Raw genomic sequence first — 282,848 nt, 5'->3', positions numbered from 1 at the left:
AAAATTAGACCTTTATCCATCCAAAAAGAAACACAAAAACATGTGATCTCAACCGTTGGTTCAATCGATGATCCTCGTTGTTGTTGATGAACCAATGAAAAACTTTACATATGGTGTTTTTGTTACTACAAACAAAGATATTGAAGAAGACATGAGTTAGCTACGGTCATGAGAGATTATTGTGTTGAAAAAAAATCATGTCTCTTTGGTGTGGCAGTCAAAGAAGTTTAAAAGAAAATAAACAAACACGACCGGGACTTGTCATATTACTACTCCTTTGGAGGGATATACATATATACGCATGTGAACTTGGAAAGAAAATGATACCACTTCACTCATTAGTATATCTCATACTTTTTTTTGTTAATAGTTTTTCACAAAAATCATGATAAGTAACTTTTTGACCTTATAGTTGAAAATATTGATTTAAGATGTGAAATTAAAATTATAAAATATAAGATGTTTTTGAAAAAATTTAAGATGTGGATAAAGTGAAGCTATTATATTTTAGGTGGTTACAAGCTAGAGTTAGTAACTTTTTTTTTTTTTTTTTGAAAAGTAGAGTTAGTAACTTATATTTCGATTTTCATCACTCATGGATTAATCTTATTTAGTGTTTTACTTATATGCCTAGCTAGCTTTTGTTAGTGTTGACTTTGGATTCATGCATGTGATTGTATCTTTCTTTGAGTCGTTGCCCGACATTCTTTGTGCTGGTATGGTGCTCCGTTGATTAATATATTTCATTTTCTTTTCTTAAAAAAAAGAAAAATAATTTGTGAAGTGATTCTTAGCAAGATTTTATTTATATTTTAGATGAACCGTAAATTATGATATATTTTTTCTTGAGAACCGGATGGTTAACATAAAAATAATAATAATATTTGTATATTTAATAATATTACAGTCGACTGCTTTGCTTATTTTGAGTATTAATGCCTTCTTATTAATAATTTGGTATATGATTAAGAAAGAAAAAAAAGGTTAGACATTAACATCAAGCAAATAGTGATCGTAGGACAAAGTGGTTTTGTTTTTTTTTTTTTAGGGAAAAGACAGTGGAATTATAGAAGGTGACTTCTTAACCGTAATAAGGTTAGAGATTCATGCTTGAAAATAGTAGTACTATTTTTTTTATACACACAGATGTCTCTCTATTAGACTCCTTATCCATTGTGGTCCCCCAAGGCCAAAGCATAATGTTTAAAGGTCTTACTCCCCAGTCGCCACCAACAACCATTTGCCAATAACTGTATGGCCAATGTTGAGAGGTGGAAAAGCCAGATAAGCCTCACTGTCATGCATCATATATCATATGGTCATTGATTTGCTCTTTGCCATAATGATCATGTGCTAATTTCACTTTCAAATTCAAATTAAAGTATGTGCTATGTTACATGGTCATCGTGAATTTGTGATCTCTCATGACATTATGTTCATGATAGTATACCATGTCCACACTACAAGAAAAAGTTATTTAGGTAATGTATAGAGTAACCTACTACGTATTTTGTAGTGTACGATGATTTGAGTCTCTAAATATACATCATATGAAATTGCTCCCATAAATTGTTTAAAGTTAGTCAAATTGCTCCATTTGTCAAGTAATTCTTTTATAGATGATGATGGTGTGTTATGTTAAACGATATCATGGGTTATCTACGTTGATGTCTCGATGTAACTTAATGTAACACGAGCACTTAAGTGACATTGTGGGTTTAGGATTCTCTATGACGTAACATCAACTTGAATAAGTCACACTGTCATTTAACGCCACATCAACATGTCTAATAGAACTAGTTGTCGAGAGATTATCTAGACTAGACTGATGTTAGACAGTTTAAGGAGCAATTTGATATTTCGTAAATTTTTAGTCTCAAGTTAAAAGATAATTCTAATTTTAGGTAAAAAAAGTTGGTTTACTCTAATGTAAATATTATCTAAACATATGTGCATATTAATGAAATGCTAAATAGTGAAGCATCAATGAGAAAATTTGAATTGATAGATGCAATTTCTTGCGTATGGAACCGTATCGTAATGATAAAAAGAGAGCATAATCAAATGGAACCACACTTTTTTTTTTCTAAGGGAACCACACTTTTCCATTTCTCTCTATCTAGCAAAGAAACGAAGTGGAGAAACATGATTTAATTTGTGCCCTTGGGGTCGATGGTGCTTTCTACCGAAGTAAAAAATAAACGTTGATTCAATTCATAAATAATTGACTCATACCGTATAAGGGTGTGATCGATGTACAAAACTCTTTGGTTGATGATATATCTTTCAATGTTTTTTAAACTTTAAGATCTAAATTTTGTAAAAAAAAAAAAACATTGGGCATAAAACCCATGCCCCTTCAAGAAAAAAGATTGAACATAAAAGAATGTTACTACTGTCCCACGATATTTATCATATTTGCAAAAAATATTTAGCCTAAAAAGATTGTTACGTTTAGAATCAAATCATTGAACTTTATAGTTAATGAGCTCCACCAAAATGACGAATTATTTAGTAAAATTTAAGTTCGATGATCAAACGTTACATACCTCTGGACTGAACTCCAAATTACAAGATCTCATTTCCATGACTAGGGAGTTAACACACAACAAAATTGTCACATTTAATTTCCAATACAATTTTAATTATTTTGTTTATTTTTCAATTGCACAATCTAAGTAATGTTATGTGTATCATTTCTAAATTAATGGTACGATGTTATGTGTATCGATTGCTAATATTCTTTCACAATTTTTTTGAAAGTGATATTCATTCTTTCAGAACTTTATATCATCACACACTATCTCCTCTGTTCATACAGCTTTTGGATGTATATCATGTGAAGGAAAGGGTATATGTCTCTCTTATTAATTTTTCTCTTAAGTTTTATTTTTCAACTTTCATCTCCTCCACCCTCACACTTTCTGATGCAAAGAATGCAAATTGAAAGATAGTCGTTTGATGGACTTAAGCTCTTGGATATTGATGTTATGATGTAGTATTAAAGAGTCTCACATCAGACAAAATACAACATGAACATGTATTTATAAGTTGGGGGCGATCCTTACCTCATAAGTCGGTTTTGTGAGGTTGTGTTAGATCCATCTACGATTTCTAAAATGGTATTAGAGCCTCTCCAAAATCCCAAGATCCATTGTATCACATACTATTAAGTTTCTGCTATCGGGTCTCACCTTACAAATCGACTTTGTGGTGTTGCGTTAAGCTCAACCACGATTTCTAAGATAGTACACATGCTATTAAACACGTGTGATTTTTCTAATCTAATGGCTTTGTGTACATCATTTGGTTTCTCAATGAAATCACTCTTCAGTAGTGCCCCGTTATCTTGAAATGCATATTAAAAAAAAAAACTGAAGGACTAATAATTGTAATAAAAAAGGTGTATTAACAAAACACTTAGGTACTCTTCAAAAACATTACACTTTAGGTACTGTTTTGGAGGAAGAAAATGAATGAAATGGCTTTGGGAGGGTAATTTTATAAGGAATGAGAGGAAAAATTTATGACTATTTTTTGTGAGAGTACGTAAAAAGGGTAAAAAAAAACTCTAAAGCCCTCCAAAACCTTTCATAGTTTTTTCCCAATTATTTTTGGAATTAATTTTAAATTGGTAATTTTAGTCCTTGGAAACAAAATGAACTCCATGTAAGGTGAGAGACTATCATCTATTTCCATCCACCCATCCACCTTTGCCTCCCAACTTGCAAAACCTATGATGTATTAAGATATAGCAAAGTTAATTAACTGTATAGTTTTTTATATTTACTTGTTTAACTATTATTCTCCTTTTGACGGAACTATATTATTCATTTTTAAGAGAATTATTTAACTATTATGATAAATTATAATTTTTACATTGACTTTTTCTCAATTTGTAGATGGAGTGATACACATTATTTAAAAAAGTCACACTCACAGAAGAAAAATATAAAATTTGAACCGAATAACTATGATAAATATCAACCTAACAATCTTGACATTATCAGTTGAGTTAAACTTACATTCTATAGTCACATTGACTTTAACTACGAATAATTATTTAACCATTTAAAATATCTCTTACGGATCAACCACGGTGACTTTAACCACTAATATAATTTTACAATATTTCTAGAAGGGATTTATATTTAAAGGTGATTACAAAGTTACACGTTTAACACTTGAGACCTTGGAATGAAATGTTAAATGTCAAGAGTAAGATAATTCTTGCCAAACTAAAGGATTTTTGTATTCTCTAAAATGTTAGTGTTGCAAGAGTCAAATAACTCAAGGTGTAAACTATATGCTTTATCATTTTATTATGGCAGTAAAAAATGATTTAAAAGATGATACTATGATGTGTTAAGACATAAAGTATAATTAAATTGATGTATAGTTGCCCACAATGCTAACTTAACTGAGATGTATTGTTAGGCCAAACATTTTCATTAGATTTGAATACGGGATCTCATAGTTGTGTGTGAATTTTAAATGGTATTTATTATTTCGTCTACAAATTTAGAGAAGAAAAACATATATAGTTTGTTTTTATATTGTTAGTATATAATTATTTTTAACTTTTATGCTATTTTTTTCTCAATTTTTGGTATTCAATAAATCTAGTTGCTTATTAAAAAACAGTTGGCTGTAATGGGACAATACAATACAATACATAGAAAAATTAGAAGGATTAAGGAATACATAATTAGAAATATGAAAGTCCATTAAAATATTTTGTCTTCAAAGCTCAAATTGTCATGAGCTAAGCAACCTAAGATCTAAACAAGCTATGAAATAGTGTAATAAGTTACAATGATTAAGATCATTATTATCATAGAATCTAAGCTAATATAGTAGTAAATTAATTTCCCATCTCATCAACAAGTTATGTTTAATAAAAGGTACATTACATACATATATTATATTGTATAAAAGAAGAAAGAAAAACAAAAGAACCTTATCTAAAATATTATAAGTCTAAGCTTCTCTTGGTGCTCTTTAAGGGACCAAAAACAAACTTCATCCACTCATAGCACACCCCTATCGTTATTAGAATAGCCACCAACCTTTATTTTACATAACTCTCTCACTCTATATGGTTCACTGACACAAGGCTCATTCTCATTCACTTGAACCCATTTCCTAAGTTTGCAGCTTTTTGCCATTTTTCAACTCTGTATTGGTGAGTTTCTTTAGTATCTCTGAATCCCATTTTCATTCTTATGGTAAAGAGTTTATTTATTGCTTTGTAACTTTGTGCATCTTTCTTGTGTAACTAATAAATGAGAAGCTTTTTGATGATATTATCAGTTTTCAGTAAATCTCAACATTTATTTATTTTTGTCAAATAATGATTCTTATGTTTTTTTTTTTTTTTTAAATTAAAAATAAAGTGTAGTGGTTATTTTTGGTCAAAATATATGATTCTTTATTAATGTGTCTTCATTTATCTGCATATTCCAAAGTAGAACTAACTTTTTCATCATTTTAGTTTTTGTAGTGATCACACAAAAAGAAAAAATATAGGAAAGTAAATTGATTTTTAGTAGCAATGAAAATTTGGGTTACTATATTTCATGGATCTGATTAATGACTCTGTTTATGCATATACATATTCCAAAAAGAAATATTCTTTGTTAGACAAGTATATTTTATTTGACTATCAAAGTATCCTTGCACATTTTCTTGAGTGATGATTTATTTTTTTGTTGATTTTTTGTGTCTGATCTGATATAATTATAGAATGTGCATCTTATTGAGTGTGGTGAAGAATCTGATTATTAGAGTGATTCTGAAGAAAATGATTCATTTTTGTATTGACTGAGATACACAGAAAAAGAGAGAGTTGGTTGACATATAACTAATTCAACTAACTCTAACTGATTGTAACTAACATAACTAACTCCTTACACCGATTAAAATGTCATGTAAGGTTTTTTTTTTTTTGTTGGCCGGGGTTTAAACCTCGGACCTTGCATATATTATGCATTGTCTCTACCAACTGAGCTAAGCTCACGAGGACAAATGTCATGTAAGGTTTAAATAAGAAGTTTAATTTTCAGCATGATATTAAGTAGTCATCTTTGAGTATTTTCTAGATCATAATACTATTTTGTGCTTTATCTTGATGATATCTAGTAAAATAATAGCTCAGGTTTTGATAATTTTTTGCACACTAATTATGTTTAAGAAGGATTAGATAATTGCTTTAAAATGCTTTTATTTATGTTAGACAAATTTTATTATGAGTTAGTCAAATTTATGTTAGTCAAATTTGAGAATGGTTGCTGGACAGCTAATAGAATGCTATATAATTTGTTTGCTTAGTATCAAACATAAACTTCTATTATGAGTTATAGTTTAATTCACTTTTTGTTAAGCAGAACATGGCACAGATTTTGGCTCCTTCTACACAATGTCAGGCAAGAATCACAAAAATCTCTCCCGTTGCAACTCCAATCTCATCAAAGATGTGGAGTTCTTTGGTTATGAAACAAAACAAGAAAGTCGCACGTTCTGCTAAATTCAGAGTAATGGCAGTCAACTCTGGCACCATCAACAGGGTTGAGGATTTACTTAATTTGGACATTACTCCATTCACCGACAGCATAATTGCCGAGTACATCTGGTATTTCACTCTACTCTGTCTCTATTGTATCTTTCATAGTTTGCCTAATCAAATTATAAATACCTATTTCCATTTCCATTCTTATGCTAATGTACTACACGGGACTGACAATTCATGTTGAAGGTGTGTCTGAGTATACAACATGTGTCACTGTTTTTTTGTCCGACACTCATATGATATTGACAAGTGTATTTACATTCAATCACTTATATTTTCTAATATTATTATCAGTTTTTACGTGTCAGTGTCGTGTCTAGTATTTGTGTATGTGCTAGTGCTTTATAGCTTTTGTATCAGAGTACAAAGTGTTCAAAACTGTGATACTTTTTTTTTCTGAAACAGGATTGGTGGAACAGGAATCGATGTGCGCAGCAAATCAAGAGTATGTTATTTATAATGTTTCAAACATGCTAATATAAAATATTTACGCCATGTTATTGTTTGATCTATTTATCTCATGCTATCATTATAATCCTATATGAATTTATTTTATTCTCAGACCATATCAAAGCCTGTTGAGCATCCCTCTGAGCTTCCTAAGTGGAACTACGATGGTTCTAGCACTGGACAAGCCCCTGGTGAAGATAGTGAAGTGATCCTATAGTAAGAATTTGTGTACTGATACTTCTATTCATGCTACCAGTTTCACTACATGCCATTGAAGATTTAACTTTGTTCTTTTTTCCTCCTCAGTCCTCAAGCAATTTTCAAGGATCCTTTCCGTGGTGGTAACAACATTTTGGTAAGCGGTGTAATACTTGAAAGATGTTTCATGCATGTTGATTGAAATGCAAATATTAAGAAATTGATCGAATTATTTTGTTTCACGAAGGTCATTTGCGATGCTTATACACCACAAGGTGAGCCTATTCCTACAAATAAGAGACATAAAGCTGCTGAAATCTTCAGTAACCCAAAGGTTGAGGCTGAAATTCCGTGGTATGTATTGTACTCCTTACCTTATTAATTTTACCAACTACTGTTGTTCGATACTAGAAAATGAAACTAGGTATCTAAAATAGAAGATAACTTAACTTTTGGTGTTGAATTATAATCTTAACAGAAAACTTGCTGATGTTGTATGTTGATTGTTCAAAGGTATGGAATCGAACAAGAGTACACCTTACTTCAAACAGATGTGAAATGGCCATTAGGTTGGCCTGTAGGTGGCTATCCTGGTCCTCAGGTAATACCATTTCTTGTGTTTTATTTCAAATTTCATAGGAATTAGTGAACTTCAAAATGTCGATTTAATCAAATATTTCTTCAGGGTCCTTATTACTGTGCTGCCGGGGCAGATAAGTCATTTGGACGTGATATATCTGATGCTCATTACAAGGCTTGTTTATATGCTGGAATTAACATCAGTGGTACCAATGGAGAGGTTATGCCTGGGCAGGTAAACTTCTCGCTGTACCTTTTGTTTCATGTGTTATGATTTATCAAGTATTGATGTAGGCGCAGACATCGGACACGACATTGATAATGATCTAAGAAAATGAAATACATAACGTAAGCACAAGTGTCGGTTTCATGTCCGTGTCAAGCATTGACACATGTTGGACATCAGTCACGCCTTCATTTTGAAGACTTGGGTGCTATATAGGTCATAATTATCTGAACTGTTTTTTCTCACTATTCTTTTATGAATATTTCAGTGGGAGTATCAAGTTGGTCCTAGCGTAGGTATTGAAGCTGGTGATCATATCTGGGCTTCAAGGTACATCCTTGAGGTAATTTCATTTAACCTACTTTTGGTTTTTCGTATATATAACATTCAACGATTTAATACAGAGGTGTTAAGCTTCTGAAACAATCAGTTATCAACAAATGTCACAGTATCTTAATTCTGTGGAGGCTTTTGGTTCAATAATGATGTCTTTTTTAAGGCTTTTGTATCTTCTAATTGAACATATTGCACTTCGTTTGTCCTGACAGAGAATTACTGAACAAGCTGGTGTTGTGCTCACCCTTGATCCAAAACCAATTGAGGTACTATAATGCTTTAGTTGAAATTATTTCTTACCTTATGCTAATTAATTTTACTAATTGTTTTGGTTTTAACCTTGACAGGGTGATTGGAATGGTGCAGGATGTCACACCAATTACAGGTTTTTTGACATACCTTTGTTATGAATCATATTTGTATTTGTCTTATATTTGACTTGCTAAATTACCAAGTTGATAAATATTATAAATTTATTTTCAGTACAAAGAGCATGAGGGAAGATGGAGGATTTGAGGTAATAAAGAAGGCTATTTTGAACCTTTCCCTTCGCCACAAGATCCACATTGAAGCATATGGAGAAGGAAATGAGAGAAGGTTGACAGGAAAGCATGAGACTGCCAGCATCAACACATTTTCTTGGGTATTGCTTCCAAATTTTGAATACCTACTCTTGTTAAACAGAGAGTAATAAAACATGAACAAGTATATCATCTTGTGTAAAGTATTCTTATAAAATTGAATATGCAGGGAGTGGCTAACCGTGGATGCTCAATCCGTGTGGGAAGAGACACCGAAAAGAATGGCAAAGGTGAGTCACAATCACAATCTATGCCAGAAAACTAATACCAAGGCCGCTTTTAGTGCTCAAATTTTCAAGTATTACTATATATGCCTTTTTGGCTTTTTCTATATGCAAAAAGTCTGCAAGTGGTCACGCTCACTTTCCAGAGTTCGAATTCTGAACCCTTGATTAAAAGTCTACAAGTATTATCATCATAGACACATTGTTTACCTTTGCTTCTGTTTTGATTGTAGGTTACTTGGAAGACAGGCGTCCGGCTTCGAACATGGATCCATATGTGGTAACAGCCTTATTGGCAGAGAGTACATTATTGTGGGAACCAACTCTAGAGGCTGAAGCTCTTGCAGCTCAGAAGATTGCATTGAAAGTCTAAATCTATTGATTAATGGAGTCAGCACTGCTGCAGTCTGTGAGGAGCTTGAAATCTCTTTCACTTTCCATTTAGATTTATTATATTATGAAGATCTTGTTTGGACAAATGAGGCTGCCATGCCTAGTTATTGGTTATGAGATGAATGCACATTGTATATCAGATATTACGTTGGCTGTGTTTGCATATGGTATGGACAGAGTTGCATTGATGCTTGTTTTGTTATATTCTTCAAGATTTGCTTTTATTTATTTTTTCTACAAATAAATCAGTCAGCTCATCTGCTCATGTGCCTCAGAAAGAGAAGCTATTCAAATTTTCACCGAGGACATTTATAATGGAATAGAGCCAATATCATTTTTAATTTTCAATACTTAATAGTAAGATTAATTTAGTTAAATTATTGTTCACTTTCTTTCATTTGTAGTTTTTCTTAATTTATGTGAAATAATTTAAAATGATATTCAAAATTGGACAAAGGGAGTTTATGCAACATAACACAGTAGAAAAACTTCAAAACAGTGATCTAAATTAGCATAATCCAACTTTGCAGAATTAAAAGGTTAGAATTTGATAAGTTGATGCGGGAGTTTGAATCTGCAATATCCCTTTTCTTCATGTCAGTGTATTTGAATTTTACCTTTATACTCTTTGATACACAAAAAAGTTCACTCGAATATATGCATTTTAGTGGATTAAGTGGAAAATGTCACCAAGTGTGGATAGATAGTGTTGTGTTGTGAGAGTTAAACTCACCCATTCTATAGAAGAGTGCATATGGAACATAATATAAGTGAGAGGTCCACTCGCTAATGTCTTGGTTTTGAGTAAAGACGTGGTGCCTAAACTCTCTTTTGCGGTTACTCTTAGCCTAATATGGCGATGCAACTAACCCTAACCATAAGAGTCATTCATAGGACAATAGAAAAGTATGAAAAATGACCCTATCTTTTCGGCCCGACAAAAGCTTAGAGAGTTGTTTTGCTACTTGCGGTCAAAGTTTGTCCGAATTTGGAGCCCAAAACTTTTTTTTGGTGGTGGTCGGGTTCGAACTCCAGACTTTGCATATATTATGCATTGTTCAAACCAACTGAGCTAAGCTCACGAGGACGGAACCCAGAACTTTGAACGGGTCGATCAGCTGTCCGATTTTAAAACACTTTATTAATTTCTCATATTTTGTTTGAGCGAATGTTAATTTTTCATAATTGTATATCTGTTTTAAATGAGTACTTCATCCGTCTCTTTCTATACAACATTTTACAGCAAAAATAAAATTGTCCATAAATAAGATCATTACCCAATTTTTAGATACATTTATTACTCTTTTTTCAAATATATTTCTTCCTAATACTAACAATTTGTCTTAGAATGGAGTACACAACTAAAAATTAAAACGGGTCGGTTACCATTTTGTATTAACCGGTTATTATACATTACCCATTAACCTTCTCAATTCCACACACACACCGTGGATTCCTTCCTATCATTTCATCCGTCATCTTCCAATCCCACCACTCCATCGGCCCCCAAACCACCGTCATTTTCCACCACCGCTCAACGACGAAAAACGCAACAACAACGGCATCAGGATTGTAGATTTGCGCTCGGGAGAATGGGGGACGGAGGCACTACTTTCACAATGGCGCCGCCGAGTAATGAAACCGATGAACCAAAAGACGCCGCTTTGTCCGATCCAAACTCCTCCGCCGGAACCCTAACTTCACCATCTTCCTCCTCTATCACTCCCGGAGATTCCCTTCCACTTCCACTTCCAACTCTTCCATTCGAAATCCAGGTAGAAATTCTCTCCAGGCTTCCCGTCAAGTACCTCATGCAATTCCAGTGTGTGTGCAAATTATGGAAATCCCAAATTTCGAAACCCGATTTCGTGAAGAAACACCTTCGCGTGTCAAACACACGCCATCTCTTCCTCTTAACCTTCTCCAAACTCTCACCGGAGCTCGTCATCAAATCTTACCCTCTCTCCTCTGTCTTCACCGAAATGACTCCCACCTTCACACAGCTAGAATATCCTCTGAACAATAGAGACGAGTCTGATAGCATGGTTGGCTCTTGCCACGGCATTCTCTGTATCCAATGCAATCTCAGTTTCCCTGTTCTTTGGAACCCATCTATTAGAAAATTTACAAAACTACCCTCTTTTGAATTTCCACAGAACAAGTTTATCAACCCAACATATGCCTTTGGCTATGATCACTCCTCTGATACTTACAAGGTGGTTGCCGTTTTTTGTACATCAAATATAGATAATGGGGTTTACCAATTGAAAACCCTAGTTAATGTTCATACTATGGGTACTAATTGTTGGAGAAGGATTCAGACGGAATTCCCTTTTAAAATTCCCTTTACGGGAACAGGAATATTTTGTTAGTGGATCTTGTAATTGGATTGGCTTTACTGATTCAGTTTCTCCAGCGGTCATTGTTTCTCTTGATTTGGAGAATGAGTCTTATCGAGCGCTGTTGTTTCCTGATTTTGGAGAGATGAATGTGGAAGCTTTAACCTTAGAGGTGTTGATGGATTGCATGTGCCTGCTTTGTCATAGTGGTACATTTTCTGATGTTTGGGTTATGAAGGAGTTTGGAAATGAAAATTCTTGGGCTAGATTGTTCCGTGTTCCTTACATGGAAGGTGTTGGTTCTGGTCCTTATACCAAGGCATTTTATGTTTATGAGGATGATCAAGTGCTGCTAGAGTGTCAGTCAAAGTTGGTTCTTTACAATTCTAGGGATGGTACTTTTAAGAGTCTTGAAATCCAAAGCACAGATGGTTGGATGGTTCCACAAGTCTACCAACAGAGTTTGATATCACTTTGTTCTTAATAGCAAAATGTGTTTGTCACATGAGCATGGATTTATGAAGGATACATAGTTGCAGCTTTTTTATTAAATTTTCATTTTTGTTATGTACCTTATGTTTGTAATAGCAGTAATGCTATGAAGTTTATGAAGAACTCATCCACTGAATTATTTGCAACTTATATGTGAATTTCTATTTCAATTTTCTGTTACGTACTGTATGTTTACTTGTTACCTCATGGATTGTTGTTAAATATTGTTCGAGGACATTTGTGACGTGAGAAATTGGCGTGTTAGGTTTGATTTATTCGATGAATCGGGTTTTGTTGTTTGTTCTTTCATCGTGCATTTCAATATATATGTAGTGGTTTGGTTTTCCAAATTGGAATTCAATGTTATGCCCAATCACTTGTATGTTTGTTAAAATGGATGCCAATCGCTATAAAAATTGCATTGTTGTGCTGCAAAACCGCATTGTGTTGGGATGTCTGAAGCAATGTGAAGTTTCTTTGATCTATAGTTACAGTGATATGTATCTGCCAAAAGCAAAGAATTGCTATTCTAGACAATTCTAGTATCATTTCTCCACCATCCTAATGGTAATGCGTTCCCTCTCTCTCTCTCTCTCTCACTAAATGTTTTCTATTATTATCAATTATTTCATATTGGCTCTCTATGTTCAGGTTGCATTTCATTGTTTAATGGCACTTTCATCCCAAATTTGAATTCTATCTGAAGAGCAAGTTTCAATAGCTTACCTATTTGTAGAAAATAGGTACTAGGTCTATGGCTTTTGCAAATTCTGTTAAAGATGGTGATCATATCTGGGCTTCAAAGTTCAAGGTACATCCTTGAGGTAATTTCATTTAACCTAGTTTTGATTTTTTTTTTTATACGCGCCCGCACACAGAGAGGGGCTAAGCTTCTGAAACAATCAGTTCTTAGATAATGTCACAATCTCTTAATTTTGTAGAGCCTTTTGGTTCAATAATGTGTTATTGAAGACTACTGTATCTTTCTGTCCAAAAAGAAAATACCATTGTATCTTTTAATTGAATATATTGCAATTGCACTTTGTTCTGACAGAGAATTGCTAAACAAGCTGGTGTTGTGCTGCTCACACTTAATCCACAACCAATTGAGGTACTGTAATCCTTTAGTTGTCATTTCTTCTTACCTTATGCTAATTATTTACGCTAAATTGCTTTGGTTTGAAGCTTGACAGGGTGACTAGAATGGTGCTGGGATGTCAGGTTTTTTGACATGTCTTTGTCATGAATCATAATTATTTTTAAGTACAAAGAGTATGAGGGAAGATGTAGGATTTGAGGTAATAACGAAGGAAATGAGAGAAAGTTGACAGTAAAGCATGAGACTGTGAGCATCAACACATTTTCTTGGGTATTGCTTCAAAGTTTTAATACATGTTCTTGTTTAACGAGTAATCAAATATGAACATCAAGGGCAGGGAGTTGCTAACCTCTGATGCTCAATCTGTGTTGGGAAGAGACTGAGAAGAACGGAAAAGGTGAGTCACAAACAATACTTTTATGCCATTGTTAACATTTAGATTTATTTTTCATTGTTTTCTATACCAGAAAACTTTGGACAATTACCTTGATGAGGAACCAAACATTTACATGTTTCTTCATATTACCGAATACAAATATGGGAGTTTCAGTCTAAATTAACAGTCATTCTTGGAATTCCCACTCTCGTTTGAGATAATAATACAGTTTAAATCGTATACCAATCTAAGTGTGTAAGAATTGACTGCGAGTTGATTATTTTAATGCATGCTTGGTTTATTTACAACAAGTTATAAATACTCTCAACAGAGAGGATGTATTACCATATATTTTTTTATCCGTAAATATCAATAAGTTAGCGGTTCTGCTAGTTTTCACAGTTTGAATTCTGAACATATTGTCTTGATTGTAGGTTACTTGGAAGACAGGCCCCTGGTTTCGAACATGGATCCATATGTGGTAACAACATTATTGGCAGAGAGTACATTATTGTGGGAACAAACTCTAGAGGCCGAAGTTCTTGCAGCTCAGTAGCTTGCATTGAAGGTCTAAATCTATTGAGCAATGACCTTGCTAGACAGACAGAGTCAGCACTGCTGCATTCTGTGAGGAGAGCTGGGAAGCTCTTTCATTTTCCATTTAGATTATTTATATTATGAAGATCTTGTTGTCTGGACTACGAGGAGCTGGTTTGATGCATAAGGAAGCTTGTTGTAATAATATCCACGGTATCCAAGTGGCTACAAATGCCCCAAAAGTCACACATCTTCTCTTTGCAGATGATAGCTTGTTCTTTGGTAGAGCTAACCAAAAGGAAGCCGACTCCATCAACTTTGTCCTTACCAAGTATCAGCTAGCCTTCGGGCAACTGGTTAGTCTTGATAAGTCTGAAGTGTCTTTTAGCCGAAATGTGCCAGAAAATGAGAAAGATATTATCTGTAATAAGATAGGTGTAATGGCTGTGACATCTCACAGAGAATTTAGGACTTCCGGTGATTTTTGGTAGATCCAAGAAAGAGGTTTTCTTTTGTACAAGAGCGCATCTGGAAGAGACTTTGATCAAAGCAGTGGCCCAAGCCATTCCAAACTATATCATGAGCTGCTACAAGATTCCGGAAGGGTGCTGCAGCAATATTGAGTCCATGTTGTCAAAATTCTGGTGGGGCTCCTCTGAGAATCAAAGGAATATATATTGGATGAGCTGGGACAGATTGGGAAGAGGTAAAAACAAAGGCGGCTTAGGATTTAGAGGCTTTAGTGAGTTCAATAAAGCATTGCTTACCTAGCAATGTTGGAGGCTAGTGTCAAATGAGAACTCTCTCTTAGCTAGAGTCCTAAAGAGTAGATACTTTCCAAGATCATACTTCTTAGTGGCCCAAACTGGATACCAATCAAGTTATGCATGGAGAAGTCTGATAAATGCCAGAAGCGTTCTTGAGCGTGGCATGAGATGGTGTATTGGTGATGGCAAGAAAGTTAGAATCTAGCAAGACCCATGGCTTCCTGAACTGTCCAATTTTAAGGTATGGAGTTCAAATATGAAACTTGCAACGGATACTGCGGTAGCTGAACTGACAGATATAGATACTAAACAGTGTAAGAGGGAGGAAGTCTTCAATAATTTTAACGAGTTCAATATGTTCTGCATGAAGGGACCAATTATTTAAAAGATCAAATATTGTAAGAGCATATATTTTTGTTTGCTTTGCCTAAGAGCAAGGAAATATCAGAACCCAAGTAATTTGCCAAAAGTTTCTCTAAAAAGAAAGTATCATAATTTTATCAGAACCTACTTACATGTGTTATACATTCTGCTTAGTCCCTGTATCCACATGTCAGACATGTAAAACAATAAACAGGAGAAAAAAGTAGACAAAATATATTTAACAATTTGGCCTGAAATAATTTTTAAAGGTAATAGAAATAATGGAACACACGACAAAACAACATGGATTCCTGACTAAGGAGTGCAGACACTTAGAATAATTTTATAAATGGCTACTATCTAATATGGTTTCGATAAGCTTAAAGATAAAAACTATCTGGAAGAGTCGATAAAGCTCATGAATGATAATTTAAAGACAGCAAAGGTTTAGCCATTCCCACCAAATTTAAATAATCTTGCTTGGTATTTAACATAGGTGTGGATCTAATTTGTGCTAATTATCACATATTCATTACTCATTAGTGCAACAATAGATAAAGGCATAAAGCTACACGCAACACTCAAAATAATGTAGCAAACTCCTGCAATTTTTTATTGGTTTTAGAGTCCCTACTCACTCACAGGTAACCCTTTCAATATGCTTCATAAGATTAAATTAAGTCAAGCCTTTAGATGTAGCAACATTGTCCTTCAACTGAGACATGTATAATTGTAACAACACTTTCCTTAGAGCTTGACAATTCATCAAAGAGGTCTAAAAGAGAATACTAAGTCATCATAAATCAATTGAAATCTAATTTGTCTTGAAACTCAAATCTTTCAGCACTATGTTGGAATTTTCAATCAATAGTTACTATAGTTTCAACTTGATATTTTTATTATTACAACCTACTAGATTCTATAGTTAGAGCAAGTAGAAAGGCAGCTTTCAAAAGGCAAAACAAATGAAATCAGTCCCACCCTAATTCAGTTTTTTTTTTTTTTTAAATGACAAAAACTTGTACTAGGAAGTAGAATATTTTAATTCCTTACTATTTCACCACTCATACTCATGCAAGTTTGAGGCTTTGCAAAGAAAATGGGAACTTCACCAGTCATATTCAATGCTCATAAAAACTTGAAATGTATCTAATACAGATGGTCATGGTTTTACTTTTTATTGTATGAGTGAGAGACACAAAAAGAGAAGAACTATACAAAATGAAGCCATGACATGCTGTTAAAACTACAGAAAAAATAATTTACCACTAACCAATCGCTTTAGATGTCACCAAGTCCATATTTGCAACAAACCTTTTATAGGACCCTGTAGTGCAATTTTAAACATTTGAATATTTTCTTCACAAACCAAAACAAAGTATGAAAGTAAATCAATTAATTTTAGCTTTACCTTGTATGGTCTTATTACTGAGTATAGCAACTATACATTTAAGGAAGAAAACCTGGTTTTTTGCAATGCAAAGTGCTGTAAACCAGCTGTTGCTTCTGGCATGTTTTGTCTCTTTGTGTGTTGTACAGTGGTGATTTAATGAGTTTGTTTGTTTGTTTCTGAAAAAACGCCTGAAATATGGCATATTTGGTTTCAAATTTCATGTGTAAAAGTGAATGAAAGTGATTGAAAAACTTGTGAAAATGATGTTTCTTGATGAAGGAATGTAAAAGTGGTTAAAATTTTAACTTTTTAAAATGATGATTTGGCAATGATGGCTTAAGAATTTGACACCTAAGCAAAGTGGCCTAAAAATGTGTCATAGTTGTATGTAGTACTGAGATGAGATGAGAGAAACTATGACAAGTATTCAACATGCAAGCACTAATCATATTGTTTGTTCCTAGCCTTTTTTCAAGGAAAGTATTCAACATGCAAGCACATAATCACTTTCATAGCCTCTAAAGGATGATCTATGTAGTACTAGCCCTTCAGACCGAGACTTGATAGCCTATCTGGTGTCTGACACAGGTGGTTACGTTTATTTAATACCATTGTCTTGATTATTACTAGTGTCTACACTGAACACTCTACACATGTGTTAGTGACGTGTCTGGTGTCTGAGTCCGTGTTATTTTAAATAGTAATCTAAATTTATAATTTAATTCACTTTTTGTTAAGCAAAACATGGCACAGATTTTGGCTCCTTCTACACAATGCCAGACAAGAATCACAAAAACCTCTCCTTTTGCAACTCCAATCTCATCAAAGATGTGGAGTTCTTTAGTAATGAAACAAAACAAGAAAGTTGCACGTTCTGCTACATTCAGAGCAATGGCAATCAACTCTGGCACCATCAACAGGGTTGAGGATCTACTTAATTTGGACATCACTCCTTTCACTGACAGCATAATTGCTGAGTACATCTGGTATTTCATTTTACTCTTTCTCTGTTAGTATCTCATAGATAGTTTGCCTATTCAAATTATGAATACATATTTCATTTTTCATTCTTCTGTATGAAGGTACAAGATATTTAAAACTGTGATACTTTTTTTCTGAAACAGGATTGGTGGAACAGGAATTGATGTGCGCAGCAAATCAAGAGTATGTTATTTAGACCATGTTTGGATAAACAACTTAATTAAGTGTCTATAGCTTAGATTATTATCATATAAGTACCCATGTATAAGCTATTTCTATAACAAAATATAAAGAAATTAAAATGGTTTTCTATCATATAGACTATAAGTTATTTTCATAAGCTGCCGTGGAGAACTTATGGCAATAAGCTGAAAATAGTTAAAAGTTGTTTCCATATGTTCTTCTTAACAATCATACATGTAATTATGTCAGTAGATGAATTCAGATAAGTCAATCCAAACAGACCTTACAATGTTGTAAATAGGCTAAGATAAAGTATCCCTGCTATGTTATTGTATGATTTTACTCATGCTATTAATCACAATCCTGTATATATGTTTTGTATTCTCAGACCATATCAAAGCCTGTTGAGCATCCGTCTGAGCTTCCTAAGTGGAACTATGATGGATCTAGCACTGGACAAGCCCCTGGTGAAGATACTGAAGTGATCCTATAGTAAGAATTTGTTTACCGATACTTCTATTCATGTTACTAGTTTTTACGACATGCCATTCCTGATTTAACTTGATCTTTTTTCCTCCTCAGTCCTCAAGCAATTTTCAAAGATCCTTTCCGCGGTGGTAACAACATTTTGGTAAGCGGTGTGATACTTTAAAGATGTTTTTTCATGACATGTTGATTAAAAGGCAAATATTATGAAATTAATCGAATTATTTTGTTTCGCGAAGGTCATTTGTGATGCTTATACAACACAAGGTGAGCCTATCCCTACAAATAAGAGATATAAAGCTGCTCAAATCTTCAGAAACCCAAAGGTTGAGGCTGAAATTCCATGGTATGTATGTTACTCCTTATTTTTTAATATTACCAACTATTGTTAGATGCAATGCAACTGAGCATCTGAAATAGAAGATAACTGAACTTTTGGTGTTGAATTATAATATTAACAGAAAACATGCTGATGTTGTATGTTGATTGTTCAAAGGTTCGGAATAGAACAAGAGTACACCTTACTTCAAACAAATGTCAAATGGCCATTAGGTTGGCCTGTTGGTGGCTATCCTGGTCCTCAGGTAATACCAGTTCTTTTGTGTTTTATTTCAAATTTCATAGGAATTTGGAAACTTGAAAATATGGATTTAATTAAAAGATTTCTTGATATATCAGGGTCCTTATTACTGTGGTGCCGGGGCAGATAAGTCATTTGGACGTGATATATCTGATGCTCATTACAAGGCTTGTTTATATGCTGGAATTAACATCAGTGGTACTAATGCAGAGGTTATGCCTGGCCAGGTAAACTCCTTCTGTTCCTTTTGTATCATGTGTTATGATCTATGAAACATTGACACAGACACATACATCGGCCACGACATTAAGTATTTCAATATAACCAAACGTGTTGGACACCGGACATACGTTATTATGAAGTGTCAGTGCTACATACCTTGTAATTATTTGAATTGCTTTTCTTCTTATTCTTTTATGAATATTGCAGTGGGAGTATCAAGTTGGTCCTAGTGTAGGTACTGAAGCTGCTGATCATATCTGGGCTTCAAGGTACATCCTTGAGGTAATTTCATTTAACCTACTTTTTGGTCTTATACACACACACACACACACACACATATATAACATAGAACTATATTATATGATACAGAAAGGTTAAGCTTCGGAAACAATCAGTTATCAACAAATGTCAGTGTCTTAATTCTGTAGATGCTTTTGGTTCAATAATAATGGCTTATTTAAGACTTTTGTATGTTCTAATTGAATATACTACACTTTGTTTGTTTTGACAGAGAATTACTGAACAAGCTGGTGTTGTACTCAGCCTTGATCCAAAACCAATTGAGGTATTGTTATGCTTTAGTTGAAACTATTTCTTAACTATGCTAATTAAATTTTACTAATTGTTTTGGTTTTAACCTTGACAGGGTGACTGGAATGGTGCAGGATGTCATACCAATTACAGGTTTTTTGACATGACTTTGTTATGAATAATCATAATTGCACATGTCTTGTATTTGACTTGCTAAATTATCAAGTTGATAAATAATATCATTTGTATTTTAGTACAAAGAGCATGAGGGAAGATGGAGGATTTGAGGTAATAAAGAAGGCAATTTTGAATCTATCCCTTCGCCACAAGGTCCACATGGAAGCATATGGAGAAGGAAACGAGAGAAGGTTGACAGGAAAGCATGAGACTGCCAGCATCGACACATTTTCTTGGGTACTGCTTCCAAATTTTGAATGTCAATTTTTGTTAAACACATATAGCAATCAATCATGAACTTGAAGTTTACCATCTTGTGTGAAATATTCTTATATAATTGAATATATGCAGGGAATTGGTAAACGTGGCTGCTCAATCCGTGTGGGAAGAGAGACCGAGAAGAATGGAAAAGGTGAGTCACAATCACCAACAATAATTCCATGTCATTGTTAACATTCAGAGTTCGAATGCTGGACCTCCTCATTAATAATCTGTAAGTGTTACCATATACATGTTGTTTACCTTCGCTACTGTTTTGATTATAGGTTACTTAGAAGACAGACGTCCGGCTTCAAACATGGATCCATATGTGGTAACAGCATTATTGGCAGAGAGTACATTATTGTGGGAACCAACTCTAGAGGCTGAAGCTCTTGCAGCTCAGAAGCTTGCATTGAAGGTCTAAATCTATTGATTAATGGCGTTCTAGATGGAGTCGGCACTGCTGCAGTCTGTGAGGAGCTGGAAAGCTCTTTCACTTTCCTTTTAGATTATTTATAAATTATATTTATATTTATATTATGAATATCTTGTTGTCTGGACAACGAGGCTGACATGCCTAGTTATTGGTTATAAGATGAATGCACATTGTATATCAGATATATTTCGTTGCCTGTGATAGCATATGGTATGGACAGAGTTACATTGATGCTTGTTTGGTTATATTCTTCAAGATTTGTTTTTCTTTTTTTCTGCAAATAAATCGCTAAATCAGTCAGCTCATGTGCCTCAGAAAGAGAAGCCATAATTCAAATTCAAACTCTAACTTTATTTCACTACCTTCACATGAATGTTATTCAAACCCTAACTTTATTTTACTCCCAAATTCTTTTAATTGTTGTGAAAGGGTTAACTCAAATTCAAACTCTCTCTTCCCTTTCTTCTCATTTTTTTTGCTCCAATCTGATATCCATATTCCTCTATTTCACTCTCTACCAAACACAAAATTATCATCATCTTCGTTTCAAACACAATCCCAGAAAACAACATAAACAATTTTCTTCTTGCGGCAATTTTTACTGTATCTGAATTTTTGTTTCAGATGTTTGTTCATAAGGGACAATACTTCAACATGTTCATCTCACTCTTCCCAATTCTGGATCTGCTGAATCAAATCAGCTTAAAGAATAACAACAACGAGAAAATCACACCCATAGTTATGGATCTGCTGAACTGTCTCTCCTTTGAAATTTTCGAAGAAATTTTTTTGGAGAAATTGATGAATGGGTCTAAGATTTGTGTTTTTTAGCTACCATTTATTGATTTTATTCTTGGTTTTGAATAATATGAAAGAAAGTTTGAAAATTTGGGATTATTGTGAAATGGGTTTGAAATTGCCGTTGTTGCAAAAAGTGTTTGTTGTTGTTGCAAAAACTTTGGATTTTCTTTTATGGGTTTTATGGGTTATTATTTCACGAGGATGAAGATGTTTTATGAGTTTTTTTTTTTTTGTATGAGAGGATGATGATGATTTAGAAATTGTTGTTGTTTGATGTTGTTGCTACTATTTGATTTTGTTGTTGTTGTATGAGAGGATTTATGGGTTACTTCATGATGATGATGATGATGATGATGCCAAAATCGTTGTTGTTGCTGCTTAATTTAGTTGATGCTATTGTTGTTGTTCTTCAGATGAAGAAAATAAACGCTAACGTTTTTTTGAATAAAATTAACGGAAAGGACCAAAACAAGTAGAGAATTGATGTTCCCACATTACATAAGGTTGTGCCACACGAGTAAATTACGTTTTTGCCCCTCGGCAGTTAACTGCCGAAGTTTTAGAAATCCGGCTGCAGTTAACTGCCGAGGAAAACTTCGGTAGTTAACTGCCGAGGAAATCTGATTGCAGGCAGTGAGCTCTGCATCATTCTAAAACATTTCCAAGCCTTTTTTCGGCCAATTTTTACCTGTAATTAAACCAGAGCATTTCGAAAGGCAGAACAATTCATACAACATTGAAACTCGGAAGATCTCCTGAAAGAGGTGGCAAGATCTGAGGGTGAGACACCCTAGTGTACCATAGCATATAGCCATCCGTCATCAGCCATGTCTGCTCTCCTGCCTGCTCACCCCAATCGGCCGCCTTAAGCGTGTGAGTACGGAAGTCGACGAACGCCTGCACAATGTAAGGCAGTGGGAGGTCTACAACATCAGTCGGATGTCTGGGGATGGTCTGGACGTATCCGTACTGCCTCAAAACCCTCTCGGGCAAGTGACGGTACACCCTACGGACACCGCACATAATCCAGTCAGAATACCAGAAAACCTCTTCAAAGTCCTGGATCTCCATGTGCTCCTCGTAAGGCCTTCAGCATACGTCATCAAACTGTATACGATCAAGCAGTGACCGATACGTGACCCCCTCCCCGTGACCCTTCTGGAGCTTCCACCTTGCTGCAACCGGATAGTTTTCCATGTAGTCAGTGTTGGGATCAACACTGTAAAACCCAGGAAAATGCGCCAAAAACCATGCATGCACAAACCAAACAAATAACATTTATAAATTATTACGCACGAAAAATATAACAAAAAAAATAAAAGTTAACAAAAAAATAAAATATAAGTTTTCTTACAGTGAGCAGTGTCACGCTCCCCCCAAGAGCTCTGTCTCTAGGCCTACACGCATCAGCTAACTCGCCGTATAGGTAAGCGAGTGTCGTCCCTCCCATGAATAATTACGCATCCCTGCGTAGCCGTCCTCCATGGTCGTCAGATAGACCAACTCGATGCGCTTGTTGCTTCTATCGCCAAACAACAAGCATCCGACCAAGTAGAGAAGGTAACACCAGACGCAGTCAGTCCTAACCCTCGCCAGCTCCTCAAGCTCCTCTGGATCCTCCGTACCAACCAATAAGTTGGCCCTACCAAGGTATGTGGTATAAAAGTCGCTCAGCCTCGGGTAGCTAATGTACCCACCGTACTCCTGCCCACAAATCTTTTCCGCCTCCTGCTGCGACACACCAGGTGCCTCATAAGTAGTGCCGCTCCATCATGTTTCGGCATCTTCTTCCCATGACTCAACATCCGCCCCTCAATCGGAAGATGCGTGAGACATGCGACATCATCCAATGTCACAGTCATCTCCCCCATGGGCATGTGAAAGGTGATGGTCTCAGGATGCCACCTCTCGCATAAAGCCATCAGCAGGGCATGAGGCACGGTGGAGTACCCCAAGTAAACCAAGTCATGTAACCCGCTCTCCCTAAGCGGATCCCAAAATCAATTCTCATTCCCATTTGGGCGTCCGAGACTGAGGATCTTAGCCCCATGATTAATCGGTTTAACCACACGGAGCTTACGAACCTGAAATAATAGAAAAATAAATATAGTTTAAACAAACACAAATATAAAGAAAACAATTAAACATAAAAAATAGAATTAAAAAAAAACACATATAAAAGTGGATATAATAATAATTAAACAAACATACATTTAAAGAAAATAATTAAACATAAAGAAAAAGAATTAAAAAAAACACATATAAAAGTGGATATAATAATTAAACAAACACACATTTAAAGAAAATAATTAAACATAAAGAAAAAGAATTAAAAAAAAAACACATAAAAGTGGATATAATAATTAAACAAACACACATTTAAAGAAAATAATTAAACATAAAGAAAAAGCATTTAAAAAAATTACACTTACATTACATGAATTATACCAAAGTGGCAACGCCACATGACTGTCCTAAGAGTGGAGCAAAAATAAGTCTGTCGGTCCACCAGGAAAGGGAGGGTCCACAGGTAACACCTCCAGTGTAGCAGCTGCTGCAATGTCATCATCGTCTCCTACATGCTGCTGTTGTGGTATATGATCCTGGTCATATCCACCATCAGTCACATCGTGGTGTACCTGATCCTGATAATTCAGGTACTCTACCCCAGACTGGTCAAGAAGCTGTGACGGGTCAATAACCTGTTGTAACGCCCTCTTTAATTATTTGATTATTTTAATTATTGTTAGAATTATATATAATTTGTTATAAAAATATATATGATCTATTATAGAAATATTTGTTATTTGTTATAGAAATATTATATAATACTAGAATAGAATATTAAGATTTGGATTTAAGAGAAAAATAAGTAGGTTAAGGATTTTTATAAATAGGAGAGACCTAGTTTAGAAAAAATAGAACGTACGATCAATTTTGGAGAAAAAGGGAGAAAAAGCCAAGAGAAGAGAGAAGACTAGAGGGGCTGCGATTCCATTCTATTAAGGTAAGGGTGAGACTAACATTCAATCTTCTTAAGCCTATGATTCTGATAATTAGATTTAACATGTTGGAGGTTTAGTTTGAAAATTGGGAATTAGGTTTTCCATTGTTGAGTTTGATTAGAAAAGTGTAGAAACCATGATAATTGTGTTAAGAATTGATGTTCTGGTTGTAGAATAATCATAGATTAAGTTTCCTAACAAATTTGGGAGTTTGTCTTTGAGTCTAGTGAAATAAGAGCGATTCTTAAGTGAAAAACGCATTGTTAAACTGATTTTTGAACTGCTGTGAAGCTCAAAATCGGCCCCCGATTTCTGAGCTGATTTTCTAGCTTTGGTTCGACGAAAATCGGTCCCCGATTTGTCAGAATCGGCCTCCGATTTTCTGGTAGGCAAATCTGGAAAATATTCGTAATTTTCACCATTTTCTGTTTTGAATTTGCTTTCGGTGTAAACATGAAAGTTGTAGATAATTGAGTTAGCTTTCCAATGGCTTTGGTTTCACTTGAAAATGATTTTTAGTTTTTGAGATATGATGAAAATATTCCAAGGAGGTCTTAGTGAAACCTTATGAAAATTCAGCATAACCGTTTCTAAGTTAATCCAAAACTTATGGGATAATACCAACCCTCAAAACTAGAAGTACTATGAGTTCAATTAAGGTGTTTAAGAGTATTTAACCCATGTTGTGAGTTGATCCTTGGGGTACGAATGAGGGTTGAATATAATATTATTGATGATCTGTGAAGCTATTATAATATGATTTAATGTTGATAGTAATGTAATATATTTGTATATGCATGCATTATGTGAATTATATAAGATGTTTAAGTTGATGTTGATTATGATTTGATGTTGTTATATCGTGATATAATTATATATGCATTACTTGAATTATATGTGAATAATTGAGACGTTGTTGATTTGCATTTGATATTATTATGTCATGCTGTTTTTGTATACTACTGTGTTGCTGTTGTTATTTAACTAAGCTGCATGAGTCGGTCTAAGTTGATTAAGATGATGAAGTTCCAAATTATTGGATTATACAAGAGTTGTCGATTTAAGATGTTTCAGAAGTCGAGTCCATACATTAGCATTCTTTGTTGGGGGCTTGATGCTCTGGAGTATAATAATACTTAAATAGCGATAGGGGCTTGATGCTATGGAGTATATTAATACTTAAATAGCGATAGGGGCTTGATGCTCTTGAGTATATTAATACTCAAATAGCGAGAGGGGCTTGATGCTCCGTATTGGTACCACATGCATATAAGATGTCTAAATTGCATAGTCGAGTTGGAGTCGCATTTGTCGAGTCAAGGATGTTTATGTTGATAAGTTGTGAAGTTGTAATTGTTTATACAAACTATGATTGAAGTGCTAAATGATATATTACTATCTATAATGAATATTAAGATGATTTGATGTTGATTAAATATAATTGTTGAATTATATGCTTAATATTATTGTTTTGTGAAATCTCACCCCTTCTGCTTGAAAATGTTGCTCTTCCTATGAGTAACTTGCAGGTGATCGTTAATAGGTTGTTGCCGTTGCTGTCGTGAGTGACTTATTCCTCACTGAGTCTTAGGATGCTCTGATAAGTAAGTACGGAATGTGATCTTTTGTGGCTATTTTCTATTCTTTTACGTATTGTGTATATTTTAATAAGGCCTGCGTGCCAAAGACTTATTTATGTTAATGAATTTAATCCGCTGCAAAGTTTGAATTAATATGTTGATGATTTTTGGAAAGATAATTAGTTAATTACCTCATTTATGATTTTTAAGAAGTGTGATATTTCGTTTATGTGATATTTTACTCTGATCATTCAATATAATCATCATTACAATAAAATTTATGTCCATCATTTCCATAATAACCTAAACATCATTCAATAATTAACATACACTTAATCATTTCTATACAACTAAATCATTTCTGTCCATCATAATTCTCGTAACCTAAACTAACTAAAAAATCAATATACACTTAACCAAACTATAATTAACATCATTTATATCATTTACATAACCTAAACTAACTAAATATTCAATAAAATTGTCATTGAGACATTTTATCAAACACTTTGTGTGCAAAGTATAAAACATATTCAAATTGTGTTCATTTGCCACCATTCAAAGCCACATTATGATTTAAACAACATAGGCAACAACTACATTCATTTATCAATTCCTAAACAACACATGCAATCATCAAATTGTCAATTTTAAAATCAACCCTAACCACATACAAACTACTCTATTTTTTTTTTAAAAAATCAACCTAAACAAATCAACATTAACATTAAAATTATTGACACAACTTACTTGTGATAATGCGCACTTGATTTGCTTGCAATTCGTGAAAATGGATTTGGTGAAGATTGGAGAGAAATTGAGAATTTTGAAATTGTTTTGGAAATGGGAAGTTCTGGTTCTGCGAATGATTAAGTCCAGATTTCCTCGGCAGTTTACTGTCGCCGGTTTACTAAAAATTCGGCAGTTAACTGCCGAAGGGCATTTTCATAAAGTACTCGTTTGGCACAGCCTTATGTAATGTGTAAACAGCAATTCTCAAACAAGTAACGGAGTAAAAGTTAAAATACCAAAACGGACCTTTTTTTTAGTTATGGGATCAAACCGATACCAAAAAATTAGTTAAGAGACTAAAATAGCAATTAAGCCTAAAAATTTAAACTTAAAATCTTAAACACATTTTTCCTTAGCTCAAATGGAAGACATAAACATCTTCTAACGAAATGGGAAGGAAAAAAATGTAAGAGTGTAAACATTTATAACTAAAAATTAATTTGTTACCCTTAAATAAAAAATCTCTGTTTTATATAGAAAAAATTTATGAATTTTTTTTGTTTTGGAAGGGAAGAAATTTATGAAGTAAATTAGTAGTATATTTGTAAAATAACTTGATACTTGCAAACCATGTTCTCTCAAATTAAGTTCATTTGGCTGATGCCGGTTGTCACCACGCTAATGGCCCCAAGTACCGAAATCGATGACGGAGACGGCGCCTTTTTACGCTAAAATAATCCCATTTTGATTTGTTCAAAAAAAACATCTTCTTCCGGAAATTCACTTCACGCGCCTCTACTTCCCACTCTTCTTCCATTTGAGCTCGTGGTCGATATTCTCACCAGGCTTCCAGTTAAGTTCCTCATGCAACTCTGATCCGTCTGTAAGTTTTTTAGAGAAAGGAGGGGAGGACTTTAGAGGTTGGAAATATATAGAAAAATGGACAAAAAATTCACATTTTTTGAAAGAACAGTTTTTTAGAGAATGATAAACTAATACTTATGATTAATATACTTTTAATTTTAAAAACATTATAGCAACATAGAGTGAATTTGAAAAATTCATATAAACCCTCCATAACCCCTAAAACCCTCCCCTAATATAATTTTTGAGTTCCCCAAGCGAGAAGGATTTTTGAGTTCCCCAGTCTGTGAGGAGCTGGGAAGCTCTTTCATTTTCCATTTAGATTATTTATAATTTTATATTATGCAGATCTTGTTGTCTGGACAAATGAGGCTGTCATGCCTAGTTATTGGTTATGAGATGAATGCACATTTCACACTGTATATCAGATATATTTTGTTAGTTGTGCTTGAATATGATATGGACAGCAATTGCATTGATGCTTGCTTGGTTATATATATTCTTCGGATTTGCTTTTATTTTTTCTACAAATAAATCATTCAGCACATGTACCTTAGATAAAGAATACTTTCAAAGTTTCACCTAGACTTTTTGTTTAGGCTGGGACTGAAGCTGAATTTTAAAACTTGAATGCCTTCAAACCATATAAAAAACATGACATGTCACATTATATACTAAAGGAACCACTTCTACGATGTACAAGTGAATTAGGTGTTGTAACTTGCACATGTTTGTTTTTACCTTGGATCATTAAGTCTCATAACTCCTCCCTATGTCCTATTAATGTCATTTGCCAAAATAATTTGTTCCATAATAAGTACAGTATTATTTTTAATTTGCAATAAACTTATACAATTAATTTAGTAAAATTGTTGTTTCCTTTCTTTTGTTCATAGCTTCTTAATTCATGTGAAATAATATAATATGATTACTCATAATGGGATGGAAGAAGTATATGCAACGTAACACTAGTAAAAAACATCAACATAGCATCTAAATTCAACATAGGCTGTGTTTGGTAACACAAAAAAGCTAGCTTATAGTTTGTTGGACTAGTTTATAAGCTTGTTTTGATAAAATAAAATGTGTTTGGTAAAAAGCTTTTCTCACTGACTTATAACGTTTTTTAAGAAGCTAATCCAAGTAGCTTTTTAGCTTATAACTTATAGCTTTTTATACTTTCTTCCCATTTTAACCTTTTTTTATTTTATTTTATTTTATTATAATAAAAAAAACTACCCACTATCTTCTTAAACTAACCACGTTTACCATGTATGGTTTTTTAAATTTTCTTGTTCACTTTTTTATTTATTTTTTACTTTGCTCATGATTCATATAATATATAATTTTATATAAAATTTATAATAAATAGTGAAGCAAGTTTAGTTAAATAAAATTCATAAAAATAAAATAAAAAAAATTCGATTGAATTCATAAATACATTTATTATTTTGGAGATGAAAATAATTTGAAATATATTTAAATATTTAAAAATAAATGCGTTAAGTAATAAAAAATATGTATATGATATTAAAAAAAATTAAACAAGCATGTCCTTTTATGTCATTTTATATTTATAGTCACTTCAACAACTAATTTTACCGAACACTTTTAATTTTAAGGCTTAATTACTCGTTTGGTCCCTTAACTTATTTTTTGGTTTCGTTTTGGTCCCTTAACTATTAAAAGTTTCGTTTTGGTCCCTTAACTTACTTTTTGGTTTCGTTTTGGTCCCTTAACTATTAAAAGTTTTGTTTTGGTCTCTTAACTTATTTTTTGGTTTCGTTTTGGTCCCTTAACTCTAATACAGTCATCTAACATAAAGGACCAAAGTGGTTGACGGAGGAAGAGTTAAGGGACCAAAATGAAACCAAAAAATAAGTTAAGGGACCAAAACGAAACTTTTAATAGTTAAGGGACCAAAATGAAACCAAAAAGTAAGTTAAAGGACCAAAACGAAACTTTTAATAATTAAGGGACCAAAACGAAACCAAAAAATAAGTTAATGGACCAAATGAGTAATTAAGCCTAATTTTAATCAGCTAACTTTTCAGCTATAAGCTATAAGCTAGCTTTTCAGCTATCAGCTAGCTTATAACTTTTTTTTTTTTACCAAACACTAATCGAAAATGAGACTTGGCACTCTTAAATTTGTCTATGATTTTATGAATATTTTCAAAAAGTCGTAATATCAAAATGAATATTTCAAAAAGTTGTGATATAAAAAAGAAAGAAAAAAGAAAGTGTTATGAACTGAATTTTATGAACATTTCAAAAAGTCATGATATAAAAAAAAAACGTTATGAACTAAATTGATTGGAAGTGGATAAACTCATAAATCAAATTGATATTAACTTATTAAAAATATAGAGATTTAAATAGTAAGTAAGTGATTAAATATTAAAATTAACTTGACATATTAGTAGAGCCAACAAATTTCAGTGCGTGTCTTACAAAATCAGAGACTAAAATAGTTCTCGTATAAATTCAAGTCAAATCATAAAGACAACATTAACATTTGAAATGATATGGTTTGAGTTCAACATGCAATACCTTTCTTTTTGACACCAAAAAATAAATAAAATAAAATATTCCACTTCTCCATTGTAGGAATCTGTAATTGAAGCAGGTAGGATACTGAAGTTCATGCTGCTGCAACATCCTAGTAAATGTTGCTGGTGTTGTGGCCCCAGCCGTGTGAGGATGTAAGCTAGAACCGAAATTGAAGGAAAAAAAAAAAATTGGGGCATTCGGAGAATCGAACTCCGGACCTCTCGCACCCAAAGCGAGAATCATACCACTAGACCAAATGCCCTTTTGTGATATCTTTATATCTTACCTTTATTAATTCATTCATTCATTCCAACGAAACAACCGCATTTTCTTCCTTAATCCTTTTGTTTTTCATTGTTTCAAAAAACACCAAACACTCTCATGAGAGAATAAATCACACACTCTGGTTCCCACCATCAAATTCAACACCCATGAACTGTAACCATGCCACTTTCCTTTTGGTTTCATTGCCACCACCACCACCACTGCTTTTCCCAAAATTCCATTATCCAGTGCCAAAGAAAACTCTTTTAACACTAAACCTGAAGAGAAATCCAATTCTAAGAATCAAAGCTTCAAAAGATGATAATGGTCAATCACCAAATTGGTCTAAGTGGATTCCCACCGGCTCTTTTGCTGCTGACAAAGTTTTCAGATTGATTTCAAGTGCTACTGCTAGTCCCATTGGACAGTTTGTTTCTTCCCCCACCACTTTTCTTCACTCTATTGATCCACGAGTTAAATTGGTAAGCAAATTTGTTTCATGGGTTTTGTAGTTTACTCTGAATTTGATGTAAAAGAATGTGCTTTTTATTCATGCTTGTGCATTTTTAGATGTTTTTGTACGATTTTATGGAGGAGTGTTTTAGTTTGGGAGTTTTGGGTTTGCCGATGAACCTGTGTCCTATACTTTGATATATGTTGCACTGACACTTCAGATTGAAGCATGTCTGAAGTTTATTCTTGCTTGGGCATTGTTAGGTTTTTGGTAAGAATGTATGGAGGACTGTTTTAGTTCTGGGGGTATTGGGTTTGCCATTATTTGTAATCAAAGAGAGTGAAAAAAATGAATGTATGTCCTACAATATGACTTATGTCGTACTGGCACTTCAGGCCGGGACTTGAGAGTGTATCTGGTGTTTGACACATGTGGTTACATTTAGTTACTACTATTGTCTACACTGATTACTGAACACTCTACACGTGTGTGTCAGTGTCAGTGTCGTGTTTGGTGTTTGGGTCCGTGCTTCTTGGAATATGAACTACGCTAATATTAAGCAATCAAAGTAAGTTTTTTCATGAATTATAAAGCTTTGGTGAGCTGCTGCTGATTGTAGTTTTTGGTGGTTCTTGTAAAATGTGATCCAACAACTAACTAGTCATTGAAACATAGGATAGGATCATCATGTGAGCTGGTTATTATCTTTGTACAATTTGAAAATCGCCACTTATTTCATGTTCACCTAAGGGATAATAGAATTTCCCATGACTGTTTGAGTGATGGCTAAGTTTTTTTTTGAAGGTGAGTGATAGCTAAGTTGTTGTGGATACATGTTAAACTGCTTTAGGTGAAGGGATTAAGGCTATCAATGTCAGAGTTCTTATAACAATTTGTTGCTTACATGTGTTTCTGTTCTTTGGTAATCAATTAGTGTGATTTTACAGGTATGGCTTTTAGTTCTGGTTGTTCTACCGGCAAGGTCGCATATAATTATGCGATTTGGATTAGTAGCATACTTGACTTTACTTTCAATTTGGATTCTACCAAGAAATGCTTGGAAGGTAAGTAATTGTTTATCCATTGCTTATATCCTCTGATTCACTATTTTTTTTAATCGTCATGTTTTGGTTGTTTTTTCTTATTCTCTAGTTTCATAATTTGGGACAGAATTTTTCCATGCTTTATACTAATTTATGATTTGAGCTAGCTTGTGCCTTCTCATAAATAAGTCTATAGTATCAAGTCAAAACTGCTTGGCAGCTGGCTATTAGCTTACAATTGTTTTCATCTTGAATTATCGTGTAAATCTGAGAAATTTCTTGCCTAATTCAATTTCTGTTTATAGGATCAATTGGGTCGTGTTTATTTTCTGTCGGCATTGTTATTCATAACAATAGGACTGGGTTCAGATGGTGTGCCTGCACTTGTTCAGTCAAGAACTCCACCACCTGCAGTGTCTGGGCTTCCAAATCTTCCTATATCTTTAACAGGTTATTCATATGTAATCTCAAAGTTAGGTCCATTAACCTTTACGAGGAAAGGATTATCTGTAGGAAGCACTGTTGCATGTTTGACTTTTACAGTAAGATGCTTGCTGCATTCCTGCTTTTACCTTTTATTTACAGTTACTTTAGGACTTTTGGCAAAAACAATGCTTTGAAAGAATTCTGAAACAATATAATTTATTTATGAAGGTATTTCAAAGTGCAAGTCTCTGCCTCACAACCACAACACCTGAACAACTAGCATCTGCATTGCGATGGTTCATGCTTCCTCTGAGATACATAGGCGTATCTGTATCAGAAATCGTGCTTACCCTTTTACTGTCATTGAGATTCATCAGTCTAGTTTTTGATGAGGTAAGAACTAAGAAGAATTTCAATTACTATGCTGAGTGGATTAGCTTAAGTAGAATGCATAACCAGATTATAGTAGTAAACATTGTAACTATAACTTTAGAGGAATGCTAGGGTCACACCTTCTAACACACTCCAATCTAATAATGACACATCACCCATTTTACCTGTGAACCAGATGTGCAGCTTACAAAGAGTTTTTTTATTTTTTGGTATTGTTAATTGGATTGAACTTTTCATCTGTTCACCCTTTTCTCCAATTCTCCAAAACTGCATCAATGTCTCTGCTTTCTTCTCAGAAATTATGACTCTGCTACTCCCACTGTCAAACATCTATTTTGTTTCCCAAAGATATAACAAATTGGAAGTTTGCAATGTGAAAACCCGCAAATCTGCCGTGTGAACAACCTGTCTTCAAATTGAACATCCTTGGTAAGAAACTTAGCACTAATTATAATCTTCTACCAATGACCACTTCCGATTAACATAGTGATTCATCAGGATGTTTCACCAACCCCACTAATTATATGTTCTTTCACCAATTCCGTCACACGCTCTTCGACTAATCAGAAGTAGTAATTGTTATTTATGACTTTTAACAATCAGCGCGACAAGCCATCGATGTAGCGATGGAGACAACAGGGGAAAACTTGATTTACCCAAAATCAAAATCAATTCAAGTCACATGTGATTGAGACAGCAGCGGTCACCACAGCTCACGAGAATGATGCTAGAGACAGCGGCCAAGAGAGGTTGCGATTGAGATGGTCGGCGGTACCATCAAAGGGAGGTTGAGATGAAAAATTCAAACCGACTAATAATACAAAATAAAATAAATAAATAAAAAATCTCTTTGTAACTTGCACATCCGGTTTGCAGGTAAAATGGGTCATGTGTCATTGGATTGGAGTGTGTCTAAAGGAGTGTTAGAGGGTGTGATCATAGCATTCTTCATAACTTTTTAATCTATACAATTTGTCACACATTAGCATAGGAAGTATAATTGAGCATTCATGCTGAAACTTCTATCATTAGTTAGGCTTAAATTTTTTCTTTTCTTTTACTTAACACAATTAATATCCTGATTATTTTGTTGCAGGTCCGGAACATTGCATTGGGAATTGTATCCCGTAGAGTAAATTGGAAACAACTGACTGTTATGGAGACAATTGATAGTAAGTAAATATTGTTAGCTTTTCCACTTGTATTTAGGCATCATAAAAAAATACTGTTCTGTTTCCTGAACTCCTTATCTGTGTTCCAACTAACTAGGTAAGTGATGGGTATCATCTCGATAAGGACTGTGCATAAATCTCATTTAGGTTCTTTAAGCTTCGTATTTGATTTGTCCACATTGTGTAAGCATTCAAAATTGGTAATTAACTCACACAAATATATTTGTTGTATAAGATTATACCGAATTAGTGATCTGTTTCATTTAATCCAATATTTGGAATTTGGACTGGTACATGATACTGTTATCTTATATCATGTTAGCATAATAATCAATGCCAGTCTGATCCTAAATAAAATCATTGAAAGCATGAAAGTTATCTGTTTATTTTCAATAGTGATGATAAGTGATAACTCATATGTTGCTATCTTGCTGAACTTTCTAGTCATCACCTGTACTACTTAAAGATACATGTAATTTTTAAGGGACCTAGAATTCCAAATTAAGTTTTAGAATGCAGGTTTTTCATGATGTTATGTGGTAGGTAGTTTGGATTGTAAACTCCGTTCTGAAACTGATAAGTTATTTTGACTTTACTTAAAAACTATTTGCTGATTGACTTAACTATTATACTTGAGATATTTCCTCATTCTAATGATATTTTCCCCTTTATATGACTCCACAGTTTTCTTTAACTACTTCCGTCGCATCTTCAAAAATATTTTCAGCCATGCAGAGCAAATTTCCCAGGTTTGTCTTGGATGTATAATGTTTTTTCCCCTTTATGTTTTGTTATTGTTGTTTGAAGTGCATCAACTTTTTTATCATATTCCCAACTCAGTTTAAATTTTGTGAATATTATAAAAAGTAAAAACCATCAGAAATTTGTGTTGATTGCATAGCTGGAACTCTATGTTGATTTCATCAATAATGCTGTGTTCTAGAAAGAAAAAAATGATGTCATTAAATTAGTCATGCACTTAATTTTCTGCGACATAGGCCTTTGAACACAAACTGACATTTTGGAGCTAATTTGCTGTTGGCATTCATAATCATCACAAACAGCTCATAGTTTATCTTCTGACAATTTAACACAAAATACTGCAGGCTATGATAGCCAGAGGTTTTAAAGGGGACGTCGACAATCACAAAATTTATTTCTTGTCAGAATCATCTTTTGGGATGGCAGATATTGTATGTTTGTTGAACTTAACAGTTGTCATAGGAGCTTCTCTCCTGTCTGAGTACTACCTTGTCTAATGAGAGAGATAAGCCACTTTTAGCACTGGTAAGAGCATTGTGTTGACTTGATTATGTTTGTATTTAATTATTTCATTGCTTATAAGACAAAAAAAAATCTTTGGGGACAAGGTGCTCCTTCTTCTCTAAGGGCTATTTGTCGTTTGGTACATGCATGAGTAACAATGTAGATATATTATGCAGGTTTTGGATGAAAAACCTAATTAGAAACTTTCTTAATGGGTTCTGTAAATGAGTTGCTTCAAAGTTGAAAACAGATGTTTGGATTATTTGCTTTCATAAGTCAGATGAGTCATTGTAGCTATATACACAATTTGTGGGAAAAGGTTGTTTTCATAACAAGTATCCACGTCCTTTTTTGATCTGGCGCAAGTGGCTGATGCGCAATATGTGAGTGTTGTAAATTCGGGATACTGAGTTAATGATAAAAGAAAAAGCAGTGATAAAGGATATTACTGCCGGTGAAGGTTGTTACTGTCACAAGTGTGGTCTATTTGAACTCTTGTAACATTGCAAATAGTAGACCCGAGAGCTGTATTGAATTAATAAAATTAATAAATACCTGAATTATTGTTCAAGTTGATGACTTGTATAAATCAATACTTTGTTATATTTGTATATTTTATGTAAACAATGTGTGTTTGGCCCCCTCTTTGTACACATTTATTTGCATAAAATTTTTCTGTCAAAAAAAAAAAAAATCAAAACTAAATTTTGTTCGGTCAAAAAAAAAAAAAAAAACTCAATTTTGTCTATTCATACAATCATTGGACCAAATAAATCTTCTACCAGGTAAAGGTAAGTCAATCAACTTTGTTTCTATGAAAAATTCGTCAAAGGAATTCTATCTCATCCATTATGGTAATTTCTCTGACCCGTTCCTTCTATCCTCAATTCCCCGTTCTGTGCCGATATCTGAACTGATAATTCAACTCACAAGTCTTTCTTTCTTCTAGCATCACATGAAGCATATACATTGACTATGCATGCATGTTTATTTTCTTCGTCCCATTCACCTTTCAAACAAAGAACATATTAATAGTAAATGAGGCCTAAAACAACGTCGAATAAATAAGCCTTTTTTGTTAGAGTAGGAGGCATTTTTTATTGTAAAATTTAATTAAAAAATGAAATTTTATTGGTGGACCTAAAACCCCTTGATCAAACTTGACCGTATATTACTAGAAACCCATCAAATTTTTGATTGTTTGAACAAAAAATCACATTCATTCAAACCCCCACATCATGACACAATGATTCCTCTTTGCTACTTCGATTTTTATTTTGAAAATTGCTCCTCTCACCATAATTTTTCTCCAAAACAAATATGAGGAGTGGAGTTGAGTCGATAAGAAATAAAGTGAGAGGGAGAAGGTAAAGTAGTTTTTTGATTTCATTCGTCTCTATTTATCGAGGTCAATCACAGCACACTTATTTTTCAAATCAATAGAAGATGCAAGCGGCGGTGATGAAGTAGAATTAAACAAAGGCGAACTCTCTGTGATTCATAAACTTCGATTTCATTCGTTGATTCATCCATGTGCCAGGCCTGCGCCGCCACGCTCACAAATGGTATCGAGAACAACCGTCACAAAGAGTCGGCGCTCGAATCCCACTCTTCCATTCGATCTTGTTGAAGACATTCTCTACAGGCTTCCAGTCAAATCCCTCGCACAGTTTAAATCTGTCTCCAAATCCTGGAAATCTCTCATCTCAGATTCAAATTTCACCAAGAAGAACCTTCGCGTGTCAACCACGTCCCACCGTCTCCTCTTCCCAAAATTAACCAAAGGCCAATACATTTTCAATGCTTGCACTCTCTCTTCCCTCATCACAACAAAAGGGACGGCCACCGCCATGCAGCATCCTCTCAACATTCGAAAGTTCGATAAAATCCGTGGCTCTTGCCACGGCATCCTCTGTCTCGAACTCCACCAAAGGTTCGCTATTTTATGGAACCCTTTCATTAATAAATATGCAAGTTTGCCACCTTTGGAAATCCCATGGAGTAACACAATATATAGCTGCTTTGGCTATGATCATTCCACTGATTCTTACAAGGTGGCTGCCTTTATAAAGTGGATGCCTAATTCGGAAATTTACAAAACTTATGTGCATACTATGGGTACCACTTCTTGGAGAATGATTCAGGATTTTCCCTGTACTCCTTATTTGAAATCTGGAAAATTCGTTAGTTGGACTTTTAATTGGTTGGCATATAAAGATAAATATTCAGTTTCTTCGTTGCTCGTTGTTTCTCTTCATTTGGAGAATGAGTCTTATGGAGAGATATTGCAGCCTGATTATGGATCGGTGGATGTGTTAAGTATATCCCTATGGGTTTTGAGGGATTGCTTGTCCATACTTTCTAACAGTAATACTTTTTCAGATGTCTGGCTTATGAAGGAATATGGAAATCAAGATTCTTGGACTAGATTGTTCCGTGTTCCTTACATGGGAGGTGTTGGTTCTGATCCTTATACAAAGGCACTTTATGTTTATGAGGATGATCAAGTGCTGCTAGAGTATATGATGAAGTTGGTTGTTTACAATTCTAGAGATGGTACTTTTAAGACTCTTAAAATTCAAAGACGCCGTGATTGGATGATTCCGGAAGTCTGCCAAGAGAGTTTGATATCACCTTGTGCTGAGTAGTTAATAATAGAATCTATGTAGTAATATAGATGTTATCTTATGCCACATGTGCATGACATGAGGTTTATGAACAACACATCATAATTGCAACTTTAAGTTAATTTCCATTTATGTTATGTACCTTATGGTTGATATGACTTTGTTGTCATGACTTTTTTGTTAATTGCAACTGGTATGTTAATTTTTAATTTGTGTTAGGTGCCTTATGTTTGCTGGTTACTTCATGGATTATCTTTCATTATTATAAATGGAATATGTTTGAGAAATTGGTTGTTAGGTTCTTCAATTGTGCACTTCATTATATGGTTAGTTGTTTGGTTTTCCATGATTGGAATTAGTTAATATGGCCTTTGGCTGTCACTTGTATGTATCTTAAAATGTTTGATGGCTGCTACACAAATTTGATGATGTATGCTGCAAAACCGTGTGATGTTGGGATGTCTGAAGCAACATGAAGACAAAGTTTCTTGAACTACAGTTAGAGTGGCTATTTCTGTCAAATGCAAAGAATTGTAATTCTACACTATTCTACATTGTTCCCCACCATCATAACAGTAATATGTTTTCTCTCTTTCTCACTGATTTTTCTTTTGCTGTTATTTGACTATTTTATCGTTGTTTTCTATGCTTAAGCTGGATTTAGTTGTTTAATGCCGCTTTCATTCCGCATTTGAACTTTATCCGAGGAAGTGCTAGTTTCAATAGCCTACACTGATTTTATTCAAATGAATATTTATTCACATTTATCTTATGAGTAGCAGTTGATTTGCTTGAAAAGATTAATTCTTTTTCATTTCTGTTAGCTCATTTCCTAAATCGCTGTTCAACTTGAGTTAGTTAAGGTTAAACATATATAGAGTTTGTTTATGCTGGTTGCACTTGTTATAGCTTTTGTCTCAACATATAAGTGCACTTGTAGGTTTTCTCTTGATTGGAAAGTGCTCCTGTCCCCATAAATGTTTTTAGGATGATTTTACTGAAATGATGAAGTGTAAACAATTCGTAGATTGTTGGAAAACAAACATGTTGCTTTGGTCCTTTCTCTCTAATTTTTCATTGTATTTTCAGCTGTCATTGTTCTCTTTATTTGTCCCCCTCTCCTCCATACATCTTTCTTCTCAAACAGTTTGATGTCTAAATTAATTTCGCCTGTTAAATACAATAGTTATATATGTTTCTTAGTTGCAAAGACTAAAATTTTATTTAGTTTTTGATATTAATAGGACTTCAAAAGTTGTATGTGCTGAGTTGGGATCACTGCTTGAAAACACATTTTATTATAAACTTATTTGCTTGAGACATGAGCCTTGCTGTGAGATCACATTTGGATGCTATTTCCTTAAGATTTGATATAATATATATTGAATTGAAAGATCATTTTGGCAGCATTAAGATTGAAACTAATGGTATTAAAACATTAAGATCGATAATGTTTCGGATGGGAATTCCTATGTTTTCACCTATCAATTCAAGGGTCTCTAAACCAACATGAACCATGATCCATCCATTTTAGACCAAGAAATTTCCTATCAAGATTCACTGCTAATTAACTACCAAATTCCATCTTCGGCTTTGTTCCAAACTAACAAAAAAAAAAAAAAAACTTCCATAATTAGTACGTACTAGTTAACACAGATTAGTCATAAAATTTCATGATCATCACCACATTTTATCTAACCTCAAAATTTCACACATAAACAAAATTAACACAAGCTTAACAACTAGTATCAAATGTCAATACAACTCACAATTCACGAATGAGTTTGATTCAACCAACTAGTATGATCATAACAGAATATAGTAAACAAAAAAAAAAAAAGAACTCATTACTCACAGTCACAGAATCATAACAACGTTCTAACTACTAAGTCTTAAGTAACTATCTCTCAATTAACAACATCATCTTCAAAAAACAAGTCATCAGCATAAAATCGAAGAGGTGAATCAGAATCACCCTTGATTCTCTGAAGTCTCATAGCAAGCAGAATACTCCCTTCAAGCCTCTTTCCATTTCCATCACTCCTAAGCAGAGGAAACGACCCAACTTTTCGTCGATAAAACTCCTAAGGAACCGGAATCTTCACCCTCCCTACCACAACTTTACCACTAGAAGTACCAGGATCAAGCAAAGAATTAAACCTCTGTACCTCAACATTCAGAAAAACTTCATCATCAAGATTCTCTAACACGATCATATCATCTTGATTCCTTTCAGGGTTAACACCTACCGCAATCTTGGTGGAAGCTTCTTCATCAGGCTTTAACCAGTACACCACATTGTAAGCTCTGTTGTTAACACTTGGATAATTTGTGGGGTTGTCGATTCCTTCAGCCTTGAAAATCATCACATGCAAAGCAACTTTGAATTCTTCTGTGATGATGCTTTTGCTCTTTTGGTCTGCATTGTTTAAGGGTTTTGGTGATGGTGATGGTGCAGACACACGTGTGATGCTGCATTTTTGGGTTTGTATCTCTGGCTTTCTTTTCTTGATTGGAAGAACAATCTTGGTCATGGTGGAAACAAACAAGAAAAATTCACGTGCAAAACTGATCAAAGAAATAGAAGAAATATTGAAGGTGGTAGAAGAATTGTGAATAATGTGGGGGATTATAACAACTTGCAAGAAATGAAAATGGAATGGAAGAAAGAAGAAAAAAAGAGTGAAATTTGGATTCAAGATTTGGAAGATATGTACCTGAGAAATGTGGCGGTTCAGCTGCTTGGTTTTCTAGCTTGACCTTGACTAGGTAGATTCTTCTAACTGATTGGATAACTCAGAAATGATTCAAAATATATAACTAATTGCGAAACTATCAAGTAGTAGAAAAAATAGGAAGAGACTAAAAATAACTAACTAACTAACTCATTAGATTTTTTTGGACTAAGTGTAATTAAGGTGTTTATTTTGACCCATGTTTATTGCATATAACAGTAAACTGGTTGATCCCTTAAGTGCATTGGATTGGATGGGCTTGTTTTTACTCGACAAAGTATGTTTTGGCTTGTGCTGTAGTGTTTTTTTGTCTTTTTCAGTATCACCTTCTAATATCACTTTCTAGGTGTGTAAGTAAGTAATGCATGCTACCTGTTAGTTATTAAGCAAACTCTGTGGCAAGCAGTAAATAGGACAAATAGCTTCTCATCCAGTGAAATTTTCACCACTGAAATCTGATAATATTGTCTTAGAAGTCGAGGAATGGTTTTTTTCTTCAGGAGGATTGGGGGATGCAGTAATTTGTTTCTTCATAAAGTCTTAATACTTAATGTTTGGCCAGCTTTAGAAAATCTTGTTTTTTTGCAAAGAACAATGGAGACAAAAGTAGGTAGCCACTAAAGCAAATGATAAAATAATACAATGTATAATAATCGTGTAGGAATCAGGAATTTTTTATATATGTTTATTCAACCATTTCTAAGTCTAACACAAATAATTTATTTTTGGCGGTCTTTAATTTAGTGTGATTCCAACTTTTTATGTTATAGTACTTCTTTTAATCTTGAATAAAAGAAGAAGAAAAAAGTCAAGCAAAGTAGTGGTTTAAGTCTTCAACCAGATACATACTTTTTTGTTTTTATTTAAGACGGGAGTAGTGCATTATAAAACTCATTATTGATTTTTTTTAATACATTGCATAAATTCAAATATCAATCAAGTTTCTATTTTGTAGATTTCCATTTGTGTTATGTACTCTCTGTCTCTCTCTCTCTTTCTCTCCACTAAATGTTTTCTATTATTTTCAATTATTTCATAATGGTTTTCAATGTTTAGGCTGCATTTCATTGTTAGTGCCACTTTCTTCTCAAATTTGAATCCCTGTCCAAGGAAGTGCCAGGTTCAATAGCTCAAACTGTAATTTTAATAAAATTAATATGGTTTCACTTATATCTTATGTAATCATAGAAAATAGGAGTTAGGTCTGTGGCTTTTGAGGATTGTGTCGACTATCTGAAAATAGGAGTTAATTTTCTTGAAAAGATTATTTTTTATTAGTTCGGTTATCTTAATCTCTTTAATCTCCAAGCAACTTGAGTTTGTTGAGGTTTAAACTGATATAGAGTTTGTGAAAGTTTTTATAGTAAATACATGTACAAATTGTTTATTTATAGTAAATTTTTAATAGAATTATAGATGAAGAACTAAATGACTTCATTGATACTAAATTTTAAAGTGTCTTTAAATATGTACTTTAAAGAATAAAAAAGAGTAACATAAACTTTAAAATGGTACTTTTATCAATTTTTGTTTTATTTTGATGGTAAAACTCATCAGTTGTTGTCCTTGTATAATAATAGCAATCTTCTGGGACTTTCTTTTTCTTTCATAAAGCAAGGAACAATTATTGAGACACACACGTAAGATTACAAATGTCACAACGCAATCCACTGATATTATTTTCCACATTGACAAGTCGTACTTAGAAAAAAGGGGCATAAGAAATTTCTTCGTAATTGCCATATGGAAAAATTTCAGATAAACTAAACTTCTTCTCCTATTAAATTCGATTCATTTAGCTATAGCCAGTTATACTAATAGCCACACACATTCAGTAATGGCGCCAACTAGCGAAACCGATGATGAAAACTCCTCCACCGGAGATTTCCTTCCCACTCTTCCATTCGAGATTGTGGCGGAAATTCTCTCCAGGCTTCCAGTCAAGTTTCTCATGCAACTCCAATCCGTCTGTAAGTCCTGGAAATCTCTTATCTCCGATTCAAAATTCGCTAAGAATCACCTTCGCTTGTCAACCACGCTCCACCGTCTTATCTTAACCTTCATCAATACCTCACGCAAGCTCTCCATCACAGATTACCCTCTCTCCACCGTCTTTACCGATGTAACTGCCACTGCCACACAGCTGAATTACCCTCTCAACGATCGAAACCGTTTTGATGTTATCGTTGGTTCTTGCCATGGCATCCTCTGTTTCGCACTCGATGAATGTTTCGCTCTTTTGCGGAACCCTTCAATTAGGAAATTTACTCAATTGCCCTCTTTGGATATTCCTAAACGAGAGGGGAGTTACACAATATATGGTTTTGGTTATGATCATTTCAATGATACTTACAAGGTTGTTGCTGTTAATTGCTTTGAATCTGACACTGACAGCAATGGTAGTAAGGTTTACAAAACTGAAGTTAAGGTCTATACTTTGGGCACCGATTATTGGAGAAGGATTCAGGATTTTCCTTCCGGTGTTCCTTTTGATAATTCGGGAACATTTGTTAGTGGAACTATTAATTGGTTGGCTGCTAAAGATCCATATACTTCATGGATCATTGTTTCTCTTGATTTGGAGGAGGAAACTTATCAATACCTGTTGCAGCCAGATTATGGAGCGGTAACTGTGAATAGTGTAACCTTAGGGGTGTTGAGGGATTGCTTGTGTATTCTTGCTCATAGTGATACGTTTTCAGACGTTTGGCTTATGAAGGAATATGGAAATAACGATTCTTGGACTAAATTGTTCCGAGTTCCTTACATGGGAGATGTTGGGTCATGTCCTTATACCAAGGCACTTTATCTTACTGAGGATGACCAAGTGTTGCTCAAGTATCAAGCTGAGTTGGTTGTTTACAATTCTAGAGATGGTACGTTTAAAACTCCTGAAATTCAACACATCAATCGGTGGTTGGTCCCTCAAGTTTATCAGGAGAGTTTGATATCACCTTGTTCTTAACGGTAGAATGCATGTAATAATGTAGATACTATGTTACGTCACTTGTGCATGAGGTTTATGAAGGTTTATGGATTATTTTTTGTTATTAGTCGATGGAATATGTTTAATGAGAAATTGTTGTGCTAGGTTTAATACTTTAATTTAGTCAATAGTTAGAGTTTTTTGCTTGTTCTTTAATTGTGCACTTCATATGGTTAGTGCTTTGGGTGTCTAAATTTGGAATTAGGTTCTATGCAATTTGGTGTTTGGCCGTCACTTGTGTTTATGTTAAAATGTTTGACGACTGCTACACAATTTTATGATGTATGCTGCAAAACCGCGTGTTGTTGGGATGTCTGAAGCAACATGCAGTTTCTTCGTCTATAGTTAGAACGGTAATATGTTTCCTCTCTTCCTCTTTCACTGAATTTTCTGTTGTTTTTCGATTATTTTATCACTGTTTTCTATACTTAAGTTGGATTTCATTATTTAATGGCGCTTTCGTTCTGACTTTGAATCCTTTACGAGGAAGTGCCAGGTTCAATAGCCAACAATGTAATTTTATTCAAATGAATATTTATTCAAAATCATTTTATGATATTATAGAAAATAGGAATTAGGTTTATGACTTCTGCAAATAGTGTTGACTGCTTGAATGAGTGGCAGTTGATTCGCTTGAAAAGATTATTCTTTTTCAGTTCTGTTGGCTCAATTCCTTAAATCTCTGTGCAATCTGAATTTGTTGAGGTTAAACATATATAGAGTTTGTTTAGGCTGGTTGCACTTGAGGGAATGTAATGTTTTGAAGGAATTCAAATACTTTGAGGTGAATTTCATTGTTTGGGTAATAGTTTGAAGAATTTTCAAAATGATGGAAATTTATGAAGTATTTTGTTCAAGTTAAATGTAGAGAATTTCAAATGACACCTAAAAGTTAAGAATTTCAAAATTCTTCATTGTCATATTTTTTCAAATTTTACATTTTGGTCCTCAAACTTTCCAAAATTTTCAATTTGACCCCAATAAATTTATAAAAAATTTCAAATTGACCCCTCAAGTTTTCCAAAAATTATAATTTGGCCCCTCAAAAAATTTGAAATTTACTAATTGACCCCTAATTTCATTTTTCAAATTTGGCCCAAAAAAATTGAAATTTATAAAAGTTGCCCAAAAATGATGACAATAAAATTTTTTTATTACTCCATCCAAACAATAATATTTAAGAATGAAAGCAATTTAATTGAATCATTTGAATTACCTAGAATTCTAAATTCTTCAAAATTTCTCAAATACTCCATCCAAACACACTTTTAGGGTTTTTCCCTGGTTCTTTAATTGTGCACTTCATTATATGGTTAGTGGTTTGGTTTTCTAAAATTGAAATTAGGTATGTCCTTTGGCTGTCACTTGTGTGTATGTTAAAATGTTTGATGACTGCTACAAATTTTTTATGATGTATGCTGCAAAACTATGTGATGCTGGGATGACTGAAGCTACATGAAACTATTTCTGTCAAATGAAAAGAATTGTGATTCTAGACTGCTCTACATTGTTCCTGCACCATCCTAATAGCAATATGTTTTCTGGCCCCTGTAAATGTTTTAAGAATGATTTTTCTGAAATGTCTTAGTGTAAACAATTTATAGATTTTTCAAAGACAAACATGTTTCTTTGGTCCTTGCTCTCTCTTTTTTCATTGTATTTTCAGCTGTCATTGGTCTCTTTATTTGTCCCCTTAATGTTTAAATTAATTTGATTTTTGTTGTCCCTCTTAAATTTTATTTTATTTTCGCATGTTAAATAGAATAGTTATACACCTTTGTTAGCTGCGAAGAATAAACTTTTATTTAGTTTTTGATACCAATAGGAATTAAAAAATGTTATGTGCTGAGTTGGGATCGCTGCTTGAAAACATATTTTACTATAAGCTTACTTGCTTGAGATATGAGCCTTTTTGTGAGATCGCATTGGGATGCTATTTCCTTAAGATTGGATACATGTTTAGCTTTATGCTTACTTAATTCCATCCAAGGTTGTTTATACATTGGTAATAAAAGTTAAGCTCATTCAATCTTTTTGAGACCTTTCTTTAGTGGAAGCATTCTTTCATTTGAACAATTTCAGACTTTTTGAGTGATTTTTCTGTTCAATTTCATCTCAGATTTTTAGTCCCTGCTCTTTCTTTAGTTGATTTTGTATTGTCCTTTGCATGTGAGTTTGTTAGTTGTATGTGTATTAGAATCAGAGGGTTTCAGTCTTTTAACTCAATTATTCAGTTTGTATGTGTGCACTCTATCCTGCATATGTTAACTAGGCTATACTTTCAATGTTTCTTAGGCCAACATATATATAGCCTAATAACCTGATCAAAGATTGACTTCAGTTGAGTCTCATTTTTGACAGAAGAGTATATAGCCTATCCCTGTTGTTTGTGAAGTCTGAAACATTTCTTAATATTATACCCATATTCTTGCTGGAATATATCGTATGTTTGCCCCCTTAACCATTTTGTTTTCTTTGAAATGTCTGTTCTGTTTATATTTGTATGTTTTTCCCCACTATCAGGGGGGGATCCATTCACATTCCATGTGTGGCTAAAGCGCCCCCACATCCAACTTCCATATTTTTTTATACTATAAATAGGGATAACAGTTATTTTGATCCCTAAATGTGTAACGAGTAGTCACAATAGTCTTTCAATGTATTAAAATTTTAAAATAGTCTCTGATTTTGCACTTTATTAGTTAAAATAGTCTTTGAAGTGACAATAAGTAAGTATATTGAAAGACTAATATGAAAATATTAACAAATTATTTTAATGTTAAGGACTATTTTGACTAATAAAGTGCACAATCAAGAACTATTTTTAAAAATTTAATACATTAAGAGACTATTATGGTTACTCCCTACACATTCAGGGACCAAAATATTTATTACCCCTTATAAATCAAACACAATATGTTAAGAACAAGATCAACAAGTAAACAACCTTGTGCAAAACTTGTGGAAACAAACAAGTGCGACCCATTTGTTATGATTCATAAGCTTTTGAAATTGGCGTTGCTTTTGTCGGTAGCAACCGCAAGTGTTTGTCAGATTTTAGTCCCACATGTACCAAATGTCTGGATCCGCCCTGCCCACTACTAAGATCTTGTTCTATCTCTGCCCATGACCATTATTAAGAATCAAAGTGTGTTGTGTTGTGGTATTTTCTTTATGAGCATTAATTTCTAATGTCACTCTCTAGGTGAGTGATGCATGCTACCTCATTAGTTAGAATGCAAGCTCTGTGACCCACAGTAGATGTGAAAAGTAGCTTCTCATCAGGTGAAATTTTCAATGATGAAATCTGATAATTTGTATACTACTAAATTTGAATGAAAATGATAATTCTGAGTCAATGTTGTAAATATTGCTTCAGAGTCCACACTTCTAAATTGATTTCAGCTCCTTGCCCTCCTTCATCTTCAAACAAATAGAATTTAAGCTGCTCTCATAGTTGTGATATTCTACTGATTCCAGCAATGGCTGTCAGACCCAGAACTCTGACTTAGTTATTCATTTTTCATTGCTTTCGATAACATATTATTGTCCTTCTGAAACAGGGGAAACTAAGCCGAGTATGAGAGCAAACTAAGCCGAGTTAGACAGTTAGTTAATATAATAGATGGCCTAAGATCTTTAAGTGTTAAGTTTTTCTCAGCCTGCAAAATTTTCATAAATTAAAACTGATGATCTGTGGCACTTCGTAAAACATATAAGCAAATTTAAATGAAAGTGGTAAGTCATGTCCATATAATAACTATCTTATATATCAAGTGGGGGAGAAATGAATTGTTGGAACTTGGAAGTGGGCGGGACTCGAAGTACACAGTTAAGGTAGCTTATTATTGTTTCAGTGAGGACGATGCTGAAGAAGTGGTTTGGGCTAAAGATGTTTGGAGCCCGTTGATTCCGTTGAGAATGTCGGCATTGGTTTAAAGGCTTTTCCAAAATAGATTACCAACCAAGGAAAACCTTAGCCATAGAGGGGTGCAATTAAATTCCTCTTTACTTTGTGTTGGTGGATATGGATATGCTGAAACCGCGAATCATGTATTTTTTAATTGTTTCATTCTTGCCGCGATTTGGTGTGAAACATTAAAGTGGTTCGGGGTCTCGGCTGTACAGCTTCTCATGTTTATCATTGTTCGACTTGTCTTCTGGTTGTGTGCTTTCCTACTAGATGTTTTGATTTTCTCTTGGTTCTGCTAATGATTTTTTAGTTGCTAGAGAGGTGTTTTGGTTGTGCTTTTAAGTTGAGGAATTGTGGTTTTTGGGCATTTGTTCATTTCAGGTGCTCTTGTTAGCGTGTTTGTTCATTCATGCTTGCTGACATAGGTGTCTCATGTTTCACTTGTTTTGATGTATTGTCTTGTTTTGCTACATTTGTATTTTATACTTGCACGCCTTGTGCTTGTATCTTTCTATCATTATATTTTACCGTTCCAAGAAAAAAAAATCTTATACATCAAGTAGCAGAGTTTCTTCTGCCTTTCTTGTTCATGTTTTGAACCACAAAAAATTAGTCCACCGTGTAAAAATGTGTATTATTTATAAATGCATATTACTAAAAAAATTATTCTCGTTTTACCTTTTCCAGTTTTGTGTCTAAATATTATATCCAAAGCTTTGGGACTACATAAGAATTTTTCGTGTAAAAATCCTTCTTTTACTTTATATAATTGTCGTAAACGTACCGATTTTTTCTTAATTAACAATAATTTGGTTCATGTTGGACATTTGAGCTCTTAACCATTTGGTCCATCATCCCTCAGAAAAAGAAAAAAAAACCATTTGGTCCATCAATCTTTCAAGAAAAAAACCCTAAAATAATCAAAGATTTTTTAAGAAACATTCAGAGTTACCTAATCAAGAGGTTTTTTTATCAAGGGAAAATAAAGAAATATGGAAAAAAAAAAAAAAAAAAAAAACTAAGAACTCCTGTGTCTGCACACCCCAAAGGCATCTGCAAGTAGAGCAATATCCATTTGAGGAGAGGAAAAATCTCCAACTTTAAAGAGTCAACATTAGTAGCACCAAATTGAACCAACCGATCAATACATTCATAGTATGAATAAAGGAGACTTCCAAAGAAAGAAAAGAAAGTCATAATGAGAGAAAGCAAAGTTGCATGAGGATAAAAGTCATTATGCTTAGTATTAGTAATTAGATCCAAAGTTGTCTGAGAGTTAGATGCCAATTCAAGACCTCTCAAAATAGTTGAAAGTTTAGCCAATAAAATTTGAAGCTCTCCCACAAGATCCGAAAAGACCTTGAATCCAAATTCACATATCGTTTCTCAAAAAGACTGCCAAAACCTGTATTATCTAGATTGCCAAAAGAAGAGTCATCCGTGTTAATTTAAATAACGCCTTCAAGAGAGGGATGCCGGTGAACATGACAGATCACGTGTTGCTTACTGCTGGGGCTAAAAGCTTTGATCATGGATGAATGATACGAGAATATAGTATTCACCGAAGCTCAAGCGTCAGGGCCGTCCCTGAGATTTCGAAGGCTCAGCTCGGGGAATGAAAAGAGGCCAGTGATAAAATTAAAATGTCTTTTTTTTAAAAGAGCGATGTTCTATTTATATTTTTTAAAAGATAAATACAAGGTGCCGTATATATGCGGTATACTCAGAGGTGAAAATGACTACCGTATATATGAGGAACCCCTACCTAACACCAAAATCAATCATGAGGAACCCCCACTCTTGAGGCCCATCCTTGTGGGAGGCCCAGCTCGTTTGAGCTGTTTGCACCCCCTCAGGGACGCCCCTGTCAAGCGTCTTTCTTCAATGCTTAAAAATCTCATAATTTCTATTCCGCCAAATCTCAAAATAGGTTACATAGTACTCGCCTAATAGTAGCACGGTGTTTAAACCACATTAGACAATCTTGCATGTAAAATTCGTTAAGATAAACTTGACAAAAATACTTTCAGATATACATTGCATTAGGACAATCACGAAGTGGCATATCATTCTGAACAACCACACCACACTTTATCAAGAGATTTTTTTTAGCAACCTTACCAAAAGATTAGTCGGTATATTTACATAATTTTTTTAAAAGAAGTATATTTACATCACTTTTTGTTTTTGCTATGAGTACTTGAGTGTGTAACATATGTTTAATTAGCGTTTCTCTTATGTTGCAGTTTAGTCTGATCGGTAAAATAAAAATTGTAAATCGAACTATGTGGTTGAGTCAAAAATGATCCGAATACATTCAAACCAAATGCGTTTTTTTTTGTGATTTTCGGTCTGAGTTGGTTCGGTTTGCGGTTTTCTATTAGTTTTTTTTTTTTTTTTTGTGATTTTCGGTCTGAGTTGGTTCGGGTTGCAGTTTTCTATTGGGTTTGTTCGGTTTTGAACACCTATACCAATTGGACAACTCTACGATAAATTCTTGTGATTGTATCTGATGCATTTTTGTTCCTTGATTCCACTTCTTTTGGTCAAAAGGATCAGAAAAATTGCTCTTTAGACACCTAGTACTTGTTCACACACCTCGAATTACCAAAAATGCCACCAACGACAGTTTATTATTGTTCGCTTCCGAACGACAACTAACTGTCGTTCTATTCTCAAGTGATAAGTGATAATTGGAGTGTTAACTAGGATTAGAAATAAGTTAGATTAGATATTTGCAGCTCATATCTATCTGTACATAGTACATACATCCGTCGTATATTAAAACTCGTTTCTTTACAATTTCAAAGACAAAAGTGGTGAATTACTACTCTAACCAGCACTACTCCGGATGAAACAACCCTAACCTTAACCCTTGCATCATCATCTTCCTCCTCCATCACTCCTGGAGATTCACTTCACCAACAGCCTCTTCCCAGTCTTACGTTTGACATCGTGGCTGAAATTCTTTCCAGGCTTCCAGTCAAATCCCTCATGCAACTCAAATCGGTCTGCAAATCCTGGAAATATCTTATTTCAGATTCAAATTTCGCCAAGAACCACTTTCGCGTTTCAACCACGCGCCACCATCTTGTCTCAGATAAAACCAAACCCTCACTCAATTATTACCCTCTCTCCTCCGTTTTCACAGAAATCACCCCTACCACCACTCCCTTGCAGCTACAGTTCCCTCTAAACGATCAAAGTTGGGATCGCTTCATTGGTTCATGCCGCGGCATCCTCTGTTTCAGTCTCGGTAAAGCTCCCCCTCTTGTGTGGAATCCTTCCATTCAGAAATTTACTAAATTGCCCTCTTTGGGCTATACAGAACGAGAGGGGCTTTGCAGACTGTATGGCTTTGGCTATGATCATGTAAGTGACACTTACAAGGTTGTTGTTGTTGATTGGTATAGTGATGACGGTTCTCATTATGGGCTTGACAAAAATCAAACTATGCTTCATACTTTGGGTACTAACTCTTGGAGAAGGATTCAGAATTTTCCTTATACCCCTTTTGGTGCGGATGGTTCAGGAACAGTTGTCTGTGGCACTATTAATTGGTTGACATCTAAAACTTGGTCGGCCACTTCATTGTTTATTGTTTCTCTTGATTTGGAGAAGGAGTCTTATCGAGAGCTATTGCCACCGCCTGATCATAGAGTGATAACCGTGGTTAATTTTATGCTAGGAGTGTTAAGGGATTGCTTGTGCCTATTTTCTAATGATCCTACTTTTACAGATGTTTGGCTTATGAAGGAGTATGGAAATAATGATTCTTGGACTAAATTGTTCCGTCTTCCTCACATGAAAGATCATCCTCGTTCTTGGTCTCATGCTTGTCCACTTTATGTTTCTGAGGATGATCAAGTGCTACTTGATATGACGTCCAAGTTGGTTGTTTACAATTATAGAGATGGTACTTTTAAGGATTTCGGTATTCAAAATACATTTAGTTGTTGGAATTCAAAAGTATACCAGGAAAGTTTAATATCACCTTGTCCGTGAATAGTATTAGTATGTATGTTAAATGATATGTTATGCCATTTGTGTATCAAGAATCCATCCATTGGATGCTTCCACTTCCTAATTGCAACTTTTATATTTACTACTCACTTCATGGGTTGTTGTTTAATCATTGGTCGGTGGAATTTGCAGCAAGAGAAATTGCTTTGTTAGGTGTAATTGATTTGGTTTTCTTAAATTGGAATCAAGTGTTATGACAAGTCTCTTGTATTGTATGTTTATTAAAATTTCTGATGATGGCTACACGAATTTCATATTGTGTGCGGCTAATGACGATGTTAGTGATGTTTTTATGCAAACAACATAGAATCATGGTTTTAGAGTCTTCTGCATTATTCCTCCACCATCCCAATGGTAATATGTTTCCTCTCTTTCTCGCTCACTAAATTTTTATGCTTTGTTATTATTTTACAGTAGCTTTCTATGCATGGTATGGATTTAATTATTTATCAGGGCTTTTGTCCCAAATTTGAACCTTATTGTGGGAATTACTAGGTTCAATAGCTGAAACTGTATTTTTATTTACTTTGATCTTGTGAAATCATAGAAAATAGGAGTCCGGTCCATGATGTGCAAAATGTGTCAACTTCTACTTGAATTAGTGGTGGTTGAGTTGCTTGTACTGATTATCATTTTTCAGTTCTGTTGAACTTATATAGGGTTTATTCAAGTTGGTTTCACTTTCACTTGTTGTAGCTTTCCTCTCAAAATACATAGTTGCACTTGTAAGCAGTCTCTTGATTTGGAAAGTGCTCCTGGTCGCTAAAATTTAAGTTATATTTTGTTTGAAGTGGGAGTTTTCGAAGGGATAACAGTCATGGATCTTTTAATAGCAAGTATTACCTCATTTTATCTGCAAATGGTTGCTCAAAGAAAGACATGTTTGTTTGGTCTTTGCTCTCTCTTTTTTCGTTGTATCATCAGCTATCCTTGGTCCTTGCTCAAGCAATTTGATGTTTAAATTTATTTGATTAATATTAGCTTATTTCTGTGTTACATACAATGCTTGTACCTGTTTCGTAGCTGCAGAAACTAAGAGATGAAGAAACAACAACTCTGCTGACCAGAGCTGTTTACTTGACTAACATCAGTAGCAATGATTGTTCGGTTTATCTTCTGATTCACTCACTATATTATTTTGATCATCAGGTTTTGGTTGTTTGTCTTTTCGTCTGATTTCAAGATTTGGCGTATTTTTTCTTTCATGCTTAATGCTAATTTATGCTTCGAGCTAGCTTGTGCTTCTCATATACAAGTCTTGAAAGTCAAAACTACCCATAGCTCGCTATTCGCTTACGATTGTTTTCATCTTGAAATGTTGTGTTAATTTGGGAAACTTCTCACGTAATTGCTATTTTAGGATCAATTGGGGCAAGTTTATTTTCTATTGGCATTGTTATTCATAACATTAGGACTGGGTTCAGATGGTGTGCCTGTGCTTGTTCAGTCGAGAACTCCACCACCTGCGGTGAGAGATTACAAGAATATATTTACAAATACACTAATGGGCTTATGGGTTCAATACTTAGAACTCCAACAGTCCCCTCAAGCTGGAACAATAAAGATTATATGCATTGAGGTTGTTACAAATAATCTCAATCTCACTGGTGTTGTTTCTCAAAAAAAAAGCATGTATCCGACATTCTCAAGGGAACTGGCATGTTAGACTGTAAAATTGCTGACTCTTCCATGAACTCCTCCCTGGACAGGAGGCCCATTTACTGATCCAAGAGGGTGCCAAAGCCTTGTTAGTAAGCTAAATTATATCACTAATTCACTATCATCTGTTCAGAGATTTCATTTGTTGTTTCAATGTTGAGTCATTCCCTTCATTCTCCTTGTGATTGTCTAATAGGGACTTGGTTACTATCGGATGCCTAAGGCCTGCATCGAGTAGTATAAAATGTTTGGTGGAGTATTTAAGTGGCTCGATGTAGTATTTAAGATATTGAAGCTTTTGCTGAGAAAGTTGTATTTTATGCGGCCACTAGAGATACAGATTGTAAAAAAAAAAAATGCAATATGGATTTGGCATCCAAAGTGAGGGTCTCTGAGAAGCCTGGTTGTGTCAACATCAGCACATTCTGATTTGGTTTCAATACCTTCCCCTGCTTCATCTTCGATTCAAGGGAGTTAAAACAATTCTTTATTGTTGGGAGAACAAAGCCACCTGCTGCCCCACCTTGTTGATGTCCATGTGGAGGCACTGTGTCAACGGGAGGTGGCGCAAATAGAGAGGAGGATGAGGAGGTGGAGACCAAAGATATAAAAGAAAAGAGTATTGGTACAGGAAGAGGAAAAGAGGAAAATAACGGGAGTTACCTGATCCGTGGAGAAGAAGATGTAAGGACATCTAAGCAATTTTTTCTAGGGATGTATTGGTGAGTCTGGTGACCAGTACTTATCTTCCACGGCCATTTAGGCTAATGGTTCAATTAAGAAGTTCACATAATAACACAGGAAACTTTTTCTTCACAGTCCTCCTGTGAGATGTTAAGATTATAAATACACACAAGAATTCTCTGTTAAACTATTATGTGTATATATTTTTTTTAATTTTGTTCAGAACTATACTTCCGGTTTATCTTATCGAGAGAGGGAAAGATAAACAATAGAATGAAAAAGAAAGAATGATGTGGTTGCACGACTTTGTGATAAGAATCTGTGTCTGAGATCAAGGGAATTGTAACCTCCAAGGATGTGGAGTAAGGTCACATTTGGGGGAATAGATTACACTAGATTTTGGTTTACGTGTAGTGAAGTGAGGGAGGTTGGTTTATGTGTAGTGTAGTTTTCTATGCGCATAACTTACATGTTCATCCCAAAATCAAGACACTATGACTTTAATTTGCTAAAAAATAACAGATAGTTGATAAGTTAGATTATAGCGGATGAATTTATAACGAATGCTGCTGCATGCCCAAATAGGCGGCAGGCTCTCCCTAAGAGTTTTAACGTTGCTGCATGCCCAAGGCTAGATTCGAACCTAGGATCTTGGTTAAGTTAGAAGAGACTCGTTCTATCCCATCTAAGCGCTATTGGATTGCAATAAATAATGTTTGGTTTGCTATAACTTGAAAGCTACAAACATTTACATTTTTTGTTTTAATCCAAATCAAAATTTCATAAAAAGAACACCGATAATAATTTTCAAACGTTAGCGCAATAAAAAAAACGGAAAGGCGGGCACAGTTTTTATAGAAGTGTTGTGTTATTTTTTAGATTTCCTTTATATTAAGAAGACTATTTAAACTCTTAACCCTTGAAAGAGACAATAAGCGGTTTGCTACTAGCGACAATGAGGAGGGCATGACGCCAAGTAGCAATGCTGATGAGCAAAACCAGGTTGCTTCGTCTGATACACCGTTGGAGAAAACATCCGCCATCATGAAATTGAGCTTCTCCACTGAAACCCTAACCCTAACCCTAGCTTCACCATCTTCCTCCTCTGCTATTCCTGGAGATTCCCTTCCGACTCTTCCATTCGATCTCGTTGTAGAGATTCTCTCCCGGCTTCCCGTGAAGTCTCTCATGCAACTCCAATGCGTCTGTAAGTAATGGAAATCTCTCATCTTCGATCACAAATTCGCCAAAAAGCACCTTCATGTGTCAACCACGCGCCCACGTCTCCTCGTCTCAAGTTTCACCCATTTCTCACTCGAGGTCGACCACATGTCTTACCCTCTCTCCTCTCTCTTCACAAAAGTAACCTCCATCCCCACTGCCTTGCACCTAGATTACCCTCTCAATGATAAAACTATCCTAGTTGCTTCTTGCCATGGCATTCTCTGTTTCGCACTCGATCAAATTTGTGGAACCCTTCCATTAGCAAATTTACAAAGTCGCCCTATCTAGAAGTTCCTCCAACTCGAACGCCTAGTTATTTCACAATGTATGGCTTTGGATATGATCATTCCAGTGATACTTACAAGGTGGTCGCAGTTTCTTGGTATGAATCTCTTATTAATGGTAATAGGGCTATGAAAACTCAAGTAAATGTTCACACCATGGGTACCGATTATTGGAGAAGGATTCAAACCCATTTCCCTTATCGTTTTCCTAATACCGGAACAGGAAATTTCGTTAGTGGAACTTTTAATTGGTTTGAAGCAGAACATCGTTTTCCTTATACACGAAGCATTGTTTCTTTTGATTTGGAGACGGAGTCTTTTCGAGAGATATTGCAGCCTGATTATGGAGGGATGTCTGTGTTTTCTCCAATCTTAAATGTGATGATGGATTGTTTGTGCATACTTTGTCATGGTGATACTTTGGCAGATGTTTGGCTTATGAAGGAGTATGGAAATGAAGATTCTTGGGCTAAATTGTTCCGTGTTCCTTACATGGGAGATGCTGACATACCAGCTCGTAATTTTTGTCCATATTACAAAGCCCTTTATGTTTCCAACGATGACCAACTGTTGCTGGGGAACGTGCACGAGTTGGTTGTTTACAATTCAACAGATGGTACTTTTAAGGCTTTGGGAATTCAAACGATCAACGGCCGGTGGTGTCCAGAAGTCTATCATGATAGTTTGATATCGCCTTGTTCTTAATATTATGCCACTTCCTGAGGTTTATCAAGAACCCTTCCATTGGATCTTCAACTCGCTTATTGCAGTTTTTATGTTAGTTTCTGTTTATGGGTTACTTTATGAATTATTTGTTAAAGTTGGAATAGCAGCTTGTTACTTTTATGTTAATTTTATGTTTATGGGTTACTTCATGAATTATTGTTAACCTTGGGATAGCAGCATTTGAAATTGTTATGTTAAAGGTAGGCATCATTCATTTGTTAATTAGAGTTTTTCGTTGGTTTTTTATGTTGTATCTCATTATATGCTTTGTGATTTTGTTATCTAAGATTGGAATTAAGTGTTAAGTCCACTCAAGTCTAATTAAAATTTTTGCTGACGGCTACACAAGTCTCAGTGTGTGTGTCGCAAAAGTTGCTACGGGGATGTCTAAAGCAAAATGAATTTTCTTTGCCTGTGGTTGTTGAGTGCTATTCTTATGCAAAAAGCACAGAGCTGTGGTTCTGACATAAAATTGAGTGGTATTCTTATGCAAAAAGTCACTTTAATCTTGTGAAATTATAGAAAATAGGAATCAGGTCCATTGCTTCTGCAAATTTTATCAACTACTACTTGAATTAGTAGTGATTGATTATTATTTTTTAGTCCTGTCCTGTCCTGTTTGCTCAATTCCTTAAATCTCTGGACTACTTGAGTTTGTTGAGGATTAACTGATATAAAATTTATCCAGGTTGGTTGCACTTGATGTAGCTTTACTCAAAGTATAGCTGCACTTGTAAGCAGTGTCTTGATTCAGAAAGTGCTCCTTATTTGATCATAGTAGTCAAGCGGCGCTATAGCGGACGCGCGTAGCGGCGATGAACCGCTACGCTAATCGTTGTAGCGGTGCGGAATGAGATAGCGGTCGCTTTAGCGGCTATAACAGCATAGTGGAGCGGAGCAGATAGCGGCCGCTTCGGCCGCTATTTGATTTTAGTTGAAAATTTTCATATTGACACTATTTTTAAAACATTTTGTATGGTTTTCAAATTTCTAAATTGATTTTAGGGCATTTTGGGGATTTTTAAAACCAAATTGAGTTGTTGTATGGTTTCTCTTCTTTTTTTCGTCCTCTGTTTTATTTTGTTTTATGGTTTCTCTTGTTTTATGATTTTTATTTGAGTGTTATATTTAATTTTATATTAAATATAAGTTTTTGTTTAAAAATATATAAGTTTGTTTATACTTTATACCCTTATTCATGTCATTTGGTTCAAAAAATAATCAAATATCGGTAACACTATTTGTCATACCACTATACGCTAACCCGCTATCCCACTTTTAAGGTCGGCCATTATGCACTGCAATCCGAGATTGACTACTATGTTGAATTTTGATCAAGTCTTTTGATATTATGTTAGAGACTTGAAAGCTTTCATAAGATTTGGGTGTTTTGTATGATTTATGAATGTTTTATGAGATTTGAATGTTATATCTAATTTTATATTAGATATATGTTTGTTTATAATTTTTAGTATTATTTACGTAACTGTCATGGCTCTTTTTAATAATAAAAGCATAGTTTTGAAAACCGGACTAGATCGGCCGGTCGAACCGGTCCGACCGTGAACCGGAGGGGTAACCGGTTCGGTTGACATATTGGATCGGTCATGCATTTAAACCGGTGAGAACCGGCATGAATCGGAAAAACTTGGTTAAAACCGGCGGTTTAATGAGCTGACCGGTTTTTTTAATGAACAATTGTTTTATATATCAAAAAATTGAAAATTGGTGCAACTGGGGATCAAACAGGCATGCATGCATTCACTAAGACACTAAGAACCACTGAACCACTTTTGTTTGTTGTGATAAAATATTGATTCATATTCATTACATATTAATTCAAAATAACATATTAATTTTCCATTCACATTTGAACTTGTATTGTCTTTTTTTTTTTTTTTGCATAATTTGTATTTTCGTCATTTTTTTTTAATAACTTGTATTTTGTGTTTCTTAAAAATAAAAAAAAAACATGTATTCTCTTTTTATTTTTTATTCTATCTTCATAATATATTATACAAGTAAACGTTTCTATTTTTTTAAAGGGAACCAAACACTCTTTTTTATTTTAAGGAACCAAGCTCACTCTTATCATTTAAATATTATTGTCCGACATCTCAAATATTTTAATAAATATTTTTTTTACAATATTTTTTTTGAAAGAATAGTTTTATTTTACTATATTTATTTGAATATGTATTACTCTCTTCGTCCATATATTTAAACATCTATTTGATTTTATTTTTGTTCTTAAATGTAAACCTTTTTTAAATTACAACACTCATTAATTATTTTAGTTTCTAAAGTGACCGAGTCACCGATTCAATCCGAGTTAATCCGATTAAATAACTATATAAATTTAATCTAAGGACCGAGTTATCTAACCGAGTCATCCGAGTGGTTCCGATTCAGTCATGCGGTTCGACCAATGACTCAGTGGTTCGACCATTAATCATTGACCCAGTACCCCCGTCGAGTCGATGACCGAGCCGAGTTTTAAAACTATGAATAAAAGTGTTATTTTAACCAACAGTTTTAAGAGGATTTAATTTTACTGAAATTTCCAAGTCTAAACCATCTATAGTTTGTTGCCTTATTCTATCTGCAAATGGTTGCTCAAAGATGGACGTGTTTCTTTGGTCCTTGCTCTCTCTTTTTTCATTGATCTCTTTTTTAGTTCCCCTCCCCCCTATACATCGTTCTTCTCAAAAATTTGGATGTTTAAATTTATTTGATTTTAATTGAACATCTTAAAATCAAATTCATTTCCTAGTGTTAGATACAATACGAAGACTACACTTTTCGTTTTGAATACCAATAGTTAAATGTTATGTGCTGAATTTGGATCGCTGATATAAAACACGTTCTATCAGAAGCTTATTTTCTTGAATAAAATTTGGATGATATTTCCTTAATATTCTGTTTCCTATCAGTTCTTTATTCCCTACTTTTTCTGTGCATCTGTTGGATGTATTTGCATTAGAATATGAGGGTATGCCATTTCTAAACCAATTATTCAGTTTGTATATGTAATTTATCATGCTGCATATGTAAACTTGACTATACCTTCAATGTTTTAAAGGCCATCTATATAGAGCATAATAACCTGATCAAAAATTGACTTAAGTTGAGGCTCATTTCTTGAATGAAATAGATGCAGGGAGGGTTCAGGAAGAACGCTTCTTAAGTAAAAGAAAACGATAATTTGTTTCTCATAGAAGTCAAGGAATGGAGTTTTCTCTACCTTATTTCGTTCCAAATTGATACAATTACATTATGTCGTTCCAAGTTCTTCCATTTCTGTAAGATAACATATGCTAGCTTGCCTTCAGTGACATGGAAACACAAAAAGCATTATATCTCCCTATAGCTAATACATGAGTACTGATGAGACCAAACTAAGCTTTAGTTAGTTAATATGATAGATGGTCTAAGACTAAGATCTGAAGATGTAATTTTTTTTCAGCATCTCACCTTGAAAAAATTTTAAATTCAAACTGATAATTTGTAGTTCTTTTTACAACATTTAAGTAAATTTAAATGAAAATGGTAATTCACTGTTATTATATAATTAATTATCTTAGAAATCAAAGAGTGCAGTTTTTTTCCATGTTCTGGACCACCAGCAAAATGGTCCACCGTGTAAAGGACATTCTTTTACTTTTAGTATAAGAACTTATTCTTTATAATAGTTTGAATATTGTTGTTTCCTTTTCAAAATTACTCATTTTCTTAATTCAATTTTGATATTTTTTAGTGTGAGTTAACATACGTTGATATTTTTTAAATCGGTTGAACCGGTTTAAAAAGTAATTGAACCGATATTAAAAGTGTTAACGTGAGTTAACTCACGCTGAAAAATACGAGCGTGAATTAATTCCCGTTGACTCAACGCTAACTCACATTGAATTAAGGAAATTAAAAAATTTAAAAGGGTAAAGAGCAATTTTTTAATAGTTTACGCTCACGGATACATTAAGATAGGCTCAAATAACAACAATATATGAAAGAAGAAAGAAAAAAAAAAAATTAAGAGTCTTTCTTTGACAATTGTTACGATTAAGAAAGTATATAACAATTTCTTATTAAATTATGTTGTGTTTTTTTTTTTTGGTACATGTTATGTTGTATTTTTTTAATGTGTTCAGAACAGTTATCTATCTAGAGTGGAATATTCCCATTAGCATTGTTCACAGAACACTTGTTATGTTTTCGTAAGCCATTATGATAAACAAAGTGTATCGTATCTCAAATTGGATTTCACTTGTGTTATTAGCCTTGTTTGTTTTTAAGTGTATTTTAGATGGGAAAGAAGATAAGTGAGGTATAGTGATTAAAATAAATTATTTAGATGAAAAAAATAATTATTATTTAATAAAAAAGATAAAAACAAAGACATTAAAGACAGCACATACCAACAACATTCGAATGAAATCCATCTCAAATCATGATCATTTTTTTTGTATCATTCACCACCATGACAAAATTTATCAATCCCTCCAACTGAAAAAGTTTCATAATTATTTTCTCAAATCAATCAACTTTTTTATTTTCTTTTCCTTTTATCTTGACAAAAGTTATTCAATTAAATATTAACAAACACTTGACAATTCTAAAAAAGACATAACACATAAAAAAACAAAAAAAAAAGAGTTACAAAAAGTGTTTCAAAAATAAAGTATAGATTACAACTCAAATTTATTCTTCAACTCACTTTTACATAAATAAATTTTAATATAAATTATTTTATCTTCAATTCATTTTTATCATTAGAAAACTAAATATACAAAGAAGGATGTGATTGCAAGACTTTGTGATAAGAATGTTAAAGCTAATCTTATCACATTTATAAGATACATCTTGTGGATGAAGATGAACCTAACCTCAGCATAGTGAGTGAGTGGCAGAGGTACACTCATTCACTGCCAATCAAAGATTAAAGCTACAAATTTATTGGGAAACAAAATATGAGCAATTGAGGTAGTGATCATATAATAATATGAGGTCATTGTGGATATCCCCTTCCAAGAAAATGATGTTGTTGATGAGGTGCGTATGCAGTTGCTACAACTTGTAGCCTTGTTTCTATGTCATGGCAATCCTTTAATTGATTGCTTCATCAAGAAGAATCCTTGTGTGTCTGACATCAGGTTAAATGTAACATGCGAGGCTGAAAGCGACAATTATTATGGTGTCACATATTTTGTATCTTTCATACGTTCGGTCAGATAAATAAACAATACTAGTATAAAAGACAATTTTATGTTAGTTACTCTTATTTAAAATTTATCCTTCCCATGTTCATTAACATATCAATTTCAGTTATTATGTGTGGGAATAGGGATCTTGTTCCCTAGATTCATGCATTCACCTAATCGATGATTATTGGATTGAGATCAGCGTTCGATATCCATCAAACAATCAATAAAATGGTGAATACGTAGAATGAATCCTTATCTATGCAAAAGTTCTAGAATCATTCCTATAATAGTTTAACAAAAATAGTGGGATGAGATAGAGTACAATAGTTTCTAGAACCGTCGCATAGGAACACCGTGACACACAACATTTTTTTTTCAAGGACCGCGACACACAAGATTGTGACCATTGCATGCTGCTGCAAAAACTAAATAGAGGTGGTTCAAACCGCCGTGGCTTTAACTTATAACCTCCGCAAATAGTGTTCTTTATGGTGCAGAGAATCATAGTCGTAATGGAAGAGCATTTTTTTTACCAATTAATGGAATCGCATAATGCTCCATTATTTTGATACTTTGTAAACTAATAGAATAAAATGGAAAATGATAGCATCTTTACTAGTACAATGAAAAACATCTCGAATAGAATGCGGCCTTTGTTTGATTTTTCTTCATTATGTTTCATTTTATTCTACTTTATTTTATTCATTATCAACTAGTAGACATACTAAGATTACTCTCACCAAAATTACATTCATGGATTATTTATGCATACATCTTTATTACAAGTTGATAGTAAAATAAGATGATTGACACATATAATTGAACTTTCCACTTACATCATTAACATTATATGAGACATTCTCCTCTAATCTAAATTACGTTTAGTAACTAAATGATTTGAGTTTGTTTTAGTAAAAAAAAATCATATATGTGTCAATTGTATTGTATGACTATTAAATATTATATTCTCTTTAAGTTAAATTCTAAAGTTGAATCATTATATTGTGAGAGTTTAATTTCTTTTGTTAGATTCAACTTCTTTGGTTATGAGAAGTTTCAATTATAGTACATAAAAAAAGAAAATTAAAAAAAACGAAAAAAGCATTTACACAAGTTGAATATTTTTTTGAATCAAAAAGAAAAGTTGAATATTTTTGGTTTCAAAAAACAAAAGATTAAAAAAAATCTCAAGTAAAAACAAGCTTTATTGGTTGATTGGATGATGATTGTTTTGTTTTGACAATAGTGTTGTATCATATGATGTTAGATTCTTTATTTCGTTTTCTTCCTCTTCTTTAATCTTACTCACACGCTAGTGTCTTACCATAACTGCAACGTGTCATTTTACCATGTCTCAAACATTCACAATTTTCATTTCATTTTTATCTTAGACTATTTCAATTCAATCATAGACCATATGAAATGAAACCATATCAATATATTTTTCATCATCTTCATTACTATATATATCATTCATCAACCACCACATGAAATGAACCTCTCAACACTCACACTCTCACTCTCTTCATGTCATCATCACATGAACAAAAAAACCATCACCGCCATCACATATCATGAATCAAAATAGCACCATGATTCTTCCATTACCCTTTCTTCCTGAAGAACTCATTCTTGAAATCCTCATAAAACTTCCAATAAAATCTCTATTACGTTTCAGGTGTGTATGCAAATCATGGTTACACATAATTTCCAATCCTTACTTCATAAAAAAACAACTTCACTTTTCAACACAAAACACTCACTTCACAACCAATCATAGAATCATATTGAGTGCTACTACAGCTGAATTTCACCTCAAATCTTGTTCTATAACTTCTCTTTTCAATAACCCATCAACAGTTTCTGATGACCTTAACTACCCTGTTAAGAACAAGTTTCGCCATGATGGTATTGTTGGTTCTTGTAATGGATTACTTTGTTTTGCTATAAAAGGTGATTGTGTTCTTCTTTGGAACCCTTCAATAAGGGTCTCTAAAAAGTCACCACCTTTAGGGAATAATTGGAGACCAGGTTGTTTTACTTGTTTTGGTCTTGGTTATGATCATGTGAATGATGATTACAAAGTTGTTGCTGTTTTTTGTGATCCTAATGAGTTTTTCAGTGAATCTAAAGTTAAGGTTTATAGTATGGCTACTAATACTTGGAGGAAGATTCATGATTTTCCTCATGGTGTTTCACCTTACCAAAATTCATCTGGGAAATTTGTTAGTGGTACACTCAATTGGGCTTCTAATTACTCAATTGGTTCAAGTTCTTTTTGGACTATTGTTTCTTTGGATTTGGAGAAGGAAACTTATAGGGAAGTGCTTCCACCTGATTATGAAAAGGAAGAGTGTTCAACTCCTAGTTTGAGTGTGCTAAAGGGTTGTCTTTGCATGAATTATGATTACAAAAAGACTGATTTTGTTGTATGGTTGATGAAGGATTATGGTGTGAGAGAGTCTTGGATTAAATTGTTGACAATCCCTTATTTGCCAAATCCTGAAGATTTCTCATACTCGGGGCCTTATTGTATTTCAGAGAATGGTGAAGTCTTGTTGATGTTTGAGTTTGACTTGATTTTGTATGATCCAAGAGATCATTCATTTAGGTATCCTAGGATTGAAGGTGGGAAGGGTTGGTTTGATGCAGAGGTTTATGTTGAAAGTTTGGTTTCACCAATGAAGGATTGAGGTTGATGAGCTTGATATGCAACTGAAGTGTAAGGAAGAATAAAATGAAGTGAAATCCTTATGGTTTTTATTTCTGTTCATGTATTATGCCATTATTAGATGTATAATATGTATGTGGAGAACTGAGAGGCAAAGCAGTGTATATAGGTGTTGTTAGTATTTGATATTTGATGAAGCTCAGTTGTCTGTTCTTGTGTTGGGTTATGATATAAGATAAAACATACAGTTTCATCTATTTCTTGATATGTGGGATGATTATGTTGTTGTGATTATTTTGTGGAAATCGAGTATGTTGCGCATAAATACGGAGACTAATTTCTCGAGCTGAAAAGACCACAATAGATGCCAAAGTCTTCCGCAAGTTTAACGTTGGTGCTTTCTCAACAAGATTCAAACCAAGGTGTGCGAAAATACTAAAGTAGTTTCCAGAGCAGAATAAAATCACAATGAATGTCAAAAAATTTCCTCAAGAGTTTTTAATGTTGGTGCTTTCTATAGACATGATTCAAGTTTGGACCCCTGGACGCAAATACTAGACAAATTTCTCGAATCAAGTAAGATCGATATGGATGTCAAAGTTTAAGAGTTTTAACTTTGGTCAAGAGCTTTAATGTTGGTGCTTTCTCACAACACAAATCTGAAATATCTGTTGTTGTAAAACCTAATAAAGATTTTGTGCAAGATCAAGATTTAAATAGTCATGATAAAAAAAAAAAATGAAAATAGATATGCAAAATTCTGCCACGTGATTTAAAGGTGGTAGAATTTTCTTAGAATATATTGGTAGAAGTGTATGATTTCTTGTATTATTGTAACTAAGCATATTTTAAACTACTAGTCTTCGATTCCAATGCATTTCTGAAAGAAGAATATGGACCTTTCTCAAGTTGAACTCAAGTGGAAAAGATAAGTAACTAACTGCTTTTGAGAAACAGGGCATATTCTGTTAGTAAAGGATAAAAGTAGGAAACTTTCACATTCCTATGCAACTATATACCTGCATTGTCTATATAACAAAGAACAATTCTGAAGCCAAGAACGGAATAAAGTAAAAAGCTCGAGAATCTGGTTCTCTAGCACAAAACTGAAAGCAGATCAGTGGCATGTTCAGTAGATATGAAAAACAGGAATGAGCAGAATATATCTACAAAATTCATAAAATATAGAATAAGGTAAAAAAAAGTACTACAGTTTTTATTTTATCACATGTATATTTGGATACAAATAATTGTGATTTGGGTAAAAAAAAAAAAGGGTAAATATTTAGATGCTTGATAACTTTAAATTAAAATTGATTTTGCCTCTGTTTGAGCCCACATTAAACTATAAGGCTCTCATTTGTACTTTCCAAAGTGAGAAGAGAAGATAGTGGGAAGTGGTTTCTCCATGCAAACAAACAAACACACGCTTGTCTCCAAAGCTCACAAGTGGCATAAAGTACTTCTCTGCGTTATATTAAAAAAATTATACTCCAAATTAGGAGAAAAAGAATATCTGTAAACTAATCAGAAGACAACTCCCAGAAAGCTAAATAGAGAAAGTTAGTACAAAATTTGCTCTCAAACGCAGCACTGGAGTGTGGAGGCCGGTGCTAATTACACGTACATTCCCATTCCCAATGAGACCTTTCTTGTGGCTAAATATTGAGACATTTGTTCCTTAAAAGAGTAAAACGCCAAAGTCACTCATGATGTCAATCTTAAATAAACAAACAATCATGAGGCAAAGTACAAACAGAGGTTATACATTCATACCAACTCTGCATGGTACATGGAATTCAGGTAAAATTTACTACTGGATTAGCTGCAGTAAATACTAATCATGTTCTAATCAATTCAACCGGAAAAGGACAGTTTTTTTCACAAGAACTAGGATAATCATGGTTTTGAAATTCATGTATGTGGTTTATTAATCAGTGGCTATCATCTTATTCCATTTGCTGCCTGCCAAATGAAACAGAGGGCGGTAAAGAGACTATCTGGTGATGGGTAGTGGGGATTTTTCTTTGATTTTTCCATTATCCAAACTGCTTTATGTCTACATCAATCTAACTCTCAGACTGAAAAATACTTGTCCTCTCCACTTCCTTAAATCCAATTGGTACAATAAGGATATAACAGCTACTCTGGTTTCTTTTTCTTTCATAAAAAGATAATTACTTTGACTGTTTTGCTAGTTGCCAAACATAATAAACAGCAGATGTTGCTTGCTCATTGGGAGGAAAACCATTCTGCTTTTCTAAAATGATGATAAACACAAGCAACAGAATTGACATGTGCAACATAATCAAAGTGAAACCAATGTCACACCTAAGATGTTAACTATGATGGCAATGATGGAGTGGTCAATACAAGCAATCTGAACAAAATTGGATATCCTACAGCTTCTGTATGGTGCAGCAGCTGTAGAGGATAATCTGAAACTTAAAACGAAAGTGTGGAACTACAAAGGTGGATAAAAGATGGTATCAGATTACAAGAGCAAAAATGCCACCATAAATTAACAACTGAAGCTAAAAATTAAACTTGCAATAATGTACAACTTCGTAGAACTTGAAGACATTCACCTGTGCCGACAAAGTTTTCTCCCGCCCTCTCGTAAAATCTCATACGCAAGTTTATACTTTTCAATTGATGATGCACCAGCATCTATGTATTTAGATGCTGTTTCTCTTAGACTCCATAGCATCAAACTTTTTAGCTCCTGAGAGCTACTCCATGATCCTATGTCGGGAAAAACACCATCCTCGGCATTTCTCGTCCATCGGTGTAAGATGTAGCGAGAAGGAACTTCTCTTACTTCCAATATTTGAAAAACCCTCAACACGTGTCTACAAAGAACGCCTTCATATTCAAACATCTGACAGCTACAACTAATGTCAAGATTGGATGCATTGAATGTAACTACATGCTTCACCATATCATCATTTCCACACTTACGCACCAAATATCTGCTGAGGGACCCTCGTTCGTAGATTGCAAACCCAAGATAACTAAAGCACTGCAAAAGCTCTTTCTGAAATACTTTGAATACTGCAAGAGTGTAAAGCCTTCTACACTGTTCTTCTACTGGCTCTTTCGTTTGCAAAAAAGTTTGAAAATTGGAAGTATTAAAATCCTCTTTCCTTTCTTCTTCACGACGTCGCTCGAGACCTCTTTCATAACGCGGAATGAACTCTATGAGAGGTGTTTGGCCATTTAAACTTCCACCAAAGAATGATTCCATGCTTTCTTTCATAGGAATTCCAGCAGAAAATGTGCCCTTTAAATAGAACGGAACCCAGGATGCACGCTTCTCATACATTTCTTTTAGCCAAGCATTGTCCTTCAATCCATATTTGACGAGTAAAGCATTCCACGAGGCGTCAAATTCATCGACTGTCTGGCTCTGGTAAACGCACTTTTCATAATCTTTAGTGAACCCATTACCCATCAGACCGGCGAGCTCTTGTTCCTTTGCATTAATTTGCCACAACGAAAAGCGATGATTGGTTACTGGAAAGACTTTTGCTATGGCCCTCTGGATTGAAACATCTTGATCAGCTATTACTGACAGAGGCTGCCGGCCAGACATTGCTCTTACCCATGTCTGAAACAACCAAGTGAAAGACTCTTCAGATTCATCAGCAATTAGAGCACATCCAAGAAGCACGGGCTGCTTGTGGTGGTTAACTCCAACAAAAGTAGCAAATGGTACCATATAAACACTCTTTCTATATGATGTATCTACAACGAGGACATCGCCAAACTGACTACATGAGTATCTAGATCTTCCGTCAGCCCAAAATATGCTCATGCAATTACCATTATCAACTTCCATGGCATAAAAGAATCCTGTATCTTCTGCTTGCCTTGACTGAAAATACTCTAAAAGCATGTTGTACCAATCACTTCTAATGTGATTTTGTCTAGCCCCTCTTAGGACAGGGTAGTTATCTATCCTAAATATGTCGCCATTCACCAATTCAGTGTTTACCTCCTCGGTCAAAATGTTGGAAGCAGGAAGACTTTTTGTCTTACGTTCCTTTTCAAGGCCCAGATCATGATTATGATCGTTTTCAAGACGGTCGACTACCCACTTTCCTGATGGTTGATTCTTAATCCTCAAATAAGCCTTACAGCCAACTCTGGAAGGGTGCTGGAACCCTTCTTTTGAGCACACAAAGCGTCGTGATGTAATTGATCCGTCATTTTTAGAACGAAACAATTGACCGACTCGAATTCCAAAACCCATATATGCTGCATGAGCATGATAAAATTGGTAGGCTTCATTAGGGGTACTGAACTCTTGACCAACATATGGTTCGATCCTGGCTTGTACTTCAAGTTCTTCTTTTCTCATACGCTTGAAATTAATAACGCCAAAGGGAGAAATAGGTTCACCATTCCCTACTTCAAGCATTTTCTTCCTCGGCTTGCGAGTGACTTCAGTAGAAGACTCAATAGCTGCAGAAGCCTTCGGCTGCAATGTTGGAGCGAAACTTTCACTTTCATTTTCAAGATTGTGGTTATGATCCTTATGAAAATGATCAACAACCCACTTTCCAGAATCATTTAACTGCACCCTTATGAACGCCGGACAACCAGTTCTTGAGCTGAGCTGATGTCCTTCCTTCGAACACACAAATCTTCTAGAAGAAACCGACCCATTAGTTCTCGATCGATAAAGTTGACCAATCCGAACTTTAAATCCCATTCGATTACCATACGATATATAGAACTTAAGTGCATCATCAGCATTAAAAAACTCTAACCCTATGTATGGATCACAAGAAAAATCTATTTCATCCTCCCCAATTGTATTACTCATTACCAGTTCAGTACCAACCGGATGCTCCTTTACAATCATTATCTCAAATCCTACTACCTTCCCTTTTTCAAAGCAAACAAAAGCACATTCCACACATTAAGATAAAAACACTTATTCCTGCATGGAAAGTTATGATGCAAAATTCAATACAGTTATACAATTGATCATAAAATTAATCATCACTACATTTTTAATTTGATCATAAAATTATCATCATCTGAAGGAGGTAAATTAATTACTACGGAATGATTAAGTTTTGAACTAGAAAAAAACGAAATGAAGCAATTAAGAAATCGAAATAAATGGGTTTTAGCAATAAAAAGTCAAAGCAGTAGGAATGGATCGAAATAATTAGGGTTTAAGAAATGAAAAATTTACCTGGAATTGAAGCATTGATGAATGGGATTGAAATGGAATTGAGAGAGCAATAGTGGAATTGGGGACAAATTGGAGAGGTGTAAAACACGGAGGTTGTAAGAAAGCTTGTTGTTCAGATTGAGCTATGGCGGTAATTGGGATATAGATGGAACCCGGATTAGGATCCGGAAACCCGTAAATCCATGTAATAAAAAAATGGAAAAATACTCATTTTGGTCGTGTAATGAGCACTTATAATCTAGACCAACAAAAAAATATGAGCACTAATAATAATCCATCTTTTTTATTTTTTTAGGTAGTCGCTAGAATTTACCTTATAATAGTTCATCTTTTAATATATCAAAATAGTCTTTAATTGTTGCACATTTTATTTATACAAATAATCTCTAATGTTAAAATAGTTTTTCAATGTTGGCATTAACTATTTTCATATAAAAATTGATACAACAAAAAAGTATCTACGTATACAAAATTATATGATAATATGTAGGTATCTTAAAAGACTAATATAACAATATTAACAAAATATTTTAATTTAACGAACTATTTTAACTAGAATAGTGTAAAATCAGAGATTATTTTGATACATTAAGAAACTATTATGACTACTATTTATAAATTCAAAGACCAAAGTCGACATTACCCCAATAAAAAATAATAAATTACTCATCATTTCTTCCATAGCTAATGATGTTACAACATCATCCCCTTATGTTTAAAATAATACACAACTATCCCCACAAAGATGTTGAATTATATCTTCTGATTCGAAATTTATATTATTTCGTTAACTTTCGTTTAACCATGCTAAACAATATTTTATTTTACCGAAATGAGTGTCTTTTTAACACAACTTATGAAATATTACAAAATATATATTAATTTCAAAAGTGACGATGGTTAGCATGATGAACTTTCGACAATGAAAAGTTCAAGGGGTTCTATTCACAAAACCATATTCGAGAATGGAGACACAAAGTATGGTAAGATTTCATACGATTCAGCGTATATCGATGCATAATTATCATGACTAGATCCATCATGATCTATTTGGATCTCTGCATCTCTGTTCGAATATAGCCTTTGGAGATTATTAGCATGTTTGGATCAACGTTGGCATGCCAAATTTCGCATCCCAGTGTATGTTAGACGTGATATTTATGAAACTACAATATGTAGCTTTTGCTCTGCCATGATAATTCACCGCACTTTTTGTAAAAACAAATGTGTGTCCAAACACTATCTATGTCCGAGTGTGGTTGGAATGTACCGTGGTGGCAATTCATATGAGTATATATATTATAGCATTTGCCCTCTAGGGTGAGGGACTTGTCATGGAACCATTCTCAATTTGACTAATAACATGATTTGAAGCTAATTCCCTTTGAGAAATTGGATCGACAATAAGAGACAAAGTCGACTCATGTTCATCCTCACTTGAATTGTTATTGTCATTAACACATCTCTTATTCTTGAAGGAGCCATATTATATATTTTTATGTTAGGTGTTTTTGAAACTAAAAACTTGACTCAACTATATAAAAAAAAAAACAACAATTTCTTTATTGGGTTCAATTGTTCAAATTTCTTGTATATATAATATGGGTCTTGTTAATCGGTGCCCCAGCGCATTGGTTAAGGATTCAATGAATAGAAATTTTGTCTTGAAAACATAAGGTGTTACTTTTGACCAAATAATGATTACATTATTTTTTTTTTGATGAAAACTTTCTTGTGTTTGGGTGCTCAATCAATGCCCCCAAGAGCACTATTAGCATATACATAACCAACCAATAAAATTATTTTGTATTGGTTTAGATCTATTTTCTATTATAAATTGAATTAAACCGATTGATCACACTAATATGCGTATGTTCTATTTTATTATTTTTGTAAAGATTTTTTCTTTCAGAGGAATTTTAACTTTAGATAAACGAAATAACAAAACTTTATTTATTTTGGTAAAACTTTATTTTAAAAATGACTTTTCACTTAACAATGTAGATATTTTTACAAGTTGAGTTGTAATTCGTGGATTCAGAAGAATTATTTTAATAAAGCCTTAAGTTATCACAATCACAATTATGATAAATATTGTTACTTTAGTAATGTTTTTCATGGGACTTTAGTAAAGTTTTTTTTTTAAAATGTGCCTTCAGATGGATTATAAAAAGAAATATTATTGTGCATTTTCCTATTTGAAAGTTTAAAAATTGTTATTTTTAATGCAAAATTTGTCTTTATTTTAAATTTTTGGTACTTTAACATAGTTTAGTAATTTTTGTTTTTCGGTAGAATTAATTAATGAATTACATGATTGAAGCAACGACTTGAAAGATACCTGTCACCGCTAAAAAGTAAACAACGCGCATTCATTCATTTTTGTCATCATCATATACACACACTTAAGATATTTTCTCCTAAAAAAAACCAGAAGAAGCAAGAAGACGAATCTGTTAATCAGATCTCCGAAGAAGAAGATGATGATGTTCGATCAGCAACCACCACATCAACAAGATAAACGAGGCTACACAAGCGTGAAAAGAGATGAAGCTGAATTGGACATCGAATCTGGAGAAACCCTCTACCCAGGTCTCTCCCTCGGTGAAAATCAACTCCGTTGGGGTTTCATCCGTAAAGTCTACGGAATCCTCTCCGCTCAGATCCTCTTAACCACCATCGTCTCTGTCATAACTGTTTTCTATACTCCTCTTAATCTTCTTCTTAGGGGCAATTCCCCTCTTCTCTTGTTCCTCGTCTTTCTTCCATTCATCTGTACTATTCCAATCCTTAATTGTTCTTTTTATGAATTAATTAGGGTTTTATTGCATGGATCTTATTTTTTATTTTTTTTATTTTTTTTGCAGTTTTGATTCCGTTGTTGAGGTATCAGCAAAAGCATCCTCATAATTATATCTTGCTTGGACTTTTTACTTTGTCGATTAGTTTCACCGTTGGAGTTACCTGTGCTAACACCGATGGTAGGGTTTCGTTCTCGTTCATATGTTATTATTTGTCTATTTGATTTTGCCGCCACAAAAATTGATTCTGGTTTAAAATTGAATGTAAGTAAATTTATTTAGGTTTATCTATGTTCATGTATTAGCAAGTTGGACAATAAATTTGATTGTAAAAATCAATTCTAGAATCAAAGCTATAATTTCTAGAATCAATTCTGCTCGAGAGCAAATAAACAAATCAATTATATACCTTTAGAATCAATTGCTCCAAAATTGAAACTGAAAGTACACTATTTTTATTCTCATGGGTTGTAATATATGTATTGTTGTAATGCAGGAAAAATTGTGCTTGAGGCGTTGGTTTTGACATCTGCGGTGGTTTCTTCTCTAACTGCTTATGCTTTCTGGGCTTCCAAGAAGGGCAAGGATTTTAGCTACCTTGGTCCTCTTTTGTTTACCTGTCTCTTTACTCTTGTACTCACCGGCATGATGCAGGTTGGTTGCATTTCTTGTCATTTATTTTGTATCATTGATTGATAACTGGTTGTTGGCTGTTTTTTTTACTTTAGTTTTATACGTTTCAATATGAATGAATGTGAGGTTTTCTGTGTGTGTTGTTTATATATGAATGTTAATGTTAGGATGGATAAGTAGTCACGCAGGATAACATAGGATATGATTAAGAATGGAATTACTAGAGAAAAAATGAGTAGCTACCATTGTAGAAAATATGGTAGAAATCACTAGCACAATTCGGAATTGCGTTGAAATCACATTGACATTTGAAGCTATGTATTGGAAGTAAGTTTGAACCTATACGACGCTAAACCAAACATGACCTAGTCCAAGTCTAGGTGGTCTATGAATGTATGGAGAAGATTCATAGAAGCACTTATAAGGAGGATAGATGAGATAAAATTCAATTCAATGTTTAGAATTAAAGGGAGACTGGTGTATCTAAACCTCAGTGAATGGTGAACTGTTGTTGATTCCGAGACTCCTAGAGACAGTTTTTCGTATTATATGTTTTGATACCACGGTTTCAAACACACTGATATTTGAATTTTAAATTGGTTTTTGTTTTCCATTAGGTGGTGTGTGATTCATAATAAGACATTTTGAAATTGTTGTATTCATGTGGTTGCATCACCTAATGAAAAAAGTCTTAGCTATAGATACACACATGAAATTATTGTACATAGATTATGCTTGCAGCTTTTCTGTTGCTCAAGACTAGATTTTCTTTGGTACAGATGTTCTTCCCTCTTGGGCCAGTGTCACATGCTATCTATGGTGGAGTTGGTGCTATGATTTTCTCTGCTTATATTGTCTACGACACTGACAATCTGATCAAGCGCCATACTTATGATGAATACATTGGGGCCTCTGTCACTCTTTATCTCGACATTCTGAACCTGTTCCTTTCCATCTTGAGGATTCTGAGGGAGGCAAACAATTAATCATCCTTAGTGAATTGAGGTTGACCAAAAATAAGTGAAACTACTTTAATGCATTGCATCTTTGTGATGCTGTAATAAGCATAATGCAGATATACAATGCTTTTCTAGTATTCCTTTACAGCTGACAGATGGCACTTTTGGTGAAATGGGAAATTTGTAGCTTTACAATTGTACTTAGTGTGATAAAAGAATTTCATCTGGGAATTGTTCTTTTAACTATGAATTTAATGCTCTCTCGCTATATTTAATACATAGGTTATCATTCTATAACCCTGGTATTGTATGTAGAGAATTATGATATCATTGCTGGTGTTATTGTAAAATGCAACTTGGTGCTATGTCGAATTGTTGATGATAAATGTATAGTTTTGATATCTTATTTTGCTCTGGGGCATACAAGTCCCTAAATATTTGATGCTATGCAAGTTTGAGTATGCTGCTTAATGTGAAGTATATCATATCATTTGTCGCGGTCATCAACTGGTCAATTTTTATGTTGCAATTTGCACCTCCAGTTTTGCTATTACATCTCCTTACTAGTTGATTGATTCATTTTATCTATTTCAAAACACCCGTTTATATGTTTCTAAAGAACTTGATAAAATGAATCAATTCCTTAAACATAGGTTTTACGTTATACAGAAGCACCAAACACAAAGCTGCCCGTAAACACCAAATAACTTGCTGGTTCAACTTATAGTCTTGTATAACTAGCTACACAATGCCTTTTCTTTTATTACAGAATTACACCGTTCCATAAACACTAAGAAAACAATGATTTTGTCAACAACAAAAAAAATTATAAAACTCGGCCAAGATCTAAATCTGTACAAAGTTTTCCACACACGGTCAAAGACAAATACGTTAATAACCAGAGATTGAGACTCCACGGTATTTATATCTACCTTGTTTCATATCATTTCTTCAGCTTCTTCAAGCTCAATTTGACTAAACGTGGCTTTAGATTTGCCCAAATTGACTTTTAGGGTGTGTTTGGAACAACAAATAGATTAAGGAAAGAAAGCACGTAGGAAAGAAAGTATCTTGAGAATTGTCTTTCCATAGTTTGGTTCCATTGTCAGATAGGAAAGAAAGTCTGATTTTGGTGGGGGCCCATGCTCTGAAACCTTTCCTCCCTACCATGTGAAGAAACACAAAGGAATGCATGCATTGTGATCAAATTACAAAATGACCATTGACTTTTAAACAATTATCAATGTTAATTTTTTTTTTTGTCTTTAATTAATATGTTCCTCACCTGTCACTTCGGTCTCCAATTTTCATTCTAATTTACAATATAGTATACTTATAAAAACTTGTTACTTATTTATATCTATAAATTATATATATATATATATATATATATATATATATATATATATATTTTAAATATTATGTATATTATGTAGAGATATTTATGTCAATTTACTAATTATATAATTATCTTTCCTTTCACTTTCTTCTCACCATCATTCAAACTAAACAACTAAAAAATCATCTCACTTTTTACTCACTTTCTATCCACTTTCATTCCTTTTACATTCTTTCCTTTAACTTTATTTCCTTTCACTTTCTCTTCTGATCCAAACACACCCTTAAGTTTGACAGTCATTTCATGGATGAAGAAAATGCCAATAATGGTGGCAGTCACATTTGGCTCTGAAGACAATATGTTGTTCCAAAATATTCTAACTCTGCTAAAGTTTTTGATTAAATACCATGACTATTACCTAAACTTAAAAATAGATTGCCGCAAGAGGAACAACGCGCCATTGTCATTAGAGCTCATATCTACATTTGGTAGTTTTGTTGGAGGACGAACTGCAGACGAATCTGTTGGAGGTGGTGGCTCCGGTGGTTGGGTGTGGACCTCAGGTTAGCTATGACTGTGGATGGTGGTTCATTGTGGTGGCGGATGCCGGAGTTACAATCGGGGGTGATGACATAGAAAGCAACAAGTTTGTTTGCCATAGAGACCAAGAGAAGCAAACAAATAGCAGAAAAATTAGGAAAAGCATAGAGGAAGAGCTCAAGATTTTTATGGATTATACCAATCTTTAGGCATCAATTAAAGAAAATTTAATATAGGCTTGTTATGGGACCGGAAAGAAAAACAAAAGACTTGGACAAAGTGTAATGTATTAAACATGAAAAAGGTAAAGTTTTGGTTCAACAAAAAGATATAAAGGGTAGATGGAAGAAATATTTGCACAACTTATTTAATGAAGGATATGGGATCTTATCGGATTCTAATAGGTTGGAAATAAGACAAGATGATCAAAATTATAACTATTATCATCATATTCAAGAACATAAGATAAAATAAGCGTTGAAAAGGATGATCAATGAATATGCAGTTGGATCAGACAATATACCTATTGAAGTGCAGAAAAGTCTTGGAGATAGAGGCATTGAGTAGCCCACCAAACTTTTTAATAAATTATGAGGTCAAAGCAAATAACGAATGAGTGGAAAAGATACACTTTAATTACAATCTACAAGAACAAGGGAGATATACAAAATTGCGCAAATTATAAGTGAATTAAACTTAGTCATAGCATAATGTTATGGATAAAAAATGATTGAACGGAGACTGAGAAAAAATAATCGGGTTACCAATAACCAAATTAGTTTTATGTTTGGAAAGCTCTAGAGAAGAAAGAAGTTAGAATTGATTTGATTTCAAGAAAGTCCTAGATAAGAAAACCATAGAGAAGTTAGAACCACTTTGTTTCATTGATTTGAAGAAGACGTGTGATAGAGTTCCTAAAGAAATTTTGTGGAAAACCCTAGAAAAGAAAGAAGTTAGAATTGATTATATTCGATTTGTGTATGAGTGGACTTCGACTAGTGAGAGATGTATCAAGGATTGCATCAAGGACCAATTTTAAGCCCTTATAGTTTTACTTTAATTTTGGATGTACTTACCAAACACAACCAAGAGCTACCATTGAGATGTATGCATTTTGCAAATGATGTAGTCCTGCTTGTAGAGTCAATGGATGAACTGAACAGTAGGTTGGAGACAAGTCTTAGAAGTGTATAACTTTTTCTTTTGCCTGAGAGAGTACATGGAATGTAATTTTAGCAAAAGAAAAAACATTTATAGCTTTGAGGTGAAATTTAGATATCATATCATACCACAAGTTACACAGTTAAAAAGTCTTGGGTCCACAGTACAAAACAATAAAGAAATAGAAGTAGAAGTAAATTATTAAATTCGAGTTGGATGGTTGAAGTGATGAAGAGCCTCGAGTACTTTATGTGTTATAGAAAAGTACGGCGTAAGTTGAAATGAAAATTTTATCGAACAACTATAAGAACGAAAATTTTGGGTGGTGAGGAACCAATATAAGAATAAAATAAGCATAGAGGAGATGATGATGTTGAGTTGGATGTGTGGTAAAATTAGACGAGAGCAAAGATGTAGATTTCATAGTAAAGAATACCAGATGGAGGACATTCAGATGACTAGAGGAAGAGGAATACCTAAAAAACTATAAGAGAAAGTACTAAGAAAGATCTAAAAATTAATGGGTTGGATCGAAGTATAATTTATGATAGACCATTATAACGTAATTTGCTCTATGTAGCCGATCATATTTAGTGGGATAGAATAAGACTTAATTGTTGATGTGTCAGTATGTCACTCATTAATATAACTAGCATTGTTTTTTTTTTTTGAGGGAAATATAACTAGGATTGTTCTATGCGATTAAATCATTATGCCACATTACTAAAAAAAAAAATGACAATCGTCAAATTTTAGTCCAAATATTCAAGGAAGGAATCAAAATATGGTGATGACAATTAAGATATTTTTTTTTTATAGACGAAATGGCAAAACTGTTATAAACTCACACACATAAGTTGAGGTGACGGGGTTTAAACTCCAATCACGCCGTCCGACCTAACAATTGATTTGATATCTTTCTAAGATGCATAGTTTGTAAAAAAGTTGAAAGGAGAATATGTATTTTAACAATAACAAATATTCATTTCATTGTTATTGTTAATAACATCATCAACATTGCCCAATCCTTTTCTTATAACCAATTTACAAATTCACACTACACATTGATACATAAAGACTTAAACACTCATAAAACTATTCTATGTGAGACTTGTAACTTTCAATGTTTAACAAAACACAGGCTGATTTTTGGGATACTAGATTCTTTCTTCATTCTTCAGTTTTATTATGTTTGAGTTCCTTATTCATAATGAAATATCAATCTTATTTCTATCACTCTTGAGTGCTTTGAAAAGGAGCATCAAGCAAACAACACGAGGCTTATTTCTTAAGTGCTTATGGGGTGTTTGTTTCATTGTAGATTTTCATCAATGTTCCTTTTCTTAACTCAAAGAACAAAGAGCAAATTTGTGGCTGCTCGTCCTGCTAAGGTCACTGAAACATTGATCAAATGTGTCCTCAAAATCCATTAATCATGTCTTTTCACTCTTAAGCTTCAATGGCTATTTCAGCAGTAACACATAAATGGCCTTGTTTGCTTTGTATCACAAATAGGTACATTCAAATTGAGAAGATCTAAGTTAACTATGGTGGTTTCAAGAGGGAATTAAAATGATTCTGACCATATCAGTTCAAAACAGCTACCATACACCCCCATACAAAGCATTTAACTATGACCTCGTTCTCCCCATATCTGTTCAAAACAGGAAACAAAATGCAGCATGTCCTATCCACAAATTATTCTTCAAAGCACTATAGTACACAAATACAATACATAATAAACTGTGTACAATACCAGGGTCATCAATAGAAATCACATTTAGAAATACAAGTTCATCCTACACTTATCCTTGATCAAACACAACATACAATTCACCCATTCTTGCTCAAGCACAACAAGAATGCATCTCAATTCTCAACCCACCTTGATCATGTGAAAACATCTTCTGTCAAAGGCAGCAGTAAATACAATCAATAGCACAACACTATAGTACTGGAAATAGGGAACTAACTCACTTAACATATTAAGTCACCGTATAGCTGGAACTCAAAATGAAATTTTCCCGCTATATAATAGGTAACATCTGGCTTACATTTAGTTTTTATTTGGGAGTTTTGAGGGGAGGGGAGGGAAGGACTTTTGAGGGAAAAATGGGAGGAAAATAGAGAGAAATCTTTCATCTTATTTGTCTATTGGTGATGGTTTAAATGCTAACGCTTGGAGTAGTTTTTGGAGTAGTGAAATTTATGTATTGCAGAAGTGGTTGACAATATTCTGATTGAGTGGCAGGACGCGAATGCGGCTATTTATATTCATGGTTGTTAGCTAGAGGATCATTTGAATTGGCTTCTGGAGGAAGTTAAGCTCGGCATCAGGTCCATTCTACTGCCGTATTCAGAGTTTGTTAGTGATCAATATAAGTGGCCGGAAAAAACAAATATGTTAATAGCCTTAGACTGAGGCTCCACAGTGTTTATATCTACCTTGTTACTTACATACCATTTCTTCAGCTTCTTCAAGCTCAATTCGACTAAATGTGGCTTTAGATTTGCCCAAATTAACTAAAAGTCCAATAGTCATTCATGAGCGAAGAAAATGCTAATAATGGTGGCAGTCACATTTGGCTCTGAAGACAATATATTGTTCCAAAATATTCAACACCTATCCTTAAGCTTTTAATTAAATACCATGAGTACACTACTCCAAACTAAACTTAAAAATAGATTGCCACAAGAGGAACAACCGGCCGTTGTCATTAGAGCTCATACCTATCTATATTTTGTGGCTTTGAACAACTGTGGCCAAATCTGTTGGAGGTGGTGGCTCTGGTGGTCAGGGTGTGGGCGTTGGGTTAGCCATGACCATGGATGGTGGTTCATCGTGGTGGTGGATGCCAGAGTTACAATAAGGGGGAGATGAAATAGCAAGCAAAAAGTTTGTTGGCCATAAAGATCAAGAGAAACAAACAAATAGCAGAAAAAATTAGGAAAAGTGTAGAGGAAGAGCTCCAAAATTAGTAACAAAGGAAGGAAACACAAATGTTACTTGTTGGCTGTTCCAAAACGTTATTATAAGAAAAATAAGTTCTTGATACAAAATGTTTTTTTTTTTTCGTAACTTAAAAGTATATAGCTTTCATATATCAATTTTACAACTTCAAAACCAATTTAAATACGACAATGCTAACAAATACCCTAAGAACACATGTTAATGAATCAAAAATAGAAACTTTATCTTAGAATTTGGGTTTAAAAGTACATTTTATAAACTCCAAAGTATTAAATACACAATTTTCAAGATAAATTTATATATTCGATTCCTTAACATGTATCCTTGAGAGTTGAGACACTTGTTAGAAGACTCATCAAACTTGATATGGGTAACAGATTCAAACAATAAGCCAAACAAATATTCAAATTTCATCTTTGGAGACAAACCAAAGATGAAATGGTATTTAGGATTTGATTGTTTATTGTTATCATCCCTAGACTAGAAAAGAGGGTTGATACTTGATAGCCTCATCATTGTCTTCAATATCCCAACTGAGATCCTCATCTTAATCAGCCGTAGCTGCACTCAACCTTTTCCGCAAGTCAATCTTACTTTCAGACCCACCAGCATCCCCTCTACTTACATCATTGCTTTCAACATCTTTAATTTCATCCCAACTAATGTCTTCTTCCTCAGGCATGGAAGGCTAGCTCCAAACAATCGATATATGACTATCTTTGCATGATTCGACACTGTTATCATTATCTGTCTACATTCCTGATGCCACATTTTTTACATCCAACTTATCATCTTGATCACTACAGCAGTTAATTACATGAACACTAGACACTATACATTGTCATTATAATTCATCTTCTCTCAGCCAAAAAGTTTTATTTTTTTTGTTCTCTTTGAAAAATACGTACCTAAAATGAAAAACAATGAATAGTCATCATGTCTATAGATAAGAGAGCATTTGTTCTTGATAGGGTTGAATTCGAGTTGGGGAGGGAAGCTTTTTGAAAGAAAAATAATATACAAGTGGAATTTAATGGTGATGACAATTGACAAATGAAAAAGAAAAAAATTCTCAATGGTTATATATAGTCGTGTTTTCTCTATATCGATGATTTATCTTTGTTGTATTGCTTTTCCAATGTAAAACTCTGAAATTAACATTTTGATTTTAATAAGTTCTTGTACACCGAGGATAAATTCATCTGTGGATGCTACTCTCTAGGAATAGGGTCGAGTTTACAATCACAAACCATTTTCGGATCCATATGTTATTACATATGTTAACAGAGCGAGGAATCATAAGTTAATTATGCATTAATGAAATCAATTATGAAACCTAATCCCAACATGTCTATTTATCTCTGAAATTTCCAAACTTTCTTTGTTTATATTTTATGCAAACAAACTTTTTCCAAGTGCTTGCATTTGAAGAGTGAAAACCAAAATATTTTCAACCCAAGATCTTAGAGGGGGCTTTTGGATAGCCACAAGAAAACACTAATGTTATATGGGACAAGATGACACATGGGATTACAAAAGTAGTAAAAGGGATGTTGGGAGAATCAAGAGGTTTTGGACCTAGCGGTACAACATGTTGGTGGTGTGAAATGAAAGTGTTCAGAGTAAATTTAGAATCAAAAGGGAGCGTTTTAAAGATTGTCTAGGTGTAAACATGTCAAAACTTGAGAAAATTATAAAGGTGTTGAGAAAGAGTCCAAAAAGGCAGTGATCGAAGCAAGAACTGAAGCTTTTGATGGCTTACACCAATCATTATGCACCAAAGAAGGCGAAAATCTATCCATATAGGCTTGTTAGCGGACAAGAAAGAAAGACAAGAGACTTGGATCATGTGAACTCTATTAAAGATGAATAGGGTAATGTTTTGGTTCAAGGAAAATATATATATAGGATAAATGGTGTTGGATGTTGTATGTAGATCAAAATAGTTTATGATATAAGGTGTTAGTGGCAAGATACATGATAAAGGGATGGCAATTGTGTGGTGTGCGCGGTGGGGATCGGGTGGCTGAGGGTAGGTTTGGTTCGATTATAACTTGGTGAGGGTAGTGGAAGATGGGACTAGGACGTTCTTTTGGAAATATTTGTTGTTTTTGTTGTGGGGGGGTCATTGTTTGATAGGTTCAGGCAGTTGTTTGATTTGGCGAAGAATCAAACTATTACAGTAGTGGAGATGAGTGGTTTAGACTAGTGTTTAGGGGACGAGGCTTGGAAATGGCGGTGTCGCTTATTTGCATGAGAGGAGGAGATGTTGGGGGAGTGTAGAGAGGTTTTATATACACTTGCTTATAGGTTGGTGAGGAAGACAGGTGGTCGTGGCAACTTATGCCTAAAAAGGGGTACACAATTAGCATGGTTTATCTGATATTAAACGAGGCAAAACCAAATACTCGACGTGAATTACATGAAATTATTTTGAACAAATCATTTCCCTTGAAGGTGTCTTTTTTGTGTGGCGACTTCTTTAGAACTAAATTTCTACAAAGGATAATCTCGTTAAGTGTAGAATTCTTCAACAAAATTTGAATGTTTGTGTTGTAGGGCGGTGTTGCAGAAAATGTGAATCATTTATTTTTGAGATGTGACTTCTTTGGAACTCTTTGGCTATTACTTCGGCAATGGATTGGTATTTTTTCAGTGAACCCTCTAAGTTTGATTGATCATGGTCTTCACTTCGGTGCTTTGGGCGGCTTCTCAAAATCTGTTTGGAATGTGTTGCATGTTTTGTGGATTACGTATGTTTGAGTAATATTCTGAGGAAGGAATAACTGTTGTTTTAAGAAAAAGGAGAAATCTATTTCTTCTTTGTTTGACTAAAGGGAAATTCGAAGTTGGAGTATGCTTTTGTGATAGAGCTTTTGTCAAGAGGTAAACAAATAGAGTCGCTCACAACTTTGCCAAAACATCTTTATTACAATCTATCCCTAGTGGTCTTTATGATCTTCCTCTTTGTATTGCTCCTATTTTTCTATTGAAATGAAATGAGTCTGCTTTGCTTCAAAAAGAAAATCATTTCATTAGAATTTGAGTTAAGTTTTGTAAAAAAAAAAAAACAAAATTTGACTTCAGTTTATAATAGAAATATTTCTAACATGCATATTTGATGATAAAAAAAAAATGACTTCATTGGAATTTGAGTTAAGTTTTGTAAAAAAGTAAAAAGTTTTGTAAACAAAAAATGTATTACAGTTAACAATGTATTACAAAAAATGTATTAAAGTTTTGCAATTGAAATATTTATAACATGCAAAAAAAAAAAAAAAAAAAAAAAAAACTTGAAAAAAAGGGGATCGGTATTTCAATTAACACTATTAAATTTCTTATTTTAACACTATTAAATTTAATTCAAATGAATTAAAGATTAAATTTAACAATTTTAACTGAAATCCTAAATGCTCTCTTTTTCAAGACATTTAAAAATTTGTATCACAGTTTCATATATAAATACTAAAAAATTCAGAAAACAATGAATATGGTACTTGTAACTTTTAAATTTTCATAAAACACTCAAAAAGTACATAACTGAGATGCTAGATTCTTTCTTCATTCTTCAGATTCAGCACGTGTTTTTAGTATGTTTGAGTTCCCTAATCAAAAATCAAAATGCAATATGAATCTTACTTTTATTTTTATTATCATCACTCAAATTATTTTGTAAGTAGAATCGACTTTTCTTGAGTGCTTTGAAAAGGAGCATCAAGCAAACAACACAAGGATTCTTTCTTTGATGCTTATGTTGTGTTTGTTTCATTTTAGATTGTATTATGCACTCAGTGAATGCACTTTTATCACCTTTCTTATACTCAAAGAACAAAGAGCGAATTTGCGGTTGCTAGTCCTGCTAAGGTCTCTGAAACATTGATCAAGCATGTCTTTTCACTCTTAAGATTCAATGGCTATTTTAGCAGTAACACATAAACGACCTTGTTTGCTTTGTGTCACAAATAGGAACATTCCAATTGAGAAGATCCTAGTTAACTATGGTGGTCTCGAGAGGGAAATAAAATGATTCTGAGATATACATCTACCACACACCCCCATACCATACCAGGCAGGATCATCAATGTGATCAAAAGAAAACTATTTAGAAATTCAAGCATGATATAATAGACATATCTAGCACTTAAATTCAACCAACACCCATCCTTGATCAATCACAACATCAAAATTCACCCAACATCCATTCTTGCTCAAGCACAACACCAATAATGCATCTCAACCCACCTTGATGAAGTGAAAACATCTTCTTTCAAAGGCAGCAATAAATACAACCAGTAGCACAACACTATAGTATTGGAAATAGGGAACTAGCTCACTTAACATATTAATTCACCTTATAGCTTACGTCTAGGTTTTATTTGGAAGTTAGGCGGGGAGGGAAGGAAGGGCTTTGAAGGGGAAAATAGAGAGGAATCTTACATCTTATTGGTCTATTGGTGATGGTTTAACTGCTAACTCTTGAAGTGGTTGTTGGATAGTGAAACTTTATGTATTGCAGAATTGGTTGACAATATTCCGATTGAGTGGCTGTATACGAAAGTGGCTATTAGATATTGATTGTTGTTGGCTAGAGGATCGTTTGAATTGCCTCCCGGAAGAAGTTAAGCTCCGTATCAAGTCCATTTTAGAGCATCGGCACCATGGTTTTGGATTCGCGAACTAGCAAAGGATTCTAAGCAGGCTGTGACTTTTCTGATTTGTTGCAGAATCGAAATAAACACACAGATGTTGCTGCAATGGACTCTGCCCAGCACTATTGTAGGACAATAACGATTTGTTCAAATTCTGCTATGCAACATGCTATAGGCGCTATTTAACAATATGAGGGGAGGTGCAGGATTATTTTTCTTTTCTAAATTAAGCAAGCTACGAAGTGTTTTCAAAAAATGATTTAAGTTTGATTGAAATATTATTGGATCGTCTATCATATATATATATCATTCTTTAAATTCTTCAAAAATATCGAATATTACACCAAACCATAGACTTAGCCCTCCAAAGCTCATCCTCCATCTTAGTGTGGGAAATGAAGAGTATGATCTTGGGATGAAAGTCATTTCACGCTTGATTCAAACAAAAATATGAGTTTGGTAAAGTCTAACTCGGATATGGAACTTTGGTTGGAAATCAATTTCAGTTGGGGTTGTTTGGAATGGCTGAGCTGTGCTTATTTGTGTAGTGGTTCGTTTGGAAGTACTTCTAAAAATAAAATATATGCAAAGATTTTGGTAGAATTGTTATTTTTTTTTTAAGGTGATTAAGTAATTGCATTTGAGTCAATGGTGGAACTAACGTACGAGAGACAGAGCTCTAAAGTGTGCAATTCACTTTAGAGAATAAAATTAGTATGAGCCGTTGATAAACAAATCAATGGCTGAAATTATATCCCCTTGTCAAACTTGAATTGGTCAATGTTATGCGACATTATATCACACAGGTGTAATCTATAAAGGACGGACTTCACTTGTGTATCATTAAGGGTGGAATATCACTAACATTGATCAATTCAATTGTGACACATAAGTCAATTCAATCATTTTCTCTTTCACATCTTTTTATGTTTAAAAAAATTGTATTGTGACATATCAAACTTAAATTGGCCAATGTTATATGACATAAACATTTGTGGTGATTATTTTCATTTACCAACATATTATTTTTTATATAATTATCATAATATTACATGACTCTTACAAATGCAGAAGTCTTTCACTAGTTTGATTGGAATTTGACTCTTTTGTGAAAAAAAAATGTATTTAAGTTTGCAATTGAAATATTTCAACATGCATATTTTTAAAGGCAGTAAAGAACTAAACCATTGTGTATAAAAAAAAAAAAAAAAAAAAGCCACCAATGATCATTGAAGAAGCAATGAAATTATATTGTTAAAAAAAGAAGTGATAAAAGTCTAAAAGAAATGAACTTTTTAAGAAAATTGAACTAGCGACAAGTTGTGTTAAAAAGTTCTCATCTTTCAAATTTTGTCGCTTCTTTTTGATCCAAAATAGTTGAATAAATATTGTGTAAAAAAAATATGTTAAGAAAAATTAATATTTTTTTTTTTGGTGAAGGTCATAAAAAAACAAAAAAACAAAAGCTAACTAGAAATCAAAAGCATCAAAGTTGAGCAACAAGAGCAGCTCTTCAGGGTGTGTCACCCAAGTTGTTACACCAAGAGTAGAGTTCCTCTCCAACCTAGCCAAAAAGTCTGCACATACATTGCCTTCACAGAGCACATGTTTGAACACAGAGATGATCCAACAAACTTGTGATTTTAGCTAGTAAAGAAGCATAAGCATGGAATGAGTGAGATTGTCTGTCCATAAGTAGGTTTATGATCTCAGTGGAGTTGTCTCACACTCAACATGCAACACCGAATTGTTTATCAACAAGACCAAACCGTTATAAATTCCAAACAACTCAGCAATAAACGCATCACCGCAACCATCATTAGATGAGAATCCTGCCACCCAATTTCATGCAGCGTCTGGAATCAATCCTCCTGAACCGATGACACCACTTTGATCACAACTTCCATCCACATTAAGTTTAAATTTACCCGATGGGTGAGCTTTCCATTTGACCTTGCTTCTATTATTAGGTGCACATGAATCAGTTGTAGATAACTAAACCATATCCTCAACCATGAGGTTAATTTGTCGGATCACATCACTGGCTTTCCAAATTTTATCACCTAAAACAATGTTGTTCCTCCAGCGCCATATCCACCGTATAGCAGCAACAAAACTGACTAGCGACTGAATTAAATTAGGAAAAAAAATATGTTAGAAAAATTAATGGCCATTGTGAAAAATCTTTCTTTGTAACATATTCGTAGATGTATATCCCACGTTAATATATAAATACTAACAAGCCTCGTAAGCTATTCTATGCGGGACTTGTAGGATACTAGATTCTTTTTTCATTCTTCCGATTCACCGTGTGTGTTTTATTATGTTTGAGTTTTCTATTCACAATGCAATATTAATCTGACTTTTATTTTTATAATTATCACTCTAATTATATTGTAAGTTGAATCGACTCTAGAGCGTTTTGAAAAGAAGCATCAAGCAAACAACACGAGAAGAGCTCATTTGTGTTTGTTTCATTTTAGACTTTCATCAATGTTCCTTTCTGATATTATGCACTCAATGAATGCACTTTTATTTATGCCTCAAAGCACTCAAAGAACAAAGAGCAAAGTTGCGGTTGCTCGTCCTGCTGAGGACACTCAAACATTGATCAAGTATGTCCTCAAAACCCATTAATCACGTCTTTTCACTCTTAAGCTTCAATGACTATTTCAGCAGTAACACATAAATGACATTGTTTGCTTTGTATCACAAATAGGTACATTCCAATTGAGAAGATCCGAGTTAACTATGGTGATTTCGAGAGGGTAATAAAATGATTTTGATCATATACAGCTAGCATACATTACACACCACCCATAGAAAAACTTGCAGGAATCACAGCCAAAGAGACAACAAAAAGTAAAGCCATTAATTATGAACTTGTTCTCCCTATATCAGTTCAAAACAGAAAACAAATGCAGTATGTATATCCACAAATTATGCCTAAAAGCACTATAGTACACAAAACACAATACACAATAAACTGTGTTCACTGCCAGGCATGGTCATCAATGGGATCACAAGAAAACCAACAGTAGACATCAAATTTTGAAATACAAGCATACACATCGAGCCCTTAACCAACACCCATCTAGTACGCCAAAGTGGCTATAGATATTGATGGTTGTTGGCTAAAGGATCGTTTGAATTGGCTCCGGAGGAAGTGAAGCTCCATATCAGGTCCATTGTACTGCCGCATACAGAGTTGGGCGGTGATCAATGTAAAGTGGTCGGGAAAAGGAAGTGGTGAGTTTACTGTGTTTCTAGTGGATACAAGCTGCCAAGTGCCGATGAAAACAATGAGATGATGAATGATCCGATATGGAGGAAAATTTGGTGGCTTTTAAGTGCATGAAAGAATTAGGTGCTTTATTTGGTTGGTGTACCATGGTAGATTATTAACCAACTAATTGAAGCATAGCATGTGGATGGATGGGATATCCGTTTTGTAATATTTCCAGTAGAGACAATTCTCCATGTGTTAAGGGATTGACCATTAGCAATAGATTGATATTAAGCTAATGTTCATCAATAGATTGATTTAATACCAGCTGCAGTGTGGAAGATGACAGTAGGATTCAATGGAATTCTTTTTGGAATTTGGCTTGTCATTTTCTTTGGATGTGGCGGAACAAGGAAGTTCATGATTCGAGTGTCAATAGACCATCGGCGCCTTGGTTTTGGGTTCGCAAACTAGCAAAGGATTCTAAGCAGGCTGTGACTTTTTCTGATTTGCTGCAGTATCAGAATAAGACGTAGATCTTGGTGCGCAGCTAAGATCCTTATTAGTGGAAACATTGGGCAAAATTGATAAGAACTGATAAGAACAGACAGTTGAGTCAATGATGGAACTGATTTATAAGGGACAAAACTCCTCTAAAGCGAACAATTCACTTTGAGAGTAAAGTTAGTATAAACCTTTGATATACAAATCAATGGTTGATATTTATATCCACATGCATAATGAATAACAACATTTCACTGGTGTTTACAGTATCAACCTTTAATTTTCTCGACTACTCAATTTAGGTGAACCAGATTCGATATCTCAGTTATAATAAGGTGAATAAATATGACATGATTCAACTGGTGCTTACCTTATGCATTGAGCTTGTATGATACATAAAAAAAAATAGAGGTTATTTACATCATTCATAAACAAGAAAAAAGTATACACTTAATGAGCAATTTGTGTTTATAAATTGAATCACTAATGACCCTGACCCTATTATCTGGTCATGACTTGACAGCTTCATCATCTTCTTCAATATCCCAACTAAGATCCTCATCTTCATCAGCAGTTGCCGCACTCAATCTCTTCTGCAAATCAATCTTACTTTCAGACGCACCAGCATCCCCTCTCTTTTCATCATTGGTTTCAACATCTTCAATTTCATCCCAACTAATGTCTTCTTCCTCGGGCATGGAAGGCTGGCTTGAAACAATTGAAATATCACTATCTTTGCATGATTCACCACTGTTATCATTATCTGCCTTCACTTCGGATGCCACATTTTTTATATCCAACTTATCATCTTGATCACTCACAGTTGCAGAAACACTAGACACCACATTGTCAACATAGTTCTCCTTCTCCAACTTATCATCACCTCGATCAGTTATAGATTCAGCGGCAGCAACACCCTTCTCATCATTTTCAATTTTCAAATTCTTAACAATCTCCACATTAGCATCAACCGTGGTCGCAGCAACCTCAGCAGAATTATCCTCCTGTTTAGAAACCCCACTGATACTACCTTTGGGCTCATACCCGTCATCATTATTATCATCATCATCAAAATCCCAGCTCAGATCCTCCTCTTCATCACCTGAAATAGCCCGCTTAACAAACTTCGCCCTCGCATCTTCAGCTTGCTTAAGCTTATGCAGCTTATAGAAATACCTACTCCAGAATATCTCATCATCAATCTTACTTGGAACAATTTTCACATAAATCTCATCAACAACATCATTCTCTTTGATCAAATTCTCAATCTCATCGACCTTATCATCCAGCACAAACCCTAATTTCCACTCATTGAAATTCACCAAATCTTCAGGCTCATCCAAATACGTATTAACATCACTCTGAAGAGCACGAACTAATACATCAAATCTACTATAACGTTTCAAATCACCAACACTACTACTACTACTCAAATCTCTCTTAATATTATTTGAATCATTAGAATCAGAATCAGAATCAGGTGCTAAAAGAGATTCCCTACCGTGAGAGATAATCTGCGCCGTCGATTTCCAAACGGTGCTACCGATATCATCGATGGCTTGACCAACGGTTTCAAGCGATTCCTGAGCGACGGAGGCGCCGACATCGAGGGAAGCAGGGAGGTCTTTAACGGCGCGTGAGGCGGCTTCCCGGATGACGGATGTTTCAATCTTTAAGCCGGAGCTGAATTCTTCGAGATCGCGGCGGTAATTTTCGAGGACGGATTCGGATTTGGATGCTAGGGTTTGGATCAGGCCGCCGAAGCTCCAAGCGGTGGTTTCGGTGGGTGTGTCGTGGTGGTCTGGATCGGGTTGGTCGGAATCGGAATTGTGAGACGGTGGTGATTCGGGTTCGTCGGAGAAGACGGTTTTGAAAAAGTTCATGGCGGTGGAAAATGGTTTGGTTGGAGAAATTGGCGGATGGGATTGATTTGGGTGGCAAAAGCAATGGCGAATGATTTTTATAACATAGTAACTGCATATGATAAACCAAATATTTCGATTCAAATCTTAAAATGATTTTTTTTAATTAAAAAATTAATAAATAAATAAATAATTTCATAAAAAATAGTTTTTTTTTTAAAAAAAGTAAATTTAAATAGAATTTAATTTAATATAAAATGGGTGTAAATATTTTTTATACTATTAATAATTATAATTGTAAAAAAAATGATAAAAGTAGTTTTTTCATTCTATTATAATTGGTGCAAACAAAAGGCAAATTATAGGTTTTTTTAAAGGTGTGATGTTCTCGTGAGTTTAACTCAATTGATATAAACAATGCATAAAATATACAAAGTTCGAGGTTCAAACTTCAGCTGAACTAAAAAAAAAAAAAAAACTACAGTGTAAACCACCTTATTAAATACCCCTCTCAAAACTATACCATAAATTATTTTATTAATTTGTCTCTTTACAAAATGCACTGAAAAAAACATAAAGTTGTTTGATGTCAATGTCAAATCATTATTTTAAAGAAAAAAACATTTGACTTCTATGTAACTACTAATAGCCCCTATCAAAAAGAAAAGAGTGGTGATATTTAAATAACCATTTTAAATAACTTTTGTGACAACTTCTTTTTTCTTACTTTTCATTGATCAAAAATAATAGAGAGAATAAAAAACATAATGTGAGTATGAGAGAGAAAGTTGTTACAAAATGGTTATACAAATATCATTTCTCAAAAGAAAATGTATTTGTTGTTAAAATTGCACATGTAATTGATTGTAATTTGTTGGCAATGTTAAGTTGTTATTAGAAATTGGCTAAAATATGGTTTTAGTCCTGTAAATATGTTTCATTTTAGTTTTAGTCCTTGTAAAAAAAATTGTTGTTTTTGGTCCCTGCAAAATATTTTGTTTTTGGTCCCTAGTGGGACTATTTTCAAAAGTAAAATATTTTGCAATGACCTTTTTAAAAATCAAAAGATTTTGCAGGAATTATTTTTCTAATAAATGGGTTTAATCATCATGTGTCACGTGTGCAAATCATCACAAAAGTGAGACCATGGACCAAAACCAAAATGAGACATATTTGCAATGACCAAAAACAACAAAAAAAAAATTACAAGGACTAAAATCAAAACGAGGTATATTTGCACAAAAACCATATTTTAGCCTTAGAAATTTTACAACAACAAAAGATTGTTAATAAATGAAGTGTATCAAAATTAAACTCAATTACTGCGAATGATATCTTACTCTTAAATCGAAATATAAAATTTTCTTATTACCCAGACCTATACGTATTGACTTTAATTATTTCTTTCCACACACGATTCCAATCACCTGGTATTTCTCAAAAGTGCAAAGTTTTTCTTTGGAGAGTACTTAAAGGGGTTCTTTCCACCCCTATAAGGCTACAAGATAGAGGTGTTTCATGTTCAGACATTTGCCCTTATTGTGAGACTAATTGTGAGAATGATTGACACATATTTATTGGGTTTGAAGCGGCAAAACAAGTGTGGCAAGAGGTGGGGTTGTGGGATAGAATAAGTGACGGAGCTATTAATGTTACTGGTTTGGCAACATGTTTACTTTCTTGTTTATGCAGGTTTCATGAGCAGGTGTGTAACGACATAACAATGATGTTATGGTGCATTTGGCGACGTCAGAACAACAAAGTATGGGAGACCAAACAACAACTAGCCTATCCAACAAGCTGTGGAAATGGCTCGGAATCTGTTATTGCAATGGCGTGCATCACATAAACAGTCCCAAATAACTGAACAACAACGCAATGATCAGCTGGATGTGCAATGGTAGCCCCCGACAGAAGGGTATGTGAAGTGCAACATAGACACGACATTATTTGGTGATCCAACAATGCTTTGAAATTGGGATGTGTATCTGAAACACTCAAGGTCAGTTTGTGAAAGCTCTAACTAAATGGCTTGAGTGTTATCCAAGTCCATTGGAGGCAGAGGCATTTGGATTAAGGGAAGCTATATCTTGGCTTGGGGAACTAGGATTATCAATGGTGCAAATTGAGCTAGAAGGAAAGCTAGTGGTGGAAGGTATGATGGATAAATCTAACAACTAATCAGATTTTGGCAATATTATGTCTACTTGTAGATCGCTATTACAACAATTTCCAAACTTTAAGATAAGTTTTATTTGTCGCCAATACATTAGCAAGGGAGTCAAAATTGTATGATAGTCACCATATTTTTGATTTGATTCCATCTTGTATTAGTTCTATCATGTTGAATGAAAGAATATAAGTTACCTTTTGTCCAAAAAAAAAGCTTTAATTATCTCTTAAACAAAATTAATCATAATTATCTCTATAACAATGATGAATTGATTCGTGGAGATGCAGGTAAGTATCGCAGGAGTGATAGGGAGATTAGGAGCGAGAGAGAGATTAGGAGTTTAATGATACTCTCATTGAGCTTGGTGATTGAGTGTGTTTCACCTGAATTATTTTTTTACTAGTTCTTAAAGCTTTTTAAACCCCTAATTTTCCACAGTTTTCCTATTTCCTCTATTCTTTTTTTTTTTTTTTTTGAAAGGTGATTCCTCTATTCTTTAGTTACTTCTTTTATCCATTTTACATTTCTTCAAAGATATGTTATAATTTTTGGGATTTCATTGAAATCAAAGACTAATCAAAAAGCAAAATTAATTTCCTTTCTTTTGTTTTATGTGTCTTTTTCTATTAACCATAAGCCCGTAACCATATTCATTAATAGAAAGCAACTGAATCTTATTATTAGTACCATCATTTCCAACGTTCCGTTCCGTGAGAAGCATCAACTTGCTGAGCCTCTAATACACGTCTATTAGATGCTGAAAGTAAACATAAATTTGATGTAAACTGTTACTAAGAAGTTTAACTATTTGGAGGAGCTTACAGTAACAAAATGATAATTTATTGTTTTGTTTTGTTTTGATGTAAATATATTGTTTCACGTAATTAATATATTTTCTTGATGCTATACACCTAATTACTTGTTTTTATAATAAGAACTCTTCTAATTTATATTAGTATCAAAGCAACGTTGTTTGTTGATACTTACAATTTAGTTTGTATTACAATACAAACCAAATGATTTCTTGTCCACATAAAATTAAAAACTGATGGACCATCCAACACATTAGTTGTTCACAATCACAAACACCAATATGAAATCCTTGCATCAAACTAGATGGAAATATACACACAAAAAATTGTTATAGAATCAAACACAACTGTGTGATATTCCTGTTTTTATAGAATCATGTACATTTAAAAGAAGATAAGAAATTTAAAAATAAAATAAAATAAAATAAATTGTTGCCAAACAGACCTTTACAGACTGCCTCCTTGTGACATTAGGAGACGTCCACAGCTTTTCGTATTGATCAAAGAACTGGGAACAACAAGTGCTGTTAGAAAAGTGTGAGAATAACGGAGTGAAATGAAACCAATCTAAATCCCCCAATCATTGAGTTCGTAGTATGCTCCATACACATGTTCAAAGATGAGAGTAGGCTATGGCCTATGCCACATTTAACTATCTCATAAAATACGGCTCCTTAGTTGGATTATAAACAAAAAGTGATTTTGTTTATTGCAAAGATAATTAATTCTATATTTGTAAGGAACGGTAGCTTAAATAAGGTACTCTGCAATTGTTTTGAAGTTGTTTGTGGCAGATTCCAGGTCTCATTGAAAATATATTCTATGAAGAATTGGTATGGAATTCCTCAACTTAGTTTCTTTCTAAATACTATTATTTGTTCAAAAGTACAAGTTTACAACTTATGCATTGGTATACCTGCAGATACTATAATAAGGATCAGAATCGCACAACAACTAGCTATCTCCGCTTCCCAAAAATAAACTTACTCACTTTAGAATAATTACAAAATAAATGAAATTAGATAAAGAATGCGGATACAATACATGTAATTGTTATAAGCTAAATAGGCACAGAAAGTAGCGTTTGCACCATGGCATTGACACTACGCTTTTTGTTTGTTAATAACAAAAGGAACTACCAGCAAGTTACGATACGATTAAAATAATCCCTAAACTTAAATTTCATAATCACCACCAAACAATCATTATATTTGTTAGCTCAGATAATTCAACAGCTTCAATAGAACTAAAATATAGAATGATCCAAAATTCATGTTTATACTCAAGGATGTAATAAACATTCTCAACAGTACTAGAAAAGTAAAAGACTAATGCAGAAGATCCTTTAGGGTGTGTTTGGTTGTAAGAAGAAAGTGTGAAGAGAGAAAGAAGTGAAAAAGAGTATGTGAAGAAAGAAAGAGGTGAGAAATAGAGTAGATTTAAGGTATTGTTTGTTTTAAGAGAAAGAGAAGAGAAATAAGTGTGACTAATTTGTTAAAAGACAAAAATATCCTTGTCTTAAAAGTTGAATTATTATTTATTTGTTTGTAATTTAGATAATATTATTTTAGATATTATTAACTAAATTAATTTAATTACTTTTTTTAGTAATGAAGTAATAATATTATACCAATTTGAGTTTTTTTCCTCTCAAAATAGACTAGTTAGAGTAAAATATTCATACGTTAATTTTTTTTATAGAGTATGTTATTATTTTTATTATCTTATAATTTATATCATAGATATCCACTTTAGCTTATTTTTTATTAGTACATTTTTCTCTTACTTTTCAAAACGTTATTTGAAACAATGAAATAAAGTATTTATCTAATACAGGACAAGGAAAGGATAAAATTGGAAAAGTCCTAATATCTAACATCTCTCTCACGTTTCTTCGTTCTTTTGGGGAGATGAAAAAACACGTGGACCCCACCATATTTTAATCTCTCCTCTCACTTTCTTCGGTCCTCCAAACTGAAGAAATAATAACTTTCTATCCTATCTCTCTCCCTCCTATCTCTCTCATTTCAAACACAGTGTTAGAGAGGCCAGAGGGAGAGAGGATTCATCATCAAATTCTTCACATCCTAATGTGAGATTTTTACAAGGTGGGATAAATGTGATCTCGGACAATTCAAAATGAGAGATAAAAATGGGCACAGCTCCATTCATTATTAATTCAACCATTCCAACAAACCAAGATGACTAATTCCATCACAAGAAGTCCTTCCTTCCATCCCTTACAATCTCAATTTAAATCCTTTGGACAAGAAGTCCTCCCTGTAGAAAAAAATGAATAAAATGAATCTCATCGAAGTAAGTTCAACAATGTCACAAAAGAATAGCTGTCAATTCCTCAATGGAAGGACAATTTCTAACAATGTCACAAATGTATAACAATGTGAACAATTGAGAGTAATTTCATGGTAGGCCAATTTCTCAACAACAGCTTTCTTCACTTTACATACCACGGCAGGGTGAAATAGTCTCAACATTCAGAAATGAGCTTGCCAAAATAATTATTTAGGAGTGAAGATCTCAAATAATGAAGGAAAAACAACAATTCATACCAAAATACGTTATTTAATCAAATTATATAGCTAGACACAAGGTCAACTCTTAAGCTAACACATAGCATACATTGTGGTCAATTGTTGTTTCTTTTGAAATATATACATAAACAAAGGAAAAGACTTAGGTACAATTTCTTAGATGTTTTTCGTATGGTTCTTAAATAAATTTACCATAATTTCATCAAATCCATAATTTTCTCAAAGATTGTTCTATCCAACAAAGGTGTATTTTTAGTTGAGAACCATACGAAAAGTATCTAAAGAATTGTACCTAAGTTTTGTCCATTAACTAATACATAGCAAAATCTCATATAATCTACTACCTCCGTCCCTAATTATAAGACCCTTTTGAGAAAAAAAATTGTCCCTTTTTATAAGATCCTTTTGCTATTTCCAACTACATTAATTATTTCTTTACATACATGTCCCTATTTATTATACATCTTTTTCTTGAATCAGCAATAAATAGCATATGGAAAACATAAACTAACTCTCTCTCTTAAGGATAAAACTGTAAAAACAATAGTACTTACAAACAACTTTAATATAAATATCACTTTCTTATTTCCCGTGATTTTAGCAAAAGGATCTTATATATAGGGACCGAGCTAGTATAAGAAGTACCTTCTCTTGCTCTTGCTTGTATGATTCTCCTTCTTCCTACAATTATCAACAGGGAAGGAAGGTGGTACAAGGCTTTCAAAACAAATCAAAGCTCCATTCAAATTACGAATTCCATCTCCATTTAAATTAGGAATTCCTTCAACACAACTAACTTGTTCGCTCTTCAAATCATACCAAACCAGCTTCCTACAATCTATTTCCAATAGAACCTTGCTTCCATCACTAGAATAACCTAAAGGCCTGAACCATGTAATCAAAGATAAATCGAAACACGAATTAACCAATGTAAAAAGTTTACACCAGCTGTCTCTAGATCCATATTGTTTCATCACCCAAACATCTGTTTTAGTAGTTCTATAATTCACAATCATACAAAGACACCCTCCCAAAACAGCAATAGAAAGTTCAATACCATTACCATCACTGTTAACTTTTTCACCTCCTAATTCATCAGGAAGAGGAACCTCAATGAAACGCTCAAGTGTTAGGTTAAACGCGACAATTAAACAAGGGTGTGACTCATCAAGTTTCCGAGACATTATCCAGTGAACAGAAGTAAATACAAAAACCCCATTGGTTTCAAAATAGTGAGGAACATACGGCATTACAGGAATCATTTTCCACGAGTTTGTTTTCAAACTGAAGAGTCTGATCTGTGAATCATAAAAAGAGTTTGGTGGATTGCATAACCAAGAGATTCTGAGAAGTTTGTAATCATCTGTTAAAGGATCAAAACCGAAGCCGTGAAAGCATAGACCTAAGCCATTGATGATGTCAGATTGAATAATGTTAGGGATAGGAATGATGTCCGATGTTTACGGGTGTTAGTGTTCCAGATTGTGATTTCAGTTGCGTGATTAGGATACGTAAAAGCGATTTGGCCATTGGAGATGGCGAGGAGGCCGTTACATGAACCGATAAGATCCATGGAGCTGGTAGGATCGATGTTACGCGGGAAAGGAAGGTTGAGTGGAACGGCGTCGGTTAGGTTAGGGAAATGGAGTTGGTAGAGATCGTTGTTCTTGTGACGGAGGATGAAGTTGAAATTGAAGGAATTTTTAAGATGAAGGTTGATGAATTTGTGGGAATCGATTAAGGATTTAAGTGATTTTGAAGTTGATCGGAATCGAAGAAGTGATCGTACTGGTAGGCGAGAGAAGATTTCGGATAGTATTTCCGGCGGAAGATCAGCCGCCATTGGAAGGAGGCAAGGTTCGTTCTAGGGTTTAGGGTTTTTTGTTTCTTCCTTTGTGGGTGTTGTAGGATTTAGGCACCCAACTCCAAAATTATGATTTTATCCTTAGGGGTAGTGCTCTCTACGGTAGTTACAATAAATGGATGAACGTGTATAAAAGAAAAGTGATTTGAATCTTTAAGATGATGGTTAAGGTATGAAATGTATGATGTTTATGAATTCAATTAAGGCTATGGTGTGGTTTATTTTCTTGTTATCCAGAAAAATATGTTATACATTATTGTTTGGATGTGAATGTGATGAAAAAATTGTTTCCGAAAAGATTTGAAATACATAAATTAAGGTATCCCTTAAAGTTGTTTGAATTATATTGATCTATGATACATGCAATGAAGTTGGTGGATAATTTATGACTATCATGATCCAATCATTTTAGTTCAATTAAAGATGACCACGATTTGATAATTTTACTGCACAATGCACAATTTATAGTTTAATGTTGAATTTTCAAGTCATCACATGAACCAAGTGAGAGATTGTTAGATTATATTAGACTATTTAAATAATAATATGAGTGTGGTTCATATAACTACTCCCACCATGTTTACTGAACTTTGTAACAAAAATCACATGAAATAAAAATAAAAATGGATGGAGTAGTAACAGTATTAATAAGATATATATTTTCCCTAAAAAAGTTATATATTAAAAAAAGTAATAAATACATTTAAAAATTTATAAATGATTTTTTTTATCAAGTAGTCTATTGGTTAGAGGTCACACAATTATATTGTGGAAAAGTGAAGTCTCCAGCATTCGAACCTCAACCCCTGCATATTATATGTAATACTAATATCCCTACCAACGGAGCTAAACTCACGAAAATTAAAATCATGGGATTATCAACACAGTATGCAACCACTAGAGATATAAAAGATCCTTACAAAAGAGACGAATGGGGTAATGTATTGACTTTAAATAAAATATGGCATGACATAAAAGTTGTTTGGTGTGATGGTAATTAAAGTCAATTAAAATCTTATTTCAAAATTCAAAATAGCATATTTCACCTCTTCCTTTTTATCTCTCCCTTTTGTAAGGTGGTTATAAAAACCGAAATAACTATAAAATTATAGATAGAAAGTAGAAAGAAACGTATCTCCATTAACCAAAGATGTCAGAAGGTTAAAGATATCATCAAAGAAAATAAGAAGGAAAAAGACTTAGAGATAAACAATTAGCCGAAAAGAATCAAGAACATTAAAGAAAATTCATATCATGGATTCGAGTATGTTTTTCTTACTTTTACAAAAAATTATCATACAGTGAGAATCATTTCTTTTTTAAGGAGTTAAACTAATCCATCAAAATTAATAACAAATAAAATCAAACATAAGATCCTAAGAGAAACATGCTCTAAGAGCTCAAGTCAACACGATCAAGAAAAAACTAAATTTATGATACAGTGACGATCATAATATCAAGATCAAGATCTTAACGAATTGTTCCAACATTTTCACCTTATTACTATATATATTTTCTTGGTGAAATTTACCCACTTACTTTTTGTTTATAATTAAGAATTCACCTACTTACTTTTAGTATCAAAGCAACGTTGTTAGTTGACGCTTTTAATTTAGTTTGTATTACAATACAAATAAAAATGGTGTCTTGTCCACATAAAACTCATGGACCTTCCAACACATTACTTGCTCACAAACACCAACATGAAATCCTTGCATCAAATTAGATTTGAATATACACAAAAAATATATATATAAAATCAAACACAACTGTTATAGAATAAATTATTAGACTGATATTCTTTCAATTTCCTTGATGATAAACTCTTTTTCCTCTTCAAATTGCTCATCTTCTGAACCTAAAAACCGCAAAATAGATAAAATTAATAGCTCAAAAAATAAACTTTATTTCAATAATTGAGAATCACAGAATAGAAATTCAGATTAATACAATTTAATTGTATGTTTTAAATCAACTGAAAGCACAATAACCTTTTCCCGGAGATAGATTATGAAGTAATTCTAGCAGCTTCCCCTTGTTCTTCCCTAGAATTATTTTTACATCTCGCGGCTTATTAGGATTAGCAACGAAAATCTGGATAAACATATAAGAAAATATAAAACTAAAATTAAAATGCGCATAATGATCGGAAAAAAATATTAAAATATGCATTGCATATGATATCTTATACAAGAAGAAATGAACTTCCGTGCATAAATTTAAGTCTCTTTTGCCAACTAGAATAAACACATTAAAGCATTTCATCCAGTAACCTGTCATTAACAAAATGGGGTTGAGTAATCGCAGTTACATTTGATTAATCGCAGTTACATTTGATTAACGGGCATAAATATGGTTTATATTCTTTTCTAAATCGACAAAAGGATGAGCTCATTGTATAAACTTGAAGGGGAAAAATCACCTTGAAAATGTGGAAAGCTGATAACTGAATGTTTTTACTTGAATCCTGCTCAATCCATAAAATAACAACAAATAAATAGTGTTGACACAGATAGAAAAAGAAAGTTAAAAAAATGCTTAGATTACAGATAACTATGAAACCAAGTTATACAACACTAGCAGAAACAAGGAACATGTTCAGGAATGTCACACAATGACACAGGATTAAGAAAAGTTGTACCGTCAACAAAGTCATCATGACTTTCAAAAAACGAACTTCTAAGATGTAACGCTTCATTATCTGAGCATTGGGTGATTCCAAGAGAAAATCCGAGAGAAGCTAAAATTCATATAATTCAATTCAATTGTTAAAAATCATGTGCATAAAAAAAACAATCAGAAATTAAAAAAAATAAAAAAGTGTTGCCTGAACAGACCTTTATAGACTGCCTCCTTGTGACATAATTAGGAGATGTCAAGAGCTTCTCGTATTGATCAAAGAACTGAGAACAAGAAGTCTTATTAGAAAAGCGCGGGTATAACGGAGTGAAGTGAAACCACTCCAATCATTGAGTACGTAGTATGCTCCGTGCACATGTTCAAAGATGAGATTAGGGTGCGGCACACTTACTATCTCAGAAAGAATGACGACTACTCAGTTGGTTGGATTATTTTCCAGGAGATTTTCTATTTGTTATGATTATTATAAACAAAAAGTGATTTTAAATCCAATAATTAAGAGAATTTTAAAAGAGGTTGAACCATTTCGCGTTTTTTTATCATAATGAAAACCATTTTCAAAAAAGAAAAACAATTATCAAAAATAATTTCTGAGAGAAGCTACCGAAAACGGCCTCTCATTTGACCCACTTTTTAAACTTTTTTTGTCTTCAGATTCTCATTTTTTAACATAGATGTAACAAACGGATAGAAACTCCCCAAAGTGGTTATTATTGTTATTTTTTTAAATAAGTTATTTTTTCGCAACAGAAGTTGTAATAAACAGGCCCTTGATCTCCTTGGGGAAAATATTAAACTGAGGAGCATAATTTTTTCTCAAGAGCATTTTCGTGCTGCCTTCATATGTTCAAATCAGATAAGTATGCTAAGGAGGGATGCAAACCTCATCGTAGTGAGCTGTCAAAAATTCGGCGACAACAGTTGCATGTTTAGAAAGAAGGTCCTGAAAAGCAAGCATATCCAAAAGATATGTATGAAATGGTTGTAGACTAACATCAAGATAAGTAGTTATGGGAATTTGAGAGACAAAAGAAAGAATTCAAATCTGACCTTAAACGTAGAAAATGCATCAGATGCTACATCAAAGTTAGGCAACTCTACATATTTAAAGAACAACACAAAGCTTGCTGATTCCAATATGTATCTGAGAACACCCAAAAAAATCAGAAAGTTAAAACAGTGCAACTGACTCGCCTTTTTCTAGTAGATTGCATGACAAGCACATGCCTCAATAATCATTGATAATCAAATGTTAACTTTTATTTGTCAAAAAAGTTAACTTTTTAAGAAATGACTTTCATCATCCTCAAGCTCAACCACAATAGATATTACAATCTACTTTTTTTAGAAATGAAGATGAAGATATCAGAATGATAAAAAATAAAAATAAATAAATAAAAAATTCGATGACAACCCAAAATATCTTACTTTGCAAGATTGGGAAATTTGATGCACTCCCGCAACATTATGCCAGAGCTCAGGGCAATTTCTTTGTTATCATAGCTGGTTGGAAACAGATACAGAGATATCAGCAACTGCTTAAACTAATCATATTTAAGAACGTTGATCATGTAGCTAAACAATTGCTTACTTACGTAGACAGTGAAACTGAATGTGTTTCAGAATGCTGTCAGATACCTGATTTTAGAAAAATCACTTTTGCAATCAATGATGTTGTAAGAAACCATTTTGCATGAATCAATTTTATATACCCTAGACTATAATCTTCAAAGTATTGTAAGTAAAAGTGTTTTTCAATTTTTCATTTGATGAAAGGGAAATAAACTTTTAAGGAAAAGGCAATAGAATGCCACATGCTATATCTCTATAATATTTTCGGGGTAGTTTTAATTTGGTCAAAGTTGAATCGTGGGCGGAAAAAAAAAATGCAAAATCAGAAGTAGCTTCTATCAGAACCCCTTTTGTTTCAAAATGGATGACAAAATACTTATGAGCATATAAAAGTGAGTGTAAGATTCTGATATATTTTCCAAACCAATCCTTAATAAAACAAGAAAATTTGGTTCCATCCATGATTTCATGCACGGACAATGAGGTTCACTTTCTACTCTAAGTTTAGCAGAAAGGTCTTTTGTTAATTGCTTTAAAGGAAGAAATACTTTTGTTGTACCAAATTTGAAATTTTAACATAAAATTAGCTGCAACATTTTTTTTCTTGCTAAGTAATACATCACATAACAATAAAAACAAGACAATAGTAGATAGTAACATTGACAAAAAGCACATCGAATTCTTAACAAAATCTTTAAACAAAGAAACAACTCAGTATTATCTTGTATCAATTCAACATTCTATGTTAGAACCACCATAAAAAGTTGGAACTGACATAATTTTCCAATGATCTATGATAGAACATAATGTCATTCTTTGGCATTTATATTCAGTTCTTCGAAAATTGGAGAACCACTTTAATGGCATAAACATAATGGTTATGATAGTATACGATCATGTGTGATATCAGTTTCACAAACTAAAAACAACTACGAATGCAATCCTTCACCAAATTTTTCAGACTTCTTATCAGGAACAAGGATCCAAAAGAAACTGAAAAAAAAAAAAAAACAATATCTAATGTTTCCAATTTGGCATAGAGCATCGGTTTTAGCCAACCGACTTGAATACAATTACGAAAAATAGTGACAACACATTGAAAGAGGAGCAACAGAAAAGGTGATGGCGTAAAAAACTTACCATGCAACAAGAAAGTCTAGTAATTCAATGTGTTGATGAATGTATTCTACGCAGCAATCATTGGAATCAACCTTTTGTTTTAACAATATAGTCCAACAGTGGACTAAATCCTTTCTAGCCTGTATCAAAATTCATGCACCCACGATGAGCAACCAGTCAAGTCAACTGCATGCATATGATAGTGTAGTGTATCTGAATCTTACTTCCCATCCAAGTATAGGCAACTTGTGAATTAGAAGAGTAAGAACATCCTCCTTGCAGATTTCCTCCACAAGCTGTGAAACCTGATCTAAATTCGGTTCTGATTCTCCATCTCCAGAAATCATGGTTCTCATTGTTACAAAATTCTTTTCAACTTCCTCTAAAGCCTACAATAAAGTAAAACAAGCATCAATAACCAGTAACCACTGTAGAGTAACTGCAAGTAAAAGAAAGGCATAATATCACTGGAACATATCTATGGACAACAAAATGATAACAATCAGAAGCATATATGGCACGACTTATATACCCACGACAAACTGATAACGCATATAACAAATGTTGAAATACAATACATGATAGAGAGAATAAAAGTGCCGTGTTTCATCTAAGGGCCGACTAAAACGTATTCGTAGCTAGTCGAGCTTTTTTTTAGTCTTCATGCCAACAAGCATTTTCCATATATTTATGAGTAAGTTTAGTGCTTGTTTGGTCCACGCTGTATTAACTTGAAAGAGTGTTAAATCTACAAGTTAATATCCAACAACCATCAGATGTGCCATTACCGTAGACGGCCCTAACAAACAAAATGCTGTAATTGAAGTTGCAAGCTTATGTATCTTCTTTTACTCTCTAGACAGTTACCAACTATTTTATTTTCACAAAATTAGATTTTTTTAACAGATATCATAACCCAATTGGAAGCAAAAAGGACCTTCTTACACAGAGACAAATATAGAAGTATATAACCACAAAGCCAATTTCCATCAGAAAGCATTGATGAGTTAAAATCAGAGTAACCTCCTTCATTTATGAAACAAGTAACACACTTCAAAAAGCTTAATACTAGCAAATTAGAATAATTTATGATTTACGTAAAGTCTAATTCAGTGATTATTGTTTTCTCCAACAAACTACTCAACAATTAAAAACTCATATCTTTTTGCAGCACAAAACACACTAAACTAATAAACAAATTTAAGACATACCCATGATTAAAAACAGAAACTTTAACTGAAAAAACGAAGACCCAGATAGAGTAATTGAAAATTTAGAACAAAGGAGTGGTAATTAGCGTGTAAATCACAAATGGGTTACCTTCTCAAGAGCTTTAACTTCAACAACGGTTTTGGTATCGAGTGCCATGAGACTCTCTTTGATAGACTTGACAACTTCCTGCGGCGTTTTAGGCCTCGAAACCTTAAAGAACGAGAACGACATGATGATACGATGATGATGATGTTTGTTCTCTGTGTTTCAAGATGTTGTTGGGATGAAAAGAGAAATCAAAATGGTGGTTGTTCTTGTTTTGATTTCAATTATTCATCACTGTAAAGTAATTATGATCTGTGAGTTCGTCATCATCAACAATAATCAACCACATAGCAATGCCATCGAAGTGGAAGAAAGAAGGATTATTTTATTTTATTTTATTTTCTTCTTTCTTTACTTTTTCTTTTTCCTCATTTGTTTTTCATAGCTGCCACTTTAATTATTAGTTTTTTTTTTTGTTTTGCAGGGACCACTTTAATTATTAGTATTATTATCAACCTTAGTTAAAATTAATCAACCATATTTTTTTTTAAAAATTAATCAACCATAGTTATAACAAATTGAGAGGAGTAGACCCAATCTGATTCTCACAACTCTTACAACAAATTCTTGCCTAACTTTTTCACACTAATTCGACTAATTTGTTCCCTTAGAAATTAAAAAAATTATTTTCTGTTTAAACTAACAGAAAATATAATTTGGGACATGCTTGTCTAAAAAGTATATATGCATCAAGTAAGGTGTGTGATACGGGAAGGACTAAAAAATACACATAATTTTTTAAATTCATGCCACGATAAAGTTAAAATACGTTAACACATTTTTTTATAATAAACCTTATATACATGTGAAATACTTCAAAAAAAATATGCTTTAACCATCTTCATTGATATGTAATCATAAAGATATCAATTAACAAAGTGTAAAGTTTTTTTTAAAACCATAATACTCTATCTTCACCTCTATATTAGGATATAAAAAAGTATTGGCATCATGAAAAGAACTCAAAATAATTTTGATTTAATGTTGAGTGATTTTTTGTAAACCATAATATTCTATTCTCACCTCTATAATAGGATATCAAAGAGTATTAGAATCATGAAAAGAACTCAAAATAATTTTGATTTAATGTTGAGTGATTTTTTTGTAAACCATGATATTCTATTTTCACCTCTATATTAGGATATCCAAAAATATTAGCATCGTGAAAAGAACTCAAAATAATTTTAATTTAATGTTGAGTGATTGAGTTTTGTCTATCCATGTACCATCATTCATAGAATATGGAGTATAACTTTTAAGTTTTTTTTAAGTGATATTATTGATTCCCACCTTGAACTTAATTATATACATCTCTGCTAAATTTTCACAATAGTCTCATCATTGTATACCTTTATATTTTTTAACGTACATATATGTGAAGTATCTTACAAGTATACATGTGTAGAATTCTCTAATTATATGATGAAATAATTTTTAGAAATTAAAAAAAAAAAATTGATTTTAACACTTATTAGATAAGTATTCCTGAGTATTCGCGAGATATCAGATTATCGATGTCCGGTACAAATATATTTTTACTTTTACACTATCTAAACTTTATAGCTTCCCCTTACAAAAAGTTTTTTTTTTAAGATTCCCCATGCAATAAGTTAAATAACATATACTCCCTTCGTTCTCCAATAAGATGATCTCTTTGACAAAAAACAATATTGAGTTAACATACTCTAATCATATTTTTCTACTAATTCACAAAGATAAATAATATCATGTAAAATGTTGTTGGATTCGTCACGATGAATATTTTTAGAATATTAAATTTTCATAATATTTTTTAGTAGATAATTGAAGATAGCAAAGATAAAACATATGCATTAGCGGACCTGGATTCCCTGCTGTAACTACTTCACGTAGTGGACAATCGCAGTCATAAAACATTGATCCAACAGTTCAGATTTGTTCTACTAGTTTTCACACATCTTTGATCTCAACCACACATCTTTGATCGGACGGCTCACACGCCTTACAGCATGCTGCTGTTACAACAGGAAATCTACTTCCTGCATTAGCATGCATGTCAGAGTCAACTAATGTGTTGTTCCTCGTTAATTTGTTATAATCGGTTTATATAAATTAAACTGACTGATTCCTCAAAAAAAAAATTAAACTGATTATACCTACACTTTGAACTCAAGCATGGCGTTGGCTACGGTAGGTGACCTTAATGGGTCTCTTACCGTAGGAGACTCAATTTTTTTTTTTGTTGCTGAAAATTGATTGTTAGCCTTTGGATATAGTAAGTAGCTATTGAATGGCATGGATCTCTTGGCAAGTTGACCCATTAAAATTGTACTCCCTCCGGTCCTTTATACAAGAAACAAAAGACATAAAACATCAAGACCAAATAAATACATTGAAAATAGTCATCTTCATTTAATACATTTCTACATTTAAATTTTTTTCATGAATACCCCTAAATTAATTACTCTTTATTCCACCAACTTACTTACTTTTAATATTTTCTCTCATAATAAATAAGGGCACAAATGAAATTTACCTTCAAGCATACTTGAAACTTGGTCAATCTTCTTATAAATAGTTTTTTTTAGATATTATTTGATTTTTTTTAGTTTGATTTTATTTAGAATTTTGACATTATGTGGTATTTTACCCTCATATTTAAAATTGAAACAATAAATCACCGTTTATAATCACTTTATTTAATCACAATACTATCGGCAGAGAATATTTCCAAATTTATATCACTTTAATCTTAAAATTTTGTTGTTTAGAAATATTCTAATTTAATTCATTGCATGTTAAAAAAATATTTTTTTTTATAAAAGAGTTCCTTAATGCTCCTAACATCTCTGTAAAAAGGTGTTCAAAAATTAAAATGTTGAAACATAATTAAACAAATTCTAAGAAAAGTTTTAGAATTAAAGTCTTCCCTCTGTTTTTAAATATAAGCAAAATTGAGTTGTTAGGTTCATTTATTTATTGATGTATGTGGTTTATAATATGAACCACATATATCATTAAATGAATGAACCTAAAGTAAATTTTGCTTATATTTAAAAGCGGATGGAGTAGAGAATAAAATTGGGGGTTGAATTTTTTCACTGAGACATCATTAACATGTCAAATTATTTTTCATTTGAGTCTAAAAACTTATTTAACTCTTGTTGTATATTGACCATTCAACTAATAATATTCAATTATTTAAAAAAAAAAACTCATAATATTCAATATCTATAGTAAAATCGTAAATATATTTTCAACTATAGTCATTATATTTCTCTAAAAAGAAATTGCAGCCATTATATTAATGGTGTTCAAGGAATAGCAACGATGCTGCAATTACAATGTTACCGGGAAAAAAAAATTAATTCGAAGGAAATTCTAAGATTGTCCAACAGTTAAATAAATAACTTATATAAAATTTACCTCCAATAGTAGGTTACCAATGTACCATAACCTACAAACACATGTCATTTTGATAACAAAAAAAAAAAAAACCTGTGTTTTATATGACCTCCCACCGTAGGAGACCTTAAATGGCACCCTCAAGCATATGATTATCCATACATAAACATACAAAAAAAGTGATAACCATAGTTAAGTTTGATTCGGCGACACATATAAAAACAACAATAACGATAACCACAGCACACACCGTACGTTACGCAACTGTATTCAATAGATCTGACATAATATGTACTCTCTCACCTTTCATTTCAATTCAACAACCTTCAGTCTTGTCATAGCAGAATAACCAGCGACGATTCAATGAAAGGCCACGATTGGATCAACACGTGTCTCCCCGACGAACTCATCGTCGAGATCTTCCGTCGCCTCGATTCCAAACCAACCCGCGACGCCGCCTCTCTCGTCTGCAACCGCTGGCTCCGCCTCGAACGTCTCACCCGTTCCTCCATCCGCATCGGCGCAACCGGCTCACCCGACCTCTTCGTTCAGCTTCTCGCCTCTCGTTTCTTCAACATCACCGCTGTTCACATCGACGAACGTCTCTCGATTTCTCTTCCCGTTCAATTGGGGCGACGACGTGAGAATTCATCGCCATCTTCGTCGTTGAAATTGCATTATGTTAACAAGAGAATTGGATCTTCTTCTTCTTCGGAAGAGAATGAGTTTGATTCGTTGTGTTTGTCTGATAATGGATTGATTGCGTTGGCTGATGGGTTTCCTAAGCTTGAGAAATTGAAGTTGATTTGGTGTTCTAATGTTACCAGTTTTGGATTGTCTTCTCTTGCTTCCAAATGTGCTTCTTTGAAATCCTTGGATTTGCAGGTTTTTATTTTCTTTTTTGCTTTTTAGTAATATTTCATTTCCTTGGAACACAGTTTGTTTAGGTTTAAGACATGTTTTTCAATTAAATTAAGGAAGTTGGGTCTTGGTAAAATAGGAAAATTAACTTTATGGGAAAACAATGTTTTATGGTGATTAGTGATTGCTGATTGGCTAATGTATGTAGATGATTTGAATTGAAAATTAAGCTTTTGTAGTGTCTTAAGGCCTTGTTTAGGTAAACAACTTAATTAAGTGATTATACAAGGTTATCATATATGTGCTTATGTAGAAACTATATTTATAACAAGATAAAATAAAGTCAAACTGTTTTAATATAAGCTATAAGCTGTTTTTCATAAGCTATCTTAGAGAGTTTGTGAAAATAAGCTAAAAACAACTTATGGATATGTCATACTCATAAGTTGTTTACATACATAGCTCTCCCAAACAATCTCACATGTGCTCATGTCAATAGATAAACTCAAATAAGTCAATCCAAACAGTTCATGTTTTTTGAAGCATTAGAATATGAGACACCGAGACATTGAGTCCATAAGGCCTAGCTCAACTTGTAATCCCGATATTGATAGGATGGACACCTTTACCGGAGACCTTCAGTTGTCTGTTTGGTTTCAAGTGATGCGTGCCACTTTATCTACATACCAAAATAAAATAAAAAAAGAGATACTGAGGCCCAATCGGTTTTCCCTATTCACTGCTTCATTTGAATTGCTACTCTATCAATGTATAGGTTTCTAGAAGATAAGTGGTATGAATGATGCATGTTTATTGGTATAACTAGTGATATTCTCCTTTTAGGGTTGTTACGTTGGAGATCAAGGCTTAGCTGCTGTTGGACAGCGTTGCAAGCAACTTGAAGATTTGAATCTGCGGTTCTGTGAAGGCTTGACTGATACCGGTTTGGTTGAATTAGCTTTAGGCGTGGGAAAATCATTAAAATCTCTCGGTGTAGCGGCTTGTGCCAAAATAACTGACATATCAATGGAAGCTGTAGCATCACACTGTGGATCCCTTGAGACTTTGTCTTTGGATTCCGAGTTTGTACACAATCAAGGGGTGCTTGCAGTGGCTAAAGGATGTCCACATTTGAAATCTCTAAAGCTGCAGTGTATTAATCTTACAGACGATGCTTTGAAAGCTGTAGGCGTTAGTTGTTTATCTCTGGAGTTATTGGCTCTATATAGTTTTCAGCGATTTACTGATAAGTGAGCTGCTCTCTCATGATTGCTTTTTGAGGATTTTACTTCATTTAACTATGTAACTATCTCGTAATATTCTTCGTTTTTATTAATGTTCCTGTCAGGGGTTTGCGTGCTATTGGAAATGGATGTAAGAAGTTAAAGAATTTGACTTTAAGTGATTGCTATTTCCTAAGTGACAAGGGCTTGGAAGCAATTGCTACTGGGTGCAAGGAACTTACTCATCTTGAAGTCAATGGATGCCACAACATTGGAACTTTGGGCCTTGATTCTGTTGGGAAATCATGCCTGTATGTTTTTCTCTAAGTGAAACTGTATATGTTATAGATGCATGGACTGGAAACTCACGTATGCTGTATAAAGTACAAACAATACATTTAAGAAAGAGTCATCGAATGGAATTAGATTCATGAAAGAATTTACGAAAGAAGATTTATATTTAGACTCTCAGTCTTTCTGTATCTTATAACTGCAATCATCTATCTTTCTCTGATCAATTTTGTGCACATCACATACTGGTTTTCACTTCTAAAGAAACACACAAAATTTGTTTTGACCTGGTGAATTTTATGTATTTTAGTTATTTGAACTTCACTTAATTCATCTTACCATTTATCATCTTCTGATCTGTTTTGTGAACATCACTTGCTCGTTTTAACTTGTACAGAAATGAATAAAACTGCAAGTGGTCATATTTGAATGTTAGCTTTTGTATGCTGACATAATTTTTTATGACTCAAGTTCTAAAATATTTTTCCATGATGCTAATCTTATCTCTCTGTTGGGCAGACATCTCTCTGAGTTAGCATTGCTTTACTGCCAAAGAATTGGCGATCTTGGGCTTCTTCAGGTTGGAAAGGGATGTCAATTCTTGCAAGCTCTTCACTTGGTAGATTGCTCAAGCATTGGAGATGAAGCCATGTGTGGTATAGCTACTGGATGCAGGAATTTAAAGAAGCTTCATATCCGTCGCTGTTATGAGGTACTCCATCCATGTTCATGTTTGATTTTCTATGTGAAATGTTATTCTGTATGTGTATCTTCATTTTAGGCTTCCAACATGTTTTTTGGATGGCTCCACTTTCAAAGTACATCCTGTGATCCTGCACATTATAGACTAGGATAATGGTGTTGTTCATTTTGGCCAGAATACTGACACACATTACGCATGATTCTACTAACTTGTCTTTATAGTATTAAAATATTTCATTCAGTGACTTCACATTCAGATATCATTATATCTTAACACAGTCCAAACAAAACAACTCATGCTTACAAATTTATTTTTAGGTAAAATTTTCAAATGTGGAGCTCTGTTTTTCCATTATTAGTGTATTCTAATTCTGTCATAACTATTTCATTTAAAATGCATTTTTGTGAAGTTGTTGTACTAAAGATATCCCAAATAGCCATCTCTTTGACCACGAGGTTGGACACAGACGGTAAATGCACTCCATCTAAAGGGATGGGCTTGACTGGTACCTCAGTTCGATCCCTGGTGATGGAACAATTTGTGGCAAGAGTTTATTTACCTCCCGGCAAAACAGAAGTGAAGGAACAATTTGTGAAAAGAGTTAACTTACCTCCCGGCCAAACAGAATACAGATTAATCTTGGGGCCTCTTTTCTCTGATATACTGTGAGTGAAAAAAATAGCCATCTCTTTCTCTCCCCACCAAGATAGTCAAATTTGTCATTTAGATTGTATAGTCGCATAATATTGATTTTTGACAGGTTGAACAGTCTCAAACTCATGCTAGAATGCAATTGGATAGGATAGGGTTGGCACTCTTACCCGCAAACCCTGTAAGATCAAGCAATCAAACCAATTTTGGAAGAAATCTCATGCTGGAATACAATTTGATGGGAACAGGATATTGTAGGATTGGCAATCTTGCCCATAAATCCTTTAAAATCAAGCAATCAAACCGATTTTGAGTGAAGACTTGTTTTTTCCCAAAAATCCTATAACCAACCTTATTTCGGAAGCCGTATTTTCCTATTCTTTGTTTGGAACAACCACGAAGTTGTATTCCCTTCCATCTGTCATTGTTATTCTTGTTTGCTCTTTCAAAGTTTAAACTCTGCTGTTGCTGGTCCTTGCTTCTTCCTCTTTTTCAAGCTTTACCGATTTGAAACTCTGTTGTGCTCCCTTGTTGCTGTTTTGTTCTTCGAAATTTTTCATCCAATTGAGACCTGTTTTGGTGCTTGTTGGATTGGGTGCTTTTTTTTTAGTACAACTTACTCGGCAGCCTTTGTTTTGGACCCCCACATGAAATATACAACCCCTCCAAGTCCAACCCTGTGCTTCTCTGGTAATTCTGAACTGACCTATTCCCTATAGGATGTTTTTTCTTTTCCTGATCACTATTAAATATCAATTAGTATTAAAATATTAACAAAGTAACTAAAAAAATAAAATCTATATTATTAAACTATTACTAATATTATTATGATAATCTATATTATCATGATCAGTGTTCATAAAATTAAAGTATGTTTTGACATTTTCCTAGGATTTTATTATGATTCGTGTTACTATTCCATGGTTTGTAATCTCTTACCCTCCTTCCGATTGTTGGTAAGATCTTGATTTTGACCACCCATATCCTCACTCATTTCCATTAAAAGGAAGAAAATAGATCTGCTTTTGATGTTTTCATCACTTCCATTTGCTGTGCTTTGACCAAGGTTCCTTATTTGATAAATAACTACTTTTAGTCTTTTGTTCTTGATTTAAGCCAACAGATAGCAGGCCCTCTCTGAAGAAGGGATAGGGTACATACATTGCATTAAAGAATAAAGACGATTCAATGAATAATCTGTAAATAACAGTTATTTTTACAAAGATTATACTACCCAATTGCAAGTAACTGTTGGACTTGTCCTGTGATGTCTCCTCCCTTTTAAGGCTACATGCTATGCGTGTTATTTTGGCTTTTAGAATAAGATGCTTGGCTTTGTTTGAGCCATATGTACTTATCATGCACTCAGCTCTCTTCTTTGCACTATGACATGATTGAATTATTCACATTTCAAAGAGTATAATGCTGTTTTTTCATCCGAAGTGTAACTGAGGAATATGGGTATAAGTATTTATTTGAGGATAGTGAGTAATCCACAGTCCACACTATAGCTCCCGTGTAAAATACTTGATTCCCTTGTGCACTTTTGTTTTTCTTCTTTCTCAATTAAAGTAAATATCCATTATATATCCAATTTAAGCAGTAAACTAATTTTTTATTATTCGACCAAGTGTGTTTTATATAAGATTAAGATGATTATACATTTTTGGCTCTTGGTCCTGATGTTTCATGCTTTCTTTCTCCTATATTAGATTGGCAATAAGGGGATTATTGCTGTTGGTGAAAACTGCAAGTCTCTAACTGATCTTAGCATTCGATTCTGTGATAGGTAAGACCTCATTCGCAGTTTTGTTATTCTTCCTCTCCATTTATATTCTATTATCCTATGGTTTTTATTAGAGAAGCTTTTGCAACATGCTGTTGAAATATTTTTATGGCTGGTTCATTTTTTTCTAAAACACAATTTAATTCCATCATAATTTTTTTAGAAATTGTGTTGACTTTACAGGAAATGAACTAATCATAATAAGTTTGTTCAAGTTTGTGTAAAATTTTCTGTTTTTTTTATCGTGAATGATGCCAATCTTTTTTGAAGAAAGAATGATGTCAATCTTAATTCCTAACTGCTTTGTTAAATTGCCAGGGTGGGTGATGGGGCCCTTATTGCTATAGCTGAGGGCTGTTCCCTTCATTATCTGAATGTAAGTGGTTGCCACCAAATTGGAGATGTTGGACTGATAGCCATTGCAAGGGGTTCCCCTCAACTCTGTTATCTGGATGTGAGTGTACTGCAGGTGTGTATTCAAGTCTCTCCTTTTTTATACCCAAAGTGATATGGTTTCTTTAGTTACCGGATGTGGTTTTCTTTGAGGAATTTCTTGTGCTATTTTGATTCAGTTTTAGTTCTTATGATTCAGACATTTAGCTATGCACATGGTCAGGACTGCATATATGCTAGCATGCATTTGCTATGTTGTAGCCCCTTACGGGATATATAATGTAGCTAGTGAGAAGGCCTATTCTATATAAAAGTGAGCAGTAAATCTTAATCATTAGATCCACTCATGAACAGTGGTGGATCTCCATGGGAGCCCATGGTATCCATGGCTCCCCCCAGATATCTAATAAATGCTATATTAGGCATCATATTTTATTAGTTTCGCATGTGTTGTAGTGGAAGTTGAAGGTCTTCTGAAGCGCGAGGCCATGAGCTCGGGCTCCTTTTTCTATTTTTATAATGCATTTTTATTTTTATTCAAAAAAAGTGTAGGTAGGGATTCGAACCATTGACCCTAAAGCAATAAATAAGCACAGCAATCATCTTCACCAGATAACAATTTGTATTTGCTCATGAAAACGTTTATATATATAGAAGTTATGAATATTTGGCACCCCCTAAAAAATTAGTCAAGATCCGCCACTGCTCATGAATGGTTAAGTTTTATACATGAAGTCAATGTGACTTTTTTGGGTGAAAAGAATAATTTCTAATCTGGACAATTTGTCTAATTGTTGCATGGCTAAGATTTATTCTTCTCTCCCATAAAAAAATCCACTTACATTATGATGCCAAACTTTTCTTAGGCTTACTAGTATATATTAGGATGGTTGTTGTCTGAAGTGAGGAAGATTAGAAATGTTGTAGAAATAGTTTTCTCAATTGTCTTCTGTATGCCCATGCTCTATCTGTAATCGGTATGAATGAGCCTAAGTTTGTACACAAGAATATATGAACTGGTCGCCTTATACGCTATGCCCTAATGAAGTCTTGCAATTTTATTGTTATGCTTTTTCTTTTTCTTTTCATTACATTGCTCAATACAACTGCAGAATTTGGGCGATATGGCTATGGCTGAGTTGGGAGAAAACTGTTCATTGCTTAAAGAAATAGTACTTTCCCACTGCCGTCAAATATCAGATGTTGGTTTAGCCCATCTTGTAAAAAGTTGCACCATGTTAGAATCATGCCATATGGTTTATTGCTCTAGCATAACTTCAGCTGGAGTGGCCACTGTGGTTTCTAGTTGTCCCAACATAAAAAAGGTTCTTGTTGAGAAGTGGAAGGTTAGCAACCGGACCAAGCGCCGGGCAGGCTCTGTCATTTCCTACTTGTGTGTGGATCTTTAGACTTCCGTGTGACCTAATAATTATGCATATCTTCATGCGTTTTGCACTATGGTGTGTGAATATAAATAAACAGAGGTTTTGTTCCCTTCATCAATAAAGTATTTCTGATACTATTTTTCATATTTTAGCCTCATGAGCACTCCTGATACCTTGTCGTAGGAGTTGCAGGAGGATAGGAACCAATAGGCTTATTTAAAAATGTGTTGTATTTATTTATTTTGCTATGAAAAAATGTGTTGTATTGATTTGGGGATAGATATAGTGAAGTTATATTGATGTAATTCAGAAAACTTTGTTCAGAACAATAAATATTTGCTTTGATTTGGCCAGTCTCTTGTTAGCAAGTGTTTTTATATCTTCAATAAATTATTTTGCCTATATAAAAAAGAAGGGATTTTTGACAGGTTTTGGTTTGTTAGGGGAGTTGCATGGTTTTTCTTCATCTCCATCTTCCTTTCTATCATTGTTGCTAATGTTATGCTCCTCACTGGTTTTTCCTTAGGACATAGCAGAAGCAAGCAACGTATAATTTAGGTAATTTGAGGTCCTCGTACAAATTAACATGGTTTTCTGGAGATTGTTTATCTCAACTCTGGATTCTTTTTATTTTAATATAAAAATTGTCGTTAACATTTTAGAACCTTCGATTTAGGTTTATTCATAAATTACTTATCTTAATCTTTTTATTTCTCTCTCTCTAAAACACACACCTGAATATTTAAGGTCAATCAAGGAATAGTAGTTATGAAGATTAACCTGTTAAGCTATTACGTTAAGAACAAGCTTAACATGTAACTGTGGTTTGTTTCACACCTCTTATTCACGTAGGTTGAAGCTGTGTATGCTCCCAGGTTAATGAGAATATTGTTGAGCGAGGTTTGTGAAAGCAAAATGGTAAAGATTGGGATGTTGATCTTGTTTAATGTTGGTTTACAACATGGTGTCCGAACTCCGAACCCAGAAGATAATTTTATAGTTAAGCTGCTTATACGTTGGCTCTAAATAATCTCATTGATGCATCTTACATGCAAACGGATGGCATCTGAACCCACAAGAGTGCTTTCATATCTACTATTATCTATAAACACTCAAAGTTTGTATTTCACAACATGTGTGCCTATTTAACTAATGCTAAGAACATTTTTTTTCTTTCTCTTTTTGACTCTTAAATCTAAGTGCTTATGTTTTGATATGCCCCTCCAAAGAGGTTACACATTGGTGGTACAAAAACAAGTCAAACTAGGAAACAACATGCCAAGCCATTCAAAAAAAAAAAAAGAACCTGCAAACATATCAATGTTGGATATTGAAGGATTTTTTACCCAACTTTTGAAGCTGTAAAAAGTCACTACTCGGTTTATATATCTAGACGAGGATCATTTTTTTAGAGGATCATATTCATAGATATCCTAAACACAATAGTTTTAATACTAGCAATGAAGGTCCCCTTAGCAAGATGTAATTTGAAGCAACTAGGTTTGCAGAATAATTTTATTCGTTGACCCGTTGTCAGAAACTGAGTCAGTGACTCCTGTTGGACACAAGTATTGTTCACTTCACGTTATGCATATGTAATATACTCATAACCTATCAATATTATAATGATTATATGAAATTTATAGTAGGATTTTAGTCATAATCTCAGTATCAATCCTTACAGACAGCTCTCTAAACAATTATTAATGACATAATAGAAGATTCTTGTCCCCTTAAGGATTTACCATTTATTTCCCCAACATTCATTATTATTTACCATGGAAATTTAACCTTTTATCCCCTTAAATATACGCTTGGATACAGAGAGAATCTTAGCAGGTAAAAAGTTCACTAAGAGGTCACGTGCCTCTGAATGTGATGCATCATGCATGCCATATATTTTGAGACAACCGTCATCCACTATGGTTAATAAAATAGAAAAAAAGAAAAAAAAATCTAGTAGTTAGATCAAACAAATATAACAGAGAAATTAAATCAGGATTCATATCAGAATTTCTAATTGATAAGATGCGCATGCTTTGTTAATACTTTATTATTTTTTCTCTACATATAAGAAATCTAACTCAAGATCTCTGCAGGTAATACTTCATTGTTAGCCATAAAATAGTAAACGCTTACATTTCATAATGCTATTAAAATGGGATTAGGTGCCATGAGAAAACCTAATCATACTTATTTTGTTGTATTCCCTATTGGGAAAAGAAAAAATATTTATATGCTATGGTCTTTTCATTATTAACAATGATATTAAAGCTTTTTCAATGTCCAAGAGATTTGCCTTTCTGAAAATAAGGGAATGTAGACTATAAAGTTAAAATAAAATAGAAAATAATACTAGTGTTTTTTTTGTTGAGGTGAGTACTAGTGTTAATTAATCATCATCATCATATAATAAACTTTGTGAAGAGGACATAAGTTTGGAGCAGAGGGAACATGATGTCATCCATGTTGACATTGTATCCACACCAACAATGCCCAATCTAGTACTCACACTGTCAATTGCTTCAAAGGCATATATTGGCTCACTACAAGAATAATGACCTTTTGCCAGAAATTTTGTCAAGGGTTTGAAACCCCTGGCAAATTTGCCAGGGAAAATGCCAAGGACAACCGCTGGCATAAAAGACAGGGACTTTGCCCCTCGCTTTTTGTAAAATGTCGTGGTTTTAGTTTAGGCGCCAGTTTGAAAATTCAAAAGCTGAAGGAATCTCTGCTGTGTTAGAGAAAACCGACAGCTTATGCCAGGGATGCGCCCCTCGGATGCGCAAAATTCAAAGATTGTCAGCCATTTTCCTGTTGACTTGACAAGGGCCTGGGAAAGCTGGTCCGTTGCAGGCCTGCCAGGGGCTAAACCCCTCGCTTATTGCAGTATGCCCTCGCTTTTTGCAACCCGTTATGTGCCAATTCTACGCCTACCCTATATTAGGATTTGACCAGCTGTGTCAGGGAAGTGCCCCTCGCATAAGCCCTGGCTTTTGTTCCCTCCCTATATAAGAGATGCACCGGTCTTTTGAGGCAGCCAGCAACACTTAACAAATTAGACTTATTAGTGTACACTTTCTATTTCATGCCTATTAATTAGACTTATTAGTGTTTGTGTGACTAAAATTTATTTATATGCATTTAATTGTGTTTTAAAAAATATTTTTAATTTTTTTTAAATATATATTTTTTAATTAAATTGATTTTTTAACCATTTAATTGTATTTCAAAAACAATTTTTTTTAAAAAATTTTGATTTTTAAATTAATTTAAATATATTTTATTAATTAATAAAATATTCGTTTTGATAAATATAATATTTAAAAAAAATACGGACGTTTGCCAGGGGTTAAACCCCTCGCATGTCCCTGGTTTTTTGCTGTTCTGACTTGCTTTCCGTCAGTCACTTCAGTCAGAGTTGCATGTCGGTCGTAGTCAGAGGTCAGTCGTAGTCAGAGGTGTAGGAAAGTTGCAGACGAAAGTGAGGGAACATGCCAGGGGTTCTGCCAGGGAGAAAGTCTGGCGATATACCAGGGGTTCAGCCCCTCGTTTTTCTCCCAGGGGTGTAGCCCCTGGCAAAATGTTTGCGATGAGTGCTTTTGCGATTGCTTCTGCCCCTGGCATTTTCCCTCACAAATGTCGCGTTTCCCAGGGATTTTGACCTTTTGACAGGGATTTTGCCCCTGGCAAAAGGTAATGTTTCTTGTAGTGGTGTTTAAGACTAAACCATGAAATCTTATTACAGTACACTTATTTGTGTCACTATCAAGCACGAATACCACTACTAGTAAAAGCAAAATTAGCGAGGGAAATTAGTGACGGAAAAAATGAAATTCCTCACAAATTTTTTGGTCGCAAAATTTAGTGACAAAATTAGAGAGGGATTTTACGTTTTCCCTCACTAATTTTTGTTTTTTTAGTTGTGTACATAGTACTAATGCAATACAAATAAGTGAAATTTTTTAAATTTATGATATGTTAACAAATTTTTTTAAAAAAAATTATATACATATAGAATGATTATACGAAAATATACGCAAAATCACATTTTTGTGAGTCAAAATTCTACTGAAAAGTAATACTCAACCATTTCCTTTGGTGAAGAGAAACAATCTCTTGAAAGTTGAAAGAGTTTGTTTATGAATAAACACAATGATTACATTGTTTCGATGAACCATTTTTCTTTTTTATAGTGCACAAGAGTAATCGAAGAAATTTTATTCTATAAGCTATTATTGATCGATAAGATTGATATGAGTGTGCAAGCCACGTCCAAAATTTTAAACTATCATAAAGGAGTTTCACCAATATATCATTTTGCATCCGATTGAGATAAACTAATGGAGATGAATCAATGTGTTCACATACGTTTTAAAATTTATGCACAATCAATCATTATTATCTTCTTCTATTTGTTCAAGTTTTGTAGTAATCCCTAACACAAGTTCTAACCGATCATACGCAGGGCCGGTTCAAAGGTAAAGCCACTAAAACCCTCGTTTAAGGCCTACAAACAAAAAAGACCTTATATGCCGATAAAAAGGCCTCATATATCAAAATTTACTTTAAATCTCCCTTACTCTTGAAAATCATATGTAACACTTTTACACCGTAGCAATTGTAGGCTCTAATACTAGCTGGCTAATTTCTCTAATGATTTTATTGCAGAAAAGTAGGATAAACTCAAAATAGCATGCATGCGCATGAATTTTAGTGAGGATCATATGCTTGTGCGTGGAGTTAAAACAGAGCATGATTGGGGAGGATTTGCCTCTGCTCTGAACCCATATTTGGAGTATTGTAAACGAATAAGACAGGACAGTGAAAGTCAAGATACTTGTGTGGTGCAATCAAGAGAAGAGAGATTCAAATTTATTAGCAAGAAATAAAAAATACACAGACTTGCTTTTGTTTTCAATGGAAGAAAATGATGTAGCGTGTATGATATGATATGATATGTTGAGATCATAGTATATTGTATTTGAATGTAATATGTGTCAATCTATTATCCCCTTTTCGAGATAGATTTTTCTATGTTGCTATTGGCATGACTTGAGCCCTCTCATATAGGAACTAAAATGATTCGGTTTGGTTTGGTTATCCTCAAAGGTATCTCTCTATCTTTGTGATGTTTTGTTTTTAATTGTAGGGGAACTTTTAGGAATGATTCTTGTAGGATCCGTCCTTCACAAAAACCATTGTCCCTAGCTAGGTGTATTACCATTAATTTACAATATAATATGAATAATTTATCCCTAAAAAAAATTAATAATTTAATTCTAGTTTCATAATAATACACCTTATAAAGATTTTGTTAGTGCCTTTGACATCCATGATTTCTCTAATTGGTAAATGCAATAAAAAATTGTTGATGCAATGTGAAAGGATCAACGACTAACATCGTTTTTTATTCGAGTACTTGATGATCTAATCCCGCGGGTTGAATTGGTTATTCCATTTATGGATGTTGTTTGGTGGTTTTTTGTTAGTTGTTTTCTTTTAATCGTGTGAATTTCGACTTTGTTTTTAATTCTATTCTAGACACACCTTGTGCTTGAATGACTTTCATCTTTTAACTTAATATACATATATAATTGTTGCCTTAAATTTTTTTTGATTCAAAATGAATTTAGGTATTTTTTTTTCTTCAAAAAAAAAATACCATCGGTTGATTTTTTTTTTTATCTAGGCTTCACAAAAATCTGATTCACTCTCACATATTTCAATTGCTTAAAGTGAAAATCATAAGTCTCCTATATGTAATTCATTGGACAACTGAGCTCGGATCAACTAAGGTGATATTCAAGTTGAACTTAAAGAACATTGCAGGTGTGACATAATTTAACCAGGAAGGCCATCTAAATTTGAGCTTATTATTTTAAATTTTAAAAGCATTTTATCTTCTTACTTTCACAATTTTTTGGTAGAGTTTTTAAAGAAGAAAACTCATGTAGTAACGGGTGAACTTTCTACATTTTTAAAGATTTTTTAATATATGCAAATGTGACAATGTTATAATGCATAACCAGTGCTTAGATTTTTTTAAAAAGCAAAACAAAGCAATTTTACTAATACTCCATGTTCATCTTGTAAGGCACACCAATTAAGATGTAACCATTAGCAAGCCAACAAAAGCCAGAGAAGGATATGCCTAGTTACAAAATAATTTTTTAAAGAAAAAATGAATGGATTGAAGCACATCAACCACTTTTTATGGCTTCAAACTCTTGAGTGCATGCACATGCAATATGAACATTAATTAGTATAGGAAACCATACATTTCCAAGTTGGGAAATTCTATGGTGAAGTCGTTCAATTGACTTTTTCGGTGAAGTTACCCTACATCCAATAATAATGTGCCACGTATCACGTGTGTTGATTGTTGAATGTTATGTAATGTGTACCTGCTCAATATATTCCACCGTAGACTAACTTTATTAGATTTTTTGAACCATCAAATTAATCACCTCGCTAAAGTTATTGTGTACACTATATTTATTTTCTTTCTCCTTTTTTTCTTTCTTCTCCTTCATTTTAACAAAACATCAATTCCAATTTACATGATAATTTTTTATTATTCTTTGATGAATTGTTCATACAACCCGTCCACCATATCCATCACCATCATGATGGCCGTCACTACTACCTCCAAAAATTAAAATTTGCAGACCGGTGTTATTGAAATTTCCAAATCTATGATTTTCAAAAAAATAAAAAAAAATCCAATCTGATTTGATTTGTATTCAAATGAATTGTAAGAACATCATATTTTATTTATAAATTTATCGTTGAAAGAGCATTTTCCAAAAGCAAAAATCATTCATTTTAAAAATAGTAATCTGGGACCTCTCATCCCATCTTCCCCAAAACTATAGTTACTATAACCGTGTAAAGCTTATTGTTTAGAAAACTAATAATTGTGTAAAGCTAATCATTTAATCTTTTATGGTCATAACCACTTAACTAGATGTATGCAAGTGCAAAAAAAAAAAAAAAAAAAATATCCAACCTGTGTTATTAAAATTTCCAGATTTAAGCTTTCAAGAAAAACAAAAATAAAAATTTCCAGATCTATGATGTAAAATCTAGCGACGTAGGCATTATTTTGGATTTCCCTCAAAAAAAAAAAAGGAGCATTAATCAGTATTAATGACTAATTATGAGAATAAATATAAAAAAAATTATTTGGTTATGCTGGTGATAAAATAAAAATCATACAAGTAAACAATTGTATCTTTGGTTCGATTCCTATTGTCCATTTTTATTTTTATTTTTTATTTATACTCATCTTCTTCAACCGTAACTATAAAACGGGTTATTTCGACCCACGTTTCGATCCGAACGGATCTCCCTTTATACACAATGAAATTTAACGATTTTTAACTAGTTCTGATCGAATATGAAAATCAAGAAGAAAACACATGCTTCTTTTGCTAATCCATAAGCCAATTGATGATGATTTTTTTAAGGTTCTTACAACAACAAAAACTATCAAAACAAAAATTCTCACGGAATTTATAAATTTCAGAGTAATTTCAGGTTTTGATTCAACGTATAAACACGAGAAATCTCACTTAAACCGAAGTTGCTTTAGAATTTGACAACCACAATATAAGAATTGAAGCCATGTGAATTTTACATAATAAACTGTTTATAATCTATCTTCTTTTCTCATTCTTTTAGTGGGTATAAGATTTGTGATAGAAGAAACGTAATTAATTGTAATGTAAATAATGAAGATAGAAGAAATGTAATAAAAGAATGTTTAGATTAATCTTACGTAATTAATCTTACAATTTCATGTAGAAGATATACTAAAGAAATTAATCTTACGTAATTACTTTCATGTAGACAGTTTAGATTTATTTTATGTAGTTTTTTTTTTTTGAAGGTTTGAGAAATTGAATCTTTTATGATGATTTGTGATGTAAATAATGAGAAATTGAAATTGGAAGTGTTTTTATCGAAATGTAATTAATTGTAATTTTTTTTTTTAAGTTATATAATTTCATTTTTTTTCTGTTTTTTTTTTTCCTTTTATGAAGATGATGAATAAGTTGATGAAGATGATGAAGGAAAGATGAATATGGTGAAGGAAAGATGAAGATGTTAATTTAATAAAAATCTGAAAGAGAGAATATGAATAAATAAATAAAGAGAAATAAAGAGGAGAGAGAATTGATACTAATCATGTGTAAACAATATACCACAATAACATAGAGATCAAGTAAATCTAACCATTAAGATCATGAAATAAAGTTTTCCTTCTACTTACGGTACTGTAGACCGCCTGCACTCTAACATAATGCAGGGTATCTGACGTGTCATCACTTGAAATCTAATTGGCCCATTCAAACGACTTCATCGAAAAAGTCGTTTTTCTGACTTCTTCATAGAAGCTCCCTTCCAAGTTTTGTCCGCATGATACAGTAGCAATTCTAAGATGCTCATTAGTAGTCTACACTACACTACACTACAAATTAAATAAATTTCTCCTACGCAACGCATTCTTATTGCAATGTTTTAAAAATCGAATTGAAGGATGGTTCAATCGATTAAATCTAAAATTGACATTTTCTATAGTATGGTTATAACTTATATGAACAATCTGACAGCAGTTCCGCTCATGTTCAAACAGTGTAATTAAAAACATTGAACCATAAAGATCTAATGAGTTTGATGTCTAATTCAATTTTTAAAACATTTTTGTGCAAATTCTTTATGTATTATGTTCAGTTCATGTACGCTAAAATATGCGCATGCAAACAAGTATATTGCGGCGACTAAAGCCCGCTTGTTCCTTACCAACTGATCATGGCAATGTCCTTGCAGATAAGGGCATAGTGGGGACAACATGTCCCTCAAAATCTCATTAACACTTGATACAAACATGGACTCGACCCAAGTCTGCCATCAAGTTGGGATACATGCTAGATAATATGCACCCTGTAGTGTAGGGTCTTCCAAAGTTGTTGTTACGTAGTGGGACCAATCATGGGTTTGAGGTTTGCATTATTATGATGATGAATTAAGGAATGAGGAGGGTGGGGGCTTTTAGCCATTTTTTTTTTCTTTCTACCTTGTTGTCAAAAAAAATTTTAAGTCTGACCTCCTTTAAAAAAAAAATTCCAAAATGATCCACTTTTCATTTTTGTTGGTTTTTTTTTTTGTCCTTTTCCCCATTCCCACCAATTGAAACAGCGGGAATGAGCCGCCGTTCCGACACACGTCACATTGCCACTGGCCAGCTGCTTTTTTTTAATTTTTTTTTATTACCGCCATTTGAAATGGCAGGACTGATTTATTATTTTTTTTTCGTTTTTTTTTTTTTTCAACATTTGTTTACATTAAAACACAACAAATAATAATGATGATATATTTAATTTAAAAACACCAATTATTTTATTCATAAGAAATAAAAACAAACACAAAAACTACTTTCTCCGCGGAAACCATTTACGCCAATGTAAACTATGACCTCCCGTAGCACATAATTTATCTTTTTTATTTCGTACAGGTCGTTGCTCTTCCCTTGCTCTTCCTCGTGCTCTTCCTGTTCCACATCCTCGTCAAGAATTTCAACATCATCATTAGTTTCCATAGCGACTCCATTTTGCACTTGTGAAGCTGAGTTGGTCCAGATTTCATTAAGGAAGTCATCGTCATTAAACCCTGCTGCCAGACTTTCTATGGTATTAGTTTGTGAATTTGGCCATTGAGGTGTGTAGCTTGTTTGAGGATAGTTTACAATGTGTGGAGGGGTTGGTAGGTTGAACGAGGAGTATTGTGATTGGTATGGATAACTGGTTTGTGTGGTGTAGTGAGTTGGATTGAAGTCATCAAATGAATAGTTTGATATTCGGGAGCTTTCTCCATGATGACTTTGTTGAGAATAGCTTGGATATGGGATTGGGGTGTTATGTAAGCTTTGGTTTGTGGGTTGTGGCGGTGATTGGGTTGTGTGTTACGCAACCTACCTGTTACACCTATAGTTCAATCAACCTACTATAGGCTGGCATGTCTCTTTGCTGATAGAGCTCAAAAAGCGTTTGCAAGGGTAGGTTCCGGAGATTTGTTCAGTGAATATTGCCAAAATGCGATTAAGGATGACATTGTTAAGTCCAACACCCATCATGTTGAACAGTTTGACCGAGAAAGGTATACCTTCTCAGTCCTTGAGACCGTCAACTACAGGGAGGGAAGGCCAATGGGAACTTTCAAGGTGGACCTACGAGCAGGGTGGTGTGATTGTGGGAAGTTTCAAGCTTTACATTTGCCATGTTCCCATGTCATAACCACGTGTTCTTCATTTTGGCATGACTACACAACCCTTATTCCAGATGTGTTCAAAAATGAGAGTGTTTACTCCATCTACAACATAACCTTCAAAGTAGTCCAGGACAAGAGTTATTGGCTCCCATACGACGGTCACGTGCTTTGCCATAATCCAAACATGCGAAGACTAAAGAAAGGTCGACTCAATAGTGCCCGCATAAGGACTGAAATGGACGAGGAGGTGGTAGATAGGACTCCGACACCGAGACAGTGTGGGTTGTGTCTGCATACCGGTCATATTAGGAGAAATTGTCCGAGTATAAATAACCGGTAGTTAATAACGTTTTGTATTATGTGTTCAAATAAATTACTATGTTTTTATTTATCATTATTATTTGTTGTGTTTTAATGTAAACAAATGTTGCCAAAAAAAAACGAAAAAAAAAATAATAAATCAGTCCCGCCATTTCAAATGGCGGTAATGAAAAAAAAACAGCTGCCTAGTGGCGATGTGACGTGTGTCAGAACGGCGGCTCATTCCCGCCGTTTCAATTGGCGGGAATGGGGAAAAGGACAAAAAAAAAACCAGCAAAAATTAAAAGTGGATCATTTTGGAATTTTTTTTTAATGGGGGTCAGACTTGATTTTTTTTTTGACAACAAGGTCAGAAAAAAAAAATCGCTTTTAGCTTGTATGGGGTTTAGAAAGGTGCCTATACTTTTAGTGGGGCCTAACTAATTTAGGATTGAGGAGGTTTGAATTCAAAACTCATTTTAAGTCCTAAAAAAAAGTTTTCATTTGATTATTAAAATTACCAATCTCTTGTCTTTTTTTTTTGTCAGGTAGTCTAGTGGTTAGAATTCACCTTATAAGGTGAATAATTGGGGTGTTCGGGGTTCGAATCCCGGCCCCTGCATATAATAATGCATTGCCCTACCAACTGAGCTATGCTCACGGGACGGGACACAATCTCTTGTCTTTTAATTAAGCAATACATACTCCATACACAAATGAGAAATGATATTTGTACCGCCACTTTCTCACAACTTTTTGACAACTTTCTCTCTCATACTCACATTATCCTCTTATTCTCCCTCTTCCTTTTTCTCTCTCTATTGTTTTTGACCAATGAAAAGAGAGAGAAAATAAGTTGTCACAAAAATTGTCTCATATGGTTGTTCAAATAACACTACTCTACTCAAATAGACAAAAAAAAAAAGTCAAACAAAGTTGATTATTATCGTCGCTAATAAGTTCCTCAACCTAAAAATGACTGATTATAGTGCTTTTTGTTTTTGTTTTACCATCGTAGTTTTGAGTTCCAACTATTTCCGTTTTAGCACATAAATATATGTTGAATATATATATTGACAATATGTTTAAAAAAAATTCATAATACGTAATACAAGTCGTAAACTGTAAATCATAATATATCACCGATGATATAAAAGAATTGTGGCTACTTTGTGGTCAGAGACATAGGACACAATTAAACGAACAACGTTCTTTATAGAATATTGTTTTTTTCATTGTTTGCGTTTTCTCCTTACTATTTAAGTGATTGTAGTTCTAACAATATACCTAAGTTGAATACCATACAAATCTTTTTTTTTTTTAAAAAAGAATACCATACATACAAAATAATATTGTAAGGAGCAATGGTTTTGCTTGCGTGTGAGAGATCGAAAGTGAGGACAAAATGTGAGATAGTGTTTGAGTTTGGTGTAGTGCGCATGCATTTCAAAGAGTGGCTGCCAGCCACAAGCATAAGATTTACTAGTATCCATGACGCATTACTTTCACATCATTTTTACCTCTTAAAACTGCAAAATTTTATTTCATTCTGAACTCACAAATTTTCATCATTGCCTTCAAATTTAGCATTCCCTTTTCCTATCATTTAGATCTTGTACTGCATCTTTCCTTTTTCATTCTAAATACTATAGTTACACGTTTTATACCCGTAATTTATACTAATTAAGGGAAGCTTGTGATTGTATTTGTATATCATAGTGAATTATTGATATATATAATAATCTTCACAACTCGTAAATTTGAAGTCTAGGAGACCATGAACATGATGGAGAAGTTAGTTTTAATTGTCGGCATAGACAGGCTTCCAAAACTTCCTATAAAAGACCATCAATCAATCACTAATTAATCCCTTCAAAATTACTGTTACTTTTGTACAACTACCTAGTTGAACATTACTATGATGTATCTAGATTAACTTTATGTTCAAATAAGCTATAATTGAGCTTCTAAATTTTGCCGGCTTAATGTGTGTAGAAATTTTAAGTATTCACGGTGTTTCCGTGTGGGTGGGCAGAGGCCACATAAAACCAACAAACATAATTTGGATCCACTCCTTCCACAAAGAGAAATGATATATTTGTACGTTCATTTTTTAACGAACATTTTGTGACAACTTTCTCTCTCATACTCATATTATATTTTTACTTGACAACTTTCTCTCTCATACTCATATTATATTTTTACTTTCTCTTTCTATTGCTTTGATTTTTGTACCAACACATACTTTTCTTTGTAAAAATATGATTGTCAATGTGGTTGTCAACCAAATTGATGTTCAAATAACATTGCTCTTCTACAAATTATATTTCTCTCTCACCGTAAATTTTAGAGAGACGATCAAGAGAGAGAAAATAAATAAATTTTGACATTTTCCAATTAATGATATATGAATTTTGAGCAATAGATCTCGAGTCTAGCCTCAATATTAATTAGACCAACAACTTAAAGGAGAACCTAAACTAGAAAAATTACAAAATATGTTACAATGATATTGGTAAGGAAGGCCCGTAGATAAGTTTTTAAGATCGATCAGATTTTTTTTGTAGAGGTTGAGTTAGGTCTAACTCAAATTCTACAATGCTATTAGAATCAAAACAAGACTTATTTACTATCTACTACATGGTTAGGTCACCTAGATCATGGACGTGAGAGTGTGTTAAGATATATATATATTAAGGGAACAAAGAGCTACTTCCCAATTTTCAAAATCGAACCTAAAGAATACTTGGATAAAATAATAGAAAATATCTTATTAACTTGACTAAAAATTCTCAGTTCGAATTTAACTATGATAATGCAAATTGATGAACCCATACAACAACACAGTGGCAGTCAGAATCATTTATACATATGATGTGATGTGATGGTATTATAACATTACTACACATCAAACATATTTTAAAGGAGTTTTTCAGATTAATAATGATGAACGTTACATAATTGTTTTATAACCCGACCTTTTGAGACTAATCCTTTGAAGGCAAAAAAAATCCTTTATAGCTTAGGGTGGTGACACATGGTTAACAAGTGTGTATGCAAGCTTTTTGTTAAAGTGTTAAATATGTTTTTAATCCTTATATTTTGCATCCCTTTAAAAAATAGTTTTTATTTTTCAATAAATGTTTATAAAATCCCTAAAATAATAAGGATTATTCTTCAAAGTCATGCAAAATGTAGGGACCAAAAACATATTTAACCCTAAAATAGTTGAGACTCACTAACTGCCACATCAGCATTCCGTTAGAGAATTAACAACAGATACTATTTTTTATAAGGGAGATAAAATGTGAGGATTTTAAAAAAATTTAATGAAATGTAGGGACTATTCTTCAAATGGACGTAAAATGTAAGGATTAAAAACATATTTAGCCCTTAATTAAATACATAAAAACAAATTGATAAAATAATGATACTGCCACCTTGCTATATATGAAACATGTGTTAGTGCATTTCATTTCACGTACGGGATCCACAATTCAAGGATATTCTAATTATTTACATGTCACGCCTGATATCTTTTTGGATTTTTCCATTTGGTTTCTTCATACATGTGTTCATCTGCAAAATAATTAACTGTTGTTCATACTTCAAATATTGGATGATATTTTGGGCACGCCTACGTTTTTTTTCTTCTTTCTGTGAATTGAGAATAGACAAATTTGTCTCTCAAATTGTACTTATTCATCAAATTAGCCTATGATTTTTATGAATTAGCAAATTTGTCCTAGAAATTTGTTTACAATTCTTATATGTATCTGTTTTCCTGTTTTAACCTAGTGAGCTCTAATTAATTAATTAACTAACATGTTTTAACCTCTCTACAGAGTTCATAATTACATTGTATTGCAAAACAACACTACTACAAATAAATCTAGGTTCTAGCTAAGGTTTATGATTATGTTTAGAAGAATTATCATTGATATAATTAGGTTGAATGGTGAGTCATGAGATCAAATTCACAAGGTGTTGAACTCCTACAAAATCTTAAGTTTCTTTGTCATTGTGAAAAGAAGTGTTTACTATATGATATGGTCTCAACACAATTATTTCTGTCACTTATCATAAGTTTAACCAATCATTATGGTCAAATTAGTTTCCTCAATATCCTTCCATTTTTTATTTGTTTAGTTACAAGACAGAAGTTAACTAACATTACACACCAAATAACACATAATTCAAAAAATACTAATAATTTTGATACCTTAAACTATCTCTTTTTCTAAACTTCTGAATTCTTAGCCTTCATTTTCATTATCTATTTAACTATATTTTAATTTTATAACCAATAGGGCATAATAAGATTATTCAAATCTATATCAGTGTAACTAAAAATCTTTGATTCAAAATCAGTTTTGAGAAAACATCATTAAAACTCGAGAGAACTTTATAATCTATTAATCATAGTCATATCTGACTCGAGATATTAGTCTTTGTATTTACATATGCAAGAATCATAGCAAAAAAAAAAATCTTAATCTTATGTGATACTATTGGAAACTATGAAGAGGTAGCTTTAAAATAAAGTAGTGATAAAAGAACTGAATCATGAGCGTGGCCAATATAGATTGTGTTTCATTTTGCTGTCTCTGATAGTAGAATATAAGAGAAGATTCAGCTAAAAGAAAAACACCAAAAAAATTGTTGCATATCATAATCCCATTCACTTCATTATGCCCAAAATCATGATTCTTGGTTTCATCACCCGCATGCTCTCTTCTCAAACCTCACACTCTACATTCTCACTCTAACTCTCACACACACACACACCTATAAATACCAACTACACCCCCCAACCTTTCTCTCACCTCTACTTCAACACTAAAACCAAATCTATCTATCTCTCCCTCTCTCACTTGTTCCCAAAATGGAATTTTCTGGTTTTGAAGGCTTTGAAAAAAGATTAGAACTTCATTTCTTTGGTGATGATCCAAATCCAACCATTAATCACCAACTAGGCCTAAGAAAACTTGAGTTTGAATCCATTCAACAAATCCTACAAGCTGTTCAATGCACAGTTGTTTCAGCAGTTGGAAACTCTTACTTTGATGCCTATGTTTTATCAGAATCAAGTCTCTTTGTATATCCAACAAAGATCATAATCAAAACTTGTGGAACTACACAACTTCTCAAATCCATCATTCCCTTAATCTACTTTGCAAACACTCACCTTAACTTTACACTCTCCTCAGTTTCTTACACAAGAGGTAGCTTCATCTTCCCAAATTCACAACCTTTCCCTCACACTTCCTTCAATGAAGAAGTTTCTTACTTAGAAAACACTATCCCTTCAAATCTTTGCTTCAGAAAAGCTTCCATCATGCCTTCAAAATCTTCATCTCATTCATGGCATGTTTTCACTGCAACCCAAAACCCTCATCATCACATACCTTATGAACAATACACAATGGAGATTTGCATGACAGAGCTTGATCCTATTCTTGCCGGAAAATTCTTCAGGCGACCCGACGAGGAGAAATCCGGCAACTCTTCCGGAAATCAAATGACAGAACTTACTGGTATAAATGAAATCAACAAAGAAGCATTCATTTGTGATTTTGCATTTGATCCTTGTGGCTATTCAATGAATGGAATGGATGGAGAATGCTATTCTACCATTCATGTGACTCCGGAAGATGGTTATAGCTATGCAAGCTTTGAATGTGTGGGGTCCATAAGCGACAATGATGACAACATTGTTCATATGTTGAGGAAGGTTGTTCAGATTTTCCGACCAGGGACAATGTCGGTGTCGATAACGACATGTAGTGAGTATAACAATGAGGTTTGGAGAAAGGTTACTGGTGCATTGGAGCCTCTTGGGTTGAAATGTAGGAGTTGTGCTATGGATCAGTTTCCTGCAATAGGTAGTGTTGTGTTTCAAACGTTTACCCCACGTCGTCGGAAAAATGCTTCAAAGTAGTCAATGCATGAAAATCTCGATCATCTGATTTTGATCAAGATTTACAACGTATCTTTTTATTTATCAAGCTTTAAATTTGGACCGTCTTGATTTGTATAAGTGCAAGATTCTCCGATGTTAGGGAATCAATGTCAAAAATTTGAGAGCATAAGCTAACAAGAGTGACTTAGAATTTAGTTGAAATATTTCAGGGGTGGTGACATAGCACAATGTGGTTGGTTCCTATGTATGATGAATATTGTTGGGTTGACTTGTTTAGAAAGTTAGGGCAACTTGTGTGGAACAAGTTAAGTGTTTCACATATTTGACTATTTGAGTTCTCTAATTTCGTTAAGAGGTATATATAATAACAAATTATTATTTATATATATGAGAAATATTCTCACCATTAAAAATTGTTAGATGTCACAATTTAAAATTATAAGTGAATTTTGATGTGAATTTTTTTTACATTTTTGTATGTGAATTGTGAAATTCCAAATGTGGAGGATTGAGTTTTGAATGCATTGTCCAAATGGGGAAAGGAGGTTATATGATATTCATCATAATGCACCCCACTTAGGTTTGTCACGCCTAAGATTTTTGAGGTGGATGTTATGTGTAGTGGGCTTAAAAGTGTTCTTGTTTGAGGTTTGTATATTGATATTTTCTTTCTGTTTTTGTCCTTCCATATTTTTCATGTTTTATCCACCTATTTGTCTTTTTGTGCTTTGTTTCTATACAATTTTTAGCTTCTCTCGTGAGTCACAAGTGATATCCTACACTGTATCTGTATCATAAAAAAAAAAAACTTGAAGTGCACTTGGACATAATTTAATGCGGGAGGCACGCCATACATAAGAGGCAAATAGATGACAAAAGTAAGAGACATGTAAAAGAACAATAATACTACTACCGGGAGATCTTACCAAAAAGGTTCATAATTAGTAGTATACCAGTTTTGACATAATACAGTATATAGGATCTTGACCCCAGTATATACATCACCAAAGATTAAATTTGATGTCTTTAACATGAAACTTTAATGATGAAAGACATATTATTATATTATGAAATCTAAATACAAATTCGAGTTCGCTTCAATTTGAAACACAAAAAATAAAAAACAAATTTGATCTCTGGAAAGAGTAGAGATTTTGCGTTTTACGTGTTGCTTTTGCATTTTACGCTTTATTTTAAGTTTTGTTTGTATTTTGGCCAAGAAAATGTTGGGGAGTGTGAAAATGAAAACACTGGGCTGGGATGTGTGAAAATGAAATACTGCTGAATTATAAAGTAAAAAGGATGAAGACTACTGCGCTGATGTCTGATAAAGGGTTGGGCCTTCTTTGAAAATTATGCTATATAAATCCCCTTTAAAAAACGTATTAATATATACACCCCCTTATTAAAAAAACTGGACACCCCACGGCCATGGGCTCTAGGCCACCGCACGTCTGACTTATGCATTGGGTCGGCTCTGTCTTGGGTCACTATTATAAGCAAAAACATATATTTTAGATTCATTTAATTAATGATGTATATGGTCTTAATTATAGACCACATATATCATTTAATGGATGAATTTAAAATGTTGATTTTTGCTTATAATAGTGATCGGAGGATATATATGTTCATGAAAAATATTAAACACATATAACCCGTTGTATCTTTTTGGAACTCCCTTTTTATCGTATTGAGATTGTTAAAAGCATTCACATCAATGTCACTCGTATCAATGGTATAAATGGACCTCAATCAATGTCCCAAGAGCACTCGTTGGCCACGTACGATCATATCAATCAGTAATATTTGCACAAGTTAGAAGAATGACTTGCTTGAGCTGGAAAGTGCATGAATCATCCCCACGCCTAATTTGCTAACTTTCGACATGCCAATGGCTTTAATATCTTATCCAATGATCTTGCAAAAAAAAATGTCTTATCCAATGTAACTAAACCAACCAGCTTATCGAAAAAATTATAGTATAACTTTAGTCATAAGTTAGAGTTTTGTCTAGTATGCAGAAAAAAATTAACGTTGAACAATTCATAAATTTATTTTTTATCGTTGGATTATTAAATATCATTGCATTTTAATTAATTTAATAATAAAATTTATTAATCCTATTAGATAAACAACTTTGTAGATGATATAAGACATATAATCTTGTATGATATAAACTTGACCATAAGTTACTATAAAACATTGGACACACAAAAAGTTCAACTACATTATCCGATTAATGTAAAGTATGACTGGCTACTAAAAAGTCTTATAAAAATTGCTCCTTGATTGGAATTGCACTGATGTTGATAGATGGGTAGGCTAAGAATCAAATACACAAAATGTCCACATATTATACGAAAGTGATCATGTTCATTTTTATATAGAAAAAACCAAAAGTGACAATTAACTAATGAAAAATTTAGCTGCTAAAACATACTAATCATTTTACACTTTATATGCAAACTGGTTCTTTAGGGACTTTGATTCAATGCGGTCAATAAATTGATGTTGTCACACGTTTATACAATTGTAACCGTTCAATAAGATCGGACAAACAACACCTAATCTAGGTATTTTTATTTAATTTTAAAATAAAAAATAAATATTTCTCGTTTTTTAGTTGAATAGTGAGATTGAATGTAGGAAAAAAAATTGACTATTTATTCAACATATCTGGTATATCTATTGTCGTTGGATCAAAATTAAACTATCCAAATTAATGTAGATTTTAATTTTCTTCAAAATAAAAAATATCAAACTTGAGGATAAAAAATGTCCGTAAAAAAATTGGTAAATTGAAGCCAAATTAAAGAAGTCAAATCAAAAATTGGACTCAATATCCACACTACATGTGAAGGTGGGTATTAAAGTTTCATTTTGTCAAAGTTCACATATTGTTGGATCTATATATATATATATATATATATATATATATATATATATGCAATCTCATTCTTTGAGCTAATTTTTAAGAGTGGAATTCAACATCAAATTCCTCTTTGAACTAATGTATATAGAATAGAAGATAAAGCACAAAATGAACAAAATTTGTTTAGTTTGATAAATATTTTTGAAGGTCATGTAAAACAGTAATTTACCTTTTCATATATTTTTAGCAAGTAGTCTAGTGATCGTAAATTCATCTTTAAAGTGTGATCAATTTTGGGTTCAAACCTCAGAATAAAAATATCTATATCAACTGAAATAAATTCACAAGTACATTTTTTTCAAAATTTTAATATAAGTACAACTTATATTAAGCTTATTCTAATTATAATTTATTCAAACCAACAATTTCACTTTTTTTTTCCTAATTCGACGGAGCCTGTTAGGCCATACTACGTAAGAATATGATGATTAAAATATACATTGATTGCATTATATTATGAAAGGTTAACACAATCCATCAATTGATAATCTAAATAGTGAGTACTCATAGGTGCTGAATGACATAGCCCGCAAGCCAATCTGCTACTGGGTTTGCTTGCATATAATTATGAGAAACGTTATATATCGGTCCTTCATCATAAGACGATTAATGAAAGAGACAATCAAAAAGCAAAAATGAGTCGAAGGACGCCCATTATTAACCAAGAACACCACAATCTCCGAGTCTGATTCAAGAGAAAGTGTTTGGTATCTTTTAACCCAAACAAGAAGAGCAAAGTATATTCTCCAAAGTTCCGAGATAAGCATCAAACAAGACCCTAAATTTCGACTAAAACCACATAACCACTTAACTAAGTCGTCTCTGAAAACTGTCACATAACCACATTTCCCTAAAATTGTGAGTAATTTGAAGAATGTATTGAAGAGTCACCATTTGAAATAGGGAACAAAAACTTTGTTTAAAGTAAAATAAGAGGACTAAAAGTGCATCTATAAACAAAACAAAAATGAGTTTTTAACATAGAATCTCTTATGAATTTTATTCATACGGATTTTTTTTTCTTCCGTTATTCATATGTAATATTAATATAAATATCTTTCATACCGTAATTTTAACTACTAGATCATAAAAGATGTTTTGTTTTAATCGTAGTTGTGTATGCAATTATAAATATTAATAATTGTGATTTATAAACATGGTAAAATTTACACGACAATAATTAAATCAAAAATAAACACATTTTTTTTTTATATTACGTAAACAACAATCTTATTGTATTTTTTTTTTTTGAAGGAACCAATCTTATTGTATTGTTTTGGAACTCTCGTATTTTGCAATTTTTTTTGTGAAGAAAGATACTTATATTTCTATTTATCATGTCATGGCTACTAAAGTATTAAGTATGCATGCTCTAAAAATTTCAAGATATTATTTTAGACCTATGGACTCGGTCAAACTTGTGCAACAAACCTAATCTGATACGGCACTTTTTGAATGGCGCACAAAAACTACACGAGTTAGAAGAATGATCACTTGATAGAGCTGGAAAGTGCATGCCAGTGGTTTTAATATCTTATCCAACAATTGTGCTAAAAAGTGAAAAATCCAAAGCGTCGTCAGAAACCACGGCGGCCCAAATTGCAACATCAATAATCAAGTAGTAAGATAATGAAACTTCATCTAAGCTCTACTTCATCACTGCAAAAACTTACATCAGTTATGTTTTAAAAAAAAAAGTACTGCTAATTGGAATATGAAGATTGTGTATTGAAAAACTCAACTCATTACCAAAGTGATTAGTAATAAAGGCCTTTTCACAAAAGGGGTAACATTTGTGCCAATTGGTTACTTGATGTAATCTCCTTATTAGAAGGTTAATTTCCTCGTTTATAATATCACTCTTACCAAAACAACAGTGAAACAATTTAAACTTGTACATGTATATTAAAAAATCATACGAAAAAAAAAAAACTAAATAAATAAGGGTCAAATATACAATTTATATATCAAATCTGCCATAGTAGTTGCTAAATTAAAATTAGAATTACATCAAGTCTGCCATAGTATACTCGAGCATATTTATATTGACAGATGCATTGGTTGGGTATTCTTGGTGTTGATATCAATGTTCTTCTTGATCATTTTTTTCAGTTTGTGAACTTGACAGGTGGAGGTAAAGCTATTAGAGATTTTCTTCAGCTTATTTGGCTCTTGTGCGTTTGGATTTTATGGAACAAACGTAATAACAAGCTTTTCAATAATGTTGTAACTTCTATGCTCAGGTTGTTAGATAAAGTTAAATATATGTCTTTAGCCTGGTTGAAAGCCAATAAAGTTGTTTTCAGATTTGGTTCAGATATGTGGTGTTCAAATCCCTTATAATGCTTGGGCATCACGTAATGGTTTGTTTTGGTTGTTTGTATGACTCTAATTTTGTTGAGTAGCTCTTTTGGCACACCTTGTGCTAGAAGAGTTGCTTTTGATGATTAATATAATTCCATTTTTTATTGTTAAAAAAAAAGAAGTGCATAATACAAGAATATTATATTTTGTGACTTTATGATGTTGGTGTTTCATTATGCACAGTCAAGGAGGTGAGGTTTAGTATGGAAAAGGAAAGTTCTTTTATATGATGGAAAAGTTGATGTTTCAACGATTGATATATTATTATTTTAAATGAACGGTTCAGATCTGTTGATGGTAACCTTCTTACAACTTTTTTGCAAACAAAAAATTTGACCCCACAGAAAATTGTTTATATTATAATTGATTGTGGGCTTTTATACGTGTGAATATGGGCTTTTATACGTGTGAATATGGGCTTCCGTTTATTTTCTTTTAATAATGAGTCACATCTTATTTATTATTTTTTTGAAAGGAGTTTATTTATTAATTAAAAGCAAAAAAATAAATTGTGTTTTGGTAGAATAACGCTTCAATTTTTTTTGTGTAGAATAGCACTTTTTTTTTCAAGCAGTAGACTAACACTTTTAGGGCTCGTTTATTATGGATTAAAATAAAAATGATTTTGGCATAAAATAATTTAGAGATTTTATGAAAAATTATAATTTATTTTGAGTTTGTTTACCGTAATAAAAATCACTTTTTTTAAACAATTAATTTAGTTTGTTAGGATACAACTATATAAAAATGATTTTTTGATACAAAATTAGTTAAATTTTTTAAATCATATTTTCTGTCTTCTCTAAGAAAATCTATTTATTGAGAAGCTGCTCTCAAGAGCTTCTCATTTGAAGCTGTTTTTAGATTTTTTTTTTAAAGTTGTAACAAACGGATGCAACATTTTTTAAAGTGATTATTTTTTTAAAAAAGTGATTTTTCTTCTTCTTAGAAAAGCTATGACAAACGGACTCTTAAATTAAAAAAAAAAAAAAAAGTTTTTCAAATTTAATAAATTCAATTCAATATTTATATATAAAAAATGAGTAGAGAAAAATAAAAATGGTTTCTGTTCCTATTTCTTCTTCAACTAAAAGAAGAATAACTCTCTCCAACCTGCACAAATTTTATTATAGTCTGGCAGCACTATATCCATTTTTGCACTGTCTTCCACCTTGCATGCTTCAACCTCTCCATTGACGCACCACCACTAACACCAATGCCTTTAATTTTCTCTTCATTGTGATTGTTTGGAACAAGTAACTATCACAAACAACAACGGTTTTTGTTTTTTTAATTGTCGAGATCATGGAACACAAGACACAACGTACTAATGCTTTCTATCATTTTGATAATACTCATTGTTATGCAAAGAGTTGGGTTAATCTTGAGCTATGAGAAAAATTATGAAATAGGTCATACTCATCATTCACGATGGAGGATAGAAATCTTCTTTATTTTGATAGATGAACAGTAACAAAGGCAGAGTCTGAATCCTTTTTTGTTGCAGTAAAGTAAGGGGGTAAAATAGCAAACACATAATTGAATAAAATAAGTAAAAGAAATATTTATTCTTTAAATTGTACCAGGTTGAAACAGACAGCTGTCTTTAATGGGCCCACTTTTCCATGGTGGAAAAAACTTTATTTTTTCATACTAAATGCCACCCAGTCAAGGATGATTGATTTTGGTATGCACAATGAAAGGACTTAAAATAAAGTTGATGTTTAATGGATGATTGATTTTGAACGAAAGAGAGAATTAGATGATATTTAGGGATTTGAGATATAGTGATTTAAGGATTTGAGATTCAATTTAGGAATATTGAATTTTTGGTTCAGGGACCAAAGTGATCATTTTTTATTTTCGCTTTAGTCCCTGTGACACCTAATATGCCATGTAACTGTGTCACATCATCACTTAACAGAATAACTTAACGTCAGGGACTAAAGTGATAACGGAAGTGCAGAATCAGAGACTTATTTGTATTTAATCCCGAATCAGAGACCTATGCGACAGTAAGCTGCAGAATGAAGGACTAAAGTGACTATTTGCTTAAACAAAAATATCCTATGAAAGTAAAGTATGACTGACTATTAAAAAAAGAATTAGAAAACAATTATAGTATAGAGATGAGAGGAGGAATATGTTAAATTTGTTCCTGAAGCAATGACGGACCTATTAATTTTGAGTGGTAAAGACAATATATATATATATTCCCTTCAGTTTTTATTATAAAAAAAAAAAATTGAATGACGGATAAAATGACAGATAAAGTCTTTACTTTCATTAATAGTTTTGAACTGAACCACTTTTTAAAATTATATCTAGTTCAGTTTAAAATCGATTTAGAACCAATTTGAATTTATGAACTTTTTTAACCAAAAAATAAAAAAAAATCTGCAAAATGTTAATTAATTTAAAAAAATAACACTATGGGAAAAAAATGAAAATCAAGCATGAAAAATTAAAAGAAATTAAATTAAACCAACAAGAATACTGCTTACGATAACAAATATCTTAAGATCGGTACACCTTTCTTCCTCTCACACTTCTCTCCTTCTCAAGCCCTAATCATCTCCCTTTTCTTCTTCTTCTTTTCAGAGGGGTGATTTAGGGTCAATTTTGACCCAAAAATCGCCCTTTCGAATTGGTTTTCCTTCTATCCTAATTGAATAAGTAACTTCACAAATTTTCTGTTTTCTTTCGTTTGTTTTTGTGATTTCATCGTCTCTGAACGACTCTGTTTGTTTTGATTTCCCGTCTTTGTGCGGTGTGTTTTTTATTTCCTGTCTTAGTGCGGTGTTTATTTGATTCAGGTCGAAATATTAGTTTTGAGGAAGTGCAAATCCAATCAATGACAATGACTTTGGCGTCGTCAACGTTGCAGATCCGGAGACATGAATATAGTCATATTTGTAGGCATATATACTTTGCCGTTTTATGCTATTAACATGGATGTTGTGAGTTTGTTCACAGACAGGGGCGGTCGCCCGGGCTCGATCGATAATTTTTTTACATTAAACTCAACCCAAAAGCCCATTAACACACACTTATAAAAAGAAAATATTGGACAAATTCTGAAAATTCTCGCACGTAAATAGGCTCGGAAAAAAACATCTACCTCCTAATTTTATTTAGTACACATTGACGGGTTCATCTCTCTTATTTTAACTGGTTAATTGTTCAAATTGACCCTCTAATATACATTATGTCTGAAAAATGACTCTGTAAAATATAAAACATATATTCTAGAATTGTAACTTGAATTTATTCTTATTTTTGATCATCCTATAATATACGCGTAGTCTAAAAATGTGACCTACATGTTGAATTTTTCACTATTTTTTTTCATACATGTTAGCACGTTAAAATATAGCTTTACACAAAATTAAATTTCTTCGACCAGGGATAAATTAATTATGAATTTTTATTCCCTCGTAATTATGAATTTCTTAAACAATTTATAATTAATTTGTATCTCGTTTAATAACTACAAAATTTCATTGGGAAGGTTCTTATCATGTTCTAGTCATGCCTACAAAATTAGGGAACTAAATTTGACTTGTGGGTATACGCTTACGCTGAACAAAATTTCAATTTTGCACGTTTTGGTTGAAAAATCAAAATAAATTTAATCGATTTCGAAATGCTATGAAACTTTACATATTATTTTTATGTATTTTTATAGATATCTCTGCAAATAATGAGCTTAAAATTCGATTTATTGGTCGAGTTTTCTGTTGTTTTGTTTTTTGACTTTTTGACACTTTAAAAATTCATAATTAATTTATCGTTTGTCGAAAATTTATAATTTTTTCTGTGTAAAGCCATATTTTAACGTTCATAACTCGACTCTAAGAAATCATGAAAAATTTCAATCTCTTGATTGCTTTTTTGGACTTCGCGTATATTAGTGGGTTATAAATAATAAAAATCTCAAACTACATGTATGTTCAGAATACATGTTATTTAATTATAGGGTCAATTTTTCAGACTTCACGTATATTAATGGTCAATTTCAATTAATAAATTTATTTTAAATTGTACTTCTGTTGACAAAATGAGGAACCTCTTTTATTTTGACTTATGACTGTTTATGTATTATGTCACATGTGAATTTGCGATAAAATTTTTGGCCGGGCTCCATAAATTCTCTGGCTCCGACACTGTTCATAGATTCATCCTTTTGTTTTTAGCGAATTTGGATTTGTATTGTATCAATGTACTCTATCAATTTGAATGAATGAATATCGTTTTTTTTTTTTAAAAAAAAATACTACTTATGGCGTCAATGGATGATTAAAACTAATTCGGTTATAATAAAAAAAAATCGATTCAAAACCGGTTCAAATAAGTTAAACTGATTTCACAAATACAAACTGGTTCTGAACCAGTTTAGAATTGAATTGGAACTGGTTTAGGAAATTAACTAGTTTTTATCAAAGTGGTTTTTATGAATTGAACCAAATTGTTAATACAAGGATTTCAATTCAGTTTATGAAGCACAAACATCCCTACATAAAGGGATCGTGTATATAGTTGGAAGACAATGATAAATTTCTATAATATTAATTTGTAACATTATGACTTATGAGTATACACCTTGTTCAGAAAAAAAAACATTATGAGTATACATACACACGTATATGTGTGTGCGCTTGTATGCGTGCTATGTGTCGATACATTCTTTTAAAAACAGTTTCGTAATATATAATTTTGGATTGAAGAAGTGTGAGTAGAAATGTCTTTGTCTCTCTCTATTATTTGTTTTTTTTTTTTATATTGTGTTATAGCATATTATTTTTTCTCAAAAATAAAATAAGGGTCATTATCCACACAAGGAACAAGTTAGGACCGTCCTTGTCCTTGATTGGAATTGCACCGATGTTGATAGGTGGTAGGCTGATACCCAATACACATAAAATGTCTCATATGATACAAAAGTGGTCATACATAAAAAGTGGCATTTAACTAATGAAATTTAGGTACTAAGTGAACTAAGGGTCATGTTAACAATTTTCCTGCATTAGGTAAGCAAGTAAAATATGGTAACTTTGTAATAGAAATTAAAAAGTTGATTTAGGTTTAATATGCTACTTTTTGATAATTTATTTTATTCCTTAAAAAAAAAAAAGATAATTTATTTTATTTTATTTCCTTAACAAGTATGCTATAATTGAATGGGGTGGTTGTAAGATGAATTTATCAAAATGTCCCCAATAAATGGAGGTTACAATGGGATGTATGAATAAAGGGTGTTCATGTAACATTTTTCATATTAACACTGATTTAAAGATGGTAATGTGTAAATTGGACTCATGGGCATCAATGTTTCCTAGATGTCTTATGTATGTACATGCTTGAACAATGAACACCTTCACCCTCTTTTTTTTTTTTTTTGAGGGAACCTTCACCCTCTTCTTAAAATCTAATATTTAGTATTCAAATTCATTTAATATGATATTATAACTAGGAGGTTGAAGTAGATATTAGACTCAAACTCATGGTAGACGCGAAAATGAGTATTGAATATGTTGATCCTCTGAACAAATTTTGAAGAGTAAAAACCAAATTTATTTAGCTTTTATTTTTTTAATAAACCAAATCTATTTAACGTGAAATGCCTTTTCTTCTTTTTTTTTTTTTGAAAGAAACGTGAAATGCTTCGAAGTAAAAATACATTTTTTTTTTGAAGGAAGTAAAAATACATTTTTGAAACGAGGGCAATTTATTTAGATTGATAAATATTTTTGAAGGTAATGTAAACAGTAATATACATTTTCAAAATTTTAATATATAGAATCTATTTTAGGTTTTTATTAAGGGAGATATTTTAGGTTTTGTTCTAGTTATAATTATTATCTTTTTATTTTATTTAAAAAATATATTATTTCATCCCTTCGAACAATTTTAAAACCATATTAAAAAAACAAATTTTAAAACCGATACAAATATAAATTAAAAAACCAATTCAAATATTTTTTTCAAATAGTCAAAGAAATTCTTTAAAAAAAATAGTCAAAGAAATTAAATACATGTTTTTTTTAAGAGGAATTAAATGCATGTTTTCTAGAAGAAGAAAAAGTATTGGGAGCTTCTACAATACACCTCACAAATTGAGGTGTACCCATACTTTACTTCATAAATTTATAAATTAATGATCATTTTATGAAATAAGTTGTTATTTGTCATTATTTATATTTTAGAAAACACCATCTCATGAGAAAAAAAACATCATTTCATTGTTTATATGAATTATATTAAATTTTTAACATTTTCTCATAAAAAATAATCAATATTCTTCATTATGAGCAATAAAAATTCAAAAAAAGTAAATTTTATTTCATCGATGCTTTTAGTAAATAAGATTTAATTATTATAATTGTCAATGATAGAAAATAATTATTTTTTCTTCAAAAAACAATCAATTTAATTATTAATTTAATGTTTGGTGTACCCGTACACTCAAAATGTTGGGTGTACCATAAAATTTGCCAAAAGTATTAAGTAATCTCTTTTTCAAAAGAAAGTATTCAAATTTCAAACTAACTTACCGTAAAAAAAAATCAGTTGCTATTTTGTTTCAATTAGTTCAAATCAAAATAGTAGAAACGCACACCCTTTAAATTCAAAAACCAAACGGTTTCGCATTTACTAAATAAGTAAATAAACGAATTTCCCATTTCATCTTGCATGTACTAATCATGTGAATATTTTTTTTGTTTTGAACAATATCACGTGAATTGTTTAAGCAACATAAGAATTAAATAAGGGAAAATACCCAAGAGTACATTGATGATATGGTATATAAGTTTAATAAAAAAAATGTTGAGTTCGAATTCATTTCTTAAAATGCATCGATGTTAAATCATTTGCAAGAACATTTTATATTGCGTTTAATTTTTCTTTTTTTGAATTAAAGTTTAAATGAGTTTAACTTCAAGGTTTATTATAATCATGGTCAAACATGAAGACCCGAATAGCAACTATTCACAAATCAATCACTAAAGATATTTTAACGGAAGTTGAACTCACCATCTTAGTATGTGTTTGGTAGAGTTTACAACACCAAAAGCACGGTTGATGTGATTATCAAAGCAAAACTGTTGTGACTTTATTAAGCTTAACATTTAGAGCTTTTGTGCCAACGTGATGAATTACCGTAGTTTTCTATAAAACGTGGTTTGACAAACGCAATAGCAAATAGGTTTTTAAATATGAACCAACTCCTTATCAATCGAACAAACCTTCAATTACGCAAAAACAATAAACCATTTAAAAGAAGAAAAATTAACTAAAGATAATGAAAGAATTCCACACCCTCTTCACTCACTCACAAAAACAATTTGAGTTGAAGTGTGTGTCCTTGGAATGTGAGCATTTTTGCACACTCAAACACACAAACCCAAACCCAAGCATGCACTCATAGAATCTCAAAAACAACAAATGATGTCTACCTATGACTGTGTCTATGTCTATGTGTCACTGTCATTCTCTTTGAAACAAGAACCATCCCTCTGAATTTCTCTCTTGGACTCTTGCTTCTTACAACATCTTTCCTTCGATTCTCTCTCTCTCTCCCAAAACTAACGTACAATTCTTCCTTTCCTTTTCACAAAGCCCCACTTCACACGTTCTCTTCTCATTGCATAAACCAACAAAATGTCTCTACCTTTTCCTTCTTTGTGCATTTCCTCTGCATCCTAGGGTTATGCTTTTTTTTTTCACCCCTTTTTTGTTTTTGTGCCTTTCTTCAATTCATTCTCTTTTTTTGTTCATTACCCTTTTGTTTTTTTCACTCTCTGATCACAATTCCAACCTCAAAATCTTAACTTTCATCCTCTACTACCCTTTTCCTGATTTTGCTTCTAGGGTTTGTTCATGTTCTTTGAAGTACAATGCTGAGTTTCAGAAGCTTATAAGATTGTAATTTTCACCTAAAATTGCATTTTTTTTTAAGATTCAGTTTTGTTGTTCTTGCTGTGTAGTTTGATTTTCAAACATGGGTTGTGTTCACGGAAAGTGTTGTAGTCGTTATCCTGCACCATCAATTGGTGGCTCTAGGGATTATAGAGAACCTGTCCCTAAGAAGCACATACTCACACAAAGGTCACTTCACTTTGTTGATGTTGCTTCACACAATTTCACTATGGAATACTCTGTACTCACTCAGAGAGGTTACTATCCTGATTCACCTGATAAGGAAAACCAAGATTGTTATTGTGTTAGGACACAATTGCAAGGTAATCCTAGTGTTCATTTCTTTGGTGTTTATGATGGACATGGTGAATTTGGTGGACTGTGTTCTAATTTTGTTAAGAATAAGTTGGTTGAGAAATTGTCTAATGATTCTGCATTGTTAGAGGATCCTGTTAAGGCTTATAATTCGGCTTTTTTGGCTACGAATGATGAGTTGCATAAAAGTGAGATTGATGATTGTATGAGTGGTACTACTGCGATTACGGTGCTTGTGATAGGGGATACACTTTATGTTGCGAATGTTGGTGATTCGAGGGCAGTGTTGGCTGTTAAGGATGGGAATAGAATTGTAGCTCAGGATTTGTCTTCTGATCAGACACCATTTAGGAGAGATGAATATGAGAGAGTGAAGCTTAGTGGTGCTAGGGTGTTGAGTGTTGATCAGGTGGAAGGGCATAAGGATCCTGATATTCAGACTTGGGGTGATGAAGAGAGTCAGGGTGATGATCCTCCTAGATTGTGGGTTCAGAATGGGATGATTCCTGGAGCTGCTTTTACAAGGAGTGTAGGGGATAGTTTGGCCGAGACTATAGGTGTTATTGCGGTTCCGGAGGTGTTAACGGTTCAGCTTAAGCCGGATCATCTTTTCTTTGTCGTTGCAAGTGATGGTGTATTTGAGTTCCTATCAAGCCAAACTGTTGTTGATATGGTATGAGTTATGTCCTGCAAATGCAGCCTTTTTCTTCATTACATCTTTCTTTCTATTTCCTTTTTAAGGTATTTACTAATTATGCAGATATTGTCTTCATTGTTTAAATCACAGTGCTTACTGTAATTCTTGTAGGACATATATCATATAACATCTACTCAGCGTTGTCAAATAACAGCCATAGCGGCGCTATAGCATAGCGTAGCGGAATTTTAATTTACCGCTATTGTTCAACGATACACGATTTAAAATGTTGTCAAATAAGGGCTATAGGAAACTATTACAATTTAGTGTAAAATTTGAATAAACCGCCATTTTATGCAATCCGTGATTGACGACTAAGCATTTACTACCCTTGGTGGAATTGTATGTTATTTTTTATCGGCTTGCCTTTTACATTTGAAAACTAGGACTAAGAAATCTTGATGCAGATTTTGCTGTTCTTCCTCTAGTTATGTTTATTTACTTTTCTGCTTTCCTATAAGTGATTATTGTTCATACTTCTTTTCCATATTCTTCCCATATATTATCTTTCCTAAAATGGCGGTTTATTTTACCTTTGTTACTTATTATATGCACATTTACCTTTCACATCTATGTAGCATGTCCATTTTATACATCAATGTTCCTACTTCCTAAGTTACCCTTTAGGTAATGTTTTATTTATGTTAATCTGTGGTAGTATTAATTATAGCCAACTCTACAGTTACAAAACAAATTAGTATTAACTATTAATTAGGAGTATATGTTTGGGGAAAAAAATAAATGTATCTTACAATTTGGAAAAGGATTTATAGCTAGGGACATTCTTCTTTTCCGTAAAGGTCCTATATTTAGGGACAGAGATGGTATGTATCAATTGTCATAGCTATGTAAACTTGATTAATAAATAAATAGTTCACATTCACAAGACCAAATACTGCTTGTTGCTAATCATTCTTTACATCCAAAATGTTTTCACAACCTGTGTAAGTTGTTTTTTCAGTGAGAAAAACATTAGTTTTCTTCGGCTTACTGCTTATCAAATTATTGTAAACTGTTTGTATAGAAATAACCTTTCACTACTCATTTGTTATTTTTAGCACTGTGGTGCTACTAAATATGATGTTTGGTGAGGTCCTATATATATATATATATATATATATATATATATATATATTTTATGATTCAATTTCTTATCTTGATAAATTTGATGATTTCTTTTTGGTGTGTAGGCTGCAAGTTATTCAGATCCTCGTGATGCATGTGCTGCCATTGCTGGAGAGTCTTACAAATTATGGTTGGAACATGAGGGTCGAACAGATGATATAACAATTATCATTGTTCAGATCAAAGGCCCGTCTCATGTATGAACTTCTTAAATATTTTAGCGTGTTATTTATACAGGCTTGTGTAAACATTCTATGACTTTTACCTGTTTGCATCTCGATTCTCAATACACTTTCCTTATGGAGAACTGAAAACTCCATTGGTGATTTAAGTAACAATTTAATTATTTTCCATTCCCATCATTTTACTTGTTTATCTAATCATTGGTTTTTCTGTAGTCAGGTACATCTGAGTACGGATCAGGAGAGATCAATGTCAGTACAATAACGAGGGCCAAAAAGGGAAAGGGAACTTCTGGTATATCTGCTTCCGCCGGTTTGGATGTTCATCGTGCTGTGACGAATGGTTTCTCTGATTCGCTATCCGGTCAACATGTGGTCTCAACAAGAAGTCACGCCATTGTAGTTCCCTCTCCCACATTTCAAAGTCCAATTGAATTGGTACAGTCAGCAGCATTGTTTCATATCAATCATCTAATCCGAATTTGTTTAATGATTTTTTGTTTTTTCCTTTTCTATTTCACAGTGATTGAAAAGAGGCTTCATGGAAGCTTTTAGGTGGTACATATCTAAGTTCTATCTTTTTGAGCCTTCTGCATTACCAATATTCTACTCATTGAGTCAAAATGCTGACTCAATTTTGTTAGGCTGCTGAAGGTTTAAGGTGCATTATCTTGGCAGGCGAAGGACGTCTCTTGGACTTGTAGAAAGCATACTTTCTGTTTTCAATCTATTGCTAATTCAAGTTAACATGTCATTTAACTACACAGAAGCACTTCAGGGGTATACCCAAACTTAACTGTGCTTCCATTAGAAGGGGATGTATAAAGGACTTGAAATAAAAGGAAAGTCTAAACTTGACTAGCACTTGCATTGAATTATGGTGAATGGCAAACTTTGAAGGCTTATGTTAGCTACTTAGAATGTAAATCCATTATCCTTATTTTCATGCAGATGCTGGATCCAGTTTATCTTTTTGAAACATATCTGGATTTTTTTAATTGCATTTCGAGATCAATTTCATGATTTTACTCGAAATCAGTGGGGTTGAACAAATGGTAGAAAATTAACTCATTTTAACGACAGACATAATATGAATTATTATACAACAATGCTATATGGCATGGCAAATCATATGTGCGAATCGTATGATGTTGAACTCGTTTTGTCACAAGTGATTTTCTTTGCTGACGACTTTCTTACTGCTTATGCGTTCTTTCTTAACTTCCAAAGATAAACTAAAATAAAAAAAGATTAAAAAGGCAAGTACAGATAATGCAGTTTTTGATGGCTCTAAGTTACAATCAGTTTTTTTGTTATGAATTGGTTTTGAATGATATATGAATCCCTCTTTCTACCTTATACAGTGGTTTTTCTAAAGTGTGATACTTGGATCTCGTATGAAACTTGGATGCTACTCTATATAACTTTACTCGATACCTAACTTAGAGGGAGAGGACTCCGTTCCTCTCCTTTCAAACACTCCAAATCTTCATCCTCTATCTCTCTCACTCTCTCTTATCTTCGCCCTTACTTTTCACCATATTCTATCTCTCTAACACTTTTAATTTAATCTTTTTGTGCATGAGAAAGGAGAGGGAGGAGAGGATTAAAAACATATTTAACTTTTGTTTGTCGGTAAAAAGAGAAAAAGAAAACAAAAAGAAGATATTGATAAAGAAATTGAATGGAGATATGGTTATATGAACAAATAGAAACAAAAAAGAAGATATTTGTTAGATTTGTTTATCTATTTATAGATTTGAGACCATGACTCACCAACGATGAGATGAAACTTGGACAATATTTCTATTTACTGTTTTAGGCACAAAATAAATAAATAGTTGGCTCCTTCTTTTTTCTCTCTTCTTTTTAAGCCTTGTCATTTGTCTCTCTTTGTCTGCGTGTATTTTGTTCGTGTTTAGTTTAATTTTATACTCCGAACTCATTAAGAATCCTCGTACTATGAGTTTTTGGGCTATTAGAATACAGAAGTTAATATTGTCACGTTATTTTTAAGAATTTTATGACTTCAAAAAAAAAAATCGTGTAAAATTTAGGTTAATAAAGAATTATTTTTTTACTTTCACTGAACATTGTTGGTGCAAGCGTATGGATCTGCAATTGTACAAAACAATTGACATAACTACACCACAAAATTATGGGGTCTCATCTCAATTATGTTTTACAAATAATAGCCATTGTTAAAAAATCCAAGTATCTGGTTTGTGGCACACCATAATGTTAAACTTTGCTCTTAATCCGTATAAATTATATCTAACCAATTTTATTATTGTTACTGGCGGAAAGACGCCAGTGATTATTTTATTATGTTTGTTTGTATAATTTAGATTAAAAATTTAAAATTTTAAAATATTAATGAAAATTATTGATATATTGATTTATAAACAAAATATTGTCAAGACATATAACAAAAGTATTTTTGAACTCAACATATTTTAGTTTGCCTGCATATAAAATTAAGATAAAATAATGATCATTTATTGTTTATTCTAATAGTAATTAGTAACATCATAACATAAATGTATAAATGACATGTTATGTAAAAGAAACATTGTTATGCTTGCGATAAAAGAATATATTTAAAAACTATATTTTTCGTAAGGTCTTCATATTCTACTTCTATTTTCCCTTTATTTAATAATTAAAAAAAACCACGGTTCACTTTATATATAAAAAAAAAAAAAAATACGCTATCATAGTTTGTATAAACAATTATAAACCAGCAAAGTCAAATAATCCTTAAAATTAATTGTAAATAATTTAAATAATAATCACTTATAAACAAGCAAAGTCAAATATAATCCATAAAATTAATCGACTTTGATTAGTTGTAACATGATAGAAAAAGAAAAAAACTTAGAGGTTAATTCTGAATTCTGATGGAGAGAGCTCAAAGAGATTGAGAAAAACTAAACAATGCGGGAACCAAAACTAAACAATGCGAGTAATATTTAATATAGTGCTAACAAATCTTTTTCTAAAATATTTTGAGTCCTAATCTTTTTTTAGAGGATTTAAAGTCCAATTTTTAACATTATTTTTTGCTCACGTTTATTATTAATATTTTTTCAAAAGATTTAAAGTCCAATCTTTAACATTATTTTTTGCTCACGTTTGTTTCTAATATTTTTTAGAGGATTTAAAGTCCAATCTTTAATATTATTTTTTCCCTACGTTTGTTACTAATATTTTTTTAGAGGATTTAAAGTTCAATCTTTACCATTATTTTTTGCTCACGTTTGTTACAATTGATCAAAGGCTAAGGAAGAGTGACTTATATTAATAAAATAATATGGAAATACTGTTTGTTGTGGAGGTAATAAAATAATATAGAAATACTGTTTTTTGTGGAAGGGATATGAAAATACTTGGCAATCTTTGTCGGTTGTATTGAGGGGAACAACACAGATGTACAACATAAAATCGGTTGATAAAAAGGTAACATGAGTTTTTGTTTTGTGCTAGTTTTTTGTGAGTTTGATATGTGGATAACGGAGGTAAAAGAGGTTAACGAGGACGATTAGTGATATGAATTAGTAATCCATGTGTTATTTTATAATTGACTAACAGTAAGAACAGTTCATAAGAAATTGTGTGTAAGTTTTCTCCTTAAATTAAATTTATTCTTATCTATTTGTTACATGTGTTATTTGTATTTAAAATCAAGGGTATTTTTGAAAAGAAAAGTTCAACCCAAAAGTGTGTTGAAAGGGTAGTTTTCTTTATAAATAGTATTGGTCATGTTAACGTGTGCCCTAACGGCATATGTTAAGGAACCCAAAAAAGCAACTTTCCATTGAAATCCATGATATTTTAACTTTTTAGAAGTTTATTACACGACTTTTGATGCATATATTTCTATAATAAGTTCTTTAACATGTGCTCTTAAGGGCATAAGTTAATACTTACCATATAGTATAGATAAATGTTAAAGGTATTTTTGAAAAGAAAAGTTCAACCCAAAAGTCTGATGAAAAGGGTAGTTTTCTTTATATATAGTATATATTTTAGTATGTTTTGTATATTTTGTGAGATGCATTAGTCTCCTAAGGTCCTACTATCATCCTTGGAGGAAATTTGTAATGAGTTGGAAAAGTAAAATGTCCACTTAAAATAAATTAAAATAATAAAGTATTACACATTAAAAAACCTTTGCATAGTAAATTAATTAGAGAGATAAATATTTGACCCGTTGAGCGAGTCTTATTCTAGTTTAATTTAATCCAAAATATATGGATTCTGAATGCAACTAATTATTTTGATACTTTCGTGTTCAAGCTTATCGCTGCTAAAATAATTTATCTATTCATGACAAATGCAGTCAATCTTAGCTTCTTTTTTTTTTTTTTTTTTCTCTCTCTAGATTTTCTCATTCATTTTCTTCATTGAGGGGTGATTGTGTCATTTTTTAATATGGAATCAACCCTTCATCTTTTTCGCTCCTTTTGATCTAAATAAGCGATTTTCACTTAGATCTAGGTCTTTTCTTTTGTGATTTTGTTGTCTTGCAGGGTTATTTTGTTTGTCGTCTTGATGCAGCGTTTGAACTCTCATCTTAACGCGTTGTTCATTTCAACGTTACAGATCCAGATTCATGTGTATTTTGATCACTTTAATTCGGTCACATTATTGATAGAGAATTTACTGTTTTAGAGTTCGAACTTCACCCCTACATATATTACACATTGTCTCTATCAATTGAGCTAAGCTCACATGGACTCAACATTTTTTTTTGAAAAATTTAGCGAATTTGCATTTGATTACGGTATAGTCCACCAATTTAATTGAATGAATATTGTTTATTTTATTGAAAAATAAAGAAGAAAAAAAAACACCACCGTTAGCGTGAAAGAATGCCCACAAGGACTATTAGCAGGAATATGAATTAATAATTAATATTTTTTATAAGTTTATCATTCGAAAGATGAGTAATATAACTTCCTTATTGTAGTATTTGTTTTGTTAATTATAAAAATGTACAATAATCATAAGTATTTTTGTAACTAAAATGCAGTTAAAAATTTAAACAATCCTATGAAGAATACAAGGAATTTTTTCAACAAGTTAAAAGGAATATGGATTAATATTGCTTTTAAAAAACTGCCATTAATAATCATGCAAAATTTCACGTAAACCAGCATTGCATCAATATTGCTTTTCTAATGCTTCAGTTACTAAAGTTTAGTTTTAGATACATACAACAACACAATCAGAAGTATACAGACAGCTTCTTGCCAATACCATCCTGCATCAAGTTAACTTGCTCCAATAGTTTGCTTAATTTCTCAGCTTCTTTGGATGGTTTCCTACTCACTAAAGCTTCACTATTGCCATTGTTTATACCATATGTGCTAGCTGTGTTAATGTTAGGCAATTCATCAAGTCCAAGATTTCTTTCAGGATCCCTCGAGTTAGTAGTCTCGTAATCAAAATCCATTTGTTGAAGATGTTGAAGTGCTTTGGGCCTTGGCTGCATATCAATAGCAGGAAGAGGAGAGTTGCAGCAAACAACGATCATTTCATCTAGAGATGTATCCGGATGATAGGATGAGGATAAACATGCTTCAAAGCCCACATTTTGAAGAGCAACGTCATGATGACGACATTCAAAGATGTAAGCTGTGGAAACTTCCTTATCAGATAAACCCATTAATCGCCAATTAAAAATTCGACGAAAAATCATACCCCAATGTGGAATTACATGGTAGCTGGAGCCGCACAACTCAAGCCTAGCCCATTTCTGTGTTATTATGTGCACCTCCTGTTTTGCCAATGAAATATCCATCATATTACTAGTATGAGTCAGGTACTGGTACAAGCAATTCACAAGCTGTTTCTTCTGGTTCTCCATCTCCTGCCCAAATTTCGAACCTCTGGCCAACCAGGACAAATCGTCGTTAAAAGCAGGGAGCTTACAGTTTTGTAAAGCATAGATGATTGGTTGAGTCTTCAAATTTGAGCTCCATCCCAAAGTTGGCAAGTACCTTTTTACCATTCTACTATCTTCATCAAAAGACTTGTCGAGTAAACCAATCTCTGGACATGGCCAACCATCAGGATTTGAATTGGCAGCATCAACAATTTCCTGTATTGAACAATCCAAGGCTCTATTGAACAGAGAGATGCAATCATTAGGGCTCAACTTGGAGTTACTAATGATGTCCTGCACCCCTGAGAAGGAACTAATGTGTGTGTGAACAAGTTCTCGGATTTTCACGCAGTGAATGTTGGGCTGTGAGGGTGATTCACCTGCCAGCCACTGCAGTCCTTCTCTTAACTGTCTATCGCTGAAAAATCCATCCAGGGGCTTCATCTGCTGGTTTTCCCTGAGGAAAACAAGAAGAAAGCTACTAACCGGCAATTTATCAATGTCTTGAAGGCCCAGTTCATTGATTATATCAGAAGAGGAACCGTATGAGTCACATAGGATCAGTAGAGGTAAGCAAGCACCAGAGGGAATTGACATCAAAAGATTATGGAGATGAACTCTCTGATGTTTCCATGAGATGCTCTCAGACACTAGAAACAAAATTCCACTTGCCCCTGATACTACCTCATCTTGACTACCAACTGATGTATCTCTAATTACAGAGAGGCAGCAGGTAGGATCAATGTCCGTAGGACTAGGAATCCATTTCCTCCATATTACCAAGCCAGAAGATGAAATTGCCACATCATCATCATCGCTTGAAGGCGTGAACTTTGAGGTTAACCACAAACCTGCTTTTCCCATTTCATATGCACTGCTCTTCTGAGAGCATAAAATAATTTTCCAACACAAGCATTTAGCATCTGGATTTCTTCTGGCTAGTGTATCTCCAACTACATCAGAAACATTAAGTCTTGACCATGAGTTTTCCTGTTTTTCATATCTCTCCCTCATCATTATATCAATGTCAAACTTGTCAAAGTTACCAGGTTTCTGCATCAAAAAGAGAACCACAATAAATAAATCAAGTCAACAATAGCTAGTCATAAAAACTTCCTAATACAGCAGTTAGTGTTCATCAGTATGGAAGGGATGGCGGTGCACTGGTTCCAATTCTTGCATAAGAAGAATCCTGTATTGAACTGGGAAGGCCTGACTTTGGCTTTTGATCAATGGTTCGGAGGAGGAAATTTGGGAAATGAGTGATTATCTACTTTACACCAAACAAGCTATGTCGAGGAATATGTTCAAGACCTTCAAGGTGTTCGTGGCCCAAGCATATTCTACTCAGAAGAGCAACTACTCTGGTACTTTCTTGGAGGCTTGTACCTAGAGGTGAAAGGCAGAATAAGCCCCCATAACCCCAAACAAGTGTTTCAAGCAATCGACTTGGCGGATGAGGTTGAGGAAAAAAACTGACTATGATCAAGCATAGGGGATTTACAATTGCAAACTGCAAGCGCTGGTTCTCATTATCGCCATGGAGGGATCACTAGATCGGATTCCACATGGGCACCAATCCAATGGTAAAGGAAGGACAATTTCATTATCCCAGTCATATTATTTTTAAAAGGAACCTCCATTTGAAGCAATCATCTCTATTTCACTCCTATCCCCAATGCATCTACCCTAGTAAAGAGCACTTCACTGAAAATTCACAAAACTCTATCAAACTTACTTCTGTACAATATCGAACAGGGGGGCCCAATGTTAAGGAGTCCAATGCAGCATTTGATGCCAATTGCCTCTCTAACCGTAACATCCTTAATTTTGATACTCGTCTCCTCCATAACCTGACAGAGAAAACAAAAGGAAGAACAGAGTATATTATTATGTATAATGACATAAAAATAGCAATAAACAGGAATTATATGAGTTATTCATATGCCAAAGCCCTAAATTTGTGTAATGGAACAGAGCTTGAAAACCTTAAGAACAACTTCAGCTTGGCCTCGGCAACTTCTTCATCGTGACAACTTTCTCTAACTTCATGAATATTATCTTCGTGTTCTTCGTGAATAAACAGAGACTCGTCCTTGGATACACTCTGGGCCGCAGGAGGTGGCAAAGAAAAATTATTAGCTAATGAAATTTCTGGTGGAACAGTTTTTGGTATAATCTCCGATGGCCTGATATCGACATTAGAGTGTGAGTTTCTCTTTGGTGAGGCTCCAACATTGATATAAGAATTGGTACTCTTCAAGCTGCCAATTATTGTATGTTGCGGTTCAGGCATAATCTTAGCAAAAGGGAAGCTCAATGGTGATGAATGAGGACTAGCCATATCATAATCTTTCACACCATCCTGAACATCTTGCATTTTCTTAAATGCCTTTGCTGATTTACCATTCATCGCAGAGTAAATGGCTTTAGAGTCTGGGATTTCCTCATGAAGCTTTTGGACAGAACTATCGTTTTCAGCAGCTGAAACTGTCTGGGGCTCATGCTTGTATGCTTTCGTCGTCTGAATCATTTTCACAGTCTCACGAGGTAGTGATTCGGCATGAATTGAGGGTGAAAGATCCTCAACGATCTTCCCAGACCTTTTCATGTGCACGAGTTTGGAACACTTTCTGGGATATGCAGTATCAGCATTGAGAAACAGGCCTTCCTTAACCATGTATGGTTCTCCAAATGCTTTTATCAAGAACCCATGATACTCCAAAAGACCCTCTATGTCCTCATCCTAATTATAAAGACAAAGGTAATTAGTATAAGACAATGTTGATAAAAACATGCTAAAACAGATAAAAATGGAAGAAGACGAAAAATATGCAGCATTTGTCCACATCTATCCATAAAACATACCTCCATAGCAAGCCAATTAGCAACATGACCAACAGGAAGACCTTGGTTATACTGCAGACCACAATGTAGAGAAGCAAGGGCTTGGGTACGCAACTGATAAAAGTGGCACATAACATAAAGGTTAGGATTTCAAATCAAATGTAGCATTGTAGCTTGGTGACATAATTATCAAACCATAACCTATGTTGTCAATCCCGGATTGCGGAACGGAGAGGTCAACCCCAAAACTGGGACTGTGTTGCTCCAGACCGCTATTGACAACATGGTCCATAACTAAAGTGAACTTCATACATTCATTTCGAGTGATGCTAGCAGATTCAACATAAAATCAAATTGATTTTACTTCGTCATCCTTCTAAGAATTAAGCACTTTGAGACAAATATTCAAAAGAAAATCAGGCAAGAAAAATTGAAGTCTTCAAGCATAAAAATAGTCATATATTATTGCTTGGAACTGTGTATCGTGTAATTATTCTGCATCTGATCAGCTTAAGCAATTTCCTAAACTTTCCTCCAATGATTCAGTAAATGCGTGCTCAGTCTATACATGGCCGGCCTAATCTGTTTATGGAAAAGTACAATCATAGTGTCTTTGTTGAGCACAAAATAAAAGAATATCCAATACCTTTGCAAAGTGAGCATGCATTAGACATGCTTGAAGATAAGTTGCTTTTCTTGCAAGCCGAAAGAAAGCAATAAAATTACCCACTCTGCAAGCTCTGCAAAATAAAAAACAAAGAAATGTTAAACTGCAACCACGATAACAAAGTAACAACGTCTATGGGTATCACAACCTTGCAACATTGCGGGCGAACAGAACTTCTGGTGTCTGCCTTATCTCTGGAGCCATCTTAGCAAGATCAAGGGAGAGCTCTACAGGTTCAACCTAGCATAACTTGATCATTTCCTTAGATTTTGTATAGCAAATGAAACATTAAAAGGTCAAAAGCACTACAAAGTCTACTTACATTATAACCAGGGTGCTTATCCAATTTAAGAAGAGCATAATAGCCTCGAAACTCTTTTTCTGTGGGAATATCCACTCCTTTCTTTCTGTGATCATCATACAACTGGAACAATTCAACCGAAGCTTTGTTCATCTGTTCAATATTGAGGTGAGCGTCAAAGCCCTCGGTAAATCCCTCTCCTTTCTTATATTCACATAATTCATGCATTGCAATGATGTGTAATTTTATCTGAAACCAAGGAAATCAACATCTTCAAATTAGTGAAATAATCATCTGACACTGCTTTTTACAAAAGACGCATGCTATTGATGCAAATACAACAAATTATTCTACCAACAAATTAATATATATATTTGTTATTTGACTGTCTAAATCCATATAGCTTTTAATTAACTACTGATAACCTTGCTATTATCACTAAAGCAAGAGCAATAATCTGGCTTTTATATGCATTATTACAAGAAAAGAGTCTGTGCTAAATTTGGCACATATCTAGATGTTGATACTACATAAGAATTAGCCAATCAAACTGGAAAGTCAAGGTATCTAATACTTGCTGCATGTTAAAGTTATCGATAACAAGTATTAGCTGCAATTCCACATACATATGGCCTAAATAAAAGGACAATTTGGGTCTTGGTTGGCAATTGGCATTTGGCACGACAAATAGAGACGGACTCAGACAGCAGAACTTTATCACCAGCAAGATAAATACGACCATTCCAAACCGACCAGGAACTCGAGCGATAATTTCACGATGTTAAAATTTAATAAAACAGAAGGTATGAGTTTAAATATTTCTACATTTTAGGGTTCCAATAGCAGTTACATATTCTCATTAGTAAGAGGTCTCTATGAGGCTGATGGATTTTAAACTCGAGCTAATGGAAATGATACTAATAACACGGCTACAAGGATTCACCATCTGTTCCAGCATAGTAATAGCTCCTTGATTGAAAATGTGCTGCATTCTCAGGTCCATCCGAATTGCTCTCATCCTGTCCCACAAGAAGTTGTATATGCCAAGAAACCTCTCATCATAAGGCTGATCCAGCAAAGTTAGCAGATAACCGATTGTCTTCTTCAGGATGGGCATGGGCCGGATCAAGCTGGCTTCCCTCTCTGCTGTCCTAGTATACTGTCATGAATAAATACTGATTCAGGTTATTATTATAAATATTAAAAGTAATGTTCTTTCACAAGATAAACAAATAACTAGTATTACGAGAATCACCTTCTTAACTGCAAGACGTTTGCTGGTTACATTTCTGTCCCCACCCACACGTTCATATTGATCAAGATCCCCTTTCCTTTCACGCTCTCCCCTCTCTGACTCTGAAAAACAAATCAACTAAAAAGTAAATGAAAAAATTCTAAAACTTCCCATACAGTAGAAGAGTTATCACTTAGCAGTGTGAAATACCAGACAATAAAAAGGGGAAATTTTAGATAGCAAGACTTTTTGCCAGAATGAGTTGGCATGCTTATTAACCCTGGGATGGATGTGTAATCACAATCACTCCAACTTATTCCAGAACCACCCTTGACTCTAGGTGAATACTGTCAAAATTCTCGCTAAATTTTACAGGCTGTGTAACATCACTCTTCAAAGAAACTTCATAATGAAATTAACATTGGACTTCTTTCAAACAAGACTTTTCCAACCCAAAAACAAATAATGAATTCCAAATGCTTCTAGAAAGAAATCATTTCGGAGTTTGAATTATATAGGTCAGATAAAAATATAACAATTTCACAAGTTCACTGTAGTATTTTAAATCTGAGATATTTACCAGGACACATATCTGGACATAAGCCAATAATAACATTGGATGTTTCCCGGTCTTCATTATCAGAAACACCATGGCCATTTGTAAAGTCGGAAGCTGAATCCATTAAATTCCCTTCCGTATATTTCTTCTCTGACACAGACGCTGTATGGTCTGCAACATCATCATTATTAGGTTTGGATTTGCTTAACTCATCCTTGAAGCGTTCTAAACGTTTTGCCTTAGCTAACATTTCACTGAAAACACAACAAAAATAAAGATCCATTAAAAAATGAATTTAAGATAAAATACACACAGTGGAATTGGTGTTATTGCACCGAATGTCTTACTGTTCAGAGTTGTCTTCCAAGGAAGCAGAGTTTCCTTTAAAGGTTTCACTGGCTGAAAATGATGGAAGAGGTGACCTTGTCCTTTTCGGAGCAGTGGAGATGATGGGCCTGCTTCCAGCATCTTCGGAAACACTAACCGGCGAAGGTATTTGGTGAAGTTGAGATTGAGGGCTGGTCTTTAGAACATTTGATGTGCTTCCCAATCTAGCAGATATAGAAGGCCTGGAAGACCGACAAAAGTACAAAACAGGCTCAACAAATGCATATCTGTTTTATTTTCTACAATAGCAAAACACCCACTGATACCCCCAAGGTTAACTCATATTTTTTGAAACGCCAACAGCATTAACCTCAACACACATTGATAGTATAATAGCTTCCTTCTAAAGTTATAATAGACTTTCTGTGTGTTACTTCGCAACTCAACCACAACGTTACTACTTGTAACAAAAGTTCTCTCTCACACTCGATAAAGTTAATAGAATATGAGAAAAAATTAATTCTGAATATGAACAATGTTGATTATGATAAACTATCTTAAAGAGATTTGAGCTCTTATAGAAAGTAAAGAAAAGGAGTTAGTATAAAGTGATCTGATTTGTAAGATGATTTAGGACTTAGGAGGGGATGCATTTCCCTTGTTACAGATCATTTGAGAGAAATCACCTTTTTAACTAAAAAAAACATATTTTGGTGAATTTAATGTTATTTGTTTAAGCTGTTTAAATTAATCAAAATCTAAAAAATGATTTTTTTTTGGTGGTGTCCGGGGTTTGAGCCCCGGACCTTGCATATTATTATGCATTGTCCTTACCAACTGAGCTAAGCTCACGGGGACAAAATCTAAAAAATGATTTGTTTTTGCCTACCAAAATAGTACATATTGAAAAAAGTGATTTGGGTATTCAATAATTTAGAGATTTTTTAGAAAAGCAGAAATAGTTGTATTCGTTTACCATAATCAAAATCATTTTAGCATTGACTAAATAGGACTGGACTAACTAAATATTGAATCCTAACATACTTCTGTCAAACCTCTATTCAAAATTGTTTATACTTTATTCTAATACCACTACTACAACTACTAATAAGCCCCTGATCCAAATTTGTCAGATAAACTTCAAAGAGTGTGTTCGGATTAATGTTTCCAAATGTACTTTTGAGCAAACGTTATTTTGTAATTGTACTTTTAGTTAAAAAGGAGTTTTTTGTTCTAATGTGATTTATGTTTTAATACTTTTTTTTCAAACGCATATTTTACACAATGAACTTTGTTTGGATTATATTGACTGAAATTACTTTTAACTGTATATTTACCGAAAAGGGTATAAAATTAAAAGTATAATATATAAATATCATGTAGAAATTGTTCTCAAATATTTATTAAGTCGTTACACATCCTTTTTTATTTCCGGAAGTTGTTACACGTCCTCCACTAACTTTTTGAATGGCTCCGCTACTCTCTCTATATAAATACTATAATATAATTATTTTTTAGTAACTATAATATTATTATAAGCAAAGGAAATTGTTTTAAAATATAACGATAAAAAATACGAGCAGAGGATTTACCAAAAAAAAAAAAGGGCAAAGTAACTCTGGCTTCTTTGAGAAGCTTCTGGGCTTCCTCGAGAAGTTAAAAAAAGTAGAGCAAGTTTTGGATGAAAATGCCCTCTTGTTTCAGTCCAAGTTCATCTTTCTAATTTTTTCTCAGCTTTTATTCTGAAGACTTTGCGCTGACTAGATTTGCATTGGTAGAAATAGAGGAGGGTAGTTATGTTTTTAAGGTAAAATGGGAATATATTTTTCATTAAGTTCCAAACTGAAAATGGAAGAATGGAAAGTACCAACAATGTTACTTCTCGAATCGGACGTTTGACAGCAAAACGGAATTTTAAAAGAACCCAAACAAATAGTCAACTTACGTTTTCAGTAGCAAACTTATGTTTAGAGTTGCAAACACCTAACCAAACATGTTCAAAGTAACTACAAATAATAACTACATGAAAAGGATAAGCTAGGGGAAAAAAAAATCCATGGCATTACCTTCTAAAGTCCTTCTGAGCATCATTGAAATTCTCGTGTATGCTGGTAAATGATGAAGGAGGTGACCTAGTTCTCTTTGAACCTTGATTGTTAAATTCTTTTGTAAAACTAGGCCGATGGTTCTGAGAATCAATATATGGAGAGACTGGGGACTGGATTGGATGGATCGAAAAATTAGAATTGACAGATAGGCGGGCCTGTCCATCCAATGTGCTGGGAGCTAAAGTGGGCCTGTATAACAAAAATAGTGTAATCTAAGCAAACACCATGTCGAATTTCGGTATTGCAACAGATAGTAACAAAACCTTTCCCTACTAGTATGGTAACTGCATGGATCAATACTTAATAGTCACCATTGGAATTTTGGAAATAAAAAAATAAATACAACATGAGCATTACTTGACACAACCTTAAGTCAACAACATACAAGATTATCTTTAGAATAATGCAATACAACAGATAAGATACTCTACTCCTATTTCTAAAGATTGATGAGATGACTCAGAAGCAATGTTATTCATTATGGACTACATTGTGGCCTATGGCTAGAGCATTGCGGCCATAACGAACACACACAGAGTATACTTACAAAATTAATAGAGAAAAGAAAATAGAGAACCACTGAACCATGGGGACAGAGTCAGGTCACATGATGATTCAACAAAGAGGAAAAATAGAACGATAATATTCCACATAGAAAATCACAATAACAAAAAAGAAATAGAGAAGATAGAAGAAAAGACACACACACACGCACATGCATATTCACAGAACATAATAGGAGGAATAGAAATGAATGGAGAAAATAAGAAAGGAAAAAACTTAGCTACAGGGCTTAAAGCACTGCTCTTACGGTTCATTACTGAAATAGTGATGAAATGGGGTTGTACATAGTTTCTGGATGTTATAGACGGTTATTTAATTTTTATAGTTGAAAACAGTACGCACAGTATATAGGGCGCTGTACATAGTATAGTCCAATTAGAAAATAGGAAAACACAGAAACAAAGGGAGGAGATAAAGGAAGAGAAGATACAGTTTTGCCAGCAAAAGGATATGCCTCAAATACTGAGTTTGCCAGACATGGGTCATTTGACCAGAGGTTTGTAGGTGAGAGATGACAGGGACGTGCACACGAGAGATGGAAGAGATGTGTGCAGTGAGTTAGATGTAAAACGGAATTTTAGGGTCTAAAATTGGTTATATGTGTGTTATCCTTTTTTCCTTTTTCACCCCACTTTTTCCCTTTATTTTTAAGTTGGTTTCACCACCATTTCTGCCATGGCATCTGTGGGTGGCATCCCACCATCAAGGAAATAGTGGCTGCACAAGAAAAGCATCCACACCATGGCCTAAGAACAGCATTTCATCACAAAACAGTCACACCATTAATAAAAAGGAACCGTGCACAGGAAAAGCATCCATATCATGGCCTAAGAACGGCATTTCATCATAGCCACACCATTAATAAAAAGGAATCGTCATTAAATGGTGATCTGTGATTATCAGGCCAAAATCTAGATGAAGCAAATGATATGCAATGAACGTTTGGAAAATAACAAAAGAAAAAGAGGAAACAAAAATTGCAGATCCCATAAATTACCTATGTTAAAGCATCTAAATGTACAACCTGACGAAAGCATGAAAGCACTTCCGAATCACAACAAGAGTAGCAATCATGCAGCAAGGTTCGAACCAACTACTGGTGTTGAAATTAGAACATGAATGTCATGCGTGTAAAAGACATGTCCGTGAAGAACAAATAATTTTATAGATCAAAATGCAACATTTCATAATTTACATATATGGTTTGTCAAAAAAAGTTTTTTACATGTATGGATATTTAAGAAAAACTTCTATTTTAATTTTTTGGTTCCTGAATGCACATAGAGATACCTAACCAATAGAAATACATTGAAGGAAGAGGGGGTATAGAGTATAATCTGAAACTTACTGCTGAATAGGAATAGAAGGACCTTGAAAATTCTGAACAGATGATTGATGATTCAAGGGCACCAAAGGAGGTGATTGTGATTTTAGAGGAAGCAAGTGACCGTGCTCCTCCGTAAGCAAATTTGGGGGGCTACAGCAATCAGCAGAAAAACACAAAGTGAAGCCTCAAATAAATAAGTAGAACGAAAAAGATAATGCCACCGGGGAAGACAGTTTGAAGTAAATATAAAAGATTAATAGCTCAAAGGATGTAAACAGAAGACTAACAAAACTAAAATGATTTTCCTAGGCCAGATCCAGAATATCAAAATGAATCTATTATTGAAAAATGTTCATGATAAAAATAAATATAAACAAGGTAACCAATATAATTACTTATAATCCAGCCTGCATAACAGAAGTTTAGTCGTATATAAAAGTTATCTTTTATGCATATGATAATTCAATCAAATGAGGAAACACCAATGCAAAGGCCCTGGTACATAACAAGTTTAATCAAGAAATAATATACTATTGAAGACTATATTATCTTACTTATTTTTTAGAACAGTTTGACTTGGGTCCCTCAAATCATCAATATCTGCATATGATATAGGAGAACGGGTTCTTTCGCGTGGAGATGTATAGACTCTGGCTGTAACACCGGTCATGGAATCATCAATATCCGCGTATGATATAGGAGGAGAACGGTTTCTTTCGAGGTGTGGAGATCTATAGACTTTGGCTGTAACACCAGTTGCAGAACCACGCGAAGCAACAAGTGTTGTGGCTGAAGTGCGCCTTTGAGAAGGTTGGGGACCCAAACCTTTATGGAACAGATTCTGAGCATCATTCCAACCAGGAGGTTCAATGGAGCTGAATGAAAATACAACCTATAATCAATGTACTCGCAATGAAATGTCTATCAAGGTAAACAGTGAGTAGACAAAATTTTGCTGAACAAAGGTTAAAACTAAGTTATTTACAATGAAAAAATGGTTGCTAAAAGATGCACCTTTTTTCTCAAAACTCATGGAGCGTCTTTCTTTTCGTATAAATAGAAAAAACAGAAGTGAACACCAAAATGATTATCGTCAATAGGGTACATATAATTGCTGGGATTTTACCCCAATTATTGAATGTCATTGTGACCAATCACCACACTATTTTAGCTTCCTATTCTTGTATGACAGCACATAACTGGTTTTTTCCATAGCAGTATTTTCAGGGTTAAACTCACTGAGGAAGTTGTTACATAGATGTAAAGTTAACAAGAAGATTGTATGAAACCACATACAACAAAAACAAGAACCAATTTCTAGGTCTTCATCTACCTCTAGTGATTTGACTCATTTCCAATCATAATCTTACCACACATCAAACACAAAATCAAGTATATGCAATAAAATCGAAAACAAATAGAGGCTAGCTAATTGATTCAAATTCGAAATGAACGTACCTGTGTGTTGAAGGAGGAGGGGGACGAGAAAAACCAAAAAAGGGACGAGTATTGGGAGGTCCACCGGCGGGTCCAGAACGCTGATCAAACCCGGTATAATTCGGCATCTCCTTCTTCTTCTTCTATAGTCGCATTCGCATTAATTAATTTAGAGTTGCGGTAATGGCTATGAATCGTCGCAAAGAGAGAAGAAAACCCTATTCAAAAACCAAAGCTAGGAAAATATTAGAGATCCAGTATACTATACTAGTACCTAAAATAATAGTAGTAATTGGGTTAAATAAGATTTTATTGTTATAAATATATAAATATGTTTTATTTAGTTTTTAATTTATTTTGTAAGTTTTTCAAATGTTTTCCATCAACTCCGTGCATATATATTTTTAAGTGAACTCGTAGATATAACTAAATTATTGAATGAATTTTTAACGACATTTTAAGAACATTATAAGCGTATTTCTTACAAAAATTTAGACTCTTTTAAAAAAGTTTAATTAAATATGAATTTAGTGAACGTCAATTGCAACAAAGATTTTTATAACGTAATAAACATGACTGCAACAATAATTTAAAATTTCATAAGATAAACATGAGTTTTTTTTCCGACGCATGAGTCTATTTTAAAATATGAACAAAGAATGATGATTGCAAATATTTAAAGGTTCGTTTGAAAAATATATATATATATATATATGGACAAAAATAATTTAATCACACATAAAAATGACGATTTATGTCATATACACCGAATGACTCTAAAATGTTTAGAATGTGAATCAATTATAACCGTCAAATTATCATAGATATTCAACTTTTATATTAACCTCCTCCAAAGTCATGCACATGAATGTCTTTTTTTTAGGGAACCATGCACATAAAAGTTTACAGTGTACTGATAATTTAAGTAAAATGTTTTATACAGTTATTTCAATGTCTCTATATATGATTATTCTTTTATATAAGAAAATGCACCATATCAACAAACATTCCTTGACAAAAAAAAAAAACATTCAAATGAAATGAAAGATAGATTGAATTCTTATGCATTAAATAATATGTATTCACGAGTAATGGGAGATAAATTGAAAAATCAAAACACTAATGTCAACCTTAGACATGAACTAACATAAACATTCAAAATCATTTTTATCAAAGTTTCAAAGATGGGGGTAAAAATAAATGCATTGGAGTATAGAAAGCAATTACGGGTCCTTTTGGGCTTGTTTGCAAGTCTTCTAGAAAAACAATCGAGCCAATTGCGGACGTGCCACGTGGATCTAGCTCTCGTCCTGTTCGTTCCCCAATTTTCCGTCCAAGTTCATTCTCAACCCCAAAATCTTGTCTTGTAACGCTCACAAATTTTAATTTACATGATTCAATTTGATCCCTATAAATTCCTTTAGCACACTCAACTTCTTGTTTCACACATCGAAATCGAAGTCAATGGCATCAACAACATCATCCATTGAGAAAAGTGAAGAATGGAGAGCCATTCTTTCACTTGACCAGTTTCACATCCTCCGCCAGAAAGGAACTGAGTAATTATTTCTCAATCTTTTCCTCATCTTCTTCATTTTATATTATAAACTTATCATATTTATAAGTTTAAATCAGATTATGGTAAAAATCAAATGTTTTTAATAATCCAATGATTATGATTACATTGACGGCGTATATGAATTATATCATTTATGTTTATGTTTTAAAACATGTTTTGATTGGTTGGTATGTATATGGATGTCATTAACATTTGTGGTGGATGACATTGATAATATAATCATACATGATAATAGATCTTTATGCAATGAAATTAGATTACGAGTTGAATGATCACATTGCAGATTGAAGGGTACTGGAGAGTACAACAAGTTTTATGAAGAAGGGGTTTACAATTGTGCTGGATGTGGAACTCCACTTTATAAGTCTTCTACCAAATTTGATTCTGGTTGTGGTTGGCCTGCTTTCTTTGAGGGTTTCCCCGGAGCTATCAATCGCTCTGTAAGCATTCTATGCTATGCTTGTTTACTTACAGTGCTCTTGTTAACCATGATAACGTATATGTATTTTTGTGATAATAATGGAACTTAATTTACCCATTTTCAGCCTGATCCAGATGGTAGGAGGACTGTGATAACTTGTGAAGCATGTGGTGGGCGCTTGGGTCATGTATTCAAAGGAGAAGGGTTCAAGGTTCCAACTGATGAACGCCATTGTGTCAACAGTGTTTCTGTCAAATTTATTCCTGGAAATGCTACTTCTTTCATATGAAACATTACTTTACAATGAATTAGAGGTGTTAAGTGATATAAACTCTAGCTTGTAGTCTTGTTTGGTGGTTCCAAAACAGCTATGGTTATAAGGTTGAACCACTGAGCACAGTTTAGACTGAAATTAATAAAATTATTTTCTTACCTATTGTACTCTTGTTTGTGATCATGGCTTTTTGTTGTTTGATAGGGGGAAATGGATTTTGTAGGATTGATAGGTATGTGCAACGGTGAGAGTGACATATAACATATGGCTAATCTTTTTATCTTGTTATTTTCTGCGTGGTATGTCCTGCAAGAAATTAAAACCACATGCGGTCTCCGAAAATAAATTTGTGTTTAAGCATGCATCTCTACTCACGTTAGAGTTTTTCCGTTTTTGATAAGTTCACGTCATAAAATATTAGACATGTAAAGAAGCACACACAAAATTGACATTTACAGAATAAATTAAAATTGGTTGTATACCCTGAAGCATATGTGGACTCCAAAATTATGTGATCTATGATGCAGAAGTACGGAAATGGTGAGATACAATGTTTAAAAAAGTGCGGAAGCATCAATGAAAATATGAGTTTTACATAACACAAATTAATATTATATCATAGCTTATGCACATTGACATGAGTTTATTTTAATCAAATGGATAAACAAAGCTCAAATACATAAATTATATTATATTCCCCTAAAAAAAACATTATATTAATATGTGAGAAAACTACAAATAACAATCAAATTGAAATAATGAGAAAAAAAGGATTATTGTAGAATACCTTATGGCTTATGCACATAGATACCGGATAGTACCTGCTATGGATATGTCACCATTTGACAAGTACCCAATAGGCCAATACCCATGGTACATCACTATTCACTACACATTGTACTCAGTATCATACATGTATCCAACATTTACTCATGGTTCTTCAAAGTATGTCATACTCTACATTGTACTCAACATCGTACATTTACACGTACTCATGGTTCGAAGTATGTCATACATTGTACCCAATAATAGTGATTTTGTTGCTAATGTTAACACTGTAATAATTACTTTCTCTGTTTAATACTTTTACTATTTACTACTTTTAACCATTTTCACAGTGTGTGTTTGATACTGCTATTACTAACTAAAATCACTCTTACTAACTAAAATCACTCTTATGTTAGTATACATAAGAGACTGGTTTCACCTTTATCGCTGCTTAACTAGCCATTATTATATTGAGAGTAAACATATTAAACCATATCAAGTCAAGAGGCCAACATGCTGAAGTTAGAATTATGCAATTCAAATTATTTAAAGAAAAATCAAGACGAGAGGTTTACTACTACTCTAACCTCAAAACTAATCATTGGTATTTCCTACCGGAAGCACTATTTATTTATAGATCTCTGTACAAACTTCTCATTCCAACCAAGTTCAATTCCAATCACTTTCAATTGAATTATAGCAAAAAAATATTCATGCTAATTGATGGAAATGGTAGTATATGTGTACAAAAATGTGCCACCATGAACAATGGCTAGGAAGAAAGTAGAGGACCTCATAACTAACTAAAATCTTCATCCCTTATGAACTGTCACTTCCTGTTTATTTTTCTTTCTGTTTTCAGAGCATTCCCTCAAAGCTTGTATTTCTGTCAAAAGATCAGCGATTCACAAAATTACAATGGTTTCTTTTAATGCAAAATTAATAATGGCTAGTTTAAACATAAGCAAGGCATTCAAACTTTCTAGATATAATAGTAATTCAGTATTTAATAAAATAAATTAAAAAAAAACCTCCAGATGAATAGACTCTAAAAAATTGGCTTGGACGACACTCAATCCAACAAAACAGATTGTTAGGCGTGAAAATAAACACATTTTCAGATTTTATATCTCCCCGTCGTGGAGGAGGATCACGATAGCAAGATAATAAATAGACTGTGGGTTTGTAAGGACAAGCAACTTAATTAAGTTTTTATCGTTTATGATATAAGTCCTGTTTGGATAAACAACTTATTTGCAGCTTATAACATAGATGTTTATCACAATAAACGCTTATGTATAAGTTATTTCTATAGAACAATAAAATAAAGTTAAATTATTTTTTGTATAAGTTATAATCTATTATTATAAGCTATCTTGGAAAACTTATGAAATTAAGTGGAAAACACCTTGTGTCATAAGTTATTTTCATAAGTTCTTTCAAACAGTATCACAAAACTTATGTAAGTATATAAGCTCCAACAAGTCCATAAGCTTTTATGTATAAGCAATTTTTATAGCAAAAAGATAATAATGCCAAACTATCTTTTACATAAGATACCTTACGAAGTATATCATAAGCCTTTTCCCTTAACTCTTCCAAGCAGTCTCACAGGTATTTATCTCATTAGATAAGCTCAAGCAAGCCAATTAAATACAAAAATGGCTTGTAACGTAAACTCTCTCACTTATAAACACTTCATTGGATTTGAATTAAATATTGTAATTTTATCATGTTCAACAATCTCATAAAATCAACTAAAAATTCATTAATACAGAAGAATTATACCTGTTTGGCTTTCTTTCCAGTTCCTGCTACTACGAACAATGTAATCCTGATAATTAATTGGAAAAAAAATCAGCCAAACATCAATGAATAATTTTTTTAGGGGTTTAGGGTTATGGGAAGATGAAGAAGAGAATGAAGTTACCTACCTGCATCAAGAGATAGAGAGAAGAACACTCATCGAGCTGCTTGACGTTCTCATCGTCGTCTTCTGCATCGCTCTTGTGAAGTGGTGCTTGCGGTGGGACCAGCTTCGCTTCATTTGCGTCCAGTGGTTGTTGCTCCATTTTAACGGCTTCTGCAAAATGATCAATAAACCTTACAAAGGGAGCAAAAGCTCAAACTAGCATGTATTTGATGTCCTTAAAATTTATGTCCCTAAAAAGTTTTTCTTACATTGTACTATTATTATTCATTGTTCTACAAACTGAACTAAGCTCACGAGGATATACATAATTAATCTTTTACATTGTATAAGTTTTAATTTAAATCGGTCATTTATGTGAGTAAAAATATGAAAGCATCAGTCCTCGTGAGATTAGCTCAGTTGGTAAAATCAATACATAATATATGCAAGATACGGTGTTCGAATCCAGCCACCACAAGAAAAAAAGATAAAAGCATCAAGCAAGTGGTCTACGAGTGGAAAAAAGATGAAGGTTTGGACCAGCAATATTAATATCACACTCAAGGTTGAAAAGTTTTAGAATGGTCCCAAACGTATTTCTTGCGTGAACCCTCCAACTCGTGTGAAAGAGGTATTGGTAATTCGGATTTCAATTCAAAAGTAAATAAAGTCTATCGAAAATTTGTTTCGTTTATGAATTAAAGTTAAATTACCATTAACCATTTAAATTAAATTACTTATGTATAATCCCAAATGAATCAAAATATCATTGAAGTTATGGTTTTCCATTAATATATTTTCATCCCTCAAATAAATTTTCTACTGACAATTTTTTTTATCTATAACAATATACTCCATCCGTTTTAAAATGAGTGCCGTTTTATCAAAAAAATTGTTTCAAAATGAATGTCATTTTCACTTCCCAATGCAATAATGACTTTTTCTTTTTAAATGTACCCTTCAATTAATACTATATACACTACTTTCAAAGTATTCTTTTTTCTTTAATAAAAAATGGTTTTGATCAACGAGAAACTTAACATTACATTGTTTCGGCTAAGTGAGTAGGGAAAAGATGGGTGAGTGGGTTGGACTGAGTCACTGTTTGGGTTGAGTTGATCGAGAGTTTCTCTAAGCATGTGAAAAATTGGGACGAACACATAGAAACCAAACACATATTTTTGTAGTTTTCGATTTAGGTTGATTTAGTTTGCAGTTTTCTATTTGGTTGATTCAATTTTGAACACTGCTATATCAAAATAAGTTTTGTTAAAACACAAAAAAAGAATATTTAAATGATACGCATAATTAATTTCACACCGAGAATTAATGAAAATCCCCTATCCTGCCACATCACCTCACTTTTGTAAGGCTAATTAGAAATGAATAGTGTAACATACAAACATGGTGATATCTCAATATAAAAATATTTCAAATTGAAAATGTGTACCTATTAAACTCTAAAAACCCATCAATGACCCATACACAATTTTTCTCTTATTTTATCTAAATTAAAGTTTTAATCCTCCATTTCGAAAATTAAGTTTTTTTTTTAACCTCATCATCCGACTAATTTTTAAGTTTTTTTATGACATCATTAATCATGACAATGACATAGTTGCGTTGAGATTGATCATGCATTGCCATCCAACCTAATGATGATGCTTAGTCATTGCCATGTCATTAATTGCAATGTTAAATCACCAAAATAAAAAAAAATCTAATTTTGGAACTAAAATTTGATTTTACTTTATGTTAATTCATAAGTTTTCACTAACGAAATCCTACATTGACAAACTTATGAGTAATATATAAAAGTTTGTTTATTTGCATAAGCTCAAAAATAAAACAATACAAACGGCCCTTGATAGTTTGTACAAGAGATGGATAAATTTATTTGAGATAGCCAAACAAAGTGTAAAAAAGATTTAACTTATATCATAAAAATAAAAAAATTATAAATACAATAGTTTAAATGATGGATAAAATTGAAAGGAAAAAACTATACTAAAATTTAACTTTTATAAGGATATTTGAGAAATTTCATTTAAAGAATTTGTTAGAAAAAAAAAATCATTTTTCTTGTGCCAAAAAAAGAAAAGAAGAAATACTCATTTTTTTTTGTATATAATTAATAATTATGCATCTCATCATGATGACCTTACCAATCGAAATTAGATCTAACAAGAAACAACTAACTTCTATAACGGTAACTAACCACGATTATAACTTAGAACATTCATTAAAATATGAGATCATGTTTAATACTTTACTGTATTTTGGACGATATTATCATCGATAACGATATGTAGCTAAAATGACATAATTCTCATCTATATTTTTATTAGACCAAATAATAATTATTGATATATACTTTTTGACCAAAATATTATTGAAATATTCTCAAAAATCATAATTTTGACTTAATATAACTTTTTATAATAACCATGATGCTAACCTAGTTACTATAGTGGGTAAGGGGCATGTATATTCCCATTGCTTATAAGGCTATTAAAGCCTCCCCAAGCTCAACACACAGCACAAAAAAATAAAATAAACAGAGGAGAAAGAAAAAAAAAACAATAAAAACCTAAAAAAAACATTGATTTTTCTTTCTGATTCTCCGATGTTCTAAGATCGATCTTACGTTTGATTGTTTGTCAATTTTCTTCAATCGGGTATGTATCGGTTGATTCAAATACTGATTATAGAACTCTGAATTTTTCTTCAATTGGGGATCTTCTGGGAATTGAATTTACATTAAAAATGAAATTTTTAGATCGATTTATTGATCTGTGATTGACTTTGAAGATTTGTTATGTAATTGAATTCAATTGGGTAGTTTCAGTTTTTATTTTTTTTCAACTGGGTTTGCTCTATTGAGATTACTTGTGCATGTTTTTGGGCAGTGTTATGAATATTAATTTTCATTGTTTTTTTAATCTGATTGTTTCAGGAAGTTATTCAACGTAGATTGTATTACTGAGATTTAGAGGTAATAAATTTTCACTTCTTAAATTCATATACAATGCATTATCTTATAATCAAGTGTTAGTTATTAGTTATTACTCATACTTTTTTTTGCTCCCTTTTTGTTCATTGATAATGCTATCAAATTTGTTGTGAATTTACGTTGTTGATTTTCATTTTGCCATTACGTTTTGATAGTACTTGGTTTTGGAATCAGTGGATTTTGACTGCTTGTGAATTGATGCCGGATAAAGTTATGAATCATGATGAGTGTGTTCATAAGTTTTTACTTTTTTTTTTTTGTTTACTAGTGTGTATGCCGTGCGATGTACGGATCAATTATATGAGAGAAATAGAAATCTTAACTTGTATTGTTCACATAATTAATATATGTAATTTTCTATTATGAATAGGAATCTTGTATTTTCTTCTTATTAGCTACTTGTTTCACACTTCGAAATCGAAGTCAATGGCATCAACAGCATCATCCATTGAGAAAAGTGAAGAAGAATGGAGAGCCGTTCTTTCACCCGAGCAGTTTCACATCCTCCGCCAGAAAGGAACTGAGTAATTATTTCTCAATCTTTTCCGCTTTTCCTTCTTTTTATATTATATATTTATCATATTTATTCAATGAAATAACCATACATGATAATAGATCTTTATGCAATGAAATTGAATTACATGAGTTGAATGATCACAATGCAGATTGAAGGGTACTGGAGAGTATAACAAATTTTATGAAGAAGGGGTTTACAATTGTGCTGGATGTGGAACTCCACTTTATAAGTCTTCTACCAAATTTGATTCTGGTTGTGGTTGGCCTGCTTTCTTTGAGGGTTTCCCTGGAGCTATCAATCGCTATGTAAGCATTCTATGTTATGCTTGTTTACTAATTTTTTATTTATCCATAGAAATTGAACTTGGTGAATGATATTTAAAATGTTGCTTGTTAACCATGGTATCATATATGTATTTTTGTGTTAATAATGGAACTTAATTTCCTATTTTCAGCCTGATCCAGATGGTAGGAGGACTGAGATAACTTGTGCAGCATGTGGTGGGCACTTGGGTCATGTATTCAAAGGAGAAGGGTTCAAGGTTCCAACTGATGAACGCCACTGTGTCAACAGTGTTTCTGTCAAATTTATTCCTGGAAATGCTACTTCTTCCATATGAAACATTATTTTGTAATGAATTAGATGTGTTAAGTGATATAATTTCTAGCTTGTAGTCTTGTTTGATGGTTCCAAAACAGTTATGATTATAAGGTTGAACCATTGAACACAGTTTAGACTGAAATTAATAAAATCCTTTTCTTACCTATTGTCCTCTTTTTTGATATTATGGCTTGTTTGATAGGGGAAATGGATTTTGTAGGATTGATAGGTCTGTGCAACGGTGAGAGTGACATATAAACATAACATATATATGACTAATCTTTTTATTTTTTGCTGTGGTTTGTCGCACGCACCTCAACTCACCTCAGAAATTTTTCCAAAAAAAACACACACATGTTTAGAATAAATTAAAATTGGCTGCATACTCTGAAGCATGTGGACTCCGAAATTCATGTGATCTATGATGCAGAAGTACGGTAATGGTTATGAGATACAACATTAAGTGCGAATACATACATCAATAATAAGAACATGAGTTTTACATAACACAAATTAAGTTGCTCACTCAATTCACAGCAAACATCACAATGAAAATTTAAAAAGTCAAAATTGTGTTAGTTTTTTTTTTAATAATCAAATATATAAACAAAACTCAAATACATAAATAATATTATATTATTTTTATATTAGGCTTAATACATCATTTGGTCCCTTAACTTATTTTTGGATTTCATTTTGGTCCCTTAACTATAAAGTGTCTCAATTTGGTCCCATAACCGTTTACCTTTTTGGTCCTTTCCGTTTGTTTTTTAATGTTTACTATTTTTGATATTGTTTCAACCATTCGATTGCAAGTCCATTGTATATCACACTCAACCACCAACATCTAATTTTTTCCCAAGCTTCATCTTCTTCTTCCTTCCACTACTTATTCATACAATATACTAGGAAAGAAAATCAGAAAAATTCAACATTTAACAAAAATTAAACTCATATTCAACACAACAAATAAAACATGTTGTAGATTCATTAAAAAAATATCATAGAAATCTTCAACATCTTTACCAACATTCACTAAAAAAATCCAGAAAAAAATGAACAGCTCATAATCAATTAAACAACATCACCAACAACAACAACAATATCATAGAAATCTTCGTCTCTTCTTCCTTTCAAAAAAATACTACAATGACCCACAGGTACAAAATTGCACACAATTTCACAACACACAAATTTCAATTTTTTCAAAGATCTTCAAATTCTTCCTATCTTCTTTCGAATTCTTTCTCATTCTTCTATTCTTTTTGTTGAATTTCCGGAAAAAAATAGGCGCAAGGTGCCTCCCAAAAGCTACCACGTTACAAACTGCCACAACATTACAGAGAAGCACAAAACTACAAAAACAAAGTGATAGTCAAAAGAAGGGGCCACAGCCGCGCCTTCCAAAACCCAAACGCAGTGACAACAATGCCACAAAATACCTTCATGTCACACCATAACAGACCACCCCCAAGCAATAGCCATCACCTCCGTTCCGTGCACTCTCTCGGGGGTTTAATTAAAGTTGTTGGTTTCTGGGTTTACCTGACATTAGTTTAGAGAAGAGAGTGCTGAGAGGTTTTTTGGTTTATTACATTTGAGAATTTTTGCTTTGGGTATTTTGGGAGAATTGAAAGAATGTTGTGTGAGAAGGGTTTAATTTATGTTGTTTGTTTTTCTGACCATGAAGAAATCGTTGACGTTGTTGTTGGAATGGAAGATGAATTTTAGTTATTATAAATGAGAGTTTTGTATTTTTGATTTTTTGTTTTTTTTTTCTTCTCCTTTTAAGATGATGAATAAAGATGAGTTTTATTTGGTGATGAAGAAGAACACAGAGAAGAAGAAGGAGGAAAAAAATTAGGTGTGTGTGGTTTATAATAACCTACAATAGATCTCTCCATGATCCAACGGTCTCCTTTTAAAAAAAAGATCAAACGGTTAAAAATGAAAGATTTAATAAGGTTTACGGTGGATCACCTATAAAGTTGATTCACCTTAGATATTTAAGGTTAAAAATAAACGGAAATGACCAAAATGGTAAACGGCAGAAGACTTATGGGACCAAATTGAAACACTTTATAGTTAAGGGACTAAAGTGAAATCCAAAAATAAGTTAAAGGACCAAATGATGTATTAAGCCTTTATATTATATTAACATGTGAGAAAACTACAATTTTCAATCAAAATGAAATAATGAGAAAAAAAGGATTACTGACGAATAGCTTATGCACATTGATACAGGATAGTACCTAGTATGGGTATGTCACCATTTAACAAGTACCCATACCCATGGTAAATCACTACATTGTACTCAGTACCACCATACATACATGTATCCAACATTTACAGTACTCATGGTTCAAAGTATGTCATACATTGTACTCGACACCGTACATGTACCCAATAATAGTGATTTTATTGCTATCTTAACAGAGTGTTCATAATTAACTTTCACTATTTAACAGTACTTACACTTCTTTTAACAATTTTCACAGGGTGTGTTTGATACTGCTAGTACTAACTAAAATCACCCTTATGCTAGCATACATAAGAGACTATATTGAGTATAAACAATTTTTTTTGAAAGATATTGAGTATAGAGTATAAACATATATTAAACCATATCAAGTCAAGAGGCCAACATGCTGAGAGCTTGGCAAATTATTCTCAAAACACATTATCATCAAATAGTTAGAATTATGGGATTCAAATTATTTAAAGCAAAATCAAGACAAGAGAGGTTTACAACTCTAACCTCAAAACTAATCATTGGTATTTCCTATTGGAAGCACTATTTATTTATAGATCGCTGTACAAACTTCTCGTTCCAACCAAGTTCAATTCCAATCACTTTCAATTGAATTATAGCAAAAAATATTCATGCTAATGGGTGGAAACAGCAGTGTATGTGTACAAAAATGTGCCACCAAGAACAATGGCTAGGAAGAAAGTAGAGAACCTCATAACTAACTAAAAACTTCATTGCTTTTGAACTCTGTCTTCCTGTTTATTTTTCTTTCTGTTTTCAGAGCATTCCCTCAAAGCTTGTATTTCTGCCAAAAGATCAGCAATTCATAAAATTACAATGCTTTCATTTAATACAAAACTAATAATGGCAAGCATGGCATTGAAACTTTTTAGAGATAATAGTAATTCAGAATTCAATGAAAAAAAAAAAAAAACTATAGATGAATAGACTCTAGAAAATTGGTTTAGACCGCACTCAATCCAACAAAACTGATTGTTAAATGGAAATATGTTTCATTTATTTATAAACACATTCTCAGGTTTTATATCTCCCCGTCATGTATGGACAAACAACTTAATCATTTAAGACATAGCCCCTGTTTGGGTAAACAGCTTACTTGCAGCTTACTTATAGCACTAACGTTTATCACGATGACTGCTTACGTATAATCTATTTCTATTGAAAAATAAAAGAAATTAAATTATTTTTGCATGTTATAATCTATTTTTATAAACTATCTTGGAAAACTTATGAAAATAAGCGGAAAACACCTTATGAACTGTGTCATAAGCTGTTTCCATAAGTTCTTCAAAACAGTCTCACAAAACTTATGTTAGCATATAAGATCAAACAAGTCCATAAGCTTTTATGCATAACCAATTTTTATAGCAAAATATAACAATGTCAAACTATCTTTTACACAAGACAACTTATAGACATATATAAGCTTTTTCCCTACACTCTTCCAAACAGTCGCACAAGTATTTATCTCATTAGATAAGCTCAAATAAGCCAATTAAATACAAAAATGGCTTGTAAGGTAAGCTCCCTTGCTTATATAAACACTTGATTGGATTCCAATTAAATACTGTAGTTCTATGAAGTTCAACAATCTCATAAAATCAACTAAAAATTCATTACTACAAAAGAATTATACCTGTTTGGCATTCTTTCCAGTTCCTGTTACTACGAACAATGCAATCCTGATAATTAATTGGAAAAAAAATCAGCCAAACATCAATGAATATTTTTTGTTAGGGGTTTAGGGTTATGGGAAGATGAAGAAGAGAATGAAGTTACCTACCTGCATCAAGAGATAGAGAGAAGAACACTCATCGAGCTGCTTGACGTTCTCATCGTCGTCGTCTGCATCGCTCTTGTGAAGTGGCGGTTGCGCTGGCGCCAATGGTTTCGCTTCACTAGCGTTCAGTGGTTGTTGCTCCATTTTAATGGCTTTGGCTTCTGCAAAATGATCAATAACCCTTACAAAGGGTCGAAGGGAGGTAAAAGCTCAGACTATGTATTTGATGTCCTTAAAATTTATGTACCGATTTTTTTTGTTTTGGTGAAGATATGTACCGAATTAATCTTTTACATTTTATTTTATAAGTTTTTAATTTAAATCGGTCATTTACGTGAGTAAAAAGAAAGATGAAAGCATCAAGCAAGTGGCCAAGGAGTGGAAAAAAGATGAAGGTTTGGACCAGCAATATAAATAACACACTCAAGGTTGAAAAGTTTTAGAATGGTCCCAAATGTATTTTTTTTTTTTGTGTGAACCCTTCATCTCCTATTAAAAAAAAAGTAATAATCTAGAATTCAGTTTGAAAGTAAGTAAGGTCTATCAAAAAATTGTTTCATTCATGAATCAAATTCATGTCTTTTTAAACAATAACTCGTTAACTATTTGAGTTAAATTAGTTGCTTACGATCCCAAATGAATTGAAATATCATTGGATTTATGGTTTTCCATTAATACATTATTCAAATGGAATCTAACCAAAAAAAGCATAATAATCGTGATATGCTTTTGATTAACGGGAAACTTAACATCACATAGTGGTCGGCTGAGTGAGTGGGGGAAAAAAGGGGTGAGTAAGTTGGACTAAGTCACTGCTTAGGTTGAGTTGATTGAGAGTTTCTCTAAGTATGTGAAAAATTGGGGTGAACACATACAAACCAAACACAACCTTTTGTAGTTTTCGATTTAGGTAGATTTGGTTTGCAGTTTTCTATTTGGTTGGTTCAATTTTGAACACCCCTATTTCAAAATAAGTTTTGTTAAAACGCGAAAAAGAAGATTTAAATGATATGCATAATCAAATTTACGTAGAGAATCAATGAAAATCCACTGTCTTGCCACATCACCTCACTTTTGTAAGGCTAATTAGAAATGAAATGTCATTGTGACCACACTATTTTAAGTCGTTTTCTTCCAATTCTTGTATGAAAGCACATAACTGGTTTTTTCCATAGCAGTATTTTCAGGGTTAAACTCACTGAGGAAGTTGTTACATAGATGTAAAGTTAACAAGAAGATTGTATGAAACCACATACAACAAAAACAAGAACCAATTTCTAGGTCTTCATCTACCTCTAGTGATTTGACTCATTTCCAATCATAATCTTACCACACATCAAACACAAAATCAAGTATATGCAATAAAATCGAAAACAAATAGAGGCTAGCTAATTGATTCAAATTCGAAATGAACGTACCTGTGTGTTGAAGGAGGAGGGGGACGAGAAAAACCAAAAAAGGGACGAGTATTGGGAGGTCCACCGGCGGGTCCAGAACGCTGATCAAACCCGGTATAATTCGGCATCTCCTTCTTCTTCTTCTATAGTCGCATTCGCATTAATTAATTTAGAGTTGCGGTAATGGCTATGAATCGTCGCAAAGAGAGAAGAAAACCCTATTCAAAAACCAAAGCTAGGAAAATATTAGAGATCCAGTATACTATACTAGTACCTAAAATAATAGTAGTAATTGGGTTAAATAAGATTTTATTGTTATAAATATATAAATTAAGTGGAAAACACCTTGTGTCATAAGTTGTTTTCATAAGTTCTTTTAAACAGTATCATAAAACTTATGTTAGTATATAAGCTCAAACAAGTCCATAAGCTTTTATGTATAAGCAATTTTTATAGCAAAAAGATAATAATGTCAAACTATCTTTTACATAAGATATCTTATGAGTATATCATAAGCTTTTTCCCTTAACTCTTCCAAACAGTCTCAGAGGTATTTATCTCATTAGATAAGCTCATGCAAGCCAATTAAATACAAAAATGGCTTGTAAGGGAAACTCTCTCACTTATAAACACTTCATTGGATTCGAATTAAATATTGTAGTTCTATCAAGTTCAACAATCTCATAAAATCAACTAAAAATTCATTAATACAAAAGAATTATACCTGTTTGGCATTCTTTCCAATTCCTACTACTACGAACAATGCAATCCTGATAATTAATTGAAAAAAAAATCAGCCAAACATCAATGAATATTTTTTTTTAGGGGTTTAGGGTTATGGGAAGATGAAGAAGAGAATGAAGTTATCTCCCTGCATCAAGAGATAGAGAGAAGAACACTCATCGAGCTGCTTGACGTTTTCATCGTCGTCTTCTGGATCGCTCTTGTGAAGTGGTGCTTTCGGTTGGGCCAGCTTCGCTTCATTCGCGTCCAGTGGTTGTTGCTCCATTTTAACGGTTTCTGCAAAATGATCAATAACCCTTACAAAGGGAGCAAAAGCTCAAACTAGCATGTATTTGATGTCCTTAAAATTTATGTCCCTAAAAAGTTTTTCTTACATTGTACTATTATTATTCATTGTCCTACAAACTGAGCTAAACTCACGAGAATATACACAATTAATCTTTTACTTTGTATTACGAGTTGAACGATCACGCTGCAGATTGAAGGGTACTGGAGAGTACAACAAGTTTTATGAAGAAGGGGTTTACAATTGTGCTAGATGTGGAACTCCAATTTATAAGTCTTCTATCAAATTTGATTCTGGTTGTGGTTGGCCTACTTTCTTTGAGGGTTTCCCTGGAGCTATCAATCGCTCTGTAAGCATTATATGATATGCTTGTTTACTTACAGTGCTCTTGTTAATCATGATAACATATAGGCTTAATTACTCTTTTGGTCCCTTAACTTATTTTTTAGTTTCGTTTTGGTCCCTTAACTATTAAAAGTTTCGTTTTGGTCCCTTAATTTATTTTTTGGTTTTGTTTTGGTCCCTTAACTTATTTTTTGGTTTCGTTTTGGTCACTTAACTTATTTTTTGATTTCGTTTTGGTCCTTAACTCTAATACATTCATCCTAACATAAAGGACCAAAGTGGTTGACGGAGGAAGAGTTAAGGGACCAAAACGAAACCAAAAAATAAGTTAAGGGACCAAAACGAAACTTTTAATAGTTAAGGGACCAAAATGAAACCAAAAAGTAAGTTAAGGGACCAAAACGAAACTTTTAATAGTTAAGGGACCAAAACGAAACCAAAAAATAAGTTAAGGGACCAAAAGAGTAATTAAGCCTAACATATATGTATTTTTGTGATAATAATGGAACTTAATTTACCCATTTTCAGCCTAATCCAGATGGTAGGAGGACTGTGATAACTTGTGCAACATGTGGTGGGCACTTGGGTCATGTATTCAAAGGAGAAGAGTTCAAGGTTCCAACTGATGAACGCCACTGTGTCAATAGTGTTTCTGTCAAATTTATTCCTGGAAATGCTACTTCTTCCATATGAAACATTACTTTACAATGAATTAGAGGTGTTAAGTGATATAAACTCTAGCTTGTAGTCTTGTTTGGTGGCTCCAAAACAGCTATGGTTATAAGGTTAAACCACCAAGCACAATTTAGACTGAAATTAATAAAATCCTTTTCTTACCTATTGTCCTCTTGTTTGTTATCATGGCTTTTTGTTGTTTGATAGGGGGAAATGGATTTTGTAGCATTGATAGGTATGTGCAACGGTGAGAGTGACATATAACATATGGCTAATCTTTTTATCTTGTTATTTTCTGCGTGGTATGTTCTGCAAGAAATTAAAAAACCACATGCGGTCTCCGAAAATGAAAATTTGTGTTTAAGCATGCATCTCTACTCATGTTAGAGTTTTTCTGTTTTTTATAAGTTCACGTCAGAAAATATTAGACGTGTAAAGAAGCACACACAAAATTGACATTTACAAAATAAATTAAAATTGGTTGTATACCCTGAAGCATATGTGGACTCCAAAATTATGTGATCTGTGATGCAGAAGTACGGAAATGGTAATGAAATACAATGTTTAAAAAAGTGCGGATGCATCAATGAAAACATGAGTTTTACATAGCACAAATTAGTATTATATCATAGCTTATGTACATTGCCATGAGTTTATTTTAATCAAATGGATAAACAAAGCTCAAATACATAAATTATATTATATTCCCCTAAAAAAAACATTATATTAATATGTGAGAAAACTACAAATAACAATCAAAATGAAATAATGAGAAAAAAGGATTACTGTAGAATACCTTATGGCTTATGCACATTGATACCGGATAGTACCTATGGATATGTCACCATTTGACAAGTACCCAATAGGTCAATACCCATGGTACATCACTATTCACTACACATTGTACTCAGTATCATACATGTATCCAACATTTACTCATGGTTCTTCAAAGTATGTCATACTCTACATTGTACTCAACATCGTACATTTACACGTACTCTTGGTTCGAAGTATGTCATACATTGTACCCAACATTGTACATGTACCCAATAATAGTGATTTTGTTGCTAATGTTAACACTGTAATAATTACTTTCTCTGTTTAATACTTTTACTATTTACTACTTTTAACAATTTTCACAGTGTGTGTTTGATACTGCTATTACTAACTAAAATCACTCTTACTAACTAAAATCACTCTTATGTTAGTATACATAAGAGACTGGTTTCACCTCTATCGCTGCTTAACTAGCCATGATTATATTGAGAGTAAACATATTAAACCATATCAAGTCAAGAGGCCAACATGCTGAAGTTAGAATTATGCAATTCAAATTATTTAAAGCAAAATCAAGACGAGAGGTTTACTACTACTCTAACCTCAAAACTAATCAAAGGTATTTCCTACCGGAAGCACTATTTATTTATAGATGTTTGTACAAACTTCTCATTCCAACCAAGTTCAATTCCAATCACTTTCAATTGAATTATAGCAAAAAAATATTAATGCTAATGGATGGAAATGGTAGTATATGGTACAAAAATGTGCCACCATGAACAATGGATAGGAAGAAAGTAGAGGACCTCATAACTAACTAAAAACTTCATCCCTTATGAACTGTCACTTCCTGTTTATTTTTCTTTCTGTTTTCAGAGAATTCCCTCAAAGCTTGTATTTCTGTCAAAAGATCAGCGATTCACAAAATTACAATGGTTTCTTTTAGGGGTTTAGGGTTATGGGAAGATGAAGAAGAGAATGAAGTTACCTACCTGCATCAAGAGATAGAGAGAAGAACACTCATCGAGCTGCTTGACGTTCTCATCGCCGTCTTCTGCATCGCTCTTGTGAAGTGGTGCTTGCGGTGGTGCCAGCTTCGCTTCATTCGCATCCAGTGGTTGTTGCTCCATTTTAACGGCTTCTGCAAAATGATCAATAACCCTTACAAAGGGAGCAAAAGCTCAAACTGGCATGTATTTGATGTCCTTAAAATTTATGTCCCTAAAAAGTTTTTCTTACATTGTACGATTAGTATTCATTGTTCTACAAATGGAGCTAAGCTCACGAGGATATACATAATTAATCTTTTACATTGTATAAGTTTTAATTTAAATCGGTCATTTATGTGAGTAAAAATATGAAAGCATGAGTCCTCGTGAGATTAGCTCAGTTGGTAAAAACAATACATAATATATGCAAGATACGGTGTTCGAATCCAGCCACCATAAGAAAAAAGATAAAAGCATCAAGCAAGTGGCCTAAGAGTGGAAAAAAGATGAAGGTTTGGACCAGCAATATTAATATCACACTCAAGGTTGAAAAGTTTTAGAATGGTCCCAAACGTATTTCTTGCGTGAACCCTCCAACTTGTGTGAAAGAGGTATTAGTAATTCGGTGTTCAATTCGAAAGTAAATAAAGTCTATCGAAAATTTATTTCGTTTATGAATTAAAGTTAAATTACCATTAACCATTTAAATTAAATTACTTGTGTATAATCCAAAATGAATCAAAATATCATCGAAGTTATGGTTTTCCATTAATATATTTTCATCCCTCAAATAAATTTTCTACTGACAATTTTTTTATCTATAACAATATACTCCATCCGTTTTAAAATGAGTGTCGATTTATCAAAAAAATTGTTTCAAAATGAATGTCATTTTCACTTTCCAATGCAATAATGACTTTTTCTTTTCAAATGTACCCTTCAATTAATACTATATACACTACTTTCAAAGTATTATTTTTTCTTTAATAAAAAATGGTTTTGATCAACGAGAAACTTAACATTACATGGTTTGCAGTTGTCTATTTGGTTGATTCAATTTAGAAAACCCCTATATCAAAATAAGTTTTGTTAAATAGAGAAAGAAGAATATTTAAATGATACGCATAATCAATTTTACACCGAGAATCAATGAAAATCCCCTATCTTGCCACATCACCTCATTTTTGTAAGGCTAATTAGAAATGAATAGTATAACATAGAAACATGGTGATATCTCAATATAAAAATATTTTACATTGAAAATGCGTACCTATTAAACTCTAAAAACCCATCAATGACTCATACACAATTTTTCTCTTATTTTGTCTAAATTAAAGCTTTAACCCTCCATTTCTAAAATTAAGTTTTTTTTTTTTAAATCTCATCATCCCACTAATTTTTAAGTTTTTTTATGACATCATTAATCATGACAATGACATAGTTGCGTTGAGATTGATCATGCATTGCCATCCAACCTAATGATGATGCTTAGTCATTGCCATGTCATTAATTGCAATGTTAAATCACCAAAATAAAATAAAAAATCTAATTTTAGAACTAAAACTTGATTTTACTATATGTTAATTCATAAGTTTTCACTAACAAAATCCTACATTGACAAACTTATGAGTAATATATAAAAGTTTGTTTATTTGCATAAGCTCAAAAATAAAACAATACAAACGGGCCCTTGATAGTTTGTACAAGAGATGGATAAATTTATTTGTGATAGCCAAACAAAGTGTAAAAAAGATTCAACTTATATCATAAAAATAAAAAAATTATAAATACAATAGTTTAAATGATGGATAAAATTGAAAGGAAAAAACTATACTAAGGGAGGTTTATTGGATTAGGATTTTAAAAGATTATTTTAATAAAAAAAGTCTTTAAGATTTTAAAAGACTGTGTGAGATTGTATTGATTCTGTGAGATTTTAATAGACTTTTTTATGTAAAAGACTTTATACACTCAAGATTTTAAAGGATTTATCACACAGACTTTTAAGGATTTCAACGGATTTCATGTGATTTTAAAATTTCAAAAGATTCAATAAATTTTAGGGGAAAAAGAGCAAACTTACAAGCGTGAATGATAAAAATAATGAACAAATAAATTCTAGCGTTTGAATAAAGAAAAATAAAACCAATAAAAAATTCTTTTACTATTCATTTTCAAATTTTAAGAATTTTATGGAATTTATAAGATTTTAAGGGACTAAAAAACACTCTAACACATTATTCTCAATACACATTTTTTATTTGTTAAAAATGTTATTCCCATAAATTTCAATTGTACATATTTAAAATTATGCCAGCACTTACAAATCTTTCAAAAAAAAATATTGTGTCGGCCATTACAAATCGGTCGAGTTACACGAGTTTACCGAGTGTTAACTCAGTCAAACTCGTTAAACCTTTCAATTTTACCAGAAACCGATTTTACCTCAGAGTTAACACGATTTTTGTACCTAAAAATGTAAACTCGATAATCTCGGAGATTTAACACTCGATTTGCGGAACATTGATTACGACATACTCTCTATCATAATATTCTCAATACAATTTTTTATTTTTTTATGAGATAGAGAGAGGGAGAGAGGGGGGATGAGAGAGAGAGAGAGAGAGAGAGAGAGAGAGAGAGAGAGAGAATGGAGAGATAGAGAAACGAAGAGAGAATAGGGAGGGGGAGGGGGAGAGAGAGAGAGAGGAGAAGAAAAAGATAGTAACTTTTAAAATAAAAACAATCTCAAGAAATCTCATCTTTTCATGAAAGATTTTTTCTTGTTTATGCTGTTCTCATTCAAAATATCAAAGATATCATGGTTTCTCGTAATTTCAACCTTCATCACTCACTCAGAGAGGGAAATCAGTGTGCAAACTTTATGGCTAAACTTGGAGCATCGAGCGATGTTGAATTGACTCTCCACTCTTCTCCTCCAGAGGACCTGCTGCCTCTGCTTAGGACGGATGAATTAGGAGTCCTCTTTATGAGGCGCTAGCCTCTTTCCTTTTTTCTGTTTTGTTTTTTTCTGCTTTGTTTTAGCCTTGTAACCAAAAAAAAGAAAGACTTTTTCTTGTTAAAATTACACTACAAAATCCATCAAAATCCAATTTATTAAACAATCCTTCGAAATTTGAATGATTTTGAATACCACAAGACTTTTTTTAAATGATGAAAAGTCTTGATTGAATACCTCAAGACTTTTTTAAAATGACAAAGAGTCTTGATTGAATACCACAAGACTTTTTTTAAATTGCAAAAAGTCTTGATTGAATACCACAAGACTTTTTTCATAATTAAAAAGTCTTTTAAAATCTCATAGAATCCTAATCCAATACATCCCCCTAAAATTTAACTTTTATAAGGATATTTGAGAAATTTCATTTAAAGAATTTGTTAGAAAAAAAAATCATTTTTCTTGTGCCAAAAAAAGAAAAGAAGAAATACTCATTTTTTTTTTATATAATTAATAATTATGCATCTCGTCATGATGACCTTACCAATCGAAATTAGATCTAACAAGAAACAACTAACTTCTATAACGGTAGCTAACCACGATTATAACTTAGAACATTCATTAAAATATGAGATCATGTTTAATACCTTACTGTATTTTGGACGATATTATCATCGATAACGATACGTAGCTAAAATGACATAATTCTCATCTATATTTTTATTAGACCAAATAATTATTATTGATATATACTTTTTGACCAAAATATTATTGAAATATTCTCAAAAATCATAATTTTGACTTAATATAACTTTTTATAATAACCATGATGCTAACCTAGTTACTATAGTGGGTAAGGGGCATGTATATTCCCATTGCTTATAAGGCTATTAAAGCCTCCCCAAGCTCAACACACAGCACAAAAAAATAAAATAAACAGAGGAGAAAGAAAAAAAAAACAATAAAAACCTAAAAAAAACATTGATTTTTCTTTCTGATTCTCCGATGTTCTAAGATCGATCTTACGTTTGATTGTTTGTCAATTTTCTTCAATCGGGTATGTATCGGTTGATTCAAATACTGATTATAGAACTCTGAATTTTTCTTCAATTGGGGATCTTCTGGGAATTGAATTTACATTAAAAATGAAATTTTTAGATCGATTTATTGATCTGTGATTGACTTTGAAGATTTGTTATGTAATTGAATTCAATTGGGTAGTTTCAGTTTTTATTTTTTTTCAACTGGGTTTGCTCTATTGAGATTACTTGTGCATGTTTTTGGGCAGTGTTATGAATATTAATTTTCATTGTTTTTTTAATCTGATTGTTTCAGGAAGTTATTCAACGTAGATTGTATTACTGAGATTTAGAGGTAATAAATTTTCACTTCTTAAATTCATATACAATGCATTATCTTATAATCAAGTGTTAGTTATTAGTTATTACTCATACTTTTTTTTGCTCCCTTTTTGTTCATTGATAATGCTATCAAATTTGTTGTGAATTTACGTTGTTGATTTTCATTTTGCCATTACGTTTTGATAGTACTTGGTTTTGGAATCAGTGGATTTTGACTGCTTGTGAATTGATGCCGGATAAAGTTATGAATCATGATGAGTGTGTTCATAAGTTTTTACTTTTTTTTTTTGTTAACTAGTGTGCATGCCGTGCGATGTACGGATCAATTATATGAGAGAAATAGAAATCTTAACATGTATTGTTGACATAATTAATATATGTAATTTACTATTATGAATAAGAATCTTGTATTTTCTTCTTATTAGCTACTTGTTTATGTTATTAGCTAAATTTCATCTGTGCAAATATTATTCCATCATTATTAGACAGCCATACGAAGCGAGTTTTAGAATTAAGAAATTGTTTGTATGACTAGCTGCATTGTAAACAGCAAGCAAGAATGTTAAATTCTTTCAAGCTATGTAAATAAGGCCTGAAACTAATCAACTTGTGATTGTAATCTAAATGAGAAATATTATAGCAGCTATTAACTTCTTTTGATTTGTTTGCAGCTAAATGGCATCACTGGTTGTCAGTGGTAACAGTCAAATGTCTTCTTCGGTTTCTGTTCAAGAAAAAGGAAGTCGAAATAAAAGAAAATTCAGGGCTGATCCACCTTTAGGGGAGTCAAGTAAGAGTATATCTTCACTTCAACATGAGAGCCTAAGTTATGAATTTTCTGCTGAAAAAGTCGAAATTACCCCATGTTTTGGGCCAGTCACAGCTTCTGACTTGTGCAGTGTTAGTCACGGTTGTTCTGATGGCTTGAAGCTTGACCTTGGATTATCTAGCCCCGCAGTTTCATCTGAGGTCAGGCTTTGCCAGCCTAAGGAGGAATTAGAAGTGGTTGAATCCCATGGCGCTGATTGGAGTGATCACACAGAAACTCAGTTGCAAGAACTTGTCTTGAGCAATTTGCAAACCATTTTCAAGAGTGCAATAAAAAAAATTGTTGCTTGTGGCTACACTGAAGATGTTGCTACAAAGGCTATGTTAAGACCTGGCATCTGTTATGGATGCAAAGACACTGTGTCTAATATAGTTGACAATACTTTAGCTTTTTTGAGAAATGGTCAAGAATTTGATCCTTCACGAGAGCACTATTTTAAAGATTTAGCCGAGCTTCAGAATTACATCTTGGCTGAATTGGTTTGCGTTCTTCAAGAGGTTAGGCCATTTTTCAGTTTCGGAGATGCAATGTGGTGTTTGTTAATCAGTGACATGAATGTGTCACATGCTTGTGCAATGGATGGTGACCCTTTAAGTAGTTTAGGCAGCGATGGCATTGGTGATGGCTCTTCTTCTGTCCAGACTGAATCACAATCAAAAGTTGAAACAAAAAGTTCGGAATTGAGTCTTCCAAGTCCTTGTAATTCAATTCCCCCAGGCACTCAATCTGAGAAATCTGTTGTGGCAGAAAATTCTCAAATTCGCGGTGGACTCTTGGAAAAACAGGGTGCTAATTCTGGATGTCATCCTGTTGACAAGTCATCTAGTGCTTCTGGAACCTCTCAATCTCCCCTGCTACAAGAAAAATGTGGGATTGTTAGAAAGGTCCATTCGAGTAGCACCAAGAGGGAGTACATTTTTCGTCAGAAGTCAATCCACGTGGAAAAGAGTTATCGGACATACGGGTCTAAAGGGTCTTCAAGAGGAGGAAAGCTGAGTGGTTTGAGTGGTTTAATCTTAGATAAAAAACTTAAATCAGTATCAGAATCTACTGCCATAAACTTAAAGAGTGCTTCTATAAACATAAGCAAGGCAGTGGGAATTGATGTCACTCAAAACAATCATAACACCCATTTCTCATCTAATAATGGACCATCTACCCCTACATTTAGCCTGGATTCTAGTGATACTATTTCTCGTGCAGCTGATTCTTCATCTTCAGAACATGAAGCAAACCTTATACCAGCAGTCAGTAGTCCTCCAGATGCATTATCAGCTACAGACACTGACCTTTCTCTTTCACTGTCTTCAAAAGGCAATTCTTCTATAGCCCCTATCTGCTGCAGTAACAAGTCACATAGTAGTAGTTGTGTGGGGATACCATATGACAAGTCCATGAGACAGTGGTTGCCCCAAGATAGAAAAGATGAGCTGATTTTGAAGATGGTTCCGAGGGTTCGGGAGCTGCAAAATGAACTTCAAGAATGGACAGAGTGGGCAAATCAAAAGGTGATGCAGGCTGCTCGTCGGCTGAGTAAGGACAAGGCCGAGCTTAAGACACTAAGGCAAGAGAAAGAAGAAGTTGAACGACTTAAAAAGGAGAAACAATGCCTTGAAGAAAACACCATGAAAAAGCTTTCTGAGATGGAAAATGCCTTGGGTAAAGCAGGTGGACAAGTGGAACGAGCTAATACTGCAGTACGGAAGCTCGAGATGGAGAATGCTGCATTGAGGAAAGAGATGGAGGCTGCTAAGTTACGTGCGGTAGAATCAGCAACAAATTTTCAAGAGGTCTCTAAGAGGGAAAAGAAGACCCAAATGAAGTTTCAATCATGGGAGAATCAGAAATCGTTGTTACAGGAAGAGCTAATGACTGAAAAAAACAAATTGGCACATATATCGAAGGAATCAAAGCAAGCCGAAGTGCAAGCGGAGCAATTCGAGGTAATAGTTTATCATGCTTATTCCAAATGCTTTGCCATGCGTTTCATCTTCACCAGATATCAATACCAACATTTATTCCTGAAGCTGTTATTTGTTTTCATGTGGCTTCAATATACTATATCCTGTTTTATTCCAACTGCTTTGCCATGCATTTTTTCTTCACCAGGTATTAATACCAACATGTATTACTCAAGCTGTTGTTTGTTCTCATGGGGGGCTTCGGTATACAAGCCTTTATACCTAAGTAGTTATCTGAAAATTTCAAAACTTTCCCACACTCATTTTATGCTCTTAATTAAATGAAATAAGTTTTGACCGACACACGCAGTGACACGTATAAGTGATTCAAATGCATGACTTAACAGTCAACATCATTTCCTTGTTGAATGGGTGGGTAATGTTAAATGAATCACTTGGTACGCACGCATCACTCGTGAGATACCACAGATGCAAACACATTCAATCTGTGAGTGCTTAATGAGTTTGTGTTACTGGGTCTGTTCTCATTGTAAAGGAAAAATATCACAGGCTAAACGGCGGCAGGCAGCAAAGAAAACAGAAGAACTTCTCTCCATGGTCAGTTCTATACGAAAAGAAAGAGAACAAATTGAGGAGTTGGCTAGAACCAAGGAGGAGAGGATCAAATTGGAAGCGGAGAAGGAGCTGCGAAGATACAAAGATGACATCCAGAAACTTGAAAAAGAAATTGCACAAATAAGACAGAAGTCCGACTCTTCAAAAATTGCTGCACTAAAAAGAGGGATCGATGGAAGCTATGCCGGTAGCTTCAAGGACACGAAAAAGGGTTCTGGTTTTGAAGAACCCCACACCGCGTCTATTTCAGAATTGGTTCAAAAGTTAAATAACTTCTCTATGAATGGAGGAGGTGTGAAACGGGAAAGGGAGTGTGTGATGTGCCTTTCGGAAGAGATGTCTGTTGTATTTCTTCCATGTGCTCATCAAGTTGTTTGCACAAAGTGCAATGAGCTCCATGAGAAGCAGGGAATGCAAGATTGTCCTTCTTGCAGGAGCCCCATCCAGGAGCGAATTTCTGTGCGTTATGCGCGTACATAATAGTGATTTATTTATTTGAGTGAAATGAGTGTTTTGAATAATGTCCTCGGGACTCCCATAGAATAATGCATTCAGATCTTGGATCTGGACTTCAGATACATTATATATTACTTTCAATGCAAAGGTTGATTCTTCCGCTACAACTTCTTTATTTTTCTTCTGCAGTTTTGGTTTTAATTGAAGTTTGTTTACTTGTCTTTCCTATTAGCTTGTTTAGGAGCAAGATATAGAATCATCAACTTATTGTACTCTTCATAATTGAAACTAATAAGACCAACTTGGTGCAAAAAAACGCCGAATCAAAAAATTTAAATAAAATTGAAGAACCTATTACTCCATAGGTTCTTCAATTTTATTTACAATTTTGGATGTGTCATTTTTTCGCACTAAGTTGCTCTTAACAAAACGTTAACACCATTGAGTTTTTATCGAACACATTAAAAAAGATTCGATGTGTCCATTAATATGCCTACATGTCCACAAATCTGTTTTCATTTATTTTCCATTGAGCAAACCCAATTGATGCAGTCTGTCTTTCTCGTGTTCTTCTAAATCCATGAATGCAACTAAAATTTCAACAAACAATACAACAAATTTCATATTAACACCAATTTTCTCCATAGTCTTGTCGACGAGTTTGTGTGGGAATTGCGTCGACATTGAAGTTTGTGGCTCTTGTCTATATATGCTTTGCTTTTTCTTATTCTATGGCTCTACCATATGATCTGCAATACAAATACAACAATAGTAGAGGATCCAATTTCAGAAGCTATAGTCCTTGATGCAATGCAACATGAACTAAGATGCTTTTGAATCTGTTTTATAGATTCAGTTCATTCAAAATTAATTTTTGTTCAAAATCAGTTTTATAGATTCAGTTCAATCAGTTTTTTTTCCAGAATTCCTTTTTAGTTTTTTAAGTTTTGGTTGACAATATCTATGTTGTTTGGATGGACATAGCATATATACTTCAACAAGGGATGGGAGTGGTAAAAGTGAGCCAACTCAGTTCAAATGTTTAAAGAGTGAAAAATGAGTTAATATGAAGCTTAATGTTGGTTGTGGAGGGATTTTTTTTTTTTTTTGTCTCAATGTCTCAGTTTTCAAGAGTTTTGGTAATCTCGAGCCTGATCGAAAGGTAAAATCTGTAAAATCCAAGAGCGTTTAGATGAGATTGCACGGGTCTCTTCTAGCTTAACCAAGGTCTTGAATTCGAATTCAATTTAGGCATGCAGCAATGTTAAAATCTTAGGGAGAACTTGCCGCCCATTTGGGTCCTACAATGCTCGAGTGATTAGTCTCGACAGTTGCGCGCGGAGGAATCACAATTTACAAAAAAAAGAACTAAAATTATGTGTCAAATAGATGTTGGGAAATATGGTTTTTACAAACATCTTTGTTTATTTTTAGAATTCTACTCTTCTCCCATCACGTTTTGCTCGCTCCCAACCAAAATTTTTAAAATATCTCTGCGTGAGTTAACTCATGTAGGTGTTATACACAGCGTGAGTTAACTCACGCAATGTAAGTTAACTCACGCAACACGAGTTTACTCAAGCTGGGTGTTTTTTCATGTTTAACACATGCGTGAGTTAACTTAAGTGAGTGTTTTTTCATGTTTAACTCTTGCGTGAGTTAGCTCTAGCGGGTGTTATACCTAACGTGAGATAACTTATGCAGGACTATTTTGAAAAGTTTGGTTGGGAGCGAGCAAAACATGATGAAAGAAGAGCATAATTCTTAATTTTGTAAAGGTTTTAGACAAAAATCCAAAATGTCCAATGGTGTGGCACTGATTCATTCAATGAAACTAGCAAAACTACATTATGGAAGTAGAGAAATGATATTTGAACATATCTTTTACAACAATATTTTGACAACTAGATGTATATAGGAGTATTTTTGTAAAAGCAAAAGGGAAAAAAGCTCCAAAACACCATGCCAATATGTCATATTGGAAAAGTTGTCACAAAATAGATGTCAATATATCATAAGTATTGAAAGTATTCGGTAGTCTATTTGAGGTATAGTTGTCTAAATACAAGGGTTGTCAGTGAAATCACATAAAACATTTTTACACTGCAAATGCATTTAGTCATTTTTATTTGTATATGTGTAAGACGGTGATTTTGATTCTAATTTTGTATGCTTCACCTAAATTTTAAACTTTATTTTGATTTCACCTAAATTCTCTAGAAAAGATTGTCAAACTATGGAATGAGTCGAATGACATATAGTGTATGTTTGGTTTTATAACGATGAAAATTGATTTTGAAAGAATTAAGTCTAATTAAAAGTGAGTTGAAAGTAAAATAATTTATGTGAATATACATTTTTTTTAGGCAAAATAGAAAATACATTCATCTAAAAGTATTCAAATCAACGTGAGTTGAATTATAAGTTTGTGTAAAAATGAACTTTTGAATAAAAAACTACAAATCCTAGTTTCAAATATAAATAATTCTTAAAGGTAAAATCAATTCTATTTAAAACAGTCAAATATGTTAGAATCAATTTTACATTTCCATAATCAATTTTAACCCTCTAAAAATGAAATCAAACATACACGATTAGTCCGGGGCTACATTATTTATGGACCGTCCCCTGCTCGTCTCTTCCCTTAAAACAAATAATGAGATTTGGAATCAACCCATTCAATTTCTTTAGCTATTTTTATATGTTATAATAATGACATAATATTGTGGACCATGGTTTGTCCATTTTTTGACAATATTAAATTATTTTATGTCCATTTAATGACAGATTTATTGTTTGTTTGCTTAAATTCGTATAATAGTTACCATTTCTAAATAGATAGATGTAAAAAGTAATTTTATGTTCAAGTGCATTTGGTCCGTAGTTACTTGCTTTGAAGGAAAAGTAAGTTTAAATATACTCAAATATGAAAACTGAAAACAAACACATTCTGAAGAGTGGGAATTGACGGATGAAATAAGTGATCAATGGAAGGAAATTTATCAAATGGGCTGGGATAATTTTGAGAATGCTTCAACATGTTACTGATCCTGTTAGATGAAAAAGTTTGATAGAAAATATAAATTTAGTTATAGTGAAAGAGTTAAAGAGTAGAGTGATAAAAAGATCGATGATTCGATCCCCACTTCTATTATCATACTGACATGTTTCGAAAAAAATGAAAAGGTTTGATGATCAATGTAATGCTCCACTGAAACTTTGTCATATGTTCTGATCATTAATATTAGTATGTAGTCATACATATTAGTTCCAATAAGTTTAGTCGCTCAAAAGTTAAAACATACAAAATTCTAAAGATGAATCCTCCAACAATTTAAAAGAGAGAAATTGTGAAAAACATGCTCAATTTAGACCTATGAAGCCCTGATATTAATACGGGTGTGGGTACGATATGATACAGGTATACGAATACATGATTTTTTTTAAATTTAGGATACGATACGGCTAAGATACGTTAACAAAATTTTTATACTAAAACTTACATGTATGTAAAATACTTGAAGAAAATAAACATTGATTACTCTTCATTATTATATTATTATAAAAGTCAATTTTTAAAAAATAATACATGTGATCAAAATAAATAAATGTAAAGTTTTCTTATAAACCATATTATATTTTCATATGTTGGGATGTCACAGAAGCATGAACTCAACACAAATTTTATCTAATGTTGATTAACCGAATTACCTCTCTCTCGTTACCTTCATCCACAAGAAGTATAATTTTAAGTGGTTTATCGAGAAACAATTCTACCCATGCATATCTAAAATTGAATCATATACATCTCTACTGAATTTTTACAACATTGTCTCACTTTTTTACCCTTCATCTTTTTCTAGGAAACATATATGTGAAGTATCTTATAAATATCTTTGTGTATTTGTGGAGGAGTATCATATAAGTATCCGATAAAATATTTTTTTAAAATTTAAATAATTAATTCCGATATTCGTGGGTACGTATCCGCGAGTATCCGTGAAGTGTCAGTATCCGATACGGGTACGTCTCCGTTTTGAAGTATCGAGGCTTCATAGATTTAGACCTAACAGATATGGAGTGGTAAGTAATGCTGCAAAGGATGCAAACACATATTATTTCTGATGTTGGAGTAGAATCATGTATGTATAAATGAAAAAAGAGAATAAAAAAGAAGCTGAAAAAACAAAAAGGAAACCCACTAATTCTTTGAGCATACACCAATAGTGATGCGCGCATTAATAGCTATTGCACTTTTTAATTAGAATATAATCCATTTCCGTATGAGTTGAAGTATCCTTATGTTCTTTATATACGGTATAATATGTATATTTTTGGTTGTAAATATATACGGTATGTGGAGGAAAAGAAAGAATAAAAAACCCACACAAATATCGAATCTGATCCGAAGAAAAATAAGATTCTTTAAAAAATTATGGAGAAGAATATATTCTGATTATTTAGATAAGAATATGATGAGTTTGTGTTTGTGAGTATGCATGCATGCTTGATGCTTCCGTTGTAATTACGCTAATAAGAATCTGTTGAGGTGCTTATATAATACACAAATTCATAACAAACCAAATGCACTAAAATAAACAAAGGAATTTATCAATTACTTTGAAAGAGAGAGATGGGGAGCACATTATTCAACAACAAATTAAGAATTGCTGCACTCTCCAATCCCAACGGGCAAGCTCAAGGTTTCGTATACAAGTTTACAGATATTGATTACAAAAGTTAATTGCACCTTAAGGGCGAGCATGGAAGGGAACACCGCAAATGTTACCCTCATAGATCACATGTTTGACAGGTATCACCTCCGTCGTTTATTATAGGATCCTTTTAGAAAAGAAAAAAAAACGGATTTTAAGAAAGTTGATTATTGTGTTACATTTGTTGACAAATGATATTTTTTTCTCCATGTTTGCCCTTCTATTAATTGAATAATGCACCAAATTAATTTATCATCGTACCCATAACAGTAAAGAAACGTGAATCATGAACCTCTTAGATTGAATGTAGACTAGTTGGAACATGAATGAACATTCACTTCTTTTTTTCACAAAATTTTTGAATCACTATGACGCCATTTTTTTAAGAACAAGGAGCATGAAACAAGAGTATATATACACATATAGAGAACTAAACATATTCTTCATAAAAAAATTATAGGAATCCATGGAACCCCATCTCAACATAGATTTAAACATCCCTTTTAATCCCTGTGATCACGATAACACAAATCAGTTGCCAGACCTCAACTTGGCTGTTAATGTTGAAGACACTTTGCTATCAATAGACGATTCTAACTTTGAATTACACCATGAAACTCAAAGTCATGGAATAGATTAGATGTTGATACCACAAACAATTTAGAAACAGAGAATGGTGCATGAATGAGAGAATTACTACTCTTTTATTTTCTCACGTAAACTTATTGTTGTTCTTATATAAAGAAAAAAATAATTTATTGCTTTTCAAAAAAATATGTTGATTAAATAGGGGTAATTTTGTAAAGAAATAATTAATATACTTGAAAATATTAAAATGATCTTATAAAAAGAGACATTTTTTTTACTAAAAAGGTTCTATAATAAAGGACGGGGTATTATTAATTAATATTCTTGATAGATGCCAATATAAAAGAAAAATAGAGAAATATAAAATTGTTAAAATATAATTGGAATAATGAAAAAGTGAGTATAAATATACTCATATGATTCTCTCCCCCTCTCCAACTAGCCGGCCCTAATTTTCTCTTACAATTTCTTCATTGGGGGTTGGTTTTGGGTCAATTCTTGACCTGAAATCACCCCTCCTAATCTTTTTCTCTTTATTTCAATCTAAATAATTGATTTTCACATAGATTTAGGTTTTTTCCTTGTGATTTCATCATCTAAGTGTGGTGGTTTGTTGTTCGTCGTCTTGTGCGGCGTTGTTTGATTTTCCGTCTTCGTGCGGTGTTCATTTGATTCATATTGAAATATCGATTATTCAATCAAAGATTTGGGCGTCAACGTTGCAGATCCGAATGCCATGGATATTCCCGTCGCTTTAATTTTATCATATATTTTTGTAGGCATTATGCCGTTATATGCTATTAACTTGGATGCTGTGAGTTTGTTCGCAGATTCATTCGTTACGTTTTTAGCTGTGTTGAATGATGTAATCTCTCGATTTGAATGAATAAATATCATTTTGTTTTTGTCAAAAAAAATGATTTGTTACATTTTTTAAATGATAAATGAAAAAAACAAGACACATATATATTCATATCATGTTTTTTTTTAATTGAGTTATATATTTGTTATATGTGTTATTTGTATTGAAAATTGATGATATTTTTGAAAAGAGAAAAAGACAATCCAATCCAAAAAAGAGTTGAAAAAGTAATTTTCTTTATATATATATATATATATATAGTATAAATATGAGGGAAGGAACAGGTGTGGACATGAAGATTCACGATCCAGGTCTTGGAATTGTTGAGTTTAGACAATGGGGTATACTATAGCATGACCTACGGAATTCCAGGCCATGAACGTGGTGCTTTGCTGGTGGATTTTACTATTCCACAATCTATGTTTGTGATGTATATATACGGTGCAAGAGAGAGATATTTGGAAAGGTCGTTTAATGAGTGATCTAAAGGGTCCGGTCCTTCAATGTACTCTTCAACTTTGGAGGCCTGTTTAGATTTAGAAAATGCCTTTGATGTTAAAGTTGCAAACAACTACTATTACTGGACTTAATTATATTCATTTGTTAGAGAAGTAAGGTTATATTAAATGCTTATGTTTAGTACTTAGTATGGTGTTTAGTTTTCTGAAATGGTACTCTATTCTTAAGAGACAAATAAAGTTACATTTTCTCATAGATCTTGTCTAACTGCTCCTCATTTTCTCTACCTACGCCATTGACTTCTTTGTTCTGTGAAAGGGACTCTCATCAACCTCTAGTCCACAACTATCCTTGCATGACGGTACCACACAGTGCATTCACAAATTTAATAAAACTTAGGCACTATATATATAAAGTTTATGTCGTTTTAAAAAAGTTTGAATGGAATCTTTATTACTCTTTTTGGGGATGTAATGTAATAATAATAAGATTAAGAAAGATTTAAATCAACATCAGCCTACGTAATCATTGTTCAAAGTCAAAAATGACTACAAATTAATCACGGGATGAAAAACTCATAACAAAATATGTATTAATTTATATATAAATAAAGTTTTATAATCATGTTGTTACTTATTAAAATAAAAAAATGGACTTTTGTTGTCAACTCTCATTGGTGGTAGTTGGTATTTTTTTCCCCCTTTTGTCACAATAGAAGCTCAACAACATGGCAACATTGTCAACTCTTTTGACTCTATCTATCTTCCTTAGTGGAGTAGTTAGAATCTAATTTTGTCTCAATATTTTTTTCATCAATATATTGACTCATTTCAACTATGTATAAATGTGCTTTCAGAAACATTGAGTACTAATCATTTTCTTCCACAATAAACACTTTGCTTCTCTTAATTTCTCTAGCAAGATGTTTAGTGTGATTAGAAGAAAACTTAGGTACATTTATTCAAGAATACTATTTCTACTATGGAAGCGTCCAAGGTCTAAAGTTGTTATCAAAAGGTTTAGAAAATTGAATTGTAACAACAAAAAAACCAAATCATCAAAAAGCAACTCAAATGGTGCTCATCATTTAGTGGAGTGTGATTCAAGAAAGCCAATAAGGATTGCTACATTCAATGTTGCTATGTTTTCATTAGCACCAGCTATTTCAGAAAATGATGATTATGTTATGTATAATCAAAAGAAGAAAAATTCTAATTCTACAACAAGTGCTGATTTTCCAAAGAGTATATTAAAACAATCACCATTGCATTCTTCTATGAATCTTTCAAACTCAGATACCAACATTATGCCAAGATCAAATTTGAAGCAGGTTTCAATTAATCTACCTGATAATGAAATTTCATTGGCAAATAGTAAGATTCTTGGTTCAATAGAAGATATTGGAAGTGTTTCCTCTAGAAGGAATCAAGTACCAGCAAGGTCTCCTGTTTGTTTTCCTTTCCTTATGAATATGAATATGAATTACTGTGAAGAGGTGAATGAGAAATTTAGTAGCAGTAGAAGCATTTTGGAAGTTCTTAGAGAGATTGATGCTGATGTGGTGGCACTGCAAGATGTGAAAGCAGAGGAAGAGAAGTGTATGAGGCCTCTTTCTGATTTGGCTGCTGCTTTAGGGATGAAATATGTTTTTGCTGAGAGTTGGGCTCCTGAATATGGAAATGCTATCTTATCTAAATGGCCTATTAAGAAATGGAAAGTTCAGAAGATTGCAGATGATGATGATTTCAGGTTTTTTTTCTTCTTTCTTAACTCCCTTATTTGATTGTTCAGAAGATTGATGTCTAACTTTGCTTGTCTGTTTAAGGTAAAAATATGGACATATTAGACAAACCCTATTAAGAAAACCATTAATTATATTAGTAATCACGTGACGCAGTTATTGGTCTTTGGTAGTCCGAGGTTAATTAAAGATGATTTGGTGAAGGTGTAATTAGAGTCGATTGATCTTAAATTGATGGCCAAAATCAATTAATGCATATAAATGTATTTTTGTCGAGGATTTGAACTTTGTCCCTTGAGCTAGAAGGCAAAGCTAATTAATGTGATAGGTCATTTGATGTACATTTTGTTTATTATATGTGATTGCAAAATGCAATGTGAAATGTTTGTTATGCAGGAATGTTTTGAAGGCAACAATTGATGTACCATGGGCAGGGGAAATAAATTTGCACTCAACTCAACTAGATCATTTAGATGAAAATTGGAGAATGAAGCAAGTAAATGCAATAATCCGTTCCAATGACCCTCCTCACATCTTAGCAGGAGGTCTCAATTCTCTGTATAGAGCAGATTATTCATCACAAAGATGGACAGACATTGTCAATGTAATTAATCAATTCATATTCTCACAGCTAATTTCAATTTATTTTCCACTACTATATGGCATTTCACATCTTAGAAAATTTGTATTTTTTGTGGTAGTATTATGAGAAACTTGGAAAGCCAAGGCCAATGACAGAAGTGATGAACTTCATGAAATCAAAAGACTATGATGATGCAAAGGATTATGCAGGAGAATGTGAACCCATTGTCATCATTGCCAAAGGCCAAAGTATATATATATATATATCTATTAGTTCACATTTCAATTTTCAAACTTATTTTTCTAAATGAGTTCAAACTTTAATGTGAATTGTTGAATATAGATGTGCAGGGGACATGCAAGTATGGAACAAGGGTGGATTATATTTTGGGTTCATCAAAATCACCATACAAATTTGTTCCAGGGTCATACTCAGTAATTTCTTCTAAAGGAACTTCTGATCACCACATTGTGAAGGTAGATATAATGAAAGTAAATACTTCAACTCAGAATAATGTAATCAAACAATGCAAGAAGCTGAAGAGGAAGGTTGTGAGAATAACACCACCTTGTTCTACAGTAGGTGTATGAGAATTAACACCACCTCCTAATCTACTTGTTCCATAGATTTTTTTTTTTTTTATAAAGATTATATATATAGAAACCAATATGGTATATTTGATATAAGTAATAATCAAGTGTAACAATTCCTAGTGATGCACCCTTGATTGAAGCTAATTCAGAAATTGTTGTGGTGCTTTCAAATCACATATATGAATATTTTATATTGTAATTCTTCTTTTATTTTCTTGTACCTTGTTGGATGCCTCAAAGAGTTACAATTCAGTTCATGTTATAGTGACTCCGTTTATTTTTTATACATTGTGTTAGTATTTTTCATACCTTTTTTAACTAAGGAGACAATTGAAAGAAAGAAAAAAAAAACATTAATTATATTTTAGATCCTTTAAACATAGTTTTAAAGAAAATAAAAATCGACAAGTTGAAAATAAAAATCAAACCATTACTCAATGGAGTAGAGTAACCTATGACTTTTGACATCATGTTCTTATGTTGGATTGGTTGAAGCATCATACTTTTGTGACTGAGATCCTGTCTTAGCTTTTTAAGATCTGGTCTTCTAGATTATTTTTATTTTATTTTACTTATTTTTGACCAAAATATAAATTAGCATGTTGATGTACTTCTACTTGAGAATTTATCAAATTAGTGTGTTGAAACTCTATTTGCTTAGTATACACTTTGGATTTTATAATTGTGAAAAATGAGCGTATTGAATTTCTACTTTAGAATTTGCTAAATTCGATGCAACATACATACCGCGATTGATTTTACTCTGATAAGCCAAACTGTGTTACGTAAATGTTCCTTTTGGGTAACTTTAATGTATACAGTAATTTTGATACTCCTCCGGTCCTTTATATAAATATAAAGAAAAAAAATAAAAAATCATCAAAATCAAGACAATCAGTAGTTGTTGCAATTTTTTTGAATGTTTTTACAAATATACTCTCATAAAAATTTGTGAAGTATTAAATATACCCACTAATATTGAAAAGATATTAAATGAGGGTTAGAAAAGTCTTTTAAACAATAAATGTATCTTAAAAATTGTGACTTTTTCTTATAAATAGAATCAATTTATTTTTTTTAAAATTTTCTTATAAATAGGACCGGATGGAGTATGTAGTTAATATCACAAGTAGAAGATTTATTATCCTTAAAAATAAAAAGTTGAAGATTTATCAGTACATTTTGGGATTTAGATACTAGTTTTGTCTCTCTTGTTGCATTTGTTTTGGACAAAATAAATCAAAAGATGGTGAATATTTAAGAAACGAATCCAGCGGTGATAAAATGCATAGGTGACCACAATAATGGCATAAATTCGTTCAGTGTTGTCGATACATAAATAAGTTTAACTTTGTCATTATTGGTTAGCAGAAAATAAATAAAAATGGATGGGATGTCTCTCTTGTTGCATTTGTCATTATTGGTTAGCAGAAAATGAATAAAAATGGATGGATATCAGAACATAAACTCAAATTAGTGTTCCATTTATAAAAATAGACCATATTGGTTAGCAGAAAATTAAACTCATTGATTTTCATTATTTAAAATCATTTATTTCATTTGTATGAACTCAAATTATTGAGATTTGAGACAACTAAGATTACATAAGGTTCTATACAAATTTTCAAAATTTAAAGGATGAAAAATGCACTTTAGCTTTCTTTCAACTACTTGAAATTAATGTTTTATCTCTATATCACTCATTTAGCTACTTCTTTTTAATATTTTCTTTTAATTAACTACCTATTTATAATTAATCGGGTCTAACACTTTACTTAATTCAATGGACCAAATCAAATTTATATAATAAAAAAAAAAGTCTTACTAACACGTGTCTTTAGATCGTATGTTAAGGGGGTTCTAAAAATAACAAGTATTTATCGAGAAAAATTAATTCACATGAAATTACAAGTATTTAACTTTTTGAGAAATAAATTAACGCAATTTCCAACACAAATTTTTTATGTTTAGTACGTACATTAACATGTACACTTAAGACATAACATTTCCTTTTAACAAAGTTGTCCCCTTGTTTCCCATTTCCATATTTACTTTTTAAGTTCATTTATTTAATGATGTATATAGTTCGTAATATGGACCACATACATCACTAAATAAATGAACCTAAAAAGTAAATTTAATTTACTTATATTTTAAAATGGAGGGAGTATAACTTTTGCTTCTCGATGATGATATTTATGCATGTCAAGATTATGTGAATGGCAAAGATTATTTGTATCTCAAAATCAGAGTTAAGGAAGAATATATCAAACTCATCTACAATTGAAAACATATTTTTTTGTTACATTGTTACAATTGAAAACATTTAAAGGCATCATCTACTGTTCCAATAATTAATTTGCTTCTTCACCCAATAATAAATTTCACAAGGGACTCGTTGACTGTTGTAACTTTTTTTTTTTTAACAGCTAATTGTTGTAACTTCTAACTCATTGACTCATTGTTTTGATTGATTACATGACCGATAATTCCAAATTGACACTTGATGTTTATAATACACACCCAAACAATTCTTAAAAAAATAAAATAAACCCAAACAAACATACAACTAGAATTTTCCTTTTCAAATTAATCAAACACAACCAATACAACAAAAAGAAAACTATGAACGAATTGTAGAGAACAAGCTTGTAGGATATCCAAACATGCACAAGGGATCCTATGTAGTCTTTTCTGAGGTATCATTAGTATCAGAACTAGTAGGGTATCCAATTCCATGTCGATAACTCGGAAAAATCATGAACACCGCACCAGAAACCACCCCAATAACCGGTGGTAACACCTGCATGAGAATCTTCTCAGACGACTCAAATTTCGGGTAAAAGCAATGCACAACATTAGTGTCAAGCAGTCCCAGCACCGCGAACACAATCACCGACAAGAAAGCATGGACAAAGTCTCCAAATCTAAGCTTATATGCCGACAAATCAACTGAATCTGATCCCGGAGATGGCCAGAGACCATTCATGGTAACAATACCATAGTGTCTCTGGCCATCGCTTCCGGTGTAACTGTCAGTGAAGGAAGTAAAAGCACAGTTGAAACCACAAATGACGAGGAGAATACCACTTAGGTATTTGTTGATGGTGCTGCAGTGTCCATTGTTGGTTACAACTGGACTGAGATACTGGAACAAGAAGACCGTGCCGGTAGGAAGAAGCTTAACGAGGTTTCCTACTCCGGAGAATGTCTTCCCTGTCATGGTACTAGCACCTTTGTTGGTGCTTGTTTTGGAGGATGAAGCTTTTTCACTCATTTTCTCTCTCTCTTTTTCTTTATCTTTTATAACACACTATGTAGTTGTTTAAGTTTGTGAGTTTTTTTTAGTGATGTTTGTGTGATTTTATAGAAGATGATGATGGAATGAGAGTTAGTTGCTTCTACGCAAAATGGAAAATGGGTGTAGAGTGTTTGTGTGTGATGTTGTTTTACTTATACTTTTGGAAAAAGTCACTACTCAGCTTCAATTCTAATTCAAGCTATAGCTTCACGTCCAGAGCATATTTCTTGTTTATCATGATTAGCAACAACGAAGTATAGGGAGGGACGCTATGATTTATTTGCTTGTTTTGTATTACTTTATTTCCAAAAATCATTTTCTTAGGTTGATTATATTTTAAAACTTAAACAAAACGAAATTCAGATCCTTAAAATAGTCATTTAGTTAAATAAAGTGATTTTAAAATCAAGTAATGCGTAACAAAACGAGTTATCTTGTACTAAAAAAATGACGTACGAGTTATCTTCATGTGGGTAAGTATGGTTTAGCAGGAGTAGTGTACGTAAGATAAACTAACTGATTTTGGTGATGCCAAAGCCTAAGTTCCCGTGCATGCAGACCATGTACATATGTTTCATGCAAACTCAAGAGTTGTGGAAGCTAAAGTAAGAGGAGTTTGGATTTACTTCTGTTTTGGGGCAATAGTTGTCAACTTTTCAAATTGCAAGTAAAATGTTATAAACTTCTTTCTCAAAGTAATTGAGAATATATTAATGCGTTAATAGTGCTTTACGTTCATGTAATATAGGTTATTTTCGGTTAAAATATTTTTTTTGGGATTCCGTCCTTGTAATTTGAAGTTTTTTGGTTTTGGACCTTCATGAATTTTGACTGTATAAAATCGATGATATGACAGGGGGTCAAACCGAAATTTGTTCAAATTAACAAGGGGTAAACCAAAATTTGCTTAAATTGCAGGGGGTAAACCGAAATTTTCTCAAATTACAGGGGGCAAAATTTTCCATGAAGGTCTAAAAGCAAAAAATCTTCAAATTACAAGGATGGAATCCAAAAAAAAAAATTTACAGGGGGAAAACTGGAAATGACTTACAAGGGTAAAACATTATTAACCCTATATTAATTATGATTTTTTATGCTTCAAAAGCTGAAGAAATCAAAATTAAAAAATGTTGAACTTTAAATTGAATTTTGAGCTCATATCTTATGATGATGAATTATCATTTCAATTTTTATTTATTTATTAAATTTAGGGTGTGTTTATTTCAAGTTATATTTGTTGATTCTTGGGGATAAAATGATGGAAATATATTTGTCAATGTTTCATACAAGTTTACTAAATTTTACTAAAATGTTATTGATAATAAAAAAATTCCCAAAGAAAATGGTGGGAATAAAATTACCATGGAGATGAGAATAAATTCATATGTAGTTACCTATTATACTCCCTATTTTAATGGTTCTTAGGAATATTATAAAGTTAACCAAACATATTTTTTCTAAATACTTTAGAATAAAATTCTCATCTTTATATTTCAAGAAATGTTATTCCTAATAATAAATTTGGTAAACTTAAAACAAACACACCCTAGACGGTTGAATTTCAGCAATTTTTTAATTAATATATGTTATTAAATAAATATGTGAAAAGAAACAGGAGCTACCAACATAGTGTTAGCCAGATGGGATGTGATTTAGCATATAGATTCGATCCATTTGATGCGTATGAATAAGCATCTTATTGAGAGTGTTCATGATCTCTTAAATTAATCTTCATTCTTTGAAGGATTGAGAGATTGGTTAGGAAAATTCTATGGTGAAGTCATGAGAATGATTTTTTTGGTGAGTAACATCCCACTGTTTGTACAGTAGCATCAAAAGTTTAGTTCCCATAGTATCATCAATTTATAAGATTAACAAGAATACACTTAATCTAATTTTATCATACCTTGTTTTAAGTGTAACACTTAAGAATATCACATGATATCAGCAACTCTGTTTGCATGTTAAAGATGCCAACGATAAAATAGTACTTGTAAGTCCAAGATGTTGCAAGCATTACTAGATGAATTTCTATTGATCATTAATCAGTAATCAACAATTTAAAAATGAATCAAACATTATGATTAAAATTAACTTTTTCAAAAAAGTCATTTTCATGATTGCACCGTAGAGCTCCCTTGAGATTAATTAGCTTCAAAATACGTGATTGAACAACATTGTTACCGAAGATAAACACCCTGAAGGTGAAAAACACAAGAAGGGGGGGTTGAATTGTGTTTTCTTTTTCTCTTAAAAAATTACTTCTTCTGATAAAACTTCAGAAGCAGTTTGAGTGCTTCTGATGAAATGATCAGAGTCAGATTGCAGCGGAAAAGAACAGAGCAGAGAAAAGAAAGACAAAGACACAAGCAGTTATCCTGGTTCCTTCCACAACACGGAAGTAGTCCAGTCCCCCTTGCACTTCCAAGGAGATTTCACTATAATCACAAAGATTACAACTGCTCAATACTTTCTAAGTATGAGACTTCACAAAAATGCTCAAGCACACACGCAAGAGTCTTCCAATGCTCAAGCACTAAGCAAGAGACTTCTAATGCTCAAGCACGCAGGCAAGAGACTTCTAATCAAACAAAAATACAGAGAATTGAGTTTGAGTTGAACACTTGATATACAATCAGTGGTGTTCACAATACAATACAGTACAGACTCTAGACTTTGAATTTCTAAGATGTATCAAATCAGTGCAGAAATTCAGTGTGCTTTGTAGAATCAAATTGATAGAGTTTTGGCGCTTTTGAACTTATGTATCTCTATCTTTTATCTTCAAGTCTTCACTCCTTTATATAGAGGTGTGAAAGAGACGTTGAGATAATCAGCACGTCTAAAGAGTCGTTTGAAATCCTTTGATTATCCACCAGTAATCCTTTGCCTGATTTGGGTGTAGTCCTTTGAAGAATAAGCTTCAAATTCATTCCCATCTTGAACGTACAACTTCTGCAGGCATGGCTGTTGTTTTGTCTTGTAGCGTAGACAGAAAACAGAGTAGTGGAGGTAGTGGTTGTACACTTGTACTTTGTCAACTCTATTAACGAGAGACAAGTGCTCAGTGCTATCCATATATCCGTTGATACCTCCCTTTCAATTCTTCGTTCTTCTTGGATAAGATTGAATTGAGAATCAGCTACTTTGAATCTTCAGTTTGATTAAAGGATCAAACGTAGCTTCTGGTGAAGATATTGCTTCTGATGAAAACTTTTGCTTCTGATGACCTTCTGCTTCTGATGACGTCATCACTTTAGAAGCACTTCAGCTTCAGGAGCAGTTTTCTTCAGATGCTCAGAATTTCTTTTTCTTTCCATTGTTCTTCCAAGACCTATTGAAATAACTTGAGTAGCCTTTGGTCCTGTACACTTGAACAATTATTAGTAATAACCAATTGACAATTTTTAATACCTTGTTATCATCAAAACTTAATAAGGTTCATTTTAAAACACATTTTGCTCCAACACACCCGACTAGAAAAGAAGAGTCTTGACTACCATAACTAATAATTATTTTCCAAATCTTAAGTTACAAAAAAAAATTACTAAAATTCAACTCAATTTTAGTACTTTTATGTTTTGGTGCCTTCTAGGGTGAGCGACTTTGATAGGTCTCTCACGGTGAGAGAGTATTATTAACCGTTAGAGAGTAAGCTTTCAAAATTGTTATGATGCACTACCAACACCTTATCAATTTCCATTCTCACTCTTCTCTTTCTCCTTCAACTACTTTTGTTTTCCAAAACAAATCTTTCTCTCTCCTTGCGATAATCAATCCATAATTGATTGTGAAAATTGACAAGGAATTGGAAAACAAAGGAACGGGAATGTCCCAGTTCAAGATTAATATATTGAAAGGAAATTGTTAAAGAAAAAATAAATAAGCTAACTAATTAACTTGTGTTCCTTTATTAATATCCAAATAATGGATTTTTGCTTGTTCAATAATTTGCTTGCATCTTCTGCAAAAAAGAAAAATGGTGTTTGCTTGCGGTTCCTAAAAGCCCCAAAAGATGGTTGAGAGGTTTGAAAGTTGTGTGAAGCTTTCGAAAAATCAAAATTTTGTCACTAAATTTCATTTTTGTTCTTTTTTAAACTATTAAAACTTGAATCTTTCACACTTAAATTGGTTAAATAAATTCATGAAATTTTTCTTAAAAAATTATCTCATTACTCTTTCATGGAAGCACATTGGTATTTCAAAGAAAAATATATTGATTTCAATGGCAGAGCTTCATATCAACGGAAGATGCGTTCGACTAAGCATAAATTACTCACTCATGAGATAAAATGTCTAGTTTAATGGTGAAATGACACGAAGCCTAGTTTCTAGTGACATGATATGATAATTACTTAAAAGAGCTCAACCTGTGCGATAAATTTTAGAAATATTAAAAATGCTTTTCAATACTTCAAAATTTACTTGGTTTGTTTTTCTAACAAATGTCATGGTTACTTTTTTATTTTATTTATAATAGATATTTGAGTCAATAAAAATTTAATGTATTTAATTCAAATTTTAAATTCAAAATTATCAATTTTTGTTGAATTAAATTTCTCTTATAAATAAGAACAAATGAAGTTTTAGTTTGCATGATGATTTTTAAAAAATACTTTGATTATGATAAAAAAAATGATATTTATACAACTTTTTGCAACAACTTCATCTTTAATTATGTTTTTTTCTTCCTCCCTATGTCCCTCTATTCCTTTATTTCTTTATTTTTTTGTTTGAATATCTCGTTTTCTTTGTATATATATGATTGTCCAATAAACTCTGGTACAAATTAGTAGTATTGAAATAACAAACTGTATGGCCAATTAGGGAAGAATGAATGATGAATACGACAAGAAAGATACTTATTGCCAAATGGACATGGCTGCAATTGCAAGTTAAGGCCCTACTCTTCCCAACTCCACACAACATCACAATCTTCAACGTCATCTTCTGCAAATACCACCACACATCAAGTTGTGGAGATTTTTCATCTCTCCAACTCTTCACAACCACCAACTCATATCATCCTGTCACTAAACCAGAACACCAATTTCTATTCCCCCCTGCAATTATCTGTAGTTGGTTGAGACCTTTCAGTTGATATTTATCAATTCACCATGTTCTAAAATCTAACCAATCCTGTTGGTATTTGTTGTTTGATGTTATTTACGATTAATAAACAAAATCAAACAGGCCATAAAATTTCCAATTATATTTTTACTTGTTATAATACAGTTCCATTTTGCTTCCAGGTTATTTCATTTCATGATCATCACATAAAGAGTAAACAAAGACATAAAACATAATCTGAATCTGCCCAAATTTCCCTATTAATTTATTTTTGTTAACTTTACAGTACAAAAGGGTATTACAAACCTACAAAGATACTCGCAATTTCTCACGAGAGCAGAACCCATTTTTCACTTCAAAATACACATATACTTCCGGAATTTACAGATCAACCCCCAACTTCCTCCCATCCTTTCTTCTTTTTATTTATTTTTTTCCCATTCTAATTTTTTTTGATATTACAACCTAAATCTTACCCCCTTATAACAACCCAATTAACAACCTCCACAAAAGTCCTTACATAACCTTACAACAACACTACTCCAAACTTCTTTTATTAACATTTTCACCCCAAATTTTTCCCCATTTTTCAATTCAACCCTTCCGTTTAAAAAAATCACGGTCGGATCAAAATTCAAAAAATGGAAGAGGGGCGTAACGGGTAATAAGAAGATTCTAGATTAAGGAGAGACAAAAAAAAAAGGAGGAAAAGACGGAAAGGTCCTTAGGGATCCAACCCGAAACCCGGAAACGACCCGATTTGGTTTACGCAATACGGAGGAGACGCCTTAGATCCCGCGTAGCGGAGTCATCAACGGCAACCGGCGCAAACTTCCTCTGAAAAGAAGGAATAGGAAGAGCGCTCGGCGACGGAGACATCGCGAAAGCGGATCCGGCGTAAACATCACAACCGGTTTTGAAATCAACGATCCGGATCTGTTTAGGAACCATATTCGGGTCGGGTCCAAGTCTCTGTGTTCCGATAATAACCAAATCTTCACCTTCCTTTTTCAAACCATCGCTCTTCACCAACGAATCAAGCGATTCACCTCTCCGAAGAATCGTTACCTTCTCCGTCATCATACCACTACCTCTCGCCACCTTCAAATCATCGGAGCTGTTGCTATGTCTTCTCTCCGTCGGCGGAATACGTTTTCTTTGCTCCGGTCGAGTCACCGGTTTCCGGTTACTCCTCCCGGAGTTTGTGGCACCATAATAATGACTGCTATTATTATTATTATGGCAATTTCCGTAAGGCTTTCGGCGGTAAAAACTCGCCGGCGGTGCTCTGATCCGTTGAATGAAACAATCTTGTGGTAGCAAAACTTCGGTTCCCATGGTGAATGAGAAAATGAAGAAGAAAAGGGTGTTTTAATTGGTTTATTTATCTTTAGAAGAATTATTTGCTAGTAGGATTAATTGTTTTTTCTTCTTCTTCTTCCTCTGAGAAGAAAAGGAAGAGAAGAAAAGGGGGTGTTAATAGAAAAATGGAAATGAAATGAGAATGGTAAAGAAGAAAGGGTGAATTGGGGAAAATGGTATGGTTGGAGAAGGGTGATATATAGGAAAAGAGGAAAGAGAGAAAGGTGGGTGGGTAATTGGTTTATTGTTTTTTCCTACCGACTTTCCCAACGCGTGAAGAGAGAGAAAAAGAGGAGAGAGATGTTTTGGACAAAACAGAGAGATGGTGTTTGCTGACCAGACCAAGTCTTTCATTTTTGAAGTTTATGTTTAACGTGGGACCCTAGAATAACGGTGGACGTTTATTTGACAACCGAGGGTGAGGTAAGTTTAACGGTGCCGTGTAGTTGGGGTTAGTTGTCTTTTTCAATTACCTTCTTTCTAGGAAATTATTTGGGTTCATTGGGGTCCACTTGATGTTGCCAAATTACTTTTATTTTAGCATTTTCAATTAATATATTTATTGTTTGATTGGAAAATGTAGAGGAATACCTACCTCTACTATATTTTAAGTAGGTTCGTTCAGACGGGGATATCAAATTTTCGTTACCATGCTCAATTGATATTGCGAAATTTGTGGCTGCTAGCCAGCAATGGCTTTGTTTAAAGAACGAAATTTCCATCCGGCAACCGTGTATATGACTCTATGCTATAGTCTATACTCTCCTTCAGTCAAAGTTAACTTACTCTTTTTTTTTTTACCATTATAGTACGTCTTTAGGACACAAGATTTTTATGTTTACCTTTTCTTTTGATCGGTTATTTCTAATGTCATGGGTCAAAAATAAATGAAAAAGATTTCTATGTATAGATGTGCAATTTTATATTTTTAAACTCCTTTTTTGATAATATTTTAAAACTCTTTTAAAATACAAATAATTGAATGACTTTTTATATAAAATCTATATTTGAAAACATTATATTCCATAAAAAATTAAAAGAAATCATTAATTTGAAGACTTTTTTTAGGGAAATAATTTGAAGATTTAATGAGTAAATAAAGTTGTCACTAAATTTATTAGAAGTTGACTAATACGCAAGTTTGTGAGATCAACTCTTGTTACCAATGTGATGATCTTTTTGATATATATATATATATATATATATATATATATATATAGTCTAAGTCTTGGGGTCTGTATTGGTTTGGTGAGCTTTCGAAGTTCAACTCATTTAACTTTTGTTTAAAAAATGAAGTAAATAATAAATTTATTGTTATCTTTTATTATACATAAAAAAAAATATATCATTACCAGGATCCTTTGTTCCCATGTGTTTAGGTTAGTTGGTAGGGACAATGCATAATATATGCAGGAGTTAGGGTTCGAACCTCAAACACTCCACTTCTTTACATGTAAAATGTGTGAGTTTCAGCCTTTAAGCTACTTGACAAAACAAAAAGACCTTAATAGGACCTTTTTTTTTCTTCTAGAAATCGAAAGGTTGACAAAAAAATCATTAATCAAACTAAACTAATGTGTTGTAATGTGAGGAATGTGAGGAAGGCCGGTGGAACCAAAGAGGCAAAGTTTCCTAGTTAAGAAATGGTGACAAAAATACCAAGCTCTTTTATCACTAAAGTCCCAGAGAATTATCAAGATAAGTGATATGTTGAAGTTTAGTAGTATCAAAGATTTATAATTATTGATTTACATGGACTTGATTAATGAATTATTTAGCTATTTTGATCGTTGAAAGTGGTGGTTATACATAGATGGTTGGTAGTGGTTGAACCTATGAATTAATAAGTTGTGTTGGATTATGTTTCAGGTGAAGTATAAATGAACATATGAAAATATTGGTCTATGATGGACCAATTTTTTGTACCATTAGATTATATGAATCTACCAAATTTTATTATGGTCTATAAACACCAAATTTCACCCATCTTCTCTATATCTCTATTTAATCTCTTTACTTTTTTTTTTGTCACATATTTTTTTTTCATTTAGCAATACAAGTAATCTTTTTCTTACGGCAGTTTGTATTGATCGAGTTTTTAAGTAATATATGAATTAATTTATTTTGTTTCGAAGGGAGATGAATTAAATTTCTTAAAAAAAATAAGTAACATGAATTAAATAAGTATTCAATTGTTTTTTTTTTTTACGAAAAAAAATCTAGTTGTTGTTGCTTATGTTATTAAATAACTTCTTTTTGAATTGTTGTTGTTGTTCTTTCTTTAATATTTTTGTTTTTAGTCTTATGGGTTTCTTATTTTTTGTTTTGTTTTTAAAATAAAATTGTATACTTAAATATTAATGAAAAAAATCCGATACACGTAAAATAAATTTTAAAACTAAAATATTATAAAAAAAAACTGAAAATAATTTATTTAATTGAAATTAAATTAAAAATATAATTTAATCAAAAGAAATTAATTAAGTATTTTGACCAAAAAATTAAAAAACTAATTTATTAATATGTAAAATATATATTAAATTGATTAATTTAAATTATTAAATATCTTAAATATTAATTGATTTACATTTTATTATGAATTACAAATGTTCTTTTATGTCATTTACATTTATTATGTATTGATGGGTTGTATTCGGTCTGGATGGACCATGATAAGAATTGGTTGTTGATTCAATCTAAAGGTTAAAAAAAAAATGGTCCATCTTAGACCAAAACTTCATAGGTCCAAGCTAAATGGCACCTATGTTTCATTATTCTCTAACCTTTAATGTCTCGCTCAATTAGCTAATAGAGTGGTATTATGCTCCGACGTGTGTGATTGTAACCTAATCCAATGTCTTGCAACTAGAATCTATAAATGTCTTTGCCCATGCCCCTTACAAAGTAACTCTATGTCTATCACTCCTAAATCGAAAGATTAATTTTGAATTGCACGTCTGAAAAGCATTAAGTGTAGAAATAGAGATATCGATGTAACACAGTAGGATTTAAGACCCATTAATCATGAATTGTTCTTTGCCTCTAAAAGTGTAAATTTTGGTCTCAAAAGTAATATTTTGTTTTTGGAGAATGCTAATCATTGCTTCTGGGGCAATGGATAAGGAGATAAAAATAGAAATATAGTATTGGAAAATGGTGAAAAATGATAAATTTAACTTTTTAAAAGTCAAAATGTTGTTGAAACCAATGCAAACATGCTACTTTTGGCTTCCTTAACCATTGCCCTGAGGACAATGGTTAGCAAAACCCTTTTGTTTTTGAGAAATGATATTTGAACATCCATTTTATGACAACTTTTGTGACAACTTTCTCTCTCATACTCACATTACTTTTTACTTTATCTCTCTATTGCTTTGGTTTTCGTGCAAATACCAATTTTTTCTTTATAAATTATGGTTGTCCTAAAAGTTGTCAACCAAATGGTTGTTTAAATAACACTCCTCTTTATTTTTAGATTCACTTTTTATTGTAAAAAATTACGATTTGCAGGGATACATTTTGGTTTGAAATCAAAATTGCAACAAATGTTAAAATAGAGCGACAAAAAATTCATTAAAAAAAAAGGACTATCTTCATGAGTTTGATAAAATAGAAGACCCAAATTATAATTAAACTTAATATTTTAAAACTGTTTTAAGCTAGTAGAAAAAAATCAACATGGTATCTTATATTAAATTAATGTTTGAGAACATTAAATTCCGTAAAAAAATCATTAATTTAAAAATAAGTGAATCATAATGTTATCATTATTTTATAAACTTAAAACATGTAGTATCATCCTTAATTATGAAAAATTCTCTCTAAAAAAAAAAAAAGATCATTATAAAAAATTGACATCATAACCTCAACAATCATTTGCACTACCAAGGCAAAATAGTTTTGCGCTCACATGGCGTTGTTCTTGCAAACTTAATCATCAACGCTAAATGTTTCATTTTTATCTAGTATTGAAAGTGCACACCTCAAGCCCGTGGTCTCCTTATCACCTAACTATGATCTATACTCCACCAACATGTCTTGTATTCCTCTAAAACAACGTCTTGTATTAGTATTTAATTACATAAAATAACACATAAAATCAAATACAATCTTACTTTATAATGGGTGATCAAAAGAAGATAACCACCATGCATTAACAAGTAAGGGTTGAAATTGACACTTTCATTCCCCCACCTTTGTGGGTGTCAAGTTCAATGTTTGAAGGAATCGTCCACTAGTTATATATGATATGTCAAGTTGCCCAGCTAAGAATCATAATTAAGCACCAATCAATTGGATAAAAGAAATAATATTTCTATAACTATTTTATTATAACTTTTGAGATAATTCTTTTTCACATGGTTTTATTTTGTTCTTATTATCTTTTTTTCTATTGATTATTTGATCAAATAGTCTAATGACTAAAATTCCACTTCTTAAAATGATTAAGTAGGGTGTATGTGGTTCGAATATCGGTCCCTATATATAATGTACTGATTTTTATAAAACAAAATAAAACTGAGAAAAAATATTTTTCAAAAGTTATTATAAAAATAGTTGTAAAAGTATTATTAGTCATTATGATATTGTAAAATACTATTAGTCCCTATATATAATGTAGTCATTAGATATTTATAAGACAATGTTAGATGTTAGTATATTAGTTTTATTTTATTTTATATTTGAAGTAATTTAAAAATAAAATAGAATAGTTTATGAGATTGAAAATTTAATGAATTTAAATTTTATTAAAATCTAAAAAGAAAATATGTATTTTTCCCTCAAAAAAAAAAAGTATTTTATTTCTTTCCATTCTTTGATCTACCTATAAAAAGATATTCAATAATTCTTAGTAGACCCAACTCCAAGACCTTAATTTATCATGCATGGACTGGTTTTCACTTGAAGATCATTTCAATGAATAGATATTATTCTATGCTCCTAGTCACTTGCTTGTTTCAATAATTTCCACTAGAAAAATAATAAATAAAAAAAGCAATGGCAGCTTAAAATATAGTTATTGTAAATAAAAAACAAATCAAGTATACTTTTGATAAGTTGTAGGGTCAGAAGCCATCATATAGTTCATGGAGAGAATAAGCTTTCTTTCTCTTTGTTCGATTGGTCTCATTTTTCTTGTACAGTTTAGAAACACACAGAATAAGACTAATCTTAGTTTACATTTGAAGGGTCTGTGGAAACATCCTCCTATATATATAATGAGCACACACTTACAAATTAAAAAATAAACATGCAGTGCAGGTCGTCTATGAATCGTATAAGCAAGTAAGCTATCATGTTTGACTTCTTTTATATATATGTATATGAAAAGGAAAAAAAAAAAAAACTATTATGCATTACATGAAGTAGACCTACCTGGTCTTTTTTTTGTTCTTCATCAGGAACTCTTTTTTAAATAAGTTTAAATTTATTTTAAGGAAAAAATGCATCAATTTTTTAATGAATTATTCTACAAATTAAAATTTGAAAGTATAAAATATTTTAAAAAGTGAACCTAATGGTGACCTCGACAAAAATGACACAGTGAGAACGATAAAAGAAACAATATTTTGAAAGAAAAAAGTACTAAAACAAAACAAAAACTAAGTAATTAGATTAAGTACTTAGCTTGTCAAATAAACAAAGATTCGAGTATACTTTTTTTTGGGTACAAAAGAAAAAAGACAAGAAGAAAAAGATGGCTACATCTTAACAAAGGACACAAACCAAGAGCATTAGCTAGGAAAATGGAGGATAAACTAGCAGGAGGCTTCTGAATCACAATAAGAGAATCTAAGTTAAGAATATGTGATCTTTATATCCAAACTCACACAACAAACAATTACAATCTAACCCCTCAAAATTTACATATTGGCCCCTATTTTCAATTTTCAAGTTTGACACAAAAAATTAAAATTTATATAAGTAGTCCAACAATTGATAATGATGAATTTTTTTATTACTTTATCCGAACAAATTTTTTTAGAAATGATTTGAAATGCCTAGAATTCTAAATTCTTACAAAATTTCTAATTACCTCATCCAAACATAGATCAAGTTAACAAGAATAAGCTCATGCTTATCAATTTTCCCATTTGAGTGCAAACATCTAAAATAATGACGAAATCTTTAAGACCATATGGTTTTAAAGATCTTAGTTGCAAGGTAATTGTGTTCCTCAAGTACTTGAATTAAGGTAAAGTGTTAGTTAAGTTAGCTTGTAATTCAAGTAATGTGTTGTAACCGTTGTAACTAACTAATTAATCCGTTAGTTTGTTAGTAGTTAAATTAGTTAGTATGATTGTGTGTATTAGATTCAACACTGCACCAAATTGAAACTGCTCTAGAATAATTGTACCGTACCACATGTAGAGCCAATGGCCGTTAATGTTATTTTGTCTTTGCTCCAATTCCTATCCTCTCTTAAACCTTATGCAGCCACATATTTTGGCAATATGTAATTGCATAAAACAAAAAAGATAGATGTAGGGATAAATTCTTCCATTGTCTTATCACGTTCCAATGCTTCTGCATTCCTCTCCAAACTATGAATAAAATCATAACTATTTGAAATAAAATATAATAACTACAATTAAAAGAAAGTAGAAAAAAGAGAGAAGAACATGTTGGTGGCGGAATTGAGTGGTTCGAACCTCGATATTCCTGAGGAGTTGCTGCAAGTTCTACCATCCGATCCTTTCGAGCAACTCGATGTGGCTCGCAAAATCACCTCCATTGCCCTTTCAACACGTGTCAACACGCTCCAATCAGAAGTTTCTGCTCTACGTGATGAGCTCGTCAAGAAAGACGAGCTCATCGCGGAGCTGGAAGCTCAGGGAGAGCCTCTCCACGCTGCTCTTTCTGAAGCCGCCGATAAGCTTGCACTTGCTGAACAAGATAAGGTCTGAACCCTTGAACCGTTATCTAAATTAAACCCGGTTCAATTTGCTTGAAATTTTTATTTGGTTTTATTGTTTTCTCAAATTTTAATTTGTTTTGGTTGAGATTGTGAAATTGTTATAGGAGAAGTTGTTGAAGGAGAATGCTTCACTTTCTAGTACAGTGAGGAAGCTCAGTAGAGATGTCTCCAAGGTGCAAACTATTTGGTTTTCTTAGTCAATTATCAATTTTCATTTTTGTAAAAGTGGTAAATTAATTCTTGTAATAATGTATTTTTAATATGAATATGCAGTTGGAGGTTTTCAGAAAGGCACTTATGCAATCACTTCAAGAGGATGAAGAAAAACCTGTAAGTTGTTATTAGTATTTTTCATTTTTTAATATTGTTTATGACTATGTCTGAATTAATGTTTTTAAATAGAGGAAGAGAATATTAGTATTTATTCATTTAATAAATGGAGACATTAGAACTTTTTTCAGTGGGATTCTTGCTAGGTACTCACATTATTCTGTTTATGTCTGAATTAGTTTAAAAAAATAGAAAAATATAATTACAGCATTTTTTTTCTTTCAATTATCTTTTAAAAAATAGAATGAAATAAAATGTAATAACCTCTGTTTTTGTAGCATTTTATTAATATTCAATTTTTTGCTTAATTAAACTTGAGGTGCTAACTTAGGTTTATAATGTCAATATACAATGTTCAAATTTTGTCCGGGACAGTCTTAAAATGAGCATCAATGGCAGTTTACACATTATTTTGAAGAATGTATTCAAATATAGTTAACAAGAGGATTTGGCATATAACATGGTTTTGGTGCAGGGAGCAGTATCACCCAACATTGCAGCTATGTTACATAGTCAGTCAAGTACCACTTCCACATCTCAGCTTGGAGGTACTTTCAACTCTTTCATCATATATTTATTGATTTTCATGTTCCAAATTAATTACATATAATATATAAACCCTTTGATTTATTACAGATGAAGATGCTTCATTGCCACCTAGACCTTCTTCAATGCAAACCAATACTTCTGATGCAGGAAATTCCTATGCAGAGGATCGTCAATCAGATGGTATGTACTAAATATCATTAATCATCTAATTAATGCAGGTATAGATAATCTTGCATTACTTTTGTTTTTCTTTTCCAAAATTGTAGCTGGACCTGGACCTGGACCTGTAAGATCTCAAGCATCATCATCATCACATAATATTTTGTTAGCATCCCAAACTACGACTCCTCGCATCAGTCCTCCTGGTTCACCTCCTATCGTTTCTGCATCTGTATCACCATCAAGAACATCTAAACCTGCGTCTCCAAGGCGCCATGCGGTTTCCCTTCAAATTGACAGGACTTCTTCAATGTTTTCCTCTACTGGTTCAATGTCTAGCTCTGGCACAGGTTTCTGCATGCTACCTCAACCTCATTGTTCCTAACTTTCAATCATTATTTATTTTGGTCACTTTTAGGATCGCTTTACTTAATGGATTATGTTTATAAATTAATTAGGAAGGGATGCTTGATGATCATGTACTCACATATTTTCTTTTTTCTTGTCTCAGCACGAACTCGGGTGGATGGAAAGGAGTTCTTTCGCCAAGTCAGGTAATTAAGGGTATTTTGATCCTATTTAGATAAACAACTTAATCATATAAGTACTTATGTTTAACCTATTTCTACACAAAAGATAAAATAAGGTCAAATTATATTCATATAAGCTATAGGTTGTTTTCATAAGCTATGCTTGAGAGCTTATGAAAATAAGCTAAAAATGACTTATGGACATGCCATAAGCTATTTACATAAGTTCTATCAAACAGTCTCACAAGTCACAAGTGCTTATACTAAGATTTCAAAAAGCATCAAGTTCTTACTCAACTACGCTAGCTTCATAATTTCATTAGATTAATTTACAAACAACTTGAAAGGAACTTCTTAAGATCCATGGTTTTATTCATCAACCTATCAGCTTTGACAAGTAATTCAATCAATTTACAATTTAAAATGACATTTTAGAAGTATAGCATTTCAATCTGGTAGTGGTAGCAAAATTGTTTAATTTTGTGTTTGATACTTAACTTTTGAATCCTTCACTCATAATTTATCCATGTTTGTTATGATTAGGAGCCGTTTGTCTTATGAGCAGTTTGGTGCATTTTTAGCAAATGTTAAGGAACTGAATTCCCACAAACAAACAAAAGAGGTGAACCCTCATGCATCTCCTTTTCCCTTTTTTTATGGTAACATTTGTATCTGAATTTAACTTAATTGCCTTCCTCTATTGTGTTTGTGAAATTGCAGGAGACATTAAAGAAAGCTGATGAGATCTTTGGGCCTGAAAACAAAGATCTGTATACTATATTTGAAGGATTGATTAGTCGCAATGTCCATTAATTTATTATTCTTGATGAAGTTTAATCACATAATAAATAAATTGATTCCTAGCTTGTAATGCCTGATATTTCCTCTACTTCAGCTTCTTTTTCCCAACTGCGAATTACTACATGTTAATTATCATTTTGTGGAAAAATATATATTCTTTGAATTAAGGGAATTACTTTTTCTGATAAATATTAGGTTACCTTTAATGTCCTTTTAGGGGATTTTCACTACTTGGTGTTGGTGCTTAAAATGTGAGTAAGGGAATCCCACATTGGATGAAAACGTGAGAATTAGACAATGTATAAGTGAATAAACTCATATTCTTTTTATTTTAAATTTAGGAAGTAAGCCTAGGGACATGATTAATACAAGAGAACACAACTATTTCTTTAACGTTGTGCTCATATAAAATTTATTTAGACCAAATAAAATCACCTCTAAATTAATCTATCATTGACCAAATTTAACAAGTAAGCTCTATGAATACGATTAAAACAATCTTGACTTTACACGACATCTTGTTTAAATTATAGCATTTTAATAATACCTTTAAATATTTAGTAGTTCAACCATTTAATTTAAGAATCTAAGAAGTTATAAGTTATAAGACCAGAGTTTTTTTTTTTTTTTTTTTTTTGGTGACAGATAAAGACCAGAGTTTAAGTCCAAACTAAAAAAATGATTTAATATAAATACAAAATCTAAAATAATAATAATAATAAAAAATTATTATTTATATTTACTTCCAGATGAAAAAAAATTACTTAACTAAGCTTGCCTCGTAAGCCATAATTTTTTTTTTGTTAAAATTTTCAATCTGACTTTTTAGTTAAATAGATTTTTAAAAATGCCAGAGATGGGAATCAAACCGTTTAATGGAACATTAAGTGTGACTTAATTGATCGTGATACTTCGTTAAACTAAAAGACATTATTCTTAAAGTTTTCCTAGTCAAAAGTTTTCCTATGAAATAAGATAGTAGTAAGGCATAAAGATTATTATATGGGTAGACTAATGATCATATCTCACAGATTATAAATAAAGATTTATCAAGTATCTTCACATAGGTATAAATCTCAGGAGTAATATTTATATTGGATTGATCCTCCATAAGAACGCTACATAGAAAATTATGTAAGTGACATAAACTATTCTCATAGTGATAAGTGGTGTATTCCACCCTTCGGCCTGAAATCACTATGTTCCCTAGATGTAGGAGTCGAGTACTTTTGTTTCTGTTTAAACGTTGTCTATGACACGATGACTATAAAGTCGGTTGATGGGTATTACACAAATCATGCAGAGGGACATGAGTGACCTAGATGGAATTTATCCCTCTTACATAATAATGGAAATGTCTAAAGTCTCACTATTGAACTGGACAAGGGTGACACACTATGTCTTGTGTTCAATATAGACATGAGGGCCAAAAAGTAATTATACACAAGATATCACGGAAAAGTTTCGTCAGATCATATGACATTCTTGTCACTTAGGTAGTCGTGATGTGTTTCTAGATACCGCTCTCTGTATGTAATATTAACAATAAAATTTAATATTATTGTTCAAAATAAAATTTAATATCATTGTCAAAGTTACAAGAGCCTACATGGTCACACACAAAAGGACACATAAGTGAGACGTATAAGTGAGACTTATTACTTGAGGGTGCAATTAGTATATTGAGCTAATTGGTTAGCAAAGCCATCGAATAAGTTATAAGGCTTACATAAGCCCAATAGTGTCTGCTAGACTTGCATATCACACAAGTGGTACTATAAATTAAATAGAACTCTTATGCTAAATCAAGATTACACTTAACTAAATTTTATGATTCATAAGCCCTAGTTTTCTGAAACCCTATAAAACCTGTCCATCTTTCTCCAAGCCTTCATCCGTAAGCAGGTAGGACCGTGATTGAAGAATATGTTTGTGTGGACTGAGTAGAGGTGTTGTCGTCGAGTAGTGCTTGTGATTACTAACTCTAAGAGTTTGACTTTAAAGGATCTGTGCTTCAAGAGATAAACATATGAATCCTTAAAATGCTTTGATTTGTGATTAATGATTTAATTAATTAATATTCGTTCATCAAGATTTATTCCGCTAAGAGAATTAAAATTTTGAAAAACCCTTTTGAAATCCCAACACCATATGATTACCGTAACAATTGCACTCTAGATGATGTTGTGTTGCATTCCTCGTCGACTACTTGTCTGTTCTCTGTTCGCTGGATCTAAAATGAACTGTGATATCTTCGTAAAAATTATGTTCATGGACCAACTTAGTCTCGTGAAACTAAGTTCTTATAACCATGATGTCAACTTTAATTTGACAATTTCTTATCCCACCCTATTAGCTTCTTACACGTCCTGCAACATTTTAGATTAAATAATTTAAAAGGTGTAACTGAAAACATCCTCCAACGTAACCCTATATTTTTTCGGATTTTACTATTCGAATCAGATGTGGAGGGAGGGAAAAGAATTTATCCTTTAATTTTTGACAAGAAATGATTCCATATATTTAAGGACAAGTGAGTTGACAAGCCTTGTCCATACATAAAAATTAAATTTATGTATCATAAATATAAAGAAAAAAAAATTAAGCTTTTTATATATTTTTTGTTAAGAAAATATATGTAATAGGAATATATACAAAATCAATGAGCATATTCCTGTAAAGTTGAACGAAATTTGAGGATAAAAAATCGGGTGTGTAGTAAGAAGTTAGAAGAACGTAGGGACAGAGAAATGATGCCAACCATTTCTTTCATTTTCATGTCTTTCTTCCATCTCTCTTTCTCTCTCTCTCTTCTTGCTGACTCTATCCGTGCGCGTCATTCTCGTTCTTCTTGGTTCTCGGTGTCTCCTCCTACCTTTTTCCATCGCCATCATGAGCGATGAACAACGAGAACCACCACAGCCTTCTTTCTCGAGGTAATACCACCTTTTCTTAAACATTTTGAGTTCATTTCTTTATACGTGCATGCATGCATGCAACGTTATTTCCATCTCATTCATTAATTAATATGGTATTATATCTGTAATGTTTCCTTAATAATAATCTATATTGATTTTACATGCAAGTAAGTTGACTTTTTTTTGCTTAATGTACCATTAATTTTTATACATGTGTATTGATTGATGTTGTGTACTTGTGTTGATATATTTTGTTTCGGACATGTCTTTGTGTATGTTTGGTTTCGGTTCCACGTTTGAAAAATACAAAATCATTTCGAGATTCATAGAATTGATTTTGACACGTTTATATCCTCTCGAGTAGAATTTAGAGCTAGAATTTAGTGTTTTTGACTCTACAATTGATTTTCAATCTTGAATTTATTGTTTACTCACTTTTATATTTAGATGAATGTATTCCAACATAAATGATGTTTTATATGTTTGATATCACGTAGGTTTTCCGGGTTTAGCGTTTGCAAAATCATGGTGTCTCAACGTGATTTCAACAACCCCACCGTAATACCAAACTTTTGGCCTATCTTGTTCCTATGTTATTACTATTATTATGCTGGGTTATTTTATTGGAAATTTTGACAATGTACATTGTGTCACATTAATTATTTAGTGTGTGCTGACAAAGGAGATTGATATATTGGCAGAAATGACGTTCACAAGCCAGACAGAAAAAAATTAGAAAAAAAGGAGAGTATCAATTTATTAAGAGACAGCAGAGGCAGACGACCACGACCTGGATTTTCTGATTCTTTTTCTAATATTGGTAATAATTAATTTCAATCCTTTTATCTTTACTCTTTAATTCCATCTCTACTAAAAGAAGGTTGAATTACCGACCAAATTAGAGACGGATTTCATTTTTTCCGTCTCAAATTTTCCGTCACTAATTCAATAAGAAAACAGTTCAATTATTTATTTGCTGTACTAATGTTTGAATGAATGTACCATATATGTTATTAGACTTGTCAGTTTTAGAGACTGAGAACGGAGACCAATCCGAGTATTCACCTAGAAGTCAAGAATCTGATACACCAAGTTCAAGGGCAAGCACTTCTGATTCCGAGGGAGGTACAAGACAATGGCGAGGTTTCTTTAAATTAATCAAAAAGGGACCACAAATGCCATTTCATACCTTTCATCCACTGAAAAATGTTCCAAAACTTACTAGACGAAAGAGCAAAAGAATTAGGGAGGAATTCATTCCATCTCTCAATTCTCCAGCTCTTCAGTCTTCTTTTGATTCTGAGTTTATGTGCTTCAAATCTTCATGGAAAAATTTCACTCTCGCAGAAATCCAAGCTGCAACCAATGACTTTAGCCAAGGTATGTCACATCGACACTTTAGATTGAATATGTGCTCATTGCCTGACACGTGTTAGTGTCAGGCACCGATAAGTTTGATTATATTCAATCACTTATGTGTTCACCTGTGCCGGTGCCGTTTCAAAGATTTCAAAACGACTGATCAAACTCACAACTCTTACCCTAAATGAAATAATCTTGTAGTCAAAGTAGTTGGACCTGTGCCGGTGCCGTGTCTGTGTTTTGTCATAGCTTGTTAGACTTATAAGGTTTTATGTATTTATTTTTGAAGATAATTTGATTGGGGAGGGAGGCTATGCCGAGGTTTACTTAGGAAAACTGGAAGATGGAAACTTTGTTGCCATTAAAAGGTTGACAAGAGGTTGCCAAGAAGAAATGACTGCAGACTTTTTGTCTGAGCTTGGCATTATAGTGCATGTGGATCACCCCAATATTGCTAGATTGATTGGATATGGTGTTGAAGGTGGAATGTTTCTTGTTCTTCAATTGTCTCCTCATGGAAGCTTGTCATCCTTACTCTACGGTATGTTTCAAAATTTCTATTTCTTTGCAAATCCAAGAGTCTTTTTGAATTAACTTATTTGAACTTATCTACTGATATAATCACCTACGAGATTGTTTGAGAGAGCTTATAGAAACTTCTCATGACATGTTCATGATTAAATTGTTTTCATCTTATTTCTATAAACTCTTCAAGATAGCTTATGAAAACAACTTATAACTAGTAAGAAAATAATTTGACTTTATTTTATCTTTTGTTATAGAAAAAACTTACACAATCTTATATGATAATCACTTAATTAAGGTTGATTTCTTTCCTTTTATGGATTTCAGGACCTAGAGAGAAACTGAATTGGAGCCTTAGATATAGGATTACTTTGGGGACTGCTGAGGGTCTTCACTATCTGCATGAGGGATGTCAAAGAAGGATTATTCACAAAGATATCAAAGCTTCTAATATACTTCTCTCAGAGGACTTTGAGCCTCAGGTCCTTCTTATGACTCACAAATCTGATTCTTTATGAAACATGCATTTTTCAGCAAATATTATAATTCTTATATTCTAAATCAACAACAATTTGTGCGTTTACCAAAATCACATTAACATGATTTTGTTGAAGTTTCAAAATGTAACTTTCGCCAAAATCACGAAGGACACCTGATTCTGTCAAACTCATTGTCAATCCAAAGATGCACTTTTGTTTCATCTAAGTTTCTTGTAACAATTTTAACTCCAATCTTAAACCAGATATCTGATTTTGGGCTTGCAAAGTGGTTACCTGATCAATGGACTCACCATACTGTCTCCAAAGTGGAAGGCACATTTGGGTTTGTATCTTTTAGCAGCTTCACAAGTTCTTCACATTTTCAGTACTCTTTTCACCTAGTATTTAACTTATAACAAATTTTTCTTCTGGTGAATGTCAAAACAGCTATCTTCCTCCTGAATTCTTCATGCATGGTATAGTAGATGAAAAAACTGATGTATATGCTTATGGTGTACTATTATTGGAGCTCATTACTGGGAGACAAGCTTTGGATAGTTCACAAAAAAGTCTGGTGATGTGGGTAAGTGTCTGCTATTGCATTCTGTTTATTGATCATCTTGATGTTGAAAAGGTCAATTCTTATACACTCTTATGAAAAATAAATGTGGCAGGCAAAACCTTTGCTAACTAGTAATAACATCAAAGAGCTAGTTGATCCAGTTTTGGATGATGCTTATGATGCAGAACAGATGAAACTTGTAATATTAGCTGCTTCTATGTGTATAGATCAGTCCTCAATACAGCGACCGCATATGAGTCAGGCATGTACTTTCTATATATGAGTTTCATATTGCATATTTGCTTATCCAAGTATCTTCCTAACTAAAACTAATTTTTACCATATCTATTTGCTTATCCAAGTATTTTAAATGGAATAGATTTTTATAAATTGATTTCATTACAATTGAGTTTGAAGTGAAATGATTTACCTTTGGATATTACTCATTTGATGTAAAATTTAGTGTAAATTTTTCAATCTAAAACAAACATGGCCTACCCAAGGTCCAAGTTGGTAAAAGTATTATGAAGATTAAAAATACCTCTATTTTTTGTCACGACCGCTCTTTTGAGTTCGCTTTAAGCCTCAATAAGTGTTGGGCCGGCTCTGAATGCAAAGGCTAGTTTTACGTCAGTTCTAATCGAATTGAGGTTTGCAAGCAAAAAAAGTTTGACAAAATTAAATTCTAATAATTTTGCTGGAAAGAAAAACTTAGTGTCTCTTGGAAATCATTTTTCCATGATGACAAAAGCTACATCTATTGGGAAAAATCCAAGTCCCACATCGGATAGATAAGACTCTTGAGAAGAGTTTATAAAGAGGAGGCAATCCTCACCTTATAAAACCGGCTTGGCTTGTAAGGTGAGGATTGTCTCCTCTTTATAAACTCCTCTCAAGAGTCTTATCTATCCAAAGTGAAGGATTTTTCCCACACCCCTCACGCCCAATACTCTTTTCAAGGTGAGCTACCATGTTTCCAAGCATACAGTTAGTGAGTTGACGCCAGTAAACACCTTACTAACACGAAAAAAGAATCATAGAAGCAAAATTGATGCATTGTTGAGGATCTTACTAATATATTTTTCTTGAACCAATACAGGTCGTACAGATACTAAGAGGTGAAGAAGAGAGTTTGAGAATTTTGAAAGAGAGGCAGAAATCGAAACTTCATAGGACGTACTCAGAAGAACTATATGCTGCAGAAGATTACAACTCAACGAAGTTTTTGAGCGACAGGGATCGATATATGGAGACGATTTTAGGCCCCAGCAATCCAAATTAGATTATGGTTTGTGATTGATTCAGATGCATAGAACTACAAAAGTTTACATTAAAGGAAGTGATGTACATGAATATGAGCTGATTCCACTTGTGGATTTAGTGTTGGCCAGAACATTGATTAAAGAAGTTAACAACAGACACAAAAAGAGATAAAGAGGCAGAACCACATGTGCATGAAGCATGTATTTTATTTAATCAAAATGGTTTAGGGTGTAATTTGTGAGTCCCAATTAACCTTTCCTGCCTAAATGGGGACTGTACTTTTTCATCTTATTCAAAGAGCTGACGTGATTAAAATGAATTGGACATACCTTCTTTAGCAAGCAATTGTATTTAAGAAATCCTGAAATCTTTTAATTCTGTCAAGTGGTTTGTATTTAATTTTCACAATTATTTACCTTTTTTAGTTGAATAGAAAATACTATTGTGATTATTACATACTTGTGACATAATTTATTTTATATTATAACAAACATACTCCAAAAAGAAATAAATTACTGTACTATTATTTAAGAAATTATTATAATCTTACTTCAAAAACTGTAAAGATTAACATATCTTTATTATTATACTTAACAAAATCACCTATGTCGCAAGGTAAAATGTGTAATGTCTCACAAGTTTTTGTCAATCCAGCAAATATGGCATAGAAAGACATTTAATAGAAACTATTTTTTATTCCTCTTTTTACATAGAGATTTCTTCCTTCACAAGAGGTACTTCCTTTGTTTAGGCTTTAGTTCAGGTTATCACATCTATGGCTATTTTTCTTCTCTTTATTAATACTGTAACATGAATTTAAGGACAAAAATTAGATGCATTTCCTTAAATGTTTTTCGCATGGTTTTTTACTTAAAATATACATTTGTGATTACCATAAACTTTGACAAAGTTATATATTTGAGGAAATCATAAGTATGTTAAGTTAAGAATCATACATAAAGTACTTAAGGAAATGCGTTGATACATCGATAATGTAAACATTTTTACACTTATATTTAATCAAATCACTTCATAATATCACTATTTTAGGTAAGTTCATAAAATATCATTACAAATACCCAGTTGACATGATTTGATAGGATATATGCGTAGAAAATATTTACATCGTCAATGCGCAAAAATTAACCTCTTGAAATAAATATTCAAATAGGTCAATGAATATGTTTTATCGGTTTAAATTGATTTTACACTAACATCAAATATGAATCAACTATTTTTTCCTACCATACCATTAAAATAAGATGTAGTCGAGTAATTGAACTGTATACACGTTGTTATTAGACGATAAAGTAAACTCCGTGTGTATCCTATTTTTCTCATATTCAAATGATTATTGTTGGGCTTATGCTTCTTTGTAATGAAAAAATAAATATATTATTGCTAATGAATTGGTTTAGTTTTGATTTTAGGTCAAATGCATTTAAAGATCTTTAAGTTTTTTGTTTTTTTCTAAAGTAATCCTTTAAATTTCGAAAGTCTCAAACAAGTTCTTTTAGTATACTTTCATCTTGATGAATCTAACACATCTAAACTTTTTGTATTAAATAAAAAACTGCAAATCAAAGTTATAGAGTTCCATTAAATGGGTTATGACAATAACTACTATATACAGTAATTAAGACAATAGTAAGTACTTAAAAGTCTAACTTTATTTATTTATTCATATCAGATAAAGTGAGCATTAACAGGTTGCATAACATAAGCTTTTCTTTCTTTGTTTTTTTGAGTAATAGTTGCATAAGCTATAAACCGAACTTTGAATAGTAAGAAATTAAAAAGGAAAAAGAAATGAGTGTGATTTGTAGGGTTTGGTGTTCAATAATAGTACCATTGTTATTGATCTGCAAAATCCACTTCGCATTAGGTTCCTACGCAGGCACGAGTGCGATCATCGATCCTACTAAGGTCAAACAAGTTTCATGGAAACCAAGGTCTCTTTCTCTCTATTTGCTTCTCAAATTCAATTCTAAATTTTTGTTATAAAAATGTGTAGCTAGCGAATTCAATTTAATAATAGTTATTGATTTTGATGTGATGCAGAGCTTTTGTTTACAAAGGTTTCTTGACTGATTTGGAATGCGATCATTTGATTTCGATTGCAAAATCGGAGCTTAAGAGATCTGCGGTGGCTGATAATTTGTCCGGTGAGAGTAAATTGAGTGAAGTTAGAACCAGTTCTGGAATGTTCATTTCTAAGAATAAGGTTTGGTTTTGTTTTCAATTCTATTTGCAAATTCATTATTTCGGTCTTTTTTCTTATTATTATCATTATCGAGAATATTTAACTATTTTTCAAAACCTTAATTAATAACCTATACTTCCATTGGGTTTTAAATAGTGGTAGTCGCATTGTGATCATTGATATGGTTTTAAATGCATATCAGGATTGATTTGTAACCCTAACTATAATCAATTAATCTCAATTACATAGACTTTGTGTTCTGGGATTTCTGTTTGGTTTTGAAGGTCAAATTTTCTTTTTATTGGTTGTGAATTAAGTGATGTTAGACACAAGCTCGTGTCTTCTCCTTTTTGTGAAAGAGCAATGCTGTGAACTGGGATTTTGTAGAAGAATAACATGAGATGTTTGGGAGAATATTTGGATTGCTGTTTGTAAGTTGTCTGAGTTTTTGCTGGTAGTGTAAAAACTGTGGGAGATTTTTTGGTTTTTCTGTTGTTAGTTGGGATCAATTCTTTATAGGAAATGTTAACCGGTGCCCCCGGGGCACTAGTTAAGGAATCAAATATAGAAAGTATTACATTGGAACTTGTGGTGTCAACTCCTAAAAAGCATAAAAAGTGTTATTTTCACTTTAAATTTCCTTTTTTAGTTTCCTTAACCAGTGCCCCTGGTTAACATGACCCATTTTTTATTCATACAAAAAGCAATAGTACTTTCTGAATTCTATGATCCTTTTACCTTAATCTGTTTGGTTATTTTATAGGACGCCATTGTTTCTGGTATTGAGGACAAGATTTCATCATGGACCTTTCTTCCAAAAGGTACGGCATATACAGAGTCATGATTAAAATCTGTGGCATTCTTCCAGATGCTGCTGAACTTATTGCTAATTTTGTTGGTTTTTCTTGTTCTATGTTTAAACACTGTTACACAAACCATTTGTTTTGGCCTGATATATAAACAATTAAAATGAGTGGGAATTTGAGGCAAATGAATTCAGGAATGAACTGTGAATCAGTGATTCTAATTTTAGGTTTGAGTTATTATGATATACGAAAATTACAGGGCTGAGGGCCCCAATCTATCTCTTCCATCTGTATGTGTACCGTAGCCATTTAAAGTTTCTTAAGTCTGATTCTACATATCAGGAAAGCCTATTACCTGTTTTGAGTTTGACTATGATGAATTTTGGCATTGTTATTGCAAGTCTATATTCATCTAAGCTTCCAATAAAATGCCTGTATGAACTTTGAACTTGTACCAGTTAAATAATAATGCTACACAAAACAAAACTATTGTCATGTAATTGTTTAATAAGGAAACTGTTGTTATCTATTGCATTTAACTACTTATATGTTACGTACAAATTTACTTAATATCAGTTTTTGAAGGTTTCAAACCAACTCCATTAAATTATGTTCTGTGCTAATTTTCCACTTTTAGCATTGAGTTTAGTTTTTTAACGGGCCCTATATTACTTGTCCAATCTGTACATCTCAATGTAGAAAGAACTTAGGTACCGTTTGGCCTAGCTTTTTTTTCTACTTTTCTAAACTTTTAAGGAGAAGGCAGGCCAAACATAATTTAAATTAAGCACTTAATAAAAACAAGTACTTTTTTCTAATGAAGAAAAATGAAAGAAATGAGCTTGTGGCACTGTTGAAACCAACTTTAGAACTACTTTTCGGCTTATTCAAAAAAAAAAAAAAACTACTTTTCGGCACTAATTTTATTGGTTCTGTCTTCGAACCATGCTGCCACACTTTTCTTATTTTTTATTTTATTTCAATATTATTTTGTTATGACCTTCCTTGTTTCTGTATTATTTTGTTTCAATATTATTTTTCTGAATCCTTGTGTCACGTACATGAATTTTTTTGGTTACAATGTCACATGCATGAATGGTAGATCACTTGCGTCCATGTGCAATTGATTCTATTATTATGATCCAAGACCTTTGCATACTACTACTAGTAATTTATTACAAGATAAAAGCTTTATAAACTTATTTTACCACACAACTTTTAACTAAAAAATAACTTTATTTTTACAAAAAACTAAAAAAACTAAGGTAAAAGAGATTGTTTTTTACCAAACAACTTTAACTTTATTTGTAAAGCTCTTAGTTTTAACTTTGTTTTCAAAGTAGCTTTTAGACCGTAAAAAAGCCGGGTCAAACGGAGCCTTAGTTTATATGGAAAGACAGAAATCATTAGTCTAGTACCCTTTTCTCCCCTGGGTATGGTCCCACTCCCATCGAGCATTTGATTGGCTACTAATTATATTTAATAGAACTTCAAACATTCAAAGTTTACTGGAGAAAGTCGGAATAGAGAGACCAAATTAAGAAGTATTGCGTTCGTATCATTCGAGACCGAAGAGTAATTTAGTCTTAAGTTGTTATTCACTAGTTCTCTTATGCAAACAATCTTTTATAATATCATGTACCATAACAAAATCTTCACAAATTAGCATGATCATTAATCAGTTAAATACATTTCCAGCTTCTCTTTCCCTCCACCCTCCCCCTGCCCAATACATAAAATAGAAAAAAATAAGAACATGGAGGCAATGACCAATTGCTTACAGTATTTGTCTACTGAATTTCAGAAAATGGCGAAGACATACAAGTATTAAGATATGAGCACGGGCAGAAATATGATCCACATTATGATTACTTTGCTGATAAAGTTAATATAGCTCGGGGTGGACACCGGGTCGCTACTGTTCTCATGTATCTCACCAATGTGACCAAAGGTGGTGAAACAGTGTTCCCTAATGCAGAGGTTTGTCTAGCATCTAATGCACATGTTTACATAAAATTAAAAACATAATTTTGGTAAATCCCTGCATTTATAATTTTTCAAATTTTTTTTGGCATCTCCTTATACAGCCTTGAGGTCTCTAGTCTCTACCTTGGATCCTTATTCACTGCAATTTTCTGTGCAAACTGAATTTATTAGTATGAATTATTTGATTTTTGGTGAGCCAAATTGTCTCGTCTGAGGATTTTATTAACGACTTCATGTTGAGTATCTCTCGTCTTTCTTTAGTTGCTCATAATCATTTTGATAGTAACTATTTTTAGACTAGAGACGAAGCAAATTTTTTTGAAAAGTTTGTGTTTGACTGGTTACCACTTTTCCCTGTGCTCAAATATTTTAACTAGTGAACAATGGATGCTAAGAACACTACTCATCTTTTTTGAGGGAGATGTTTAGGAGATGCAATATTTTCTTCAATATGAATTCCATACCAAATAGTTGGGAGTTTCTTGGCAAGGGAAACTGTTTCTGCCTTTCTTTTCTGTTGGAAAATACATTAATTGTTTATTTTCCTATGATGTTCCCTATGCTATTCTTTTCTAGTCAAGTCTAGAGAATTCCGTTGTTATTTTTCCAATGTAACAAGTTTCTAGGCTAGTCTAGGAGAACATTAATTGTATTCTCTCTATAAAAACCAGCCTTTGGCTGAGGAATAAATCATAAAAGCATTCACCCATTATAATTCTTTTCAAAAGAAATGCTAGCAACATTCACTTTTCAACACTCTCTCTAGCACTCACTCTTTTATTGGATGAAATCAAGGTATGTTCTACCACTTTGTGTGAGTTCAATTTTCAAAGTATAGACCCACAATGATTTCAACTAATAAGAGAGTGAGTATTAGAGAAAGTGTTCAAAAGAGAGTGTTGCAAGCATTACTCTTCTTTTCAATATTTTCCCTTCTTGTAGCTAACTTTGATATCTTTATAATGCTAGTTACAGGAATCTCCCCGTCATAAATTGTCTGAAACGGATGAAGATCTCTCTGAGTGTGGAAAAAAAGGAGTCGCAGGTGGGCAACTGAACATAAAGTCACTTTATGGTTTTTCTTCTGTATTATACTATTATTCTGTAAGGAGAGAATAATGTTCAATAATTGTTTTTTTCTTTCCTTCCTTCCCTGGACAATTCACAGTGAAACCTCGAAGAGGAGATGCACTTCTATTCTTTAGTCTCCACCCAAATGCTATCCCAGACACTCTCAGTCTTCATGCAGGATGCCCTGTTATCGAAGGAGAGAAATGGTCAGCAACGAAATGGATTCACGTGGACTCATTTGATAAGACAGTGGGAGCTGGAGGGGACTGCACTGATCAGCATGAAAGCTGTGAAAGATGGGCTGCCCTTGGAGAATGCACTAAGAATCCTGAATATATGGTTGGAACTTCAGGCCTTCCCGGCTACTGTAGGAAAAGTTGCAAGACATGTTAGAAGTGTAATGGAATGCTTTCCAGACTCCAAGTGATGATTTTGGATGACTTTCTATTTTCCGTTGGTCCTCGATTTGTATTATTTTTATTTTTTTTTCTGTTGTGGTTTGTAATGTATTTTATGTATCATTATACATGTTAGCTCTCTGATAGTGTTCTAGTCTCATGGTCACATTTTAAGAGGTACATTTTTTAGTTGGGAAGCTGTAATTGTAGGTGATTTGTGATTCGAAATTTTTTCCTTGGTTACTCTGTAAAATGGCAAAAAAGAAAAATATAGTTTAAATTTCTTCCTTAGTTCCCCAATTACAGTTTTATAAATTTATTAAAACAGACGGTTGTTGATTTCCTGGAATGATAATTTGATTTATGAATTTAAAATCAAAAGCTTAGTTGTGTGGTCAAGAGAAATATCAGCAACACACATTTTAACACACACTTTTCAACACATTTTTTTTATTGGTTAAAATTTACATTGGACCCATCAAATTTATATGGTTTACATTGGACCAATCAAATTTATACATGACCCACATGATTTGATAGGACTCATGTGAATTTTAACCAATTAAAGAAAATGCATTGAAAAATTTGTTAAAATGTGTGTTGCTAGCCTTCCTCGTGTGGTTAATAGTCAGATGTTGAATCAAGAGAAGTAAAAAGAAAGTTTGCAATATGTTAAATATTTTAGAGCACTTGTTAAGGAAGAAAATTGCTTTTTTGACAATGAATATTTCCTATTGACACAAGTAAATAACGTTTTTACCCCCAGCGGCAGTTAACAACCGTTAGGCTATGCGCCGGCAGTTAACAATCGCCGGCTTCCAACGGCAGTTAACTGTCGTTGCTTTCTGTTATATGAACAGAACAGTATAGGAGTTTCCAAAACTCCATTGTTGCTGATTGAAAATCAAAAGGTGCCATTTTTCCCAATTGTTGCGGATTCAACGTCAATTACGCTCACAAAATCAAGTAAGTTGTCATCATCCTATTACATTGCTATTTTGTGATTGATTTGTTAGTTTTTTTTTTTGTTAAGTTGCGATTATAGAGATTTATTGATTTTTTGATGTTATGAAAGTTTAGGTTGTTTGAATTGTTAGGTTTAGGTTAGAATTGTTTAGATTGTTAGAATTGTAGAATTGTTATGAAATTATGGTAGAATTTTTAGGATTAGATGAATTGTTGTATAATCGTTGCGAATAGTTTAGGTTTGTTATGAAATTTTGTTGTTATGAATTTGTGATAGAATTGTTACGATTAGTTACAGTATAATTTTTAGGATTAGTTTAGGTTTTGATTAATTATTGTAGAAGTGTTACGACATGATGTAGGTTTTGATCACCGATTTGTTTATGTAGATATGTCTCAGAATCAGGGAAACGTTGAGTTGAATAAAAAGGAGGGTGACGACAAGAAGAAAGAAAAATTGCCGATGACATGGCACGGAATCACATGTGATGGATCCGTCAAAAAGAAGAATTCGAAGGTGCTGGTGTATAATCATTCGAGGTTGAGGAGGAGCGGGAGGACATGCTATTTTGGTCCTCAACCAAAAGCAGGTGCCCAAGGGACTGTCGAGGACAACCCAATTGATTTGTGTGATGAGGAAGATGATTGAGTGTAATGGGTTCTAATATCTAATTGTTTTGGATCTTTTTTTATGTTTTTTATATGGTACATTTTGCTTGACAAATTGCTACCTTGAATAAATTCGCGTTTTGAATAATTTTAATTAAAATAGCGTTTTGAATAATTTTGATTAAAGTCGCATCATGAATAACTGCGTATTCGAATAAAAACTAATCAAATCTAACGTGAATTCAACTAATTAAAATTGCGTAATGAATAAATAAATTCGAAAAGTGAATAAATAACATAATTATTGTTCCATTCAACTATATATGTTATCATATTACATTACATTCTGGAATGTACCTTCCAACTGCAACAATTATCTTACATCTAAATGAGGCAAATTTAAACTTGCTAAACAACAGGACTCCAACATGCGATGAGCATTTTAAATGATAGTATTCAAGTGTCAAAAGAATGAGGTGCATTCCTTGACACTTGAATATCATCATTCAAAATGTTCATCGAATGTTGAATTCCTACCGTTTAACAAGTTTGAATTACCCCATTCAAAGGAAGACAATTGTTGCAGTTGGACGTTTGTACCTTCCAACTCAAACAATTGTGTTACCTTTGAATGGGGTAAATTCAAACTTGCCAAGCAGCAGGACTCCAATATATGATCGACATTCCCACAGCTCCATTTAAAAGATTAAATTCTTGTTAGGTTTGGTTTAAATGACGGTATTCAAGTGTCAAAAGAATGAGGTTCATTCATTGACACTTCAATACCTTCATTTAAACCGGCCTAACAAGAATTTAATATTTTGAAAGGATTAATGGGAATGCCAGTCGAACATTGGAGTCCTGCCGTTTGGCAAGTTTGAATTACCCCATTCAGAGGAAGACAATTGTTGTAGCTGGAAGGTGCATTCATTCGGTACCTAATGACGATCTTCTCGCGGAATCAAACTTTTGATGATATCTTCAGTTGATCTCAGCAACGTCACCCGCATATCGATCCACTGGAACATGCTGTGCTCCCAAAACATGCTCGTCACGTTTTCGTCGTTCGTTAATTTCACCCAAGTGAATGATACACTCCTCGTCGAGCGTTGGACGTTTATACCGAACATGTTCCACCCTCCTTGTGTCTCTGGAGTTGACTCCTTGTTTGAATTCAGTCAGTTCATCCTTGAGACCTCTTAACGTTACACCAAGGCATCACCTTCAACCTCTGAGGTTCTCCGCCGTTGAATTGTGCATGAACGTCGATCCACCCGGCCATTGTTTCAAATCTACACAATTAGAAATTAACAATAATCAATGAAAAACTCATTCAAACACTTGTAGTGAAAATTTGACATAAACTCTAAAAATCCTAAACAAACCCTAAAAAATGTATAAAATTCGAAAAAAAATATAAATTTAAGCACTATAACTTCATTATAACAGGTATTCATAATATATGTTAATAGCATTTCAGATCTACAACATAACTATATTAAAAACAAATATTCAAACCCTAAAAAATTAATAAAATTCGGAAAAAAAAATATAAATTCAAGCAATATAACTTCATTATAATAGATATTCATAATATATGTTAATAGCATTTAAGATCTACAACATAACTATATTAAAAACAAAAATTCAAAATTTAATAATTAGACAACAACTAAAATTATAAACATATAAACACATATACTAACTAAAATGTATGACAATAGCATAAGTGACAACTTACTTGTGATTTAGTGGAAGAAATTTTGGATATTTGGTAGAGTTTTTTTTAGAGAGAGAGAGTGAAAATTTGAGAGAAAGATGGTGATGGTGATGATGGAGTGAGTGTTTTGATTATGGCTACTGACTTGAATATATCACGAACACAAAGACAGTTAACTGCCGCTAGAAGCCAGCGGTTGTTAACTGTCGGCACATAGCCTAACGATTCTTAACTGTCGTTGGGGGTAAAAACGTCATTTACTTGTGTCAATAGGAAGTATTCTATATCAGAAAAGCAATTTTCGTTAAGGAAATTAAAAGTAGTAGTTTTACATTTAAACTTACAACTTTTAAACTTCTAGAGAGTTGAATTCAACATTTTTCACCACTTTCAACATATTATTTTTATTTTTGTTCTCTTAGCCAATGTTCTGAAAGCACTCTTTAGCATTTTCTTAAATATTTCTATTAAGAAATAAAGAAAATGCAATATGAAAACCTTCTAAATTGTATGTGTTCTTATTTTTAATTTTTGTTTTCAGTATTTAAACTGTATATTTCACACACTGAAGTTGTATGATAGGGGTTGGTTTTCACAGGGGCATTTCTTGGGCGTAAGGGCATGTGTTGTATTGTATCATAGATTACTTCGAATAAGATATGATATGAAAATGTTTCTATGAGTGGATGTCATCCATTATCTTACAACAAAGTGTAGAGTTGGACTTAACTCGAGTTTTAACTATATGTCATTCGTTATTTTACAGTGTAGTGTAGAGTTAGACTTAACTCAGATTTTAAGATAGTATCATAATGCTATCAAATTCAAATATTTGTTAGGTTATTTATTATCAAGTCACTTAGGTCACGCTTAATATTTTAATAATCTATAATTATTATGCACGTATATAATAATAATCAATATTGATTTGATTATCAAGAATCAATTCAAATTACTTACTTATATTACTCTCGAAAATAAATTACTACTAGTGAAGCAAAGACAAAACCGTTATCCTAATACGAGAAAAATACCAAAGCAACGTTGAATTATTGATGTGGACACTTGAAGCTATTGTAGCCTTCCAAATCTCAATGAGACATTTTGTCTGAATATATATATATATATATATATATTATGGAGAGGCTGGAACTTGGAAGACCCTAGAGGCCAGAGGATCACAAAGAATCCTGTCAAATCAGAAGAATGAGAAAGATGCCCATGTTTTGTGGTCCTTGTGTTCCATTTAGTTGATGCTTAGCTTTTGCTTCAAAAGATTGATTTTGGTCCTATAAGTTCATTGTATTTTACCTGGGAAGGATATACTGCTACATATTACTTTTTTTTTTCAATGCATTTTTTATTTCACCCATTTTTGTCTTCTTTCTCACCCCCAATTTATAATGGAGTAGATAATAGTTGAGAGGATTGACAAGAATAACCTTTCAACTAGAAAAGGTTATAAGAAATTTTGTTGCTGGTAGATTTGATGTAAAAAGTTGCTAAACTAATTTTGTATTTGGATGACTCCTTCTGGGATAAGCTCTTCTATGAGCTTTGTTACATAAGCTTAGAGAGCAGAGAAGTTATTAGAATAAATTTTATAGAAAAACATGAGAGATTTTTCTGAAAATGTAAAGTTACAAAATTAAATGACCCTGTTTGAAATAGTTTTTGTTTTCAGTTTTTGAAATATATAAGTGCTCTTCTCACAATAGTTATCATTTTACATGTTTTAGTTTTAGTCCTCAAAACTAAAAAATTCAAAACAGTTTCCAAAACTGTAATTTTAAAAAATAGTTTAGCAAAAAAAATTTTAATTTTCAAATTTTTAAAAACTAAAAAAGAGATTTTGTGAAGTGTTTCAAACAGGTTCATATTGTGAAAACACTCTAAAAAAAAGGCAATATAAAGGGTTTTGCAAGAGCTTATTTGAATTTTTCTCCTGACATGAATATTTTAAATATTTAGAACAACTTACTTAGTAGAATACAATATATGTACAAAATATTTTCAGTTTTAGTTTATAAGTAGGTTCAGATAGATTATTGTAAAGTTAAAGTTATTTTCTTATTATTGATTGAAAGCAAAACATTTTAGTTACAATTTTGATTTACATCATTGGTGACCAGATCTTTTTACGGGTTTAGTAATTTTTCTTTAGTTTTAGTTTTTTAATTCTGGTGTTTTTTTTTTTAATCATTTTGTGAACTCTTTAGTTCTACCCTTACGCTCCTTGTGTTAGGTAAAACCTTTTATTTCATTAATATATTTAATTTTAGTTTGTTAAAAAGAAGTAGGTTCTGAAGTCTAATTTCACTTAACCAAAAAAGAAAAAAAGTCTAATTTCTCCAACATTGGTTTGAATAAAATTAGACTCTGACCCATAAACACGTTTGAGTTTATACATTGTTGATTGAAAAATGTGATTAATTTGGGAGGAAAGATCTCACTAATGTAAAGTAATTGGCAAAAAATGAGAGAATAATTCACATTAATGATGTAGTTAATAAAATAGACTATTAAATATATGCAAAAATAATTTTTTAAGTTTATTCAATTAATGATGTATGTTGTCCATGAACATAAAAATCAATTTTATTTATATTTAAAAACGGAAGGAGTATTTCCCTCTAATGAAAGTTTACCTAGATTCTCTGTTTAGAGAATTTGAGAAATGTTGGGAGGAGAGATTTGTAAAAACAGATGCCATGTGTTTGCTTTGAGAGAATTTGAGAATTGGGATGTGTGCCATCCAAAAAAAACTAACATGTGCTATTTTATTTTTTCGTCAAGTAGATTAGTGATTAGAGTTCACACATTTTAATTTGGAGAAGTGAGGTGTTTGGAGTTCGAACCCGACTATAATATGCAATATCCATACTAACTAAGTTAAGCTCACGAGATACTAACATGTGCTCTAAAGACACATGTTAAGATACTAAAAATAGCAAATATTAATTCAAAAAAGTTAATTTTTAACTTTAAAAAAATAAATTAACAATCTCGGCGAGCTTAACTCAGTTGGTAAAACATTACATAATATACGCAGCAGTCAGGGTTCGAACTCCGGACATCTCGCTTCTAAACTCATTTGGTATAAACATTGCATAATATACGCAGGGGTCGGAGTTCGAATCCCGGACACACCCGCTTCTCCATATTTAAAACGTGTAAGCTCTAACCATTAAGCTAATTGACCAAAAATAAAATAAAACAAATACACAACTTTTAAGACATAATTTCTACTTATTAAGTTCTTTAACATGTGTGATAACCTTTCTCATAATACAATTTTTAAGACATAATTTATATATATTGAATTCGTGCCTTGCCTTTCCCAAAAATATTTCACCACATGTATGAAGGTTGGAAACATCACTTTCTATTTTATTTTGCATTTTTGTCTTGATTTTGGAAAATGGTATGAATTTGGACGACTAATTTTGTGTCACTCAAAAAATATGGAATTTTTTGGGTCAAAAGTAAGATGGTATTTTTTTTTACTTACTCCCTCCGTCCCGTAATAACCGAGCCATTTGCTAAAAAATATTGTCCCAGAAAAATTTATCCATTTCACTTTTCAATACAATATTAATTACTTTTTTTTCTTCAATTATAACACTAATTAATATTACTTTTACCACTCTCAATTCAATATATTCTACTTTGCATTTATGATAAAGAAGAATGCACAAATAGTTGATAAGGGCACTCAAAACCATTTTCTCTCTCTTTCACTTATACATTTTTTCTTAATAAGTGTGAAATGAGTCAAAGACTCAGTTAAAATGGGACGGAGGGTTCTCACATTCTTTTATACTTATATTGAATTGAATCTCCTCATTTTTTCTCTCTCTTCTCACACTCGATCACACACTTATTAAATACTCTATATGAAGTTTTAAAGTGAGAGGAGTGATATAAATACTATTTTTTTTAATACTATCTAACTTTCATTCCCTTATTAAGTGAAACTCATGAGTCTCACACTATAAAAATAAATGCCACATAAAATATTTTGAGTCACATGAATTTCATCCGATAAAAAAAAGATAAAAAAGAGTGTTTTCTATTGAGAAAAGTGTTACATTGATGCGACTATTCACTAATTTTATAGTTCTATAGTCGACAGAAGGACTAATATTCATGATTTGAAGGAGTAAGTATTTTTCTATGATCAAGTTCAAAATTGATGAAAGGAGTAATATTTATCGGCTAGTTCAACCGCCAACCCAACAATACTTGGATGAGAAACTAACGAAGAGATCATAGGTTCATGTTCAACTATAAGAACGCAACGGTGTTAAATCTTATAAGGGATACTTTTGTCATTTATTGTAGTCCTACTCAAATCGAAAGATCAATATATGCAATTGTGTTGTACAAAGAATATTTGTAGTCCTACTCAAATCGAGAGATCAATATATACAATTGTGTACAAAGAATATTCGATTCACAAAACAAATTAAAACTACAAAATTCAATCGACTAATTTATTTATTATTATAGTCGGAAGTTGATCCGCTACAAGTTAATTTATCCTACTTCCTCCTGTCCTTATTATAAGAAACATTTGACTTTTTAGGTTCATTGTGTAAATGATGTATCTAATCTATATTTATAACAATATACATTAATTATACAATAAATTTAAAAAGTCAATTGTTTCTTATAATAAGGACCAATCTATATTTATAACAATATACATTAATTATACAATAAATTTAAAAAGTCAATTGTTTCTTATAATAAGGACCGGGAGTATCATATAACCCTACAAAAACGTAGGTACATTGTATTTTAGTTCCCACGCCTACCCTGTGTACTGTGATGACCTGTTTGTAGTGCGCAACACAACAAACAAGTTCCTACTTCCTACAAATAACTGATTGATATAAAGAAAGAACAAGACAACGTAGCAAAGCGCCAATATCACAAAGAGAGAGAAACAAGAAGAGAGAGAAAGAATCAAATAAAGAAACAACCTCTCTCTTCCAAGTTCCAACCTTCAATTTCGCAGTTCTTTCAATTTCAATTTCAAGGTATACCCTTCTCTCTTTTCATTGACCCATTAATTTATTTTCCTTAAAGATCAAAACTTGATGACCCTAACTCAACTGGGTCACTCACTTTTTTGCTAATTTATGACATAACATTTATAACTGACTTGTTTGTAGAGAAACATGGAGGTGGGTCAGATGCGGAGACAGTGGGTGGACTACATCAAATCCATGTTCATGGAGGTTAGACCATAAAACACACATTAATTGACTCTTCTAGGATTGTGTTTTTTTTTGCTTTTGTTTTTGTTTTTTGGGTTTGATGTTATTTAGGATGTTTTGTTTTTTCAATTGTTGATTTTGTTGGTTTTTGTTTATGGTGAAAAAAGGGTTTCTTGGATGGTCAGTTTCTCCAACTTCAGCAGCTACAAGATGAGAACAATCCTGAATTTGTTTTTGAAGTTGTTTCTCTTTTCTTTGATGATTCTGAGAGGATTCTCAAAGATCTGTCTTTTGCTGTGTGAGTACTACTACTATCTTTCTGTTCCTTTTTTCATTTTTCTCATGTTGCTTATTAGAGAATATAATGAATTTGGACAAGTCCATGATAAATTAATGAGCTCCACCTAGAACGAATCGTCGAGGAGAACTCTCCTAGGTGAACCAATTTGGGAAATGTTAACCGGTGCCCTCGAGGCATGGTTGAAGAATTATAAAAGGAAATGATTCCTTGGAAATTGTGTATTTTATGTTTTAAAAGTTCAAAAATTGCATTTTCCAATACAAATTATATATATATATATATATATATTCTTTCTACTTTTAGCTTCTTAACCGGTGCCCGGGGCACCGGTTAACAAGACCCATACTTTATTTACCGCTCGAGTAAACTTTGAATTATCAGGCCCCTTCCCTTTCCCGGGTGATTAATAGCAAAAAAAAAAATAGAGAGAGAGAAGTGCATGATCTAATGTTGTTGGGGTTTTACATGTGCAGGGATCAGCAAAGTATTGACTTCAAAAAAGTTGATGCTCATGTTCACCAGTTTAAGGGTAGCAGTGCAAGGTATACAATTTTATTGAAGCCAACTGAAATGTATAAATGCTACAGAATCTGAATAAATGGGACTTTTTGTGCGATTACCTGCAATTCTTGTGTAGCTATTAGTTCTTCAATGAGTAGCGTTTTATTTTCTGAATTTCATAACAGACCATTTATGTTTAAACCATGCTACTATATATTTTTGGTTTGCTGAGATAAGTTTGTATGTTTGATTGACAGCATAGGCGCACAAAGGGTAAAAAATTCCTGCGTTGCTTTTCGTAATTTCTGTGAGGAACAAAACATAGATGCGTAAGTTGTGAATCTTCAGACTAGTTGTTTAATAGTTTTGGCTTCTTGAAGAATTGACAGTTAATGTAATAGTGTGAAGAACAAGCTACTTGAACATGACTCAACTGCTAGTTGCTAATTTCATGGTCTGATCATCTGAAATTTCTAATTTATGCAGGTGCCGCAGGTGTTTGCAGCAAGTGAAGCAAGAGTACTTACTTGTCAAGAATAAGCTTGAAACATTGTTGAGGGTGAGTAAATTGATAAATAACTTCAGTTGAAGAATCTTATTTACACTTATGGATTTGCAATTTATATTATATCTTTTATGGATACTTATTGCAGCTTGAGCAGCAGATAGTGGCAGCTGGTGGCTCAATCCCTATGATGGAACTGAACTGAGTTTCTAAGTGAGTGGATCTGTAGAGATGCTTGTATTTTGATCCCTCTTCTCTGTTGAAGATTCTCCATATCTCTTGTGAATGTTTGGATTTTTATGCGGATAGAAGTTTTCATCCAATGTACTTTGTTCTTCACAAGAAAGCACTTTCATAATTTGTAATATTTTGCATGTTTTAATGAAGGTTAATGACACGAATATTGATCTTACCTCTTTGTCACTCTACCCAAAACGAAGTAGTTGTAGTAAGAACAATCTTGTGAACCTCAAACACTTGGATTCATCATAGGATATAAGCTAGATTAGTCTACTAGATTTCTATCTTAACCCTCCGGTTTCGGCGAAAAGAAGTTCTATCAATCCGGAGTTCGGTCAGAATGCAAGTGAAATCTGGCCAAATAGACTTTCTTGAATTGATTAGTAGTAGACTAGATGAAACCATTTTGATGACTATACTATTACATGGCAACATCCTATAGGTCAGTAGTTGGCATCACTTGTGGTTGAAAAAAATTAAAGTGGCATAAGGTAATGGAGATGTAAAGTCACTTTATTTTGGAATAAGAAACTAATAAGGACGGCAAATAATAATTTTAAATTTGATTTGCAAGATAAGAAGAATCATACGAGGAGATTTGATTCTTTAGAAAACAAATCATGATCTGGTAGCATTGTCCCCATGTCTGCTCCTTAATGGAGCAAATCATATATGAAGTAAATGCCGAAATTATATCCTTACTTTCTCTTTCCCTTGTAGCAGAAAACATGGTCATTTTTCAATTTTGATTTTTATATTATTCCTAACTTAGGATGCCTTTCTGCAAGACAAGACTAGCAAACCCCACAGTGGTACTGGTGTCAACTCACCAACATCATGCTGTGAATGATTTGTAGTTTTCTGTTGAAATAGTTAAGTTAAAACATGGCAATTAAATAGTGCTTGCTGATATATGCACACACTTAGACTTGGATTCTGTTGATGTAGTGGAGTGATTTTGACCATTGGATGAAATTCAGATGACCTAACTAATTTAGGTTTAAAATATATATTGAAAGATAAGTTATATATGATCTTCATCTAACAACTGAGATTGTTGTAAGATGCACAATTGCATGACTGTAGAAAATTGAAATCCAATTACAGATTATTATTTTAAACTATTTTCCGTATATTATATGTATTTTTTGAACTTCTACCAATCACATGATAAAGCTATAGTTTGTAATACAAGAAAAATTTCACAATCATGAACAAGTGGCCTTCAACTAACTTCTATCACGTGGATGACTCCATTTCCTCTTCTGTTCTTTGAAGCTTCCTACTTTAGCTGATTGGTTCGGATCACCTAGCCTCTTTGCATATATTTCATGATAAGTCTTGGCATCAACATGTCTTAAAATTCTCACTAATTTTCCATATTTCTCATCCACCACCATTTTTCCATCAGTAGATTCAATCCCTTCTGCTAGGAGTTTCACAGATTTTAACTCAAATTTTGCATCTAGAAGACTTGAATGACCATTAGCTAGGACAACGGCACCTAGAATTTCCCCCAAGAATGTGTCCTGTAACATATGAACATCAAACACAAACCAGTTAAGCAGCAAACAACATGGAAATCCAAATGACTGTAGCAAATAATTATATATATGAACATATACCATATGTTGATATCTATGGTGGATTTTCTTCAGACGGCGTAGCCTTGACAGAATACGTTTGGAAAACACTGTTTCTGGTGTTTTTTCTATTTGACTGAGCCATCTTAAAGTACTTGAAAATGAACTTGCTTTTTGCTGGATACTGAGTGGAATGAATGTGATGTTAACTTCCGATTGAAACACCGCCTTTGCTGCCAAAGGATCCAAGAACATATTGAATTCTGCATACTTGTTGGAAGGAACAGAAAAGACATTTCCTTTGTCATTGGCACTCCTGCTGATATGTCCTCCCACAACATAAACCTCCTGAAACATTTTGAAACTGTTATGCCTCATCACTACAAGTTATAACCATAGATTTTCTATTCAGTTGATTGTTGGTGCTCATGTTTTATGACAACATTTTTAAAACAAATGTAAAGATAACTTACCTGAATTCTGGAGCTTATGTTTTTAACTGATACAACCTTTGCCAAATTAGTCAAGGGTCCATTGGTTAATACTGTAATCTTAGACCCTGGTTTCAGTGTTTGCAATAAAGACTCCCAAATTTCCATAACTCGTGGTTGCCTGAGTTCCGGGTGATCAGTATCTCTAAGAGCTCCAAACTTCACAGTGTTTTCTGCTGTGTACCTGAATCATATATCAAAAAGTTATTGTGGGCACAATAGATACTAGAGTGGTATACAATTTCATAAAATTCTACGGCCTTCCAACAATGACAGATATTGTCTTCTTGAATTTGAAGTTCATGGCCTTCCTCATCCTCACAGCTGATATGCTCACTTGATTGGTGTCGGTTCGATAAAAGTAAGGGAAAATTAATATGTATGCCTCGAAACTTAACTCGTCGGTTTTTCCTTATTTCATCAAATCTCAATTATCTGGTCATAGTCTCAACTGTAAGGTCAAGGGTGATCGTGAGCTTCTACTTCCGAAAAGTTTTGTCCATCTTAATTAAAGTTTGGATGATGTGTAGGTACACCACCTATCAAGATGGTCACCGAAAAACCCGCCTAAAATTCCAATATTATTCTTGTGATGATATTGTATGCATTTTGTCATTGTTTTTTAAGTAATATACCATTATTTCTTTGGTAGTAATATCAGCTTTCATTCCCCTAAAAACTATAATGGTTTCAATAATATCTTATGTATCATAATGTTGATGAGACTTTTAAGGTATGAAACTAAAATAACTAGTAGAAAGCACCAACCTTCTGGGGCTATGAGGCAAATCACGAGCAAATCCAAAGAGAGTGTCAGAGTCAAGAAAGCCACCATTTCCGTGAGGAATGGCTTTAACATACTTGCAATCTCAAACAGGTGAGAAATTTGATTGGTTCATTGCAAGAAAATCACCAATACCAACTTTGATATCGTCACGACCCATCATATGCAGTAAATCATAGATTACATCTATTGTTGCTGCATTTGCCCACCCTGTTGGACTTACAATGATTGCCTAAACCAAACACAAAAAGTGCTATGTCAGTCTATGTGTCAATTTATTCAGATGATCCAAATAACTAAAAAATTTGGACACAACTCTCTATCCATGTTACATTTCTAAAAAATCACACATGATTCTGTCAGTGTACTTCCACAGGGAAACTATTTTCGTTTGGGGTATGAAAATATCCTCCTTGTTACAAAAAGAACATAATGAATGAGTATTTTTTTCATTTGTATGAGTTCCAATTGCAATCAGAGTTATAGGACCTGCAGATATTTTGTCAATCAGAACTTGCTGAGCAGTTGGTTGGCGTAGCGGAGTATATTTCCTCTTTCCCTAATTCCATGATTAAAATCAACAAGAAAATGATCAGTACTAGTTATTAAAATACAAACAAATGAATAAGGTTCATGCAATTGAGTTTGTATCAGCCGCATTTAACTATAACTCTCTGCAATATAAAAGAATCGTGAGATGATCAACCATATTATACCCGTGGAAGGAAAGCTTTACGGATGCCATAGTTAGTATCGATATCCAAGCGACCTCCAAAACCAACAGGTATGGCCTGCCTATATCTGCAATCTCCTGCTGTTGTCATTCCCTGATTGAATCAAATGTTATATAACATATCAATCATGAACACAAACATAACTTTTTTAAACACATTTTTGCATTCTGCATAATCAAAACTATAATACAAGTCAAGTTTGGGGTATGGCAGATTGCTGAGTTAACTACAATACTAATGCATTCTCGATGTACTACTATCAAATCTTGCAGGCTTACAAACGTCTATAACTACACCAGCACCGCCTTTTTAGCAGAGAATACTAGGAACAAACGTCTATAACACTGTTGTTGACTTGTGAATCCATAATGTGAAAAAAAAGTTAGTGAAAAATAAGCCTAGATTAGAAAAACAGTTAGTATTGTAGTTAGTTAGTGAATGAATTATGCCATAATTCATTCACTAATGAAATTCAGTTGCAACAAATCATATTCTCTAAGTTGCTTGTAATGCAAGAAAACGTGTGCTGTGCTAACAATTGTACCTAAGTTTTGTCCTTAGAAAAATTATCTAAAAATAAGAAAGATACATTGCACATAATATATACGGCATGCTCAAAAGTAACACAATATATAATCCTTGATATCGCTTATTATTCAAGGATTAATATACCTGTTCAATGATTGGAAGATATCCACCAACATTTGGAAGTATGGCCGTCCCTGAGAATTCGGAGGCTCGGCTCTGGAAATGAAAAGAGGCCAGTGATAAAATCAAAATAATTTTTTTTAAAAGAGCAATGTTCTATTTATATTTTTTAAAAGATAAATACAAAGTGCCGTATATATGCGGTACACCCAGAGGTGAAAATGACTACCGTATACATGAGGAACCCCCACCTAACACCAAAATCAAGAGGAACTAATTCTAATAATTCTAAAAGAGGCCCATCCTTGTGAGGGAATGAAATAATCTTAGGGAGCCTAAGAGATATTAAGGGGGCCTAAAAAGAAACCACCATTATACTGGATATAAAAAAAAAATGAGGCCCATCCTTGAGGGAGGCCCAGCTCGTTTGAGCTGTTTGCACCCCCTCAGGGACGCCCCATTGGTACCATTTGGGAGAATTCCACCTTCACCTCCCACTCCAACAGCAATGTCATCTCTCCCCATCATGTAAAGTATGTCATATACTTGATTCACTGCATGCCCAGCATTTGTCCAAGCATTTGCACTCAGAGTCACTCCCTACACCATGCTCAAAAGCAACACAAAATAACAATAATAATAATAATAATAATAATAATAATAATAATAATAATAATAATAATAATAATGATAATGATAATGATAATAATAATGCAAAACATATTCAAGCCAAATTGCAATGTCAACATCAGAAGATACAAATTGTCTGGTTTTTACAACACATTTTGAGACAAATAGTATAATACTATTGACAACTTTTAAAACACACCCTTTATTTAAAAAAAGGAAAAAAGTACACCCTTTTTATTCAATATGTTGGTTTCTTGATTAAGTCAATAGAAACAGAATTGAATCACTCAATCCCCACCAGTAAGATTTGCTTTAAAAAGTTGATATAATAATTTATTGCATTTTGTTTGTTATGGACTCATAGTTTATTGATAAGTGGCTAGAGGTAATTTTGTAAATTGAGTTGTAGTATTTGAACATCCAAATGACATCTAAACGTATCCAATAATATTCAATTTTGTGTGATTTTTGTTCTTTAAACTGGTTTACGATTTTATTTTAGGTTAGTTTGGATATGAACACTCACTCTTACGGTCAAAATATAAATGATTACTAAACATTATATTGGTATTAGTGAACTAGACTCGGAACCCTTAAACAAGGTTTGGGGTTCAAACCTTGTAAAAGGAAAAAATATGGTTGGAAGGGAAGACTCTACTAAACATGACTAGTAAGGTTCCTAACCAAGAATACTAATCGACAAAGTTGGTGGTACTTGTCACACCAATAACAAATTAAAAAGAGAAAATATTTGTTAGTTCACAATCAAAAACATGATAAAAAAGAAAAGAAAAAAAAAAAAAACATTAATGACCGAACTCTGGGTTATCAGAGCTCCTTCTCGTTGAAACTGGGGGTTAAAAAAAACACAAGAAAAAAAAAGTGAATTAAGGCAACTTGTGTTATTAATGTTCAATTTGGTTTGTTTTGCTAACCTCTAATTGAAATTCTAATCTATTGAGCTTCAAAAGATATAGCAATGCAAATAAATCATCAGTATCAACATCTGTATCCAAAAGAATCCTTTGAGGCTTTCCTTCAACTATATTCAAAGAAGCTCCAAAAATTTCTGATATGATCTGATCAACACAAAAGCTAGCATCCAAAACCTCATTGAAAACATTCTCTGATGATTCAATACAACTGACTCAAAAAACTCTTGTGTTCAACTAATATGCAGTATAAAATGAGAAAGACTTCAATAGGAAACTGAATATATTTCATTAACTGTACTTATAGCCATTATATGGGATGAAGATCAATTAAAAGAAAAAAAAAAAAGGACATTTTTGAAAAATAGAAAAAATGAGATCTTAGTCCCTACCTAAATCATTGCTAGAGAATGAATAGTTAAGCTCTAATGATAATTAAAAAGAGACAATTTGTTTTTCCACATTAATCAAAAAGTTACCTTAATAAAATTAATAAATAAGTTACAATTTGACCCATACAACAGAAAAGTCTCTAAATAATTTAGTCTTCAATAAATCAATTATTTCTTTTTTGACAAGAAATCGATTATTTCTATTTTATAACTTTTATTCTGAATCAATTATTTCTTTTTTGACAAGAAATCACTTATTTCTATTTTATAATTTTTATTCTTAATCAATTATTTTTTTTGACAAGAAATCAAAACTATTTCTATTTTATATTTTTTGACAAGAAATCGATTATTTCTATTTTATAATTTTTATTCTGAATCAATTATTTCTTTTTTGACAAGAAATCTATTTCTATTTTATAATTTTTATTCTGAATCAATTATTTTTTTTGACAAGAAATCAATTATTTCTATTTTATAATTTTTATTCTGTTAACCATTTTTATACACTTTTTTTTAAACAGTAAAGTTTCTAGATAGTTTGATTTCTTCTAAGCATTTTTTATACACTTTTTTATCAACAGAAAAGTCCCCAATTTTTTTTTTTTAAATATTGTCGCATTTAATATGTGATTATTTTTTTTAATATGAGATTATTTGTAATAACTTTTTTTTTTTTTATAAATGTGGAACTAATATTAAATTATAGAGAAAATTACATTACCATCTTCTAAGATTATATATATCACCATCCCCTAAAAAAAAAATTATATATTCACATATCAAATTCTTATTTTAATTTACAAACTTCTAATTGATATGTATATATCACAATTAATTCATTTAACTTCTAATTGGTTGGCATAATTTGTATATAACTATGGTTGAGAGACCTGATAGCAACATGTTCCATGTAACAGTTAAGGTTGGTTGATCAGAAGGTTAGAACAGAATCTATGTTATATTGCGCAGCAGAAGTGCTTATTTCAATAAGCTATTTTGTAAGCAAAATGAAACTAAGAACAAAAACTAATAAAACTGAAAGAGAAAATAATGGAGAAATTATGCTTGCAATGTGAATCTCATTAGTTGTACACATTACAAAGCCTTTATATAGGCAAAATTAACACTTGCTTGTAGAACAAGATGACTTCCTAACTAACTAGTTTTGTAACAAAATTTCAACTAACTAACTTAGGTGGCAGTTATGAATTATTTCTTAACACAGAACTCCTACTCCTTCTCCTAATAGGAAATATTGTTTGCTCAAGCCGTTCAAAATGTTTGTGATGTTTCTGCTAGCAACTTCCTCAAGCTTGCTTAAAAGGGAAGTAATTGTCAATCAAAATTCCATATAAAGCGGGTTTGGATCGGTGCAAGAATAACCTCCATGGAGAAGTGATTATGGCCAAGGAAGACAAGCCTTTGCGTCTTCATGAGCTACGTGAGAAACTTATCAAAATTTTTGGCTCCAGTGCAAAAATGGCAAATCACATCGTTTGGAAAGGATTTGAACGAGTTCTATTTTTAGAATCACGAAGATTTCAATCGATTTTGGACCATATTATTTCAATGATCATTGACTTTGAAAGAGTATATGTCCGTCATTGACTTTGAAAGAGTATATTTCCATGTTACTTTGTCGTGAACTATATTTGTAACATTTGCATTTGATTTAGTCATTCTATTGAATACATGACCTCGTAATCCGTCATGTGACGTATTTCCATACAAAGCGGGTTTGACACGAGTGTTCATGCTAGTTTTCATAGATGCTGTTGGTGCTTAGCATATTCTTGCCACTATATATAGAACTTTCATGTAAAGTGAATTTATTTTGTGTGGTCGTGTCAAAAAGAACTAGATTAAGGCTCAGTCTAACGTGGGTAAGTCTAGCAAATCTTCCACTATGGATGAGTTATTTGAGTCGTTAGGTTAGTTGTTCCACAAATTTATACGCACAAGCAACACCTTACCCATTTATTTTCGCTCTTCCCTTCGTCTCCTTTATCTCTCTGCCTCTCCATTTCTGTGTTCTTCCACTTGCTGTGTTTTTTCACTATCCATTCCAAGACGTCAATATCTAAATTACTTTGAAGTAACAGGTTTTCTAACTGCAATTGCTCTATATTAGACATCCCTTTTCACCTCTAGTTTAAAGTTGGATTGTGAAACAAATGTCCCATTTTAGGTTGAGATACACAATTTATTATGTTGGAAGTTAAACAGTAGCAAATAAATGGCAGCCAAATTGACTTTAAACTGAGTTCATTCAATTACTTGAGTATTGCTATATCCTATTCCTTTTAAGATTATTTTTTAAAATCTCTTTATATTTATTATTATTTTTTGAACTAGTATCAATCACATGTTAAAAGCTATAGTTTGTAAAATAAGAAAATATTCACAATCATGAACAAATGGCCTTTAAACTTCTATCATGTGGATGACTCCATTTCCTCTTCTGTTCTTTGAAGCTTCCTACTTTAGCTGATTGGTTCGGATCACCTAGCCTCTTTGCATATATTTCATGATAAGTCTTGGCATCAACATGTCTTAAAATTCTCACTAATTTTCCATATTTCTCATCCACCACCATTTTTCCATCAGTAGATTCAATCCCTTCTGCTAGGAGTTTCACAGATTTTAACTCAAATTTTGCATCTAGAAGACTTGAATGACCATTAGCTAGGACAACAGCACCTAGAATTTCCCCCAAGAATGTGTCCTGTAACATATGAACATCAAACACAAACAATTAAACAACAGAAACAATATGGAAAACCAGATGGATTATCTACCAAATACAAATTCTAATTAAAATCATTTTGTTTCTAATAAATAAATATAAATATGTACCATATGGTGATATCTGTGGTGGATTTTCTTCAAACGGCGTAGCCTTGACAGAAGACGCTTGGAAAACACTGCTTCTGGTGTTTTTTCTGTCCGACTAAGCCAGTTTAAAGTACTTGAAAATGAACTTGCTTTGCGCTGGATACCGAGTGGAATGAGTGTGATGTTAACTTCTGATTGAAACACTGTCTTTGCTGCTAAAGGATCCAAGAACATATTGAATTCTGCATACTTGTTGGAAGGAACAGAAAATACATTTCCTTTGTCATTGCTACTCCTGCTGATATGTCCTCCCATTACATAAACCTCCTGAAACATTTTGGAACTGTTATGCCTTATCACTACAAACAAGTTATAATCATCTTAATTACTAACATTTTTCATGGCTAGAAGTTTGAAAAACAAATGTGAAGATAACAAACCTGAATTATGGAGCTTATGTTTTTAATTGATACAACCTTCGCCAAATTAGTCAACGGTCCATTGGTTAATACTGTAACCTTAGACCCTGGTTTCAATGTTTGCAATATAGATTCCCAAATTTCCATAGCTTGCGGTTGTCTGAGTTCAGGGTGATCAGTGTCTCTAGGTGCTCCAAACTTTTTAGAGTTTTCTGCTGTGTACCTGAATCATATGTCAAAAAGTTATTTTGTGTTACATACTAGAGTGGTATACATTCCAGAAAATTCTACGAATAGGTGGTGCACTGTGGAATGATAATTATAAATCGTTCAAGACTTCAACAATGACAGACATTGTCTTCTCAAAGCTGAATTTCACTGCCTTCCTCATCCTCGTGACTGATACGCTGACTTGATTAGTGTCGGTTCTATTATGAATTGAGAAGAAAATAGAAAAATGTGTTTCTCATTATTGTAACTAACTTGTATTACAAGTATTTATAAACTTTCTAATCCATATGCTAACTAACATGAGCTTAATGCATAGTATTGCTACACTGATAACTAACTTCCTTAGTTACTTGCTATGCAAGTCATCACTACTATCCTTATTTCTATCTTCATTATGTACGTGATGCAATAGGTTCGATCAAAACAAGGGAAAATGAATATGTCTACCTCAAAACCCAACTAACTCGTCTTTTCTTGTTTTCATCAAACCAACAATGATGAGGTCATAGTCTCAGCTATAAGGACGAGGAGGATCATGACCTTTATTTCCGATGAGTATTGTACCGTCGTTAGAGTTTCAATGATTTTTAAGTGCCCGGTCTACTATGGACGACCTAACAAGATGGCCACCATAAAACCTGCTTGAAATTCCAATATTATTCTCGCGGTGATACTACATAATTCATTGGCTTAAATGATCAGCCAGTCCCACAACTAAAAAGCATCTCAAAGTAGTCCTTTAATATAAATATCGTAAATGGTGTTGTGATTTTGGTATGTTTTGGGTTTTGAAATTTTGGGGATTTGTACGTGTGTCAGTTTGGATTTTGTTTGCGGTGTGAGATCTTGAAGGTTTAATTTTAATTCAATCTTATGTGTTGTTATTGTTTGAAGATTTATGGGTATGATGATATTAGGTTTTGTTGTTAATGGTAGTGGTTAGTGGTGAGAAGATGATGATGAAAATGTTGAATTTTAGTTTTTTCGCTTTTCTGGTTTTTTTTTTTTTTTTGTGAAGGTTAAAAACTGATAGAAAAGACAAAAACTTTAGACATTTAGGGTTAAATACTCATGGAAGATACCAAAATCTATAACAACTTACAATTTAAGGGACTACTTTAAGACATTTTTTAATAATAGAACCATTTTGAAACAATCAATTAAGTTAAGGGACGACGACCGATCAATTAAGCTTAGTTCATTTTGCCTTTGTTTTTAAATAGCATATACCATCATTTCTTTGGTAGTAATGTCAGCTTTCGTTCCCCCCAAAGCTATAATGGTTCCAATGATGTATATGTGTCATATCATAATGTAGATGAAACTTTTAAGGCATGAAACTAAAGTAACTAGTAGAAAGCACCAACCTTCTGGGGCTACGAGGCAAATCACGAGCAAGTCCAAAGAGAGTGTCAGAGTCAAGAAAGCCACCATTTCCGTGAGGAATGGCTTTAACATACTTGCAATCTCCAACAGGTGAGAAATTTGATTGGTTCATTGCAAAAAAATCACCAATACCAACTTTGATATCGTCACGACCCATCATATGCAGTAAATCATAGATTACATCTATTGTTGCTGCATTTGCCCACCCTGTTGGACTTACAATGATTGCCTAAACCAAACACCGAAAGTGCTATGAGAGTCTATGTGTCAATCATTCAAATAAGATTAAACATATGTGAAAAATCAGAATACCTTAAGGTTGATCACTTCAACAGGAACTTTAAGGAGGTAAGATAGAGCAAGAAAATCTCCTGCACTCATGTCCATGTCAAACACAACAGGTTTCCCAAGTATTTTGTTCCAAAAATCTGGCTTATGAGTTACTTCTTCATAGTAAGGAAACTGTGTTGTGAAATTGAACTTCCCGGCTTGTTGTGGTTGCTTTAGAACCTATGAATAACCATAAAACAAAATTAACACATTCAGATGAAAATGATCATGTCATTTTTAAGAATTCAGCGATTAATCTTACAGAAGTTTGAATAAAATTCAAAAAAAAAAAAAATGGACATACATTTAAGAAGCTTTTGAAGTATTCTCTATCAAGTGAGCTCCTTATATCCTTGTTAGGCTTTGCTTTTGTAGCAACAAGTACCTTCACTGACTCCTGACCATTCACCTCTTTTGTATAACCATCCTTTACAACATTTTGCAATACATAATTATTAAGCTTTAAAACATTTTCCCATAAACTTTAATCTATGCACTGTCATTGTTAAAAAGTTTTACACATCCATCCAATAATATTTCACCAGATAGATGTTTGTGAGTATATTTTAGGAACTTATATTAAATGCTGAATAACAGTGAGACGTGATTGGATGAATGTGCGAAAAAAAATTAGTTGGATTCTTTATTATATGTATATTTGTTTGTATAAAGCTTGAAAGAAATGCAACTACCTGACATCTCCCTTTGCCATTCTTGACAAAGCAAAATGGATCTGTTAGTCCTTGTTGAATATGACCACTATGCACACCACCTTTCTTAAGATTGAATTTAGGAACTTTAAGGCCATCAAATAAGGGATTGGAGCCATCAGATATACCATAAGGTTTGTTTGAAGTAATTACAGTTATGTTTATATACTCCATTTCAGCAAATTCATTTTCCCCTTTCTTTCTATTAGAGTTCCTCATGATTGAAACTGCTACACCACTTGTGAAAGAGTCCCACATAAAATAACTCTGCCAATCCAACAATGAATGAATATAAACTCTTTTTAGTCCGAGTTTAATGGATATGCATTGTCTGTGTAAATTAGTTTTACAATGACTTCCAATAAGAGTACTCCATCTTTCTATGTGACGATTAATTTTAAAAGGCGGTTACACAAGTGGGGCGATGTGACAAAATAGTAGATTTTATTGGATGTTAGTGTAAAATTGATAGTGCACATCCTTTAAATCTTTTAATCCATGAAAACATAAGATGTTCTTATGAAGAGAAAATCATAAAATATTATTAAATTACCGTATAAAATTGATTGTCAAACCAAGTATCATGAGCCATTTTCAAGGACTTGAAACAGTATTGTGCCTCGTATGTGTCTTGACTCTTTTCAAATTCATCAAAGAATTCTTCACTTATGGGGATTGTGTTTGTTGCATCAAGAGGAACAAGGGTAATAGGAATACCAGAATGAATCACCTACGACATGTTACTTTTCAGTCAATAATCAACCTTATCGATACATTTTATATATGCAATCAAGCTTCAAAACGTTTAATAATTCATTATAAACAATGAGTTTTATCGATCCAACCGTTTATTATCATCATAGTATGTTAATAATGATTATGCACACAAATTTTATATAAATTCAACATTTCTTACAATGTAAGCTTTTTATAGACATTTACTTCTATTTAATAAAAAATAACTGAGTATAAGTCCATTTGAAGTTATTTGATAAAGAATCAAGCAATTTTGAACTTTTATGAAATTTTTTGTGGAGTTGATTTACTCGAATAGAACTTTTAATTAAACAGTTAAATTGGTGAAACTCAATCTTTATAGTAATTTATTAAGTCGGGTAATTTTGCTAACAGGCAAGAATACAATAGACTAACCTTATATGCCGCAAAAGGGTCTCCAAATATGTTGTACTCTGCATATGGGTTAGCATTGTAATTTGTGAGCACATTACCGGTGTCACCACATTTGCTTGGTATGCAAGAAGATGAAGCATTTTTGGTGCAACAAGTTTTTGACCTTATAACACCACCCATGATGTAAACATGTTCCACATTTTTCTTTAGGTGTGGATTATTCATAAGGAAAATGGCTAAATTTGTATGCGCGCCAGTCACAATCAGAGTTATAGGACCTGCAGATATTTTGTCAATCAGAACTTGCTGAGTAGTTGGTTGTCGTAGCGGAGTATATTTCCTTTTTCCCTAATTCCATGATTAAAATCAGCAAGAAAATGTTTAGTACTAGTTATTAAATTGCAAACAAATGAATAAATAAATTCACAAAATTGTCTGCAATGTGATTTTAAGTCTTATTTTATCCCTAAAGCATAATGCTTGAGAGTTCAGTTTTTTTTTTCTTCCAGCATTTCAGGGTTTTAAAAAAAGTCTGCAACTGCAATTTGAGCTGCAACATCAACGTTTTCGATGTCTCTGAAGTTTCAATGCAATTATAACTGAGTTTGTATTAGTCACATTTAACTTCAACTCTCTTCAAAATGAAGAATCACGAAACGACCAACCATATTATACCTGTGGAAGGAAAGCTTTACGGATGCCAAGGTTAGTGTCGATATCCAAGCGACCTCCAAAACCAACAGGTATGGCCTGCCTGTATCTGCAATATCCTGCTGTTGTCATTCCCTGATTCAATCAAATTTCATTCATAATATCAATCTTAAACACAAACATAACTACTTATTTTAACAAAACTACAAATTTGGCACATTGCCAAGTTAACAAAAATACTAATATATTCTCCATGTACTACTATCAAATCTTGCAGGTTTGCAAAAAAGACTAGTCTTAGATGCAATATAGTAAGTATTTTTCTTACCATTCCTCTCACAAAAGATCGTTTTTTCACACCCTCAAGTTATTGGCAATAGTTATACCACCTTTTTAGTAGAGAATAGTAAGAATAATGTCTACAACATTGTATTTGTACCTAAGTTTCATCCTTACAATTTAAAATGAAGAAAGATACAGTGCACATAATACATACCTGTTCTATAATTGGAAGATATCCACCAACATTAGGAAGTATGGTACCATTTGGGAGAATTCCACCTTCACCTCCCACTCCAACAGCAATGTCATCTCTCCCCATCATGTAAAGTATGTCATATACTTGATTCACTGCATGCCCAGCATTTGTCCAAGCATTTGCACTCAGAGTCACTCCCTACACCATGCTCAAAAGCAACACAAAATATAATAATAATAATAATAATAATAATAATAATAATAATAATAATAATAACAATAATAATAATAATAATAAAATGCAAAACATAATCAAGCCAAATTTCATTGTCAACATCAGAAGATACAAATTGTCTGGTTTTTACAACACATTTTGAGACAAATAGTATAATACTATTGACAACTTTTAAAAACACACCCTTTATTTAAAAAAAGGAAAAAAGTACACCCTTTTTATTCACTATGTTGGTTTCTTGATTAAGCCAATAGAAACAGTTTTCAATAACTCAATCCCCACCAGTAAGATTTGCTCAAAAAGGAACATATAAAAAATTAATGCAATTTGTTTAATTTGGTATGACTCAATAGTTTTTGATAAGGGGCGATGGACTAATCTTGTAAATTGAACCGTAGTATCTAAACATAAGTTATAATCTGAAAATCCTATGCTTTAATAATAGAAACTCGTAATCAAATCTTGTGCGTTTTGTTAGACGAATAAGAAAAACTAAAGTGTTTATAAGTGTTGGAGCATTCCAGTCCATTGGTTTGAACTTTTGGATTGATATTATGAACTAAAGTGTTCCAATTTGGCCTGTCCATTAATCCAACTTTTCTTTATTTCCGTTTTTCGTATATGTTTTTTGAACTGTGATTGCTTGTAATGAGTAACAGATTTGAAGTCAAAGCATCAATAATTCACAATGAAAACCACAAAAAGAAGAAAGAAAAAGTGAATTAAGGAAACTTTTTCAATTTGGTTAGTTTTGCTAACCTCTAATAGAAACTCTGATCTATTGAGCTTCAAAAGATATAGAAGTGCAAATAAATCATCAGTATCAACATCTGTATCCAAAAGAATCCTTTGAGGCTTTCCTTCAACTATATTCAAAGAAGCTCCAAAAATTTCTGATATGATCAACACAAAAGCTAGCATCCAAAACCTCATTGAAAACATTATCTGTGATGATTCAATACTACTGATGACTCAGGAAACTCTTGTGTTCAAATATGCAGTATAGAATGAGAAAGACTTGAAAGAGAGGTTTGATCAATATACAAAGTGATTAAAAACATGAAAAAGCATGCAAAGAAGACAGAGTTAATAATCTTCATGTGTCAAAGGCACGTAAACAAGGTAGCAGAGAAAGAGAGAAGAAATATTTGGTTGCTAAGAATGCAAAACAAGAAGAAATTTACGTGTTTATTGGCTTTTGTAGTGCATACTATATTTTTTATTTTATTCTATCAATCCATACTATGAAAGTCTTACACGACCAAAAGTATTTGGACACATCATTTAGAGGCACACAAAAATACATATAAATTAATTATTTTAAAAATGGATATTATTTAATTCATTTTTTTTTTTACCTTTTCTCAAATGTGTGTATAAATAGAGAACAATTATTACATGAGCACAATATCAAATCAAATTTATTTGGGGGCCCATACACAAATGTAAAAAAATTAAAAGAGAAATTATTTAATGACATCATTTAAATCTATTCTCTTTTATTCTTTTCATTTATGAATGTGTGTCCAAATAAAATTAATTTGGGGTTGTATCTAGAATTTCCCATAAATAGAATGTTCTATCAACAAAATATTTGTCCCACCAAAAGAGACTTGACAAAGAATTAATTATGGAAAATTTTAAGAGTAGTGAGTCATGATTTGACTAGTGGTTAACTTTAAGGGTCAGTGCTATTTTATTCCTTGTTGGCCCCTAATTTCCATAGTTGAATAAGTTGCAACTGTACTTTATTTTTGGTGAGGAAGATATGACAAAGAAGATTCAAATGTTTTGCGTGTTTTCTAATCGAATGTTGATAATATAGTCAAAAAAATTGAATATTGATAATTGAATAAAAGTTTCTATACCTATCAACATTGAAGGTATCAGATTTGGCGAATTGGATTCCATCTAATTTTATATATAATATAACTTTTAAAAGTGTCGTGTTTTTTCGTTACCAAGAGTGAGTCTTTATAGATGAAGCGGAAAATACCACTTAAAAGTTATACATTTATTTGGTGTCCCTCGATCAAACCAAACTACTATAAGTATATGTTTAGAACCACATTGCAATTTAAGAATTTCAATACGTAACCACGTCAACGTGAAAGCTAGGTTTTCTATCTTCTCTATTTCCACATCAACTACTCTCGTTAAGACGGAGATTAGCACTTCCACAGTCTAACCAAATATACCATAAGTGGAACGAATTGTTTATAATTATAGGTTTGCATGAATAATCAACTTCGAGTTGTTGGCTTGTTGTACATATCCAAGAGACAAACTCCAATGCCTAATTTTTCCATAAATACTAATATCTTAGAGATGGAGAGCCAAGGGAATAAATTATATTAAAATAAATAAATAATAATAATAAATTAATAAGACACATCATGGTCAGATCTTTTGTTCATTATATTTTTATTACAAAATTATTAATAAAATATTATGAACAAATGAGTTAAGCTTACGATGACATACTTACTTAGTAAAATCTTGAATAGTTATAGACTAAAATTCACCTTTTTTAAGGTGAATAAATGGGGTGTCTGGGGTTCGAACCCCAGCCCCCGCATATAATTATGCATGTCCCACCAACTGAGCTATGTTCACCGGGACATAGGAAAATTAATTTCAAAAGAATGAGATATTTGGTAAACATATGGGATAACATGATAAATTAAAGAAAGAGTAAAAGGAAATTTTTGTTTTCGTAAAACATTTTTTATTAATAAAAGAGTAAAAGGAAATTTTTGTTTTCGTAAACCATTTTTTATTAATAAACCAAAGATGCTCATATGTGGTGGCAACATGTCTAGCATAAAATTAAATATTAAAGAAATACTAATGATACTCTCCTTTCAACACTCACTTTTTAATGACTTAAACTAATGTGTGACCAACCACTTTAAGTGGAACTCATTTCCAAAGTGAGTGTTGAAAAGAGAGTGTCCCTAACATTTCTTTAAAGATTATATAATTGAAAGTATATTTTCCACAAAGAGAAATGCTAAAAACACTATCTTTCTAACACTCTCTTTAACACTCACCTTCCTATTGGATGAAACTCATGTGGGTCTCACCACTTTATGTGGGATCCATTTTCAATGTGTGGCACCCACATGAATTTTCACTCAATAAGAGAGTTAGTGTCACAAAGAGTGTTAGAAAGAGAGTGTACATAACACTCCGCTTTCCACAAATTCAGCCAATAAAATTACTCATGAAATATTCGGGTGCATGTGCATTTAATGACCTCCACTTTATAGCAAATTGAGATGACATTAATATATTTATTTATTTTTTGTTATGTAGCTTAACGATTAGAATTCACCTTATAACATAAATAAGTTAGTATTTGGGGTTCGAACTTTATCTTCTACATATAATAATGATCCTACCATCAATATTATTATATACGTAGTATTTTTTTTTTTTGTTGTTGTAGGGATCAATATTATTATAAATTGGTCATTCCCACAATTGCAAAAATTATATTCCTGATTCCTATAATAACTAAAACTGGTAGCCAATATCAAATCAAATGTTACTAAATTTGTATGTGCGTGTATATCATAACGTGGATATCTTTTTCCCTTTATACGAATGAAATAAAATCTCTACATTTTTTTCAACTGAAAAGGAAAAATAAATGTTTCTTTATAAATTGTCAAAAAGTGAACTTATTTTCATAGATGAGGGAACGGCACTCCTAGTAGTGCTTAGCATATTTATTATATATACAAAACTTTCATTTCATGTAAAGTGGACTTATTTTGTGTGTTCATGTAATGTAAGGAGGGAACTAGACTACATGTATAAAAAAACTATATACCAAAAACAAAATTTTATGAAAATAAATAAATGTTGGATAACATACAAGTGAGATGATCCATAAATCTAATTTGAATTTAGATGAATATGAGGTATCCAAACATATGCGTTTATTCTTAATATAATGTGGTGATCCAGCAACACAGTGTCGCCGCCACAATTGTATCCACAAATATGTTAAGTGGAACTTCTAGAAATCATATTGACAAATTAAGTGTGTGATTTCTAACAAATCACACGAAGATACGCTTAAAATTATTCAAATGGTTTTAGTAGACAAAGCGTTGGAGTAGTATGCACACGAGGGGGATAGATTGAGATCAGAAATTCGACCAGTCAAAGAAACCCCAAAAAAACATTGTTTACAACTTAAATTAATTAGTTACTATGTGTCTAGTAAGAACAATTCAATGGTAAAAACCGTAGGGATATCTGATATACTGCGACATTTTTTAGTATTTAGTGCGGGTGAATTTCGTCGTTAAATTCTTTTTTTTTTTATAAATAAAATAAATTAATAAATATCTTACCTGTAATGTAATAAGTATCACATTTGCACAATGGTGGAGCTCCTCTAAAGCTCGGGTGGGCCACGACCCACCCCACCCAAAAATTATTTTTTTATAGGGGGTAATTAGTAAAATTTATTTTACTTTTAAATAAAATTAGATTGTGGTCTACCCTCTTCTTCATCTTAGTATGCATTACTATCACACTTTACGGACATAAGTAATGTGTAGATAACTATTATGAATTTTTAAGGTATGTAATTTAACTTTTTAATGGTCAACTTTGTATTTTCTGACTTCGTCACTGCATTTACACATAAGAATTGTCCAAAAAAGAAAAACTTATTTAACCCAAAAGGAGTTAACTTAATAAAGAGACATTGACATATCCTTGATAGTTCTTGAACATAAAAGAATGGATCATAATTAATAAATATAATATATTGAACATAAAAGAGTCCTGATCTTAACATTAACATAAAAACTGATCATTAGAGATAAAAAAACGAAATTGAAAAATTTAGAATGTAAAAAACATCTTGTTTTTATTTTGGCTTAATTACACTTTTGGTCCTTGCATTTTGACCAACTCACGAAATTGGTCCTACATCTTTTAAATAGAACAAAATCGTCCCTAAACTATATTTTTTTTTTGCAGTTTTAGTCCTATCTCCATATTTCAAACTCCAGAAATGACAGTTTTAGTCCAACCACCTATGCTCAACCATGAAATAAACAAGGAATAAATCATGTGGGTACAAGGAATCTACTTTGTTCAGCACACAAACCAAGAAAAACCCTAATTTCTAAGACATGTTTCAGGTATGTAACATGTCTCAGAAATTAGGTTAGTGTGCTGAATAAAGTAGATTCTTTGTACCCACATGTTTTATTCTTTGTTTATTTCATGGTTGAATATAGGTGGTTGGACTAAAACTGTCATTTCTGTGCGTTTATGGAGTTGGAAATAGGGAGATAGGACTAAAACTGCAAAAAAACATATAGTTAAAGGACGATTTTGTTCGATTTAAAAAAGATAGGACCATTTTCGTGAGTTAGTCAAAATGATAGGACCAAAAATGTAATTAAGCCTTTTATTTTTAAAGACTAAAATCAAAATTGTTATATTTTTGGGGATAAAAACGTATCTAACTTGTTTCATTTCATGGAATTTGTCTCTCTTTATAAAATAAAATAAAAATACAATATAACCTAAAAATGAAAGTTTGTCACCTTATAGATTCTTTAACTACTCAAAAATGAAACAAAAGTTTATCCACTTCAGGAATAACCTAACTTTAATCACAAATCCCTTTAAAAAAGGAATTGACTTTGAAGTGAGTGTTGTAAATCATCTTATTATAGCTGAATTTATTTTCATATGGGTTGCAAAATTATCTTCCTCTTCCTCCAATAAGCCTTTCTTTTAATTCTTTGAATGGGGTGGTTGATTAATATCACACTCCTTGAGCCAATTACATTGTTAATTGGAATCTATTATTGCAAACCACAATTGAGTGGTTAAAGTCAAGGTTGACCCATTGAGAGTAATCCCACACAAGCGTTTCAAAAAGAAGCATATTGCACACAATGGTATGTATAATCTAGAAAATGATAGTAGTATAATGGTTGGATATATTATATTATAGAAAATGATGACATGAATGAAAAAATTGGCCAATCACTCTCAATGAGAATGCACTTTTAGTTTGATTTTGGGATAGAAAGTAGCTAAAAAGTTCATTCAAGAGCATGCTACAATCATTAATTCTCAACAAGGCACCCACGAGCGTGTTAGGATAGCATATTTTAAGAAGTAGTATGTAAATAATACAAATAAAAATTAGTCATTGACTTGAATCCAGTTTGAGCGTGCAACAATGTTAAAAAATTTAGGAAGAGTTTGTCGTTTACTTAGGTCTCATAAGATTCGATAGATTAGTATCCGCAGTTATACGTAAATCATACCTGGTTTACAAACAAAATAAAAGTATATCTAAACAAAAATTATTTTACCTTCAACTCAATTTCAATCAAAATCAATTTTACATAACCAATTCATTCAAAATCAACTATTGTCTCCGTAGAACCAAACATATACTAAATATTTTCCATACTAATATATGAGCATGAAAGAAGTACTCCAGGATGACTTTGTCTATATTCACAAGTAACAAGTAATACAATCTTACATCATGTATTCATCATATTTCATTGAATAATTCAATGATAAACTTTTGATTCAATAGTTAAAACCAACTTATATATGATACAAGACTTATTCTTGTGCTCCATAACATTGACTCCTCAAGATTCATTTCTTTTGCAGTGACTCGATAGGTCAGTGTTCTCGTTTGGGATCACTTTATATAAGTCATTCCTATATTGTGGCATGACATGGTTTAAATCCACTTTTCAAAAATGGCACACACAAAAAGATCCAACTACCATAGTGCAAGCATGTGTGGCTTGGCATCCGAAATTGGATAGTTAGTTTGATTTTCCTTTCTCTCTATCTCTCACCTAAAAATATTAGGAGTAGAGATAAAGACTTATAGATGAAACAAACATTATTTGAATTCATAAATCTTTCTCACTTGTTTTTTAAAATAAAATCTTCCTTTAAAATAAAATCTTCCTCGCTTCTTTTGAAATTTTTGTCACTTGAAAAAATCTTGACTCGTAAGATTAATTTATATATTGTTTAACCTTTAAAAAGTGTGATTGAATCATACAATAATAAAATGTTGGATAAAAGATAAAAATATTTATCTTTAATCTAAGGGCTTTGTAGATGTTGCACCATGTGCAAGCCTACAAGAGATATTGGGTAAAAATCAATGAAAATATAAATATATACAGCTTCTTTAGATATATGATTTTAAAGGGTAAATGGAGCTCCCCTAACAAAATATTGTCATTGTTAATTAAGGTCAGCTCCGAATTTGGTGTCAACACACATGTTGAGCAAATGTTGTTTGCTAGATGAAGTATAGTCGACTGAAAGTGAGATGTAAGTACTAAGTATACTATTCTCAATAAATACTCTTCCGGTTCAAGTCTAATATTTTGTGCTTACTTTTTTTGATCAAGTCGCATGAGATTTTTAAAGGTTTTAAATGAAAAGCTTCAATAGACTACTAATATCATTAGTAGTACTATATTCTACGTGAAAGCTGTATTTTGTTGGCTAGTAGTATGATATACTCCAATAATAACGAGGAAAATGTAGCCTAGACTCTATCTTAAATGGGTTAGAATCTTCTCTATTTTTTCCGTTTAAAAAGAGATGTGTATAAAAAAATTAAAAAAGTTATAAAATGATAAAAGATGGTGTGATCTATTAAGTGGCAGGATTTACTACATTTTTTTTTTGTGTTTATATCTTTGTGAATAAGATCTTCCATTTATATTGCAAAAGACTCAAATCTCCTTGGCATAATTTTCCTTGGACATTTTTTCCCTTTGTTTGTTTGGTCGGGAGTACAAATTCAAATATTTGTATGTTTTCAAATTCTCTCCTACCTTTCTTTCTAGTCAATATGTCTCGGAATTAAAAATGATAAAATGGATCGAGTGCGATATTCCATCAATTTATAAATGATATTCGTATAATCCGTTTGTGATAACTTTTGTACAATTCTCTCTTTCATCTCTTTGGTTTTTTATCCATAAGAAGAGAGAAAAAAAGGTTGTCACAAAACGGTTGTGACAATTTTTGTACAACCATCTCTTTCATACTCACATTATGTTATTACTCTCTCCCTCCCTCCCTCCCTCCCTCCTCCCTCTCTCTCTCTGCGCGTGTGCGCGTGGTGGACTTGTTCATATTGGACCCTATGAAGTAACAACATATTTAGTAGGGGTGTTCGCGGTGCGGTTGGTTTTGGTCTTGAGCATAAAAGTCATAATAACCGCGGATAAAAAAAACATGTGATTCAGTTTGGTTATTGGCTTTTAAAAAGTTATCCGAACCCAACCAATGCGGCTTAGATTGGTTCGGTTGGTGAGATTTTTCGAGACAATACAATTTTTTGTTTCCAACATTAAAATCAAGTTAAAAAGGTAAAACACAACTTATTTCCAACAATGTTTTATATTTCATCCAACATTAAAATTTCATTTTCACCCAACAACATAAATACGTACTTATCTCCTGGTTAGGATCCTCCCCATTTGATAAAATAAATGAAAATGCACAATTTGGATCCTCCCCACTATTATTAATTATTTTTTATTTTTTCCAGAATTTTTTGAGTCTATATCTCTCCAAATTAAAAAATGAAGAAGATCTTGACACCTTATATCCCTAGAGTTGAGAGTAATCACATAAAATTATTTACATGATATTATTGTTTCTTACATTAAATAGAAAACCAAAAGTTTATGAATTTTATAAAGAAAGTGCACTTGTTCAAACTTGCAAGCAAAGATGTAACAAATTGAAGTTCTCTGAATATGAAAGAGAAATCTATTATTCATGTTGTGTATTATTCCTTAATCACCTTTAAAACACAAGATCATTTTGAGGGTTAACTATTTTTATTCCATCACCTCCTTGTTACCTCTTTTGTGTATTTTTCTTTCCAAACCTACATTTCTCATTACGCTATTTGATAATAAAAAAAATATATAAAATGGAGTAAACGATAGTAAATATCATGCAATGCTATATTATAATAAGTTTTTTTGGTAGAACGACAAAGAAAAAGAAAAAAGAGAAGAAAAAAAAACCCTGAGGGGGTGTTTGTTTCATAGATTGCAAATTTATTTTCATAAATGTAACATTGGGAAGAGAACTTCTACGGTACACTCATAAGATGAGGTGTACCGGTACTCTTGCATCTTAATTTTATAAATTAACGATCATTTTTTATGTAGTTAATAGCTATTTGTTAATATTTATATTTTATAGAACAACATTTCATAAGAAAAAACATCATTTTACTGTTTATAAGAATCATAGTAACTTTTTTTTACATATTATCGTAAAAAATAATAAATGTTCTCAATTATGAGTGATAAAAATTCAAAATAAATAAATTTATTTCGTTGACACTTTTGATGAATAAGATTTAGTTATTATAATTATAAATGATAAAAAAATAATATTTTTCTTCAAAAAACAACTCATTTAACTATTAATTTAAAAAATGGGTGTACCGGTACACTCAAATATATTGGATGTACCATAGAATTTGCCCATTGGGAAACCTTGGTTCCCATGTTTGTTTCAAGATTTCATAAATTATGCCTAGGTATATTTTATTCCTAGGAATAAAATTTACACCACTTGTTATTCCCATGTTAAAGTACAGGAATCTTTTATTCTCATGAGAATAAGAGGTAACCACCCATAACTTCCTATTATCACACTATTTTAACTTTTTTTTTTTTTTAAATTATAAATTAAATATGTTTAAAAATATTTCTGGGAAACTAAATTAATTACCAAACACTTTAATAGGATTAAGATTTCTAGGAATAATGTTCCAGGAAATGTTATTTTCGGGATTGTAAATTTAATCCTTGAAACAAACACGCCCTAAGAAGAGGGCTCAGCTTGGGGCATCAAGCCTCAAGATTGACTTCAACTCCGATGGGGGAGCATGCCAAAAAGTCACACCTAATCTTAAAGAGCGCCCGAACATGGCCAAGAAGTTTGCGCAATGGTTGCCCTCTCGAAGCACATGTTGGAAAGAAATGTCACGAACATGCTTCTTTAACCCAAAAATCTTCACCAACAAAGAGGCATATACATGCATATGAGAGTGATCTGGATCTTGAAGAAGACAGATGACTTCTAAAGATTTGTTTCGCAAATAACTCGTTGAGTAGAGTTGTTGATTGCCAACATCAAACCATGGTAAACCCAAATAGCTCGGCAAAAAGCACATCCCCTTGCCCCTCATTAGAAGAGAATCCAGCCATCCAATTTCCCTTGTTATCATGAAGTAAACCTCCAGAACCAATGTCACCAGAAGCACCACAACTTCCAACAATATTCAACTTAACACATCCATCTAGTGGTGGGGTCCATTTAACCATGTGACAATTAATGTGGTGCTCAGAGGAGTGAATATTAACAGAAGTTAGGTCGATATACATAATGTCTATAAAATGAATGACATTTTGGGTTTTCCATTGCTTGTCGCCAAGAATATGGTTATTCCTGAAGCGTCAGATCCACCAAATAGTTATTGCAAACATGTCACCAAAAGCTCTTTTATACATAGTTTGTAACCATGTTTTCCAGGATGTGAAGCTGAAGAAATATGGATGATTAACACTACGTATTAGTCGCCAAATTTCCTTCGATGGAGCACAATCCCTAAGGCTGTGAAGCACATCTTCATCGTATGTTCCACATTGCTGGCAGATCGGAGAAGTTGCCAAGTTGCAGTGATGTCGAAGCTTGTTAGTTGGGATTGCATTGCAAAGCCACATGAAATGTTGCACCTTGGCCGGAATTGACAATTTCCATATCCAATCCCAACTTTCATTATCATTCAACTCTCTATAACGTGACAAAAGTCAACTATATGTTGTAGAACAAGAATACCTTCCTGTTTGAGAAGCTCCCCAAACCCATCTATCCTGAATATCATCATCAAAGGCCAAAGGAGGGGGGAACTGATCAATAGTCGTGCTGAGTTCGTTTGGAACTATTGTCATCAGTTTATTCCAATCTCATAATCCAATAAAACTAACATCCTTAAGTTGTAAATGAGTATCTGAAATGTTGACAAAATCAACCAAGTGACAAAGCGCTCCTAGCCCCATCTAGTTATCGTACAAGAATGAGAAGGATCCGTCACCAATGCGGAATTGAAAGCCTTGTCTCAAGGCTTCCAATGCCTTTAATATACTTCTCCAGATTAGAGAAATGTTTCCTTTAGCTTTAATGTTCCAAATGTCGCCACCTTTTATGTACTTGTGAGATAAAACCCTCACCCAAAGTTTTTGAGGATCATAAAGAAGGTTCCAAACTAACTTTTCAAGAAGAGCAATATTAGATAATCTAGCTTCCCTAATAGCGAGGCCTCCAAATTTCTTAGGGGAAGTAATAGTAGACCACTTAACTTTGTTCCATTTCCTATTACTACCCGTGCCACCCCAAATAAAGCTCTTCGTGACTCTATCGATGTTGTCACAAATGTTTGAAGGTAAATACTGCATCTGTATAATATATATAGGCATTGCCGTAGTAACTGACTTGGCTAGGCAAACTTGCCCCACTTTATTAAGGAGATTACCTTTTCAAGTTGAGAGTCTTCTATACATCTTCTCTAAAATATAATCATATGTATCTTTGGTAGCTCGACCATGTATCAAAGGAAAATCCAAGTCGCGCCCCAAATTGGCCACAAAACAGATAGAGGAGATTTCTTTAATACTTTGTTTAACTTGCTATATTATAATAAGTAATAACAAGTGTGACAGATTTTCTTTTGTAGTGATAAAAATAATTCCCGGTTTGATGAAGTGAACAACTAAGATCAATAATGACTTAAACAAATTTCTTTCTTTAAAAAAAAAAAAAAAAGACTTTAACAAATTTCTTTATAGGTGGAACAAAATGAAACAACTATAAATGAAATGAAATGAAATAAAGAAAAAACACATAGAAAGAGCATCTGATAAATTCTCTCAATCATTTTGATAGATTCTGGATGCAACCAATCTTTGAAGCAATACTCAGTTCGATAAATTATCTCATCCATTTTTCTGGAAGTATAATGCATGCATCAAACTTGGTGATAACTAAAACAACATTTTGTTCAAACACAATTTGTGATGTCCAAGTCCAACACCAATAACGATCCTCAATGCAAATATCTCACGTATAAAACTTATTATTAAAATAGATTTTATTCTCATTAAAGCACATGCACTCAATAATCATGGCTGGGTAAATTACCTGCATATTAAGAAAGAAAGAAAAAACGTTTATAAAGCAAATATAAACTTTAAATTTAAAAAAAATAAAAAAATCCAACCAATATAAACTTGAAAGTAAAATGAAAACACCATAATTTTTTTGAAACAAAAACGCCAAGAGAGAGTTCTAAATTGAAATTCATAGGAGAGTTGATCGTATTAGCAAAGTACCATGGTGCGAAGTCGTAGCATTGAGCGAAACTCCAGCAACATCTCCCGTTCAGCTATGACGACAAAAATATAATATTAGATTGACATAAAAAAAGGCACAAAGACATGTCAAAAAAGTAAATGAGAGGCATGGAGAGAATAATGTTTGAGATTAAAGGTAAAATTGAATTCTAATACAAATATAAATTATTTTTGCATATTATGGTTACATACAACATGTCTTAATATATTTCAAACAACTAACATTATACTAATATAAATTTTAATAGAAAAAAGGAATTTAAGATACTATAACCAGTAAAATAACTCCTTTTGAAATTAAATTTGCAACATAAACAACAAGTACACAGCTCTCCATTAACAACTACGAACCGAACTAGACGCAAAAATGTTTAAAAAATTTGACTTCCAAAATTATATTTGAAGAAAAATAGATTTGACACGTAATATGAGGCCTAAAACATTATTGGCCGCCCCTTTCGGCTGGCCTTGAGCAAGGCTAACTTAGATCTATAACTAATAGATAGATAGATAATGTACAATATTCATCTTAAAAAAAATCTAAAAAAAACTTCAGCAAATAATAATAATGTGTTGTGAGAGGAATGCTGATTTTTTTTTGTTACGTACTCATTATCAATGCTATATGTTTTTATTTTATTGTGATAACGTTTAAAAATTATAACGGCGTTTTTTTATGAAATTTTGATTTTGATTTAAAAAATATATATATATTTGTTGCTTTCATGTTATAAAAAATCAAACTAACCATAATTATCTATTTCAACGATACCGCCAATAAATACAATATAACAACAAAATATAATCTAAATTCTTTTTCTAATGACATCAACAACAATTTTATTATAGAAAAAGTTGTTTAAGGGTATAATTAGAATGATGAAAAAGTATCCGTATCGTGTTTGTTACACTTTTTAAATGATAAAGAAAAAAAAATAAAAAAAAAATATTTATATCGTATTTGTTACATTTATTTTAATATTTAAATTTATTCTTATCTATTTGTTACATCTATTTCTTTATATATATATAGTATAGATACCGATAACAGAAATGTGCTTCTTTTGATTTTTCTGTTGTGCCAATCGGGGGGATACGCAGGAGCAAATATTTCCCTTTGTCTAGTAAGTAATTTATTATTATGTTGCTTTTTTTTTTATAACAAAAAGTGATTTATTATTGCTTAAGTACCCCTTAAAGTACCACAGTGAAATGGTAATGTTCCTATTTTGTTCTTTGTAAAAGATGTTTGATTGGGTTGAGAAGTGAATATTTATATATAAATAGTGTAGTGTTATTTGAACAACCAATTTGATGATAACTTATTTGACAATCATAATTTACGAAAAAGTAGTATTGGCACGGAAACCATAACAATAAAGAGATAAAGTAAAAAATGATGTGAATATAAGAAAGAAAATTATCACAAATATTATTACTAAATGAATATTTAAATATCATTTCTCTATAAAGTATAAACTACCATTGATCGTCATTGCCAAGCATGTGGGTGGGACTTTAAAGTTAATCCTTATTTTTTTACTGGAATTATTAGGCGAATCTTTGTTCTTTTACTGGAACAATTATATGAATTCTTGGACAATGCTTCATAGGTGCGTTTTTTTCATTAAAAAAAAAAAGAAGTTATTTTTAACTGTGAAAATAAAAGGTAGCTTTTCGAACATGGTAAATCTACAAATTATGCTTTAATTTTTATATGTACGAGTATATTTTAAGAATTGTAGTATTTTTATTTATGGCCTCATTAAAAGCGTAGGATATTTCGTATAAACATTTAATGATGGTAATCACTATTCTAACTCAAATTAAATCACACAAATTAAAATTAAAATGTTAAATATGAAGTAGCCTTCAATACAATTTACATCTACACAAACGTATTTTGGAAAAAGTTGATTGCAAAACCAAGAAAGTTGTTTTGTGGAGCTGAGGTAATCATCCCCTTTTGCCTCCTTGATTTGATTTATGTTTTTCCTTCATTCAGAATGATTTTTTTTCTTGTTACATGTGTGACTACGAAGCACGGACAATCATTTGATTAGGTGTGTCTTGGTGTTGGACACGTGTCGTGTCGGATACCGACACTTGTAATTACACTTAATTATGTAACTTTTTAAAATTATTAGCTGTGTCGGCGTGTCAGTGTCCGTGTCGTATTTGATGTCCGTATCCGTGTTTCATAGATGTGTGATTTGTTAACATTTAGAACCACACTTACACATGATTTATTGATATTATTACTAAAACATTCATTCGAAGTTCGATTTTCTATATTGAGTTTGATGTGTTGATGAAGTCAAGGGCTCGGAGCCATTGGATCAAGATTGCATGACTCTAACTTTAAGTACGGTAAAATCAACTTTAAAAAACAAACTAAAAATTAAAACAGCGTGATCTCAAACTCAAAAGGGCTGACGTAGTGATAAAAAGAATGTCTTCGATATGTGGTTTGTGTTCGAGACCTACCAGTCCCCTTGCGTGATCTCAAACTCTAAGTGTTCTTTGAGTGGTCTTTTAAACTTTGACCAGAATATCATTCCCTTACCCTAAATTTTTTATAAAAACAAAAACTCTGTGATCTTGATTTAATCTCTCTGATTCGTTGGATGTGTGAATTCCACGACTAAAATATATGTAGGAAATAGTTGAATTTGTTAACCATAGTCATGCTATCTCTTAATAATGGTTTGATTTCATCTCCCTCCTCTCACGGATTGTTTAATGACTTTGTTATTGTTTTAGTGGAACAAATTGTATTTACATTTGGTTTTCATTACTAGTTTTGGAGTTTGATTATGTACATATTGTTCTTGGCAATTTTGAAGGGCACATCAAATGCTTAAAACCATAAAGCACAAGATGGAAGCAAGCTCCATGAGTCTCAAAAAGTCAATTATTGTGTGTTTGATAGCTTTCCCTACGCTTATCATGGTTACTTTAATGTACCAAAACTCATTTTTTGGGCAATTTGAGATGTTTTCAAAAGACATGTCAATGGGAGGAATGACTCATAACAACGTTACAAGTGGAGGGTCAAATGTTACCACTAATGATTTTGGATTGAGACAAAATGTAACACATGACAACTTTGGAGGAAGAGGCAAGAATGACACAAATTTCAAAAGTAAGTAACTCTATAACACTTTTTTGTGCACAAGTTTTTCTAATTGTTTTCATTTAACTTTGTTTACTATGTCTCTTACTATAATTTTTAAGGACCAAAATTCAATCTAGTTTACAAGTGCATTATGTATATTTGACTTCACTAAGATATTCTCTACAAAATCTACAGGCTCCAAAAATATTTCATTGACAAATTTAACTTCAACTCCACCAAAAGAGATCACTGATGATGAGAAAGAGAAATTGCTTGACGGACTTTTAGTTTCTGGATTTGATGAAGCATCATGTGTAAGCAGGTTACAATCTCATTTCTATCACAAACCATCTCCTCACAAACCTTCTCCATATTTGATATCTAAACTAAGAAAATATGAAGAACTTCATAGAAGGTGTGGACCTAACACTAGAGCTTACAATGAAGACATGAAAAAAATTACAAAATCTAAGAAAAATGGTACTTCTGCTGCAACAACATGCAAATACATTATTTGGTTACCTGCAAATGGTTTAGGTAACCAAATAATTAGCATGGCTTCATCATTTCTATATGCGCTCCTAACGGGACGTGTTATGCTCGTACAGTTTGGAAAAGACAAAGAAGGTTTATTTTGCGAACCATTTCTGAATTCGACTTGGTTGTTACCAGAAAAATCTCCTTTTTGGAATGCAGAAAAAGTTCAAACATATCAAAGCACAATTAAGATGGGTGGGGCTAATACATTAAATGAAGATTTTCCATCAGCATTGCATGTGAATTTAGGATATAGTCCTACATCAGAAGAGAGATTTTTTCACTGTGACCACAACCAATTTCTTCTCAGTAATATTCCTCTTTTGTTTTTGGAAGCAGGTCAGTATTTTGTACCCTCTTTTTTCATGACACCGATTTTCAAGAAAGAGTTAAACAAAATGTTTCCAGAAATCACCTCAACTTTTCACCATTTGGGACGTTACCTTTTTCACCCTTCAAATGAAGCATGGGAACTAATCACTAGTTTCTATCAACAAAACCTCGCTAAAGCAAATGAGAGAATAGGACTTCAAATTAGAGTGGTTGATCCTAAATTAACTCCACACCAAGTTGTTATGAATCAAATATTGAATTGCACATTAGGGAATAAATTACTTCCAAAAGTACTTGGTACCAAAAACATTTATTTGTCCTCTAGTGACAAAAACAAGAAGATTATGAAGGCTGTTCTTGTATCGTCTCTATATCGACATTATGGTGAAAATTTAAAGATGACGTATATGAATAAATCAACGGTTAGCGGGGAAGTAATTGAGGTTTATCAACCAAGTGGTGAAGAGCAACAAAAGTTTAATGATAATAAGCATAATATGAAGGCGTGGGTTGATATTTATTTACTAAGTTTATCGGATGTATTGGTGACTACTTATCAATCTACTTTTGGTTATGTTGCTAAGGCTTTGGGAAATTCAAGACCATGGATTCTTTATAATCCGGTTTACAGTAACGAGATTTGTGAACGTGAGTTTACATTGGAGCCTTGTTATCATTATCCTCCTTTGCATTATTGCAATGGAAAGCCTATTGAAGATGTTGGTTCTTCTTTTCCTTATATTAGACATTGTAAGGATTATACTTTTGGCGTTAAGTTGGTTAATGCTTCTGTTTAGTTTACTTTTTTTTGGTACAATGTTTAGTTGTAATCTGTATTATGGTTATATATACTTCTTCTGTTTTGGTAATAATTTTGTTTTTTTTTTTTTCCAATGGTAAATGTAATGGTATTAAGTAGGAAGGATTCAACTCATATCAATGAGTTACATACCAATTTAACCGACAGAAACCATTAAAAAAGCTAAAATATGAGAAAGAAGATTCACTTATTAATTAATTTGAGAATATGAGAATCTAATGACTATAATATACAGAAGTTAATCTCAGAATTTATGAAAGGCTTACAAAGCTTATAAAAACAAGGTATAAATAAATGTAAGAAACTTTTGGAACCCTTCCTATTGGTGTAAGAGAAGTAAAAAAATAAAGATGCATAATAAATTATGTAAATCTAGCTACCTAAATATATGGATCCAAAGAGATAAATATGTACAAAGAAACTACATATAATACAAACCTCTAATACGAACTCCAGTGGATCTTCTATTTGGAGGAGGAGCAGGAGGTTGACCATTTCCAGGAAATTCCCACCTAACAATGTCACCATCCCAAGCTGAAGATATCAGCATTGGATAGAAAGGATGCCAGCTGCAATCTCTTAAAGGTGCTTCATGATGATCAAGTTTCGCAACTTGTTCTCCACTCACCTACAAAGAATGTGAAACTAAAAATTTAGACAATGTTAAACCAATTTTATAAATGGATTTACTTTATGTGCACTGTTGGTGTAAAGAGGTGAGATCATTAAGAACTTTTTTTTTTTTTGGAATACCGATCGTTAAGAACTTTTGACAAGAATTGTAACTACTATTAAAATATCACATGATTAGTTGTGATTTGTGGACATAGTAAAACTTTTAACATTGACAGTGTATCAAAATTAAATTCTTAAAAAATATATGTGTTTTTACCAGGTCATATATATAGACAGAGCCATCACTAGATCCAGTGTAAATGTATTTTTGACCAGTGCTGCAAAAGGAAATGCAGGAGATGTTATTCGCATCATTAAAATCATCATATGCAAAGAGTTAAGAGAACATGGTAAAAAATATTTAGAATTAATATCGCAGACTTGGAGCATGCGGGGACTTGGAGCAAACTATTCAAAAATGGCAAAAGCCTATTTTATTATTCCAAGAAAAAAATTGTTATTGTTTCAGAGGAAACTTTTTGTGGTCACTTAAATCTGGCTTTTGCATAATGTAATATAATGACGCAAATACACAATGTTAGAAGTAACAGTAATGCATAAAGAGAAATGAGAAGAGAGGAGAAAAGGAAGCTAGCATTCCAATAGTATTGCAAGATAAGACGACAAATGAGTACAAGGCTAAAGTTAAGTGTATATACGAAGCTTAAAAGACAAGACTATCCTTAGAGTTCAAAACCTAAATATTTTGGGAATTCAGAATCATATATCATGTTAAAGAGCAGTGATATACTAGAGTGGAAATGTTCCAAAAATACAAGTTACCTATATGATGGTGAGAAATAACACCGAACTAGAGTACGCAACACGGAGTGGCCTTGATATGTTGCCAATGACTGGTCCTGGGGATGCCTTAAATTTCTTGCATATTTAGGATAGTCCATCCACCGGTAGTCCCACTCGTCATCTCCAAGGCCCAGACTGTAGGTTTAAATAGTAAGCGTCATCACTGAATAATCCATTTATTAGAACAAATCTGTATCTACCAAACAAAGTGAAGGACACAAAGTCTTACTTCATGGCATTAGAAGACATCTTCCTTATGTCCCATAGCTTGGTAGTTTGGTCTTTTCCATTAGAAATTAAATAGCGGCCATCCCCGCGACTATTAATGAATGTAATGCCTTCTAAATGCCCCATTAAGATGCCAGCAGGTTGTCCTTTTGCGACAAAGCAACGCCTATCCCACACCTGCACAGGTCATAATAACAGCTAAGAATTACTTTATCAAGCAGAAATACCAAATCAATGAAATGGAAGTAAATATTTCAAACAAAATATGAAGTGTGTCAATGAGATTATAACTAATTTAACTCACCAACGATGGAATAATGGCATGCATCAAATGAAAATATCATAAGTGACACAAATCATCTGTGGATATCAACAAAGTCTCGCATAGTTATAAGGTGAAGTGTACCTTGCAGAAACTATCATCACTTCCAGAATATATGAGATGACCAGATTCATCAGCAAAGCAGACGGTGTTAACATCAGACTGCAACATAAAAAAGGAACATCAGATATAATCCACTGTCATCCATACTGACATATAAAGAAATAATTCTCAAAGAAATTAAGTAGCTTTAAGGTGATGAACAAAAAGATTGACAATCTGTATAAAAAACATTTCAAACAGTATATGGATACATCAAACAAGGTAAAACTATTTTTAAGTGTTTGTGCATCCATTACTTCCTTGAAACCTCAAACTTCTTACTAATGGGACCAAAAAACGCGGTATTTTGAGCAGATTCGGATCAATAATCCGAAAGCGATTTAGGACAAATCAGCAACCAATTATAGGAAAATAATATCAGAATACATTTTGTTTTTTAGAATTTTGCAAAATCAGCAACCAATTATAGGAAAATAATATGTAATACCAGGTGAGCAGGAATTCTGAGGCTAAGTTTGTCTGCTCCAAGATCATACACACATATTGAACTTTCACTAGTTCCAGACACAAGCTCTCGCCCATCCGTTGAAAATTTGATAGAGAAAATCCCAAATTCATCATTATCATTATCAGAAGAGAAATTTAATCCATCATGAACTTCCTGCAATGAAAGAAGGGTTTATGAATGTAAAGCACATAATCATTTAAGTGTGTATATGCACATAGAGACAGATAAAGACCTATACGCATATGCATAAATACAGACATCATATCATAAAATATTTTCAAGAGGAGAGATGTGACAATCACAGATTCTTTGGAACGCAACTAAAAGGAGATAGAACGTGTAATTGCTAAGGGTGCACCATCGAACAACATGTGATAACTTAAGTGAATTATGGAGAGGCCTTGGATTAAATTGATAATAACGGCCAAGATTTGGTGTCAAAGTTAAAAAATGCCAGAGAAAGAGAATAGATTCTCTTCTATTTCATATTATGTTTCCTTTGATACTAAGTTTATAAGAAATGAAGTAATTTCAAAAAAAAACTTAGGAAATTTTTTTGTAGTAAGAATTGAGTCTTTATATTACCAAATTTTTTTTCATATCCACAATTCAAGATCTAGGTATTGGTGGTGGACTCCAATCGAATAATAGAATTTTCATTTTTTAATGGAAAAAACAGAAATGATGAGATGGTCCAGATTTTTATTGTCTATCCAAAAATTTTAATATTTGGAATCAAGGATTTACGCCGTAAAACTTATCTAGTGTCAAAGTTGGTGTCAATTGATCTCATCTCATATGCATATATAATTTTTAAAAGGAAAATGACAAAGGGGAAAAAGGACCTTGCTCTCCCCCAATGCATCCTTCTTGCAGTGAACTACCATTTAGTGAGAATACAGAGAGAATGACTACTTATGAGTTTAATAGGATACTTATGTGCTATGATTTTATTTATTTATTAGCTTATACTTAAGTTCAAAGAGAAACTCAATTGCGACCTTAAATTTTATAGCCTTGCGGTTGAGTTTTTTTGTCAGTGTATGATTTAAGATTGTTACATTAACCATTATAAATCATTCATAAAATGTACTTCAAGCTACTTTTGTCATGCGACTAAATCGAACAATTTACAATTAACAATATGAGAATTAGCTGGGTGGATCACAATTTGAACTGCAATTTGATAATTGAATGAAGGTGAGAAATTTCAAGCACATACTGTCACATTTGCTACTGACTCTGTTGTAGCCGATCCTGCATTGACAATATGGATAATTGGTGACATGCTAGCATAAACCTGCAATGATGAATTACCAATTTGTCAAAATGCAATGTTAAAAGAGACAAACTGGTAAATATAAGCGCAAACTTAGATGAATTCACAAGCCATGGTCAGAATTGGCTGTTTATAGCAGGAAATCCGCCATCCTAGAAAGCCGGCAAATGCCACCTCATATGGAAAATAAGTTGAACTTACAAGATATTGTCGATCAGGTGAGAGAGATGTATCAGTAATTGTCCACCGTAAGTTTCTAGCAGAGATGTCTTTCTTAACTTTCCAGTCCTTGTCAACATCATAGATTCTGATGTGGCTTCCCTGTTTCATAACAAAGCACAAACAACCACAAGTAAGGATTTTTTGTCAAAAGAAAAAACCACAAGCAAGGATTTAAAGACCCTTTCGTCCCATAATTATAGTTTCAGAAATACAAGACTGTTTCTTTTAACAAAATCATCTTCATATGCAACACCGACACTTCCGATTAAGGTGTGTCTGGTGTCCAACACAATACCAACACATATAGTTACTTTCAATTTCTTCCATTTTTCAAAATACTATCGGTGTCGATGTGTCAGTGTTGTGACCAGTGTATATGTCGGTGGTTCATGTTTCAGCTTCAATTCAGACATAATTATACATAAATAATTACGATCAGAATGGTGGCGGAAATAACCTGAAATCCAGCTATAAAAAGAGAACCATCATCTGAAAACTGCGAAACATAAGCACGACTTCCCATCCGATCGACAATCCAAGGACCTTTGGTAGGCAAATAGCGGCTCGACATATGACACCGATCAGCTGCTGAAAATTTCCCTCTTCCAGAAAAATTACCTTCTCTGCCTACCAACATTCTTACAGTTGATGCAGGTAATTTCCCCATACCAGGAACAACCCGACTCAAATTCTCATGTGGACTTGACCTAAGTTTTGTGATCTGTGCAATTTCATGAACAAGATAACTTGCTCCTTCTCCATCCATTCCACTTCCACTAGATTCATTACTGCTACCACTACCATCATTCATACAGTTACTTGTATCTTTGTTCATTGTCTCTAACTCTTTCAAAATCCTACAAAAATGCATCATATCAAAGAAACTTAGCCAAAGGAATTCTTAAATCTTAATCATAAATACACAAAACTATGATAAAATTCTATCATTTTGAACTATCTTAAACCCAAATCACCACCTAAATCTAAAAATTAAAAAACCCTTTTAGCCTCACACTATGAATATAAGCTATACAAATGAAATTAGGTGGAGAAAAAAAAAGAACCAAAAACTTTTTTTTTTTTCCAAGTTGATTTTTTTTTATTGATATAACAAAAGGGTCGGTGAGAAAAATGAGAAATCGAAGTATTTCATAAAAAAAAAATAAAAAAAAAAAACTGATTTTGAATCAAATTATGAGAATTAAAAAAGAAAATGAATATGCGGGTTGGTACCAAAAATGAAACTGAATTCAGCATCACTAAGACAAGGGGGTTTAGAGGATTGAGGAATGAAACCTGTGATTGGAGTATAAAGCGATGAGGAAGTTGATTCAATTGCTTGAGTTTTCGTCCATCAACTGTGAGTGTTGTGTTTTTGTCAGTGTGTGATGGAATTTAAGGAAAGGACATTGAAACACTGTTTGATGATTATTAGATTTGTCAAAGTTAAGTCCCTATGTTTTTGTCTTTGCTTGGATACGTTCTCCTTTTGCGACGTGGAGCAAATTCATGCACGTAGGTGTAATAGTAATTAAATCATAATTACTCTTTTATTTTGATGGTCAAAAATGTTTTTTTTTTTAATAAACGTATTTTTTAAATATTTAGCTCTCAAGGAGAATTCTTATAGATTACGGAAAATTGTTGTCCTTTATAAATGTGAAAATCAAAGCTGCGTAAACCAAAATTTTGCAACACATAGTATAAAGTACTACATAAAAAATAACATAACAATTATTTAATCTCTTATTCCTTAAAGTTAACCCGAATGCAAAATTTAGTCATTGATTTAACCTAACTTCTTTGCTTAATTTGACTGTATTAACCATATTTAATTTAATCAAAATGTTAACTTTAATTGTTAGGGAAATCAAAATAAACAAATCGCTCCTAATTTTTCTCCTTAATTTTACTAAACAAATTATATTAACTCTAGATTTAATTTATGCAAAATGTAATCTCTTATTTCTAAATGTTAACTTGTGACGCAATATTAACCCTAGATTTAACCTATTTTTTCGCGTGACTTTACTATATTAACCCTAGATTTAATTTATGCAAAATGTCATCTCTAATTTTAACCTAATTTTTCCCTCCACGCTTTTGCATTTAATGTTTATCTAAAGTAAAATAAAATTATGTTCCCAATTATATGTTGTGTTTTTGGAAAGGAATAACTGTTAACCCGTCCCGCTATACTTAACATAATCTCTTACTTATAAATGTTACCCCGTCTTGCTATACTTAACCTATTTTATTTCTTAAAGTTAACCCGAACGCAAAATTTTGCCCTAGATTTAACCTAACTTTTTTGCTTAATTTTAATGTATTAACTCTATTTAATTAACTTTGTTTAATTTAATCAAAATGTTAACGTTAATTGTTAGGGAAATCAAAATAAACAAATCGCTCCTAATTTTTCTCTTTAATTTTACTAAACAAATTATATTAACCCTAGATTTAATTTATGCAAAATGACATCTCTTATTTCTAAATGTTAACCCGTGACGCAATATTAACCTTAGATTTAACCTAATTTTTTCGTGTGACTTTACTATATTAACCTTAGATTTAATTTATGCAAAATGTCATCTCTTATTTCTAAATGTTAACCCGTGACGCAATATTAACCCTAGATTTAACCTATTTTTTTGCACGACTTTACTATATTAATCCTAGATTTAATTTATGCAAAATGTCAGCTCTAATTTTCCCTCCACGCTTTTACATTTAATGTTTATCTAAGGTAAAATAATAACCTTAGATAATCACGGCATAAAAACTAATGTCAATATAATCTCTTACCAGAAATTCTGAGTTAAGTATATAACTTGATGTCAATTACCGGTTATACTATTATGTTTATACACATCAACTTAGTAGTAACATTATAATAACATACCAAGTTTAAGATGTGTCCACCATGATGGTTAATTTAGAGTGCAAAATAAGGTTGGAAACTAAACCAAAATATTCATATTTTGTGTTCAAAACACAAGCTCTGCAACGCAGATTTTAAAGTACTCATGCATTACGGATTACGAAATTACATTTCCAAAATTACCTGATAATCTTCAATTCCAAAACTAACCACTCCCTCCTGTTGTTTATTGGATGTGGACATGCTTAACATACATTTTCGTCGGTGGATCCTCCAAATCAAAGATCAATAAACCTTATGATGAAGTCAAACCATTCACCACCCAAATTTTTCTCAGCATTCCTCTGTGAGCAGTCCTAACCTTGCAATTATATGTCTTATGTGTCTCCACATATTCCAAAGTCATGCTTAAATATTTCCTCTTCAAGACCCTTTTGGATATTTGATTAGGAAAATGCTACATAAAATCAAAAATCAAATTATTAACTTAGATAGAATGCTTCAGCATAATTTTTTGGAGGAAATATTTATCCGTGTGTTATTTGTTACTCTTAACAGATGAAAATATTTAACGATCGGAAACGCAAAACAAAATGAATATTTGGAATAATAATGTTTAATATATAATTAAGGAGATTAATCATCATAATAATAACGTTAAGTATTGTGTTGACCTTGAAAGCATTAATGATAATTAGGCCATAACAATGGCTCGCGTACTATATAATTAATAGAGGAGGATTGATTTGTTATATTGTAGATCCAAAACAATAAGAAGACAAATAAGATCATTCGGTATCTACTTGCTTCCCGTGATACATACAACTTGAAAAGTAATATATGAAATGAGAACAAACAAAGAATGAGAAAATCCCATGTTAAGCAAACAATATAACAATCTAGTAAAACAATTTTCAATGTAACACCTTGCCTACCACAATGTTCTACAGCAAATTTGACCATGAAACGAGAACATAATTACTATTAGTATCAAAATAAAAGCAACTAATAAGAATAAAAATAATGTGCGTCTGGACCAAAAGGGTTTACCCCTGGACCATTTTCTAAAAGGTCCATATTGCATGTACTTAATTAAAAACAACGTAAAATAGTAAGTATCATTTTACAAACCAAAATAATTGTCCAGTGCAGTGTCGACTGTTAAGAATATAATCTTCCGATCAATATTATAAGGAAAAAAATTATTCTGATTTTGAAAATAAAATAAAATTTGAACGTACAAAATTAAAAAAAAAAAAGTTATTACCACAATTAAAGACCATTAAACAATTATTTAAATGGCGATAGAAGCTATTAATGCGATAATTGCTCTATTTTATGTGAAA

General features: G+C 32.6%; 32 protein-coding genes, 1 long non-coding RNA gene, 1 other non-coding gene and 2 pseudogenes across 53 annotated transcripts; 23 read left to right on the top strand and 13 right to left on the bottom strand.

Annotated features, from left to right (window-relative positions):
* Positions 1-4,995: 4,995 nt before the first annotated feature.
* LOC25486062 (glutamine synthetase leaf isozyme, chloroplastic) lies at positions 4,996-9,759 on the top strand. The gene is made up of 14 exons (XM_013607253.3): positions 4,996-5,185; positions 6,387-6,631; positions 6,974-7,013; positions 7,131-7,234; positions 7,325-7,373; positions 7,464-7,570; positions 7,730-7,817; positions 7,902-8,030; positions 8,290-8,364; positions 8,570-8,623; positions 8,705-8,742; positions 8,841-9,000; positions 9,108-9,168; positions 9,396-9,759. The coding sequence occupies exons 2-14, from the start codon at positions 6,390-6,392 to the stop codon at positions 9,533-9,535; spliced, it is 1,287 nt and encodes a 428-aa protein (XP_013462707.1). The 5' UTR covers positions 4,996-5,185; positions 6,387-6,389; the 3' UTR covers positions 9,536-9,759.
* A 1,190-nt stretch (positions 9,760-10,949) lies between these two features.
* On the top strand, positions 10,950-12,065 carry LOC25486061 (F-box/kelch-repeat protein At3g23880). The gene has a single exon (XM_024775758.2). The coding sequence runs from the start codon at positions 11,148-11,150 to the stop codon at positions 11,925-11,927; it is 780 nt and encodes a 259-aa protein (XP_024631526.2). The 5' UTR covers positions 10,950-11,147; the 3' UTR covers positions 11,928-12,065.
* Positions 12,066-12,422: 357 nt separating this feature from the next.
* Positions 12,423-15,675, top strand: LOC120578130 (uncharacterized). Of its 2 annotated transcripts, XR_005644071.1 has the most exons (5): positions 12,423-12,953; positions 13,038-13,210; positions 13,441-13,497; positions 13,580-13,882; positions 14,296-15,675. It is a non-coding gene; the product is annotated as an uncharacterized lncRNA (long non-coding RNA). The 2 variants fall into 2 exon arrangements; XR_005644070.1 differs by having other exon boundaries at positions 13,441-13,882.
* Positions 15,676-17,334: 1,659 nt separating this feature from the next.
* Positions 17,335-21,025, top strand: LOC120575736 (glutamine synthetase leaf isozyme, chloroplastic). Of its 2 annotated transcripts, XM_039830314.1 has the most exons (14): positions 17,335-17,509; positions 17,660-17,907; positions 18,046-18,085; positions 18,474-18,577; positions 18,668-18,716; positions 18,811-18,917; positions 19,068-19,155; positions 19,250-19,378; positions 19,581-19,655; positions 19,885-19,938; positions 20,020-20,057; positions 20,159-20,318; positions 20,433-20,493; positions 20,627-21,025. In XM_039830314.1, exons 2-14 carry the CDS (start codon positions 17,666-17,668, stop codon positions 20,764-20,766), a joined length of 1,287 nt encoding a protein of 428 aa, XP_039686248.1. In that variant the 5' UTR covers positions 17,335-17,509; positions 17,660-17,665; the 3' UTR covers positions 20,767-21,025. The 2 variants fall into 2 exon arrangements, with proteins under 2 accessions (XP_039686248.1, XP_013462703.1); XM_013607249.3 differs by having other exon boundaries at positions 17,335-17,907.
* A 9,478-nt stretch (positions 21,026-30,503) lies between these two features.
* Positions 30,504-30,575, bottom strand: TRNAP-UGG (transfer RNA proline (anticodon UGG)). Its single transcript has one exon. It is a non-coding gene; the product is annotated as a tRNA-Pro (tRNA).
* A 48-nt stretch (positions 30,576-30,623) lies between these two features.
* On the top strand, positions 30,624-35,978 carry LOC11446129 (protein ABCI12, chloroplastic). Its single transcript, XM_003594042.4, has 8 exons — positions 30,624-31,059; positions 31,979-32,095; positions 32,380-32,616; positions 32,729-32,893; positions 33,990-34,065; positions 34,750-34,814; positions 35,172-35,352; positions 35,508-35,978. The coding sequence occupies exons 1-7, from the start codon at positions 30,745-30,747 to the stop codon at positions 35,322-35,324; spliced, it is 1,128 nt and encodes a 375-aa protein (XP_003594090.1). The 5' UTR covers positions 30,624-30,744; the 3' UTR covers positions 35,325-35,352; positions 35,508-35,978.
* Positions 35,979-36,509: 531 nt separating this feature from the next.
* Positions 36,510-38,182, top strand: LOC11446128 (F-box/kelch-repeat protein At3g23880). Its single transcript, XM_024776651.2, has one exon. It carries the CDS (start codon positions 36,894-36,896, stop codon positions 37,977-37,979), a length of 1,086 nt encoding a protein of 361 aa, XP_024632419.1. The 5' UTR covers positions 36,510-36,893; the 3' UTR covers positions 37,980-38,182.
* Positions 38,183-42,387: 4,205 nt separating this feature from the next.
* LOC11446126 (F-box/kelch-repeat protein At3g23880) lies at positions 42,388-43,840 on the top strand. Of its 2 annotated transcripts, XM_024775942.2 has the most exons (2): positions 42,389-43,569; positions 43,669-43,840. In XM_024775942.2, exons 1-2 carry the CDS (start codon positions 42,531-42,533, stop codon positions 43,782-43,784), a joined length of 1,155 nt encoding a protein of 384 aa, XP_024631710.1. In that variant the 5' UTR covers positions 42,389-42,530; the 3' UTR covers positions 43,785-43,840. The 2 variants fall into 2 exon arrangements, with proteins under 2 accessions (XP_003594087.1, XP_024631710.1); XM_003594039.4 differs by lacking the exon at positions 43,669-43,840 and having other exon boundaries at positions 42,388-43,662.
* A 6,503-nt stretch (positions 43,841-50,343) lies between these two features.
* LOC112419524 (F-box/kelch-repeat protein At3g23880) lies at positions 50,344-51,927 on the top strand. The gene has a single exon (XM_024777552.2). The coding sequence runs from the start codon at positions 50,587-50,589 to the stop codon at positions 51,595-51,597; it is 1,011 nt and encodes a 336-aa protein (XP_024633320.1). The 5' UTR covers positions 50,344-50,586; the 3' UTR covers positions 51,598-51,927.
* Positions 51,928-54,887: 2,960 nt separating this feature from the next.
* Positions 54,888-56,312, top strand: LOC25486057 (F-box/kelch-repeat protein At3g23880). Its single transcript, XM_024777553.2, has one exon. It carries the CDS (start codon positions 55,506-55,508, stop codon positions 56,169-56,171), a length of 666 nt encoding a protein of 221 aa, XP_024633321.1. The 5' UTR covers positions 54,888-55,505; the 3' UTR covers positions 56,172-56,312.
* A 6,426-nt stretch (positions 56,313-62,738) lies between these two features.
* Positions 62,739-64,920, top strand: LOC11441329 (F-box/kelch-repeat protein At3g23880). The gene has a single exon (XM_003594035.4). The coding sequence runs from the start codon at positions 62,968-62,970 to the stop codon at positions 64,084-64,086; it is 1,119 nt and encodes a 372-aa protein (XP_003594083.2). The 5' UTR covers positions 62,739-62,967; the 3' UTR covers positions 64,087-64,920.
* Positions 64,921-65,328: 408 nt separating this feature from the next.
* On the bottom strand, positions 65,329-69,472 carry LOC112419201 (protein FAR1-RELATED SEQUENCE 12). 3 transcript variants are annotated; one of them, XM_024776321.2, is made up of 3 exons: positions 69,274-69,472; positions 66,653-69,012; positions 65,329-65,531 (listed from the first exon to the last, which is right to left on the bottom strand). In XM_024776321.2, the coding sequence occupies exons 2-3, from the start codon at positions 68,932-68,934 to the stop codon at positions 65,405-65,407; spliced, it is 2,409 nt and encodes an 802-aa protein (XP_024632089.1). In that variant the 5' UTR covers positions 68,935-69,012; positions 69,274-69,472; the 3' UTR covers positions 65,329-65,404. The 3 variants fall into 3 exon arrangements, with proteins under 3 accessions (XP_024632089.1, XP_024632090.1, XP_024632092.1); XM_024776322.2 differs by lacking the exon at positions 65,329-65,531 and adding an exon at positions 65,569-65,744; XM_024776324.2 differs by lacking the exon at positions 65,329-65,531 and having other exon boundaries at positions 66,300-69,012.
* Positions 69,473-71,629: 2,157 nt separating this feature from the next.
* LOC11441943 (BI1-like protein) lies at positions 71,630-74,072 on the top strand. The gene is made up of 4 exons (XM_003594034.4): positions 71,630-72,048; positions 72,141-72,254; positions 72,571-72,728; positions 73,487-74,072. The coding sequence occupies exons 1-4, from the start codon at positions 71,754-71,756 to the stop codon at positions 73,691-73,693; spliced, it is 774 nt and encodes a 257-aa protein (XP_003594082.2). The 5' UTR covers positions 71,630-71,753; the 3' UTR covers positions 73,694-74,072.
* A 14,281-nt stretch (positions 74,073-88,353) lies between these two features.
* On the bottom strand, positions 88,354-90,036 carry LOC11441874 (BSD domain-containing protein 1). The gene has a single exon (XM_003594029.4). The coding sequence runs from the start codon at positions 89,937-89,939 to the stop codon at positions 88,566-88,568; it is 1,374 nt and encodes a 457-aa protein (XP_003594077.1). The 5' UTR covers positions 89,940-90,036; the 3' UTR covers positions 88,354-88,565.
* A 5,023-nt stretch (positions 90,037-95,059) lies between these two features.
* LOC11445892 (F-box protein CPR1-like) lies at positions 95,060-97,519 on the bottom strand (annotated as a pseudogene).
* A 1,372-nt stretch (positions 97,520-98,891) lies between these two features.
* LOC11445647 (calcium-binding protein 39) lies at positions 98,892-104,337 on the bottom strand. 2 transcript variants are annotated; one of them, XM_003594026.4, is made up of 11 exons: positions 103,971-104,336; positions 102,875-103,039; positions 102,672-102,790; positions 101,388-101,462; positions 101,010-101,103; positions 100,843-100,902; positions 100,157-100,222; positions 99,961-100,059; positions 99,742-99,786; positions 99,311-99,413; positions 98,892-99,177 (listed from the first exon to the last, which is right to left on the bottom strand). In XM_003594026.4, the coding sequence occupies exons 1-11, from the start codon at positions 104,091-104,093 to the stop codon at positions 99,107-99,109; spliced, it is 1,020 nt and encodes a 339-aa protein (XP_003594074.1). In that variant the 5' UTR covers positions 104,094-104,336; the 3' UTR covers positions 98,892-99,106. The 2 variants fall into 2 exon arrangements, with proteins under 2 accessions (XP_003594074.1, XP_024633292.1); XM_024777524.2 differs by lacking the exons at positions 98,892-99,177; positions 99,311-99,413 and adding an exon at positions 99,440-99,592 and having other exon boundaries at positions 103,971-104,337.
* Positions 104,338-107,522: 3,185 nt separating this feature from the next.
* On the top strand, positions 107,523-115,000 carry LOC11446125 (F-box/LRR-repeat protein 4). Its single transcript, XM_003594025.4, has 7 exons — positions 107,523-108,236; positions 109,056-109,462; positions 109,561-109,746; positions 110,246-110,438; positions 112,793-112,869; positions 113,185-113,335; positions 114,372-115,000. The coding sequence occupies exons 1-7, from the start codon at positions 107,715-107,717 to the stop codon at positions 114,666-114,668; spliced, it is 1,833 nt and encodes a 610-aa protein (XP_003594073.1). The 5' UTR covers positions 107,523-107,714; the 3' UTR covers positions 114,669-115,000.
* Positions 115,001-129,823: 14,823 nt separating this feature from the next.
* Positions 129,824-131,523, top strand: LOC11437834 (S-adenosylmethionine decarboxylase proenzyme 4). Its single transcript, XM_003594023.4, has one exon. It carries the CDS (start codon positions 130,102-130,104, stop codon positions 131,155-131,157), a length of 1,056 nt encoding a protein of 351 aa, XP_003594071.1. The 5' UTR covers positions 129,824-130,101; the 3' UTR covers positions 131,158-131,523.
* A 12,312-nt stretch (positions 131,524-143,835) lies between these two features.
* Positions 143,836-147,675, top strand: LOC11441327 (probable protein phosphatase 2C 35). Of its 4 annotated transcripts, none has more exons than XM_024775579.2 (5): positions 143,841-145,346; positions 146,561-146,692; positions 146,894-147,115; positions 147,201-147,232; positions 147,322-147,675. In XM_024775579.2, exons 1-4 carry the CDS (start codon positions 144,441-144,443, stop codon positions 147,201-147,203), a joined length of 1,263 nt encoding a protein of 420 aa, XP_024631347.1. In that variant the 5' UTR covers positions 143,841-144,440; the 3' UTR covers positions 147,204-147,232; positions 147,322-147,675. The 4 variants fall into 4 exon arrangements, with proteins under 4 accessions (XP_024631348.1, XP_024631347.1, XP_024631346.1 ...); XM_024775578.2 differs by having other exon boundaries at positions 147,201-147,235; XM_024775577.2 differs by having other exon boundaries at positions 143,843-145,346; positions 147,201-147,675.
* A 4,109-nt stretch (positions 147,676-151,784) lies between these two features.
* On the bottom strand, positions 151,785-164,214 carry LOC11441873 (SAC3 family protein B). Of its 2 annotated transcripts, none has more exons than XM_003594020.4 (15): positions 163,960-164,214; positions 163,056-163,376; positions 162,523-162,651; positions 160,569-160,799; positions 158,523-158,744; positions 158,197-158,429; positions 157,638-157,738; positions 157,326-157,541; positions 156,404-156,631; positions 156,230-156,321; positions 156,061-156,154; positions 155,436-155,528; positions 154,556-155,313; positions 154,306-154,420; positions 151,785-153,620 (listed from the first exon to the last, which is right to left on the bottom strand). In XM_003594020.4, exons 1-15 carry the CDS (start codon positions 164,064-164,066, stop codon positions 151,908-151,910), a joined length of 4,653 nt encoding a protein of 1,550 aa, XP_003594068.2. In that variant the 5' UTR covers positions 164,067-164,214; the 3' UTR covers positions 151,785-151,907. The 2 variants fall into 2 exon arrangements, with proteins under 2 accessions (XP_003594068.2, XP_024633139.1); XM_024777371.2 differs by having other exon boundaries at positions 163,056-163,393; positions 163,960-164,090.
* Positions 164,215-165,292: 1,078 nt separating this feature from the next.
* On the top strand, positions 165,293-166,374 carry LOC11439810 (peptide methionine sulfoxide reductase B5). The gene is made up of 3 exons (XM_003594019.3): positions 165,293-165,497; positions 165,801-165,957; positions 166,063-166,374. Exons 1-3 carry the CDS (start codon positions 165,403-165,405, stop codon positions 166,225-166,227), a joined length of 417 nt encoding a protein of 138 aa, XP_003594067.1. The 5' UTR covers positions 165,293-165,402; the 3' UTR covers positions 166,228-166,374.
* Positions 166,375-167,563: 1,189 nt separating this feature from the next.
* On the bottom strand, positions 167,564-169,145 carry LOC11441942 (uncharacterized). Its single transcript, XM_003594018.4, has 3 exons — positions 168,915-169,145; positions 168,769-168,814; positions 167,564-167,866 (listed from the first exon to the last, which is right to left on the bottom strand). The coding sequence occupies exons 1-3, from the start codon at positions 169,050-169,052 to the stop codon at positions 167,793-167,795; spliced, it is 258 nt and encodes an 85-aa protein (XP_003594066.3). The 5' UTR covers positions 169,053-169,145; the 3' UTR covers positions 167,564-167,792.
* A 2,238-nt stretch (positions 169,146-171,383) lies between these two features.
* LOC11439809 (peptide methionine sulfoxide reductase B5) lies at positions 171,384-173,188 on the top strand. Of its 3 annotated transcripts, none has more exons than XM_024775773.2 (5): positions 171,384-171,570; positions 171,849-171,887; positions 172,329-172,429; positions 172,571-172,727; positions 172,877-173,188. In XM_024775773.2, the coding sequence occupies exons 3-5, from the start codon at positions 172,332-172,334 to the stop codon at positions 173,039-173,041; spliced, it is 420 nt and encodes a 139-aa protein (XP_024631541.1). In that variant the 5' UTR covers positions 171,384-171,570; positions 171,849-171,887; positions 172,329-172,331; the 3' UTR covers positions 173,042-173,188. The 3 variants fall into 3 exon arrangements, with proteins under 3 accessions (XP_024631541.1, XP_024631540.1, XP_003594065.1); XM_024775772.2 differs by having other exon boundaries at positions 171,385-171,570; positions 172,301-172,429; XM_003594017.4 differs by having other exon boundaries at positions 171,385-171,570; positions 172,276-172,429.
* A 2,490-nt stretch (positions 173,189-175,678) lies between these two features.
* LOC11443361 (uncharacterized) lies at positions 175,679-179,006 on the bottom strand. The gene is made up of 4 exons (XM_024775840.2): positions 178,493-179,006; positions 177,078-177,255; positions 176,931-176,976; positions 175,679-176,078 (listed from the first exon to the last, which is right to left on the bottom strand). Exons 1-4 carry the CDS (start codon positions 178,597-178,599, stop codon positions 176,005-176,007), a joined length of 405 nt encoding a protein of 134 aa, XP_024631608.1. The 5' UTR covers positions 178,600-179,006; the 3' UTR covers positions 175,679-176,004.
* Positions 178,655-180,539, top strand: LOC11442955 (peptide methionine sulfoxide reductase B5). Its single transcript, XM_003594014.3, has 3 exons — positions 178,655-178,728; positions 179,694-179,850; positions 180,375-180,539. Exons 1-3 carry the CDS (start codon positions 178,655-178,657, stop codon positions 180,537-180,539), a joined length of 396 nt encoding a protein of 131 aa, XP_003594062.2.
* Positions 180,540-186,098: 5,559 nt separating this feature from the next.
* On the top strand, positions 186,099-190,601 carry LOC11445891 (putative E3 ubiquitin-protein ligase RF298). Of its 3 annotated transcripts, none has more exons than XM_024775809.2 (4): positions 186,099-186,303; positions 186,582-186,620; positions 187,279-189,379; positions 189,546-189,887. In XM_024775809.2, the coding sequence occupies exons 3-4, from the start codon at positions 187,283-187,285 to the stop codon at positions 189,621-189,623; spliced, it is 2,175 nt and encodes a 724-aa protein (XP_024631577.1). In that variant the 5' UTR covers positions 186,099-186,303; positions 186,582-186,620; positions 187,279-187,282; the 3' UTR covers positions 189,624-189,887. The 3 variants fall into 3 exon arrangements, with proteins under 3 accessions (XP_024631577.1, XP_024631576.1, XP_003594059.2); XM_024775808.2 differs by lacking the exon at positions 189,546-189,887 and adding an exon at positions 189,894-190,332 and having other exon boundaries at positions 186,100-186,303; XM_003594011.4 differs by lacking the exon at positions 189,546-189,887 and adding an exon at positions 189,908-190,601 and having other exon boundaries at positions 186,102-186,303.
* Positions 190,602-195,024: 4,423 nt separating this feature from the next.
* LOC11445645 (uncharacterized) lies at positions 195,025-200,190 on the top strand. 2 transcript variants are annotated; one of them, XM_003594010.4, is made up of 5 exons: positions 195,025-195,242; positions 197,972-198,802; positions 199,191-199,398; positions 199,496-199,625; positions 199,720-200,190. In XM_003594010.4, the coding sequence occupies exons 1-5, from the start codon at positions 195,193-195,195 to the stop codon at positions 199,965-199,967; spliced, it is 1,467 nt and encodes a 488-aa protein (XP_003594058.2). In that variant the 5' UTR covers positions 195,025-195,192; the 3' UTR covers positions 199,968-200,190. The 2 variants fall into 2 exon arrangements, with proteins under 2 accessions (XP_003594058.2, XP_024632290.1); XM_024776522.2 differs by having other exon boundaries at positions 197,910-198,802.
* A 2,120-nt stretch (positions 200,191-202,310) lies between these two features.
* Positions 202,311-203,302, bottom strand: LOC11445890 (protein DMP2). The gene is made up of 2 exons (XM_039830312.1): positions 202,574-203,302; positions 202,311-202,539 (listed from the first exon to the last, which is right to left on the bottom strand). The coding sequence occupies exon 1, from the start codon at positions 203,245-203,247 to the stop codon at positions 202,651-202,653; it is 597 nt and encodes a 198-aa protein (XP_039686246.1). The 5' UTR covers positions 203,248-203,302; the 3' UTR covers positions 202,311-202,539; positions 202,574-202,650.
* A 5,272-nt stretch (positions 203,303-208,574) lies between these two features.
* Positions 208,575-209,971, bottom strand: LOC11440849 (uncharacterized). Its single transcript, XM_003594008.4, has one exon. It carries the CDS (start codon positions 209,677-209,679, stop codon positions 209,107-209,109), a length of 573 nt encoding a protein of 190 aa, XP_003594056.1. The 5' UTR covers positions 209,680-209,971; the 3' UTR covers positions 208,575-209,106.
* Positions 209,972-216,181: 6,210 nt separating this feature from the next.
* On the top strand, positions 216,182-219,154 carry LOC11437833 (uncharacterized protein At4g15545). Of its 2 annotated transcripts, none has more exons than XM_003594007.4 (9): positions 216,182-216,605; positions 216,727-216,795; positions 216,896-216,952; positions 217,428-217,500; positions 217,589-217,681; positions 217,768-218,010; positions 218,172-218,214; positions 218,734-218,812; positions 218,911-219,154. In XM_003594007.4, the coding sequence occupies exons 1-9, from the start codon at positions 216,327-216,329 to the stop codon at positions 219,001-219,003; spliced, it is 1,029 nt and encodes a 342-aa protein (XP_003594055.1). In that variant the 5' UTR covers positions 216,182-216,326; the 3' UTR covers positions 219,004-219,154. The 2 variants fall into 2 exon arrangements, with proteins under 2 accessions (XP_003594055.1, XP_024632008.1); XM_024776240.2 differs by having other exon boundaries at positions 216,183-216,605; positions 217,774-218,010.
* A 3,762-nt stretch (positions 219,155-222,916) lies between these two features.
* LOC11440848 (receptor-like cytosolic serine/threonine-protein kinase RBK2) lies at positions 222,917-226,432 on the top strand. The gene is made up of 7 exons (XM_024776877.2): positions 222,917-223,289; positions 223,561-223,812; positions 224,124-224,278; positions 224,539-224,618; positions 224,723-224,858; positions 224,950-225,099; positions 225,937-226,432. Exons 1-7 carry the CDS (start codon positions 222,917-222,919, stop codon positions 226,117-226,119), a joined length of 1,329 nt encoding a protein of 442 aa, XP_024632645.2. The 3' UTR covers positions 226,120-226,432.
* Positions 226,433-227,794: 1,362 nt separating this feature from the next.
* On the top strand, positions 227,795-232,864 carry LOC11437832 (probable prolyl 4-hydroxylase 4). Of its 2 annotated transcripts, none has more exons than XM_003594004.4 (6): positions 227,795-228,052; positions 228,162-228,324; positions 229,067-229,124; positions 230,914-231,089; positions 232,071-232,140; positions 232,264-232,864. In XM_003594004.4, the coding sequence occupies exons 1-6, from the start codon at positions 227,910-227,912 to the stop codon at positions 232,557-232,559; spliced, it is 906 nt and encodes a 301-aa protein (XP_003594052.1). In that variant the 5' UTR covers positions 227,795-227,909; the 3' UTR covers positions 232,560-232,864. The 2 variants fall into 2 exon arrangements, with proteins under 2 accessions (XP_003594052.1, XP_003594053.1); XM_003594005.4 differs by having other exon boundaries at positions 227,796-228,052; positions 232,065-232,140.
* Positions 232,865-240,711: 7,847 nt separating this feature from the next.
* LOC11441941 (histidine-containing phosphotransfer protein 1) lies at positions 240,712-242,803 on the top strand. Of its 2 annotated transcripts, none has more exons than XM_039830310.1 (7): positions 240,712-240,896; positions 241,038-241,105; positions 241,252-241,382; positions 241,859-241,927; positions 242,144-242,215; positions 242,373-242,445; positions 242,540-242,792. In XM_039830310.1, the coding sequence occupies exons 2-7, from the start codon at positions 241,046-241,048 to the stop codon at positions 242,594-242,596; spliced, it is 462 nt and encodes a 153-aa protein (XP_039686244.1). In that variant the 5' UTR covers positions 240,712-240,896; positions 241,038-241,045; the 3' UTR covers positions 242,597-242,792. The 2 variants fall into 2 exon arrangements, with proteins under 2 accessions (XP_039686244.1, XP_003594049.2); XM_003594001.4 differs by having other exon boundaries at positions 240,714-240,904; positions 241,040-241,105; positions 242,540-242,803.
* A 909-nt stretch (positions 242,804-243,712) lies between these two features.
* LOC11439807 (uncharacterized) lies at positions 243,713-248,744 on the bottom strand (annotated as a pseudogene).
* A 2,396-nt stretch (positions 248,745-251,140) lies between these two features.
* Positions 251,141-258,404, bottom strand: LOC11443360 (uncharacterized). The gene is made up of 12 exons (XM_003593999.4): positions 257,993-258,404; positions 257,018-257,197; positions 256,546-256,656; positions 255,892-256,218; positions 255,293-255,469; positions 254,722-255,006; positions 254,334-254,456; positions 254,012-254,209; positions 253,681-253,928; positions 252,104-252,305; positions 251,685-251,990; positions 251,141-251,553 (listed from the first exon to the last, which is right to left on the bottom strand). The coding sequence occupies exons 1-12, from the start codon at positions 258,173-258,175 to the stop codon at positions 251,236-251,238; spliced, it is 2,658 nt and encodes an 885-aa protein (XP_003594047.2). The 5' UTR covers positions 258,176-258,404; the 3' UTR covers positions 251,141-251,235.
* Positions 258,405-269,217: 10,813 nt separating this feature from the next.
* On the bottom strand, positions 269,218-280,071 carry LOC11442954 (LEC14B homolog). 2 transcript variants are annotated; one of them, XM_039830309.1, is made up of 12 exons: positions 279,918-280,071; positions 279,079-279,477; positions 278,601-278,720; positions 278,343-278,420; positions 277,100-277,273; positions 276,634-276,711; positions 276,229-276,404; positions 275,979-276,134; positions 275,413-275,473; positions 274,959-275,148; positions 269,692-269,744; positions 269,218-269,500 (listed from the first exon to the last, which is right to left on the bottom strand). In XM_039830309.1, the coding sequence occupies exons 2-12, from the start codon at positions 279,454-279,456 to the stop codon at positions 269,420-269,422; spliced, it is 1,545 nt and encodes a 514-aa protein (XP_039686243.1). In that variant the 5' UTR covers positions 279,457-279,477; positions 279,918-280,071; the 3' UTR covers positions 269,218-269,419. The 2 variants fall into 2 exon arrangements, with proteins under 2 accessions (XP_039686243.1, XP_024633075.1); XM_024777307.2 differs by lacking the exon at positions 279,918-280,071 and adding an exon at positions 279,855-279,873 and having other exon boundaries at positions 279,079-279,478.
* Between the last annotated feature and the right edge of the window lie 2,777 nt (positions 280,072-282,848).

Source organism: Medicago truncatula, chromosome 2 (assembly GCF_003473485.1).
Source record: "Medicago truncatula cultivar Jemalong A17 chromosome 2, MtrunA17r5.0-ANR, whole genome shotgun sequence".
Taxonomy (NCBI): Eukaryota; Viridiplantae; Streptophyta; class Magnoliopsida; order Fabales; family Fabaceae; genus Medicago; species Medicago truncatula.
The sequence above is the reverse complement of the archived record's forward strand: the minus strand, read 5'-3'. Positions and strand labels throughout refer to the sequence as shown.

What these genes read in the sequence shown, in the direction of transcription:
- LOC25486062 (XM_013607253.3), top strand. Translation starts at nt 6,390, where the DNA reads ATGGCACAGATTTTGGCTCCTTCTACACAATGTCAGGCAAGAATCACA. An exon ending in GAGAGGTTATGCCTGGGCAG is followed by an intron (nt 8,031 to 8,289) that starts GTAAACTTCTCG and finishes TGAATATTTCAG; the next exon opens with TGGGAGTATCAAGTTGGTCC. An exon ending in GCATCAACACATTTTCTTGG is followed by an intron (nt 9,001 to 9,107) that starts GTATTGCTTCCA and finishes TTGAATATGCAG; the next exon opens with GGAGTGGCTAACCGTGGATG.
- LOC25486061 (XM_024775758.2), top strand. Translation starts at nt 11,148, where the DNA reads ATGGGGGACGGAGGCACTACTTTCACAATGGCGCCGCCGAGTAATGAA.
- LOC120575736 (XM_039830314.1), top strand. Translation starts at nt 17,666, where the DNA reads ATGGCACAGATTTTGGCTCCTTCTACACAATGCCAGACAAGAATCACA. An exon ending in ATAATTGCTGAGTACATCTG is followed by an intron (nt 17,908 to 18,045) that starts GTATTTCATTTT and finishes TTTCTGAAACAG; the next exon opens with GATTGGTGGAACAGGAATTG. An exon ending in GTGGCTATCCTGGTCCTCAG is followed by an intron (nt 19,156 to 19,249) that starts GTAATACCAGTT and finishes TTGATATATCAG; the next exon opens with GGTCCTTATTACTGTGGTGC.
- LOC11446129 (XM_003594042.4), top strand. Translation starts at nt 30,745, where the DNA reads ATGAACTGTAACCATGCCACTTTCCTTTTGGTTTCATTGCCACCACCA. An exon ending in TACCAAGAAATGCTTGGAAG is followed by an intron (nt 32,096 to 32,379) that starts GTAAGTAATTGT and finishes TTCTGTTTATAG; the next exon opens with GATCAATTGGGTCGTGTTTA. An exon ending in TGTTATGGAGACAATTGATA is followed by an intron (nt 34,066 to 34,749) that starts GTAAGTAAATAT and finishes ATGACTCCACAG; the next exon opens with TTTTCTTTAACTACTTCCGT.
- LOC11446128 (XM_024776651.2), top strand. Translation starts at nt 36,894, where the DNA reads ATGGTATCGAGAACAACCGTCACAAAGAGTCGGCGCTCGAATCCCACT.
- LOC11446126 (XM_024775942.2), top strand. Translation starts at nt 42,531, where the DNA reads ATGGCGCCAACTAGCGAAACCGATGATGAAAACTCCTCCACCGGAGAT. An exon ending in TGTTTACAATTCTAGAGATG is followed by an intron (nt 43,570 to 43,668) that starts GTACGTTTAAAA and finishes AACGGTAGAATG; the next exon opens with CATGTAATAATGTAGATACT.
- LOC112419524 (XM_024777552.2), top strand. Translation starts at nt 50,587, where the DNA reads ATGCAACTCAAATCGGTCTGCAAATCCTGGAAATATCTTATTTCAGAT.
- LOC25486057 (XM_024777553.2), top strand. Translation starts at nt 55,506, where the DNA reads ATGTATGGCTTTGGATATGATCATTCCAGTGATACTTACAAGGTGGTC.
- LOC11441329 (XM_003594035.4), top strand. Translation starts at nt 62,968, where the DNA reads ATGAATCAAAATAGCACCATGATTCTTCCATTACCCTTTCTTCCTGAA.
- LOC112419201 (XM_024776321.2), bottom strand. Translation starts at nt 68,934, where the DNA reads ATGATTGTAAAGGAGCATCCGGTTGGTACTGAACTGGTAATGAGTAAT. An exon ending in AGAAAACTTTGTCGGCACAG is followed by an intron (nt 65,532 to 66,652) that starts GTGAATGTCTTC and finishes AATATAACGCAG; the next exon opens with AGAAGTACTTTATGCCACTT.
- LOC11441943 (XM_003594034.4), top strand. Translation starts at nt 71,754, where the DNA reads ATGATGATGTTCGATCAGCAACCACCACATCAACAAGATAAACGAGGC. An exon ending in CGTCTTTCTTCCATTCATCT is followed by an intron (nt 72,049 to 72,140) that starts GTACTATTCCAA and finishes TTTTTTTTGCAG; the next exon opens with TTTTGATTCCGTTGTTGAGG. An exon ending in TACTCACCGGCATGATGCAG is followed by an intron (nt 72,729 to 73,486) that starts GTTGGTTGCATT and finishes TCTTTGGTACAG; the next exon opens with ATGTTCTTCCCTCTTGGGCC.
- LOC11441874 (XM_003594029.4), bottom strand. Translation starts at nt 89,939, where the DNA reads ATGAACTTTTTCAAAACCGTCTTCTCCGACGAACCCGAATCACCACCG.
- LOC11445647 (XM_003594026.4), bottom strand. Translation starts at nt 104,093, where the DNA reads ATGTCGTTCTCGTTCTTTAAGGTTTCGAGGCCTAAAACGCCGCAGGAA. An exon ending in TGCCTATACTTGGATGGGAA is followed by an intron (nt 102,791 to 102,874) that starts GTAAGATTCAGA and finishes ATTTTGATACAG; the next exon opens with GCTAGAAAGGATTTAGTCCA. An exon ending in TAATCTATCTCCGGGAAAAG is followed by an intron (nt 99,178 to 99,310) that starts GTTATTGTGCTT and finishes TGCGGTTTTTAG; the next exon opens with GTTCAGAAGATGAGCAATTT.
- LOC11446125 (XM_003594025.4), top strand. Translation starts at nt 107,715, where the DNA reads ATGAAAGGCCACGATTGGATCAACACGTGTCTCCCCGACGAACTCATC. An exon ending in TTTCAGCGATTTACTGATAA is followed by an intron (nt 109,463 to 109,560) that starts GTGAGCTGCTCT and finishes TGTTCCTGTCAG; the next exon opens with GGGTTTGCGTGCTATTGGAA. An exon ending in TGGATGTGAGTGTACTGCAG is followed by an intron (nt 113,336 to 114,371) that starts GTGTGTATTCAA and finishes ATACAACTGCAG; the next exon opens with AATTTGGGCGATATGGCTAT.
- LOC11437834 (XM_003594023.4), top strand. Translation starts at nt 130,102, where the DNA reads ATGGAATTTTCTGGTTTTGAAGGCTTTGAAAAAAGATTAGAACTTCAT.
- LOC11441327 (XM_024775579.2), top strand. Translation starts at nt 144,441, where the DNA reads ATGGGTTGTGTTCACGGAAAGTGTTGTAGTCGTTATCCTGCACCATCA. An exon ending in GCCAAACTGTTGTTGATATG is followed by an intron (nt 145,347 to 146,560) that starts GTATGAGTTATG and finishes TTTGGTGTGTAG; the next exon opens with GCTGCAAGTTATTCAGATCC. An exon ending in AGATCAAAGGCCCGTCTCAT is followed by an intron (nt 146,693 to 146,893) that starts GTATGAACTTCT and finishes GTTTTTCTGTAG; the next exon opens with TCAGGTACATCTGAGTACGG.
- LOC11441873 (XM_003594020.4), bottom strand. Translation starts at nt 164,066, where the DNA reads ATGCCGAATTATACCGGGTTTGATCAGCGTTCTGGACCCGCCGGTGGA. An exon ending in CCTCCTCCTTCAACACACAG is followed by an intron (nt 163,377 to 163,959) that starts GTACGTTCATTT and finishes ATTTTCATTCAG; the next exon opens with CTCCATTGAACCTCCTGGTT. An exon ending in TTCGCCCGCAATGTTGCAAG is followed by an intron (nt 156,155 to 156,229) that starts GTTGTGATACCC and finishes TTTATTTTGCAG; the next exon opens with AGCTTGCAGAGTGGGTAATT.
- LOC11439810 (XM_003594019.3), top strand. Translation starts at nt 165,403, where the DNA reads ATGGCATCAACAACATCATCCATTGAGAAAAGTGAAGAATGGAGAGCC. An exon ending in CTCCGCCAGAAAGGAACTGA is followed by an intron (nt 165,498 to 165,800) that starts GTAATTATTTCT and finishes ATCACATTGCAG; the next exon opens with ATTGAAGGGTACTGGAGAGT. An exon ending in CCGGAGCTATCAATCGCTCT is followed by an intron (nt 165,958 to 166,062) that starts GTAAGCATTCTA and finishes ACCCATTTTCAG; the next exon opens with CCTGATCCAGATGGTAGGAG.
- LOC11441942 (XM_003594018.4), bottom strand. Translation starts at nt 169,052, where the DNA reads ATGGAGCAACAACCACTGGACGCAAATGAAGCGAAGCTGGTCCCACCG. An exon ending in CTCTCTATCTCTTGATGCAG is followed by an intron (nt 168,815 to 168,914) that starts GTAGGTAACTTC and finishes ATTAATTATCAG; the next exon opens with GATTACATTGTTCGTAGTAG. An exon ending in CTGGAAAGAAAGCCAAACAG is followed by an intron (nt 167,867 to 168,768) that starts GTATAATTCTTC and finishes ATCTTTTGACAG; the next exon opens with AAATACAAGCTTTGAGGGAA.
- LOC11439809 (XM_024775773.2), top strand. Translation starts at nt 172,332, where the DNA reads ATGGCATCAACAGCATCATCCATTGAGAAAAGTGAAGAAGAATGGAGA. An exon ending in CTCCGCCAGAAAGGAACTGA is followed by an intron (nt 172,430 to 172,570) that starts GTAATTATTTCT and finishes ATCACAATGCAG; the next exon opens with ATTGAAGGGTACTGGAGAGT. An exon ending in CTGGAGCTATCAATCGCTAT is followed by an intron (nt 172,728 to 172,876) that starts GTAAGCATTCTA and finishes TCCTATTTTCAG; the next exon opens with CCTGATCCAGATGGTAGGAG.
- LOC11443361 (XM_024775840.2), bottom strand. Translation starts at nt 178,599, where the DNA reads ATGCCGAATTATACCGGGTTTGATCAGCGTTCTGGACCCGCCGGTGGA. An exon ending in CCTCCTCCTTCAACACACAG is followed by an intron (nt 177,256 to 178,492) that starts GTACGTTCATTT and finishes ACCCTTTGTAAG; the next exon opens with GGTTATTGATCATTTTGCAG. An exon ending in CTCTCTATCTCTTGATGCAG is followed by an intron (nt 176,977 to 177,077) that starts GTAGGTAACTTC and finishes ATTAATTATCAG; the next exon opens with GATTGCATTGTTCGTAGTAA.
- LOC11442955 (XM_003594014.3), top strand. Translation starts at nt 178,655, where the DNA reads ATGGCTATGAATCGTCGCAAAGAGAGAAGAAAACCCTATTCAAAAACC. An exon ending in AGGAAAATATTAGAGATCCA is followed by an intron (nt 178,729 to 179,693) that starts GTATACTATACT and finishes ATCACGCTGCAG; the next exon opens with ATTGAAGGGTACTGGAGAGT. An exon ending in CTGGAGCTATCAATCGCTCT is followed by an intron (nt 179,851 to 180,374) that starts GTAAGCATTATA and finishes ACCCATTTTCAG; the next exon opens with CCTAATCCAGATGGTAGGAG.
- LOC11445891 (XM_003594011.4), top strand. Translation starts at nt 187,283, where the DNA reads ATGGCATCACTGGTTGTCAGTGGTAACAGTCAAATGTCTTCTTCGGTT. An exon ending in TGCAAGCGGAGCAATTCGAG is followed by an intron (nt 189,380 to 189,907) that starts GTAATAGTTTAT and finishes AAAATATCACAG; the next exon opens with GCTAAACGGCGGCAGGCAGC.
- LOC11445645 (XM_003594010.4), top strand. Translation starts at nt 195,193, where the DNA reads ATGGAAGGGAACACCGCAAATGTTACCCTCATAGATCACATGTTTGAC. An exon ending in GCAGATGATGATGATTTCAG is followed by an intron (nt 198,803 to 199,190) that starts GTTTTTTTTCTT and finishes TTTGTTATGCAG; the next exon opens with GAATGTTTTGAAGGCAACAA. An exon ending in CATCATTGCCAAAGGCCAAA is followed by an intron (nt 199,626 to 199,719) that starts GTATATATATAT and finishes TGTTGAATATAG; the next exon opens with ATGTGCAGGGGACATGCAAG.
- LOC11445890 (XM_039830312.1), bottom strand. Translation starts at nt 203,247, where the DNA reads ATGAGTGAAAAAGCTTCATCCTCCAAAACAAGCACCAACAAAGGTGCT.
- LOC11440849 (XM_003594008.4), bottom strand. Translation starts at nt 209,679, where the DNA reads ATGGGAACCGAAGTTTTGCTACCACAAGATTGTTTCATTCAACGGATC.
- LOC11437833 (XM_003594007.4), top strand. Translation starts at nt 216,327, where the DNA reads ATGTTGGTGGCGGAATTGAGTGGTTCGAACCTCGATATTCCTGAGGAG. An exon ending in AAGAGGATGAAGAAAAACCT is followed by an intron (nt 216,953 to 217,427) that starts GTAAGTTGTTAT and finishes GTTTTGGTGCAG; the next exon opens with GGAGCAGTATCACCCAACAT. An exon ending in AATGTCTAGCTCTGGCACAG is followed by an intron (nt 218,011 to 218,171) that starts GTTTCTGCATGC and finishes TTCTTGTCTCAG; the next exon opens with CACGAACTCGGGTGGATGGA.
- LOC11440848 (XM_024776877.2), top strand. Translation starts at nt 222,917, where the DNA reads ATGTTATTAGACTTGTCAGTTTTAGAGACTGAGAACGGAGACCAATCC. An exon ending in CAGAGGACTTTGAGCCTCAG is followed by an intron (nt 224,279 to 224,538) that starts GTCCTTCTTATG and finishes ATCTTAAACCAG; the next exon opens with ATATCTGATTTTGGGCTTGC. An exon ending in AAAAAAGTCTGGTGATGTGG is followed by an intron (nt 224,859 to 224,949) that starts GTAAGTGTCTGC and finishes TAAATGTGGCAG; the next exon opens with GCAAAACCTTTGCTAACTAG.
- LOC11437832 (XM_003594005.4), top strand. Translation starts at nt 227,910, where the DNA reads ATGAGTGTGATTTGTAGGGTTTGGTGTTCAATAATAGTACCATTGTTA. An exon ending in TGTTCATTTCTAAGAATAAG is followed by an intron (nt 228,325 to 229,066) that starts GTTTGGTTTTGT and finishes GTTATTTTATAG; the next exon opens with GACGCCATTGTTTCTGGTAT. An exon ending in CAGTGTTCCCTAATGCAGAG is followed by an intron (nt 231,090 to 232,064) that starts GTTTGTCTAGCA and finishes TTATAATGCTAG; the next exon opens with TTACAGGAATCTCCCCGTCA.
- LOC11441941 (XM_003594001.4), top strand. Translation starts at nt 241,046, where the DNA reads ATGGAGGTGGGTCAGATGCGGAGACAGTGGGTGGACTACATCAAATCC. An exon ending in TTTAAGGGTAGCAGTGCAAG is followed by an intron (nt 241,928 to 242,143) that starts GTATACAATTTT and finishes TTTGATTGACAG; the next exon opens with CATAGGCGCACAAAGGGTAA. An exon ending in GAGGAACAAAACATAGATGC is followed by an intron (nt 242,216 to 242,372) that starts GTAAGTTGTGAA and finishes TAATTTATGCAG; the next exon opens with GTGCCGCAGGTGTTTGCAGC.
- LOC11443360 (XM_003593999.4), bottom strand. Translation starts at nt 258,175, where the DNA reads ATGTTTTCAATGAGGTTTTGGATGCTAGCTTTTGTGTTGATCATATCA. An exon ending in ACCCTTTTGCGGCATATAAG is followed by an intron (nt 255,470 to 255,891) that starts GTTAGTCTATTG and finishes AACATGTCGTAG; the next exon opens with GTGATTCATTCTGGTATTCC. An exon ending in TTGCCTCGTAGCCCCAGAAG is followed by an intron (nt 252,306 to 253,680) that starts GTTGGTGCTTTC and finishes CATATGATTCAG; the next exon opens with GTACACAGCAGAAAACTCTA.
- LOC11442954 (XM_039830309.1), bottom strand. Translation starts at nt 279,456, where the DNA reads ATGAACAAAGATACAAGTAACTGTATGAATGATGGTAGTGGTAGCAGT. An exon ending in AGTCAGTAGCAAATGTGACA is followed by an intron (nt 277,274 to 278,342) that starts GTATGTGCTTGA and finishes CTTTCATTGCAG; the next exon opens with GAAGTTCATGATGGATTAAA. An exon ending in CACTGGAGTTCGTATTAGAG is followed by an intron (nt 269,745 to 274,958) that starts GTTTGTATTATA and finishes TTGTCGTCATAG; the next exon opens with CTGAACGGGAGATGTTGCTG.